The following is a 284,422-nucleotide window of genomic DNA, read 5'->3' on the forward strand; positions in this document are numbered from 1 at the left end:
TTGAAGAAGTTGTGTGGTTTAGGTCATGTTGGAACTAGCAAAAATCTCTGAAATCTGCTCTACTAGCATTGCTGTTATCAGTAATCACAGGGAATTGTTTTACTGAGTTTCACACCAAACTTGATACCATCACAATTACATTTTGGATGTACGTGAGTTGCCTGTGTTTCAGCTAATAGTGTTATGTACTCCCTGGGAGATGATGATGCAACAAAACAGGTGGCTGGAGATAATTAGAATTTGAATGTGACTCTCGCTTTCCCATCTTTATGAAAATGAATGGGAAGAGAGGTTAATCACCACGAATAAACTGCATGTCAGCAAGCTCTGAGCAAGGTGCTGCCCTTAGAACACACTGTTGCTCTAGTAGACTGTTTTTGGATGTGTTTCCAGCTGTTATTAGGGGAGCAGTCTCCAGTTTGGGTGGGAGTGTCTCAGCCTGAATCATTTGTCCTATCTTTTGTATTGGTTTTATTTCTTCAATTAATGGTTTGAGTTGTTAAATGAATTGGAGAGTGAAGCAACACCCTTTTATCTTCTTGTCATCTTTGTCTTAGCCCAGTGCGTGCTGCCTGTAGGCATGTAGCAAAGTGAGCTTGTGCATGTTTTTAAATGGCCCTGTGGAGTGGAAAGCAGCCTGTCAGCATGCAAATGAGGCTGAATTGTATGTTCTTGACACCCTTGCAAAAATCTTGTATTTGGAATCTTTTAGCTTCAGAATTGACCAGAGGGTGTTGTGCCCCACACTGGAAGCAGCACTTCTTTATGTCTGTAGCATCAGTATCTTTGTTATGTGCCTGACCAGTCCAGATTTCATAGTGTTGCTCTAGTACCAGGTTTCATTAGTTTTCTGGTCATGTTCTACTAATAGCCAGATGGTATAGGGATATGTTTTTCCTTTACTTAATTTATCCAGATTTGATTATCCATGTTTTACAGGGTTTTTAATTTTGAAAAATAATTAGTAGAAGACTGATTAAGTAGAGATATATATCTGGGTGTTTGTTGTATTTAAATACATGAATAGCAGATATGACATGTCCAGGATTGCTAGGTATTTGAATTTGGAGAGGGAGTTATTACTCTCCTCTGTACCCTCTTTGGCATCTTTAGGAGTTCCTGTGTTATAACGTGTCATAAAACTTATATTTGGAGGAGATAACTGAAAAGTTACCAAATACTGGTGGTTTTGGATATTCAAAAGTCCTTTATGGATTTTGAAAGGTAAAAATGAAAGTTAAGGAGTTATGCATATCTCAATGTTTTACTTTTTTGTGCTTTTTCCTATTGTTTTGGTTTCTAGGAATTGGTAGCCATCCAAATGGCTCCTAGATGGCTCTGCACCCTATTAAAACAGTAGTATTTGCTTTTAAATTTTCAATGTACCCGTTTCTTAACTATTAGGTCCTTCCTTGGACCAGTTCATTTTAAATTATTGGGTCTTCTCGGGCATAGGATTAGCAAGGCTAAAATGGTGAGTAATATATTTGAGGCTTGCAAAAGATTCAGGGGTGGAAGGACAGAATTCTGATTGAATTGTGCTTTATACTTGGGCTTGCAGGAATTGTGGGAGGCACCTCAGTGAAGAAATGGACCAGTGTGTATAATCATGGAATCTCCTTGCTGACAATCACCACCTGCTCTCCTTGATAAGTGAGAGAGAGTAGTCAGGGGAGAAGGAAAAGAGGTCAACATGAAGCTAAAGCAGCGAGTCGTGCTGTTAGCAATTCTCCTTGTCATCTTTATCTTCACCAAAGTTTTCCTGATTGACAACTTAGATACATCAGCTGCCAACCGGGAGGACCAGAGGGCCTTTCACCGAATGATGGCTGGCTTGCGGGTAGAGCTGGTGTCCAAGCTGGACCACACCTTGCAGTCTCCCTGGGAGATTGCATCCCAGTGGGTGGTTCCCCGGGAAGTGTACCCTGAAGAGACACCAGAGCTGGGGGCAATCATGCATGCCATGGCCACCAAGAAAATCATTAAAGCTGATGTAGGTTATAAAGGGACACAACTGAAAGCCTTACTGATACTTGAAGGAGGACAGAAAGTTGTCTTCAAACCTAAGCGGTAAGTCTTCATCTTGAAGTTATCTGTGCTGTTTAGTTGTAACTTGGGATTTATATGAGTGCTCATCTCCCTCTCTTGGTATTCTCTTCAGTAAAATGGGAAGGAGAGACTAGAAGATCTCTGAAGTCTCTTCTAGCTCTTAATGTTCCATGATTCTTTGAGTAAGGGAAATTTACAGGAATATGTTTTGGTTCAATATTAGACTGCACATTTTACAGTTAGAGCCATCCTTGATTCTGAAATTTGTCAAGTATCTACTATGTGCCAGATGTTAGAGATACAAAATGAATTGGTTAGGAAATAAGTAACTTGTCACCATAAGTGTACAGTTAAAGACTGGGCAACCACATGTCAGGGATGCTGTGGAGTAGGAGTTCCCCAGAGTTGGAGTAGGTTTTGGATGGGTGACTTAAGTCCTTTTTTAGCACTAAAGCTGTGATTCTTTCACTTGAGCTTTGGTTTTGTTTTAATTAATAGGCTTTATTTTATTTTTTAAGCAATTTTAGGTTTACAGAAAGATCAAGGGGAGAGTACAGAAAGTTCCTATATATCCCCTCCCCTCTCTTCCCCAGTCTCTCCAATTATTAACATCTTCCATCAAATTAGTACATTTGTTACAGTTGATGAGCCAATATTAATTTATTAACTAAAGTCCATAATTTACATTAAGTTCACTCTTTGTGCTGTACATTCTGTGAGAGTTTCAATAAACTACAGTATCATACAGAATAGCTTCCCTGTCCTCAGTGTCCCCTGTGTTCTATCTATTCATCCTTCCATTCCTCCCCCTGAACCACTGGCAACCCCTAATCTTTTTACTGTCTCCATGGTTTTGCCTTTTCCAGAATGCCATATAGTTGGAATCATACCTTTTGTAAGCTTTTCAGATTGGCTTCTCTCTGTGTCTTAAGGTTCCTCCATGTCTTTTTGTGGCTTGATAGCTTTTTTTTTCTTTTTCTTTTTTCCTAAATAATATTCCATTGTATAGCTGTACCGCAGTTTGTTTATCCATTCACCTACTCAAGTTTTGGCAGTTATGAATAAAGCTGCTGTAAACATTCATGTGCAGGATTTGTGTAGATGTAAGTTCTTAGTTCATTTGGGTAAATACCAAGGAGCACAATTGCTGGATCATATGGTAAGAGTATGTTTCATTTTGTAGGAAACTGCCAGTCTGTCTTCCAAAGCAGCTGTACCGTTTTACATTCCCATCAGCAGCGAATGAGAGTTCTTGTTATTCCACATCCTCAACAGCATTTGGTGTTGTCAGTGTTTTGGATTTTGGTCATTCTAATATGTGTGTAGTGATATCTCGTTGTTGTTTCTTTTACCTGTTTTAAGCAGAGAACTGGGCCATTTTAGTTGCCTCAGTCCAAATTTGAACTAGAGAGGGCTGGATCATATGTTGTTAGACAGTGATCCCTTTGGACTTTTTTAAGGATCTACAGAGATAATTCGTGTGGCCATTCTATAGTATAATTAGTTTTTTTAAAGTTTTCTGTTTGTATATGAATTTGAAATAGGTTAACATGATGGTGATTTATATTCTTTTGACAGGTATTAGTTACTAGTGGATTTTCTCAAAATTTGTAATGTCGAAAATTTTCTGTGTACTAAACATTTTTTTCATTCCTCAGTAGAGCTTTTGAGAAAATTGTAACACATGACTTTGGGGCTCTTGCTGGAGTGGGAGAAGAAATATGGGGTGAAGGGGTGCAAAAACCAACTGTGACCAGAGTAGTTGGCTTAGCTCCCTTCATGGCTCAAATATCAGTAGATAATAGGCAAGCAGAGAGCTAATATTATTGGAATTCCAGAAATGGAAGGGATCTGCATTTGCCTGGAACTGGGCAGTATGGTGTGTGGAAGATGTGGAAATTAGGAAAGTTTTAAAATGCAGTAGACTTTTGGAGAATAGAAAGTCTGATTGGCAGGTAATGAGGAAAAAGCATAGTTATGTGGGACTTGGATCTAATATTTGTTGCATGCACACCATTTGCCAGGCATTACACTAAGTACTTTTGTATCTGTTAATGCTTTTAACCTTTGTCACAACTGTGGGCAGTTACAGTTCTTATTTCCAGAGTAAGAAACTGAGACTTAGAATAACTTGAGAAAGAATAACTTGACAAGATCACCCTGCAGTAACTAATGGAGATGTCAGAGTGTGAGCAGCTTGTGTTCTGCCACACATGTGTGATTCTCTTAAATTTGTTTGCCTTCCTGTAAGAGAGATGACATGGATCACTCATCATCAAAAATTTGCTACTTTCCTTTTGAAATATGATCTTTGACCTCTTGATTTGTAGCCTGAGAGATCGCAGCATAAGCAGAATGATGGAAAGAAGACAGACTAAAAACAAAAATTAAATTCATGTAAAAAGAGATGAGTTGCAGGCATTTTGTGTTTAAATAAAAGGATACCCTCTCCACACCCACTATTTGTACACTAAGAATTGAAGGTGAGATGGGACAGCAGGAAGTGTTAGAAGGCAGATATTACTGATGGTGTGCAACATTAGTATTAGTCCAGGTGCTTTGCAGATAGGACTGGGGTATTCAGACAAAGCATAACTGGAGGGAGGAAGAGGCCAGACTGGTGACTAGTGGACGTGGCAGCAGATAAATGCATAAGCTAACCTTAGTCACTGTTGCTTTATCTCATGTCTCTTACTACCACTGCAGCCTTCCCATTACTTTCCTCTTCCAGACCATCCTGAAATCCACTTTCATTCTTCTCCCAAATACCCATATAATCACTGTGCTCCGCAACTTTAAAACGTCCAGGGATTCCCATTGCTCACCAGACAAAACCCAGCCTGCACAGCCTAGTGGCCAGCCCCTCACAGCCTGGTCCTCCTCTCTACACCCAGCTCTTTATTCTTGTCAGTGCGGCCCCTTCCTCCCCCCTCACCTTCTGAAGAGCCCTTGTCTATGCCCAGCTCCAGAGATGCTCCTGCCCCACCTCCCGCAAGGTGTCGGGCACCTGCAGTAGGTGATAGCGCTCTAGTCACTGCACACCCTGACCTGGGCTGATTACACCTGGCATTCTCCCGGGGTGGGGAAAGTGGTTGCACATTTAAGTGCTTGTAGAAATTGACTCCAGCCCCCAAACACCCAGCAAATTGCTATTCTGACCCTGCAGGCCTCTGAGACTATTTAGTCCTAGTGTAGGTGCAAATTAATGTTCTTGGTCACATTCTGATGTCCTTCACCAGAAGGATAGGAGTGATTTATTGGCAGTTACTCTATGAATTTTGCTGCTCTGTCAGTGACTTAAGATGGATTGCTTTGTTGAGAGGAGGATCTAAGACCTTTCTGCTAAGTCGAGACGTGCACCTTTCTCTAACAGCCACTTGTGGTTCAGCATTTCTGGAGCCTGGTTGTCCATGTCCTCCTGCCAGAGATGGAAGATTTGTATAGTACATGAAATATATAGGAATACAGTGATGCCTTTATTTGCACATTTTTCCTTACTACATTATTATAAAAGTGATTTTTTTTCAGTATATTGGGTTGGCCAAAACGTTAATGGGGCTTTAAGTAAAAAAAGACATTTTTCACTTTCACGAAGATCTTTATTGAACAACGTGTTCACTAACTGAACGAACCTTTTGGCCAACCCAATAGCTGTATCCTTTCTGGAAGTAAATTGATTTTCACAGGCAAAAACTGCAGTTATGGTGGGAAAGGAACAAGATGGCAAGGGCCTGGGGGTGGGTAGAAGTCAGTGACTGATCTTAGGAAGTGCTGAAAGGGACCTTGGAGATCAACTAGTCCAACTACTCATTTTACAGCTGGGGAAAATGAGATCCAGGGTTCTGACTTTCCATATTTCTCATAACCAAAGCATGAACTAAGGATTCAGACCTTCGGACTCCAATGCAGTTCTTTCATTTTGATTTTTCTTCCTTTCCCTTTTCCTTCCCTCCCTGTTTCTCCAGCCTACTCGCAAAGTTCCTGGATTCTTCTAGGGTTTTACATTTCACTACAAGCAGCCTTTCCATGTACTGGAAAGTTCTCTAATGTTTCACTGAAAGGAGTGGACAGCACAGCACCACAAATCTTCCTGTGGCTCCTCTGGAGTCCTGAGAAATAAGGTATTCAAGGACTGTCGCCCAGCTTTATGGACAGCCTGCAGCTGTAGTGGAGAGAGAAGTGCTTGAATAGTGTCAGCTTTTGCTGCAGTCCTGTTTAAAAACTGAGATTTTTAATTTGGAGGTAACAGGTGTAATCCTTGGCAGCCTAAATGATGCTTTGACACTAGAAACAAAAAAATATGTTTGAGTATATTGACCATGCTAGGAAGAAACTGGTGTCCAACCAGGTGGTTTTGCGTGTCTGTCTTCTAACATAAATGTTTCATCACTTTGATTTGAAAATGTGTTTGGTGGACATGGTTTTACTTTGTACTCTGTGGTCATTTATGTTGAAGGTCACTGCCTTGTACAGTACCGTTTCCAAATTCCCCATGGCCTTTTCAGCATTGGAGATCCAAGTGTCCTTAGTGGAGTGCCTCCTCTTCACATCATTCTCAACTTATTTCTGTCTTGTAAAGCCTGATACGTCTCCTTTTGGTTGAGGAAATGCAAGCGAACAGTAGAGGTCATAGGTGAATTGTGTCTAGTTCTTCCCATTAACAGGGAAGGCAAATGTACCTTTGCCTCCTTGTTAACAAAAACAGAGGCATATCCGGACCATTTTTTTCCCCATGAAATTTAAACTTCTCTAATTAGCCTTGCTATAGCCATTCTGGTAAGCCTTGCCATATTTTCCTTTTACTTCAGCTTAGTCTAATAAACATTTCAGTAGACATTTATTAAGCATGAACTATAGGCTTAACACTGTGCTGAAGATACAAAGATGGTCCTCACCTTCCAGAAAAGTACCTTATAGTTTTACTTAAGCTACATTGAAAGTCTTTTAGAGGGGTAAAAATAACATCTGTGTTTTATTCATATAATGATTGCAGAGGTAGATGTATAATTCTAGTTTTCTTCTCCACTTCATCTTCACCACGTCAACCAGTGATCTATGCTAATCCGTGACTGTTCTCAGGATTGACAGAGAAGTTTTCTAGAGCAAAATCAGGCTTGCAAATTTCTATTCTGCCTCTTGTGCTGTCGCCTCTGGTACTGATGTAATTCATGTCTATATCTGTGCTTCCTATTCACTCTGCAGGTATAACCGAGACTATGTGGTAGAAGGGGAACCTTATGCTGGTTATGATAGACACAATGCAGAGGTAGCAGCCTTTCATTTGGACAGGTATGTGTAATCACAGTGGGTTACATTCGTTTTGTTTCCTTTTAGGAATATCCTGGAGAGGACTTGTGGATGCCTTTCAAAGGAATGTAATAAAAAAAAAACGAAATCTAATAACTTTAACTTGTTACCTACTTTAGATAACTGATTAATTCCATTAAATTTGTGTGAGTTCCTTATTATTTGGGTGGTACTAGGAATACCAAAGTAAATGTCTTAACTCCAGGCTTTTTTAGGTCATTTCATTCTGTTATGCCCTCTCTCATTAGCATGAGTGAAGATGTTCTTGGTAAATAAAATGGCAGGAAGAAAACCAGAGTTTGAATTCAAGTCCCTAAATTGAACTGGTCATTAATTGGGCCTGGCAGTCCTGATTTTTGTTTTGTTTTGAGTAATACTCACTTATCCTCATATGCTAAAAACATGTAGCATGACATATATGTGAATTTTATTGTCCTTCATATAAAATATGCACAGCTTCAATAACCAGGATAATTCTAAGAGGAAAATAGATGTGAATTCCAAATATATAAGTTAACTAGGAAAATTAATACTTTGGTAGCAAGTTACTAGTCAGGATCCTTGTAACTGAATTGTCTAGTATCCCAGTTGCTACTCTGATCAGCTCTTTAATTAGGGCATATTGGTAGACTTTAAAATAAATTATTCACAATATTTTAAAAATGAATCTATAAGGAAACCAGAAGTAAATAAAGGTGAATTTTTGTCTTTTTTCTGGATTAGGAAGGATTTTCTAAGCATAAAAGCAATAATTTAAAAATCACAAAGAAAAAACTCAATAGATTCAACTAAATTTAAAAAAAAAATTAACTCATATGTCAAGAAACATCAAACAAAATTTAAAAGCAAACAAACTTAGGAGGAAAATACTTGAATCTAATATAATCTAAGCATTAATAGCCTTAATATATAAATGTTTAGAAAATCTTATACATGCTCTAAAACGCTAGTAGAAAATGGTCTAAGAACACAGTTGGTTGAATAGAAATTATTGATTGCTAATAAATATGACAGAGGGAGTTCATCTTCACCAGTAATAAAATAAAATCCAGGGAATTCCCTTGTGGTCCAGTGGTTAGGACTCTGCACTTTCACTGCTGTGGGCCAGGGTTCAATCCCTGGTCAGGGAACTAAGATCCCACAAGCCATGCAGCGAGGCCAAAAAAAAAAAAAAAAATCCAGTTGAAACAATGGGATACTATTTTCTCCTACTGAAAATAGCGAAGATTAGAAAAAAGATAATACTTTATTGGCAGGAATACATTGACATTCGTATACTGCTTGTGTCATTGTTAATTGGTTCTAAAAACTCCGGCATTATGTATCAAAAACCTTAATGTTCATACCCTTTGAATGAGTAACTACCTTTTTATACAAACATCCCAGATATTTCTAGGAAGTACTCTAGAGAATCAGAAATTCAAAGATACATACACCAAGATCTTAGCTAGTAGCATTTTCAGTAGTGAAAATATGGAAGCAATCTAAACATCTAATGAAAGGGAAGAATTAAATACATGTTTGTTCACAATACCGTGAATTTTCACTGCCTCTTCTAAGGCCTAGTGGGAAAGAGTTGGGTAAATCCTACTCGTCACTTAATTGCACGTTAGAATCAGTCTTTCCAAGACCTTGTTTGTTTCCTTATTTTTTCATCCCTAAACCCCTTCCTGTTTCTCTGTTGATGGACACCAGTTCATGAAGATCCTTTTCCCATATCCATACCAATATTTTATATTATCCAACATACTAATTTTAGTTAATATATGTAAAGTGGTATCTCATTGTTATTTTATATTCCCCCAATTATGGGTAGAGATTAGTACCTCCTTTTCACAGCACAACACCTGTTAACTTAGAGTGAAGTGGTCTTTGTATGGAAATTACTTTTGATGTTAATTAAATATAATCATGTTTCTAATTATTTATTTATTTTTGTGGCCTCGCCACACAGCATGCGGGATCCTAGTTCCGTGACCAGGGATCTGACCTGTGCCCCTTGCAGTGGAAGCACCGAGTATTAACCACTGACTGCCAGGGAAGTCCCTGTAACGTTTCAATTTATCACCTGTGCTTTGGGGGTCTTGTATTTTAAAGCCCTTCCCTCCCTCAAAGTCTGAAAGATATTCTGTGGCCAGTCCCCCTACCCCTTTTATTAACTGCCCCATCCAAGCTCAGGTGCCACTGGACACGGCTTCCCAGCACTAAGTGGCTGCTGTTCTTTGAAGGCCTGACAACAGTCAATGGGGAGAAAAAATACTTCCTCACTTTCTTTCCCACCTTATACTTTTCTGCTCTGGGTTGCTATTTCTCCATTACATTAGGATTTAACCGGCTCCTCTGGCCTCAGGAAGTTCTCTCATTTTTTATGTTATTTTGACATCTATTGATCTCCTTGCTTTTGTGGCTTTTCTGAAAATGAGTTTAGGACAGAGTCAGTCAGCAGCCCTGAACAATAGATTATTTATTGCACAGTCATTTTTTTTTTAACATCTTTGTTGGAGTATAATTGCTTTACAATGGTGTGTTACTTTCTGCTTTATAACAAAGTGAATCAGTTATACATATACATATGCCCCATGTGCACATTTTTAAAGGCTTTTCTAATAACATGAGAAAAGGCTCATGATACAATGATGAGTGAAAAGCAGGAGACAGAAGTGCATATAGCATAATCTCAATTGTGTATATATACACAAGAGTGAGTATGTGTTTATATATACATGTGAAGGAAAAAATGGTCTTATGCCGAAATGGCAGTAGTTACTTCTCGGTTGTGGAATTATGGATGATTTTAATTTTCTCCCATAAATTTTCTGTGTGTTCCAAATCCTGCCCCTCCAGCTTTTCTTCAGCGAGTATGTATTTTTTAGCCAGAAAATTTCCTTTCTTTAAAAAAATGATGGTGCTCAACGATAAGGTTGCACTTTTAGACCATTAGAAGTATCTTCAAATGTATCTATATTTAAGTTGTCCTGTGAGTTTATCCTTTTAAATTAATCTGTGTAGTTTTCTGTCAATGTTTTATGTAAAGGTTTGAAGCCCTGTATGGGTTTAGGCCCAATTATTTTTAATGCTTCGTTAAATTTTAAAATTTTGTTATGAAAAATTTCTAACAGACGTAGAAAGAATAGTATAGTGAACCCATATACCCACTCCCTAGGTTTAACAATTGCTCACATTTTGCTAGATTTGTCTTACATAAATTATTTACATCTTGATATTAAATTCACAAATATATGTACCTCTAAAAAATACTTACCAGCAGTCAGCAATACCTTTACACACCTAACACGATTAACCATGATATTTAAGACTACTGTTTAGGGAATTCCCCGGCAGTCCTGTGGTTAGTGTTTAGGACTCTGCGCTCTCCCTGCCAGGGGCCCAGTTCGATCCCTGGTTGGGGAACTAATATCCCGCAAGCTGCACAATGCAGCCACAAAAAAAAAAAAAAAAAAGATTACTGTTTAAAATATATCCCCAAAGATTTTTCTCTTCTGTTCAACCTTCCAAACCAGGATTCTGGGTTTCCGCCGAGCCCCCTTGGTGGTTGGCAGATTTGTTAATCTGCGGACAGAGATCAAGCCTGTTGCCACGGAGCAGCTCTTGAGCACCTTCCTAACTGTAGGTAAGGAGGTTATAGAGGACGTTTAGGTAAGGGAATAGTTAATAAATTAAATGGGGCATCATTGAGCAAGCTGGCTCATGACTTTTAGGAACTGAAGAACTCAAGGGACTACAAAAGCAAATCAGGCAACTTGTTCTCAGAGTACTGGGGGAAATAGATCTAAAGGTGGATGGCAGGAAATTGAAAGTTTTCCCTAATGCACGCTTTGTGTGTCTCTGATAGGAAGTGAGATCATTTACGACAGTGTAATTAGGGGATAACTTAATTTCCTTCTGCTTGATCTTAAACTAAATCTCAAACTCAAAATTTGGTCTGAATCAGTTACTGTCTGTGTATCATTGCCTTGGTGGTCTTTTTCATACTCCTGTACTTTCTTGGGAACTGTTTCCTATCTCCTGAGAATTGAGCAAACCTTAAGGCAACTCTATAAGAGGGTCAGAAATTCCCTTGTAGGGTTGCCCTTGGGCCTGGAAGATCACCACTGCCTCCTCCTACTCTGCAAAGGTTAGCTTATGTAACTCTTTGTGTGTGGAATTGACTGCCATCCCTCTGGCCTCTGTTCTCCGTTGTCACACTCTGAGGTAAGGGGTCTGGGCTAGAATTCTCACTCCTGTTCTCCTTGCAGACATAGTAAGAATGGGAGGAATTCAGAGGTGCTGTGGTCTCTTGTCTGAGCCTCCTCAGGGTGCCATTTTCAATGACACAGTACTCTGCGTTGATATGACTGTTGAAATAGACATTGCAAGATGAACTTCAACTTGCTTTGCTAGAGTGAATGGATTTACATTTATAATGAGGTGAAACTGAATATTTAAAGCACTTTTGACAGATTCATCATTCAGAATTTAAACTTATCAGGCTAGGGCTCTGCTGTTCTTGCAAATAACCAAAAGCATACACTGTCACTGATTTGTTTCATATATTTTCTAATCACTTCTGCTTGTCCAATTTTATGCTTAGGCAAACATGCATTCCTGATGGATGGGAAGAATAGGCCTGCTGTCTAGAGACTCAGAGAAGGTTAACTCTCCTATATTGTGCAAGGTGCAGGGGAAGGGAGAGGCCAGAAAAAGGTTTGTAAGGAGGTTATTAACACTTGGGCTGAGTATTGAAGAATCCATAGACGCTACCCAGGCTGCAAAGAGGGAAGGGCATTGGGCACAATAACAGGAAGTATAATGGAAATGAGGGCACAAAGACCTGAAAGTACAAAGCACTGGTACATTTAGAGAAAAGCTTCTAGATACACTCCACAGCATAGGGCAGTGTCTTAGTTTGGCTGCTATAACAAGATATCATGGACTGTGTGGCTTAAACAATAGGGATTTATTTTTCACAGTTCTGGTTACTAGAAATCCAAGATCAGGGTGCCACCATGGTTGGGTTCTGGTGAAAGCCCTCTTTGTGATTCACAGGCAGCAGTCTTCTTCCTGTATCCATCCTCACATTGCAGAGAAAGAATGAAAGAGGAATCATCTCTATCATGTCTCTTATAAAGGCACTAATCCCATCATGAGGACTCCTCCCTAAAATCCCACCTCCAAATACCACCGCACTGGGGCTTCACCGTGTGAATTCTAGGGGGGTCATGAACATTCAGTCCATAGCAGGCAGGTAGAGGGATTGGCTGGAGATGGGTTTTAAATGATGGACTGACCTTAGCACAATTTTTAAAATGTATTACTAGATAACTTGGTATAATGATAGCTAAATTTTGTATAGCCCTTGCAACTTGACAAAGCACTTTCACACAGTTACCTTATTTAATCCTCTTGACAAGAGTGCAATAAGTAGGGAAGATTTATCCACATTTCAGACCTGAGAAAGAGGTTTAAAAGAGTTAAATGACGTTCCCAAATTCACAAAGCTGCTAATTGTTAGCCAGGATTCAAACCCAGATTTTGAGACTAAAATATTTGATCTGCGTATATTCTTGTATATTCATTCATTTATTTATTGAACAAAATTTTGTTTCACTCTGTGTGGCAGGCTCTGAACTAGGTGTTGAATATACAAAAATGAATGACACCTTCCTGCCTTCAAGGAGCTTTATCTAATGGGGGAGCCACACATATACAGAGGGCCTGTGGGAATGTGGAGGGGAAGAGGAGGGGGTCTAGAAGTTAGGGCTGGGGTGATAGTTTCAACCAAGTCTTAAAGGGAGAATAGCAATCCTGCAGGAAGATACAGTGGGAAAGAACACCCTAGGTTTGGAAAAGGACTCTTAACCTTTTTTTGTGCAAGTGACTCCTTTGGCAGTCTAGAGAAGTTTCTGGATCCTTTCTCAAAATAATGTTTTTAAATACATAAATTAAAATACGTAGACTTATAAACAAAACTAATAATATTGAAGTATATATTTTTTAACCTAAAATTACAAAAAGCTAATTTGTGATAGAGTAACATGTGCTTCGTTATTTACACATTAACAAGATTTAGAGTGATCTAGTAACTACCATAATTTCGGACCATAAATATAAATGATACTTTGAAGTATCTGCAACAATGCTAATATGATATGAAAAATTTATTGATTTCTTCTGTTGAGAAAGTCACAGGTAACGCTAATACTATGGTTTGCTGCCTACCATCGTAACTGAAGGAAATGCTAAGTTTCAGGTAGAAGTTAGTGAAAATAAAAATGTAATTTTGTTTCCGTCCAGTTCACAGGCTCCCTGAGTTAACCCTGTTCTAGGTGGAGGACAGAGCAGAGACAACAGCGACAAGAAATGAGAGAAGAGCATGGCAAGCTCAGGAGACTGTGTAGTTGAGCTGAAGTAAAGATTTTCTCCTTAGGCACTGGGAGGCCATGGAAAAGACTTTGAATGTGGAAAGATCAGATTTGAGTTTTAGAAAACTAATTGTAGCAGCATTGTGGAGGATGAATTGGGAAGGGCAAGCTGAGATGAGAGCCCTTGGGGGCTGTTGTAGTAAATGCACATGCAGTGAGTCCAAACTAAAACCTGGACATCTAGGGGATACTCAAGAACTGGAATGGAAGGAATTTGGTGAACATTTGGGCTGAGTGAGACAATTGAGAGAGAGGAAGAAGTTAAAAATGACTCCTAAATTTCTGGATTGGATGACTAAGTGTATAATGAAGCTGTTAGCTATCTTAGGAATATATAGAAAGGAGCAGAATTAGGGAGATGGAGCAGAGGAAGATAATGAATTTAATTTTGGATATTTTGTTTCCTTGTGTAAAATAATAAGAAATAGATATATTGGTTTCTGTCCCCAGTTCCTGACACACAGCTCCTAAAACCCTTGTAAATTCCTAAGTGGTAGGAACACTAGGAGCATATCTTATTCTATTGAGGTGATTCTGGGTTGGTTCCTGGATGCCTCCTGGATGGAGGCTGTCCACCAGAAAGACCAAGCCGTAATTAGAAGCTTGGAATTTTCAGCCCCGCACCCTTGCCCTTTCTCCAGGGAGTGGAGAGGAGCTGGAAATAACTGATCATGGCTGGAGTTACTAATTGATCTTGCCTACATAAGGAAGCCTCTATAAAAATTCCAACAGTACGGGGTTCGGGGAACTTTACAGGTTGGTGAACCAAAAGTTTCCGTGTGCCACCATGCCAGGCCCCAAACTCCACAAAGACAGAAGCTTCTTTGAACAGGACCTCGACCTATGTATCTCTTCATCGGCTCTTGATTGATATCCTTTGTAATAAACCAGTAATCTAGGGAGTAAACTGGTTTCCTAAGACCTGTGAGCCGCCCTAGCAAATTTTTTTTTGAGGTATAATTGTACATTATGTTAGTTTCAGATGTACAGCATAATGATTCAGTATTTGCACATATTGTGAAATGATCACCACAATAAGTCTAGTTAACAAACATCACCACATATAGGTACAGAATTTTTTTTTTCTTGTGAAGAGAACTTTTGAGATCTGTTCACTTAGCAGCTTTCAAATATGCAGTACAGTATTATTTACCATAGTCACCATCCTGATGACTTATTTTATAACTGGTCGTCTGTACCTTTTGATTCCCTTCACCCATGTCTCCCACCCCCCGACCCCCCAGCCTCTGGCAGCCACCCATCTGTTCTCAGTATCTGTGAGCTTGGGTTTGTTTTGTTTCATTTTGTTTTAGATTCTGTAAGTGAGATCATACAGTATTTATCTTTCTCTGACTTATTTCACTTAGTGTAATGCCCTCAAGGGCCATCAGTGTTATTGCAAATGACAAGGTTTTATTCTTTTTTATGGCCGAGTAATATTCCATTGTATATATACCACATTTTTTTTCTTTATCCATTCATACGTTGATGAGTACTTAGGTTGTTTCCATACCTTGGATATTGTAAATAGTACTGCAGTGAATGTGGGGGTGCAGATATCTTTTTGAATTAGTGTTTTTGTTCTCTCTTCAGTTAAATACCTAGAAGTAAAATTGCTGGATCATATGGCAGTTCTATTTTTAATTTTTTGAGGAACCTCCATACTGTTTTCCACAGCGCCTGCACCAATTTACGTTCCCACCAGTGATGCACAAGGGTTCCCTTTTCTCCACAGCCGTACCAACACTGGTTATTTCTTGTCTTTGATGATAGCCATTCTAACAGGTATGAGGTGATGTCTTATTGTGGTTTGATTTGCATTTCCCTTGTGATTAGTGATGTTGAGCACCTTTTCATGTATCTGTTGGCCACTTGTATGTCTTCTTTGGAAAAATGTCTATTCAGATCTTCTGCTTATTTTTTAATTGGATTATTTTTTTGCTATTGAGTTGTATGAGTTCTTTATATATTTTGGATACGAACCACTTATCAGATATATGATTTGCAAATATTTTCTCCCATTCAGTAGGTTGTCTTCTTGTTTTGTTGATGGTTTCCTTTGCTTTGCAGAAGCTTTTTGGTTTGATGTAGTCCCACTTGTTTATTTTTGCTTTTGTTGCCTTTGCTTTTGGTGTCAAATCCAAAATATAATTGCCAAGACCAATGTCAAGGAACTCACCGCATATGTTTTTTTCTAGGAGTTTTATGGTGTCAGGTCTTAAGTTCAAGTCTTTAATCCATTTTGAGTTAATTTTTGCATATGTTATAAAATAGTTGTCCAGTTTCGTTCCTTTGCATGTGACTGCCCAGTTTTCCCAACACCATTTATTGAAGAGACTGTCCTCTCCCTGTTGTATATTCTTTACCCTAGCAAATTAATCGAACCCAAACAGGGGCTCATAGGGACCTCTAATTTATAGCCAGCTGGTCAGAAGCACAGGTGACAACCTGGACTTGCAATTGCCATCTGAAGTGGAGGGCAGTCCTACGGGACTGAGCCCTTAACCTGTGGAGTCTGATGCTATCTCCGGGTAGATAGTGTCAGAATTAAGTTAAATTGTAGGACACCCAGCTGGTGTCCAAGAATTGCTTGGTGGTGGGGGAAAACCCACACACAGTGAAATTGGGTGCAGAATCTCACCTTGACAGGAACATCCAGGAGTAAATGTTGACTAGTTACTTAGGAGCTAAAATCTGTAGCTTAGGCGAGAAGTGTGGGCTGGAGCTGTAGATTTTATTATCATAGGTGGTAGTTCATCCAAGGAGAGCATGGAGATCGAGGTCATCAGAAAACCAGTTTTAAAAGTTTGGTGCATTCAGGAAATAGTGAAAGATTCGGAGCCTCAGGTTCATGGCTCTAAAACTGGAATATTGAGGTCTGGAAAGGTAGATTGGAACCAGATTATTCCTAATAAATAGCTGGCATTGATTGGTCTCTGACAATGTGTCAGGCACCGTGCTGAGCATTACTGGGGATTGTCTCTTTCACTCTTCACAACCCAAGGAGGGAAGAACTGTTACATTATCTCCGTTTTACAGAGGGAGCTTAGATAGGTGAAATTACATGCCCAATGTCTTGCAGTCTAATGACTATTTAGAGTTTATATTTTGATCCCACAAACCTGACCTTAGATTGCACTTTTAGCCAGTACACCTGACTCCATTTGGTTATAAAGGGTCTTATTTACCAAACTCAGAAGTTTGGATTTTGTCACATAGGCAACAGGTTTCCTACACCAAGCAATGTTTTGTTTTGTTTTTCTGTTTTTTGAATCAGTAATACATTCCCACAGCTCACAATTTTTAAAAAATATCAAAAGGACATCATGCTCCATTGTATGGATCTACCATAATTCATTTAACCAGGCCCTTGTTGGACATAAAAGTTCCAGTATTTTGTTTTTACAACCACTGTTGCCCAAAATTACCCTGTACATATTTTATTTCATACATGATCAAATATATCCAGAAGTGGAAGTGCTGGGTCAAAGGGCACATACATTTTTACATAGGTGTTTAATCAGTTTACATTCTCAGCAGTGGTGTATGAGAATGCCTCTTCCCCGCTAGCCTCAACAACAGTGTATTATCAAACTTTGGGTTTTGTTTGTTTCACATGTAGCATCTTTTTATTTGTTTAAGAGCCATTTGTATTTTGTCTTTGCATATCCTTTGCTCATTTTTTAAAATAAATTTACGTATTTATTTATTTATTTTTGGCTGCGTTGGGTCTTTGTTGCTGCAAGCGGGCTTTCCCTAGCTGCAGCGAGCGAGGACCACTCTTTGTTGCGGTGCGCAGGCTTCTCATTGCGGCGGCTTCTCTTGTTATGGAGCATGGGCTCTAGAGCGCCGGCTCAGTAGTTGTGGCGCATGGGCTTAGTTGCTGCACGGGATATGGGATCTTCCCGGACCAGGGCTCGAACCCATGTCCCCTGCATTGGCAGGCGGATTCTTAACCACTGCACCACCCCTTTGCTCATTTTTAGCTTTGTCATTGGTCCTATCAATTTACAGGAGCTCATACATAAGAAGGATAATAGCCCTTTGTGATATGAGATATAAATATTTTCCCCAATTTTTAAATTTCTTTTGACTTTGCTTATAGTTTTTTGTTTTGTTATTTTGGGGGGGGGGTGTTTGCCTTACAGAAACTTTTTGTTTTTAATGTAATCAGTTCATCTTTTCTGATAGATTTTCTGATTTTGAATCATAGTTAGCCTTGCTCACTCCAACATTATGGAGGAATTCTGCTTTTTTTTTTTCTTTTAGTACCTTTATAGTTTTATTTTTTGCATTTAAGTTTTTGATATTGTTGGAATTTATCCTGGTATATGTAATGAAGTATGGCTCCACTGTTGTTGTTGTTTTTTCCCAGATGGCTATCAGTTGTCCCAATAGCATTTGTTAAAGAGTCTCTTGTTTTTCCCTGTAGTAAATTTTCTTTATTTAGTTTCTTTATTTAGCTTTAGTTTCTGGACTTTCTGTTCTGCTCCATTGGACATTAACTCTGTTTATGAGCTGGTCTATAATGTTGTTGTTGTTGTTTAATATTTATTTTATTTATTTATTTTGGCTGCTCTGGGTCTTCATTGCGGCACTCAGGATCTTTCTGGCGGCATGCAGACTCTCAGTTGCGGCATGCGGACTCTTAGCTGCGGCATGCGTGTGGGATCTATTTCCCTGACCAGGGATTGAACCCGCGGCCCCTGCATTGGGAGTGTGGAGTCTTACCTACTGGACCACCAGGGAAGTCCCCTATAATGTTTTAATTACTGAGGCATTATACTATGTTTTGATATCTGGTAGGTCTAGTCCCCTCTCTTTGCAGTTATTTTAACAATTTTCTAGCAGTTCTTAGTTATTTTTTCTTATGACCTTTAAAATTGTCATACCTAGTTACCCTCTAAAAGATCCTTTGGTATTTCTGATGGATCAAGTTAAACTTACAAGTTTATATTTTTATAATTAAAAAATAAATGTGGTATATCTTTCAATTAGTGTTCAAATCTTCTTTACCTAGAAAAGTTTGTAAAGTAATGGAGAGTGATAGAATCAGCTTTGTGGGTGGGTATATAGTGGATTAGTTTCTATTTAGTGTGTACTATGCCAGAGGTTGGAAATACTAAAAAGTTTGAGTGCTGTTTGTCTCTTCAAGGACACATATACATGAGAACATAAACAATAATTAAAGGAGCATGTGAGGTTTTCTGGGTGTAGGGAATTAGCTCATTTGATGGCTATTATTTTGTAGAGGTAGAGAGCAAAGAAAGCATTACTTTACTTAACTTTTTATTTTGAAATAATTTTATATTTACATAAAAGTTGCAGAAATGATCCAGAATCCCCCAGATTCCTCAATTGTTAATACTTCTGAATCATTTGAGAACAGGTTGCAGACATGAATATCCATTACAGCATTATATGCTCCCTTAAGACTTCAGTGAGTATATCCCAACTACCAGCACACTCTCCTACACAACAACATTCAACCATCAAAATGAAGAGATGAACTTTGATCCAATATTGCTATCTAATTCATAGATCCTATTCAGATTTTGCCATTTGTCCATGTAATGGCCTATGTACATCCAGGATTCAATCTAGAATATTGCATTCAGTTGCATGATTAAGATGGTGAGTGTCTGCAAGGTTTCTCCAGTATTTTATACTTACTAATAAATAATTACTGAGTACTTTGTAGGGAGAAACTCAAAACTATATAAATATTCTATCCTCATGAAACTTTTGCCCACCAGTTTTAGAGTTCATTGATAATTCTTACCCGAATCAGTTACTAATGTGATAGTTGCCAAATGGTGATTTGCTAATTCTGTCATTTCTTCTAGACTTACTGGTTGCCATTCTTTTGATGAGTAGAGCTCCCGTCGCCCTGCCCCACTTTTGTTTACTTATTTATTTATATCACTATGAACACGTAGACTCTTAATTTACTCAGTTACAATTTGTTACTATTATTATTTATTTTGATGCTCAAACTGTCCCAGATTTGGCCAGTGGGAACCCCTACAAACTGTCTCTTGTGTTATTTGGAATGTCCCCGTCATTCTGAGTGCCTCCTTACAGCTGGCATAGCAGTATGACCCAGGCTCATCTTGTACTTTCCCTGCCCCTGCCCTAGGGGTCATCTGTTTCTCCAGGGAGCTCTGGTTCCTTTTAATATAGTATTAAAATGATATTTAGAAACTGATATGTGAGTGTGTTCATTACTACCTGAGTGTTATTGTTTCCAGGTTTTCTAAAGGGGCAAAATATGTATATATATATATATATATATATATATACATGCGTATGTATATATATGCATACATATACACACACAAACATTTGTACTTTCTTTTATATCTCTGTGTTTTAAAACCATCAATTCAAATCAATATCTCCAGTTCTAATTCAACACTGCAGGATTTACTCTGGCCTTCTCTCTTTTTATATGTTAAACTCCCTTCTCCATCTATGAGAAACCTGGTTCCCACTATCCTCAGTCTGTTTACTCATTTGCTGTAGACCCTACTCCCCACTCCGCATGTAACCAAAGTCCTGGTCCATGGCTTGGCCTCGTACATGCCCTCTCTCCCTCCCCTGGGCATTCTGGCCAAAATGTCAGTCCTGCTGAAGGAGAAGAGGACATAACTTAAAGTGAATTCAGAAAGATCCTTGTGACAGTAGTTGACTTCTGGGAGAGATTGGGTAGAAGGGACAGAGAGGGAAAGGGAGACTTAACTTTTTTGTATATATATCCTTTTGTACCTTTTGAATTTTTTTTACACCATGTGCTTTTATTTCCTATACAGAAAATAAATAAAGATTTAAAAATAAGCTCAGGATCTTTGTTTTCACATAGAGCTGCTCTCTTCATTGTTTGGGGAGAATTTGGAGTTATCCTTTTTCTGTAAGTGTATATGGTTCCATTCTCTCCTTTAGGAAATAATACTTGTTTCTATGGGAAGTGTTATTATTGCCGAGAAACAGAGCCAGCCTGTGCTGATGGAGACACGATGGAGGGGTCTGTCACGCTTTGGCTTCCAGATGTGTGGCCTCTACAGAAACACCGACACCCATGGGGCAGGACTTACCGAGAGGGCAAATTAGCCAGGTAAATGCTCCTTTGAGACACTACTTCATTCTCTCCTGTGCCTGGACAGGTGCCAACCCTGTGTAGGAGCCAGGGTTCTGTCCAAGACTAAAAAGGACTGTGGGGTGTTCAGGGGAAAACCTGCTAGTCAGGGACTCTCTCTTCTCTGTGTTTTAAACAATGTTACATGTGGTGCTGGCACTCAGTGAACGACCCTGGTGCTGCTGCTTCCCTCCAGGTGGGAGTATGATGAGAGCTACTGTGACGCTGTGAAGAAAACGTCCCCTTATGACTCCGGCCCTCGCCTCTTGGACATCATTGATACAGCTGTCTTTGATTACCTGATTGGCAATGCTGACCGCCATCACTACGAGAGTTTTCAAGACGATGAAGGCGCTAGTATGCTCATTCTTCTCGATAATGCCAAAAGGTAGGACCAGCAGGACTCTCCTTGTCAGTTAGGGGTCCCGTGTATACAAGAAGAATGCTTTCTGGGGTATCCTCAAAACCTCCAGAACAGGCTCAACAGAAGGCATCCTTCTTGTTTCCACTCGGAGTCTTTGCCATTGGCACCCATCCTTCCAACTTGTTCAGAGTTTGTACTCCTTTCACCTTCAGGGTTCTGAGGACTTTAAAAAAGTGGAAAACTCACTTTTTCCAAAGAGTCAAAGAGTATGATTCTCTTCACAAACAACTGGAAACCAAGGTCTTCTATTTATTGCTACTTACATCATCCTTTCTTGACTAGGTTGTTTAGAATCTTGAGAAATACATCGTTAATGGAACATGAAATTTAGCTGTTGTTAAATTATTCTATCCAAAGATTCATACAGTTTAAAAAATTAGTTTATTTGATAGGATGTTTTTGCTATTTTTATGGCAGTCTAGGCCCAGATTTTTTCTGTTATGAGTAGGAGAGCAGTTAGTTGCTTAGTAATTATATATAAAGACAAGTTACTTTTATCTTGAATAAAACAATTTTATTAATTTTGAATAAATGGAATGTCCTTATTTAGGCCTGAGCTATTTGAAGAGCACATTGTATTTTCAGTTTGCACTCTGCATTCTTCATGGTACCCAGTTAAGTGCCACACTTCTAGTTACACATAATAAATGTTTGCTAAATAGAATACTTCCTTGGAGCTGGAATTTTTCAGGCTCTGAGTCACTATTGGGTTTTTTGGGGGGGTTTTTTTTTTGTATTTTTGAATTTTATTTTATTTATTTTTTTATACAGCAGGTTCTTACTAATTATCTATTTTATACATATCGGTGTATATATGTCAATCCCAATCTCCCAATTTATCCCACCACCACCGCCCCCCGCCGCTTTCCCCACTTGGTGTCCATACGTTTGTTCTCTACATCTGTGTCTCTATTTCTGCCCTGCAAACCTGTTCATCTGTACCGTTCTTCTAGGTTCCACACATATGCGTTAATATACGATATTTGTTTTTTTCTTCCTGATTTACTTCACTCTGTATGACAGTCTCTAGATCCATCCACATTACTTTTTATGGCTGAGTAATATTCCATTGTATATATGTACCACATCTTCTTTCGAATGGATAAAGAAGATGAGTCACTATTGTTAACGTTGGTTGCTGAGAATAAGCTGAGACATGGACACTCAGCGACACTTAGGCAGCATTTGCTAAGGAGGCCACCACCTCATACTGAGCACCAGGTGCCTCATACTCCATGAAAGGGGGTGACAGCTACACAGAGTGAGAGGCCAGCAAACATTGCCTCTCCCATTCCCAGCAAAGCAGGTAGTGACCAGTGCTACGTATTTCATTTTCATTTATACTATATTTTCAGTTCCTGAATATCTTTATCCTTACTTGTAAAACTGATCATGAGCTGTGGAAATACACATTGAAATAATTGCCTTTGCCTTTTATTATTTGTGGGCCTGCCCTGTGCTGAGGGCTACCAGACCCTCCAGCTATTAAGGTGAGCTTCCAGGAAAAGAGTGGAAGGTTGACAGTTTTTCCAGAATCAGTTCTCCTTTTCTAACTCGGAATTACTAAGAGCATTTTTACATCTGCTTTGAATCACTGTTTTCCCAGCCTCTGTGAGCAGTTTTTACAGTTTGAATCTGACCATATACTTTCTTGTAGGGAATACGATAATCTAAGTCTTTTTCTGATTGGTAATATTAAAGTAGAACAAGTATAACTTCTTTTTACAGGTAATGGCCTTCTGCTTGTTTGCGAGAACCTAATATCAATAGCCTTTATTGCTCTACGTACCATAAAAACCTTCTCGGGTTTGGGGGTGTTCAGGTTCTCCCTTGGTCTGTGGACTCCATACCGTGTTAGGAGGGTTATGCTTCAACACCTTGCAATATCCTGGCAGGAGAAAGGATCCTTGTAAAGGAGTATATTTGTTGTTTGATGCTGCAGTACAAGCTGTTAGGAATCCTGTGTCTAATTGGTCATGCCCTGTTTATTTTTAATTTAAGTGATTTGAGCTGTGGGAGCATAAAATTATCCAGGATCACATTCAGGTTTCATATGGAATTTGTTGTTGCTTTGATGCTAAGAAGGGGATGGGTGCTTCCGCCTAATTCACTAACTTTTCATTTAATTTTCAGCTTTGGGAACCCCTCGCTGGATGAGAGAAGCATTCTTGCCCCTCTCTATCAGTGTTGCATGTAAGTTATGCAGTCAAGTACATTTGCCTGCATTGCCTTCCTTTCCAGGCTCAGGTAACAGTACATCAGTTTGCTTGGCTTTAAAACTTCCTAATACCTGAGCAGCGCTTTTCATGCTTTTCTAACCCCGAACCTCCTGGAGATCCTGAGCTGTAGGGGATCAGGGAAAGGTTTCCACAGCAGTGTAGCCCAAAGCTCAGAATGCATTTTGAGTTTTGTATGAGTAGAAATTTTCAGTTTATCCAATAATGTATATCCATGTTTGTTTTTTTTTTTTTTTTTTATAAATTTATTTATTCATTTATTTATTTTTGGCTGTGTTGGGTCTTCGTTTCTGTGCGAGGGCTTTCTCTAGTTGTGGCAAGCGGGGGCCACTCTTCATCGCGGTGCGCGGGCCTCTCACTGTCGCGGCCTCTCTTGCTGCGGAGCACAGGCTCCAGACGCGCAGAGCTCAGTATTTGTAGCTCACGGGCCCAGCTGCTCCGTGGCACGTGGGATCTTCCCAGACCAGGGTTTGAACCCGTGTCCCCTGCCTTGGCAGGCAGACTCCCAACCACTGCGCCACCAGGGAAGCCCTCCATGTTTGTTTTAATATCAGAATATAGTCCTCACTCCCCCCCCCCACCCAAAACCTAGTGCAACCCATGCCCCTAGTTGCTGTACTATGTTTACCTTGTGGTTTCAAGTCCTCTCACTCAACACCACAACCCACCTGTGGTTTGCTTATCTCAGTTTGAAATTGTGTAAACCAAAAGTAGCTTTCTCCTTAGGTATTTAGTAATTGATTTTTTTAAAGTCTGTATTAGATAACAAAGAAATTAAAAAGTAAATCAAGAAAATGAGATAAAGACTGGGCTCTCAGGAGCTCCTTTTCAGATCTTCGTTGCCAGTATGATTTAAAAGCATGAACACTAAGAATCAGCTGGGACCCACCTTGCTTGGCTACACAGAAGTGCAGGTCCCGGAGAGCCGCTTCCTACTGCTCGGCTCCCAGAGACACACTGATCATGTGAGACTGCCTCTTCTGGCGACTGGTCTGTTTTACTTTTCTTTTCTTTCTTTTTTTCGTAACAACAATATTCTGCAGAAAGTGTTTACCTAGGCAACCCTTAATTATCTTCATTAATATTGGGAAGCAGTGATACATCCAATCAAAACCTGCATCTGTGAAGGAAGATGTTTTTGTTTTAATAGTGCTATCAGTCTGGTCCAGTCAGGAGATAGAAAAGACATGGTGGGTTAAACAGGAAAGTTTAGTATAAGAATTATTAAACTCTTTCATACAAGAGTGACTATAAAAGAAAACTAGAGCTGAGGGAGAGTACCCAAGGAAGAACAAACTTGGAAGGGGATCCCCCTCCCCAAGCCTGGGGTTTTGACCTCAGTGGAAAAGGTATAGTTCAGCCCACTGAATAGCAGAGAAGTGTGCTAGTTTGCAGGTGCTGGGAGTGCAGGAAGCAGCCCTCCAGAATGCAGGCAGGGTACAGGCAATCAGCAGGTGGTAGCATGACATACCGAGAGAGCAACGACTCAGTAGAAACCCTCCAGGCTACAGGCAAGGCTTATTTGTGGGCCTGCACAGGGAATTGGGGCACCAGCATGGGTGCGTGGCTTTGGGGGCTCTGGTTTCCATGTCAAGAGGGCCTTAGGAAAGTTATCACCAAGCCAGGCCAAGGCCGCAACATCATGGTGGGCCTACCTGTTCTGGAAATGTGGCCAAGGCAGAGTTTCATTTGCTGACCTTCCCCGCACACTACTGACCCACTCACTGTACAGCAGCCAGAAGCGTCTGGAGAACCTCTTCCTTCTGCAGTCTCCTTCCAGTGTCCTCTACTGAGAAAGCCTAAGAGGAGAGATGCTTAAAGGACCTCTGTCCATTATAGCAGGGTATATATGAAGAGTGAAGTTGGAGCTGAGAGGCAATCGAGTGATACCTTCGTCACACAGGGGGAACTCTAATGCTCTAGGCACTTGTAGTATTTTTCAGAAGAGTAAAACCACGCTGACTCTGTGCTTGTCCATCCCTGCCATGCTTTATCCGAAGATCCTTGCTTTCTTACTTTTTAAATGGTTGCAGAACAAGTTGCCTGCCTCATGCAGAGTCAGACTTTAATGCATACCTAGTAATTCCCACATTACCCACAGGGAGGTAAATACTTTTTTTCTAAGATAATAAGAGATCCTCTTTAGTTGGTAAAATAATTGAGAAAAATAGGTACCCTTAAACTTTTTCTATTTATAATATTGCTAGAATTTTTAATTAAGAAACATAAAAAGAAGGAAATTAAATTATTAAGATGTAAGGATAACTCCTGTTAACACTCTAGTGTGATTTCATTGTAATCGTGTGTGTATGTTTGTATGTATGCTTATACACACATTTTCTTTCCCCACAGGTTTGGAGTAAAAGAGTGTTTTCCCTCCAACTATTTTCCCTGACTCAATATTATATTATGGGCATTTCCCCATGCCACTGAATTTTCATAACTGCTTTTAATGGCTACATGGTATTCCCTTGAATGGATAAGCCATAATTTATTTAACTATTTCTCAGTTGTTGGACATTCAGATTGTTTCACATTTTTCCTGCTACAAATAGCACTGCAGTGAACATGCGTAAATATTGTATATATTTCTCATTAATTACTGAGAAAGAAATATCAAAATGTGGTAATGTTACTTACTCATAATGTAGAGCTATTTCTAAAACAGAAATTATTTTTCTAGTTGAGATATTTTACATAATTATTTCTTTACTTTCATCTGCTATGCGGGCTTTAATCTCCATTTGATAGTGAGAGGTTTTATGTAACCTGTCCTAAAACTTTTTTTCTCCCAGCATTCGGGTTTCTACCTGGAACAGACTGAACTCCCTGAAGAATGGTGTGCTGAAGTCTGCCTTAAAATCTGCCATGGCCCATGACCCCATCTCCCCAGTGCTCTCTGATCCTCACCTAGATGCTGTGGACCAGCGGCTCCTGAGTGTCCTGGCCACCGTGAAGCAGTGCACTGACCAGTTTGGGATGGACGCAGTGCTGGTGGAAGACAGGATGCCTCTCTCCCACTTGTAATTCTCCACAAAATAAGTGAAACTTCTTTTTACAAAGATAGAGAAACAGCACAATCAATTCCGAATGGTATGAGGTGGATTGGAAATGGCCAGCAGCACATTCTGGTGATAGGGGACAGGGTGGCCTTGGTGTTTGCTGTAGTAGAAGTTGAAGCAAAGGCTACAAGTTTCAGACCACGGAGCTGTACCTGCTGAACCACCTTCTGACTTCCTCGGCGTATGCCCATTCTAGCAGTGGGTGTCACAGTTGGTCAGTATTAATTCTCATGCCAAAGGACAAATTAGAGGTGTGACATTTGAATAGATTAATGTTGGGGTTGGTTCTGGAGTATGTGTTTTGAGTCCATCCTTATAATCCTTTCTCCACACTTGTGGATTTTCCGAAAACACTTTGTAATCTCTTGAGTCCTTTCTTACCAGGACTAGTCAAATTGGAAATTTTACTGCTTCCTAAGGAGTGGCAGCAAGTAACCCAGCGTTCTGTTGAGCCAAAGTAGCATGCTCTGTTGGAGGGACTATGTTTTGAAGATAGAATTAGAGGAAAGACAAAAGCAAGAAAGATGTTTGGGCTTTTAACTGAGTAGGTGGTGCTTTTGATGATTCTTAAAGGAGGGAAGAAGAGAGAGAGACCTACTTGGTAGAACCAGAATCAAGGCGGTGATTGAATTAGTGAAAAACAGGTTCCCCTGTATTTAAGTTCTTAACGTATATAAAAGCAAGCATGACTTGTACCTAAGTAAGATTTGCATTCTCATAATTGTGTCCAAATTAATCCAAAAAAGTGTCCCTGGAGAACCTACCATTACAACCCAAGCACAATTCTGTCATGGAGACTTTTTTTCCTTTTGCCCAGAGCAGGCAAATCCTTTGCAAATTATCAAAGCAAACTGAAATAACAGCTTGAATAAGAGTTAGGTTGCCTGTCTTCTCTGCCATCCTGATTTCTAAAATGAATTTCCACTTCTGTCTTCAAGGCATTTGGTCATTAAAGCGGCTGTTCCCAAGAGATTGGCGATCCTACTTGTGCCTTTCTTGTGAGGAAAGCCAGCTCGCTCCTACGGATAATATAGTTTAGATCCTGCTGGTGGCTGGACCTATCTTGTGATTTGGGCCATGTGGAAGGCTGGAAACAAAGATTTTAAGCCTTCTGAGCCTTAAAATTAAGGTGGTTACCAGGAAGAGCCTTAAGATTTTGATTTATGTCAAACCCTGATTTCATCATTTAATCTTGTTTGGAGTTCTGAACCCACGATGTAGTATTGTCCTTCCGTCTCCTATTAGCACTTTCAAATTTCAAGTTGCTAAAACAGGCTTAGTTCTGTGTTCTGCCAAAGCAATTTGACATATAAGCACTTGCATTAAAATACAGGGCAGAGGAAACTAGGCCTGGTGTGCCCACTCACGTGCCCTCAGAGGTGGGTGCTTCTCTCCTGCATTTTGTCTGGGGACTGTTGCGGTTTTGACTTCTGTGAAGCAGACACTGATATTTAAACAGTGTGGTTAAACAAATTTACTGCCAGCTATTGGAGACCAGTTTTACGTAGCCACCCTTTCAAAAACAGTTTAGAATTTATGCCCCAATTTTCTCAAATTGAAAGATAACTGAGTACCCCAAAACTACTTTAAAGTAACATGACCGGGCTTCCCTGGTGACGCAGTGGTTGAGAGTCCGCCTGCTGATGCAGGGGATACGGGTTCGTGCCCCGGTCCGGGAAGATCCCACGTGCCGCGGAGCGGCTGGGCCCATGAGCCATGGCCACTGAGCCTGTGCGTCCAGAGCTGTGCTCCACAATGGGAGAGGCCACAACAGTGAGAGGCCCGCGTACCGCAAAAAAAAAAAAAAAAAAAAGACAACACTTAAAGTAACGTGAAATTAGGACGCTTTTGTACTTTAGTATGTACATTTGGCAATGTACACAGAATGGGCTGAGTTATTTTTAAAAAGGTATTAAATTTAAGAAGACAGGTAGTAGCACAAAACACTGAGCTAGTGTTAACAAAAGGAAGCATTAACTCCAATTTTAAACTCATTTACTATGTGCATCCAGGGAAGTTCACATTTGAGCCTGAGAATACCTTGGATGGTGCTTACCTCAGAGCATCAGGGAGCCAGCTGGAGGGACAGTGGGAAGGAAGTCAATGCTGCTTTCCTTGGTAAATGTTAGCTGAACTAAATTTCTTGCAAACATGTGATACCTTCAGTATGCCCCAGTGAAGTGAATAAGAGCTGTTCCCAAACTGGGAACTTTATTCATGATGTTGAAGGCAGAAGATTCTGCTAAGGAAAAAAGTAGGAGGAAAAGCTACTTTGAAAAATGCCTCATTCTTTTTCCCAAATATTGCAGAAAATGTATAATCTCATTCTCTTTCCCTATTTTAAAATTCATGATCTTAAAAGGTGTTCAAATGTATAGTGGTTAAAGTTAGAATTATGCTAATAGAGTGGTGTGAACTGATGCTTAGAATATAAATTTATGTTCTAAGTCAGGATCGGATTAAGCTGCAAAAGTACGTTTAGAATCTTGGAAAAAACCAACCATAAGCTTATAGCCCTAAAATTCATAAACACTAAATTCTGTTTCAAAAAAGAGGTAGATATCTTTTTTTTTAAGTTTTGTAACACTGTCCTCTTGATGGTTTATCTTTTAGAATCGAGGACTATTATAATCAAACGGGGGTCATTGGAAGGGTTTTTGATCAGTCCTAACCTGGGCTTGCCTAGCTAACATCTAAAGGTAGATGTGGGTACATTTTAATATTATAAAACTAAGAAAATCAGAACTGAGTACCATTTCCTACCTCCCTTCTTCCACTTCTTAAATATTAGGTTGCCCAAAAAGTTCATTCTGGCTTTCCACACCATCTTACAAAAAGCCTGAATGAACTTTTTGGCCAACCCAATATATTTATTCCATAGTTTGGGCGAATATGGGTATAGAGGTTTCATTCAAGAATTGTCATTTAATATGAAGCTGTATTTTGGGTTTTGGGGGTAAATAATTTTCTGTGCAAAACATTAATAGGATCTGATTTACTCAGAGTATTGCTCAATAATTTATTAATAAGGCATTTCTCCCTATTTGCACTCAGGATTAATATGTCAAATGAAATCTAATAAGGAAATGGGAGAATTCAGGTACATCCTATTATTTTGGGAAAGATGAATCCTATACATGGCAGAAATTCCATGTCACCTGAAGGCAACATGTTCTTCCAAAGAAATCCATCTTTTCCTTTCTTTAAAAAAAAAAAAAGGCTTTTGGCCTTCCCCTCCCATCCACCATGTTCCTTCACTCTCCCTTCTCCACGGCTTCCGTATTCTTGTTTGACCATTACCTGACCACACCTCAAATGATGGTAAACAGCATCTATCAGTGAGCTGTCTTATGTGAGTCGTCTTGTGAGCTTGGGCTTCAGGAAACATGAGTCAAGGTATATGTATATATATAGTCATATATGTATTCTAACAAGAAAAAATGTATTTATTTTGACACAGGGAAACACTGTTGCTGAAGAACCTGAAGCTAGGAAAAGGTTCTCTTAGTCTCTGAGAGTGAATCTAAGTGACATAAAGATATCCATTCAGCAAACACCTCCTGTGCTAGCCAGGGCCGACGCCCGAGGGACATAGACCAGCCTCCTGAGACTGTTGTACAGGGGAAGGCCAGCTTTCCCCTTTCGACGCCTCAAGTCTGGGTTGAAAAGGTGAGGGCTGGATACTCTACTGCCACAGGGTTTTAAGGAACTAAGGTGTTACTCACAAATACAAAATGTCTGTGGGGGAACTGGGAATAACTTACTGGGAAGTTAATTTATTTGCTTCAAAGAGAGGTGTAGGAACCACTACCCTCTGTTTTGATCTGCCAAGGATTTCCTCTCAGAGCTGTTGCACAAATAGAGGTTGTGCTTGGTAAGATACCAAACAAGACAGATATGCACCTAAATTTCTAATGTGTTCTGTGGGTTTCAATTCTGAAAGAAAGAAAATGAATAAAGATTTTAATAAGTACTGATGTACCATCTTTTCCTCATTCTTTCCCTACCTCCCCACCCCGGTTCAGGATACTTCCATTGTTTTTCAGTTGCGACTTCCTGTTTTGTTAGGGGACAGAAGATTACATCTTCATCCACATAAACTTCCACAGGGTTTGTTTCACAGAATCTACGGATGAGACCTTTACACTTCTCACTAGTCTTCAGAAGGCCCATATCAGGTTGTGACTGAACCGAGAATTTCAGTAGGATAATTCTTAGGTGCTTTTTGTTTATTTAATAGTTAACTTCTTTCTTTCAGCTTCTTTAGAGATAAAGAATTATGAATCCCAAAGAACTTGTCAGCACAGTATCATAGAGGCCTGAAAGAAGAGACCGGCTGCCCTGATTATAATCCTTAGGACACCCAGACTTTTAAATTTTGAAATGGAAATGCAGCATCATAAACCTCAACCAGACAACTGAGCAGAGTTCTCAAGATTTTTACTTGATTTGTAGCATTTTTGTTTGTGCCAGTTTTTGTCACTTGCACTTGAATACCAAAGGGAGGCTAAAGCCTAGTTAACAGGTTCCTCGCTGACTCACCTCATACGATCATTTTCCAGGTGAGATTTCATTTTCTTCTCAAGCATACCAGAAAGACCAGTATTAAGGCCTGAAAAGGCAGCTGGGAGTAAGGAGGGAGAGGTTCTGTTATGGGCTCATTTTACCCACTGTATTTGCCTATAAAAACTGATTTTTAGCAGCCCTCATTTTGTAAAATAGACAAGAATGGTCATAACCACTGGTTTAGCATGGGTGAATTCTGTAAGATAAGCCACTTTATAAATCCGAGGGAATTAGAGAATGAAGTCACAGTGTGTAAAGTACCGGTCTTCAGTAGACACTTGGGCCTTGTGCTGGAGGCCATCAAGATGATAATGACTGTCCCTTCCTTCAAGGAGCCCATAGTCCTAGCAGAAGAGACTACTTGTGAAGTACCAAATGCCTCAGGAATCGTGTGGATTAGAGTGGAAATAAGGAGCAGGAAAGAATCACAGGAGGTTGAGAGTGAGAGGTAGGCAGACCTACCTTGGGGAAGAAGGGGAGATCAATCCAGGCTTGACATGTGCTGTGTGTAGAACCCGACTCCAGAAATGCAAAGCCGGGTGTTTGGAAGACACAGAGCCTCCTGGGCCTGTACTCTGTTTTCAGTACCTGGGTCACCAGAAATAACCCTTCAGGGGTTTCCTTTAGTTTTCATCAGGTGTGCCCTGCCTCTTGAGAGGAAGTCTCAGTCCACTGTGATGCTTCAGTTGCTCTTCATAGATGTTAAAGGAGCCATTGGCTTATAGATTAGCTGTGAAACATTCATTTTATCTTTTCAGAGTTTGCTTATTACATGCCAAATTTATTTGGCGATAAAGACTTGATTTTTACCCAAAGGTTGTTTTCAAGGTGGATGGTGTTCTGACGGCCTTCAGCGGGGTAGGGAAGTTGTCTAATTGCAAAGCTAGGTCCCATTCAGATGACCTCAATAAAGGTGCTGTGTGCCCATTTTCTCTTTGAAAGACTGTGCTAAAATGCATATTTTGGTTGAGTAGGTTTGGGGCCTGAGTTTGCATTTCTAACAAGCTCCAGGGCAATGCCAGTGCCACTGGTCCTTGGGCCATTCATGAGTAGCACTAAGGAATCAAAGCTACCCGTAGTTTTCACAAAAGCCTCTAGATGTCCCCATCATCTATGAGATCTTGCTCCTAGAGTTACAACCAGTAGCTTCCAAGCACTGAGAATGAAATATTAGCAATTTACTTGAAATAGAGGCTTAGCTAAAAACTGGTGTTTGGATTCATTGTTTCTATGTGGGACTGATCTGGTAAAAAAAAAAAAAAAAAGTTTACTCTTTCCGGAAAAAGATGTCTTGAAATCAAATTGTCCAAGAACTTCCAAACTACCTGCTTTATTTACCATGAAATGTGAAATCCAAATAAAAATCCAGTCTCAAAAATTATCAGACCTACATGAAAGTTACCAGTAGAGAATTATTTCCATAGTCTTAAAACATGGATTTTTTAAAAAAAGAAGCCAGGGTAAATACTAGTAATTTTATCACCATAAATTCACCTGTGAAGTTCACAAGTGTAAATAAAGTCTTCCAAAGCCTCCTGTATAGACCAGTCTCCTCCAAGGCGGGGGCATTTACAATAATAAAGGTTAATGTAGAACTGAATAAGCTCATTAGCCCTCACAGCATGCCTACGAAGTGACCATTTTATTATCCCCTCTTAGAGGTGGGGAAACTGAGGCATAGAACAGTTAAGTAACACCCAAAGTGACATATCAGAAAAGGGGCCATTCAGTTAATCACTATACTAGATTGCCATTCATGCTCAAACAACATTTATTGAATGAGTTAATGTTTTCAATTTCCAAATAAGCATAATGGTGTGTTCCTTGTTAACTGTCCTTCCAAGGGTTTCACGAGCTTGACTGCAGATAACTCAGCGCTGGTGTACTAGCAACTGCTCTGTGGAAGGTTTGAGTTCAGTTCTGACGTCACTCTGAATGACTAAAACATACAATATGCATACATAATGTAGCTTTTCAATTTCACTTTCTTGGTATCCTCACACAGGTGCTTATCTGATATATGCAGCTGTTTTGTCTTTTTTTTTCTTTCCTTTTTTGTAAATTATCAATATGTATATTCTTATTGCCATTTTGTTAATTGTTTTGGATTTGTTTTTGTAAGTCTTTTTCTTTCTCTATTGCTGTTTGAATTAAAGGCAGGAGCACATTTGGTGAGCTCTTGAGGAAGGAACAGACCTGGCGTTGAGTGTTACCTAAGAGACTGGAATGAACATATGAATCAATTTGGCTGTGACAGATCTGGTGCTAGGATTCACCTTATTGTATGGAGAGGCCAGCCTCAAAGCCACTGAGCCTATGAAATTAGTCAAGTCCCATGATTTCGAGACAGCAGTTTCTTTCTAGGACAAGACGGCTCTTAGGCCAGTGGCTTCAGTAACTCAGGTGATTTTGAAAAATGCATTAAGCTCTTCCAAAATGTAGCGACCTTGTTACCTGCTCAGGTTATGAGAACAGAGTCCCAGGAAAGAGGCTCCAAGGTCTTTTGCCAGTGGTGTCTGAGAAGCTGCTCACAGCCACAAGCATTTGAAAGTTGCAAACTTAAAGCCAAGAAAGTGCGCCCAGTACTCGGCCTAACTTGTTTTTAATGGGCTATGATAACATTGATATGAGACCTCGTGATTTTCCCATGGCTCTGGGAGCTTCCAAAGCCCAAATATCTCCAGACTGGAGCCCACCAGCTTCCTCTTGCTTTTTTTGGTGGACTCCAGCTGTGGAAACCTGCTGATTATTTGCTACTGTTTCATTTCCCTTTGTAGAGGAGCCACGCCCGGGCTGACTCAAGCTCCCGGGTGAGATGGTTGCCCGACTTCGTCTAACAGGTTGGCAAGAAGTTGATCTGCAGACACGGGACAGGGCACAAGTGGGTGCCCGTGTTAAGTAGGCCTCAGATGGGCCACCAGAGCTGCCCGGAAGTATCTGGGTGATTACTGACAGTGGCCATCTTAAGGCCTGACTTCAACTTCTTTGCAACCACAATCACCCAGAAGAGACTGCTTGCTGCCTGGCAGCGAGTCCCCGGTGGGTGGGCGGCGCCTGCAAGCGGCCTCGGGATGCCTTCCGGGGTACCATGCGGGTTTCGGTTCCCGGCCGGCGTCTGGCTCGCCCTGGGTCACGTGGGAGGCGAGCTCTGCCCGCCTGCGGTTCCCGTGGCAACGCCAATCCCCGGCCAATCCGGGCCTCGGAAGTGCCGGCGCCGCCCCGCCCACCAGTGGCTGGAAAGGGCCGTGGAGGACGGGCGGCGGAGGGACCGGCTGCCGACCCGGCCATGCCTCGCGACCCGCGGAGTCCGCTCTGGCTCCTGCTCCTGCTGCTGCTGCTGCTGCCGCCCCCGGGCACGTGGGGAGACGGCGGCCGCGCGAGGCCGACGGAGGGAGCCGAGGAGGCGGGCTCGGCCGGGTCCTGGTCGGCCTTCCAGGGCCTGCGGGAGCAGCTGAGGGCGGCCGGCGCCCTCTGCAGACGCTACTGGGCTCTCTTCAGCTGCCGCGTGTGGCCCGAGGGATGCAGGCAGGATGAGGAGCCGCCGGCGCGGCCCCCGGGTAAGACCCGCCGGCTCGGGAGGGCGGGAGAGCGCGGGCTGGGTGCGCGAGGCACGATGGAATCCGGGCACGGAGGTCAGCCTCGCGCCTGCCCTGGGCCATTGTGATCGGGGTCACGAGGCGGGCGCCTTAGCCGCCGGCTTTGCTATTCCGCCCAGCCTTTGGGCCAGGCTGAGGGCAGGGAGCCTCTGCGGGACCAGGAAGGCCCGTCACTGCCGTCGTTCCCAGCCCTGGCGCAGCGCCCTAGTGCATACGAGTGGACCTGGCTGCGCTCCCCCACGTCACCCGTTCTTGACTCCTCCAGACGGATCACACTTCCTTGCTGTCTCCGAACCTGCCCTGGCATCATTCCAAGGAGCTGCCCTTGCCCACCTTCTTGATGGCTTTAAGGAAAGTCCCCGGTTGGATACATCCCCAAGTACCTTCTTCCCCTTTGCTGCTTATGGCGGCGGAGGCTGGGCTATGAGTCCACCGGACCTGAGTTCTGATTTATTCTCTGTCACTGACAAATCGTGAGGCAAGGTTGTCACATCACGGTCGTGGACCCAGTGATCTCTGAAGCTCCTTGCAGTCGATGTCGTTACTTCTAGGTCCTGTAATAGTACTGTAACGGTAATGCTGCAGTGGTGCTAGAAACATCTTCCATTTAAATCGAGAGTTCTAAATTCCAGTGAATGGTTTTTGTTTCGTTTTTGCTAATGCTGGGCATATTCAAATTGATATTTGATAAAAGAATCGAGACACTTGGGGTTGGCCGTGATCAGATGATTCTGCAATCCAAAGCAAGTAGGAAGAATGATAATCACCAGTTACTATGTGTCTCCCTCCTAGGCTCCAGACTCCTTGCAGGCAGGGCTTGGGTTTCTTACACGTCTGGCACAAATGCTTAAGGCTTATTTGTTGAGTAAACTGAGCTTTTGCTGCAGCCGGAGCTGCATCTATATATAGCAAGGCCATCTGCTTCCTCATAGCCGGAGGTGCCCATTTGTGCCCATTCCCTAGTGCGGCACAAGGAAGGCCCAGGGCAGAGCAGCAGGGAAGTGGCTCTGGAGAGAGGACGGGAGAAGGGAGGCAGTGCTCAGCTCTCCCTGGACCCCGGGCTCCGTCCCTGTCTCACAGCTCCTCCTTTTCCAGGCTGGAGCCTTCCCCTGTTGGGCCAGCAGTACCTGGATATCCTGACCACCTGGTACTGCAGCTTCCAGGACTGTTGTGACAGTGGGGACTGCAGGATCATCAATAACTTCACAGGTTGGACCTTACATGGCCCTAAGGCCCAGGAATCTGTGGGGAGGGGAGGCAATTCAGGAAAATGCTAGGATTAAGGGACCCAACCTCTGCCTGCCCACAGCTGGCAGCACACCCTCCCTGTCTCCACCACGGCTCCTGATCGAAACCCTGCGACCTCATGGCTGAGAGGAAGGACAGCCTTGGAGGAGGGCTTTGCACACACTAGCTGCCTCCATTAGGTGTTTGCTGAATTGAATTAGAATGAATAAAATGAGGGTGTCTCCATAAAATATTTAGGGGGTCCTAAAACTTCTGGGTGGGAGCAACTTCCTCATCCGGGTGGGATTCTGCCGACCTTTCTGGGGTGTCTTCAGGACCTTCAGAAAGGGTGAAGTCAACGTTGATTTCTCAAACTCTTCAGAAAATAGCCCTGAATCTCTTCCGCTGCAAGGTCTGCCCAGTGGCTTCTTGTCCTGAGGCCACCAAACAGGATGGCTCCCACCTCATAGACGCTCAGTCTATGCGTGCTCAGTCTCTCAGCTGTCGCTGAGCCTGGTGGGGATGCACCTGTGGGCACCTCTCAGCATGGCTCTTTCCTGGCCCTAGGCCTAGAGGCGGATCTGCGCGTGCGCCTGCACGGCCAGCACCTGGCCCGGGAGCTGGTCCTGACAGCAGCCAGGGGCTACTTGGAGCTGCCCCAGCCAGACAAGGCCCTGGCTCTGTCGTTCCACGGCTGGTCTGGCACAGGCAAGAACTTCGTGGCACGGATGCTGGCAGAGAACCTGTACCGGGACGGGCTGAGGAGCGACTGTGTCAAGGTGTTCGTCGCCACGTTGCACTTTCCTCACCACAAGTATGTGGACCTGTACCAGGTGAGGCCGGCCGTGCCGGGGAGCTGGGCCAGTGGGGCCGAGCCCGGCTAAGGCTCCGGCAGCTGAGGCGCAGGCCCCTGTGCTGGGAGGGGGGCTGAAGCCAGCCCTGGGTGTGGCGGTTGGAGGACGGGGGGCGCAGTTGCAAGGGAACCTGTAACCCACAGAGGCATCCACTCCACACAGATGAGGCCCTGAACACGTGGAGGAAAGAGTGATGTCCCAAACGCTATTTGTCCCGAGCTGTCGCCCTCCCAGCCATACAGGAGAGGCCAGGCACTGAGCTTAACCAGAGACTTCGTGTGTTGATTTTTCTGTCACAGGAGTAATGGAAGTGCCTCAGGAAGTGTGGAACAGAGAAAGCAAAAACTTTATCATGATCTCCCCACACGGACACCGCCACAGTTAGCATTCTGGTGTACTTCCTTCAGGCCATTCCCCTGTGCTCTTTTATGTCACTGTAATTATATTGGACAGAAAGTTGCATATCCCACTGTCTTTTTAAACAGGCTTATCGAAAGTGATTTTTCCACGTCTTCCCCAAACTACTCATTATATGTCAACAAGTGGAGAGCAGAAAGTGTCTCTGCTGCTCTGCTGTTTTGGGTTTCATTCAGACATGTTAGCCAGACGATGACCAAACCCCACTGCAGCATGACAGAGGTGGTTGTGTCTACGTTTGGCTTTTAGTTCCAATATTTGTAGTGTGTTAACCTGGGAAGATCATGTAAGCCTTTGAGGACAGATTGCCTGGCAATCTTTCAGTGCAGCCCGGGAGGGCAGGGGTAGGCTAATGTGTTCTAAGGGCAGGCAGCTGGTCAGCCGGGCCTTCCCAGAAAGAACTGGCTGGCTTTGCAGTAAAACAGCTGTGAATCTCAGCTTCCTCGCTGTGAAAATCACTCTCATCCCTGCCCATCCTCTCACACACACTATGGGGAGGTGGGGCTGAAGTCAGAATCCAGGAAGGCTAGAGGTGGATGGTGAGTGTGGGCTCTGCTAAAACACCCCACCCTGGGGCAGGAGCTGGCCCTGTTCTCCTGAACCCTGTAGAGCAGCATCTTTTCACTAGAGGGCTTACTATCCTGCCTGGGGCGGGGAACCCCAGTTTTGAGTTGGCTGGGTCCCAAACAGGTCCTCCCCTGGGTTCTTCCCTGAGAGCCCAGCCTGGTGCCAGCGGGTGCTCTGCTTGTGGGAGTTCAAGACGGCACCTGTGGGCATTCAAGCCTATCTCTGCCTATCACCCCCCTGTGAGAGCCTGAATCCTATCCCTGGGGAGGGTGAGTTAGGGTTAGTTCTGGGACGGAACCTCATCCTGAAGGGGAGGGAGCATGGCTGGGGCCATTTCCCAAAGGCCCTCTCCCTTTCCCCAGGCTGGCTCCACCTAGTTGGCTTTCAAACCTCAGGGCTCAGGAGAATCACCTGGGAAGCTCATTAGAGGCAGATGCCCTAGCTCCACCCCCAGAGGTTTGGATTGGTGGTTCTGCGGTGGAAACCAGCTCCAGGTGATCCATTGCAGGCGCCCTGGGGAAACCAGTGCCTCACCAGGGCCCTCCCGGGTAGAAGGTGCCTCCCACTGCACCTCAGCAGCTCCCTGTGTTCTGTGCAGGAGCAGCTGGCAGGCCAGATCAGGAAGACGCAGGAGCACTGCCACCAGACCCTGTTCATTTTAGATGAGGCTGAGAAGCTGCACCCAGGACTGCTAGAGGCCCTCAGGCCACACCTGGAACACCAGGCCCCCGAGAACCCGAAGGCCAAGTCCCCGAGAACCATCTTTCTTTTTCTCAGGTAAGGTCTGGGGAACGACAGTCAGGAGGACTGTGTGAGGGGAGGAAGAACCCTGTCCAGGCGCTGTGTGTGCCAGGCCTGGGAGCTGTTACTTGGCCTGTAAGCCTGTGGTGGAGGGCTTCCACGCTCTCCTAGGCTGCCCACCCTTTTCCACAAGGGAGACCAACACAAACTCTGGGAGAGAAAACAGTAACCCAGCTGACTGGGTGGCAGCAGGGGCGGAGAGCCTTAGGTCTCCCTGCTCCTGCCTTGATTCTGCCAAGCACTTCTGAAGGACTCTGACATCCCCTCCCCCAGCACAGGCCAGCTAACTAGCTCCCAGGACCAGCCTGGGGAGGACAAGCTGTCCCTCATCTGACCTCCTCCATGGTTCTCTTAGGATGGGGAGGCTCCCCTCAGACTCCCCAGTTAGTACATAGCCTCCTGAGAGAGGGACACTGGGAGTCCCCTCTTAGAAGGACATTAAGTGTTCTTTTTTAATTGAGGTATAATTGACATATTAGTTTCAGGTGGACAACGTGATTAGCTATTTGTTTATATTGTGAGGTGATCACAATAAGTCTAGTTAACATCTGTCACCATACTAGTTACAAAACGTTTTTGTTCTTGTGATGAGAACTTTTAATATGTACTCTCTTAACAACTTCCAAATAGGCACTACAGTGTTATTTACTAAAGCCACCCTGCTGTACATTACATCCCCATGGCTTATTTATTGCTTGAAGTTTGTACAGTATTTGTCTTATTCATCTTTCTCTGTCTGACCTATTTCACTCAGCATAATGCCTTCAAGGTCCATCCATGTTGTTGCAAATAGCAAGATTTCCTTCTTTTTATGCTGAATAATATTCCATTATATATATGTGTGTGTGTGTGTGTGTGTGTGTATGTATGTATGTATATATACACACACACACATTTTTTTCTATATCCATTCATCTGTTGATGGACACAGGTTATTTCTTATCTTGGCTATTGTGAATAATGTTGCATTGAACATAGGACTGCAGATATCTTTTCAAGTTAGTGTTTTCATTATCTTTGGATAAATGCCCAGAAGTGGAATTGCTGGATCATATGGTAGTTGTATTTTTAATTTTTTGAGGAACCTCCATACTGTTTTCCATAGTGGTTGCACCAATTTATATTCCCACCAACAATACACAAGGGTTCCCTTTTCTCCACAGCCTTACCAACACTGGTTATTTCTTGTCTATTTAATGATAGCCATTCTAAAAGGTATGAGGTGGTATCTCATACCTGTTATGATTTCCATAATATCCCCCATGATTAGTGATGTTGAGCACCTTTTGTCTACCTGTTGGCTACTTGTATGTCTTCTTTGGAAAAATGTCAATTCAGATCTGCCCATTTTTTAATTGGACTATTTTTTTGCTATTGAGTTGTATGAGTTCTTTGTATGTTTTGGATACTAACCCGTTATCAGATATATGATTTGCAAATATTTTCTCCCATTTAGTAGGTTGCTGTTTTATTATTTATTTATTTGGCCACACTGGGTCTTAGTTGTGCCACACAGGATCTTCGCTGCTGCGTGCGGGATCTTTAGGTGTGGCATGCGGGCCCTTTTAGTTGCGGCATGCAGGCTGTTAGTTGCAGCATGTGGGATCAAGTTCCCTGACCAGGGATCGAACCTGGGCCCCCTACATTGAGAGCGCGGAGTCTTAACCACTGGACCTCAGCGAAGTCCCTGCCTTTTTGTTTTGTTGATGGTTTCCTTTGCTGTGCAGGAGCTTTTTGGTTTGATGTAGTCCCACTTGTTTATTTTTGATTTTGTTGCCTTAGCTTTTGGTGTCAAATCCAAAAAATATTTGCTAAGACCAATGTGAAGTAACTTACCACCTATGTTTTCCTCTAGGAATTTCATAGTTTCAGGTCTTAAGTTCAAGTCTTTAATCCATTTTTAAAAACTTTTTATTTTCTATTGGAGTACAGTTGATTATTTTGTTAGTTTCAGGTGTACAGCAAAGTGATTCATTATACATATACATGTATCTGTTCTTTTTCAAATTCTTTTCCCTTTAGGTTATTACACAATATTGAGCATAATACCTTGTGCTATATGATAGGTCCTTGTTGGTTATCTATTTTAAATACAGTAGTGTGTATATATCAATCCCAAACTCCCAGTTTATCCCTCCCCCCCACCTTTCTCCTTTGGTAACCATAAGTTTATTCTCTAAGTCTATGAATCTGTTTCTGTTTTGTAATAAGTTCATTTGCATCATTTTTTTAGATTCCTCATATACGTGATATCATATGATATTTGTCTTTCTCTGTCTGACTTCACTTAGTATGATAATCTCCAGGTCCATCCATTATTTCATTCTTTATATATATTTCATTTATATATATTTCATTCTTTATATATATGTACCACATCTTCTTTATCCATTCCTCTGTTGATGGACATTTAGGTGCATGGGTTTATCTCTGGGCTTTCTATCCTGTTACATTGATCTATATTTGTTTTTGTGCCAGTACTGTACTGTTTTGATGACTAGCTTTGTAGTATAGTCTGAAGGCAGGGAGCCTGATTCCTCCAGTTCTGTTATTCTTTCTTAAGATTGCTTTGGCTGTTTGGGGTCTTCTGTGTCTCCATACAAATTATAACATTTTTTGTTCTATTTCTGTGAAAAAATGCCATTGGTACAATAATGCAATAGGGGTTGCATTGAATCTGTAGATTGCCGTGCGTAGTATAGTCATTTTGACAATATTGATCCTTCTAATATAAGAACATGGTATATCTTTACATCTGATTGTGTAATCTTTGATTTCTTTATCAGTGTCTTACAGTTTTTGGAGTACAGGTCTTTTGGCTCCTTAAGTAGGTTTATTCCTAGGTATTTTATTCTTTTTGATGCAGTGGTAAATGGGATTGTTTCTTTAATTTCCCTTTCTGATCTTTTGTTGTTAGTGTATAGAAATGCAACAGATTTCTGTGTATTAATTTTGTATCCTGTCATTTTACCAAATTCATTGATGAGCTCTAGTAGTTTTCTGGTAGCATCTTTAGGATTTTCTGTGTATCGTATCATGTAATCTGCAAACAGTGATGGTTTTACTTCTTTTCCAATTTGAATTCCTTTTCTTTTTATATCTTTTTCTTCTCTGATTGCCATGGTTAGAACTTCCAAAACCTATGTTGAATAAAAGTGGCAAAAATGAGGGGGCTTCCCTGGTGGTGCAGTGGTTAAGAATCCACCTGACAATGCAGGTCGAGCCCTGGTCTGGGAAGATCCCACATGCTGCGGAGCAACTAAGCCCGTGCGCCACAACTACTGAGCCTGCACTCTAGAGCCCGTGAGCCACAACGACTGAGCCCATGTGCCATAGCTGCTGAAGCACCTAGAGCCCTTGCTCCACAACAAGACAAGCCACTGCAATGAGAAGACCACACACTGCAACGAAGAGTAGACCCCGTATTATCTGTTTTTTATGTATTAGTGTATATATGTCAATCCCAATCTCCCAATTCTTACCACCCCGCCACTGCTTTCCCCCTTTGGTGTCTGTATGTCTGTTCTCTACTTCTATGTCTCTGTTTCTGCCTTGCAAACAGGTTCATCTGTACCATTTCTCTAGATTCCATATCTATGTGTTAATATACAATATTTGTTTTTCTCTTTCTGACTTACTTCACTCTGTGTGACAGTCTCTAGGTCCATCCACATCTCTATAAATGACCCAGTTCCATTCCTTTTTATGGCTGAGTAATATTCCATTGTATATATGTACCACATCTTCTTTATCCATTAATCTGCCCATGGGCATTTAGCTTGATTCCATGACCTGGCTATTGTAAGTAGTGCTGCAGTGAACATCAGGGTGCATGTGTCTTTTTGAATTATGGTTTTCTCTGGGTATATGCCCAGTAGTGGGATTGCTGGGTCATATGGTAATTCTATTTTTAGTTTTTTAAGGAACCTCCATACTGTTCTCCACCGTGGCTGTATCAATTTACATTCCCACCAACAGTACAAGAGGGTTCCCTTTTCTCCACACCTGCTCCAGCATTTGTAGTTTCTAGATTTCTGATGATGCCTGTTCTAACTAGTGTGAGGTGATACCTCATTGTAGGTTTGATTTGCATTTCTCTAATAATTAGTGCTGTTGAGCAGCTTTTCATGTGCCTCTTGGCCATCTGTCTGTCTTCTTTGAAAAAATGTCTATTTAGGTCTTCTGCCCATTTTTAGATTTTTTGTTTTTTTAATATTGAGCTGCATGAGCTGTTCATATATTTTGGAGATTAATCATTTGTCCATTGATTTCATTTGCAAATATTTTCTCCCATTCTGAGTGTTGCCTTTTCGTCTTGTTTATAGTTTCCTTTGCTGTGCAAAAGCTTTTAAGTTTCATTAGGTCCCATTTGTTTATTTTTGTTCTTATTTCCATTACTCTAGGAGATGGATCAAAAAAGATCTTGCTGTGAGTTACATCAGAGAGTGTTATTCCTATGTTTTCCTCTGAGAGTTTTATGGAGTCCAATCTTACATTTAGGTCTTTAATCCATTTTGAGTTTATTTTTGTGTATGGTGTTAGGGAGTGTTCTAATTTCATTCTTTTACATATAGCTGTCCAGTTTTCCCAGCACCATTTGTTGAAGAGACTGTGTTTTCTCCATTGTATATCCTTGCCTCCTTTGTCATAGATTAGTTGACCATAAGTGCGTGGGTTTATCTCTGGGCTTTCTATCCTGTTCCACTGATCTGTATTTCTGTCTTTGTGCCAATACTATGTTGTCTTGATTACTGTAGCTTCGTCATATAGTCTGAAGTCAAAGTCTGATTCCTCCAGCTCCATTTCTTCCCCTCAAGATTGCTTTGGCTATTCGGGGTCTTTTGTGTCTCCATGCAAATTTAAAGACGTTTTGTTCTAGTTCCGTAAGAAATGTCATTGGTAATTTGATAGGGATCGCGCTGAATCTGTAGATTGTTTTGGGCAGGATAGTCATTTTCACAATATTGAGTCTTCCAATCCAAGAACATGATATATTTTTCCATCTGTTTGTGTCATCTTTGCTTTCTTTCATCAGTGTCTTACAGTTTTCTGAGTACAGGTCTTTTACCTCCCTAGGTTGGTTTATTCCTAGGTATTTTTTTTTGTTGTTGCAGTGTTGAATGGGATTGTTTCCTTAATTTCTCTTTCTGATCTTTCGTTGTTAGTGTATAGGTGTGCAAGCTATTTCTGTGCATTAATTTTGTATCCTGCAACTTTACCAAATTCATTGATTAGCTCCAGTAGTTTTCTGGTGGCATCTTTAGGATTCTCTATGTATAGTACCATGTCATCTGCAAACAGTGACAGTTTTGCTTCTTTTCAATTTGGATTCCTTTTATTTCTTTTTCTTCTCTGATTGCTGTAGCTAGGACTTCCAAAACTATGTTGAATAATAGTGGCAAGAGTTGACATCCTTGATCTTAGAGGAAATGCTTTCAGTTTTTCACCTAAGAATGATGTTTGCCGTGGGTTTGTTGTATATGGCCTTTATTATGTTGAGGTAGGTTCCCTCTATGCCCCCTTTCTGGAGAGTTTTTATCATAAATGGATGTTGAATTTTGTCAAAAGCTTTTTCTGCTCTATTGAGATGATCATATGGCTTTTATTCTTCAGTCGGTTAATATGGTGTATCACATTGATTGATTTGTGTATACTGAAGAATCCTTGCATCCCTGGGATAAATCCCACTTATCATGGTGTATGATCCTTTTAATGTGTTGTTGGATTCTGTTTGCTAGTATTTTGTTGAGGATTTTTGCATCTATATTCATCAATGATACTGGTCTGTAATTTTCTTTTTTGTAGTATCTTTGTCTGGTTTTGGTATCAGGATGATGGTGGCCTCGTAGAATGAGTTTGGGAGTGTCCCTTCCTCTGCAATTTTTTGGAAGAGTTTGAGAAGGATGGATGTTAGGTCTTTTCTAAATGTTTGATAGAATTCACCTGTGAAGCCATCTGGTCCTGGACTTTTGTTTGTTGGAAAATTTTTTTTTTTAGTTTATTAATTAATTAATTTATTTTTGCTGTGTTGCGTCTTCGTTTCTGTGCGAGGGCTTTCTCTAGTTGTGGCAAGCGGGGGCCATTCTTCATCATGGTGCGCAGGCCTCTCACTATCGCAGCCTCTCTTATTGTGGAGCACAGGCTCCAGACGCGCAGGCTCAGTAGTTGTGGCTCACGGGCCTAGTTGCTCCGCGGCATGTGGGATCTTCCCAGACCAGGGCTCGAACCCGTGTCCCCTGCATTAGCAGGCAGATACTCAACCACTGCGCCACCAGGGAAGCCCCTGGTGGAAGATTTTTAATCACAGTTTCAATTTCATTACATGTGATTGGCCTGTTCATATTTTCTGTTTCTTCCTGGTTCAGTCTTGGAAGGTTATACCTTTCAGGAATTTGTCCATTTCTTCCAGGTTATCTATTTTATTGGCATAGAGTTGCTTGTAGTAGTCTCTTAGGATGCTTTGTATTTCTGCGGTGTCTGTTGTAACTTCTCCTTTTTCATTTCTAATTTTATTGATTTGAGTCCTCTCCCTGTTTTTCTTGGAGTCTGGCTAATGGTATATCAATTTTGTTTATCTTCTCAAAGAACCAGCTTTTAGTTTTATTGATCTTTGCTATTTCATTTATTGTTTCTATTTCATTTATTTCTGCTCTGATATTTATGATTTCTTTCCTTCTACTAACTTTGGGTTTTGTTTGTTCTTCTTTATCTGGTTCCTTCAGGTGTAAGGTTAGATTGTTTATTTGAGATTTTTCTTGTTTCTTGAGGTAGGCTTGTATTGCTATAAACTTCCCTCTTAGAACTGCTTTTGCTGCGTCCATAGGTTGTGGATCATTGTGTTTTCATTGTCATTTGTCTCTAGGAATTTTTTGATTTCCTCTTTGATTTGTTCAGTGATCTCTTGGTTATTTAGTAATGTATTGTTTAGCCTCCATGTGTTTCTGTTTTTTACGTTTTCTTCCCTGTAATTTATTTCTAATCTCATAGCGTTGTGATCAGAAAAGACATTTGGTATGATTTCAATTTTCTTAAATTTACTGAGGCTTGATTTGTGCCCCAAGACGTGATCTATCCTGGAGAATGTTCCATGTGCACTTGAGAAGAAAGTGTAATCTGCTGTTTTCTGATGGAATGTCCTATGAACATCAATTAAATCTATCTGGTCTGTTGTTCATTTAAAGCTTGTGTTTCCTTATTAGTTTTCTGTCTGGATGATCTGTCCATTGGTGTAAGTGAGGCAATAAAGTCCCCCATTATTATTGTGTTACTCTCGATTTCCTCTGTTATAGTTCTTAGCCATTGCCTTATTTTTTGAGGTCCTCCTCTGTTGGGTTCATATATATTTATAATTGTTCTATCTTCTTGGATTGATCCCTTGATCATTATGTAGTGTCCTTCCTTGTCTCTTGTAACATTCTTTATTTTAAAGTCATTTTATCTGATATGAGTATTGCTACTCCAGCTTTCTTTTGATTTCCATTTGCATGGAATATCTTTTTCCATCCCCTCACTTTCAGTCTGTATGTGTCCCGAGGTCTGAAGTGGGTCTCTTGTAGACAGCATATATGGGTCTTGTTTTTGTATCCATTTGGCAAGCCTGTGTCTTTTGGTTGGAGTATGTAATCCATTCACATTTAAGGTAATTATCGATATGTATGTTCCTATTACCATTTTCTTAATTGCTTTGGTTTGTTTTTGTAGGTCTTTTTCTTCTCTTGTGTTTCCCACTTTGAGAAGTTCCTCTAGCATTTGTTGTAGAGCTGGTTTGGAGGTGCTGAATTCTCTTAGCTTTCGCTTGTCTGTAAAACTTCTGATTTCTCCATCGAACCTGATTGAGATCCTTGCTGGGGAGAGTAATCTTGGTTGTAGGTTCTTCCCTTTCATCACTTTAAATATATCATGCCACTCCCTTCTGGCTTGTTTTCTGATGAGAAGTCAGCTGTTAACCTTATGGGAGCTCCTCTGTACATTATTTGTCATTTTTCCCTTGTTCCTTTTAATAATTTTTCTTTGTCTTTAATTTTTGTCAGTTTGATTACTATGTGTCTCGGCATGTTTCTCCTTGGGTTTATCCTGCCTGGGACTCTCTGTGTTCCTGGACTTGGTTTACTGTTTCCTTTCCCATGTTAGGTAAGTTTTCGACTATAATCTCTTCAAATATTTTTTCCGGTTCTTTCTCTTTTCTCCTCTGGGACCCCTATAATGCGAACGTTGTTGCGTTTAATGTTGTCCCAGAGGTCTCTTAGGTTGTCATTTCTTTTCATTCTTTTTCTTTATTCTGTTCCACAGCAGTGAGTTCCACTATTCTGTCTTCCAGGTCCCTTATCCATTCTTCTGCCTCAGGTATTCTGCTATTGATTCCTTCTAGTGTATTTTTCATTTCAGTTATTGTATTGTTCTTCTCTGTTTATTTGTTCTTTAATTCTTCTAGGTCTTTGTTAAACATTTCTTGCATCTTCTTGATCTTTGTCTCCATTCTTTTTCCGAGATCCTGGACCATTTTCACTATCATTATTCTGAATTCTTTTTCTGGAAGGTTGCCTATGTCCACTTGGTTTAGTTGTTTTTCTGGGGTTTTATCTTGTTCCTTCATCTGGTACATAGTCCTCTGCCTTTTCATTTTGTCTGTCTTTCTGTGAATGTGGTTTTCATTCTACAGGCTGCAGGATTGTAGTTCTTCTTGCTTCTGCTGTCAGCTCTCTGGTAGATGAGGCTATCTGAGAGGCTTGTACAAGCTTCCTAATGGTAGGGACTGGTGATGGGTAGAGCTGGATGTTGCTCTGGTGGGCAGAGCTCAGTAAAATTTTAATCCGCTTGTGTGCTGATGGGTGGGGCTGAGTTCCCTCCCTGTTGGTTGTTTGGGCCGAGGCAACGCAGCACTGGAGCCTACGGCCTCTTTGGTGGGGCTAATGGTCGGACTCTTTGGTGGACTCCAAGGAGTACTTCCCAGAACTTCTGCTGCCAGTGTCCTTGTCCCTGCAGCGAGCCACAGCTGGCCCCTGCCTCTGCAGGAGACCCTCCAACATGCAAGTAGGTCTGGTTCAGTTTCCTATGGAGTCACTGCTCCTTCCCTTGGGTCCTGTGCACACTGCTTTGTGTGTGCCCTCCAAGAATGGAATCTCTTGTTTCCCCCAGTCCTTTCAAAGTCCTGCAATCAAACTTCGCTAGCCTTGAAAGTCTGATTCTCTGGGAATTCCTCCTCCTGTTGCCGGACCCCCGGGTCGACGGGCTCAGAACCTTCACTCCAGTGGGTGGACTTCTGTGGTATAATCGATCTCCCATTTGTGAGTCACCCACCCAGCGGTTAAGGGAGTTGATTTTGCCGTGATTGCGCCCCTGCTACCGTCTCATTGCGCCTTCTCCTTTGTCTTTGCATATGGGATATCTTTTTTGGTGAGTTCCAGTGTCTTCCTGTCGATGATTGTTCAGCATTTAATTGTGATTCTGGTGTTCTTCCAAGAGGGAGTGAGCGCACGTCCTACTCTGCCATCTTCAAGATGATCATATGGTTTTTATAATTCAATTTGTTGAAGAATTTTTTGATTTGCAGATATTGAAAAATCCTTGCATCCCTGGGGTAAATCCCACATAATCATGGTGTACAATCCTCTTAATGTATTGTTGGGTTCGGTTTGCTAGTATTTTGTTGAGGATTTTTGTGTCTATGTTTAACAGTGATATTGGCCTGTAACTTTCTTTTTTTGTGGTATCTTTGTCTGGTTTTCCTATCAGAGTGGTGGGGCCTCAGAATGAATTCAGGAGTGTTCGTTCCTCTGCAATTGTTTTGGAAGAGTTTCAGAAAGATAGGTGTTAACTCTTCTCTAAATGTTTGATAGAATTCGTCTGTGAAGCCATCTGGTTCTGGACTTTTGCTTGTTGGGAGTTTTTTAATCACAGTTTCAATTTCAGTACTTGTGATTGGTGTGTTCATATTTTCTGTTTCTTCCTGGGTCAGTCTTGGGAGATTGTACCTTTCTAAGAATTTGCCTATTTCTTCTAGGTTTTCCATTTTATTGGCATATAGTTATTCATAGTAGTCTCTTATGATCCTTTGTATTTCTCTGTTGTCTGTTGCAACTTCTCTTTTTCATTTCTAATTTCATTGATTTGAGCCCTCTCCCTTTTTTTCTTGATGAGTCTAGCTAAAGGTTTATCAATTTTGTTTATCTTTTCTACGAACCAGCTTTTAGTTTCATTGATCTTTTCTATTGTTTTCTTTGTCTTTCATTTACTCCTGCTCTGATCTTTATGATTTATTTCATTCCACTAACTTTGGGTTTTGTTCTTCTTTCTCTAGTGCTTTAGGTATAATGTTAGGTTGTTTGAGATTTTTCTTGTTTCCTGAGGTAAGATTGTACTACTATAAACTTCCCTCTTAGAACTGCTTTTTCTGCGTCCCCTAGGTTTTGGATCATTGTGCTTTCATTTTCATTTTTCTCTAGGTTTTTTTTTATTTCCCCTTTGATTTCTTCAGTGATCCACTGGTCATTTAGTAGCACTGTTTAGCTTCCACGTGTTTGTTTTTACCGTTTTCTTCCTGTAGAGTTCTAATCTCAGTGTTGTGGTTGGAAAAGATGCTTGATATTATTTCAGTTTTCTTAAATTTACCGAGGGTTGCTTTGTGGCCCAGCATGTGATCAATCCTGGAGAATGTTCCATGTGCACTTGAGAAAAATGTGTATTCTGCTGTTTTTGGATGGATTGCTGTATAAATATCAAGTAAGTCCACCTGGTCTAATGTATCATTTAAGGCCTATGTTTCTTTATTGATTTTCTGTCTGGATGATCTGTCCATTGATGAAAATGGGCTGTTAAAGTCCCCCACTCTTCTGTGTTACTGTCAGTTTCTCCTCTCATGGCTCTTAGTAGTTGCCTTATATATTGAGGTGCTCCTTTTGTGTATCTAGGTGCTCAAATATATAGTTGCATATATATTTATAGTTGTTTTATCTTCTTGGATTGATCCCTTGATTATTATGTAGTTTCTTTCTTTGTCTCTTATAACAGTCTTTATTTTAAAATCTATTTTGTCTGATATGAGTATTGCTCCTCCAGCTTTCTTTTGATTTACGTTTACATGAAATACCTTATTCCACCCCCTCACTTTCAGTCTGCATGTGTCTCTAGGTCTGAAGTGGGTCTCTTACACACAGCATATATACAGGTCTTGTTTTTGTATCCATTCAGCCAGTCTGTGTACTTTGGTTGGAGCATTTAATCCATTTACATTTAAGGTAATCTTTTTTAATAAATTTATTTATTTTTTATTTATTTTTGGCTATGTTGGGTCTTTGTTGCTGTGCTCAGGCTTTCTCTAGCTGCGGCGAGTGGGGGCTACTCTTCATCGTGGTATGCGGGCTTCTCATTGCGGTGGCTTCTCTTGTTGTGGAGCACAGGCTCTAGGCACACAGGCTTAAGTAGTTGTAGTACGTAGACTCTGTAGTTGTGGCTCGCAGGCTCTAGAGCACGGGCTCAGTAGTTGTGGCACACAAGCTTAGCTGCTCCATGGCATGTGGGATCTTCCCGGACCAGGGTTCGAACTCGTGTCCCCTGCATTGGCAGGCAGATTCTTAACCACTTCGCCACCAGGGAAGTCCTATGGTAATTATTGATATGTATGTTTTTATTGCCATTTTGTTAATTGTTCTGGATTCGTTTTGTAGGTCTTTTTTTTCCTTTCCTCTTGTTCTCTTGTGATTTGATGACTAACATTAGTGTTGTTTTTGGATTCCTTTTTCTTTTGTGTATCTATTGTAGATGTTCAGTTTGCGGTTACCATGAGGTTTTGATATAACAGTCTATATATAAACAAGATTGTTTTAAGTTGCTGGTCTTTTAATTTCAAATGCGTTTCCAGTATCCTGCATTTGTACTCACCTTTTCTCATGATTGCTGGTTTCGATATCATATTTGTGTGTGGGTGATTTCCTACCTTTACTGTATGTTCACCTTTTCCAGTCAGCTTTTCCATTCATAATTTTCTTGTTTCTAGTTGTGGCCTTTTCTTTTCTGCCTAGAGAAGCTGCAAAGCTGGTCTGGTGGTGCTGAATTCTCTTAGCTTTTGCTCGTTTGTAAAACTTTTGATTTCTCTATTGAATCTGAATGAGAGCCTTGCTGGGTAGAGTATTCTTGGTTGTAGGTTCTTCCCTTTCTTCACTTTATATACATCATGCCACTCCCTTCTGGCCTGCAGAGTTTCTGCTGAGAAATCAGCTGATAACCTTATGGGAATTCCCTCGTGTGTCATTTGTTGTTTTTCTCTTGTTGCTTTTAGTATTTTTTCTTTGTCTTTAATTTTTGTCAGTTTAATTACTGTGTGTCTTGGCATGTTCCTCCTGGTATTTACCCTGCCTGGAACTCTCTTTGCTTCCTGGACTTGGGTGACTGTTTCTTTCCCATGTTAGGGAATTTTTCAGCTATTATCTCTTCAGATATTTTCTCAGGTCCTCTCTCTTTCTACTTCTGGGACTCCTATAATGCGAATGTTGTTGCATTTAATGTTGTCCCAGAGGTATCCTAGACTGTCCTCTTTTCTTTTCATTCTTTTTTCCTTATTCTGTTCCATGGCAGTGATTCCCACCATTCTGTCTTCCAGCTCACTTATCCATTCTTCTGCCTTAGTTATTCTGCTATTGATTCCTTGTAGTGTATTTTTTATTTCAGTTATTGTATACATGTCTTTTTTTTTTTTTTACTTTTATGAGGATTGCCTTCCTCACCTTGTAACAGATTTTTTCTTTATTTAATTTACTAATTTATTTATTTTTGGCTGTGTTGGGTCTTCGTTTCTCTGCGAGGGCTTTCTCTAGTTGCGGCAAGTGGGGCCACTCTTTGTGGTGCGCGGGCCTCTCACTATCACGGTCTCTCTGGTTGCGGAGCACAAGCTCCAGACGTGCAGGCTCAGTAGTTGTGGCTCACAGGCCTAGTTGCTCTGCGGTATGTGGGATCTTCCCAGACCAGGGCTCGAACCCGTGTCCCCTGCATTGGCAGGCAGATTCTTACCCACTGCGCCACCAGGGAAGCCCTGTCTGCTTATTCTTTAGTTCTTCTAGGTCTTTGTTACAAACATTTCTTGTTATCTTCTAGATCTGTGCTTCCATTCTTTTTCCGAGATCTTGGATCATCCTTACTGTCATTACTCTGAATTCTTTTTCAGGTAGATTGCCTATCCACTTCATTCAGTTGTTCTTCTGGGGTTTTATCTTGTTTCTTCATCTGGGACACATTCCTCTGCCTTTTCATTTTGTATAACTTTTTGTGATTGCAGTTGAGCTGGGTCTTGTCCCTCTGGTGGGCAGGGCCATGTCAAGGGGTGTGTTTAGCAGGTAGCTGTACGCTCAGGAAGACTTTAAGCACCCTGTCTGTTGATGGGTGTGGCTGTGTTTCTGCCGTTTGGCTTGAGGTCCCAGCACTGGAGCCTGAAGGCTGTTGTGGGACCAGGTCTTGGTGAGAAAATAGCAGCCTCCAGCAGGGCTCACGCCAATGAGCACTCCCCAGAACTACCGCCACCATTGTCTTTGTCTCCACAATGAGCCACAGCTGCCCCCTGCCTCCACAGGAGAGCCTCCAATACCAGCAAGTAGGTTTTGTCTAGGCTCTTAGGGGAGGTCACTGCTTTCTTCCCTGGGTCCTGATGCACATGAGACGTTGTGTGCACCCTCCAAGAGTGGAGTTTCTGTTTCCCCTAGTCCTGTGAAATTCCTGTGCTCACACCCCACTGGCCTTCAAAGCCAGATTCTCTTGGGGCTCCTCCTCCTGTTGCCAGACCCCCAGGTTGGGGAGCCTGACGTGAGGCTCAGAACTTTCACTCCTGTGGGAGAACTTCTGTGATATAATTATTTTCTAGTTTGTGGGTTGCCTACCCAGCAGGTATGGGATTTGATTTTATCGCAGTTATGCCCCTCCTACTGTCTCATTGTGGCTTCTTCTTTGTCTTTGGTTGTAGGATATCTTGTTTGGTCAGTTCCAGCATTTTTTTGTGGTTAAGTTCATTTTGCATGTAGCTTCCCGGTACCATTTATTGAAGAGACTGTCCTTTCCCCATTGCATACTTATAGCTCTGTCGTAAATTAATTAACCATATATGTATGGATTTATTTCCAGACTCTATTCTGTTACATTTATCTGTGTGTCTGTTTGTATGCCAGTACCATACTGCTTTGATTGCTAAAGCTTTGTAATATAGTTGGAAATGTACACACTAGGAGTTCCCTCTTACTGTGTGCCACAGGCTCTAGAAATGGCTTGCAAAATGTTAATTTTGAAATCAAGCTGTCCAATCCTATCTTTTTATGGCAGCTCCAACAGAAAGTCCTGCCTAAGGTCTGTTAGCAGTCAAGTTTGGGTCCCTGTTGGCCCGACTTGAATGCTTCACAAGCAGCTTCTTGCACTCAGTGGAAGCCAAACCACTCCTCCCCACTGTCACCCGCCTCCTGCAGGCCAGTACATGCTTGCTAGGGGATTTCCCCCAGCTTTAGGGTATACCCTGTGAGGAGAAGTAAGGGGTCTGGTTTTTCATCCAGGCTTGGAATGTGTGAAGGAGTGAGCTGTGGAGGGCAGATCTTGGTTCGTTGTGGACCCGCAAGACAAGGTGGAACCAGTTTATTAAACTGTTGCTGGGTTGGGATTTTGGTGTGTCAGTGGCAAGTCCTTCCTGGTCTGTAAATAAGGCTGACGGAACGCTACAATGCATTGCAAAGGAGGGCCTTTGGGAGCCCCCAACGGTGATTTTCAGAGAAAAGCAGAGAAAGATTTTCTGATATGACTTGCGTGATCAGAATCAGGAGGCAAGGACAGTAAACTCTGTGATACTACTTATCACCTTCTGAGGTAGCCCAGAAGTGCGGATCTCTTCCTGTTGCAGTGAACTAGGTAGGGGCTCCAAAATGCAGAGGAGGCAAAATAAGGAATCACCTTGGTTCACCAAGGCTTCTCCACCGAAGCCCTGGCAGGGGACCCCTGGAACCATTCCTGCAGGCAGAGTCCTTTTCTCAGAACAGAAGGAAGCCTAGTGCCCAGCTACCTCAGGACACCCTTCCTATTGCAGGGATCCTTTGACTTCACGCGTGGCTTCTTCCCCCCTCCACTGACTGGCTCCTTCCTCCTTCCTCCTACCAGGCCAAGCCTTCTTCTGCCTTGTGGCTGTGGCCGACGTTTCCCCAGCTTGGCTCAAGGTGCCAGGGTACTGACTTCCCTACCAGTTCTCAGCTTGGAAAACCTCACCCTTGCTGTTGCCAGGATTTCCTAATGCGACCCAGGTGACCCTGCTATCTCTAGGCAAACTTTGCGTTTGTAGTGTTTTGGTCATTGACCTGCTGGCAGTGCCCCTGTCCCACCACCTGCCCTTTCCCCCTAGTGACCCAGCGGCTGTGCACTGTCTGAGGCCACGGGGTCTTGATGAGCAGACACTGGCAGAGTGGAGGCAGGGCCAGGAAGAGAGCCACTGTGGACAAGCTACCCTTTGGGCCTACTGTGGCAGGGGATGCAGAGGCTGCACTGGCCCTGAAGGAGCCTTTGAGCCCCTAGGGAGGAAGATGCACACTGGTGACTGAGAGGCAAGGACATGGCTTCCAGTTCCAGTGGCCCCGGTGTGGGCCTGGCCTGTGAGAGCCAGTGGTCCCCAACAGGCCTGGGTGGACTGTCTGGAGCCCATGGGCCAGCTAGGCTGTCAGTGCGGTGCAGCAGCTTGCACCCCTGCCTCGGGCAGCCAGAAAGCAGCACCTCTAAACCCCAAAGTTTTCAGCTAGTCTAGTGATAGGTGGGGGAAGATGGTGTCTCTGGACTTGATTTCTACAATAACCTTACCTGTGTGGTGAGGACTCTTGTATTTAAAAGAAAAGCACAGCTGATTCAAATTGATGGTGTAAACAAGTCACTAGTGTAAGGCCAGTGGTTTAATTCTGAAAAAAATCCTAAACCTGCTATTTGAAGTGAAGTCCTAGCGGCTCTGCTGGCCCCCCTGCAAAGTGGTGGTGTCGGACGGCGGAAAGGAGGAGGTGGCAGCTGAAGCAGGGGGTGTAGTGGGGCTATGGCTAGAGTTGCCCCAGCACTCAGCCAGTCCTTCACCTGGGCCTGAGGAATTTGGGGCTCCTGGCCAAGTACTAACTGCTTGGTTAGTAGTTAGTAACATTGACTAACTAACTACTAACATTGACTACTTTTGCCCATTTCTACCAAGTACAGAAGGCTCTGGGAATGGAGTCACGGGGCAGGACAGGCACAGTGGAACTCTGGGGATCAGAGCTACTGGCCTCTTCCGTTGAAGCTGTAAAGTGAAGAGGGTAATTAATGCCTGTTCTCTTTGGGCTGCTGTCAGAAAAAGAATGGATAGAAAGGGCTTTGGAAAATGCAGAGAACTATACAAATGTCAGTTACTCATGGAATCAAAGGCCTTGTACCCCAGCACATAGCAGGTGCTCACAGAAGTGTCTATTTTTTGACCACTGAATCCAAGGTGACCTAAGGAGGGCTTCTTAAATTGTCTGCTTCAAGTCTCTCATCTTACAAATTAGGAAACTAAGGTTCAGAGAGATTATGATTGAGTCAAGTTTGTATCTGTTCTTCAGGGAAGACTTAGCAGTTAAGGCTGGGTTTTGTGATCACAGTTCTGGAGAGGTCTTTGAGCCTCCTTCCTCTGTGGTGAGATTTCATGTCGTCCTGTCCCGGAGCCAGGGGAGAGAGTTTGTTTCTAGAGGTGCCTTCTGTCCCTTGATCCCTTCAGACCTCCCAGTCAGCAGGCAACCTGGGAGGCTATGCAAGGGAATTGAAGTGTTCTGGGAAGGCAACATCTGTTTAAAGGTGTAATTGTTGGTGCCTGAGGAGCTGAAGACTAGGGGTGGGGTTGGAATAGAAAAGGGGCCCAGGTTATGTATTGGTGGGTGAGATAAAGCCTGTAACGTGGAGGAAGAAATTCAGAAGGGAGGTGGAGATAGTGTAGATAAACATGCAGAGATGTCCATTTATTCAGTAAACATTTAATAAATATTGAGCGCCTGACAGGTGCTAGGCACTGGGTTACCACAAACAGGCTAAGCTTATGCTCTCAACAAACTTAGTGTCAGGTGGCTTTCTGGGCAGAAATGGGGAAGGCACTGGAGTCTGTGCCCCTGGGGCTGAGCAAGTGAATCCTCTTCCTCGCCCTTTCACCCTGGATGCCTGTCCTGCAGCCCATGGAAAGGTAAACACTCCTTTGCCTCCTGTGAGGAATGCAGGATTGGGCAATCCCTTGGCAGTGGGCAGGTCTTGCCTCAGCTGATGCAACTGTGGTCTTGCGTGTACACAGATGACCTGCCTGGCAGGCCTTCCTGCAGGAGGAGGAGTCGGGCCACAGCTTCAGGAAGTAGAAGAGTGTCGTCATAAGCAGCTTCCCCAGCTATAGATGCCAGGGGAAGTCTGGCTGAGCAGCTGAACTTGAGCAGGGAACCCCCAGCCTCTCTAGCTGGGGGCTTATGGCCTCAGGTAAAATCTAGCTCAGTGGTCAGCTTATCCATTTGGAAGCCAAATATAAAAATAATGAAATCTAAGACATGACACCATAAAACTCCTTGAAGAGAACATAGGCAAAACATTTTCTGACATAAGTTGTGGCAATATTTTCTTGGATCAGTCTCCCAAGGTGAAAGAAAGAAAAGCAAAAATAAACAAATAGGACCTAATCAAACTTAAAAGCTTTTGCACAGCAAAGGAACCCATCAACAAAACGAAAAGACAACCTGCTACGGAATGGGAGAAAATATTTGTAATGCAACCAACAAGGGCTTAATTTCCAAAAGATACAGACAGCTCATACAACTCAATATCAAAAAAAAAAAAAAAATCAAAAAACGGTCAGAAGACCTAAATAGACATTTCTCCAAAGACATACAGATGGCCAACAGGCACATCCAAAGATGCTCAACATTGCTAATTATTAGAGAAATGTAAATCATAACCACAATGAGGGGACTTCCCTTGCCCCTCACAATTCCAAGCAATGAGGTCGCTCAGTGGTTAAGAACCCACCTGCCAATGCAGGGGACACGGGTTCGATCCCTGGTCCGGGAAGATCCCACATGCCGCGGATCCCACATGCGCCACAACTACTGAGCCTGCGCTCTAGAGCCTGCGAGCCACAACTGCTGATCAGCCCACAGGCCTAGAGCCCATGCTGCACAACAAGAGAAGCCACTGCAATGAGAAGCCCGTGCACCACAATGAAGAGTAGCCCCCCGCTTGCCGCAACTAGAGAAAGCCTGCGTGCAGCGACGAAGACCCAACGCAGCCAAAAAAAAAAAAAAAAAAAAAAAAAAACCACAATGAGGTATCACCTCACACTGGTCAGAATGGCTATCATCTAAAAGTCTACAAATAATAAATGCTAGAGAGGGTGTAGAGAAAAGGTAACCTTCCTGCACTGTTGGTGGGAATGTAAATTGGTGCAGCCACTATGGAAAACTGTGGAGGTTCCTCAGAAAACTAAAAATAGAGCTACCATGTGATCCAGCAATCCCACTCCTAAGCATATATCCAGAAATGATAAAAATTCTAATTTGAGAAGATACATGCAGTGTTCTTTAGCAGCACTAGTGTGCTCTTCTTTAACAGCCCAGTTTTCATAGCAGCACTCCACAATAGCCAAGACATGGAAACAACCCAAATGCCTATCAACAGACGATTCGTTTAAGAAGATGTGGTACACACACACACACAATATGGAATGTTAACCGGCCATAATAACAAAATATTGCCTTTGCTGGATGGACCTAGGGAATGTCATACTAAGTGAAGTAAGTCAGAAAAAAATAAATATTATGTGATATCACTTATATATGGAACCTAAAAAAAATAATACAAATGAATCTATATACAAAACATAAATAGATCCACAAACGTAGAAAACAAAGTTCTGGTTACCAAAGGGGAAAGGGGGGGTGATAAATTAGGGGTACGGGATTTACAGATACTATATAAAATAGATAAGCAACAAGGATTTACTGTATAACAGAGGGAACGATATTCCCAACAATATTATAATCACCTATAATGGAAAATTTTCCCAACAATATTGTAATCACCTATAATGGAAAATAATCTGAAAAAATATATATAAAACTAATCACTTTGTCGTTCATCTGAAACTAACCCAATATTGTAAATCAACTCTACTTCAATTTAAAAAAATCAACAACAGAATTTGTTAACCAGGCTTGTCTCTTTCAGTAACCTTGGGGGCAATATCATCAATGAGGTAGTCCTGAACCTGCTTAAGGCTGGGTGGTCCCGGGAAGAAATTGGGATGGAGCACTTGGAGCCCCAACTCCAGGCTGGGATTGTGGAAGCCACAGGTAAGTGACTCCCAGCCTTGCAGAAAATAAGCCTCTGTTGAGAGGGGAGGAGGAGGGTGATGTGTATGTACTAGAAGGTGTACTCATGAGATAGGGTATTCAGGATCACAGAGGATGCGCCATATAATCATCTCGTTGTCAACTTCAGATAGGCACTAGAAAAGTGCCAAGAAAGCTGAAGTCCTTTTCTGAAAGTCCTTTGTAAGGGAGTAAGCTGGCCGTGGCCATACAGGCAGTGGTCTATGGAGTATGCAGACCCTGAGGAAGAAAGTCTCACTGTGAGAGCCTCAGTGGCTCAGCCTCCAGTTGGATAGGTAGGGTCACTCCACCTTCTGCTTTCTGCCATCCAATGAAACCATAACCTGGCAGGCATAGCCCCTCTCCCTCTCTCACACATCCAGTTAATCATGGCCCTGTTTCCCTAAAGGAAGACACAGTTGCATAGTTCTTGACATAAAGTTCAGACAGCCCTCCTGGAGTTGGCATATAAGAACAAACCTTGCCCAGGCCTAAGGGTGGGGGACGCCTCATAATTCCAGTTGGGTTCAGCCCCAGGTCAGACTCCATGTAACTTTGCTCTTGATTTTAGACAGTGGCTTTGGACACAGCTGTCTTGTGAAGGAAAACCTGATTGACTTCTTCATCCCCTTCCTGCCACTGGAGTATCGTCACGTGAGGCTGTGTGCACGTGATGCTTTCCTGAGCCAAGAGCTCCTGTATACGGAAGAGGCACTAGATGAAATCGCCAAGATGATGGTGTACGTCCCCAAGGAGGAACAACTCTTCTCTTCTCAGGGATGCAAATCTGTTTCCCAGAGAATTAACTATTTCATGCCTTGAGAGCTAGATGAAAACTTCCCAAAGCTGCCTTCCTTCCACTAATAGGATCCAGGGGCCTGTCAGCACACTGTCCAGAACGTTAACGGGTTGGAGGGGCAGGCTAGCATCCAGCAGCCACAAGCACTAAAAGGGAGGCCTTAAATCAGAGACAGAGCCAATTCTTAAAATCACTTGGTGCCTTACAGAGCCACATTCCAAAATGGTCGGCCAGCTGGTTGGAGAAAGTCATGTGGGAGATAAATCCCAAGGATTTATTAGCATATCAGCTCCTGCCTGCAGATGCCTGGGCTTGGGGGTTGGGCCTGAGGCTGCAGTATTCTCAGTGACAGAGAAGGCAAAAATGAACTTCTGCTTACCAGTGGCAGGAACTGGGTGGGTTAGCTTTCAAGTTGTTATTCCCAGAGGGAAGCTGATCAGCTTCTATCTGTGAGATCAGGAAAGAGCCTCAGGCTGAAGGAAAAAGTGCACAGAGGAAGATTTTTTTTTTTTTTTAATCAGGTCAGTGTAGGCTAAGCCTTGTTCTGCTCTGCAGATTTAAATCAATTAAAATTATTATTTTTTTAAGTTAGGGACCTTGACATGATTTTATCGTATGTAAAGATTAATAAAATTTTGTATTTTTCTAAAACCCTCGGCTTACTTACCTTCTTACTGAGCCCTAGTAATCGTGCTCACTCAGCAAAATTCCACATGCCAGGTAACACTGGTGGGGACTGGTGGAGACGGGGGACATATACTGGCACTCACAGAGCTGACAGGGTGACTGCCTCGTCTGCCAGTTTACTTCAGTTTGCTTTGGAACCACATCAGCTGAGCCAGGCTATTTCAACCTCTTACTGAAGAAGCATCCACAGCATACTGCCCTTATATTTATGAAAACAGCACTCCTGTGCTCCCAGCTTTAAAAAGAAAAACAGTCATCGTTGAGGATTGAATGACCATGTGTAAATGTGTACTTTGTGCCTCTATACACAGGAGGTGCTCATTATGTGTTTTCCCCTTCCCTTGATTCTTCCCTTCTACCACACTTATGGAATTACACACGGCTCTTTCATATGTGTCATCACCTCACGTGGCCCTCTTATTTACAGTCCTCCCAACCCTCTCACCTTTAGCCCTGGTAAAATGGAACACTTCTGCTTCTCTCCTGTTTAACACTTTATTACATTCATTCATTTACTTGAATTCATTTACCTCTAGGTTAGGCAGTACCCGGCCTGAGCAACATTAGATACCCAATCAATACTCACATGAATTAAAGGAACTTAGTTTTACACCACCCATGGGACAGACGTAAACCTGGCCTAACTGCACAATAAAATAGGGGCCGGTTTTAGGTGCTGGCTCCTTGTCTCACTCTAGAGCATTTCAGGAACAGCATGCAGCCACCCAATCCTGTAACATAACAAACTCTGTAAATACACACTTTAAAAGGTATGTTCTATAGCTTTAGGTCTCAGAGCCACAGAGCAGCTGACATGCTTTTAGCACTGGCCAGCCATGTTTGATGTCATAAACATTGGGTCTGAATCTCATACCTCAGGAACCAAAACAAGCAGCAGGCTGCAGTGGTTCCGAACACTCCTCTGGAGCCAGACTCCTCTGCTCAGCGGCTCCGCCACTTGCTGTTGAGACCACGGGGAAAGCTACTGGCTTCAGTTTAACTTTGGTTTCCACTTCTGTAAAAGTGAACATAACTGTACCCACCTCACAGGGCTGTGAGAATTAAATGAATTAATATTAAGTACTCAGCACACAGAACTTTAGGTGTTTTAAGAATAATAAAACCTAGTAAAACTGCTGTCAGTTTTGGCACCATACTCAAAGCCCAGGCTGGGCCTTTCCCTCCATTCTAATTCTTGGAACCCTGCAAGTTTTGTTTTAGGTAACTAACATTTGCAAACATACCATGTGTCATACTACGTGCTAAGCGCTCTATAGCCTAGTCAATACCTCATGTAATACTTAACACTTAGGGACCAATTTAATCACCATTTAATGACTGAGAAAATTGGGGCTCTGAGAGGTTAAATAACTTGGGTTAAGTCACAGAGCTAGTCAATGAGGGAGTGGGATTCAACCCTGGCAGTCCAACTCTAATTCCTATGCATTAATGACAATGTTTCTAAAATGATTTTCTTGGCAAATGCTATAGCCTCAGGTGTGGAAAGTGTGTGGAACAATGGGAGGTTGGAAAGTGGGTGGAAACAATGAGAGGTTCTCCTTGAATGACTCTGAAACAAGCCTTCCTAAACTAAACCAGAAATGCATGGGAGAAAAGGACTGAAAGTGGCATGTTAAGGAGGTGTATAAACTGATGCTTACAGCGTCAGGGAGGACAATTTTTCCTTTTCCCCTTCTAGCATCTTTGGCTGGCCTAATAATTAAATTGACATAAGATTAACAGGAGAAAAACAAAGTTTAGTAAAATGTACACATGAGAGAGACCTAGGAAAACTAACTCCAAAATGGCAGAAACTATCACCTTAACTACTATTTTCAGCTGAAGACAAAAGCAGATATTGGGGCTGGGAGGTCAGTTACGGTTACCAGGAAAAGCACAGTAAACAACTGTGAGGTTGTTATTTAAATTTACATCCTCACCTTCTCCACTGATAAGTTTCTAGTTTCATCCTCTTCTTGGTAGAGCAAGGGAGACACCCTTACAAATGGAGATTTCCCTCAACTGTAAATCTCTCTTACAAAAGGGTAACTTAGTTACTCAGGTTTCACCTGTGTCTGCAGTTCCTTAAAGATAACCAGCTTAAAATAACCCTTATGCCAAAGAGGCATATTTTGGGGTGGCAAATTCTGCTCCCCTACAACAGCCATTCTGATTGGACCGTATGTGTGCATCGCTTGAGTATATCCTACTCATCCTGAATTAAAATGTTACTTCTAAAAGCAATGAGTCATTCATTTTTTTTAAAATTGAAGACCAAGTCAAACAAGACTAGAATGTTCCCTGTGAGGTTCTACACTTACTCCATTAATGCTGCTTTGGCTCAAAACATTTTTACAACTTATTTGAAACTGTCCTCAGAATGAACTTTGAGAGAATTAAGCCTCATTTTACAGTCACCTCATGTTGGATGGACAGACCCACACACACATCACCCACCTTATGTATCAGCTGGGCTCCAGATGATGCCTTTGGCCATTTCCAAAACTGTAATCCATCAAAGGGTGAGTAGCCACCCCCATAGAGGACCATTCTAAAGAATATGCCAGAGGGATGCTTGCTAAAATCAGCTTCTTTACCTTACAGATATCTATTTTATGTAGAGAGAGAAAGAAATTATGCTTAGATTACCCATCAGTTAAAATTATAGGAGAAACACTCCAATCACAAGCCCACATTGCCAATAAAATATTGCAACCTTTATTTAAAATAAAACACAAGTTGGCAAGCCTTGTGAGACAACAGGCAGACAGCATTCCCCTTTCAAGGGCCTCATTATTTACATCAAGTTTAACACTGTTAGCAGTTCACAGTCAGACAACAGGGTGAAAGTATTAAATTAGAAAAACAAAACACCTGAAAATATATTACAATAACAATTAAGAACAAATACCTGACAACACTGGTAGTGTGACCCATGATTGATGTGTTTTCAATTAAATCCCATATTGTCTCACTGTGTCCCCTTAGCAATGCACACAGGGGTAGGCCCTCCAGACTTCCCCCTCTGTGCATCCACCACACATACACCTGCAGAGCGTGACCTTTGGTATAAATATTAAACAAGTTTTAAAGAATCTGAATCATACGTTTTAAGGACAAACTTCCATCAACCACCTTGAAATGTTCAAACTTATTTTTGCCAAGCAAGCACAAAACTGGGGTTTCTCCACTGATAGTCATGACAGAATCAGACTGCAAAGAAGGAAAAGCGTGGGGTCTACCCAGGAGACAGGGGGTTCTGAGCATGCATTAACAGCTCAGTCGGCCTGTTCACGGCAAACACACTAACCAGGGCACAGCTTTCATTCACCACAGGGAAAGATCTGATTAACTCCTCTCTCCCCTCCTTTCTTAGTGAGCACAACAACAGTGTATGTACGTAATGTGGACTCAATCGCATGTACCCTCTACACAGATCTGAGATATGAGGGTTTTCAAACATACGCCCTAAAGAACTGTTAAGATGAGTACCTCATTGTTCCTTCTAGCTGCTGAATACTCATTTCTCTGAAGGACAATCAGCCTAGTCAGGGTGATTTCTCAAGACCTCAGCAAATTTCCCTCATGAGGAAGTCCCAAGAAGAGTGGCCACAGTGAAAACTGGTTTGTCAAAATGGAGGAAGGCTGGTTATCTGGCCCTCATCTACCGGAAACATCTGCCTCTTGGCATCCTTGCCACTTACAACATATGGTACGGTACTTCGGAATTGTACAGAATTTGGATTCTCCACCAATGACCCTAAAGCACTGCAGGATCCTGCAGTACCTTCCGAATCAAGAATAAATTTATGTGGCATATCTGTGTTATTGTTGTTAGAACTGCTGAAGACTAATTGCCTTTATATGTGAAAATTTTACTAACCAAAAGTCCCATTCTGTAACTAAAGTTCATTACATGATTTAAAACTCCTGAGGCTCAGAAGCAAATCTAAGCAAGCTCCAACCATACAAACCCTTGGTATTTCCTTTCTTAAAGCCTGCTGGCATTTGACAGTCCACCTCCACCGTGTTTTAAAGAGTTAAGTAGAATGATCCAAGACCTCGAGCCCTGTGCGTATAGCTCAGCAGCTTGGAATGACATGCAGGATCCGGAAACTTGCTGCTTCGAGTACAATGATGAACGAAGAATCTCAAAGAATGGATATAGTCGGTGTGCACGTGCGTGGGGCCTGGCCTTTCAACTTACAAGGAGACGTCCCTTCCCTTAGATGGTCTGCAGGTTTGAAGATCTGCTCACACGCCATCTGTGACCTCAGGCTGAGGTAACAGGGCCTTGCTACTGTGTTCAGGTCACAGAGCAATGGAGAGGGTAAAGGATATAATTTTTCTAGGAGAGGTAAACAATTTCAAACTCATAATTGTACATAGTGCACTTGGAGGGTGGGAAGGGTCCAGTTAGAGCGTCCTCCCCCCAGCTCACCAAGGGGAAGGAGAAAAGTGCAGCAATTTACCAAATCAGCACCCCGTGTGGAGAGGACATCTCACTGACGGGGGCTTTGAGCCACTGCTACCAAAAAGTTCACTTCCACCAGTTTTAGTCTGATATCTGTGCAACATCAACCTAGCTGACAATCTTTTCTTCTGCAAAACACATGAAACCCATCTTTGAAGGCACAATCCTCTAGGAATGATCTCTACCACTCCAAGTCAGCCCAGAATCAAGATGACCTGCCCAGGCCTTCTCACCCGGAGAGAAACATTGGATCTTCTTACCCTGATTATCACAGGGTGGAATCTTCCCTAATTTCCTGTCCTTTGGATCTAGGATATTGAGTCAGAAGTGAAGGAAATATCATCTTGCACACTTGTTATCTCAAGATACAACAGAACATATACACCTCAGGTGGGTGGCATGAAAACCAGCAGCCCCAGAGCAGGAACTCATCTTTCGGGACATTGCAGTGAACTTCACAAGAGACAGGCTGGAGCTAAGACAGTCACTTGGGTAGATGCTCTGGGGCAGGGCGCAGCTCATTCCGCAGCCCTGCAATCTACCCCCCACCCCCGCCAAGTCACACAGGAGGGCGGAGGATGGCAGTTGAAGTTCTGGCTGTAACAGAGCTGCAACAAAGCAGGTAACAGTAATTGTTACTCCAGGCACTGTTAGCTTGCCAAAAAAAGCTAGCCTTGTATTATATTTTTAAAAGTCTGATAGCTGGAAAACTGGAACTCTATCCTGACTGTTAAGAGTGGGACAAGTTTCAGAACCAGCCCAAGGCCTCTCCTCTCTGACCAGTGAGGCCTACGGCAATTTCCCTGTGTTGTCACGTGGAAGGTACAGGCAACCTTAGGGCTGCCTTTCCCTATTTCTCCCCTGCTCCCACATATCCCAGACTGAAGCAGGAATTTACAAAAGAACTGAGCTACTGGCTTGACAGAAGCTAAGACAGAGATATAGATAGCTGAAGTCCATCAATACATACGAAGAAACTCATATCCAGAGAAACTTACCTAAAGATGACTGGTCATAACAGATGCTTGGAGCACAGAGATGGCCCCCAAATCCAGGTAGAACAAGTTAATGTAAGCAAGATGAAACCCCAAAATCATCAAGAATAAAAATGTAGACAACCCTGTCAGCTCATCATGGACTCCTGCGGGAGCATAGCTTGATAGTAACGATGACATTGGTAGCAAAAATGGAAGGGAGTGGGAGAGGTCAGAATGCAGTAGAGCTACAAACTCAGATGTGGCCACCGAAGCAATTTACTCTTTTTTTAAATAATTTAATAGGTGAGTTATGTTCAGCTACTCCTCTTAGGGGGGAAAAAATAAAACTAAACAGGGATGATGAATATCAAGCTCATCTACATCTGGTAGGAAATCCCAGAAAAGTAATTCCCAAAGTGCACTGGTTCTACAGCCATCCCATCTCTGCCCCCACCCCACCCCACCCCCCAAAATAACAACAAAACTATGCAGGACATAGGTTAAAAAAGACACTGTCAACATGAACAGGTAACGAGTCTGCTCCCACATTTAGGGTACTAAATGGCTGAGCATGTGCTGGACAAACGTTCAAGGATGAGAGGGCCACACTCTTCTTGAATCAAGGTCCCTAGAAGAGCTTCTTTGTTCTGGAGTGAGTACATGTTACTATTTTTTAAAGATGAAACCAGAAAGTTGGTCCCTAGTTTTCTGAAGTTATTCAGCACTGAGCTACAATTTTAACAAAACACTTACTAAACCTGCACATATTCATTTAGCAGTTTCATATTTATAAATGTGATAAATTACAGAGCTGATTGTTCATATATCTGCATTTTCAGGTCCCCCACAGGCAAAAGCTTGTAAGTCAATCAACATCTAATTAACTGTTTTAACTTCTCAATAGACATTAATAATACAACTTTATAGTTATATTACACTTGATACTTTTCTCAAAGTGCTTTCATATACATTACCTCATAGTTATCAAAATGATATGGAACAATAAAGTTTGCTATTTTTTTAAGAAAAAGGAATGTAGGACTAGGTTTTTTAAAACTTAAGTTGTTATTTCTTTATTACAAAGTGCAGATTGCTGTGTCGCTGAGGTCTGTCCAAAAGAATGACCCCATATAATTTTTTAAATTACCGAGTTCTACTGAATGCCTGCTTTGCTAGTGTTGCCATTACTCAACATTCAAGTCCCTTAAGGTCAGGGAATGCCAGGAACGTGTCTTTAGAAAGTGCGCAGCACTGTGCAGACTGATTGTCTGAGCCTTTTTTTTTTTTTTGCAGTGTCTCACAAGGCAACAGGAATGGTGGAAAGACCCCACAATGAGAAAGTGAATAAGACCCAACTCTAGCCTTGGCTCTGCCACTAATTAACTGCTCTGAGAATATGGGCAAGTAACTTAACCATCCTCTCTTCCAATTTCTTAAGCTGTAAAAAAAAAACAAAAGAGTTGGGGTATTGCTAGTGTTCACACAGTGCTGGGTGTCTGAAACACCTGGAGAGATTCTTGGAAAACACACTGGCTGAGACCCAACCCCACGGGGAATTCTTGATCTGGGGTAAGGCCGACGCATCAGGTTTTTTGTTGTTTTTCTTTTTTTAAACCCCAGGAAATTTTGTTGCACATCCTTGGCTAAGACTCACTGGAATAAGCGTTAATAATAATAGTAGTAGTAGTTAACATTTATGGAGTACTCATTACATGCCAGGCACTCAAGCTAACTATCCTACACACATTATCTCATTTAATCCTTACAACAACCCTGAGGTAGTTACTATTATTATCCCTGTTTTCCAATGAGGAAACTAAGGCCCAGGAAAGTTAAGTGACTTGCCTTCTAGACTAGCTTTAGAGTCTAAACTCTTAACCACTATCTAAACTGTATCCTTGAAGCTCAAAATCTCCATGATTTTGTTAAATAAATATGGGTGGTGCCTTAGGAAAGTCAGCATTTTATTAACTGGGCACTATTTTACTAGCTAACTTGCAACTGAATTTTAAGAAAATTCTAACTTAAACCCCATAATTCAGCTGAGAAAGGGTCTCCACTATAAGAACCTCAATGTCATCTGGAGAAACACTGAATAAATTTCTCAGGGCCAATTTTTTTTAAGGCTATATCTCTGAAAATCATGATGGAGATCTGTAGGAAAATATACACATTTTTACACAAAGCCTTTTAAGAAAATACTTCACATAAAGCACAATCAAGATGCATTCTAAACACTGCATTTTAAGGTAGTAAATCTAAACTGAAATCATATTATCTGTGCATGAAAAGACTGAAGGTGTGGTAACCCGAAAGGTATACAATACGTATAAGCACTTTAGAAAGTTTTCAACACCTTGTAGAAGGGCTTTTGCTATCTGCTTTGTTTTCAAACTAGATAGAATTAAACTACATTTTTAGTTTCTAAAAGCAGTTTTCTCTGCTTTGAATTCAAACTTTTAAATTTACCTATGGTTATTTAAAAAATCTGGTCCTTTTCAAGTAGATAATGGAAAAAACCTAAGTTACACTTTTATAGTAAGTTGACAGTGCCTCTTTAACCTGAACCCTGAGCCCTCAACTCCTGAAGTTACACAGTTAAAGCATCACGTGGCTGGGTGTGCTACAACAGTCAATGCTACTCTTGACAGTGATGAGAAAAAAATCCATTCTATTCATGAACTTACTGAGCACCTACTGCGGACGAGGCAGAGCCAGGTGCGGCACCTGAGAAAGACCCAGCCCCCACCCTCAAAGACTGTTTGTTCTTCGATGAGAAAACCAGGGAGCTTAAATACACTCAGTAGTGTTCCTCCAAGGCTTATTTTCAGAGCACTCAAGGAAAGATCCCTTGCTTTAAAAAAAAAAAAAAAAAAAAAATCCCCTGAAAAACAATTAGAATCCCTCAAGTTGCATCCACAATGACAGGGATAAACTTAAAAAGCAGCATAACAATATTCCAAAGTTTTAGCTTTCCCTGCCCCACCCTTAAAAGGCTAATTGCTAAAACGATTTCAAGTTTATGGAAATATATGATGAAGGAGAGTGGCAAAGAAGAAGGTAGTAGGACTGTTGGTTTTTAAATCCAAGTTAAAGGGAACTCTTCCAACCATTACAAGGAGATTAGCCAGATCACTAGTTGCCTGTGCTCCACCTGTAGGTAACAGACAGACAGGGATCACCCAACTCCTGAAAGGAATGCCCGGTATTGTCTCCTCCCTTCTTATCCTTCTCTTGGCCTGGGACTCCTCTGGAACACCCGCGGTAAGAATCAGTTCCTTTCTTTCTAATGAAAACTAAATTTCCTCCTTGGTCAAAGATGCCAAACTCTATCCAAAATGCTTTTCCCCCCTTAGTATTCCAGCCCAATTAGTATAATCTCAGCAGTTTTAAATTTCAGTATCTGCTGCTGAGCAAAGAAGAGAATGAAAAAGTTGTATTCATATATAACAACACTGCACTGAAGAGCTTTCCAGAGAGGCTCTCAAAGGGATAACTATACACTTATTTGCAAAACACCCTTGATAACATGTATCATTACCTCCATTTAATAGATTAAGAGACGGGGCTATGGCCTGACAGTGGATCGATGACAGAGCCAGGAAGAAAACTCACTGTTCATCAATGTTGATTTAATAGATTAAGAGACGGGGCTATGGCCTGACAGTGGATCGATGACAGAGCCAGGAAGAAAACTCACTGTTCATCAATGTTGAATTCCTATCTTCCTAAGTTAATATTCCTTTGGGAGGAAAAAATAATGTATTTTTTTTATATTGCGTTCTCCTTGGAGGCAGGAATGGAGAGGGCATAAAGTTTTAAGAAGAGAATGAAGTGGTCACTGGAATTAGACCTGATGTCGAAAGTATTAATAATATCTAACCAATTAGACTTGGTTCTAAATTAAGAAGCGATCCTAATTAACTTCCATAACAATAACTGAATAGGGAAGGAAAAGGAATCATTAGGTTTCTGGGATCTAATTGGTGTCCCCCGAAGATAACTTGCTCCTTCAACTATGCATTCTTAAAATAGAGGTGAAATGATAAAATAAATATCAAAGAATATTCCCAATATGATCTTCACAAACAAGCACAACAATTGGCAGGGGGAGTATGTGAGAGGAGAAAAACATGTGAGAATAATTTAGGGTGATTCATTTGAAACTGTAGAGTGAGAGAATGCTTCTCCCTATTCTCCACCTAGATTGGGTCTAAGGTGATAAGGGAGGGAGGGGAAACAGCCATTAGGACCAAGCCAGCTTCTCCACTCAGTCACAGACCTCTAGGCTGACCACCGGATTTCAAAAAGACACCCTTTCCCTGGCATTTTAGTTGATAAAGAAACATACAGCTGCTCAAGTCCTTTGCCGGTATGTCAGTATGCAGGGGCACTGTAACAGAAAAGGATTCCCCTGTGAGACCTGTACATGACCTTTGTTTTCAATAATGTTCAGTGGTGGTTAATGCCCTGAATGCTGCCAGGAATAAAGGAAGACAGCCTGCCCAGCAAGGGGGAGAAGAAAATTACCAAAGAGACTCCTATGCCTATGGTTCACAAGATAGGCACCAACAAGCAGAAAGCCAATCCTGATCCATTTGGAAACAACATATTAGCCTGGGAGAAGTGGCTTCTGCTAAGTAATGTAAGATTTTAGGAGGTTTCAATCTCCCTAAATATACTTCCTAGCATTCTTTACCTCCTGTACCAATTAATACACCAATGGAAAACAGGACAGAAGCATACTGACAGAACCACATTTCCCAGTGTTGCATCTAGCCATCTGATCTGCAGTTCTTACTGCAGCAGTGACCTGTGGAAGCGAGGCTAACAGTAGCTTCCAACAGCCTTGAACAAAACTTCTCTTGGCACATTCCCAGCTTTCTTCTGTCCCACCCAATAAGTTAGATGAGTTGGAGCATAATCACCATTAGTACCTACTGGGGCCCCAAGTCAATTCCCTTCTGTGTGGTGCAGAATGAGTGCCACAGCCAACGCACTGTCTGGGCACAGTCCCTGCGGCCCTGCTGGAGCAGCCCTAACCAGCTCACATCACTCCAGGTAAGAACGGGCTGGATTTGGTTCTTCACGGCACGACATATGCATGTTCCCTGATGTCCCAGTGCAGCTTCCAATCCGGTCCACAACTGCCCTGCCCCCATCTATTTTCCCTCTCCTATGATTTTTGCTTTTTGTTATTTTTGAGATGAACCTGTAAACGTGAGAACTCAGAGATCTGAGGTACTTCACAGAAACACACTCAAGTATCAGTCTTCCACTTTTTGAAACGAGAACACAGGAAAACAAGTCCCTTTTCCTCTCCCCTCAGAAATGTGTGCATCTTCCCACCCGGCTAACGGTGGCTACCTCTGCACCACATCACTGATTTCCTGTACACATGACAGTAAGTTGTTAAGGACAGGGTTTGCCCCGGGCACACCAGCAGCTGCAGAAGACACCTGCAGCTCCTGCAGGCTGAGTTCCAGTTTGCTCACAGCCTCGCGGAAGGCAAATTTGTTGCGAGTTTGGGGGATGCAGTCCACATAGCCTGAGCAGTAGTCGAGCAGCTGGTGTCCAGTGTCCACCAGCTGGCTGTTGGGCACAGGTTCCGTGATTGCACTGGACAGTAGGTCAGCACATTCCAGCAGGGCCTCCTTACTGATCTTGTCAGCTGAGATTTTCTCAGCCACCTGTCTGGTTTTTCTCAGAGCCACTTTAGTACCTGCTGTGCCATTGGCCATTTTCGCTGGCGAGATGGAAGATGTGGGCAGAGGCACTTGAGGTGGAGGCATTACAGGCCTCCCAGCTTTCCCACTGATGGGCACTGCCCCTGGAGCCGCCTTCTTCCCTCCCTCCTGTGTTTCTGACATGGGCTCTTCCGTGGAGTCTGAGCACACGGCCGGATGCTGCAGTAGTCTCACCCCTGGCGGCGGGGGTGGGGCACACTTTGGTTTTACCCGGCGGGGTCGGTCCTTGTCTCCAGAGGAAGTGACCTGATGCTCAGACAAGAGCTTGAACTTATTCCCCTGAGAGTCTGTGCCAATACGCTGCACGTCAGCTGGAGTGTGCTTCAGAGTGGGTGAGATAAGGACTGGCACTTTGTGGTTGTGAGTGGTCGGGAGGACCGCCGCAGCCTTGGCTGGGGCAGCCCAGCCTGTCTGCTCGCCATCCTCTGGGACTCCAGCCATGCCAAGCCGTGCCCCACCATTCCTCTCTCTGCTCTTGGGGGCAGCTGCCACTCCAGCCACTCCCAGCCCTGGAGAGTCCTTCTCTGTAATGGCTGGATCCCCAGAGGGGGTTCTGAGAGGAAGAGCGGTGGCTCCTCTGGGCAAAAGTTTGGCTTTTGGTCTCTCCCTGGTCGGAGCGGCACCTTCCTCTGATTTTTTGGGAAGCATGTCATTGGCCCTATCCACATTCTCTTCTGGCTGAGAAGAGGTGGACACTGTCCTTTCCAGCTGGAGTTTGGACCTCTGGCAGTTCCTGGGAAGGGTCATTGCCATCCTATCCTGCTCTGGAAGCCCTGAGGACATGGAAGATGTAGAGTTTGACCTTGGAAAAGGCTTGGAAGTGTCATCACTGGCTGTGGGTTTACCTGCTCGTAAGCCCAGTGTCTTTTTGATTAAGCGTGGTGTGAAGAAGCCTGTGATGCCAGACCACCCACCCCCAGCAGCGCTACTGCCCCCACCCCCGCCACTGTCGTCATTACAGAGGTTCCTCTGTGCAAAGCTACCCCCATAGCACTTGGGTGGCACCAGATTCGCCTCTTGCTGGGCAGCAGTAAAAGAGAACCCATCAGCATGCTGTAGAGAAGCAACAGATGAGAAGTTACCCGTGAGTTCATATTTCTTGTGGGGCTGATTCTCCATTTCTCGGAAGGAGCTGCTGCGTTTGGGGGGTGTGGGAGCATTTCTCTTTTTCATGAAGGAACTGAAGAAGCCTCCCTTCCTATCTCTGGTGAAGCATGTCTCTTTGGCATCTTCCAAGAGGCTGCTGGGGGACTTGTCTCTTTGCTTTCGAGGCAGTGCTGGGGACCCACTGGGGGCCTGTGCACTTCTAATGAAGCCTGATAAAAAACGGCCAATCAGTAATGTGAAAAATAAGAAGTGACTCATTTGAGTTACTAAGGCTGAACTGTAAGAGTGCTGTTGGCATCTATTAAATGTCAAGTGTTAGCAGGACTCAGAGGAAACTAATAAATACATTATCATTTCACGCTATTGTTCCAAACGCAATATGGGATATAAACGGAAAGAAATAATCCGCTGGTTTTTACCTCGGCATTCAACTTTTCTCTAGAAACTACAGCACAACCTGGCTTCATCTATCAGACTCAATGAAGAAATTTTTGCCGGAACTGTAAAGACAGTAACTATTTGGGAATCAGGAGTTTAGGAAATGGAGTGGGAGGCAGAGTTGTATGCTGGACGGACAGATCAGGACTACTAACACTGGCAATGCAGAGCTGAGGACTAGAGTGGTAAATAAAACAGAAGCCAGCCACACTTCCCTCAGGGAAGATGGGCAGGAAAGTGGAAATAAAAGCATCATACCCCAAGGCTCTTTAAAAAAGGCAATTTTGGGCTTCCCTGGTGGCGCAGTGGTTGAGAGTCTTCCGCCTGCTGATGCAGGGGACACGGGTTCGTGCCCCGGTCCGGGAAGATCCCACATGCCGCAGAGCGGCTGGGCCTGTGAGCCATGGCCACTGAACCTGCGCGTCCAGAGCCTGTGCTCCGCAACGGGAAAGGCCACAGCAGGGAGAGGCCCGCGTACTGCAAACAAAACAAAACAAAACAAAACAAAACAAAAAAAAAGGCAGTTTGACTCTACCTGCCTAGGGACTCATTCATACCTGGTGCTGAACTGGAAGCAGAATTTTCTGTGGCATCTTGTGGCCCTTCAATATTCTCCTTGTTCTCCCCCTGTTTCTTCAGCGTCCGGGTCTTAGAAGGAAGTATAGGTAATCGGGGCAGATATGGAACAACAGATGAGGAGGAGGCAGCTCTCCCAAGCTCCTCGGCTACCTCTGTGAGGAAGGCAAGGGGAATGATAAAAAGAACAATTTCATGACCAAAAAATGGGAGTTTCTCTTTTCAGAAAGGCATACAACTGAGAAGAACTGAAGAATGGAGTATAAAATATGTAAGTGGAATCACACACTATGTACTTTTTGTGTCTGGCTTCTTTTGCTCGGCATTCTATCTGTAGATTCATCCCTGTAGATTCATCATTCATACTGCATGTGGCAGGGGTTTTTCTTGTTGCTGTGTAGTGTTCAAATGCATGAATACACCAAATTTCATCCATTCTCTTCTTCATGAATATTTGTTTCTAGTTTTTGGCTATTATGAATATAGTGCTAGGGACATCCTATTGTACTATGTGTCTTTGGCTTCAGTGTTATGCACGTCTGCTGGGTATAGGAGCAGGTAGGTCACAGGGAGCACACAAATTCAGCTTTGCTGGGTCTTGCCAAACCTCCCCAAACTGGCTGGACCAATCTACATCCCCACTAACTTGTATGAAGGTTCTGGTTACCGTGCATGCTTACCAAAGTTTGATGTTAGTTTTTTTTGTTTGATTTTAATTTTAGCCATTCTGGGATAGATGTGTAGTGGCCATCTCACTGTTTTATTTTGTACTTCTCTGATGATGGGTGATTTTGTGTGCTCATTGGTCATCTGGATATCCTTGTTTACTAAGCGCTTGTTCAGAGGTTGAACAAAGCAAATGGATGTTTGCACATATTTTTATTTTCAGGTTGCGCCTTGCATAAAAAGGAAGGTAGATACAATCCATTCCATTTCTGCCAGTGAAGCAAATGAGGCTCCTGAAAATGTGTTCATCCCATTAGTAAGCCTCAGCTGATTAAAAGCAGTCATGGGTTTTGCAGCTTTTACTAATAAGGCAGACATACTTTGCTATTCATTCCTGAACAAAAATGAAGTATGGATCAATTAAATTGTGAATTTTTGTAATTAATTTACAACTTTTTTTGGTAATTATTTTTCAAAACTAACCCCCCACAAGCGTGGGTACATGGCACATAACCCAAGCCATGCCAATGAGATTCCTTTCTTACAGAGCAGCTGCGAGACAGACATGAGGATGCTGACAACTGTGTTCTATGCCACCTGGAGGATGAGATTAACGTAGAAACAAACGTAAAGAAATATTGGGTGGGTGAAGGTGTGGGAAGGAAAGAGAAGAGGGAAGGAGACCTGAAGCTATTTGAGTCCATAGCTTCAAGTGACCCTGAAGTTAGCGCCATCCCTGCTTTTCCATGGTTTGGTTATGAGGCAATAAATCCTCCTCTTGTTGCTTAAGAAAAGTTTGAGCTAAGTTTCTTTCACTTACAACTAATATACATCCTTTTAAGGTAAGAACTGTGTCTTATCTCTATGTCCTCAGACCTAGTATAGTGCTTACCACAGGTTAAATACTTAATAAAATGTGGGTTAAATAATGTTAAATTTTTTGCTTAGCAATTTTTAATTGAAGTTAGCTTTGAAAATTGATACGGTTGCTTTTCTAAAAGAATATAACATTTTCAAGAGAAGCAGAAATATTTAGCTAAGGATTCAACAGAAGTTAAACGTTTACACAGAAGCACCCAATTCTATGACCAATATTTACGACTTCTACCACTTTGACTGCATAGGATATAAAGCAACAGAAGAAAGAAGACTGCTGTGATAGGCAGCTGCTCAATCTGGCCCAAAGGGCAAGCTGTGCCCTCCCCAAGCTGCGGAAGTTCCATACATTAAAGGACGAAGATGAAAATACTTTTCATTAAACTTTGGTGTTGTACTTCCTCCTTTCTTCTTACCTAGACATGATAAATCACTAAGGGAAGCAGACAAAATCAACTTAGCTGATTTCCTCTTCTAACATTTTTAACTTGAACTTAAACAGTAAGTTCTCTGTTCAATTATGAAGGAAAAGAAAAATTTGAAAAGTATGTATACAATTCTGGAACTACACCAAAATGTCTAACAGGCAAGTATAACTAAGAATTGTTTGTTTTTAGCTCTCTAGGAAGTCTCCCTCTCTTTATAACAAGTTATTGTTTCACTTTTGCAGATAATTTTAAAGAGACATTATACACAGAAGTAGAAAACTTCCTGTAAGTGTCCATATACTTGTTTGTTTTTTAGATAAGAAAAAGATTCTCACTATTCATAGCTTAACATTCTCATTCTAAACTTTCTGTGTCAATATATTTAAGAATATCATTTTAACTACTCAATTACATGGATATAATAATTGGCACACTAAATATTTAGATTGTTCTTAATTTTTCAGTATTATAAACTAGACTCTGATGTAACATCCTTACAGCTAAATCTTTGTTCATACTCTTAATTATTTCCTTAAGATCTATTTCCAGAAATGGAATTTCTGGATATTGCTTTTATGACTTGGTTCTGTCTTTATAGGTGTGGTTTAGAGAGTTGAAATATTTTTCATTCTCATTTTTTCCTCTTCTTTCCTGCATTGTGTTAATGCTTAACCACTGAACTTGAACTTATACTCTTCCTGAAAAGACTAAATTAATTTCTGATTAATATGAGCTAGAGACACAAATATACATCTTAAAATAGAAAAAAAAAGCAAAACAATAATAATAAAGGCCAAGAATTCAGTATCTTGAAATGGAGTCCCAAATTATAAGAATCTATGATTTTTGAAATGTTTTTATCATCCCCAGCACTCAGAACTAGCCACCACTGACAGTAAATCACCAGATTCTCACCTTCAGAAATGCTGGAGTCATGGAACATGGTTTCAAAAGCTTGATGTGTTTCAGCAAAAGAGGGCCTGTCGGCAGGGCTCCACTTCCAGCCTATGTAACAAAAGAAGAACAGTATTAAAAGCTTCTTGCAGGAATTAAATATTCAGGGGCACCCTGATGGTGAGTTCCATGCATTAGGACACATGCTTGTTAAAGCAGAGTTACAGCAAGTTCACAATGATAGTGAGGCAGCTGTTTCTTAGTTCCAGACTCAGAGGTGTGATGAACCCACTTCCTAGGGCCAATCCTTCTATGTAGCCTCAGCTCCTATTCCCTCTACTATAGGGATGCAGAAGGGTGGGGAGATGGTTTAGAAAATGACACGTTTTCTTCCACTGGAAAAATGAAAAGTAGTAAAACCTGTCTTTAAACTCACTCTTATAAATAATCAGTTGTACACATTCAGAAACATAACAGTATATCAAAGGCGGAGCTTGGAATTCACAGTTGACAACGACAGGGCGGTAGGCAACAACAATGCTCAATGGGAAAATAACAAGACATATTCATACACACTGCAGTTTAATTCACTACTCACCTTCCTACTTTCTCATCTTTAAGAAGTCAGATGCTTTTATTCATCACAGAAGTCAATTTCATGCATTCTCCATAGTCTTTAACAATCATTTTATGTAGCTGAAAGCAGCCCTCCCCTATCTAATCTCCAAACCCAATTTCTTATTATCCTATTATATATGCAAATGTTTGTAGAAAATTGGGTGAATATTTGGGCCACAGAGAATGACTCTTTGGATTCCAGTAAGACTCACTGGTAGAGCATACGATATCCCAACAGGCTGATCATTGACTAACTCTATGTCATGAGGCTGGACACAACCTTACAACACTGAGAGGAAAAATGTTTTGAATTTTGTTAATCATCCTGAATTGTTCACTTAAACCTTCAAAATTAAAATATGCAAAAATACTCACATGCTCTCATAAGTTCATACACTTTAGGGGGACATCCTTCAGGCTGTTCCATTCGATATCCTTTTTCCAGTAGATCATAGACCTGAGACAGGTCAATACCTGGATATGGTGACATTCCATATGTAGCAATTTCCCACAAGAGCACCCCAAAAGCTGCAAAAGGGATGAAAAAAAGAGCTTTATATTTCTTCTGATTTATTATTTGTTTTATACCATTAGGTAACTTCTCTTTCAAATTGTGGGTAACATTCACACTATTACAACATTAGTATACTCTCATAATTCTTACAACATGACTTGTTCTTCGAAGATATCTTCCACAGGAACACTTCACTGAAGGAACACTTCACTTTAAAGACAGTTTTCTTTAAATTTCCCAATTTTTATTTGGATTTCCTTTACTTCAATGAGGTAAAATAAACCATGACCATACAAGAAGTCTGGGGCATAAGCAAACTATTCTTAGAGCAATTTATGATCTATTTAATGAATTCACAATTTTTAAGTCAGCTAATACTAGAGGAATAATATAAAAATGGACTCATTTAAAATCAGATAAAATTCGCATGTGAAAAAAGAATTTGCTTGATTTTCTCACAGGTTATTCCTGAGTTTGAGATTTCTGGTAAAATATGACCTAGAATCCTCAACTATTTCTACTGGCCCACAATCGAAACTTCTAGACTTGTTCTTTCCCCCAAGTCTCTACTAAATCGTATTTCTTTTCAGGGCAGTAGAAACAAGATCAGTTACAAGGACAAATTCTAGATGAAACTTCATCATGCCTTCCTTGAAAAGAGGTTGCTACTCTGTGTCACAGTGCTCTAGAAACAAGCAATAAAGCCTAATGTGGAAAACAGGGAGCTTCACAGAGAGGATCATTAGAACTTCAGTGCAATATAATACCTAGACTGTGAGTGCTCTGAAGGCAGGGACTTTTTTTACCTTTTTCTTTACAACTTCTTTCTACAGTAAGCGCCTCGCAGATAGTACATATTTAATAAATGCTTGCTGAATGACTGAAGAAGGATGGGTGTAAAGGCAAAGGATACTGATCATATAAAAGAGAACCTCTAAAGAATTAAGCATTTACTTATAAAGAAAATGACAAAACACAGAAAAACATCCCTTCCAACCTTACCCCAGACGTCAGATTTAATTGAGAAGGTATTGTAGGCAAGACTCTCTGGTGCTGTCCATTTAATAGGAAATTTGGCTCCAGCATGAGCAGTATAGGTGTCTCCAGTCATCAATCTACTCAAGCCAAAGTCAGCCACTTTTACCACATGGTTTTCTCCCACCAGGCAGTTACGAGCTGCAAGATCTCTGTGGGAAAGAGAAGCCAAATGTGATTCCAATCAGATGGTTCTGGAAAATGGTCATGAATGCTCTGTTATCGGTTCTTTGTGCTACAAGCAGAGTTGATAAGTAACTGTTGACAGATACAGTGTTTTATGAAAATCGCTGACATGGTAGAAAGCCACTAATTATACATCACTTGTAGAGTACTCATCAAGAGGCGGTTATGTGATGCCACAATAAAGCAGGCTTCAGAAAACGGGTTCCTATTTGTAAGTACAGTGGGATAGGTTTCAGAAGTGAGTAACAGATGCTCTTCTACAAGGTTTCAAGTTCTTTACTAAGACAGAAAGCTATTTTTAAACTTAAGCCGCTAGATGGAGCAAAAAGATCTTGGATATAGTCTTGGGCAAAATAAACAGCTTTCTGTTCTGAGAACAGCAAAGGCCCCGCATTAATACCTTAATCAGAATACACAGTAGGTTTATAGGAAATGACATTACAATGGTCCCTGTGAAAGAGAAAATTACTTTCCTGAGTTATCTGAAAATTTCTGGGAAGGTTCTCATATTCTTTCCTTTATTTGCATGTCAGGCAAGGCAGCTTCATGGTTAATCATAGGCGATAATCAGGTTTTACACACCTATGGATGAAATTCTTCTTCTCTAAATACTCCATTGCAGAAGAGATCTGAGTGGCCATGTAAAGGAGTACAACTGCAGTCACTTCTTCTCGGTTGCATTCTCGGAGATAATCAAGCAAGTTCCCATAAGGCATGTATTCAGTCACAATGTAAAATGGTGGCTCCAAAGTACATACACCTGATAGTTCAAATAGAGCTTGCTTTATTAGTATATATTCAAACACTCCAAACCACTTTGGCAAGAAAAATGGACAATTTTTAAAGTCTAGTTCAGCAGTAATCTTTTCCTTTCTTGCCATGTCATTCTCTAAAAATAATGCAGCAAAGTTAAGAAGCTGGCTGATTGGAAGTCTCTACTTCCATTGATATCACACTCTGGAAATTCACATGCATTTTGAGTATATGCCTGTTTGAGCAAAAGCAGTTACTTGTATTAATTCCATAAGGGGTCAGGACTACTGATACTTCTAGAGTTCTGTACATGCCCACAATTCCCATCCTCAACTGCATGCTAACAATGTTTATCTAAAAGTAATAGCAATTGTGCACATGTTGAAGGCTGTGTGAGCCCAGACTGTAATAATGCTTTTTAAAAAGATTGTAACTGTTTCCATAGTTAAGGATTTCACTAATACATGGAGGACTCCTTGTAAAAAACCAGAAGAAACTACTTCCTTTGGGATCGTTTGGTGCGATGAACACCTGAAGAAACTGGCCCTATTTTTAAAAGTCAATGGTTTCAGTCAAAGGTTTCTCTGTGATCTGAATAGGTGAGAAGCCAATCTATCACAGCACAGCACTTTCTGCTTGTAAAGGTAAACTGATGGGTGGTCACAATTTTTCATCTTAGTCCTTTGCTTAATGCCTCTTTATGACTATGATAAAAGAAGGACTTTAATCATAGACCTTTGCTTAATGCCTGTTTATTTTGCAAAAAACTTTGGGACAGTTTTTGGTTTAGTATCATTTTGAATGATTCTGAACTTTAGTCTGGGGCAATTACCATGAGCTGGGCAGTTTTATACATTGCAATCAATCCAGGTCACTGTTTGTTGGGTAATTTTTAAACACAGAGACTGCTGATTAAAACAACGACCATGGGCTTCCCTGGTGGCGCAGTGGTTGAGAGTCCGCCTGCCGATGCAGGGGACACGGGTTCGTGCCCCGGTCTGGGAGGATCCCACATGCCGCGGAGCGGCTGGGCCCGTGAGCCATGGCCGCTGAGCCTGCGCGTCCGGAGCCTGTCCTCCGCAACGGGAGAGGCCACAACAGTGAGAGGCCCGCGTAACGCATAAAAAAAAAAAAAAAAAAAAAAAAAACAACGACCATTTATTGAAATAGATTTGTACTAGGAGCTTCCACCATGGTGATTCAAAAGGAGGATTTGGAGATAACAGGGTACGGGGGGACAAGTATCTTTGAAGAAACCTATGGTTCAGGCAAGCGTCCTCACCTAGTAGTTGTACCAGATTAGGATGCTTGATTTCCTTCATCACTGCAGCTTCTTTTAGGAATTCCTCCACCTCCATAGTATCTTCCTGGAAAGGGGGGAAGATAAGAAAGAAAAAGAGGAAAGGGACAAGCCCCATCTTAATCATTTGAGTCAACTCACAATCCTAAAACTTCAGCTTTAAAAGGTGGTATCTTTTGAATATTTTAGCACTTACTTCAAGAAATTTTATCACAAAATAATATGCTCTATACAAGTCCAATTAAGAAAATGTCTCCTTGAATTTATGCAGTATTTGAAACTGGAGTAAAATTTAGTAGGGTGAGTAAAATTCAGCAATCATGTCCTATCACAAGTGAAACACAAAAGACTTGGATAGATAACTCAGTTCTCTGCTAGTTTACTTCCCTAGATACCTCAAGCCTCTGAAAGAGGAGACAACAGTTGGCTGTTTACACATTTATCTTCCTGACAAATTCCTTAAGGAGCAAAGCATATCTGCAAGGCTGTACATACTGTTTCACACTCAGAACAAGCACTTAAGTGCTTGCAAAAGAACTGACTACTACTCATAGGTGAAGAGCAGTCCTTTCGAGTGACATGCCAGAGCTACTGAGGCATATGAGAAATCTTCAGAGAATGGAATGAGTGACAAAACTTATAATTCGATACCAGGATGCTTAACGGAGAAAGAGGGTGGCATCAGGAAAAAGATTTCTGTGAATATGAAGAACAAGAAAAAGTGATCTAATCTCATGGAGATGGGAGGAGCAAGCAGCAGGGAGATAAAGGACAGAACAAGAAAAGACAGTGCCCATGATTCTCCAACAATGCATGAAGAATTCTGTCCAGCAGGGGTTGTTCTGAGGAAGGAAAGCAGCTGCTTTGCTTTTACAAGTAATAATGTGCTTCTAACCTCCCACCAAGATCTACATGAACAGCCTCCAGAGACAAACCTTCCCCACATGTGGATTTCACTGCATTTCAGTGAATAATCTGCCCCTGCATTGTCAGCAACGGCACCAGGGTTAATCATCACAATTTGCTGATGTGCTTGGCACCAGTGGGTGGAAAGCATTCCAAAGCTAAAGAAGGGCAAGCTGATATTTCCAAGTGATTCAGCACAAAAGAAAAAGATGCCTGAAAACTGTAATTCTCAGCAACCCACCTTCAATGTTTTCACAGCAACCGTAAGGCTATATTTCTTCCAGACGCCAACGTAAACCTCTCCATACTGACCACCCCCAAGTTTGTGCTTCATGGTAATATCTGTTCGTTCCATTTCCCATTTGTCATGGATAGGGGACACACCGTAGACTGTAGGCTTATTACACTTGGGTGCTGGGTAGTGTAGTGTTGTTACCAGTCCATCAGCCACTGTGGAGTGATGGTGAACAAGCTCGGCCAAGGTGCTAAAGCGGCTCTCAGCAGTTACATAAACCTGGTGAGGAGAGTGGAGAAAAGCTAAACCAACCTAAAAGAGGTCATTATTTCACTGGTCTTAAGATATGAAAATAAGCAGCACTATTCACAATAGCCAAGACATGGAAACAACCTAAATGTCCATTGACAGATGAATGCATAAAGAAAATGTGGTACCTATATACAATGGAATACTATTTGGCCATAAAAAAGAACGAAATAATGCCATTTCTAACAACATGGATGCGACTAGAGATTATCATACTAAGTGAAGTAGGTCAGAAAGAGAAAGACAAATACCGTATGATATCACTTATATGTGGAATCTAAAATATGACATAAATGAACTTATTTCTGAAATAGAAACAGAATCACGGACATAGAGAACAGACTGGTGGTTGCCAAGTGGAGGGGACTGGGGGAGGGATGGAGTGGGAGGTTGAGGTTAGCAGATGTAAGATTTATATATAGAATGGATAAACAACAAGGTCCTATTGTATAGCACAGGGAACTATATTCAATATCTTATGATAAAACATAATGGAAAAGAATATAAAAAAAGAATGTCGATATATATATAACTGAATCACTTTGCTGTACAGCAGAAATTAACACAACATTATATACCAATTATACTTCAGTTTAAAAAATACTGATTAATAAAATATGAAAATAAGGAATTATCTTATTGAGGTAAATGGAAGAATTAAACCATGATGGCAGGGAGAAACAGAACTTCAGTTTAATCTCATTTAAACCACTCTTCCTATGGTTCCTAAAGTAGTTCTAGTCTTGAGGGGGAAAAGCTTCCAAAATCTCTCTCTGGATCATCAAGATCACTGGTCTTCAAATATTTTTATGCAAAAAGACTACGGAACCCAAATATATAAGATAAAGGAAGAGAAATGCCGATTAAAGTAGGTAAGAGGGGACTGGCTTCCTGTAAAAATTTATGAAATACCACCTCAGAATCTTGCACAGAACATAATTTGAAAAACACTGATTTCAGTTTTTTTGGTAGGGAGAGGGTATTCAAATATCTTATAATTTTTATTTCATTAAGATGTGCTTTGGAGTGTCTAGGCCGTTTTACAAAAAGCCACAATTTTATTTCAGAGAGTTGTTAACAAAATAGTAGTTAATTTGTGATAAGCAGTAAGAAGTATAAAGTAAGATAGCACTCTTTGGGCCTTACCTCCCAAGGGAGCTTGCTTATTTTTAAAAAAAGAAATTTCTAGTGTATACAGAAGAGTATACAATTAATAAATGGAGAATTGATGATTTCTATAAAGTGAACTCACCCATGTAAACATCTCCCACATGGAGCATTATAATATTACCAGCACCCAGACGCCTCCCTCGTGCCCTCCCAGCTATTTACCCCTGCAAATGTAACCACTCTGCTGACTTCTAACACCTTAGGTTAGCTCTGCCTGCTTGTGAACTATACCTATACAAATGGAATCACACAATAAGTATTGTTTTGTGCCTGCTTTCTTTCACTCAACTTCTTTTTTGTGATATAATTCATATATAACACCATAAAATTCATGATTTCAAGTGTACAATACAGCATTTTTCAATATATTCACTGGTTGTCCAACCACTACCACTATCTAATTCCCGAACATTTTCATCACCCTACAAAAGAACCCCATACCCATTAGCAGTCATTCCCACTCCCCTCATCCCCATCCCTTGGCAATCACTAACCCCTTCTGCTCAGCTTCATGTGTATGAGATTCATCTATGACAGGGGTCAGCAAACTTTTCTAGAGGTCCAGATTGTAAATATTTTAGGCTTGTGGCCATAGCGTCTCTGTCATTACTCAAATCTGCCGTAATATTGAGAAAGCAGCCATAGACAATACATAAATAAATGGGTGTATCTGTATTCCAATAAAATTTTATTTACAAAAGTAGGCAGCTGGTGGGTCACAGTTTTTCCTGAGAGTGTGTGTAGCAGTACTATGTTAATTTTGTTGTTGTACGAGATTCCATTTTATGAATATACCACAATGTATTGATTCATTCTACTGTGGTTAGACAGTTGGGTGTTTCTAGTTTCTGACTACTATAAATAATGCTGCTGTGAACATTCTTGTACATGTCTTCTGTACACATATGCACTCATTTCTATTGGGTATACAACCAGAAGTAGATCTGTTGAGTCTCTCTTATATCATCACTTATCTGATTCTATTTGGTTTCATCAAGAAAAAATATGTCTGTAAGGTGATGCAAAAGAGAAAGAAAATTAATAATTTACTATCTCCTACTTTTTACCAGCCATTATGTTTTATGGAAATTATCTTACTGAATCCTCACAAGAATCCAATAATATGGGATGGGAAACTGAGGCTTAAGTAAGGTCACAACGTTAATAAATGATGGAGTTACCCAGCAAACCAGATCTGCTTGCTTTAAAGCCTGTGTGCTTTTCCCGTACTATGCATATCACAAAGAGAGAAAGAGTGGAAGAAACAATTCAATCTAAATTTACTGTTCAACAGAAGAACTGACATAAGTCTATACTTTACCATTTATAAAGTAAAACAGTTCCATTCTAATATGGCCATTTCTATATGGTTGGTCTTTCTAACATATAAACTGCTAAATGACTGACTGAAATATTTATATTAACATACATTAATGATCAACATCAGTCTCAGAAGCCTAAATTCTTACTCGGTAAACTTTCTGGTAGAGATCATTATAATTTTCATAGATACAAGGCTTAATTTATAAATTCTACATAATGTACTGGATGCATATATGCATACTTATATACTGATGATGAGAACAGTTAACTTATACAGCTGTTTTCTTCATTCTTCACCTTCAAATCTAGCTCATCATTAAACTATTAACATAATACTGTTTTTAATTTCCATTACCATATTCTTTTGAAAAGAGTAAGCTCTCTCCCACATGCCAAATAGCTCAAACTCACGTCAGTGATTAGTTTATTTCATATCAGACATAAAAACTATATTCTTTAGTCGTTCTGAATATTGTTTCTAAACAGCAGCCAGTCCACACCTAGAGGTGGCTGCCAGCCAGTCTTACCTTGCCATCTGTGGTGGTATTGATCCTGTAGTGATACACACGCCCCTCATACCTGAGCGAGATTGACAGCTGCCCAGGGCTGCTCTCACTTTCTCGCACCAGGAAGCTGCCATTGATTAGACTGCTGAGTAGATACTCTGCTGCACTGCGAGACACAGGTCCATGGTACCAGGAGTGTTTCTCCAGGCTGTTTACTGGGGTGATGTAGTTGCTTGGCACCCAGCCTTGGCCATTCTTAGAGCGAACTTCACTCCACTCACCATTCTGGTTGTAACCAAGGACTCGTAGCTTTTCACCTGGCCAGGAGGTCATCACAGAATGAAAGAAAAGATGTTAAGACTACCTCAAATGGAAGCAGTCTGTCAAACTTAAAACTCACTGAAAAATGAATCAAGAACTTTTAAACCAACAAAATTTTTAAAAATAATGAAAACTTGGCTGTCACCGTAGCCTGATTGATATCTTTAGCTCGTAGCTTAAACAAAAGCAGCATAGTTAAGAGATGGTTTTCTGACATTACCTACAGAGTTTTAAAGGTTTTTAACCAGAAACTCCATGTATGCAACTAAGGTAGCATACAAAGATAAAAAGGTTATTCAAATGTCTGGAAAATGACACAGTCTCACTCTTCAAAAAAATGAAATTAATTTTTTCCTCAAAACAGTCTGTCAGGGAATGTATCTTATATATGGTTCAGTGTTAACCACAATCAAGGATTAGGGATAAGACATGTAAAATACAAAGTTACTTCTAAATTTCAGTTGGCACAAAGGCTACAAAAACCATCAATGTAAAAAAAACAAAGAACAAAAAGGAACCGACCACAGAACTTTCAGCAACATTTTCAGAAAGAAAAGTACTTGGAGGTGGAGGTGGGCAGTGAGGACTCCCAAAGCACAATCTTTTCCAGGACTCAAGTTTTAAAACAGAATTTCCCAATTTCCCTCCCATTCCCAATGATGAATTAATCACCCCTATCTGCTCCTCTCAAATTAGTGTGCAGCAACGGGAAGCTGAGTCTGAAGTTGGAACCCAAGACACGAGTTACTCGGAGTTATCTTTGCTATCAACTTCAATGTCCTTGATCTAATAAAGCTGTGAACATCAACTTTAGACTCCCCAAACATACACCCTGCCCCTGTACTTGCAGCACAGGCAAAACAGGGAAGGTGAAAGAGGTATCATTAGTGGTAAATGATAACTTAAAGAATCCTTATAAGGCCTTAGGCTCCCATATCTGAGAGATGCAAGCTTTCCTATAGAGTTCCAGAGCAATCAAAAGCATATGGCTCAGTAATTATCAGGCAACGGCTGTTGAGGAAAAACTCAAAATTACTATTCTGTCAGCCATCTAACTTTTTTCAGCAGTCTACAGAAATGTTTGTCATAGGATAACTTTCTATTAGCCCCTACCACCTCACCCAAGACCCTGGGATGTGAGACATTTCAATGAGAAAAAACATGAGTATATGCATGTACACATGCACACACATACAAAAAATATATATACATATAGGTATATAGTAGTGTATGTGCATGTGGTGGTGGAAATGCATGTGTACTAATAAATACTCCCCAACCATATCTGCAGAGGGAAAAAAAATCTTACTGCTGCCAGAAAAGCTAAATAAGACTTGTCAGTCTGTAGTTTTTCTCCACTACTCTAAGAGAATGAGAATTAAAGACTAAGTTCTTTACCAAGTACATTACTGTTGCTTCCTTACAAAGAACTGATAATCACATGTCATCATAATCAGGATACAGTCAAACTCCCTAGGTTTTTGGTTGTTTTTCTCTTTTTAGCAGTTAGGAGGAGAATTTTCCACTCTGGAAGTTTTGAATACCATGGAAATTGACAATGGATATAAACATGGGCCCTATTGCCAGAGGAATCCTGGGAGAACTTTGTTTTTTAATTCAAGCAAAATACCATCTTTGAAGAAGGAACTAAAATAAGTATTGCTATTTTATTTTTAAAATATTTTTCTTGTCTTTTAAAATCATAAGTTAGCTTTAGCATGACATTGTTTTATATTAATGAGAACCTGGATAAAAATCTGGCATTTCGTAGGTTTTAAAAGAAATCACTGTTGGTCATAAGATAACGGGAATCACACTTCTCGGGCTGCACACTAGTAGTTGCCATTACTGGTAACTGATGAATCAACAGGCTTTCTTTATCAATGTTTCCTTGGTGACTGAGCTACCTTGGAAAATAACTGACATGAAAATTATATCTAGGAAAGAATGTTCTGAGTCTTCACTTCACCAACTTCTCCACTGAAGCATCTTAAGGTAAAAGAGTGTGTTGTAGCCCAAAGAGACTACCTACCACGCAGTATAAAATGCTTTTGAAGTCCTTTGTTTTATGCTAAACCTCTGTGTAAAATTTTCCTCCCATCATAAAACACAGCCCCCCACACATGTACAAATACCATCACCAACCTGCTGCCCCCAAAACTACCCAAAATCTTTAAGTAAACTGATGTTAGGAGATAATAATACGCTTTACTTTTCCTGTACTTTTGAAACTTCCTTGCACATGTACCTCTGGGAGATACCTATACCCCAGTTTGAGAAACTCAGTTTTAAGGATTTCTGCTTTTGAAGAATCTGGCTGGATTTTAAAAATTGATGTATATAAAAATTTTATTTTAACGGTAACATTCCTTGAGTGAAGACCTGTCTTCTTAATTTGGTATATGCACTCCCATTTAATACCTCATTCTGAACCCTTACAAATAATAAGAATATGTTCGACAAATAATCACTGAAGTTACATTTTCACTTAGCTAAAAATTATCCTGAATCTTATTTTTTCCCAGTAGGAAGCTTTCATAAATGAAAAGACAAGAAAAGATTAAGCAGATTAGCAATCCAACTCACGTACACAATGAGAATGTCCTATACTATTTCCTTCTCAAAAAAGTTTCACTTTTTCTGTCCTTGTTCAAAAAACCAATAATGGTTGGTTTTACCTGGACATGTTCTCGATGTTCCCTTTGATAAGAATTTACTACTGAAAATAAACTACTACTCTGTTGAGAGTGTTACTACTATAGAAACCCTTCCTACTAGTCCTTTCATTAACCCATATAAACACAAATGAGAGGTAAGTTGTCTAGACCAGTGCTACTCAAAGCAGGTCCACAACAAGATGCTTGTGCCAGAATGTGAATCACTGGATTACTTTCTTCCTGCTGAAAGTCTTGTTCCAAAAAAGGAAAATGTCAGCTGAACTAAATAATAAATAGTGTACTTAGCAATGTAGTTGTTTTACATTTTGAGTGAAAGTTCTTAATCTCAGTGCAGACTGGTAACGAACGGTTCTCAAGTAGGCAGTCAGTCCACGAACAACACTTAGAGTAGCACTGGGGTCTGGCAACATGTCATCTTAGCCACAGTTCAGTGAGAAGAGGTGTACGGTAAACCTTACCTTTGTGGCAGGTGAATGCTGGCGTATTACGTATAGTACAGAATTCTGAGAATGAGTAAAGTCTATGTATATATCGTGTGGTGTTTTTTCTAAAGTACTTCGTCTCATTTTAGCCTTAATAAAAATCCTATAAAGTAGATAAAGTGGCATTATCCCCTACACAGGTTTAAAAAAAAAAGAATGAACCAAAGGTATCTGGGCCCAAACTGCCTAGCTAATTTTAGTCAGAGGCAGAATCTAGAATACACCCCTTTATTTCTTAACCACTAATAAAAACTGAAAAGTGAGAGGATGTTACATAGAAGCTCACCTTTAGTGATACTCAGTGTGTTATCACCACTTGCTACGAAATCATAAAGTGCAACGAAGAGATTAGGGTCACTCTCAGTGGCTCCAAGCAAGTTCTCCTTGGAGCTCCACCTGATGGCTTCATTCAGGGCCTGGGGTTCAACATCACAACCATAGGGGCGGTGCAAGGCTTCTGAAAGACATAAAGAGAAAGGAGTTCACAGGAAGTCCAGGAGATGGAAATTCATTTGAATTCAGTACATACACAATATTTTAGCTGCTGGCATTATACTGATGGCTCCAGGGTGGAACAAAACTGTTCACATAGTTGGGGAGTCATGAAGAAAGAGCAAAATAGCACCATCTCCTAAGCAGGAGAGAAGTCTACTTGTTGAAAATACAACAAGACAGAGAAAAGAACACAAAACGAGCATTTAGCTGTTATCTGCATTAACCAAAATCAGAAATAAATGAATAGGAAAGGCACAGTTTCCTCAAAATAAAAAAAGAAATCTCAAAAAGAAATGGCAGTTCATTTTATAAAACACACAAGATATTTTCTCTAGGTGACAGTGGTTTTAAGAAGGAATAGTTATGTTTTATAAGTCCTCCCAAAGTACCTTTCTCCCCTTACTCTCTCCATATAAAACAAATTGTGGAAAAGATAACAGAGATTTTAAGAAATATGTACAGATTGCATTAATCCAGACCTTCCATTTACATATACAAAATTACAGAAATAGTGCTTTTAGAAAAAAAATCCTAAAATTATCTATTAAATAACAGAAAAATATTTTGGTTTAATACAAAATATTTTTGGCATCCCAAAATACCTTTGTGTTACCATGCACTGTCTATAACACAACAGCTTTCAACTGTTAACTGTTTTAATGAAAAAAATTTTTTACCCTATTTTCTTTTCCTAAGTGGTACATTTTTATAAAATAACTTAGGGCTCTAGAAAATACTACCAGCAGTGGACATGGTTTATTGAGTTTCTAGCATGTGTACTTGTTGAAGCCTTGTAACACCTGGTTTCTTCCTCAAGGCATTGTGGTTCTTAGATTTAGTTATACTACACAAACAGGTGATCCCTATACCATCTAAGTTAAAGATCACCTGCTTCTCACAGTTCAGGATAATTATACAAAAAATACACTCATCTTTCAGTAGCAATGTTCTTAATCACTAAAAACTGGTTTTTGTGGCAATCTGCCACCATCCAACTGCCTCTGTCATAAAAACAACACTTTTCTAGTATGTCTCTCTCTCCCTCTCCTTCCACTCATTTTTAATTTAAACTTGGTTTTATCATACATGAAGAAGAAAAAACCTTGAATCTGTGATTTTATTTCTTTTCCAATCCATTCCCTCCTCTCCTTCTGTACTGCCAATGTCTTAGTTCAGATTCCCATCATCTCTCACCTGGACTACTGCCTCCAGTCTTGTCTCCCTCAAATCCATCCTCCACACAGCTGGCAAAGTGATCTATTTAAAACAAAAATTTGACCATGTCACTCTTAAGATTCTTTAATAGTTCACCATCAAGCTAAAATCTCTTTAACATGGCCTACAAGGTCTCTTATTATCAGACCTCTACCTATTCCTCCAGCTTCACCTCTCCCCCATTCCACATCTCAAATTTTACATCTGAACATACACCACGATGCTTCCTACCTTTTTGCCTTTGTTCACATAGTCCTATCTACCTAGAATGCGAACTCATTCCACCCTTTTTTTTTTGACTGGCTGACTGTTTTTTTTGGTTTTTTTTTTGCGGTACGTGGGCCTCTCACTGCTGTGGCCTCTCCTGTTGCAGAGCACAGGCTCCAGACGCGCAGGCTCAGCGGCCATGGCTCACGGGCCCAGCCGCTCCGCGGCATGTGGGATCTTCCTGGACTGGGGCACGAACCCGTGTCCCCTGCATCGGCAGGCGGACTCTCAACCACTGCGCCACCAGGGAAGTCCTATTCATTTCATGCTCCTCCTCCCTGTGCTCACAAAAGCATTACACTTGCTGCAGTAACACCTCCTATCTTTATCCTCAATTTATGTTCGTTTCCCCAACTTCACAATGTGCTCCCTGGCATAAGAACTGTATCTCTTTTCTAGCAAGAGTCACATAATATGTGTTCAGTAACTGTTGACTGAATGAATAACCAAAATACACAAAAATATAAGTGACAGGAAACAGTGAGATGCCTTTTAAACTTAAAATAGCATTAACCAATGTTTTTAAAATGGCTTCATAACCATCTGTATCATATAGGCAGAAATTCCTCTTATAGGTTGGATGTTCTTCTAACAGTTTATTTCACTTCTTCACATTCTTTCCTCCTCTTAAAGAGTATATTTTTAAAATTTCACAGCTAATTAAATTGTTTTACATTAAGAATGTTACAACAAACCTGAAGATATGTCCATATGTCCTGAAAAGTTAATTTGAAATAGATTACCTTGCTTCTTGTTTAAATGCAGAATTATAGTGAATAGGAACAGCTGTATTATATATACTAAGATAACAAATTAGGATTACCAAACAAACAAAATACTGTATCATATAAAACATGCTTCAAACTGGTCTCAGGTACTATGTTTTTCTCCATTCTAATGCAATATTATCTACTCTAATGGAATTTCCATTGGGCTACTTTATTAAAATGAAAAAATTGCCAAAAAGAAGTACAGAGAATATTCTAATATTTTTTAGGTTCTATATTGAATATCACATGTTCCATCCATAATGGATAAATGTTTCTTGCCAGTGATAGTAGTAACACATTACAATGTTTTATGATTATTATTTGGCTTAATGATTGTCAAACAGTTCAAGTATATTTCCTTCTTTTTAGATAAAAGAAAGTGCCCCTTGTTTGACATTATAAGAGGAACAAAAATCAAGGGCAACAAGAACTTCTGTACTACCAAGTCAGAAACAGTACTCAAGTAGACAATGAAGCCAACTCTTAAATCCTATCAGGCCCAAAATAAGAAATACTGTATATTTATACCTTACTTTGTGAAAACCAGTATATTTAAAATCTAAGATTTACAAAACTAATGATTTTAGTGAACATCTACTATACAGTAGGCACCATGCTGGGCCTCAGAATATAAAGATTAAAAATCACAAATAACATTATTTGGACTTACTATAAAAAACTAGCATCCATTCTTTCCCCCAAATGTGCTGCTCTCACAGAATTTTCCACCTCAGTTAATGGCAAGTCCATCTTTTCAGTTCCTCAGGCCAAAAACCTTGGAAGTTTGAGTACAAACTGTAAGATAAATAAGCTCTGGGGATCTAGTGTATAACACAGTAATTATAGCTAATAATACTGTATTATAAATTTTAAAATTGCTAAGAGACTAGACTGAAATTGTTCTTACCACAAAAAAAAGAAATGGTAATTATGTGACATGATGCAGGTATTAGCTAATGCTATGATGGTAATCATCTTGCATTACCAAAGTGTACCAAATCAACACTTATGTATTATTATACCTTAAACTTACACAATGTTACATGTCAATTATATCAATAAAGGTGGGGAAAGAAAAACAAAAAACCTTGGAATCATTCATGACTCCATTTTTGCTCTCCAACACGAAATCCTATTGGCACTGCCTCCAAGAATATATCTGGAATTTATCCATTTCTCACCCCCTCCACTACTACTGCCCTGTCACCAGCATCATCTCTCAGCTAGATTATTTCACTAGACTTTTAACTGATCTCCATTCTTCTTATCCTAGCTCTCTGACTATTCCCAACACACCAACCAGCTTTTAAAGCATAAGTCAGATTGCTTTACTCCTCTGCTCGAAACTCTTTGATGGCTCCTTATCTTGGAATAAAAGCTAAAGTCCTTACAAGGGGCCTGCAAGGCCCTTTGCAACTTACCTTGCCCAATTCATCTTCCTACTATTCCTCTCCCATTTTACCTCATTCTGACTATTGGCATCCCTGCAGTTGCTTGAACAAGACAGGCACACTCCTACCTCAGGGCCTTTGTACTGGCTTTTCCATCCACCTAAAACATTCTTCCCCAAGACATCCACATGACACTTCACTCAAATGTTACCCTCTTGGTATGGCATTCTCTGACCATCCTATTTTAAAATGCATCTACTCCTGACAACACTTCCACATCCCCCACGCCTCCTTTCCTAATGTATTTCTCTCCATCACTTTTTTTTAATATAAGTTTATTATTATTTTTTTGGCTGTGTTGGGTCTTCGTTGCCGTGCGCGGGTTTTCTCTAGTTGCGGCGAGTGGGCTCAGTAGTTGTGGCACATGGGCTTAGTTGCTCCGCAGCATGTGGGGTCTTCCCGGACCAGAGCTCGAACCCATGTTCCCTGCATTGGCAGGCGGATTCTTAACCACTGTGCCACCAGGGAAGTCCCTCCATCACTCTTATTACCACAAAATATGTAATTTATCATCACATTCACATCAACTATTACCTCACCCCACTAGAATATTAGTTTCAGGAGGACAGATATTCTTGCCTGCTTTGTTCACTAATAAATTCCAAGCACCCCAAACAGTGAATGCATATAAGAAGCTCTTGAAAACAATTTGTTAAATAAATGAACCATGCATACTGCTATACTCACAGAGGATGCTATGAGAGGACAGAATAAGAAAACAAAACTCCGCAGTCAGAAAAGGTTTCAGAGAAGAGAAAGCATTTAAATTGGATGAGCAGGAATTCTGCTCTGATGATAGTAGAATGACAGACTGTCAAAGTGCAAGAATATGTCTATGACATGTGATTCATCTGTACTGGAGAGGAACTCCATCAAGCTGAAAGGAGGATTTTTAAAGGCAAGTCAGCTTCTTAAAACCATGTTATTTGACAAAAGGAGAAAGGAGAAAAGAGAATGAGACCTGTGGCACAATTTTATGAAAACTTAAAACATATATACAGGCTAAAAAATACCGTACATTTCTGTAATATATAAAAAATAATAAATACAGGAAAACAGTCATTTCTGAGACTAAAAAGTACTAAAAGAACCACAACTTGGAAAACAATCCTTTTTATTCCCCAATCCCCTTCTTCCCATCTCTGGTTTTACAGTCTTTTTGGTCAAGTCAAAAGATCTTATTTTCGGGCTTCCCTGGTGGCACAGTGGTTGAGAGTCCGCCTGCCGATGCAGGGGACTGGGTTCGTGCCCGGTCTGGGAAGATCCCACATGCCACGGAGCGGCTGGGCCCATGAGCCATGGCCGCTGGGCCTGCGCATCCGGAGCCTGTGCTCTGCAACAGGAGAGGCCACAACAGTGAGAGGCCCGCGTACCGCAAAAAAAAAAAAAAAAAAAAAAAAAGATCTTATTTCCTTCGTTTCTTCTTTCTTCCCACTCTTTTGTTCTCACAGTACTAAGGCTCTATTTCCTGTACAATCCGCCTGCACAGGATATCCACTTAAACACCATCCTACCCACTAGCACCAAACAAAAGGGGAAATTTTCCAAAGACAAGAAACATCCTAACATTTTCCTGAGGCCAAGAATGAACATGTTTTAAATCATAAAGAGTTAAAGAACTAAATGGGGGAGAGCAAGCTAAGGAATGAAGACAAAAAGAGGGGGGAGGACCTATAGGAAGTAAATGCCACCATGTTATCCAGTAGGTCTAGTCTATGCTACTTTCCTCATCGGCTTAAGACAGTCAAATCTGGATGATTCAGATGTACTGCACCCGCCCGAATACAAGTGTGTAGGCTGGGAATGTTTTATTTTTGAACAATGTCAAGTGACTACTATACATGAGGTAACTTAGATAGTGAGTTACCTTTCATTACTCACTATTGTTGAGGTATATCATGGACTTAAGATGACACAACAGAAGACTCTAATTTTTACTTATGGAATATAGGACCCAGGTAGCAGAAATACATTGTGACTATTAAGAAAAGGTAATTTTATTACTTTTTTCTACTAATACACTTGTAGGAAACAATAAAAATAAGGTAAAACATAGAAGTAGCAGCTTGTACAAAGTAAATTATCAGGATTAAACAAGTTAAAATCCAGAATAAAACTCAAATTCAGAGATAATTCCTAAATTTAATGTTTAATGTTTAATTACTGTTTAAATAATGTCTAATGTTTAATTAAAATTAATGTTTAATTTTATTAAAAACACTTTTTACCAATTAGTCATTCAATAACTTTTAGCAGAAATTTCTAGGTAGAAATTTGTCAGGTAGTAATTGGAGAAATTAATATTCAAAAATTTCAGTTTAGGCATTTCCAAGCATTTTTACGAACACTTATCTTGCTAGAATTCTACTTTATCTGACTACATATTCTCTAAGAAGCTAATACTTTTTTTTTTTTTTTCTTTTTGGTTGCACCGCACAGCTTGCAGGATTTCAGTTCCCCAACCAGGGGTCAAACCCAGGCCCACGGCAGTGAAAGCGCAGAGTCCTAACCCCTGGACCACGTGGGAAGTCCCTAAGAAACTAATACTTTTTAACACCTCTTTTAAAAACTGTGTAAGTTGGTTAGATAAATCAATTGCTCTCAATATCAAGCCATATGTATCTTAATACTACAAAATATCATATGTCATTCATTTCTTCTTTCATTCAATAGGTACTTACTAAGGCCCTACTATGAAATACCAGGAAAAAAAAAAAACACATGAAGCTTCATTGGCCAAGAATAAAGATGATAATAGTAGATAATATTAATTTTTTGAAATCTCCATTCATGCTTGTTTACTGTGATTATGTACCCTCCCCAAACTATCACCCTTATATCATACCTGTCAAGTTGGGTAGAGCAGTTTCTGAGGCCTCACTGCACAGGCAGCAAAGCGATGTGTCCTGATCTCTGCCATAACTATTAGGAAGAAGCAGAGCTGTCCCAAAGACCATTCCTCTGTCCAGAAGCACAAAAGTTTAACTGATCTATGTACAGAGGAAGTCTTGGAATTCCACTCTCTGACAAGCAATACCATATGCATGTGACACTCATTCATGTTCTCAGTAGCCAGAAGGAACCAATGGAAGGGTAAGCGTTTACAAGTCCAAAGTGGGTGAAGAGTTACATAAAGGAAAATGTCTAGTAATTAGCAAAACACTGAGTCAGAATGGAGATACTTCAAAACCTCTGGAACATTTTGAAAAAATAAGTAAAAACCGACACACGAGTAACAAATAATAAAACACATAGGGATTAGTACATATAGATGGGATTTCATTCCTAAGTGATAATGAAGTGAGACTGTAGAGAAAAGTTTCCTTGAAGAAAACGCATTTACAATAAGTGTTTACACTTTTAAGAAAGGAAACCCCTAACAAGACTCATCTTTTGCATCACTTAAATTAGCTCACGAAACCACAAACCCAAAGTCAAAGAAATAGTTACAGTCTGATTCATAAGCACAGAAGCCAGGAAATGATGGCCTTCAGTAAAATTTTGGCTCTATTATCGCTTAATAAAGGTTAAAAACATGGCATAATAGTGCTGAAAACTTTTGAATATTAAAACTTTTAAAAGTGAAAACCTAATCTTTGTTAATACATAGGAACAAAGTTAAATAAAACTTAAGAACCTTATAGGAAATTAGTAAAATCTACAAATATTGGATGACTTTAGTGGTATAATCTACAAAAATAATACAAGAATGTGTTACTGTACACCTAAGAATACTCACTGATTCAAGAAATATTTGCTAAGTACCTACTATGTACCAGCCACTGTGCTTGGTTCCAGGTCAATAAAGGTAATGGTAAAATTATAGATAGCAGAACTGAAATAGCCTTCAATAAAGATGTTACAAAATTATAATGTAAACTTAAAGAATGAATGACTTTGATGTAGGTAATTATTAACAGTGTTAAAAAAAAACCTTATGCACTCAAAGAAATTAACTTTTATGAAGCCAATACTGTTAACATCATGGGGAAAGCAAGAGTTAAATGACTAATGGGTTACCTCAAATTAATGACTCAGAATTTCAAATACGGGGTTGAATTTCTCCTTCCCTAAATTACACAAAATAAAAGGCAAAGGAGCTCCATAATTCATATTTTATACATATCTATATTCTATACCATATGATTTACTATTTAATCAGTAAATCTGCTATTTAAATTACCAATAATAGTTACATTTTTAAGGCTCCTATATTGTTACCAGGAGTACAGAGAGAATGAACAAATAAACAAAATGTGGTACATACAACAGAATATTATTCAACCATAAAAACGAATAAAATTTTAATATATGCTACAACATAGATGGGCCTTGAAAACATTATTCTAAGTGTAATAAGTCAGGCACAGAAGGACAAATATTGTATGATTCCACTTATGTGAAATACCTAGAAGTTGTTCTAGTTCTGGAAATGGGTGACTGTACTTAAGGCTACTAAACTGTATACCTTAAAATAGTTTAAAAGGTAAGTTTTATGTATATTTTATAATTAAAAATTTTTAATTAAAAAATAAGTACTGACATCTCCAAAGACCTCTGTTATGTGGGTTACATCTATCATTATTTATCATATTTGAAATTAAAACTGAGAAACTATAATATTAATTTTAAAATAATAAACTCATGTTAACATATTTTATTAAAAATAACTACCCTTGAAAAGATAATTAAGAGTAACATTGTCATTTTCTGCAAATCTCTTAATATCTAGCTTAAAACAAGATAGTAGAATCTTCATTCTGCATTTGATCTGCTGTGATGTTATTTTTGTTTAAGTATATGAAAATCTTATTGCACACAGATATGGAGGTATAAAAGGAAGGTATATTTTAACATTCTTTCAGATTATTATGGATATTCTTCTTTGATACCACACCAAAACTCAACAAAGGTTAACTGTAAATTGAAATCTGAAACCACACAGACAAAATTTTCATAATCTGTCAAATTAAAATTTGTTGGAGGGCTTCCCTGGTGGCGCAGTGGTTGAGAGTCTGCCTGCCATTGAAGGGGACATGGGTTCATGCCCCGGTCCAGGAGGATCCCACGTGCCGGGGAACGGCTGGGCCAGTAAGCCATGGCCACTGAGCCTGCACATCCGGAGCCTGTGCTCCGCAGCGGGAGAGGCCACAACAGTGAGAGGCCCGTGTACCGCAAAAAAAAAAAAAAAAATTGTTGGTTTATCTTGTACTTGGAATGGGTCTATTCTGTACTTCGCATTTTTTAACATCATGCATTGATCATCTGGAAATCATGCTTCACTGAATGTTGACATACTTCATTATATAACATTGAAACATCCTATTCATTACTATCACCATCAACCTCATCACAAAAGTTTTAAGAAGTTGTCATGATCAGAATTTTTATTGAATCATGTAATTTTATTGAATTCTAATTTTTGCTTAAAAGCTCAAATTCTACCATTTCCAACAATTAATACCTGTCTTCTTTGAAAGAGCAAACTCACTACATTCACTTTTGAGAAAATGTCTACCAAATCCCAAATCTGAATAGTTTCTTGTTCAATCTTTCAAGTGAAAATAGTGTTCCATGAAAAAAACAGCCAGTTCAGCTCAAAACACACAAAAATTGCACATGGCTCTCTCTAAAAACAGCCACAATATTTTGGCAAGCAGCAGAAGTACTTTATGCATACTTTCCATTTTGTCACATAGAATACTAAAAAGACATGTACCTGAGAATCAAGATTTTTATAAAATTAATCATTTTTACTGCTTAATCAAGGAAATTCTTAAGTAAAACTGTTTTGTTAGACTTTTTATTTTATACTGGAGTATAGTCGATTAACAATGTTGTGACAGTTGCAGGTGCACAGCAGAACAACTCAGCCATACATATACATGTGTCCATTTTCCCCCAGACTCCCCTCCAATCCAGGCTGCTACGTAACACTGAGCAGAGCTCCCTGTGCTATACAGTAAGTAGGGCCTTGTTGGTTATCCATTTTAAATATAGCAGCGTGTCCTCAACATAATAAAGGCCATATTTGACAAACCCACAGCCAACATCATCCTCAATGGTGAAAAACTGAAAGCATTTCCACTAAGATCAGGAACAAGACAAGGTTGCCCACTCTCACCACTCTTATTCAACATAGTTTTGGAAGTTTTAGCCACAGCAATCAGAGAAGAAAAGGAAATAAAAGGAATCCAAATCAGAAAAGAAGAAGTAAAGCTGTCACTGTTTGCAGATGACATGATACTATATACATAGAGAATCCTAAAGATGCTACCAGAAAACTACTAGAGCTAATCAATGAATTTGGTAAAGTAGCAGGATACAAAATTAATGCACAGAAATCTCTGGCATTCCTATACACTAATGATGAAAAATCTGAAAGTGAAATCAAGAAAACACTCCCATTTACCACTACAACAAAAAGAATAAAATATCTACAAATAAACCTACCTAAGGAGACAAAAGACCTGTATGCAGAAAATTATAAGACACTGATGAAAGAAATTAAAGATGATAAAAATAGATGGAGAGGGCTTCCCTGGTGGCGCAGTGGTTGAGAGTCTGCCTGCCGATTCAGGGGACACAGGTTCGTGCCCCGGTCTGGGAAGATCCCACATGCCGCGGAGCGGCTGGGCCCGTGAGCCATGGCCGCTGAGCCTGTGCGTCCGGAGCCTGTGCTCCACAAGGGGAGAGGCCACAGCAGTGAGAGGCGTACCGCAAAAAAAAAAAAAAAAAAAAAAATAGATGGAGAGATATACCATGTTCTTGGATTGGAAGAATCAACATTGTGAAAATGACTCTACTACCCAAAGCAATCTACAGATTCAATGCAATCCCTATCAAACTACCACTGGCATTTTTCACAGAACTAGAACAAAAAATTTCACAATTTGTATGGAAGCACAAAAGACCCCGAATAGCCAAAGCAATCTTGAGAACGAAAAACGGAGCTGGAGGAATCAGGCTCCCTGACTTCAGACTATACTACAAAGCTACAGTAATCAAGACAGTATGGTACTGGCACAAAAACAGAAAGATAGATCAATGGAACAGGATAGAAAGCCCAGAGATAAACCCATGCACATATGATCACCTTATCTTTGATAAAGGAGGCAGGAATGTACAGTGGAGAAAGGACAGCCTCTTCAATAAGTGGTGCTGGGAAAACTGGACAGGTACATGTAAAAGTATGAGATTAGATCACTCCCTAACACCATACACAAAAATAAGTTCAAAATGGATTAAAGACCTAAATGTAAGGCCAGAAACTGTCAAACTCTTAGAGGAAAACATAGGCAGAACACTCTATGACATAAATCACAGCAAGATACTTTTTGACCCACCTCCTAGAGAAATGGAAATAAAAACAAAAATAAACAAATGGGACCTAATGAAACTTCAAAGCTTTTGTACAGCAAAGGAAACCATAAACAAGACCAAAAGACAACCCTCAGAATGGAAGAAAATATTTGCAAATGAAGCAACTGACAAAGGATTAATTTCCAAAATTTACAAGCAGCTCATGCAGCTCAATAACAAAAAAACAAACAACCCAATCCAAAAATGGGCAGAAGACCTAAATAGACAATTCTCTAAAGAAGATATACAGACTGCCAACAAACACATGAAAGAATGCTCAACATCATTAATCATTAGAGAAATGCAAATCAAAACTACAATGAGATATCATCTCACACCAGTCAGAATGGCCATCATCAAAAAATCTAGAAACAATAAATGCTGGGGAGGGTGTGGAGAAAAGGGAACACTCTTACACTGCTGGTGGGAATGTGAATTGGTACAGCCACTATGGAGAACAGTTATGGAGGTTCCTTAAAAACTACAAATAGAACTACCATATGACCCAGCAATCCCACTACTGGGCATATACCCTGAGAAAACCAAAATTAAAAAAGAGTCATGTACCAAAATGTTCATTGCAGCTCTATTTACAAGAGCCCAGAGATGGAAACAACCTAAGTGTCCATCATCGGATGAATGGATAAAGAAGATGTGGCACATATATACAATGGAATATTACTCAGCCATAAAAGGAAACGAAATTGAGCTCTTTGTAATGAGGTGGATAGACCTAGAGTCTGTCATACAGAGTGAAGTAAGTCAGGAAGAGAAAGACAAATACTGTATGCTAACACATATATATGGAATTTAAGGGGAAAAAATGTCATGAAGAACCTAGGGGTAAAACAGGAATAAAGACATAGACCTACTGGAGAACGGACTTGAGGATATGGGGAGGGGGAAGGGTGAGCTGTGACAAAGCGAGAGAGAGGCATGGACATATACACACTAACAAACGTAAGGTATATAGCTAGTAGGAAGCAGCCGCATAGCACAGGGAGATCAGCTCGGTGCTTTGTGACCGCCTGGAGGGGTGGGATAGGGAGGGTGGGAGGGAGGGAGACGCAAGAGGGGAGAGATATGGGAACATATGTATATGTATAACTGATTCACTTTGTTATAAAGCAGAAACTAACACACCATTGTAAAGCAATTATACCCCAATAAAGATGTTAAAAAAAATAAAAAATAAAATAAAATGGTAGACCTAAATCCACATATTTATAATTACATTAAAGGACAATGGCCTAAACACAGACATATGGCAGATATATGATCCAACTATAGGCTATCTAATAGAAACTCATTTCAAATATAATCACAGGGGCTTCCCTGGTGGTGCAGTGGTTGAGGGTCTGCCTGCTGATGCAGGGGACACGGGTTCGTGCCCCGGTCCAGAAGGATCCCACGTGCCACGGAGTGGCTGGGCCCGTGAGCCGTGGCCGCTGAGCCTGCACATCCGGAGCCTGTGCTCTGCAACAGGAGAGGGCCACAGCAGTGAAAGGCCCGTGTACCGCAAAACGAAACAAAACAAAACAAAACAAAAACCAAATATAATCACATAAGTAGGTTAAAAATAAAAGGATGAAAACGTATGTCCACACAAAAACCTGTACATGAACATTCACAGCATTATTCATAATACCCAAAAGTGGAAACAACAAAATGTCCATCAATTAATGAATGGATAAAGTTACTCAGCAATAAAGAGGAATGAAGTACTGATACATGCTATAACATAGATGAACCTTGAAAACATTAAGCCAAGTGAGAGAAGCCAGTCAAAATGAACATATATTCTGTGATTCCATTCAGATGAAATGTCTAGAATTGGTAAATCCATTGAGACAGAAAGTAGATTAGTGGTAACCTAGGACTAGGGGTGTGGGGAGGAATATGGAATGACTGCTAATGGCTACAAGGTTTCTTTGGGGGCCTTATAAAAATGTTCTAAGATTAGATTGTACTGATGGTTGATGAACTCTGTGGATATACTAAAAACCACTGAATTATACACTTTAAATGGGTGAATTTTATGATATGTGGATCTATATCTCCATAGAACATTAAAAACATTATGCTATATGAAAGAAGCCAGATTAAAAGTCTACATATTGCATGACTCCATTCATATGAAATCTCCAAAAAGAGCATATGTAGAGAAAAGGAGATTAGTGGTTACCTGGGACTGGGTTAGGAATGCTGACTGACTACAAACTAGTACAAGGGATGTTATGGGTGATGGAAATGTTTTAACAACTATATTGTAGTGACGGCTGCATAACTACGTATATTTTTTAAAAATCACTGAATTGTACATCTTTTAAAATATAAGTTTTATAGAATGTAAATCATAAGTCAATAAAGTTTTTGAGCCAATTGTGAACTCTTCACTCCTTGAAGAGGCTGCATTCCAGTTTGCCCCTGAGCAGTTAGGGAGGGATTCTGCTCCATGGAAAAGGACCTCTCTCCTAAAGAGACACAGCCTGTTGCCTCCATCACAGCTTCCCTTTGGGCTCATTTCAAGCTTGGCCGAACTGGGGAACGAACTGGGGAACAGAGTGGAGACTGTCCTGCATTCCCCTTTCCTCTGCCTCAATATGTCTTTATAACATCAGTTGGTGTCTTACAAAGGGAAAGGGAAGCCCATACACACCCAGAACTCTTGTTGGTCAGAGATTCCCTAAGTGTCTGTCCTTGCCTGAGTTTCGTGTGCCTGTGTTGTGAACCTTGGAACTTTGGAGTTGGGGAGGGGGGCCCAAGTATTGCCCTAAGAATGCTTACTGTTCTTTTATTGTTGGGATCTGTTCTTGGGTAGGGTGGCAGTTGGGGAAGCTTGACTTTGTCTTCGTCAATAAACTCTCATTTACACAAAGGAAAAAGAAAAAGAAAAAAGTCAATAAAGTTGTTCTTTTTTTTAAAATAAATTTATTTTTGGCTGCATTGGGTCTTTGTTGCTGCCCATTGGCTTTCTCTAGTTGCAGAGAGCGGGGGCTACTCTTCATTGCGGAGTGCGGGCTTCTCACTGCGGTGACCTCTCTTGTTGCGGAGCTCTGGCTACTGAGCAGGCTTCAGTAGTTGTGGCTCACGGGCTCTAGAGCACAGGCTCAGTAGTTGTAGCACACGGGCTTAGTTGCTCCACAGCATGTGGGATCTTCTCAGACCAGGTATCAAACCCATGTCCCCTGCATTGACAGGCGGATTCTTAACCACTGCACCACCAGGGAAGTCCCAATAAAGTTTTTAATAAGGCATAAAAGGTGAAAAAAAACAAGCAAAACCAGACTTTTGTTCTCTGAAAGATACTGTTAGGAGCATGAAAAGATAAGCTATAAATGGGAGAAAATATTTGCAAATTATATGCCTTACTCATTAATTTTCCTAAAATATGTATTTAATATCTGTTGACATATCATTTTTTCCTAATTATAGAAGCAATACTTGCCCATTTTCTAGAATCCAAAACACACAGGAAGGAAGACAATTAAAAGCAATCAGGATCCCATCACTCAGAAATAACTACTGATAATATTTTTCATACATTTATAACCAGTCTCTTTCTTATCTTGTTCTTAAATATGTTCTCTAACACATACTCTTACATCAATTTTTAGCCTTGAGATTAAAATTAATATATAATCTACCAATTCCTATAACTTAAGATTTGGAACTTGGCAATAGAAAGAATTTAGTTCATAGATTTGTTTGGGACATGTGCAAATTTTATTTATTTCATTTAGATTTTTGTTCTACATATTCAGATTCCTAAGATCCAAAATTTATAAAAGCAATATGCTTTTTAGAAAGAAATTCAAAGCAACTTTATCAATAGGTAAGTAGTTTTTATATCTTTATAAAGCATAAACAATTTTAACTTTCAAGGATGAACAAAATTTAAAATGAAACATATGTTATAATCTATTCCTAAAGTATTTTACCCATTTTGTGGCCAAAATATCAACTGCCCAAAAGTAAAAATAGTCCTCACATGTTCCCAAAATCAAATAGCAAAGTTTTCAAAGTCTGAATATTTCAGAAATTTATTGTAATGAGCTTATAATTTTGATTATTTTCAAATGCCATACTTAATTATGTATTGGTCTCCATGAAAAGAGAAGTTGATGTCTCCTTGCCATTCGCATATCTTTACTCTCCTCACAAAACTGAATTAGAATCTTGACTTTCAACTCCACTCTCAAGGAAATGGAGAACTTGCTATAATTTATTATATTCAGAGATGTTGACTGGGCCACATTTTCTCTGTCTACTGTGTTTTTCTCCTGCTTCTTTTTAGAAGGTATGGTCTTTTCATGCAACAAAAGAGGTAAGATCTATAACTTGGTCCTAGCTAACTATATTTCTTCAATAGGCTTGAAGCAAAAACTCCTTCTAATAACAAAGTGTATCCTGCCTTGCTTATTAGTTCCATGTGCAGATGTCATTCTTGAAAGAGAATACTGTTTAAAGGAGCGATGTAAGGGGAACTTAGGGATTGTGCTGTCTCTAAGAGAACTATTTAATATCATCCTCTAATAGCACCCCCTTCTCATTATTTCTCACACTATCATTTGCCCTCTTTTTGAAGGTATAGTTGTCATGAGATAGTATTAAAATATTTGCATTTGGGAAAGAGTCACCCAGCCATTTGCAGATAAGATTATTTAAACAGATAGCTGTTTGCCTTCAACAACGTGATCACTAATTTTCCTCTATACTAATCACTGTACCTTGCACATAGTAGGCACTCAGTATTTTTTAATTAGTGTTCACAAAACTCTGCCAGCATGAGTTTTCCATGCAAATTAAAAATGACTCAAAGCGATTTTAGCTCTCTCTACACTTTGATTATAATAATAGCTACCACTTATGGAGCACATATAAACCAGACACTTTACACACTTTAATTGATATATTACAAATTATAATATTATTAACTATAGCCCTGAAGGACAGGCTTTATTATCACCAATGTACAAATGCTCAGAAATGCTAAGTATTTTATTCAAGCTCCAGAGCTAGTTGGTGAAGCCAGGATTCAAAACCATAGGTCATGTATAACTCCAAAGCCCATGCTCCTTTCACTATTCAAGGCTGCCTCAATAGAGAGCGGTACAAAAACAACTACTGGGAAATGTTTTCTTCTTACCTTCTAGAGAAGAATTTTAAGACAGCCAGACTCCCCAAGTGGAATGAACTTGATTCATCTGTCCTATATAGGATGACATTTAAGAGTCAAACCTAAGAGACTAATCAGAATAATATACATGTGCTCACCAACCAATGGATTCCATCAAAGGAAACTGGAAACTGCTGGAATTTACTCCCAGCAGCAGAGTAATTACAAATTTTTCCAGAGTTAAGGCACAATGACTCAGAAGAGTTTTAAAAATTTGTGTAGGTCATGCCTGAACTCAGAATGCATCCAAAAATATAACCTTTCTTTAACTGACAACTTTCATCTCTTCTTTGAAGAATCTTATTTAGACCAAAACAAAACACTGTGTCTTTACTTTTGATTTGTCCTCAAATATGAAAGAATGAGCCGAACAAAAGGCTTCCCTTAATGTACGGCTCATCTCACAAACATCTCAAACAAAAAAATACTGTATATGTGGGCATTCATTAGGAAATATTTCTTATAGTTCTGAAGGTCCTCTAACCTTACCCTCTAGGACACCTGTCACTGCCCTGGAGATAATTTAGTAACATAATCCTTTCATGTGATGCTAAAAATCAAAAAAGCTGGTCTTTCCTGTTTCCGACTGGTGGAGCTAGTTTTCCAATGTCTATGAAGAGGCATGTGTATGTGCATATACTACACTCTCTATACTTGGGTCCTGGCTGCAAGCTATTTCCTGCTGGCTGAATTCATATATTTCCAATGGACTTAACTAAAAGAAACAAAGACCTGATTCATTACCCTTATTTCAGCAGCAATGGCTGTCCAAAGCAATAGAACCTTCCCTACAGCACGAGTGTTAGAGGTAAGAAGGAAAGAAAACATACTTCAAATTACAAAATTCTTTTGGTCTAGGGCTCAAAATAATATATATATATATTTGTTCAAATAATCTATAAAAACATGCTCAGTATTCAATCCGTATAATTTCATTGCTAAACTCTGTACTTCTCTCCAGCTTAAAACAAGACTACCAGTGAAATTACTGAAAAATTTTACAGATACGTCTTAGTTAATAAAGCTCTCAGAGTTATTTTACTAAAAGATCTGTCTGAGAATACACAGTACTATAAGTACTACATAAATACTATGTATTATGTAACTGTGTACTATGACTCAAAGTTCACTATTATCACTGGCTTAATTTATGATGTGGGGTAAAATCATACAGGGCAGCAAAAAACCTCTGCTTTAACACCACCACCACTGCCAATGTCTTTCCAGGTCACTAGTTCAAATATCCAGGTGAGAGTTGTAGGTGAAAAGGGAAGAAAGGGGAGGAAAAGGGAGGAGGGAGGAAAGGAGGAAAAAAGAATACTTTAGAGGTATCCAAAAGATAAAAATACAGAATCCTTAAGAGCAGGAGCTAGTAGAATTTCTTCACCAGGATATCTGGGCCCAGATCAAGAGAGCAGTGGCTTTGTGCATTTAAAGTGTTACAAATTTCAATTTCCCCTTTCAGTTTTGCTACATTTCCACTGATTCTATCTTGATGATGGAAGGGCAGAATACTGTGCTCACTAGTAACATTTACAGGACAGACTGAGGAAGAATGTAAATCAGATATCAAAACTCTTCCTAAATGCTAAGCCAGACTGTGAGGAAAAGAAATAAGGGACAGGGAAGAATAAGTTAAGAGGTTGAAAAAAGCAATGTTATATTAACCCCACAGGAGCAAAACTTAAATTCTGGACTTTTGAGCACCATATCGTTTAGGAGCAATTTAGAAGACAGAGAATGGGAGAAAATTAACATCTAACAGTTGCTGAGTACTTGTATCAAGCCAAGCACTTACATCTATTACCACTAATCCTCATCTTAACAATGATAAAAATATAATATTATCCCTTTTTTCAGATAGACCACATAATGCAAACTATATGTATTTTTTATTTTAATTTATGACTATAACCAGAGACAATTTTGGAGTAAGATTTGAAATTCTGCTTCTAACATTTATAAGCCTTGAAATTGTGGGCAATTAATAACTCTGAAAACAAATAAAGCCACCCTATTTACAGCATGGCACAACAGAACCATGATAGTATTACAAAGTCACATGCATTTTATTAAATATTCTCCTATGCCAAGGATCACGTGCCCTGAACTGCCTAAACCAGAATGTTTTATGGACCTCCACAATCACCTGATTGTTTGGCTTTCTGTACTCATGCAGTAAAACTGACCTCTGACCTTCCACCTAAGGTGGAAATGGCTGAGTAAAACAAGGTCTTTTCCATGATGAAGGAGGAAAAAAGAAAAGATAAAAGCCAGAAAAAGATACCACAAGAATACTACAGATCAATACATCTTATAAATACAGATGCAGAAATCCCCAATAAATTACTAGCCAACCAAATGCAGGAGCATATTAAAACGACTATACACCATACCAAGCGGGAATTATCCCAGGAATGTAAGGTTGATTTGACATACAAAAATCAAACAATGCAGGACTTCCCTAGTGGCACAGTGTTTAAGAATCCACCTGCCAATGCAGGGGACACAAGTTCGAGCCCTGTGGTCCAGGAAGATCCCACATGCCAACTAAGCCCATGTGCCACAACTACTGAGCCTGCACTCTAGAGCCCACGAGCCTCAACTACTGAAGCACACGTGCCTAGAGTCCACGCTCCACAACAAGAGAAGCCACCGCAATGAGAAGCCCGCACACCGCAATGAAGAGTAGCCCCCACTCGTGCAATTAGAGACGGCCCGCACACAGCAACAAAGACCCTACACAGCCAAAAATAAATATTTAAAAATTCAATCAATGCAATACACCAAGTTAATAGACTAAATGGAAAAAAACATATGATCATCTCAAAATAACTCCTTATTATGTGGGGAAATTTTTCTAAAGCATTCCTATTTAGATATATAATTTCTAGCTTTTAAAAAGAGATGTTTTAGAGACTTCCCTGGTGGTCCAGTGGTTAAAAATCCGCCTTTCAATGCAGGGGACACAGGTTTGATCCCTGGTCGGGGAACTAAGATCCCACGTGCCATGGGGCAACTAAGCCCACGCACCACAACTAGAGAAGCCCATGCACCACAACCAGAGAAGCCTGTGCACTGCAACAAAGAGCCCATGCGCTGCAAGCAACACACCGAAGACCCAGAGCAGCCAAAAAAAAAAAAAGACAACTGCTATTAAAAAAATAAAAAGAGGCGTTTTGAAGGCGTGCTTTGCAGAATTCTTTCTAGTTGTGTTTAACAAGAGTATATAATATCATGACTGATTTAATGAGTACCTTACACATGTGAAGTGTTAGGCACATGAAATTTGATTTAATTAAAACTGCCTTTCAAGACAGCTGTTATGAGTATAAATATGCATTAGAGCATAGTAGTTAAGAGCATAGACTCTGAAGCCAGATTCCCTGTGTCTGAATCCTAGTTCTACACTTAGTAACTGTGTGACCTTCATCAAGTTAACATTTCTGTGCCTCAGTTTCCACAACCAAAAATGGACAGTATGATAGTACCTACTGTTATAGAAGAGGCATAAGAATTAAATGTTATTGTATGTAAAGATGTTAAAACAGTGTCTGATACAAAATAAGAGCTGTATAAAAAGTTAATTTGGTTGGTGAAGATGAAAAGGCTAATTAGAAGGAATGTACACCAAGCCCTATCTTCAGACCTTAGCAATGAAGTTTCTGCCTTTTCTATCAGACTGTACTGGATGATCAGATGAAAGCTGGTTTCATCCAACTTTAATGTGGGTAAGATGCATACTCTAAGAACAGATAATCTCTTTAATCTGGAATCCTTAGAACATGATGTCCAAGATCAATTAATTTTCCAGTTCACAGAGGGGATCTATGCTAACTCTTTTCTTCTCACAACTAAGGTAACACACGGTGTAATAGTCACAGAGCACATGAAGATTATCACATCTTGCTGGTGAAGGAGTGGTAAGTAGTCCTAGACAAGACAGTGCCTCAAATGTACTGACAGACTGTTTCATAAATTATCAGCAACAGCTGTTTATGATGGGATTTCTGGTTCAGGTGATTTCTTGATTTTCTGCCTATGAATTTAAGAGATTAATCTATTTAAGAAAAAGGCTAGACTTCCTGCTAACATCTGGAAAAAGGCAAGGATGCCCACTCTCACCACTTCTATTCAATGTAGTATTGGTAGTCCTAGCCACAGCAATCAGACAAGAAATAAAAAGTATCCAGATTGGAAGGAAAGAGGTAGAACTGTCACTATATGCAGATGACATGATACTATCTATAGAAAACCCTAAAGACTCCACACAAAAACTACTAGAACTAAAAAAAATAAAAAATAAATAAATTTTAAAAAACTACTAGAACTGATAAACGAATTCAGCAAGGTAGCAGGGTACAAGATTAACATATGGAAATCAGTTGCATTTCCTTACACTGACAGTGCAATATCAGAAAGAAAAAGTAAAAACACAATCCCTTTTAAAATCACATCAAAAAAATTAAATACCCAAGAATAAACCCGACCAAGGTGGTGAAAGACTTATATGTTGAGAAATATAAAACACGGATAAAGGAAAATGAAGATGATTCAAAGAAATGGAAAGATATCCCATGCTCTTAGATTGGAAGAATTAATATTGTTAAAATGGCCATACTATCCAAAGCAATCTATAGATTTAATGCGATCCCTATCAAGTTGCCCATGATATTTTTCACAGAACTAGGACAAATAATACTAAAATTTACATGGAACCACAAAAGACCCAGAATTGCCAAAGCAATCCTGAGGAAAAAGAACAAACCTGAAGGCATAACCCTCCCAGACTTCAGACAATACTACAAAGCTACAGTAATCAAAACAACATGATACTGGCACAAAAACAGACACATGGATCAACGGAACAGAACAGAGAGCCCAGAAATAAACCCACACACCTATGGTCAATTAATCTTTGACAAAGGAGGCAAGAATATACAATGGAGAAAAGATGTTCTCTTCAGCAAGTGGTGTTAGGAAAACTGAACAGGCACATGTAAATCAGTGAAGCTAGAACTCTTGCTCACACCATACACAAAAATAAACTCAAAATGGCTTGAAGACTTAAATATAACACATGACACCATAAAACTCCTAGAACATAGGTAAACATTATCTGACATAAATCATAGTAATGTTTCATAGGTCAGTCTCCCAAGGCAAAAGAAGTAAAAGCAAAAATAAACCAATGGGACCTAATCAAACTTACAAGCTTTTGCACAGCAAAAGGAAACCATAAACAAAACAAAAAGACAACGTATGCACTGGGAGAAAATATTTGCAAACAATGCAACTGACAAGGGATTAATTTCCAAAATATACAAACAGCTCATATAGCTCAATATCAATAAACAAAGCCGGTACTTCCCTGGTGGTCCAGTGGTTAAGAATCTACCTTCCAATGCAGGGGACATGGGTTCGATCCCTGGTCAGGGAACTAAGATACCAAATGCCGCCAGGCAACTAAGCCTGCACACCACAACTACTGAGCTTGAGTGCTCTAGAGTCAGCGTGCCCCAACAAGAAAGCCTGTGTGCCACAACTACTGAGCCTGTGCACTCTGGGGCCCATGCGTCACAACTAAGGAGAAGCCCACGCGCCTCAACAAAGAGCCCACCTGGCACAACGAGGGATCCCACATGCCACAACTAAGACCCAATGCAGCCAAATAAGTTAAAAGAATAAATATTAAAAAAAAAATCAAAAGATGGGCAAAAGATCTAAATAGATATTTCTCCAAAGAAGACATACTGATGGCCAACAGGCACATAAAAAGATGCTCAACATTGCTAATTACTAGAGAAATGCAAATGAAAACTACAATGAGGTATCAACTCACACCAGTCAGAATGGCCATCATTAAAAGTCTACAAATAATAAATGCTGGAGAGGGTGTGGAGAAAAGGGAACCCCCCTACAACGGTGGTGGGAATGTAAAGTGGTGTAGCCACTATGGAGAACAGTATGGAGGTTCCTTAAAAAACTAAAAATTGAGCTAACATATGACCTAGCAATGCCACTCCTGGGCATATATCTGACGAAAACTCTAATTCCAAAAGCTGCAGGCACCCCAATGTTCACAGCAGCAATATTTACAACCGCCAAGACATGGAAGCAACCTAACTGCCCATCAACAGATGAATGGATAAAGAAGATGTGGTGTATATATATATATATATACATATATACACAATGGAATATTAGCCATAAAAAACAATGAAATAATGCCATTTGCAGCAATATGGATGGACCTAGAGATTATCATACTAAGTGAAATCAGACAGAGAAAGACAAATACCGTATGATATCACATGTGGAATCTAAAAAAATGATACACATGAACTTATTTACAAAATAGAAAAAGATTTAGAAAACTAAGTTATAGTTACCAACAGGGAAAGCAGGGGAAGATACATTAGGAGCATGGGATTAACAGATACACAATACTATACTATAAAATAGATAAACAACAAAGTTCTACTGTATAGCATACGAAACTATATTCAGTATCTTGTAATAACCTATAATGGAAAAGAATCTGAAAAGAATATATATGAATATATATATATATACATACACACGTGTCTGTACATATATACACAAAAAACAGAATCACTTTGACGTACACCAGAAATTAACACAACATTGTAAATCAACTATACTTCAATAAAAAAGAAAGAGGCTAGAGAATATGGTGGGATCTCTGCCTATCCCTTCAAAATTTGCCATTTTGAGTTGTTTTGCTGAATATCATTACCTTGCAGCCTTCCTGGAATTCTGATTAAAAGCCATGGGTAGCTACACTTTCTTATACTTCGCTAACATAGAATTATATTAATCTCTCAAATAACCTGAACTGGGTTGATGTAATGTGTTTAAATATAAGCTTCTCTGAAGCTGCTTGTATTGATACAGAATCATTTTTTTATACAACTACTCTATTTTCTGCACCATTCCTACCTATCAAAACACTGTTTAACAGAGCTGGAGGAATCAGGCTCCCTGACTTCAGACTATACTACAAAGCTACAGTAATCAAGACAGTATGGTACTGGCACAAAAACAGAAATATAGATCAACAGTACAGGATGGAAAGCCCAGAGAGAAACCCACGCACCTATGGTCACCTTATTTTTGATAAAGGAGGCAAGAATATACACTGGAGAAAAGACAGCCTCTTCAGTGGTGCTGGGAAAACTGGACAGCTACAGATAAAAGAATGAAATTAGAACACTCCCTAACACCATACATAAAAATAAACTCCAGGGCTTCCCTGGTGGCGCAGTGGTTGAGAGTCTGCCTGCCGATGCAGGGGACGTGGGTTCGTGCCCCGGTCCGGGAAGATCCCACCTGCCCCGGAGCGGCTAGGCCCGTGAGCCACGGCCGCTGAGCCTGTGCATCCGGAGCCTGTGCTCCGCAACGGGAGAGGCCACAACAGTGAGAGGCCCGCGTACTACAAAAAAAAAAAAAATTTAATTAAAAAATAAATAAATAAACTCCAAATGGATTAAAGACCTAAATGTAAGACTGGACACTATAAAACTCTTAGAGAAAAACATAGGCAGAACACTCTATGACATAAATCACAGCAAGATCCTTTTTGACCCACCTCCTGGAGAAAAAACAAAAATAAACAAATGGGACCTAATGAAACTTCAAAGCTTTTGCACAGCAAAGGAAACCATAAACAAGATGAAAAGACAACCCTCAGAATGGGAGAAAATATTCGCAAATGAAGCAACTGACAAAGGACCAACCTCCAAAATTTACAAGCAGCTCATGCAGCTCAGTATCCAAAAAACAAACAACCCAATCCAAAAATGGGCAGAAGACCTAAACAGACATTTCTCCTAAGAAGATATGCAGATTGCCAACAAACACATGAAAGAATGCTCAACATCATTAATCATTAGAGAAATGCAAATCACAACTATAATGAGGTATCACCTCACACCAGTCAGAATGGCCATCATCAAAAAATCTATAAACAATAAATGCTGGAGAGGGTGTGGAGAAAAGGGAACCCTCTTGCACTGTTGGTGGGAATGTAAATTAATACAGCCACTATGTAGAACAGTATGGAGGTTCCTTAAAAAACTAAAAATAGAACTACCATCCCACTACTGGGCATATACCCTGAGAAAACCATAATTCAAAAAGAGTCATGGGGCTTCCCTGGTGGCGCAGTGGTTAAGAATCCGCCTGCCAATGCAGGGGACACGGGTTCGAGCCCTGGTCCGGGAAGATCCCACACGCCGCGGGGCAACTGGGCCCGTGAGCCACAACTACTGAGCCTGCGCGTCTGGAGCCTGCGCTCCACAACGAGAGGCCGCGACAGTGAGAGGCCTGCGCACCGCGATGAAGAGTGGGCCCTGCTCGCTGCAACTAGCGAAAGCCCTCGCATAGAAACGAAGACCCAACACAGCCAAAAATAAATAAATAAATAAATGTTAAAAAAAAAAAAAAAAAGAGTCATGTACCACAATGTTCACTGCAGCTCTATTTACAATAGCCAGGACATGGAAGCAACCTAAGTGTCCACTGACAGATGAATGGATAAAGAAGATATGGCACATAATGGAATATTACTCTGTCATACAGAGTGAAGTAAGTCAGAAAGAGAAAAACAAATACCGTATGCTAACACATATATATGGAATCTAAAGAAAAAAAATGGTTCTAAAGAACCTAGGAGCAGGACAGGAATAAAGACGCAGATGTAGAGAATGAATTTGAGGACACAGGGAGGGGGAAGGGTAAGCTGGGACGAAATGAGAGAGTGGCATGGACTTATATATACTACCACAATAGACAGCTAGTGGGAAGCAGCCGCATAGCACAGGGAGATCAACTCGGTGCTTTGTGACCACCTAGAGGGGTGGGATAGGGAGGGTGGGAGGGAGACTCAAGAGGGAGGAGATGTGGGGATATATGTATATGTATAGCTGATTCACTTGTTATGAAGCAGAAACTAACACACCATTGTAAAGCAATTATACTCTAATAAAGAAGTTTAAAAAATTTTTTTTAAAAACAGTTTAAGGGATATCCCTGGTGGTCCAGTGGGTAAGACTCCACACTCCCAATGCAGGGGGCCAGGGTTCGATCCCTGGTCAGGGAACTAGATCCTGCATGCATGCTGCAATTAAAAGCCCACAGGCCACAACTAAGAAGTCCACATATGGCAACTAAAGATCCCACGTGCCGCAACTAAGACCCGGCACAGCCAAAATAAATAAATAAATGTATTTTTTAAAATAAAATAAAGAGGTCGTATAGTTTAAAAATGAAATATTGCTTTGTTTACTGTCTTTCTAGACACAAAAAAATAAAATAAAATTCAACTTAAAAAGCACTATTTAAATTGAATACCAACCTTTTGGAACATGTATAAATATATATATAATTATCATATTAGTATGTATCTAATTAGTGCACATCTAACTATCTAATTCTCATAATAATCCTGTCAGGTAAATAACTTATCCAAGATCATACAGATTTGCTCCAATTTCCTTCATCTTCTTTACATGTTATACTTTATAATAAAAATTCACCTTTGAAAGATAATACTGAAACATAAGTGTTCCATAAAATACTTAAATTATTAATAAAATAGCATGTACCTTTTATGACAATTTTTTTAATGGAATCATTTAATTGAGAGTTTCTCAGCCATGACACTTCTGACATTTGGGCCAGATAATTCTTTGTTTTGGGGAGGTGTCCTGTGCATTGTAGGATATTTAGCAGCATCCCTAGCTTCTACCCACTAAATGCCAATAGCACCCCATCCCCAGCTGTGAAAAACAAAAATGCCTCAAAAGGTTGTCAAATGTCCCTTGGATGGCAAATTGCCCCACTGTTAATCTTTACAACAATCCTACAATATATAGGGCTTTGACAAAAATCCTGAGTGGTACTCAAGCCCATTTTCAGACTTTGAATCTAGTGCTCCTCCCTCTACAGCACTTCTGCTCTACCTTATATGCTCCCAACCCGTAATCCAAGGAAAATATGTGATAGTGTGACCTTGTTTACAAACATGTACAAATGAAACGGTCATAAAACATTTTTACTACATGTGACGCATTCTTATGTTCCCTTTTCTTTTCCTCTCTACCATCTCAACTGCTAGGGTGGCTCCCCACTGGACTGATTTCACAACCCATAATTGGAAACTACTGTCTAAGGCAATAAAATGAGTCAATCTGTTGTATGAGTTTTCTAATGTGTTTTATAAAGTTTTTCAACATCAGTAGATAGTACAAAAAGATATTCTGGTTAATCCTAGTCAGACCTAGATGATCTGAATCTTCTCTTCTCAGTTGTTGCTCCTCTGCTAACAAAACCCCAAACTGAGTGATTCCCCAAGTGGGTTCTTCAGCTTTAGTGCACACGAGAATTACCTGAAGCACCTGTTGGAAAACACAGGTTTTCCTCTGAGAAAACACTCTTGAGTTTCTGATTCAGTTGGCCTAGGGTGGGACCTGAGAATCTGCATTTCTACTATCACCCAGAGGTGAAATTGATGGTACTGGTGTAGGAATCAAATGTTCAAACTACTGCCTAGAACTGCCTTAGAAATGGAATAAATGAGTCATAAAAAGAGATTTCTTTTTAAAAGCATATGATTTTTTAAATGCTTGTTTCAAGACTTAAAACTAAATGAAATCATGTATCTATATATTTAACAAATAATGAGTGTTTATCATGTGCCACACTATTTGGGGTAACATACTAATAAGTCAGTATTTCCCAAAGTATGTTCCATGAAAGTAGATTGAGTAGATGTCACACAACAATACTGAATAAAACAAGTCTTACAACAAAGAAATATCTAACTTAATTAGAGTCATTAATATACTCATGTTTATAGTAGCCATCCAAAAGGCAGCTACAGCACGTAGCATATCTCAGATTTCTTTTCTCAGTCTGCAATTTTTTTTTTTTTTTTTTTGCAGTACGCAGGCCTCTCACTGTCGTGGCCTCTCCCGTTGTGGAGCACAGGCTCTGGACGCGCAGGCTCAGCAGCCATGGCCCACAGGCCCAGCCGCTCCATGGCACATGGGATCCTCCCAGATGGGGGCACGAACCCGTGTCCCCTGCATCAGCAGGCAGACTCTCAACCACTGTGACAACAGGGAAGCCCTCAGTCTGCTATTTTTAAGCATCTCAAAAAACTAGTATTCTGTTGTACAGCAGAAAGTAACACAACATTGTAAAGCAATTATACTCCAATAAAGATATTAAAAAACAAACAAACAAACAACTAGTATTCCAGGGAAGGCACTCTGAAATATGAACTGAGGGATGAGAAAGGTTTGAACACACCTTTATGTCAAGCATTTCATACACATGAATTAAAATTATCTAATTTTTATAATAATCTTATCAGGTAAATAATGTAGCCAAAATCACAGGATGACTTACAGAGTAACCCATTTCTTTTTAAATTTATTTATTTGGCTGCATCCGGTCTTAGTTTCAGCATGCAGGATCTTCGTTGCAGCACACGGGATCTTTTGTTGTGGCGAGCGGGCTCTTCGTTGCAGCACACAGGCAATTCTCTAGTTGTGGCACATGGGCTCCAGAGTGTGCGGGCTCAGTAGTTGTGGCACGCGGGCTCTCTAGTTATGGCGCATGGGCTTAGTTGCCCCGCTGCATGTGGGATCTTAGTTCCCTGACCAGGGCTCGAACCCACGTCCCCTGCATTGGAAGGCGGATTCTTAACCACTGGACCACAAGGGAAGTCCCTAGAGTAACCCACTTCTAAAACCTGGCTGCTAGTCTTTCTCTGAAGTCCTGTGACACTGTCTTTTAATAAGAAAAGTGATAAGAACAAGAAACATTACTTAGGATATACAAAGGCCAAACAAAAATGGGTTAAGACACTAAGAAAACAACCCATTAAAAAAAACAGGCAAATGATTTGAACAGACACTTCACCAAAGAGGTTATATAAATGGTGAATAAGCACATGAAAAGATGTTGAACGTCAGCAGCCACGAAGAAAATGCAAATTAAAACCACAATGATACCACTACATGCCTATTAGAATGGCTAATATGAAAAACACTGACAATACCAAGTGCTGAGGATGCTGACCAAGTGGAACTCTCAAACACTGCTAGGGAGAATGCAAAGTGATACAACCACTCTCAAAAACAGCCTGGCTGTTTCTTATAAAGTAAAACAAACACTTACCATATGACTCAGCAATTCCACTCACAGGTATTTACCCTAGTGAAATGAAAACTTGTATTCACAAAAACCCATACAGAAACATTTATGGCAGCTCTAGTCATAACTGCCCCAAACAGGAAATAACCTAAATGTCCTTCAACAGATTTACAAATAAATTGTGGTACATCCATACAATGGAATACTACTCAGCAATTAAAAAGGAATGACCTACTGATATACACAACAACTTGAATCTCAAAGGCATTTTGCTAAATTTACAATAGAAGCCAGTCTCACACGCACATCGTATGCTTCTATTTATATGCCATTCTTAAAGAGACACAACTACAGTTGACCCTTGAACAACATGGGTTTGAACTGTGCAAGTTCACTTATACATAAGTTTTCCCTAAATACATACTACAGTGCTACAACAAACTGTGGTTGGTTGAATCCATGAATGTGGAACCGTAGACACCAGGGCCAACTGTGAAGTTATATCCAGATTTTCTACTGCTCACAGGGCTGACACCCCTAACCCCCACATTATTCAAGGGTCAATTGTGTAGTGACAGAGAACAGACCAGTGGTTGCCAGGGGTTAGGGGTAGAAGAAAGATGTGACTACAAAGGGATTGCACATGAAAGTTTTTTGGAATGATGTAACTGCTCTGATTATAGGATTACACAGATCTGCAGGGGTTAAAGTCCAAAGAACTGTAAAACAAACAGAAAAATCAATTTTACTGTATGATAATTTTAAAAATAAAGAGAAAAAAGGCAAAAAATGGGGCTGAAGCACATTTTCACACCAGTTACATGAAAATAGTAAAAAGTCATGCCGTAAATATATCACAGAACACTAAATTTTAGTAATACCTACAGATGAGAATTTACAGCTTCACTTGACAATCTAAAATTTCCACACTTATTTTAGATATAAATACCCTTCTGTTCAGAATTGTGACAAAAGTTTAGAGGAAAGTAATAGCCTTCCTAAACACATAAAATGTGTGGAATTCAGCATTCCAAGATCTTTGCATCTTAGCAGAAACACATCATTGCCTATGTTGTTTAGGCAAAAGATAATGAAATATCTAAGGGATGAAAGGAATGTGCCAAATCCTCTTTCCCTCATGGAATTCTCAAAGTCAATGTAACTAGCACCTGGTACGATGACCTCAATGCAAGCTCAGAGCTGACATTCCTAGGGATGGACTCACAAATAAACCTAGATCATTCCTAAAGATCTACAATACAATCCTCTGTAATCTAAGCAGTCAGCTGTTTCACTGAGACTAGGGAAGCATGCAACAACTGCTTACATATACTCACATACACATTCACACACACATTTCTGCATGGAATGTATATGATGTGTCTGTGCCCACATAAAGAAACAATATAACTCAATCCATAGGAAATTCTAAAATGCCTAACTCTCAGTATTAATTCATCAATTTATTACTTATTCAAATATTTATCAAACATCCACTTTGTACCAAACACTATAACAAGCACTTGGGATATATCTGTAAACTGGAAAGATGAAATCTGGCCCTCATCCATCACCTCCAATTTAAAGACATACAAGTCATTTTTATATCAACCATCTGAAGTAAAGTGAGATCAATGACAGCAAACTGCATAGCACATGATGGAAACGGAAAAAAACTTAGTATGGCCCCAGGATTTCTGTTTGTTCTTTGTGCGGAGGCACGTATGTGCATGAAATGAAGTGCTAAGAAAATTAAAGTAGGAGAGGTAAGCAAGGACCAAATCTTGGAGAACCTTGAATGCCACACCAAGAATTTCAGATTTATCTTGTTGGCAATTAGAAGCCATTAATAGCAGTAACAATTTCAAGAGTTTTTCTTTCAGACAAATATGTATTTTCAATATTCTGGATTATGGAGGTAGGGACAAATAGTTAAACCAAGGAAATAGAAAATACACACAATACACACTACGTCACTGAGCTAACAGTTAAATAGTATTTCTCTTTGCCTCAACAGAACAACATATTCACTTATTATTTTCCCAAGGAATTCAAGTGAAGAACATCCTGCATAATATTAATAATTGACATTTGTATTAAACTTTACTATTTACAAATAGTAAATAAATAGTAAAATCATTTTTAACAGATATTGCTAACATTCACACCATTTTATAAAATTAAAGATTGAGGACATATGTTAATTGAAAAACTACCCTTGTTCTAACATTCAAATTACATATAAATGAGAGAATGTGACCAATGTACTCTCTGGCTAAGAAAAGATCAAATTAGTTTTCTGTGGCTCAACAATACCTCTTTCTGGCCCTAATTCCACAACCTTAGTTTAGGCCACCTTCATTCTTCACCTGGGTTTTTGCAGTGGTCTCCTCACTGGTCTCTCAGCCTCTGGTCTCATCTAACATCAATCTAATATGCATAAACAGCCAAAGATGATTTTTTTCTTCTAGCTCACAGGAAAATCTGATTACATCACTACTCTGTTTAAAACCTTCCAATGATTTCCCCACTGCATTCAAGTTAAAGTCTAATCTCCCTCACATGGCATAAAACGTTCTTTTGCAGGGACCTTGGCCTTACTCTCCTACCCATTCTCCTTTTGGTAAACACCTGGCCTCTCATCTTATGCTTTGCACATACTCAATAATTCCCCAAACCCTCTTTTTTTCCGGCAAATATTGTTCCCTCACCCCCAAATACTTTGTGCCCCACTGCCCCTACCCAGATTTTTCCTGGCTAACTCCTACTGCTTCAGATCTCAATTTAGGTATCTCATTCTAGTAAATAATATCCATGGACATGAGAGAAAGCAACTCATTAAAAGATGCACAAAATAGGTTGGACTCTTGTTCCCAGTTTTTCAGTTCCTCCCTATTATAGAATTATACATCCAAATCTTTGGCCAAAAGACGCTGCAGTTACCTACCACGAGAATAGAGAAAGTATGTTTCCTGGCCTCAATGATGTTGGGCATGGTCATATGACTTTCTCTGCCCAATTTTGGTTTGGTTTTGTTTTTTAATATTTATTTATTTTGGTTGCGCCGGGTCTTAGTTGTGGCACACAGGATCTTTGTTGTGGCATACGGGATCTTGTGGCAGGCAGACTTCTTATTTGCGCCATGTGAACTCTTAGTTGTGGCATGCATGCAGGATCTAGTTCCCCGACCAGGGATCGAACCCAGGCACCCTTCATTGGGAATGCAGAGTACTACCCACTGGACCACCAGGGAAGTCCCCCAATTTTGAATTATAGCCTTAAGAGCTTTCATGTGTGTTTGTTTCTCACCTTCTTGTGTTTCCACTTTCTCCACAGGAGGATTATGAGACATGCAGAGCAGACCTATGAGCTTGGAGTCAAATCCAGCTGAACCCAGTCAAACTCAGCTGAGATCAACCAAAACCCAGCTGACCCAGAGACTCATGAGAGGGAAAAAACATTGTTTTAAACCACTGCAAATTTCAGATTATTTACTACATAGCATTTTTGCAGCAATAGCTGATATAATGCATTTCCAATAAAATCTTTCTTTTAATTATCAAAATACATTCATATTGTTTTGATTATGTACTAACAGGTTTAAATCCTAAATCAATCATAAAAATTTTAAACACAGAGAAACTAAAAAATATCCAATTTCAATTTATCTACCTATCTTAGGTGCAGAGAACTATGATATGGTATTTGGGGAGTCACTATAATGCAGCATTAGGATAAAATTCTATGAGGGAAGTAGGGCAGAAACAAATCCGAAGAAAACAAGAATAATTTACAACTTTCAGCTGTTAAATGGCAATGGTAAGTGATAAATCACTGCGGTATTTAGATTCCTGGATACTTTTTCTTTTAAAATGATATAAGAGCTTTATTTTAAAATATCATTATTTATAACACATCAACAATTACATAATTTGCAATTATTTAAACTTATGATGAAAAGTTTTTAGATGTCACCAAAAACGTGTGCAAGAGAGTACACATCTATTTTCTTTCTTTTGGTGTACAGTCCTGTGAATTTAATACATGTATAGATTCATGTAATCACCACCTGTTTGTACAAGATACAAAATAGATACGTACATCTCCCTCATGCTACACCTTTACAGTTACATCCTCTTCTAACCTAGATCTTCCAGAAGTCCTTTTAGGAAATATGTGAACAAAAAAGTATGAAAAACACTGCTGTATGACACTAACTAGCATGAGTTACTTGTCCAGTTACTGAGGCTTCAAATTTTCAGCCAAATTCTAGTTCATTTAGTAATATTAATAATGCCAAAAATATCCAATAAGTAATGGTAAAATTTACTCTGGGGGCCAAATAATATATTCAAGTCAGTCAAAACTGAGTTGGTTAATATACTTACTGACTCAGAGTTCATTACAGTCGAAACTTAAGTTTCTCCACAATACTCACAGAGGATGATATAGATGAACTTAATCTGGAAACTAGTCTTATCTTTAAAACAGGTTTGCTTGGTTATACTGATTAAGTATTAAAAGACCTCTGAGTTAGAATTTCCTCCCATTTTCTGCTTGCCTTAATTTTTCAGAAAGTTGAGATTTAGATAAATATCACTTCTAAAGAGCAATTCCAGATGAAAATCATCAAAGTATAATACAAACAAGAATAAACCCTTTTGCACACAAAAGGAATCTAACCAGTCTCTCAAAACACCAAGCATACCAGGAGAAGCATTGAAAGTCAAAACCAAGGGACTTCAAACAATTATGTAAACTATAAGCAGGGAAAGTCAAATACAGGAAATAACCTAAAGTAGCTCTTGCTGAATTAAGAACACTGTTTTCATTCTATCCAACTCTATAGAAAAACCTGCTAACAGGGTAGGTTATTTTAGTCATTAAGACCAAACATGAAATAATAACCTCTCTCTAAAAAAAAATACACAATACAAATCCCCAACACAGTTGTATCTGAGAATAAAAGAAATAAATGGAAAGTGTAAGCTTCAGTAATCTGTGTTAGCATTAATTAATACACACAGAAATCCTCATTCACTCAAAAATTTTTGAACTACTACTCTGTTCAAGGGACTATAATTGTGATATAACATGACTGGTGATGGGCCATTTGTGCAGAAGCTCCTTGATAATTCTACTAACCTCTTCATAACACACCACGTTGTGAACCCACTTACAGCAGGGTTTTACTGTTAGCAAGATACTAAGGGAGATACAAAGATGAAAGATATAGAGACTGCTCTCAGAGCTTAACATCTAAGTTAGAGATTTGGTTAGAATAGGTTCATTTTATACTGCTATGAAATAAAAGTACAACATGTACTTAATAATGTTACACCTAAATACAAGGAAATGGACATAAAATTCTGTAAGGAACTCTGTCAGACTTCACAGAATGAGTTTTCATGTACCCAGAAAAAGAACAATAAAATCATCAAACCTAACTACTGGTCACAAATGTTCCTTACTGATGCTATGAGACACTCCCACAGTGGGGGAAATCCCAACAGAGACCACATATAACTACCTTTCTCCTCACTAAAACTGATCACAAAGCAAGAGCTTAAAATAATTCATGGCAAAGTAAAAAGCAAATTAAATCATCCTAAAAATAAGAGGTTATCAGCATTTTCAAATAGCAAACACTAGAATTAAAAGTTCGTATATGCTGCACTTCAAGAAAAAGTAACTCCTTAATCAGGTCTTGTTCTAAGGAAGATCATAAAGTAGGCCTTGATGGACAGGTACCCTCCTTTCCTGACCTCTCTTATGAATTTGTCTCCTTACTTCCCAAGGACTTTCACCCCTCACGATACTCCTACTACCCTCTATATGCACACATACATGAATGCACACTGTCCCAGGTCAATCTCTTTCTATCTGAAGGACTGAAGTAATTTTATCTTTGATTGGAGAGTGGTATTAGGGGGAGGAGAATGGACTCCATTTATTTTCACTACACAAGAGCTAAGGTGTTACTCCTCCAGGCAAGGTTTCCAGAAAAACTGTGCTCTAGAGCCTTAGAATTTAAGGATAATATAATAAGTAACTTCTACTAAGATTTCTGTTGTTGTCGTTGTTGTCGTTGTTGTTTTTGACCATGTGGCATTTTAGTTCCCAGACCAGGGTTCGAACCTGTGCCCCCTACATTGGAAGCACAGCTTCTTAACCACTGGACCGCCACGGAAGTCCCTACTAAGATGTTAATGCACATATAATGGCACTGAATCCCACCACCTCCCTAACTATAATGATATCTACATCTTAATAGGTTACACAGTGAAAAATGAAAGAAATTCCCCCCAAAAAAGAATTTTAGCCATTAACTAGCAGAGAGATACTGCTGGTGTTCCTAAAATCATGCCATAAAGCCTATTCCTCTATCCCTATTAAAAAATACACATGGACTAGCTCTGTTTTAACCCTGGCCAAAAAGCAAGCAAATCTCTTCTGAAAATACTAAATTAAAATGGTCAGACAAATGTCTACCCAGAATATTATGGGGAACTCTGCACTTTAAAATACGTATATAACAAACCTTATTTGGACATTTAGAAACTTGTATTAAACATCATAAATTAGGGACTTCAAGATGTATCCCTGGTGTGCAGTGGCTAACATTCCACACTCCCAATGCAGGGGGCCTGGGTTCGATCCCTGGTTAGGGAACTAGATCCCACATGCATGCCACAAAGAGTTCAGGTGCCACAACTAAGGAGCCCACGAGCTGCAACTAAAGGAGCCCACAAACTGCAGCTAAAGGATCCTGCGAGCCACAACTAAAGGAGCCCGCAAGCCCCAACAAAGGAGCCGGCCTGCTGCAACTAAGACCCAGCACAACCAAATAAATAAATAAATAAACTTTTTTAAAAATCATAAATTATAAAGAAAAGTTTTAGTTAAAAAAAAAAAAACTTCCATACATTCTTCCAAAACCGTCAAGATATATTTTGAAGCGTTTTCTAGGAAATAGCTGATATAATTAGAGTAACAAGGTAACAAATTTTAAAGCTACAAAGGCCTTCACTGTCTTTTTAGAAATAATAACTTTTTCCTTTACATTAAACAATATTAAGAGTGAAGGGAGGGACTTCCCTAGTGGCTCAGTGGTTAAGAATCCACCTGCCAATGCAGGGGACGTGGGTTCTCTCGAGCCCCGATCTGGGAAGATCCCACGTGCCGCAGAGCAACTAAGCCCGTGCGCCACAACTTCTGAGCCTGCGCTCTAGAGCCCGCGAGCCACAAATACTGAAGTCCACGTGCCTAGAGCCCGTGCTCCACAACAAGAGAAGCCACCGCGATGAGAAACCCGCACACCGCAACGAAGAGTAGCTCCCGCTCACCACAACTAGAGAAAGCCCACGCACAGCAGCGAAGACCCAACGCAGCCAAATTAAAAAAAAAGAGTGAAGGGAGAGAACCTAAAGATGAAGATTTAAGATACATATCAATTCCATTAGATATGATATCAAATGTTATATCAGCTATTTAAAATGTCATTGTGATAAATAGGTCTTATCTGGATACTAATTCAGAAGAGAATGACTTTTGAACCTAAGTGGATATATGACTACACAGAAGCAAAACAAATGTTTTTTAAAAGAATAAATTACAATAACACTCAAAAAAACCCTGAAGCATGACACTTCATGCTTGCAAGGGGGAAAAAGAAAAGCTTCAAATATATTGGTAAACCACCATTTTTATTATGGTTTCCCCTTATTAACTATTTGTGTGTGTGCATGTGTGTATTCATATCAAATTTCAGGTAAAGAAGAAAAAAATCCACTTTTTTGTATTCTGACCTATGTATGTATATGCCTTAAAAGCAGCTGTGGAGCATCTCTTCACTCATAACGTGTTCTCTTCCTTTGTCTCTGACTTTCCCTCCCCTCCCCTGCATGCCCTGGAAACATATTACTCCCCTACTCCTACCTCCTCACCTTGGATCAAGGAATAAGAAGCTTACCCCATCCCTACTACTTGCAGACACCCAAAGCCGTTCCAGTACTATAGTTCATTCTTCTTTGATATTCTTCGCTGAAATACCCTCTACCAGTACATACAACTGAGAATTAGTTTGAAATATTCTGAAATATATATGATTACACTTTATTCAGTCCACAGTATAGTCTTAAAACCTTCTACAACTTTTTTTTAATATCTCAACTTTTCTATTGATTCTAAGCAAAAAAAGAGAAGGTAGAGAAAGATAAAAGAGAGATTATCCCCTGACCTCCTCTTAGTGCCTTTACCTTTTGCTACTCCCTGTGAAATTTCTCAGAGCACTTTTTATTTCAAAAACAGGAGAAAATATATAAGATAGGGGGTTCTTGGGGTTTTTGTTTGTTTTTGGGTTTGGGCACAAATAGGCAAGGTGGAAAATGTACATGGGCAGAGAAGGAATAGGAAATTAGGGATGCCAAAACCAGAAAGAAAATAAAGAGGGGCAGAATATTAAGACCAGGCTGATATTGGATGTTGAGCTAGCTCCTTTACCCTATTCCCTTTACCACTTGAATTGGCCTTCTGTTCCCTGGCCAGCCTCAAAAAAGAAAAGCCACCACCAGTCACTTGGAGCTGGTAAAGACTAGACTTCCACAGCCAAGAATACTTCACAATAGTAAAAGTTTACCAAATATTTGGTGGTGTATTTAGAATATTAGAACAGACAAGTCTGAAGCTACCTAAAGGAAATAAATTAGCTATCTGAGGAGTAGGATGGGAGGGGAAAGCTACTCTCCTTAAATAGATGTCCTTAAGGAATAATCATCTAGGGCTCCCCTGGTGACGCAGTGGTTGAGAATCTGCCTGCCAGTGCAGGGGACACAGGTTTTAGCTCCGGTCCGGGAAGATCCCACATGCCGCAGAGCGACTAAGCCTGTGCGCCACAACTACTGAGCCTGCGCTCTACAGCCCGTGAGCAACAACTACTGAGCCCGCGTGCCACAACTACTGAAGCCCGTGCACCCAGAGCCCGTGCTCAACAAGAGAAGCCACTGCAATGAGAAGCCCTCGCACCGCAATGAAGAGTAGCCCCCACCTGCCGCAACTAGAGAAAAGCCCGCACACAGCAACAAAGATCCAATGCAGCCAAAAATAAATAAATTTATTTTTAAAAAAGGAATAAACATCTAGCTCTTAATTTTAATCTCTCAGCAGACAAATATCCTAGGAAGTTTTACTACTGTCTGGCATGCTGTCTTGTAAGTCTAATAAATGAGAATGTGAGCTCATGCCCTGGCCAGTAAGACATTAAGGCTGATGAAAGGGAATATGAAGCAAATTAAGAAAGGAGATTACTGGTTAGAAAAATTCTTACCACTCTCTCCACAATCAAAAGAGGTTGTAAGAAATTGATAGAAATCAATTATCACTCCTTTTTAACTATACGCGTAAAAGAGTTCTGAAAGTTCTAAAAGCCTCTCACTTTGGGAGATGAAGGCAAATATCTGGGATAGTCAAGTGCTATTCAAGAAAACAAAAGCCTTATTAGGCCGTTATTAACAGCAGCTAGTTTTGGGGGTTTTTTGGTATATCAGAAATGTTTTTATTGTTACTAATATTCCATTATATGAATATACCACAGATTGCTTATACATTAACCTGACTGGCAATTTTGCTGTTTTCAGTTTCTCGCTATTAAGAATAAAACTGGGGGCTTCCCTGGTGGCACAGTAGTTGAGAGTCCGCCTGCCGATGCAGGGGACACGAGTTCGTGCCCCGGTCCGGGAGGATCCCACATGCCGCGGAGCGGCTGGGCCCATGAGCCACGGCCACTGAGCCTGCGCGTCCGGAGCCTGTGCTCCGCAACGGGAGAGGCCACAACAGTGTGAGAGGCCCGCATACCAGAAAAAAAAAAAAAAAAGAATAAAACTGCTATGAACATCCTTTTTTTTTTGCTTTTTTATTCTTGCTTTCATTTCTTTTCAGTAAATACTTAGAAATGAAATGGTGGTCATGGGATAGGTGTATTCTTAACAGTAAAAGCATAAGTGCTAAACAGTTTCTCAAAGTAGTTATACCATTTGCCCTACAATCAGCAACATTTATGAGTTCCATTTTTCCACGTTCAGTTGATATACTGTTGGTGCTGTCAGCCTTTTTTTTTTTTTTAACATCTTTATTGGTGTATAATTGCTTTACAATGGTGTGTTAGTTTCTGCTTTATAACAAAGTGAAACAGCTATACATATACATATATCCCCATATCTCCTCTCTCTTGCGTCTCCCTCCCACCCTCCCTATCCCACCCCTCTAGGTGGTCACAAAGCACCGAGCTGATCTCCCTGTGCTATGCGGTAACAGCAACTAGTTTTTAATGTTGTTACATTTTCCTATGGTAAAAAAAAATACAAGTAGTTGATCATTTTTTCAAAGTAAAACTCTAGATTTTGATGAGCCAAACTTAGGAGGGAGTTTATCAATAGAAAAAAATCAACTTTAACTTAACACCTTAGCCTAGGGGAAAGGGAGGGACTAGTGAGGCACAGGCGTCTGTTACTGGCAAGAAGAACAAGGATTAAAAACACTGTAAGAGATTAAAAAACAAACAAACAAAAACACTGTAAAACAAAATAAAACAAAAACTGGTTGCAAGCTGGGCTGCTACACTAAGCATCTTGATTATTCCAAAGATGCCCTGAGATCCAACCCAACCCTTCTGGCTTCTGCCAAAGAAGCATAGAAACAGCCAAGTCAAGTTCCAAGAATAGTCATGACATACCATCCCCTTCCAACTACAGTCATCCTCAGGAAGACTGTCCGTCTTTGGGAGTATCTTGCCCTGGGTCTAAAGGCACTATCAGAAGGTCAATGAGCTGCTATCACTGCTTCCTTCTTTAGCCACTGAAACCCAAATAAGAAAATAAGGAACCTTGGATTTAATAGCAATTAATTCATTTAATTTTATTTATTTATTTACTTTTATGGCCACACTGCACAGCTTGCAGGATCTGAGTTCCCCGACCAGGGACTGAACCCATGTCCACTGCAATGAAAGCGCGGAGTCCTAACCACCGAACCGCCAGGGAATTCCCAATTCGTTTAATTGAATGGCAATTACTTCATGTAATTCTTTGAGGACAGCAAGAATAGACTAAAACTGTTACCTCTTTCACAAATCTTGTTTTCTGGGCTACCTGGAAAACAATAGGTGCTAAAATCAACTTTTTAAATACTTAAGAATAAAAGATGGCCCTTTTCCTGCAAAGCTGAGGTCAACTGTATATTAACAAGTTACATAACCAGTTTAAAAGTGAGTTTTTGGTCCGGGAATAAGAGCTACTCATACTGTTCTCCCTGTTCAGTCATCAGTAGCCAAGGAAAAAATTCTTACTAAAACTTCTTTACCTTTACACATTATGGCCTACTGGAGTGTCATGGCCTTCTAACAGAATGCCCATAACACAAGATCCAAGACTTCTGGTCTCTCTACTCATTATACGTGTAATACATTTTGGTATGTAATTGAAGTGCTATGTGTAAATATACTTGTGTGTGTTTTAAGTTTGCAGTTATCCTTGATGGCTTTCTCCCCTTTATTTCAAGTTTTGATTAAGTATCTAGAGATAATAATCTATATGCAAATGTTGCTACACTCTTATAACCTACTTTCTTATAAGTGATAAGTATTTTACTATGTGATTCAATATACAATATATACGACATATAATATGTAAATACAATATATATATCACTAACGTAGAATGGTGTGTAGCAAAACCTTTTTTGACATAAACTGTGCAAAAAGTAAAGTTCTGCCCAAGTTATGATTTTCATAGCCACAGAATACAATTTAATAAAAGTTTATGATGTTTCAATGTAGATGTGCTTGAAAAGTCTTCAATAAACTAACTTTGAACTATGAACATATCTAACAAATAAGAATTAGAAAGTATTTGGAGACTTGAATATACTTGTACCACCAGGCATATAGAGGTTCTGTCTCCCACTGTACAAACTGCTCTTTTTTTTAAAAAGGGGAGGAGAGGACAAAAGAACTGGGAATGTAAACATCATGGAAATTCATCGTAATGTCAGCCATGGAATTTAAGAGACAGGAGAAACTTTATAGATTATCTAATTCAAGCCCCATTTTTAAGGATGAAGTAACTGAAATAGAAAGAGAAATTAACAGACTCATCCAAGGTAATATATAACTAGTTAAAGGCCTTATACGTAGAATTATCTCCTAAGAATGAATCCCAGTACATTGCAGGTAAGGATGTAAAATGGTCAGCTTCCATGGAAAACATTTTAGTTGTTCCTCAAAAAGCTTAACATTGAATTATCACATGTCCCAGCAATTCCCCTCCCAGGTATATACTCAAACGAACTGAAAATAAGGATTCAAACAGATACTTAACACGCCAATGTTCATTGCAGCATTATTCCCAATAGTCAAAAGGTAGAAAAAAACCCAAGCGCCTAAAAAGAAATGAATGGAGGGACTTCCCTGGTGGTCCAGTGGGTAAGACTCCTCGTTCCCAATGCAGGGGACCCAGGTTCAATCCCTGGTCGGGGAACTAGATCCCGGATGCATGCCTCTACTAAGAATCCGCATGCTGCAACTAAGAATCCACATGCCGCAACTAAGACCCAGCAGAGCCAAAATAAATAAATAAATATTTTAAAAAGAAAGAAAAAATGAATGGATAAACAAAAGTAGTATATACGTACAGTAGATTATTCAGCCATAAAAAGGAATGAAGTTCTGATACATGCTACAACACAGTGAACTTTGAAAACATTATGCTAATTGAAATAAACTAGAATCAAAAAGACAAATATTGTATGATTCAACTTACATGAAATATCTAGACTAGGCAAATTCATGGAGACAGAATGTAGATTAGAGGTTACTAGGGGCTGTGAGGAGGGAAGAATGGAGTTATTGCTTATTGGTGATATTTTCTGCTTGGATTGTTAGAAAAGGTTTGGGAATAGTAGTGATAGCTGCAATACATTGTGAATGTAATAAATGCCACTGAGCTGTACACTCAAAGTGGTTATAACGGCAAACTTTGCTATATATATTTTATAGCACTACAAAAAAATTTTAAGAGTAAATCCCATAAAAGCTGAGCTGGAGTCAGGTAGTTCTGGCACGGAAAAGCTGGTCTACCCCAGGAAAAAAACACAACAGAGATGTCTTCAATCCCACACTTTTAAAAAAATTATTTTAAATAAATCTAGGGACTTCCTTGGTGGCGCAGTGGTTAAAAATCTGCCTGCCAATGTAGGGGACATGGGTTTGAGCCCTGGTCCAGGAACATCCCACATGCCATGGAGCAACTAAGCCTGTGCACCACAACTACTGAGCCTGAGCTCTAGAGCCCGCGAGCCACAACTACTGAGCCCGCGAACCACAACTACTGAAGCCCATGTGCCTAGAGCCCATGCTGCACAACAAGAGAAGCCACCGCAACGAGAAGCCTGTGCATCACAACAAAGAGTAGCCCCCGCTCGCCATAACTAGAGAAAACCTGCGTGCAGCAACGAAGACCCAATGCAGCCAAAAATAAATAAATAAATTTAAGTAAATCTAAATAAATTCAGGTTTTCACACAGTTGCTGTTTATATAATAAGTATTTATGGTACCTAGATTCATGCCAAAAAATCCAAGACATTTTTAGTATGCTTATACTCTCCTTGAATATTGTTTCACCTAATAATTTCACAACTAAATTTAGTAACAGAGAGAGTAAAAACTTACAGTAAAATGATTAAGATTCTGGACTCTAAAAAGGAAGAACATCTATCATAAAGCCTTCTTGTAAGAACATGTATCACCCACTGACTAAGTCATTAATTCTAAGGAATACCCAGATGACACAACTTTTGACATCAAGAATAGGAAGGAAAGCAAGATTGACAAAAAGAGAGTGGAAATTAGGAAACACAAATGCATTAACAATAGTTACATCTTAAGTAGGAACAATTTAATGAATCACCAATTTAAAATGTGCAAACTCAGATGTACTGATCTAGAAGGGTAAGACTTACATAATCTTGTTCAATTATTTAAAGAGCTCAGATAATTCCTCCACATGAAGATGAAGTCTGCAATTCTAATCTTCCTACCTAACATCCCAATCCCATAATAAGCAATCATATTATACTGATTTTGATTTATGAAACATACTCACTGGAATACTGATTATTTCACAAGTCAAGTGTCGAAGCAATTTTCACTTTGGGAAGGCGAAGAAGTGAAATTTAAAAGCCAGGAATATTCAATATATAATGCTACATAATGTAAATATTAGGAAACAAGAGGAACAGCTATCTTAAAAGCTTTCTGTAATAGAAAGTATCTTTGAAGAATAGGCCAAGAGCTAGGGAGTACCGAGGTAAATAAGACATGATCCCTGGCCCTCAAGAACCTCACATACTAGTGAGAGAAATAAAAAAGTAATTATCATGGTTACATACAGAGATGTGGCCTGAATGTTTTGGTATCATAGAGCAAGAGTGCCAACTAGTATAGCCAAAAGCAGAGAAGGCCTCTTAAAAGAGGATTCTTGGCCTGAGTCTTAAAGGAAAGCCAAGAGTTAGCTGTGGAATAAAAGTCAGCATGTTAGCATGTAAAAAAGTACAACTGTGATACATACATATATATACATATATGTATTTTTTTTCATTCTTTCAAGAATTATTTCTAGACTACCTACTACTTGACAGGCACAGACCATGTTTAGAGAACAACATGTATTTTAGTATGGCTGAAGCCTAGAGAGCATGCCTGAGACTAGGCAGGCACCAGATTATGAAAGCCTTGGATGCTCTGCTAAGGAGTTTAGACCTCATCCTGAAGATGGTAAGAAATCAATGAAAGCTATTAAGGAAAAGACAAGATCAGATACACTCTGATCAAGATCAATACACTCTGATTCAGGCTTTCCTATACAATCTCTCTGAGGAGCTGGCATAAAGGCTTCAAAGGGAAAAGAAGGAAGGAGCTGATATGACCCATGTTTCAAAGATACTGTATGAACATCAGCAGCTAAAGTCTACTACTTCTCTTGTTCTGTCACCAGACTCCACACTAATGGGGTACAGTTTCCATACCAGTAGCAGGTAGAAGATAGAAGAGTGGTAATGTAGAGGAATTCCTCTGACCAAAATTCGTAACAGCCATCCACAGGGAACTACTAATTTTAAACAGAATATTATATTAACAAAATAAAACTACAGCATATTAAAACATTACCTGATAAGATGGTAAATTCTATGTTGTATGTATTTTACCACAATTAAAAACAATTTTAAAAAAAGAGAAGAAAAAACAACTGCAATTTAGGCACCCTATTTTTTCTACTCTGGCCAACATTTTACAAAAATGTAAACACATTAGTTCATACTATACTTAATTATAATTCACTCATTCTTCCTTCACAATTAAAGAACTCTTCAAAGTCTGCCTCCTATCACAAAGCAAAATGTTTAAAACCACAAAGAAAAAGTATGATAATTACTATCTTACTGGGGGAGAGAGGAGAATCATATCCCAAATGGACACCATCCAGTAGCCCACTATCCTTTCCTAGAGACTTGCCATGGTGCAAACTGCCACCATAAAGAATGCACATGAATTTGGGCAGACACATTCTAACAGCACAGCTGTCTGTCCAGGCATGCTGCTGAAACAATAGTACATTCCTACTTGTCCTGTCCCCCACCCACCCTAAGCCTCCTTACAAAAGGAAGTTTAAACAAAAAACTGTCTTACTTAAGCATCTAACGTGCGTGTGTGTGTGTGCGCGTGTGTGTGTGTTCAGTAAGATCAGTTAGGTAATAACAGTAGCAATGAACCCCTCTAACACCACCCTCATCGCTATGTTAGTCTTTGAAGATTCCTGAAGAGGAAAACAATTTTTTTCATGTGTATTTCTCAGTCTTGACTTGAGACTGCCATTTAGGTTCAAAGAGAAGATAACAAGTCACCATCTTTCAGAAACTTGATACAGTATAGTAGAGGAGTGAGTACTGAGAGAGTAATGGAGTTTGAGTCCTAGGTAGCCATCTTACTAGCTTTGTGACCTTGGGGAAATTGTCCAACCTCTCTGAGCTATAGTCTGTTCATCTATAAAACATGAACAACGATGCTTACACTACCTACATTATAGGGTTGCTGTGAAGATCAGAGAACTAAATTTAACCTTACCTCAGCCACACACTGCAATGCACCCTTCTCAATAATCTAAATTTCACGCAACCCATTTTGAATATATATTCTATCTTACTAACTCATTCCTTCCAGTACATGAACTCTTATCATAATTTGATCCCATCAGGACCTCAAACCTACCGACTCAACTATTTTTTCATTGTCCATCACCCCTTGAAGTCCCCTCTTCTCTCTTTACCCAGTTTAAGTTCCATGATCCATAAACATAATCACTCACTCCCCTCTCACTTGGATACACTCACTTTGCAAAATCACAAGCTTGATTAAATTAAATTCTCTATTCTCCTACTCCTAAAATCAATATGGATGGAGAAAAAACATACACACAAAATCAAGCTGACTGGTGACACTTTTTTTTTTTTTTTTTGCGGTACGCGGACCTCTCACTGTTGTGGCCTCTCCTGTTGCGGAGCACAGGCTCCGGACGCGCAGGCTCAGCGGCCATGGCTCACGGGCCCAGCCGCTCCGCGGCATGTGGGATCCTCCCGGACCAGGGCACGAACCCGTGTCTCCCGCATCGGCAGGCGGACTCTCAACCACTGCTCCACCAGGGAAGCCCGACACCAAACTAAATTTAATAAAGCTCTTTGTATCCAGTACACTGCTGCATATCCTATGGCTATTTTAGACTCATAACTAGTTTCTCTGCTTTCACCTCTGGCCCCCAAGAGTTTATTCTCCACAAAGTGGACAGACTGAACCTTTTAAAATATAACCCCCCTACACCAATAGATCCCCATCCTACACACAACTTTTACCTTCTTTCTCCCTGTATGTATTATCTCCTAGCATTCACCTCCTGAGCCAGTCCTCTCTATCCAGTCCAGCCTCCTCTGCCATTCTGGAAGGATAAAAACCTCTGCTTTACAAATATTCTCCAGAATTTTGCCTTTGATGGTCCTCTTCCTGGAATATTTTTTTCTCCTGCAAGTCCTAAGTCTCACTCCTTCAGATCATTCAATTCTCAACTGAAATGTCACCCTACCAGAGGCTTTCTCTGACCACCCAATCCAAAACAGCATTTCCCCTATCACTCTAATTTACCCAGCTTTATATTACTCTCAGAACTCACCACAAGATACAGTAAATTAAAAAAAAAGAGCCTGTCTCTACCCACTACAAAATAATCTCCATGAAGGTAGGTGGTTTCATTTGTTCAATGCCATATTCCCAGTACCAAAAAAGCGCAACTATTAAATGTAGTTGGCCCACCATATCCGTGGGTTCCACACTGGCAGATTCAACCAACCACAGATGGAAAATAATCAGGGGAAGAAAAAAAAAACCCAGACAGCTCCAAAAAGCAAAACTTCAATTAGCAGCACGCCAGCATCTATCTACATAGCATTTATACCGTATTTACAGGATCTAGGTATTTTCACCATGAGACACTTAGCCACAAGCAGTTTTGCCAAACAATGGATTGGCCATAAGACCGTTTTGCATAAAAGATAAAATAACTGATCAACAGTTTAGGTTTCATTACACTAGAAAATGATAACCTATCAGTTTTTCTTTGTTTTGTTTTGTTTTTGCGGTTTTTGCGGCCTCTCACTGCTGCAGCCTCTCCCCTCTCCCATTGCGGAGCACAGGCTCCAGAAGCGCAGGCTCAGCGGCCATAGCCCACGGGCCCAGCCACTCCGCGGCATGTGGGATCTTCCCGGACCAGGGCACGAACCTGTGTCCCCTGCATCGGCAGGCAGACTCTCAACCACTGCGTCACCAGGGAAGCCTATGACCTATCAGTTTTTGCAAATCTTTTGGGGGGCACAGTCGTCCTTCCCACCCAACAAAACCAAAAGTTTACCAAGCTATAGCAAACACAAAAGAGGCAGTTAATAATTCACAAGCGTTCAAGAGCATTAATTATTGATTCTTTAGCTAATTCAGATACAACAGCTTGTTCTCTAATGCCATCTTTACCAATTTTATCACTCGACCTAAGAAGCTGGAGGCAAAAGAAGACTCAAGCTCCTCCTATCCCCCCAAAAAGAAATGGTTACATGATTTTTTTTTTTTTTTGCTGCATTGGGTCTTCGTTGCTGCATGCGGGCTTTCTCTAGCTGCAGCGAGCAGGGGCTACTCTTTGTTGTGGTGAGCAGGCTTCTCATTGCAGTGGCCTCTCTTGTTGTGGAGCAAGGGCTCTAGGCACTCAGGCTTCAGTAGTTGTGGCACGTGAGCTCAGCAGTTGTGGCGCATGGGCTTAGTTGCTCTGTGGCATGTGGGATTTTCCCGGACCAGGGATCGAACCCGTGTCCCCCACATTGGCAGGCGGATTCTTAACCACTGCACCACCAGGGAAGTCCATGTGATTCTTGATGAGTATAAGTTTCTTGAAAATGGTGAACATTTTTTGCTATTCAATAGTGAAGAACATGATGTAGACAGAATTTTGATATTTAGCACTGAATCTGGCTTAGATGATATGATGAAATATAAGGACTGGGCACGTGATGGAACACTTAAATGTAGTCGAGATGTGTACTACCAGTTATATACATTACATATATTGATAAGAAATAGCAGCATCCCTTTTCCATTTTACTTCTAGAGAGAGCTGAAGACACTTAACAACAATTTTTTTTATACTGTAAAGAACTGATATCCAGCATTAGATCCTGAATCCTCCATGTTCGACTTTAAGAAAGAAGTATCGCTTTATTCCCAATACAGCCGAATACAACTATAACCATGAATCTCCAAACACTTTAAATATATTCAAGTATTTTTTGTACTTTCATTTTTCATAATAGGATCTTTTAAAATTTTTGTTTTCAATTTTTCATGTTTCATTAGGTCCTTTTTAAAGTCTTTTACTTTTGTTATTTTATCTTTTAAGGCAAAATTGTCTTATGGTCAAGTAGTTGTGCAGTGAAACTGCTTCCGGCATAATTCTTTGCAGCAAAGATTCTTAGGGCGAAAATACTGTACACAGTATTTACAACTATTTACATAGCATCTACATTGTATTAGGCATTATAAGTAATCACAAGATGATTTAAAGTATACAGAGGACATGTGTAGGTTATATGCAAATATTACACCATTTTAAAGGAGACTTGAACATCCTCAGATTTTGGCATCCGCAGAGGGCCCTAGAATCAATATCCTGCAGATACTGAGGAACAACTGTAAATGAAAAGTTTAAACATCTGACTCTAAAATCCATGCTATCAACTTTAATTATTCACACATACCAAAGAAGTCCTTTAAATAATAAATGTTCAAAGTGTATTTAAACTGGAAATATTGCCTCTGGAGAAGAGAACCGGATGGCTAAAGGGAGAGAGATACGGGATAATTAAATGTATACCTCTTAAATCTTGAACTATTTAATGTGTTAACACTATATTAGTGTGTTAACTTTTCATTTATTATATTAATGTGTTAACTTCAATCTTGAATTATATTGTGTTAACTTTCTATTAATTTTAATAACATTTTAAAATTTGATAGTAATATTGATGCTGAAATTACATAAACTTCCCAGTTCAATTCTGCATTTTCAAGATGTGGAACACTACTGGTAAAAATATGACATTTATTCATGTCCTGGGATAGTTTAATAAGGTTTTTCAGGAATTTCTCAGAGCACAAGAACTTTTACGTTCCCTTCTTAAATGTTCCCTTACTGTTGAATCGTATTAACTAGTTCTCTTACTCTTGTAAGAGTCACTAGCAAGTTGTCAGCTACATTCACTAGTTCATTCAGGTAGGGTAAAACAGCCAAGTGTGGTAATACCTTTACTAACTAATTATGAGGTTGTTTGCCAAGGACATTGTTATCAGAAATTTTGTCACCAAAGACAGCAAGCAATTTACAAAGAATATTCTAAGATATGCTCCAGTATAGCCAGAATTTAAAGTCCTAGCCCTGGTAATGGGGTTGGTGAGAAGGTTGGGAAGGGAAAAGTGGAAGCAGCTGTTCAGTCACTTCCTGTTATCCACGCTAACCACAGCTAATCCCCAAGTTAGACAGGAAGTTACTCCCAGTTCTCCTGAAAACACTGCTCCTCTCAACTGACATGAAGGCCATGTGAAGAAGGTCATCTTCAGAAGAGAAAACCCAGCATGAAGATAGTAATGAAATCCTTCACAGATCAACACTAGACCTAACGACCTTCCCAGGACTTTATACTTGTATTATATCACGAAGGATCAGAATTATAAAACCATACTTGAAAGAATAAACACTGATTTCTGCCAGCTATAACATAAGAGACCACTGCACTTAATTTTCAAATTCAGATAATGCTGAATACTTTTCCAACTCTTGTATATTAAAATATTAGGTGTTACGTGATATGACAATCTTCCTGTATGAAATCATTTTAACTATATACACATATTCCCACAACATTTAAGTAATCTCTACTTAATAAAAATTTTTTTAAAACCCAAGAGTTTTCCCAAAACTACCAAGAAACAGTTTATATAGTGTTATATGAAAGATGGAAGAATTAATTACTCCCTCAATTGAAGTCAGAGAAAAAAATGACAATCAGTTGGAACCTGTCATATAAAAATTAAGTTTGGACCTAAGCAAAAACACTATCAATGGTCTTTCATTTGTTTTGTTTACTTTAAAAAAAACACATTGCAAACAAACAAAAAAGTCTTAAAAGCAAGAGAGTCTAACAGTGACACTGTGACATTTTGCTTTTCCTCTTTCCTCTAGTCAAAATACAACAAAACATGAACCAGTCACATTTCATTTATTGATTAATCATTGTACATAGCAGGGAACTTAACCATACTCAGCAGTTACAGAACTAGTTACGAAAAATGGTTCATAGGAATACTCTGGCTCTCGTTCTACCACAGGTATACATAGCTGGTATCTAGGTCATGCTAGTCAATCTAACCAGATGCATAACTAAAAGGCCTGATTATCCCAACACTCTCTAGCTCTTTCCCCATTTTGCTAGGGAGATAGAGATTAAAAAAAAAAAACACACAATATGAGAAAGTCAAACACAGTCCTTCTACCCAACACAGTTATCACCATAATATCCTATAAAATCATCACCCAAGCTCAAATTAAAACAAACTCTCAGTAATTCCTATACCACCTTTATTTTCAATGGACAAATATATATACTTGCTCTTATCCCAGACTGTCTGAAAAATGGAAACATTTTTCAAAGCATGCTATCATGATGGCACATGATTTCACCCATCTGTTGTACTTATAAATAGCAGATATCAGATGAATTGATGAGTTAAATCTGACAAAGTCACTTTAAGAATCTATGTTCAAGGCATACAGGAATGAAATCCATGATATGTAGAAAATTCATTCAATCATATCATAGACAAAATCAAAAAAGGGCTTAGGAAAAATAAACAAAGAATATATTTTTGGCTAACTGAAGTATTTTCTGAAACATTAAGTGTGATAACCTTTTCCTAGTAAGCACAAGAGCCTAAATTGCTTTCTTGAATCTGGGAGATGTTGGTCAAAGGGTACAAAGTTTCAGTGATACAAGGTGAATAAATTCTGGAGGTCTAATGTACAGCATGGTGACTGGAGTTAAAAATAACGTTTTGCACATGCTGGTGGTGGTAGCATCGCTTTGTGGTAGAGGCATAGAGTTGGTGGGGTGGGATGAACCACGCTCCCAGTGGAAGCAGAGGAGCCGAGCGGGAACCATATGCTGCTGCAGGATTTGCAGGCCATTACGCTTTGCAAGGATGAAGCATATGGAGCCTCAAGTAAAACAAGTTTTTCAAAGTCTACCAAAATCTGCCTTCAGTGGTGGCTATTACAGAGGTGGGTTTGAGCCCAAAATGACAAAACGGGAAGCAGCATTTAAGTTCTTACTCATTTATGTATATGAGTACCAGCTTTTTATAATAAAATGCCTCAAAGCTAAAAATAATAATAATGTATTTGTATACTTGAAATTTGCTGAGACAGTAGGTCTTAAGTGTTCTCAACATTAAAAAAAAAGAAAATGATAACTTTGTGAGGTGATGGATATGTTAATTCGCTTGACTGTGGTGTTCATTTCACAATGTATACACATCAAAACATCATGCCTGTTGTATCATCAACATATATCAAAACATAACAAACATACAACTTGATGCCTTAATATGCACAATTACCATTTGTCAATTATACCTTAATAAAGCTGAAAAAAATGCTGTAAATTCTTCCACAGATGAATATTGTCAAATTAATAACCCAAACCAGTCCTAAAAAGTATACTTTTTTTTTAATGTAAGCAAGCAGAAAAGTAATAATTTTATTAAGCAAGAGATAAACTATAGTAGCAACTGTATTTTCTTCCTAAGAATTTTCTTCCTAAGTACTGGAGTCTCCCCTAGTGGACTAGTGAGGAACATTTTGGTTACTAAACTGAACTTTTAAGTATTTGAGCATGACAAATTCACTAAAACTCTTACCTGAAAAGCAGATTTTTTCCATGGTCAAAGCAATGTTAACATTTTTTTTTATTTCATAATTTTGAAGTCAGTAGGGGCCCTGCAAGACAGAACCAAATCTGTTTCTTGAAAAAATACTGTTTCCAATGTTTCAAATATAATCTCTTCCAAGAATTGTTATATAAACTGAGCATGAATTTAGAAATGTAAAATCAATCTTCTTTAACAGTTTCCTAAAAATATAATTTAAAGCAAAGGAAGTTTACTAGGAAAATTACGTGGAAGAAGGAGATTGCCAAGCCCGTGACCAGGCAGGGGTGCCCGAAGCCTCAGGCTTTGTGTCTGGAGGTATTGCAGTGGTTCCATGGGAGTAACCCAGGATATGGCCAAAGTGTTCCTGGGGCATTTCAACATATGACAAATGTAACTCAAAATACCATAAAAAGGAGAGCAGCCAAGACGGATCAGTGAACTAGAAGACAGAGTAGTTGAAATCACCACCGCAAAAAAATGAAAAGAAATGAAGGACAGTTTAAGAGACCTCTGCGATAACATCAAGTGCACTAATATTCACATTATAGGGGTCCCAGAAGGAGGAGAGAGAGAGAAAGGGCCCGAGAAAATACGTGAAGAGATAATAGCTGAAAACATCCCTAACCTGGGAAAGGAAACAGTCACAAGTCCAGGAAGCACAGAGAGTCCCATACAGGATTAACGTGCAGGAACACATCAAGACACACTATAATCAAAATGACAAAAATTTAAAGATAAAGGGAGAATATTAAAAGAAAATTACTCAAATTACCTCACTGATCTAAATGTGAGCAATCAAATTATGAATATTAAGCAGAATACTTTTAAAGAGCTAGTGGTTACAAAAAATGAATTTGAGAAACTACTTACAAAGGCTTGAAAATAATGTTTTTACATACCACGTAATTTCTGATAATATGAAGAAAAATAACTTAAAAACAAATTTTTAAGACACTCTATATACATAAAACTAATAGACTATTTCATATTTATGCCAAGTAATCGAGCAAAATCTAATGAAGAATACAAGTATACAAAGCCTTTTCAATTATACTTAACACATTGAAAATAATGCTACCATGCTTTCTCCATCCACATGGTCTTTATACATTCTGTTCCCTGTATCTGAAACACTCTTCCCCACTCCTATCTACTAATATATTTAATAACTCTCCATCCTTCAGATCTCAACTAAATCAGCACTAACCTCCCTGACTAGGTAAAATTTCACTATTATTGCTTCTCATAGCACTATGTATCTCACCTTTTATTGACTTATTTAAATAATGGTTGCTCATTTTATTAGGTTACTTAGAGAGTTCTATCATTAGTTCTATTATTAGGTTGCTGTGAAAATTAAGCAATACATGTGTAAACCACCTAGAACAATGCCAGCCACATGTAAATACTACTAGTATTGGCCCCATTAAACCTGTAAGAGGTAAACTTTGCTTCTGTCATCTAAGATTATTCTCTAGAGTTTTAGTTTGTTGTTAAAAACTACTTCATTACTAGCATTAACACAGTACTAGAGTTGTTCTCATCTATTCCTTGTCAAACTGATAGTCCTCTCCTCAAGAGGCAGAGCTTAATTCCCTACCCTTGGAGTAGAATTAGGGACTCACTTCTAACAAATAGAGTAAGATGGATGTAAAGTCGTGTGACTTAGGGACTAGGTCATAAAAGGAATTATGACATTCTGTTCGAAGATTACTTGCTCTGGGGAAAGCCAGCTGCCATACTATGAGGACATTCAGACAGCCATGCAGAGGGGCCCATGGGGCAAGGAACTGAAGCCTCCCACCAGCAGCCACATGCATAAGCCATCTTGGAAACAGATCCTCCAGCCCCATACAAGCCTTCAGATGATTGCAGCTCCAGCTGGCAGCTTGACTGAAACTTCACAAGACACCCTGAGCCAGAACCACCAAGCTAAGAAACTTCTGGATATCTGACACTGAGAAATTATGTGAGATCATAAATATTGGTAGTTTTAAGCTGCTAAACTCTGGAATAACTGGTTACTCTGCAATATATATAAAGTACTGTATATGTTTAAAGAAAAAGAAGATGATGTAGTAAATGAAGAAACAAAAGACACTATCAAAAAAAGACCAACAGAGGCTTCCCTGGTGGCGCAGTGGTTGAGAGTCCACCTGCCAATGCAGGGGACACGGGTTCGTGCTCCGGTCCAGAAAGATCCCACATGCCGCGGAGCGGCTGGGCCCGTGAGCCATAGCTGCTGAGTCTGCGCATCCGGAGCCTGTGCTCCGCAATGGGAGAGGCCACAACAGTGAGAGGCCTGCGTACCGCAAAAAAAAAAAAAAAAGACCAACAACTCAACAACAAAAAAATAAACCTGATTTATTTTTGGGCAAAAGACTTGAATAGACATTTCTCCAAAGAAGATATATAAATGGCCAATAAGCACATGCAAAGATGCTCAACATCTTTTGCTCAACTAATTAGATGCTCAACTAATCACTAGGTAAGTGCAAACTGAAACCACAATGATAAACCACCTCATACCCATTAGGATGGTTACCACCAAAAAAAAACAATAATAATAATAAATGTTGATGACTATGTGGTAATACTGGAACCCCTGTGTAGTACTGGGGGGAACATAAAGTGATGCAGCCACTATGGAAAACAGTATGGCACTTCCTCAAATATAGATTTACCATATAATCCAACAATTCCACTTCTGGATATATACCCCCAAGAAATTAAAGCAGGGTCTCGAAGACATATTTGTACACCGACGTTCATAGCAGTATCACTCACAGTAGTCAAAAGGTGGAGGCAACCCAAGTGGTCCATTAACAGATGAACGGATAAACAAAATGTGGAACATGCATACAATGAAATATCATCTGACACATGCTACAACATGGATGAACCTTAAGGACATTATGTTAAATGAAATAAGCTAACCACAAAAGGACAAATATTGTATGATTCCACTTATAGTACTTAGAGTAGCCCAAGTCATAGAGAAAATGTAGAATGGTGGTTGCCAGGGACTGGAGGAAGGGTAAATGAGGAGTTATTGTTTCATAGGTACAGAGTTTCAGTTTTGCAGGATGAAAAGAACTCTGAAGATGGATAGTGGCAATGGTTACACAATGCGAATGTAATTAATGCCACTGAAGTGTACACTTAAACTGTTAAAATGGTAAATTTTATATTATGTGTATTTTACCACAGTTTTTACAAAGACAATTTAAAGAGGATCAAATAGAACTTGCAGAAATGGAAAATATAATCACTGAAATTAGAAGTTTGATGGATTAAATAGCTGATTAGATCAGGTAAAGAGCACTCTGAAGAAATACACAAAATGTAGCACAGTGATACAACAACTGAAAATACAGAACAGAGGTTAAGCAACATGAGAATAGAACAAAAGGTCCAACATATGTCTAAACAATGTTGAAAAAGAAAAGAGTAGAGAGGGAATTCCCTGGCTGTCCGATGGTTGGGACTCGGCACTTTGACTGCCAAGGGCTCAAGGATTCAATCCCTGGTTGGGGCACTAAGATCCTTCAACCTATGGAGCAAGGCCAAAAAAAAAAAAAAAAAAAAAAAAAAAAAGCACAAAGAATTACCAGCAGGATAAATAATAAGAAATCTATACCTAGTAGTTACTGTGTAGTGAAAATGCTAAATACTAAAGACAAAAAGATTTACAAAACCACCAAAAAGAAATGATAAACTGTCTCCAGGAATAATTATAATGAAAAAAAAAAAAAAGAATAATTATAATGACAGCTAACTTCTCAATAGCAATAATGGAACCCAGGGGATAATAAAATAATATACTGAGAAAAGTGAACACTAAAGCAGATATACTTCAAGGCTGTGGGATTTAGCCTAGTAAATGCACCTGCTTGGTTCAGTAGGAACACACTTTTTTCTTTTTAATATTCTACAGGTGATGTTGATACATACTCCTGGTTAAGCAGAGGAGGCAAAGGAGGAAAAGGTAGAAAGAGAGGGAGGGAACATAATAAACAAAACAAAATGTTAACAATTGGGAAAACAAGGCAAAGAGTAAAAGAGTTCTTAATTTTTTATTGCAACTGTTCTATAATGTTAACTTTCAAAATAAAGTTATAGGGCTTCCCTGGTGGCACAGTGGTTAAGAATCCGCCTGTCAATACAGGGGACAAGGGTTTGAGCCCTGGTCCAGGAAGATCCCACATGCCGCAGAGCAACTAAGCCCGTGCACCACAACTACTGAGCCTGCGCTCTAGAGCCCGTGAGCCACAACTACTGAGCCCATGTGCCACAACTACTGAAGCCCGGGCGCCTAGAGCCCGTGCTCCACAACAAGAGAAGCCACCACAATAAGAAGCCTGCGCACCACAACTAAAGAGTAGCCCCTGCTCACCACAACCAGAGAAAGCCCGCACACAGCAACGAAGACCCAACACAGCCAAAAATAAATAAATAAATTTAAAAAATAAAGTTATAAAAAGAACAAAAACACATACATACATCAGAATTATAAAATTCTGTTTTAAGATGCCACTATTTCTAAACACTGATTCTAAAAATTCTAATAGGAAATCATGCCTATAAATTAGTCCAAATTGTCCATTACCTGGGAGTATTCATCATGAGAGAATAGAGGTTGGATGTATTTAATCAGTTACTGAAACCTGGTAACACACAGGTGTCAACTAATTCATGACAACATCACCATAAAGGTACAGAAAAACATTCATCAAGTTTCTATGCCTTCCCTAGCCCCTTCTTGACTTTGTACTTAATGATATTCTTAGCTCTTAAACTATGAAAAGTTCCCCTGGGTGATTTTGGAGATAAATTTAAAATTCCATTTTCTAAAACTTAATGATTCTTCTCTCCTCACTAACCTTCACACCCAACCTCACATCAAACCAATAAGGAGAAGAGAAACACAAGCTTCACGTTCTCTCCTTTTTCCCCTTTCAATTTCTCCAATCCCTCTATATCTTGAAGAGCAGAAAAAGTATACTAACAATTTTTAAGACAATTCTGTGCAAGACAGTGGAAGAAGCTTTACATTATCTTGTTTAATAATCAAGCCAGCCATACAGCAGGTATTATCCTCATTTTATAATGAGGAAATAAGTTCAAACAATTCACATAGTTAATAAACCACAATTCTAACCCAAATCTGTCTAGCTCCAAAACCCCTGTACTTTCTACATCATAGTGCTTTGAGTCACATTTGTTGCCTCAAGTTCTCCTTTTAGAATAACATTTTTATAAAGTACAGAACCTTAGCAGATAGCCTGACACCAAGATCCAGCTTCACAAAAATAGAACCTTGAACAGAAGTTTCTCAGTCACAGATTAAGAGCTTTCTTCCCTCTCCTATAGACCCCAAAACTACTTTTAGTTTCATTTATTCTATCTACTACCCTATTTAGACGTAACTTAAACCAAAAAAATGACATCTACCTATTGAATACTTCCATGTAGAGGCTTTTTCCATGAGCATGGTAGATTCCAGTTATAATTTTATCTGATCCACTGTTGTGTTGGGGGGCTCCCCCAAGATCACTCCCAGGTTCAATGATTCACTACGACGACTGAGCACACAGTTGTACTTAAGTAATGATTTACTGAAGCTAAAAGATACAAAGCAAAATCAGCAAAGGGAAAAGTCTGCAGGAAATCAGGTACAAGCTTCCAAGAGATTTCTCCCAGGGGAGTCACAAAAGACACACTTAACTCCTCCAGCAATGAGTTTTAGCAACATGTGTAAAATGCTGTTTACAGGGTAAGCTCCTTACAGGTTCGGTACCCAAGGTTTTTCTTAGGGGCTGGTCACGTAGGCACCCTCCACTTACCACGTAGCAAAATTCCAGACTCCCAGAAGGAAAGTAGGTGCTGAGCATAAACCACATTGTTTGTACTAACAGTCCAGACACAGTGAGCCACTCTTCACAGTTCTGGGAATGGTAGAAACCCTCCCAAAATCAAAGTTCCTAGACACCAGCCAAGGGCCAACCTTGTAAGCAGGGGGTTCTAAGGATTATCGGTCACAAGCCTGCTTATGTTCAGTCTTTTCTGCACCGCTGAGATGTTCTCTTTGGAAACAACATACTGCTGCTGTTTTGTTTTTGGTGATCCCTGTTTTCTATCCAAAATGTGTCTCCAGGGACTTCACTGGTGGCGCAGTGGTTAAGAATCCGCCTGCCAATGCAGGGGACACGAGTCCAAGCCCTGGTCCAGGAAGATCCCACATGCCGCGGAGCAACTAAGCCCGTGCGCCACAACTACTGAGCCTGCGCTCTACAGCCAGAGAGCCACAACTACTGAGCCCGCATGCCACAACTACTGAAGCCCGTGCACCTAGAGCCCGTGCTCCGCAACAAGAGAAGCCACCACAATGAGAAACCCATACACCGCAACGAAGAGTAGCCCCCGCTTGCCACAATTACAGAAAGCCCGCGCGCAGCAAAGACCCAACACAGCCAAACATTAAAAAAAAAAAAGTGTCTCCATTTCCTGTCATTTTAACTAAAGTTTCCTTTCCTGAGATTTATATGTTTTTTATAACTTATCAGCTGCTTATGCCCAACTTTTAAAACTCTTTTACAAGCCACAAATACACTAGATACACAATGTTATGATTAAATTCTGTATCTAACCTTAAGGAGAATACCTGTGAGAAAAAAATCCTTTTAAGATTTAAAGACAGTAAAAAATTAATCTTAGCACACCGGGATAAAATCATTTGATGCAATTTAATAGATATTGATCATTTATACTGTAACAGACTCAATAACTATAATGCTTCTTTAAGGAAAAGGAAAAATGCGGACCTCACTTCCATTACATTTCTACACATTTCTAATTAATATGTACATTTACAAATTAGCTGTTCACATTGTTGGAGCGCTATCCTTTTATAAATCACCACCTAAAAACTAGACAGTAGGACTTCCCTGATGGCGCAGTGGTTAAGAATCCGCCTACCAATGCAGGCGACATGAGTTCAAACCCTGGTCCAGGAAGATCCCACATGCCGCGGAGCAACTAACTGTGCGCCACAACTACTGAGCCTGCGCTCTACAGCCTGTAAGCCACAACTACTGAGCCCGCCTGCCACAACTACAGAAGTCCACGCACCTAGAGCCCGTGCTCCATAACACAAGAGGCCACTGCAATGAGAAGCCCACATATCACAATGAAGAGTAGGCCCTGCTTGCCACAACTAGAGAAAGCCTGTGCACAGCAACGAAGACCCAATGCAGCCAAAAATAAATTAAAAAATTTATTTTAAAAAAACTAGACAGTTAACCCACACTTCCTTCTTCTTGAAAGAAGTTAAACAACTCATGACATTTTAAAAGGAATAGAACACAACCCTGCTGTCCTCCTCCACATTTTTGAGTTAATGCCTCAGACTAAGTATGCTCTGTTCAAAGGGTCACGTTAAAAAATTAACATCATAGGAATATTTTACTTCAACTTAAAAAAAGGAAAGGTTTTGGGCTTCCCTGGTGGCGCAGTGGTTGAGAGTCTGCCTGCCGATGCAGGGGACACGGGTTCGTGCCCCGGTCCGGGAAGATCCCACATGCCACAGAGCGGCTGGGCCCGTGAGCCATGGCCGCTGAGTCTGCGTGTCCGGAGACTGTGCTCCGCAACGGGAGAGGCCACAACAGTGAGAGGCCAGCGTACCGCAAAAAAAAAAAAAAAAAAAAAAAAAAAAAGGAAAGGTTTTTAAATATACATATACAAGGTCGTACTTTCTTAGTTTTGGGGTTATATCAGCAAATGCTGGACTGAATTAGTGACTGATCTGTACCGTGAAATAATTGAATAATTGAAATAATTGCTGAAATGTCTTCTGCTGTTTTCCCCTACAATCTGTCCCATTAATGTATCCTGTCCTTAAATAAACTTAATAATGAGCTCAGAAGAATGAAGAATACAGAAGCCTTCAATGAAGAACTTATCTAAGGAAACAGGAATAACAAAAGTGTAAGACAAAAGTATGGGTGTTAAATAATGTGAGGAAGAATAAATGCAAAAGAAGTTCTAAGAGGACCAAAAAGAAAAAACCCCTTTCTTCTTTAAGATTTACAAAGTCTCAAAATATATGAAGTGAAAAAAAGACTGTTAACAAAAATTGCATGTATGTTTTATATACTTTTTGATTAACAACACAAACTATGAAAAGAGGGTTTAAAAGATTACACACGAGAACTTTAATGATTGTTGTCCCCAAACAGGAAGATGGGTTTGGGGTTTGTTTTACTTTTTGCTTATGTTCTTTTTTTATAATGAAATATACCACTTTTGTAATAAGAAAAAATTAATTCTTTTCCTTTCCCCTTAAAGAAATGAAAGAAACGAGTAGTAAATATATGGATTTTTTCCCCCTTTTTCTAAAGATGAAGCAAGATCTGTGTAATAAACATTTTATACTTGTACAAATAATACAAAAAACAAACATTTCACACTTGGCCGGCCATTCTTCTGTTAGCTTTGTAAGCTGTCCCCTCAAAACTCAGTGATCAAAAATAAATAAAACAAAATACTCCAGGAAATATCTTCAAGTTAGAAGTCAGTTAACATGCACCATCACCCTCCCTATTAGTACAGACTATCCTCTCATTGAGGTCCTCCTTAGACCTTAGACCATTCTTCACTTCTATTATTTTCCCCAAAATTATCCTCCTCAAAGTAAACTGCTTTTTCTCTTTCTATATTCATTGCAAATAACAAAAAAAAACATTTATATTATTGTTAGAAAGCTAGGGACTTCTCTGGTGGTGCAGTGGTTGAGAATCTGCCTTCCAATGCAGAGGACACGGGTTCGATCCCTAGTCGGGAAACTAAGATCCCACATGCCGCGCCACAACTACTGAGCTCCTGCGCCTCCACGAGAGAGCCCACATGCCGCAAAACTATAGAGCCCACACGCTCTGGAGCCCATGCACCACAACTAAAGAGAGAAAACCCGCAGGCCACAACTAGAGAGAAACCCGCACGCAATGGAAGATCCCGCATGCTGCAACTAAGACCTGATGCAGCCAAACAATATAAGAAAATAAATAAATAAATAAAACATTAAGATAGTCTTTAAAAAAAAGAAAGCTATAACACAGAAGCTCATGCATTAAGAGAGGCAGCTTGGTATAATGGAAAGCACAGTGGGCTGAAGTAAGTCTTACATTACAGTCCAGCTCTGACTGTGCCACTTATTGTACATTAATTTAGTGTAAATAGGAGATAAGAGGATTCTTTTGTGGTAGGTTGTCTTAAGATATTTCTCTTTACACGACACCTGCTAACTGGAAAAAAAATTGTTTTTCAAATAATATAGACATATGTAGAGTTGAAAGTGGAAGTTCCTTTCATATCTCTCCTCCCACAACCACCAAGGAACCTGAGACTAATAGGATGCTCTTCTAATAGTCCAGCTGATAACATCTGTTTCATTCACAGCTCTCTGGGCCTAAAGGAACCTCCTCTGAATCTGAGACTCAGAGATTCTAGAGTTTGAGCTCAACACAGTTACTAGATAGAAATGTGGGTCTTCTCTCTAAGGCAGGGGGTTAGTGTGTTGCATACAACACAAAGAATGACCCAATATTTAGCAACCAGCAGAACAAACTTAAGGTAGTCATTACTGCTCTCAATCAAATATTTCTAGCTGCCCTCCCAGGCTCATAACAAAACGGCACCTTCCCCATCCCCTTGACATGATGTGATGCCAAGCACCTCTTCTGGTTTTTAAAGTTTCCACTAGTACTTGATTCACCATTCTCTCTTTCCCTCTGCAACGCAACCGCCAGCATAGAATGACGGTATAAGACTAACAGCCTGGGTTTCTGGGTGAGAAAAGATAGGCAGAATCCCTCTCCCACCTCTGCCAAGACCCCCTCCCCTCCAACACACACTGATCTACTGAACAGGTAGTGTGAGTGACAAACTTTTGATGTGTTAATGCACTAAGACTGGGGTGGGGAGCTGTTGTTACCAACCTATAACCTAATCTAACTAGACAAACCAACTGATTCTGAAGTTAATATAAAAAAATAAGCAAGCAGGCATAGCCAGGAATATTCTGAAAATAAAGAGAAATGAACTAGTCCTACGGGATGGCAGCAACAACAAAGAGCTTATACCTATAAAGCACTAATTACATGTCAAACACTATTTCTAAGCACTTTATAAATTTACTCATTTACTCCTAATAACAACCTTATTAGATAGGTATTATCATCTCTATTTTACAAATAAGGACACTGAATTATAGGGATGTTAAGTAACTTGCCCAAGATCACACAGCTAAGGAAGTGAAGATTTAAAGCAAGGCAGTTTAGCACAAAAGTCTATATATTCTTAACCACCATTCTTTAGCACAAAAGTCTATATATTCTTATTTATACCACACAATATAAAAATACACTAAAACAGTGTGATACTGGCACATAATTAGGCAAATCAACAGAAAGAACAGAAAATCCAGAAACAGAATCAAATGCACACAGGATTTTACTATACAAAAAGGTGAATAAACATAGTTTATTCAATAAGTGGCTATTTTGAAATCCCTATATCCTTTCTGTCAGCAATTCCAATTCAAGGCATTTATTCTACAGCTATACCTAGCACATGTTTCAAATGATACATAAGATTTTTCACTACAGCACTGTTTGAAACAACCAAATTATATAATTCATCCATACAATGAAATGTCATGCATTAACAAAAAGAAAAGCAAGTTCTTTACTTATTAACATGAAAGAATCTCCAATATAAATTAAGTGAAAAAAAAAAAAAAAGGGAGGTGCAAAACAGTATATATGCTTCCATTGTTCTCAAAAAAAAGCCTGGGGGGATACACATGCATATACACATGCATATATGTATGTTATGTGTATATATATATGTATATATATGTGTGTATATATATACACACACACCTATCTGGAAGTATACATAAGAAACTGGTGATTTGGATTGCCAAAATGTGAGTGGCCAGGGAAAGGGGATGGCAGAAACACTTCTGTACCATATGATTTTTTTTTTTAAGAAATTTTTCTTTTTTAATTAACTTATTTATTTTTGGCTGCACTGGGTCTTCATTGCTGCACGCAGGCTTTCTCTAGTTGTGGCGATTGGGGGCTACTCTTTGTTGTGGTGCACGGGCTTCTCGTTGCAGTGGCTTCTCTTGTTGCAGAGCACGGGCTCTAGGTGTGCAGGCTTCAGTAGTTGTGGCACACAGGCTCAGTAGTTGTGGCTTGCAGGCTCTAGAGTACAGGCTCAGCAGTTGTGGTGCACGGGCTTTGCTGCTCCACAGCATATAGGATCTTCCTGGACCAGGGATCAAACCCATGTCCCCTGCATCGGCAGGTGGATTCTTAACCACTGTGCCACCAGGGAAGTCCCTATACCATTTGATTTTTTAACTATGCAAAGGTACTGAGCATTCAATAAATAAATAAATGATTTAAATTTTACAAGAGAAAAAGACTGAGCCATTTAGCAGCAGGGATAAATGCCAAAAGAATACATTGAGAATTATCATGATAAAGAAGCTGAGCAGCCATTACACTCCATGTACTACAAGCTGAAACTGAGAAAGCCAGCTGGAAGAAAGGAAAACTGAACAGATATAGAGAGCAAAAACTATGCAAAAACCTTGCAGCCCCTAAAAGAGAAAGATGGAGTATGCAGTGTTAATTTCTAATGGCTTACTAGCTCCAGTTTCCATGAGGCCCAGACACACCACGACTCCTACCGATGGAGTGTCATGATCTCCAGTGTACACACATACAACACACACTTCCACTGGAGTTAGCTCCACTGGTTCACCATTCCCCTCCCCACCTTTTTCTTAAGGCCCCTACAACTAACTTTTCTATTCATATGAATGGAAAGGTATTTCAGGATGATACCTTTGTGAGAGAGAAAAGTACCCTTTGTGATAGAGAAAGACTGTGATCTACCTAAGTGAAGTGCTAGAAATATCCAATCAGAATGCTGATAACTGTACCAAAATAAAACTATACATTATACTTAACTATATAACCAGAAGCACTGAAATCTGGGAATTAAACCAAGGGACAGAAGCCTAAATACAACATACTATCTTGTATTAAGGTCTCAAGATTATCTCAGCCTTAATGCTACCGTAATTGTTAAGTACATTAACCAATAAACATGTTAGAAAGGCAACTTTAAAAAAACAATAGCTATCACTTTTTGAGTACTTACCATTCAGCACGCACCCTCTGGGAATTTTACATGTAATATTTATTTAATTCTCACAGCTGTATGAGGCAGGTACTATTAGCATGACTATTTTACAGATGAGGAAACAGAAACATATAAAAAATTCAGAACCCTAAGAGACCTTCGAAATTATGTATTCCCATGCAAGTTATTTATTTTTTACCTATGTCAAGATATTGGTATGCTAAATCATAAATTTAATCCAGGATCTAAACCCACATAGTCTAATACCAGAGTCCATAGCTATTAACAGCATGCTTATAAATGGCACACTGACTGATGTTATAATTGAAAGCACTCAACTAGAAAACCCAAAAGCTTCAAGAACTGCAAGTGTGAAAAATCTGTTTACATCAAGATTAGGTAACAAACACAAAGTCATTCCTGGTAGATCAGTAATCTCTTAAATATAGCTTTTTAAGGAAATATTTTCCTGTTAATAGTAATTATCTAGCTATCTTTTATTAGTATTTCTTTTAAATTCAATTCTAAAAAATATCTAAGGGGATTTCCCTGGTGGTCCAGTGACTAAGACCCCCATACTCCCAATGCAGGGGGTGGGGGTTTGATCCCTGGTCAGGGAACTAAGATCCCACATGCCGCACGGCGTGGCAAAAAGAATAAATAAAATAAAAAATATCGAAGAAGGCACAAAACAAGTACATGAAGGCTAGTCTCAAAATAAAATGGTAATACTTACTAATCCTTAATAAAGTGAATTGTATATGTTATATTGTATTTTTCCTTCTATTTTATTACCATGAAAGCTTTGGGAAGACAGTGGAGCATCAGTGCAGAAAATCGCCCCCTAGGTGCAGCACAAACTTGGGAAAACCACAAAACTTAAGTCAAGCTCTGCTTCCTACTAGTTATGTGGCCTTAAGGTAGGAGACTTACTCTCTCTTAGCTAAACATCTTCATCTGTAAAACCAGGAAATATATATAGCTTCTGGGGTTGTGTTGAGGATTAAGTGATAGGGTAGAATAAAGTGTCCAGGACACAGCAACCAATCCTTTCCCAATGCTATTATACTGCTAAAGCACAATGGTTAAGAGCAAAACGTTTAGAGTTAGACATGTCTTATTGTGAGACCGTTTTCATCATTTATTTGCCAAGGACTAAATGAGATAACACCTGAAGTAGACTAACATATAAATGCTGAATAAGTATTACTACATAAGTAATACTACCAAAAACAAAAAATGGGCGCCAAAGGTAACTAGAAACTAAACCTAGAAAAATAATAAAAGTTAGACTCTAATCTTTCTGTGCTCTACTACTAAGCTATGGGTCCATGATCAACTTGTTTCATCTGCCTAAGCATTAGTTTATTCATCTGTAAATCAAGGGTACCAGAATACTGGGAATTCCCTGGCAGTCCAGTGCTTAGGACTCTGCGCTTTCACTGCCAAGCACCTAGGGTTCAAACCCTGGTCAGGGAACTAAGATCCGGCAAGCTGCGCAGCACAGCCAAAAAAAAGAAAAAAGTGTATCAGAATATATAATTTCTTTTTTGATGTGGACCATTTTTAAAGTCTTTATTGAATTTGTTATAATATTGGTCCTGTTTCATGTTTTGGTTTTTTGGCCACGAGGCATGTGGGATCTCAGCTCCCTGACCAGGGATGCAACCAGCACCCCCTGCATTGGAAGGTGAAGTCTTAACCAGTGGCCCACCAGTGAAGTCCCAGAATACATAATTTCTGAGGTCTACTCCAGTTCTAAATTTTTATACCTCTGTCTGTCTGGCTACCAAAGTCATAAATTTTATCTTAAAACAACCAACACCGTCATATATACATACACTCACCCTAAAGGAAAAAAAATATAAACCTGTAGCAGATCGAAAAATTTAGAGATTCAGGGAAATGGCCAAAAATGGTAAGCACTACAACTCCAGTTGAAGATTTTATTTTTTTATTTATTTATTTTTAAAATTTATTTATTTTTGGCTGCATTGGGTCTTCATTGCTGCGCGTGGGCTTTCTCTAGTTGCGTCAAGCTGGGGTTAATATTCATTGAGGTGCACGGGCTTCTCATTGCAGTGGCTTCTCTTGCTGCAGAGCACGGGCTCTAGATGCACGGGCTTCAGTAATTGTGGAGCATGGGCTCAGTAGTTGTGGCTCTCGGGCTCTAGAGCGCAGGCTTAGTAGTTGTGGCGCATGGGCTTAGTTGCTCCGCGGCATGTGGGATCGTCCCGGACCAGGCATCAAACCCATGTCCCCTGCACTGGCAGGCAGATTCTTAACCACTGTGCCACCAGGGAAGTCCCTCTAGTTGAATATTTTAATAAGAAACATGTTAATGTCAAATACTTTAAATAAGAAAAAATTATTTTAAAAAGGAACACCTAAAAATAATGAAATTTTTTTTCATTTATAGTTGCTAATTTCAAATACACTGTATTTTCAAATTACACTGTAATTTCAAATACAGTGCTAATTTATAGTTGCTACAAAAAAACAGAAAATAATTACAGCATTTTGAGTACCTGCCTAGCTCGCAAAGACTCTCCTGAAACATCAATCTCACACAGTGGTAGGCCCAGAGCAGCTACATACATTAAAGATCAGTGGTCCTCAACCAGGGGTGATTTTATCTCCAAGGGGATTTTGGCAATATCTAGAGACATTTTTTGGTTGTTACACTTAGAATGTGAGCGCTACTGGCATTTAGTTGACAGGGGCCAACAATCCTGCTAAACACCCTACAATGTACAGGATAACCCACACGAAGAACCATTCAACCCAAAATGTCAATATTATGGAGGTGATCTGACCACCAATCACAGCTACTCTCCTGGGAATCTGGAACTGAGACTAAGAAATTAAAGTTTAATATAGACCATCCTTTTGGTCAGAGAAGAGATTACCAAAAAAAAAAAAAAAAAAAAAAAGGCAAGTATGGTATGAATTGAATGTCTAAGAGAGAAGAATAAAGTGAGCAAACAGAAGTCAAAACAAGAGACAGAAAATAAATATTTCTTGAGTTTTTAGCAGCCTTTCACGTCCTGTTTTTGGGCCAGCCTAGCTGCATTCCTGTTCTTGAGCCTCCACTACCTCCATATAAATTTTCTAGGTATTACATAATATGGAGTTGGTCTCTCCTACCTGTAACTAAGAGTCCTACTCACACACATTACCCACAGAAAACTGCTAAGATAGAAGAATCGACTACAGCAGAGTAATAGTTCAACACAAGTAAATCAAAAATAAATCTCATGAAACTTTATAATAGTAAGAAACCAATGGTGAGGTATAGAAAAAAGATCAATGAGAACTAATCTATAAATATAAGGACAACAGAGGAAATAGAAAAGGTAATAATGTGGAAACCAGGGAAAGAGTCAAAATTTCCTGAACTAGAAGGACAACCAAAAACCAAAGACAGTTGGTATACGATATAAAGACTGAGAAATAATCATTTAAGACAGACTCCTCAAACATCTACCTACCAAGCTCTTAAGCTTTAAGAGGAAGAATTTTATACAACTCAATAACACAAAAACAATTCAGTTAAAACATGGGCAGGGGGTTTCCCTGGTGGCGCAGTGGTTGAGAGTCCGCCTGCCGCTGCAGGAGACAAGGGTTCGTGCCCCAGTCCGGGAAGATCCCACATGCCGCGGAGCAGCTGGGCCCGTGAGCCATGGCCGCTGAGCCTGCGCGTCCGGAGCCTGTGCTCCGCAACAGGAGAGGCCACAGCAGTGAGAGGCCCGCGTACCGCAAAAAAAAAAAAAAAAAAAAAAATGGGCAGGGAATTCCCTGGCAGTCCAATGGTTAGAACTTCGTGCTTTCACTGCTGAGGGTGCCAGTTCAATCCCTGGTCAGGGAACTAAGATCCCGCAAGCGGCGCGGTGTGGCCAAAAATTAAAGACAGACAAAAAGAAAAATAAGTTAAAAATGGGCAGAGAATCTGAATAGACATTTTTCCAAAGAAGACATACAAATGACCAACAGGTACATGAAAAGGTGCTCAACATCACTAACCACAAGGGAAATGCAAATCAAAACTACAAAGAGGTATCACTCCATGCTGGTTATAATGACTATCATTTAAAAAAAAAAAAAGATAGGGTTGGCAGGCAAGGGTGTGGAGAAAAGGGAGCCCTTCTGCACTGTAGGTGGGAATGTAAACTGGTGCAGCCACCACAGAAAACAGTATGGACTTTCTTCAAAAAACTAAAAATAGGGCTTCCCTGGTGGCACAGTGGTTGAGAGTCCGCCTGCCGATGCAGGGGACACGGGTTCGTGCCCCAGTCCTGGAAGATCCCACATGCCGCGGAGCGGCTGGGCCCGTGAGCCATGGCCGCTAAGCCTGTGCGTCCGGAGCCTGTGCTCCGCAACAGGAGAGGCCACAGCAGTGAGAGGCCTGCGTACCGCAAAAAAATAATAATAATAATTTAAAAAACTAAAATTAGAACTACCATATGAACAGTGATCCGACTTCTGGGTTTATACTCAAAGGAAATGAAAACAGCATCTTGAAGGAATATCTGCGTTCCCACGTTCACTAAGCATTATTCACAATAGCCAAGATAGGACACAACCTAAGTGTCCATCACTTTGAAAAGTAACACAATAACAGGGAGCTACCCAGGTAAACATATATACTTTAAGCTCATAATATAGTTACCATAATTAAAATATGTTAACAATGTGCAGGAAGAAATAAAGATGAATGGAACAATGGAAAGAGTTTTTAAAAGATCTGTGGACATTTGAGAATACATAAGAAATACAGCTCTTCAAAGCAGTGGAAATTGATGAACTATTCAATTACTAATACAATGGAAAAACATTAAGTTGGTTCCAACCTCAAACATGTATATATAAATTTCAGAAAGGTTCAAGCTGGTAATAAGAAAAATATGAGGAAAACAGGAGATCTTTAACAATCTTGTAAATATTCGTCAATAAGAAAATGGTTAACATCCAAACAAAATGGTTAAAATATATATCAAGAGCACAGAACACTATAAAGCTATTGAAAAGAATGAGAAATGTACACATCCTGGCACAGAAAGGTCTTCCAGACATATTAAACGCAAAGAACAAATCTGAGAGAAAAAAATTCATACTGTAAATGCATTTACTTGCATTTATGAAATGGCAAGAGAAGTATTAATATGTGCCCTCACATAAATATAAATACATAAAAAGTTCTGGGAAGATAACGTATCAAACCATGAACAGTAGTTTCCTCTAACAAGAGAATATGGATCATGGGTCGGAACATCAAAGAGGACTTTCATGTCTAATCTACATGCTTCTGTATTGATTTATTTTTTTTACATTTAGATACCTTTATATATTTTCACACAATTAAAAAATGCAAATTTCAACATTAATAAAAGAAAGCTACTATAACAAAAACCTTCAAGTGTCAACGCTTCTTTCCTATAAGAAAAAGATCGGTGATATGAATTACGTCTGTTAGTACTGCTAGTCTTAGGAAAATTTTTAAGTTTTCCTAAGAAAATTACCAAGCTTTCTTAGTAATTATCTGGAACCACAAAATGCTAACTGGCAATCTTTAGTACTAACTCAGTATTGTTATTTTAACTTGCTGGAATTAGCATATAGAAAGGAACATGTTAACAAAACTGTATATGTACATATTGTATATTATATTAAGCCACAGAAAATTTTCTTTGACCTTGACCACATCAAGTGAAAGGTTTTCTAAACCCTCCCTCTCCTTGGAAAAGCAAACCAGGGAATATAAATTGCCTGGGCCTGCTGAGCTTTGTGTTCTGCTGGATCAAAAGCCAATACTGGCAGAGTTCACTACAGAGGAGCCTGCAGTACCACCACCATAGACTCAGCGCATTTACAGAACAAAGCAAAGACAGAGAAGAAGCTCAATATAGGTCTCATTTTTTTAAGCAACCAAAATAAAATCTGTCACAGTATTATAGTTAATGTGCATTTATCTGTGCATTTATTTGAGTGAGAGTTCAATTGAAAATAATTGACCTGGGACTTCCCTGGTGGCACAGTGGTTAAGAATCCGCCTGCCAGTGCAGGGGACACGGTTTGATCCCTGGTCCGGGAAGATCCCACGTGCCGCGGAGCAACTAAGCCCGTGCACCACAACAACTGAGCCTGTGCCCTACAGCCCGTGAGCCACAACTACCGAAGCTCATGCGCTACAGCCCGTGCTCCACAACAAGAGAAGCCACCGCAATGAGAAGCCCGCGCACAGCAACGAAGAGTAACCCCCGCTCGCTGCAATGAGAGAAAGCCCGTGCACAGCAACGAAGACGCAATGCAGCCAAAAATAAATAAATAGATAAATTTATTTATTTAAAAAAAAGAAAAGAACTGAGAAATCATTCTAATTAGTACAATGATCACAAATTTACATACTGAAATTATGCCCTCAACCCAAAAAGGCAGAGATTAGTAACCAACAGTTATTATAGAAAACATCACACTTCCCCACTCACCGACACACAAGACTAGTTTATTAACTGTTTCATGAGAGTGTTCATCAATATCTACTTAAGCAACATCATTCTTTTGGACAGCAATTTTAAATTATACCTAAAAATTCTGAGATATTAACACAGGCAATTACTGTAAAATAACTGAATAAAGAAACATAGAAAATACTCTAGAGTGTTAAACTAGTTTTTTTTTAATTCTATCATACTACTTAAAAAGGAAAAAGAAATGTCTTTATAAGTTGCATATTAATAAACTAAATAGATCACTTTAAGTGGCTACATAGATTCCAATACAAGGAGAAAAGGAGAGTTGTAATCTATCAAGAGGGAGTGGGGGATATAAAGTCTTTAAATAAGAAATATTAGTAATACTAAGTCTAGAGGTTAAGCCAATAGTTCAACATTACCATGAGATTTCAAACTGCACTGTGAGCGCCTACTGCTCCATTTGTTAGGCCATAATATCTAAGTCTCAATCCATAGCCACAGAGTAAGTATATAGATCTAACCCTGGTCTACCATTCTGAAACCCTCATCATTGGTCTCAAGAGAGATAGGGTAAAAAAAAAAAAAAACACTAAAAATCTTCCTATATACACACACATACATATACATATGTACATATACACAAACTCCAAAAGGAAACTAGGCATCATCACACATAACTACAGAATCACAAATAGGTATCCCAATTTCTTTGGTCTCTTATCTTTTTCAATTTGAGCAAGCAAGGTTTTATGGGGTTTAAGTGAAAAAAACCCTGCAATTAAGTACTCAGAACATGCCTGGCACACAGCACTCAATAAGTGGCAATTATTTCTTCACAGCTTCTTCCAGGGACTAAGGCCCACTCTAAGTCTGTCAGCAGAACTCTGTGTGTCTTAACTCCCTTTTCCTGACACAAGATTCTTTCAAAAGTGCACCTCTCAACAGACCTTCTACATATGAACTTTTAGAGATTTAAGAAAAAAAAGCTGAAGCCAAAGCATCTCTTCCTGCCGCAAAAAAAGTGGCATAAGACAGTGGACACCTGCATGTGGACACTAGACTTGCAACAAATGGACTTCTGAACCAGTTTTAAGTAGAAGAGTTAATACATTATGTTTTCTGACAACTGACAATCTTTGAATTACTTTTGATCCACCACTCTTCTTAATCTCACATTACCAACAGTTCTCAAAGTGTGGCCCCAACCAGCAGCCTTCAGCAACACATGAAAACTTATCAAAAATGCAAATTCTCAAATCCCACCTCAGACCTAAATAATAAACTCTGGGGATGGGACCCAACAATCTGGGTCTCCACACTAAAATTTGAAAATCGTTCTATATGATCTGGTGAAGTATCTACAGTGACACTCCAAATTTATCTATTCCAGAAGAAATCTGTTAAGATTGATGAGGTTAACATTACGTATTTTGAAATCTTATACACATAGTATATGAGAAAAAGCCCAAATTGACTCACAAAATTAAGAATATAAAAGTTCTACTAAAACATGCTTTTAGCTTCCCTGGTGGCACAGTGGTTGAGTCGCCTGCTGATGCAGGGGACACGGGTTTGTGCCCCGGTCCGGGAAGATCCCACATGCCGCAGAGCGGCTGGGCCCGTGAGCCATGGCCGCTGAGCCTGCGCTCCGCAACAGGAAAGGCCTTAACAGTGAGAGGCCCGTCTACCGCGAAAAAAAAAAAAAATGCTTTTAACAAGAAACTTTATAACCAGAGGTAAAAATAATACAAGGAGGCACAAAAAGTTCTTAAAGGATGTCAGACGAAGGAGATTACAATATAAAAAATCATTAAATATTAACTAGCAAACAAATGTGCCAGCTTAGAATGAGGTCTCAACCTAAACTTTACATGTGCCTTGGCCTGTGTTTCTAGTTCAACTTCTGTGAAGGAAGAAAAACAACAGTATAAAAGGGTAAGAAAGACCCATAAGACAAATAATCCTAAGAAGATAACATTTACCCTCAAGGAAGGCAGGTCTAAGGTGATTTCAGATCCCCAAAATTTCCCTACCTTTTTGCTGCTTTCTGAAAGTCCTTTAATAATCAAGAGTCACTTGAGAGAAAAATAGAGACTTAAACAAAACAGAGACTTAAAATATAAATGCTGGACTTCCCAGGTGGCACAGTGGTTAAGAATCTGCCTGCAAATGCAGGGGATATGGGTTCGAGCCCTGGTCCAGGAAGGGCTCCCACATGCCGCGGAGCAACTAAGCCCGTGTGCCACAACTACTGAGCCTGTGCTCGAGAGCCCACGAGTCACAACTACTGAACCCGTGTGCCACAACTACCGAAGCCCACGCGCCTAGAGCCTGTGCTCCACAAGAGAAGCCACCGCAGTGAAAAGCCTGCACACCGCAATGAAGAGTAGCCCCTGCTCACCGCAACTAGAGAAAGCCCATGCACAGAAAGGAAGACCCAATGCAGCCAAAAATTAATTAATTTTATATATATATATATATATAAATGCTAAGACAATTCTACACTTTAGCATGCTATCGTGATGACAACAGCAGTGTTTGAGTTAGTTTACAAAACATTTTCACATTAGACTGATGTAATCTTGACAACCATCTTGAGGTAAGTAACAATGACAACAACAAAACTACATTTACTGAGCACTTAGAGCCTTACAAAATTTTATCATTTAATTCAACAACCTGCTGAGGTTGGAGTTGTAAACCACTTACTAATGTCAGACACAAGGCAGGATCTGAACCCAATTCTATCTAATTTTAAAACCCATTTTCTTGGGACTTCCCTGGTGGCACAGTGGTTAAGACTCCACACTCCCAGTGCAGGGGCCCTGGGTTTGATCCTTGGTCAGGGAACTAGATCCCACACGCATGCCACAACTGAGAGTTCACATGCCACAACTAAGGAGCCTGCCTGCCGCAACTAAGACCCAATGCAACCAAATAAAAATATTTTTTAATGCATTTTAAAAAATAAAATAAAATAAAACCCATGTTCTCTAAATCTCTACACTATGGCAAGATTTGGAGACAAAGGCTTGAGTTTTCAGGCCCATAACTTAACAGCTGTATGCCCTTGGGAAGTCACTTAATTCTCTTAACTCTTCATCTATAAGATGGGAAGATTAGCATCTGTCCCCACCTATTTCAGAGTACAGCTGACCCTTGAACAACTCGGAGGTTGGGGCACCGACGATCCACGAAGTCGAAAATCCTCTTATAACTTTACAGGTGGTCCTCCATATCCAGGTTTGGCATCCCTGGATTCAACCAACTGCGATAAAACTATAGTACATATTTATTGAAAAAAATCTGCCTGTAAGTGGACCCTGAAAGTTCAAACCCATGTTGTTCAAGGGCCAACTGTAATTGTAAAGATCAAATAAGATAAAGGACATAAAAGGTGTTCATAAACTCAAAAAAAAAAACTATACAAATGTCATCATTACTGATTTTGACAGAGAGAGTAAAGAGAAAAAAAAATGATATAGTATAGTAATTGCAAGGGGAAAAGATGCTCGTTTTTCTTTTTAAAGCAAGACCCTTAAGGAGAAACTTCAGACTTCAAAATTTACCTGGGACCTTACTGTCAATTGGGCTGTGATAAAAGAATCTGTACCACAAATTATTTTGTCACTTTTCTAAAAATACAGACACACCCAGATACCTGTAACTTACACAGATTTGGAGGTTAACAAAAACCTAACAGCTGATTTCTTTTTAAAAGTCTGGTTCTCATAAGAATCAGTAGCCACTATACTAGGTCACCATAATTAAAATTCCCTTGCAACGGCCTTCCTGTTCTTTTCTACAGTATCATTTTCAACCTGTGGTGCCGACATCTTTCATTCTGCAAAGACTAAAACATGAACTACAAATCCTAAATAAAGAAATCAGACCACTTAAACTGATGAGTTTAAGGGAAAAGTTTTATTACTCAAAACTTCACAATTTAAGGTTAATTTTTAATAGCATTTACAGCAAATGAGTGAGAGAAAGAAGTTGAAGTGAAATCACTCAACTGTTGTAATGTATGTCAGATATTAAAAAGACAAGGAGGTATTCAACCCTAGATTACTAGTCACAAAACATCAGCTCACCAAAAAGGTTCAATAGCAGATTTCAGAAAAATCACACAGCACTCACCTCTTTCATACCAAAAAACAGCCCAATTATTTTTATTCCTTCTAAATCACATTCACAAAAGGCATTTTTGGCAAAGCAAATTATTATAACAACTTACATATTAATAAAAAAATATTCCCATTTTCAATGAGAAAACACCATTTCTTTTATCTACAGAAGAAAAATCACGGACTCTGATAAACCCACTTCTGTAACGCACATACATTTTTACTGACTACATACAATATTTAATCTATATTTAAACCTACATGTAAACTCAACAGTCAAACCTAACTTTCGTATATGAAATTATGTGCTAATACCTCAATACTGAAACTCAAGACAGTGACTTGTACACTAGTTGCCAGGTTTTTTGTGTAAATGTCAAACAACAGGTCCACTGAGAAGCTTTTGAATCTAATTGAATTTATTCATTCAAACCAGAATTTATCATGTGTTTCTAAGCAGTGGTTCTCATCTAGGGGCAATCTAGCAATGTCTGAAAACATTTATGGTTGTTACAACTGGTGGGGGGTGGTGGTGAGGTAGTTTGCCAGAAAGGGGTGCTACTGGCATCTAGTGAGCAGAGGCCAAGGATGCTGCTAAACATCTTACAAAGTATAGGACAGACCCCCACAACAAAGAGACCCACAACAGACCCACCCCAAAATGGCAATAACTGCCAAGGTTGAGAAACTCTGAGCTATAGAAGTTTATAAACACCCATCTGTCTAAAAACAGTACTCACTTAACCTTTGTTTCCTATATTATTTGCCAATTCTATTCTTTACATACTAGTCTTTGGCAACAAACTTACCCTATTCCCATCCTTTCAATCAGCTTCTAACTTCCAAACTTGTCAATACAGCCAATTTCAAAACTTATTATCTTTGACTCATCCCTATTTTTAATTGTAGTAGTTGTTGTAGTAGTAATGGCCGGGGCCAACACATATTTAGCCCTTACTACATGCCAGGCACTATCCTAAGTGCCTTGTACATATTAACTCATTAATCTAGGTACTATTATTACCAGGAATTCTTATTATCCCCATTTTACAAATGAAGAATCCAAGGCACAAAAAGGTTAAATAACTTGTCCAGGGTCACAAAGATAATAAGCAGTCAAGCCAGGTTTCAAATCCAGGCAGAATGCCTAAGTATTCCAAAGTCGTCCTTTCTTCTTTCATCCTCTAAACCAAATCATAAAATCCTTAAGTTCCACAAGGACAGGGACCTTGTTATACTCACAGCAACATCCCCAGGGCCCAGTACATAATAGGTGCTCAAAAAACTTTTCTTTGTTGAATGCATGAAATATCCCTCAAACTCACCCCACCTGTTGCCACTGCCTCCGCTCAAGGCCAAGGCTTTCAGCACCTCACACTTGGCTTTTTCTACATAGCCTATAAACTAACCAATCAGGTAAATGGATATAAACTCCTCTGCCACATTTTCAATAACCCAAAGTTTTCTTCCCACTGCTTCTCAATTATCAGTAGAATCATAACATCTTAAGAGTCAGATGGTACCTTAGAGATCATCCAATCCAACATTTAACAGATAAAGAAACCCAAAAATGTTAAGTGACTAAATCACCCAGCCAGGTGGAGCCAAGACCAGAACTTGATTCTTTCAATTTTTGCTCTAGGATTCACTCCTAGAGGAGTTGCTTAACTCATGACAGATGTGTCTCCTCACTATTCCATCAACAAATTACGTTCATTTCAATTGTTCACACTTGTTTCTCCTGCACAGCCTGCCCTCTTTTTCTTGCTCCACAGATGCAAATCCTATTCATCCTTCAAAATCTCGTCCTATTCCATTCTTCATGACCTCCTCCTTCTCAGAAAATCTTACATCCTGAATAGATGCTAGAGGAAGAGGATCACCATTACTGGGCCAAGTTTAATACGTAACTAACACGTCCCACAAAGCAAAGCTACTTGGATCATTTCTTCCCTGAAACCTATTTACCCATTCTTTGCTCCTATGTTTCTGGAACTGATTTCAATACAGACTAACTTATATGGCACCTTCATAAAATGTTTATATACCTGGAAGAGAAGCTCACTCACATCTTTTAGAGTAGACACGTAACTCCTGAATGGCCCAAATCACCTATACCTCTTCCATTAGGAAACTCAGGTTGTTCACAAAGTCCAAACCCAGAACTCTGATACAACTCACCTAGCAGTCACAGCTTCTAAGGTTCACCTCTTTCTCTGCATACTATCATTTGTCTTAACTTCCTCCAAAACTCCATTTCTGAGGAACAGTTCACACTTCTTTTCCTTCCTCGTCTTCCCTACACTACACAGTACAGAATACCTTCTTTTATCTTTTATTATTTTCCATATGCCTCTTCAGTGAAAGTCCAGTTTGCTACCTCTCATCCAACCTCAACTAGCCAGTCCTTTACACAGAAGTCACATCTATCTCTTCAGCCTCTCTCAGGTCTTAGAGTATCTCAACTCCATGAAGGTTACTTTTAGTTTTATCCCCCCTTCTCCATTCTCCCTTCCTCTACACAAGTGGCCTCAAAAGTGGTGTGGATGCAGCTCAGAGGAAATGCAAAAGGATCCACTGGGCTGCTGGAAAAAATTTATTAGAACTCTTGTTATATTTATTTTTTCATCTCATCCTTTCTTAAATTCTGTTTCTGTGTACATTTCTAAGTTACCCATTAGTACAGTAATAAAGATACATAAATTCTTGGAGTACGTGATCACGAGTCTGGAGACAACTGTTTTAAAAATACCTTGATAATGAGGACAAAGTAATAGGTTCCAGACCATATAGAGGATGTAAATATGTATATGTGTGTGTGTGTGTGTGTGTGTGTGTATATATATATATATGCACACCTGGTAGGAAGAAAAACTCTTGTTTGTATCCAAAGTCCTAATGATGCCCACCAACCTCTAACCCCTGCCAGCCATCTCAGAAATGTGTCCTACTCAAAAGAGCAGAACAGAGGATGGTTTGGCAAAGCCCTTCATTTCCAGTTTGAAAAAAAAAAAGAAATTCAAAGTGCTAAGATACTACCCTTATCTTTCCCGTAGAAGGGTATTTCAGGACACTGTTCACTATCCTGACACTACTCATTGCCTGATTTATACGTATATACTTCAAAGGCCACTACCTACTGAGATTCAGTTCCTATTTCCCAATCCCTCGAGGCACAACTCATGCTCCCTTCGCTAACGACCGATTTCTACTAACACCTGGACTGAACTCACACCTCCCTTCACCCTTCTCTCCCCTGAGGACACTATCCACCGTCTTCCCCGAGCCCCACAGTCGCGTCCCAGTGCAGAAGACAGTCCATCCAAGGTCCCTAAGACCACTTCTCTTTCCTCCTTCGCCCCCGGGAGCTGCCAGCCAGGCTGGAGACAGGAGGGGGGAGGGGTATGACTCGCCTACCGTGACTGGCCCAGATGGCAGCAGATTCCGCCCCCACTCTTGGGCACCCCTCCACCCCTCGACCCCCTAGAGCTGCCTGTCTGCCTCCCACCCCGCCCCAACCCCACCTCCGGCCTTCCCCACGCCCTCACGCCGGCTCCCGGACACACTCACCGTGCTGGGTGAAGATATTGAAGCCGGCCTCTGCGGTGCGCCCCGCCAGGTCCCGCCTGCGGCTGGAGGGCCTGGCTGCGCTGCTGCCCCGGATCCCGCGGGGTTGCGACTGCTGAAGCCCCGGAGCCTCCCCGACGCGGCCCACCTGCTGCCCCATCCCTGCACTTGCGTACTCCCGCGCCCCCGCCGACCCGTGGTCACATTCCTCCTCGGCTCCGGCCTCGGGCTCCAGGCGCTTGCTCCGGCCTCTCCTTCCCACTCGAGGCCCCGGCCCTGAGCGGTCCGGCCACCGGCGTCTCCCCACCCGACTCCTCACAGCAGCCGCCGCGCTGCCTCTCGACGCTTCACAGATTCTCCTTTTCCCTCCCCATTCCGCGGCTCCGCGCCCTTAACGCTGCCGCCGCCGCCGCCGCCGCCGCCATCTTTAAACCACCGAGCACTGGGAGAGCGTGGGACAGAGCGTCTCCCGCCCCCCACCCGACCAGTCACCTCCGCTACTCGGAGGGAGGGCTTCCCGGCGGCCCCGCCCCGCCCCGCCCCGCCCCGGTCCCGGCTAGTCCGCGCGCCCCCTTCTCCTCGGAGGGTGGGTTCGCCCCCGTCCCCCGCAGCCCCCGTAGCAACCTCACTGGCACGCCTACCGCTGCTTCAGGTCTTTCGGCCCTTCGGTTCGTTCGCGGCACCTCGGCCTCCCACATCCGAATCCGCCTTAGCCACCTCCTCCCACGTTCGTTTCTACATGCTACCGCCTTTTTTAGGGTTGGTCGGTCTAAAGCCTTCCCTGTCCCACCTCCACCTGTCAAATCAATCAGTCGCGCTGAGCGCCCCAGGTGCACAGCTCGCTCTTTAGCAGGCACAGTTGGGACAGAAAAGCACAAGGCGTTTGGTGCTTGCCATCCAGGTGAGGCTCCCTAAAATGCCCCGGAGAATTCCTTTAAATACCCTCGTCACCAAGCCGACCTACAGTCAAAAGTAAATGATATAAAATTTACATGAAGATAATAAAAAGGTACATTATTTCATTGTAATTTTTTCAAACTATTTCATAATGTTAAGTTGCACTCGCCTCAGTTGTCTGCACTCTACAGTCTCATTAGAGAAGCAGTTATGACCCAGTTCCTCATATCGTATTACCATGAATTCCTCTTGAACTCCTTTACCGTGTAACCACGTGTGTTTCTGTTACCCTTACATTGCTTGACAGTAAAGTTAATCTTCCTACCGGCATGCTTTATATATAGTGCACGTGGTCAGGTCTCCTTTGATGACAAAGGAGAAAAATAAAACTACCTTTGACCCTGTTTCTGAATGAGAACTTATCTTTAACTTATGTTGTCTGAAGACAGTGACAGGCAGAAATGTTTTTAATGCGCGCACACATACATATATATGTATAAATATTCACTTATCATCTCCCCCCTACTGAGCATTCTTGCATGTTAATATTGATCCAGTTTTTTACATTCTCAAAGAACTTGATAATTATTCTTTAGCTATTCATTTAGCTTCCCTATTTCCTTTATAAAAAGCATCAACTATTGGAGGTACCACACTGAAAATTTGCTTTAAAGCAGAGGATGTGGGAGCCATTGCAAAGAAGCAACGAAACAACCATTGGGAAGATAAATTTCAGGGAAGAAGGTGGATACAGCTCTCCTTTACATGTCTTTCATAGAACCGGGCTGACCTTAGATGAACCATTAATACTCACTACTATAAAAGTCCTGTGAAATTATTCCGTTGCTATCCAGGGTATGACCAGAAATAACTGAAATTGCCCACCAGATGGGAACAGAAACACTATGCTTTAGCACTGGATACAATATGAATTTTCCATTTGGTCAAAGTTTTCCTGTGTTTAAAATACTTTGTCTTTTCCTTTTAATTCCTGAAGTGTTGCAACTACTGAAAAAAAAATCATTGACAAGGGATAAAGGTGGTCATAGAGCCATGATTTGGTTTGTTTGATTTTTATTATCTGAGAGAATTTAATTTGGGGGATAATGGTCTGGCTTCTCTAATTCTTTCATAGTACGTAATGGGTAAGTGTAGTATAGTGCGGTGGTTAAGGGAGGCACTTAAGTGCTTGAGGTCAAAACTGGGCTCAATATTCGTTTGCTCTTAGACAAATATTTAACCTCTTTATGCATCAGTTCTTCATCTGTGAAGTGATGGTGATAGCAACAGTACCTACCTCACAGGGCTGTTGTGAGAATTAAATTGGTTAATATACATAAAGCACTTAAAACAGTATTTGGCATATAAAAAGCATCATACAAGCACTTACTATTAGTACAAAAAATGTAATGTTTTCAGAAATCCATCAACTTTTCCAGGCCTAATTTTTTTCAGGTGGTATATGCTTAGATAATAGAACAAATTCTACAGTATTTATTCATGTGAGCCCCTATCCACCACCTGCCACCTTTATTTAACTAAAAACAAAAACACCAATCAACCAATAAAAACAGGTGGAATCATATATCGCTTTATTAGTCATTCCTACCTGGTCATCACCAGTTACCTGCACATGTGAACTATTGCATGTGAAATATTACCTTTGTTTAGCATATGAATATTCCTCTACCAGAGAGTCTTAAGATCCTGCCTAGACTGAAGCAAATATCTTGTAAGTGGAGATGTTTTTCAAAGTGAAATGGGAATTTTCAGAATTGGCGGGGGGGGCGGGGGGGGGTTGTTGAAAGACCAGGGAGAAACCTACTTACTTAGGTGCAGGACACTATTTCATCTCAATGTAACCAAGCCCAAGTGACTCACCTGAGAATTACAATTAAACATTTAAAACGATTAAAACATTTAAAACAATCCCAAGTAGTATTAGCTCAAGCTGAAATGAGGGCAGCTGTGAACTCCAGGCAGGTGCAGAAACCAGATGAAAAAAGGAGCAGGGATGGTGCACAATAGCACAGGGACAGCCTCACCTGAGCAGTGGCCGGGGGACGGCCCGAAAAATCAAACCCATCATCAACACCAACAAGGCACAATGAAGACATAGATGCTCATCATCTTTACCTTCCCTATAATCGGAGTAATACCACTATTTCCAGAAGCAGGGAACTGGTAAGCAATGCTTCACTGATCCCTGTCTTTACCCATCTGGATTTCCAGGCTATTGCCACATCCTTACATTTTCTCCCATATTAGTCAATATTTCTTTCTCTCTGTCTATATGGATACAGTGTTCATTTAGACTCAGATCATCTCTCTGCTGGATTCTCCTGCTGCTACCCTTTTCTTTCTAGGTTCCTCACCAAGCAATTCACTAAAAGAAAAATACTTCTTCCTCTCATTGCTTTGACTGTGCTTCCCCTCCCCTTCATCATGTACAATGTCTAAATTTTTCACCTGACGTTTCAAAATTATTTTCCAGGATACACTGGATTATAATTGCCTAATGTTCATCAGCTCCTGTTCCTCAAATACCCACCCCTTCTATAGTAGGCATATATGTTTTATCCAATAGGCCTATTTCTAGGATGTCTTCCTTTTAACTCTGACTTTTGCAATACTCAGATTCTCCCCAATATGGTGCCCAAATGACTCCCTTTACAGTATTCAGGGTTCTACTCAGATCCTGCCTCCCTCTTAGGAAAATCTCAGACTTATCCATAGAGACATAATAGTTTCCCTGTACTCTACTTGGCCCCTACCTAAAATAACCACAGCTGGTTAACAATTATTTGCCTATAAAAGTCAATTACCTCCCTCTACATCCCCGAAATGTGTTTAATTTTGACATACGGCTCAATGTCATGGGGTTAGAAAGAACCTTAGAGGTCATCTAGGATAATCTTCTGGAATTCCCTGTACAATAACTCCAGTGAGGGAGCCCATTTATTCTGAAGAGTTCTAATTGTCAGAAAGTTCTTCTTAAAGGTAAACTGACACATGCTACCCTGAAACTTCCATCTGTTTCACCCCTGGTCCTAGTTCCACCCAGTAGCTACATAGAATAAATTTCACTTTTCTTCTACACAACAGCCCTTCAAATATTTGGGAGCTGTCATGTTTCTCGAAATCTTTTCTTTTACCTATATAATGCATATGTTTGTATAGTTATGTTAATCTCTGTCTATATTATCTACATGGGCTCAAAATATTTGTGTAGATAAATTGGAAGAAAAATGTAATTTCATATGTAGCATTCTTCTTCTTTTTTAAGCTTTATTTATTTTTATTTATTTATTTTTTTAACTCAACGTTTTATTCTATGGTACAAGAACAGAATTTTTTGCAGTACGCGGGCCTCTCACTGCTGTGGCCTCTCCCGTTGCGGAGCACAGGGTCCGGACGCGCAGGCTCAGTGGCCATGGCTCACAGGCCCAGCCGCTCCGCGGCATGTGGAATCCATCCGGACCGGGGCACGAACCCACATCCCCTGCATCAGCAGGCAGACTCTCAACCACTACGCCACCAGGGAAGCCCCAGAAATTTTTTACTGAGGGAGGAATGCATTGAATTCTATACCTGTTAATCTTTATTTTGTTCTTATTATCTTTTCTATTTTATATATTTATATAAAACAGAGAAACTTTTAAACTAGTCATCAGTTATTGAGACTGCTTTGTGGTTTCACAATTTTCACAAAACTTATACCATTTTATGGGCCAGCACATATCCAGTAATGTCCCTGGGCTTTGTATGCTTGTCTTCTCCTTGTTAGGTTTATTCCCAGCAATAGGATTACCTGTATCCAGAATGCCAATTGAAACACCAAAGATGGACATCATGACAATCAGTAACACCGCAGTCTTACAAAATGGAACAAGATAAAGACCAATTGTGGTAGCGAACATTGACAACCCCAAAAGAAGAAAATGATTCATATTGTCAAAAAGAACTCCACCAATCACAGAGCCACCCAAATAGCCAGAGTCACGGCCCACAAATATCAGAGAAAGACCGCTGATATTGCAATTCACATTTGTTGCCAAATCTTGAAATGTGGGTCCCAGTATAGTGACACTCATTCCCTTTTCACTGTGGTGATTGTTTCCTTTGCTGTGCGGAAGCTTTTTAGTTTGATGTAGTTGCGCTTGTTTATTTTTGTTCTTGTTGCCTGTGCTTTTGGTGTCATATCCATGAAATCGTTGCCAAGATCAATGTCATGAAGCTTACCACATTTTGCTATCATTTGTGCTATTCTGCTAGTGTTGGAGGGTCTCCCGCAGAAGCGGGGGTGGCCGTGGCTCACCGCAGGGACAAGGACACTGGCTGCAGAAGCCCTGGGAGGCACTCCCTGGCGTGAGCCCTCCCAGAGTCTGCCATCAACCCCACCAAAGGGCCTGTAGGCTCCAGTGCTGGGTCACCCCAGGCCAACCAACACTTTTTTTAGTTTTATTGAGATTTAACTGACATATAACATTGTTTAAGGTGTACAGTGCCTTGATTTGATACACTTATATACTGAAAAATTATTACTGCCATAGAGTTAGCGAATACCTCTAGCAGGCGCATAATTACCATTTCTTTTTATGGTAAGAACATTTAAGATCTACTCTCTTAGCAGCTTTCAAGTATGTAATACAGTATTATTAACTATAATCACTATGCTGTACATTGGAGCCCCAGAATTTATTCATCACATAACTGGAAGTTTGTATCATTTGACCAATACCAATCCTCCTCCCCCTCCTCTCCCTCAGCCCCTACTAACCATCTTTCTAGTCTACATTTTTATGAGTTCGGCTTTTTAAGATTCCACATATAAACGAAATCATACAAGTAGTCTTCTTTCTCTGTCTGATTTATTTCACTTAACACAAATGTTGTTACAAATGGCAAGATTCCCTTCTTTCTCATGAATAAAATTCTGTTGTATATACAGGCAAACCTCATTTTATTGCACTTTGCTTTATTGAGCTTCACAGATTTTGCATTTTTTAACAGATTGAAGGTTTGTGGCAACCCTACATCACACAAGTCAGTTGGCACCATTCTTCCAACAGTGTTTGCTCACTTTGTGTCTCTGTAGCACATTTTGGTAATTCTGGCAACATTTCAATCTTTTTCACTATTATTTTCATTATTATTATATTTGTTATGGTGATCTCCAGTTAGTGATCTTTTTTTAAATAAATTTATTTATTTTATCTATTTTATTATTTTTGGCTGCTTTGGGTCTTCGCTGCTGCATGCAGTCTTTCTCTAGTTGTGGCGAGCAGGGGCTACTCTTCATTGCAGTGCACGGGCTTCTCTGTTGTGGCTTCTCTTGTTGCAGAGCACAGGCTCTAGATGCACAGTCTTCATGAGTTGTGGCACGTGGGCTCAGTAGTTGTGGCGCTCGGGCCTAGTTGCTCCGCGGCATGTGGGATCTTTCCTGACCAGGGCTTGAACCTGTGTCCCCTGCAGGTGGATTCTTAACCACTGAGCCACTGTGGTTAGTGATCTTTGATGTTACTTCTCTGACTCGCTGAAAGCTTAGATGATGATTAGCATTTTTAGTAATAAAGTATTTTTTAATTGAAGTCTGTATATTGTGGCGTTTTTTTTAGACACAATGCTATTGCACAGTTAATAGACTCCAGTAGAGTATAAACATAACTTTTCACATAGACTGGGAAACCAAAATATTTGTTTGGCTCACTTTATTGTAATATTTGCTTTATTGCAATGGTATGGAAATGAAGCCATAGTATGTCCGAGTATTGCCTGTACATACCATATCCTTTTTATCCATTCTTTTTAAGCTGTTTGCACATGCAGTACTTTGGGTTTTATGTATGGTTTGTCTTTGAACTGTTGTTGTATTAAATCTTTAAAGGCCTATAGAGTGCCAAATACAGTTCCATTTACAGATCGATATATAAAGTTTTTTTGGATGACAGTGAGGAGGAGGATTCTTATCTGGCTGGCATAGAATAAGTCATTCTCTTTGAAGATAAGGAGATGGATTAAATGACTTCTTGTTCCTTTTAGCCCCAAGGGTCTATGATTCAATACTTCTTGGATTAAAAAACTTTATAAATTATTAAGAGACTATTTCAAACAATTGGCAAAGTGCTATATAAATGTTACTAGTAGCAATAATATCTATTCATTTTAAATTAATAAATTAGTACCGGGGCTTCCCTGGTGGCACAGTGGTTGAGAGTCCGCCTGCCGATGCAGGGGACGCAGGTTCGTGCCCCGGTCCAGGAAGGTCCCACATGCCGTGGAGCGGCTGGGCCCGTGAGCCGTGGCCGCTGGGCCTGCGTGTCCAGAGCCTGTGCTCCGCAACGGGAGAGGCCACAAAAGTGAGAGGCCCGCATACCGCAAAAAAAAAAAAATTTTTTTTAATAAAAAAAAATAAATTAGTACCACTCCTTTTCTATGGTAATAATGAAATAGCTGACTAAACAATCCATTTAACATGTAGCCTACCACTAACTAGTGTAGTGGAACTGAGCCTGGCTTAGAATTTATGTGAAATGGGTTTCTCTTTCAGTTATCTATTGCTGAATAAGAAACAATCCCAAAACCTAGTGGCTTAAAACAATAGCGATTTATCACTTCTTGCAATTGTGTGGATTGTCTGAATAGTTCTGCTGATTTCACCTAGGCTCACTCATATAACAGCATTCAGCTGGAGGCTCAGCTGAGATGGAAGGTTGGCAATTCACATATCTGGCATTTGGTGCTGCTGTCTCGGTTTTCCTCCACTGGCCTCTTGTGGGCTGAATTATACCCACCTCCCTATTCATATGTTAAAGCCCTAACCTCCAGTACCTCACAAAGTGACTGTATTTGAGGATAGGGTCTTTAAAGAGGTAAATAAGTTAAAATGAGGCCCTAAGGGAGGGTCCTAATCCAGTATGACTGATGTCCTTATAAGAAGAGGAAGTTTGGACACAGACACACAGAGGGACGACCGTGTGAAGACAGAGGGAGAAGACAGCCATCTACAAACCAAGGAGAGGTCTCAGAAGAAACCAACCCTGCTGACACCTTGATCTCAGACTTACAGTCTCCAGAACATTGAGAAAATAAATTTCTGTTAACTCACCCAATCTGTGGTACTTTGTTATGGCAGCCCTAGCAAGCTAATGTAAACAGTCTAACCTATTGGAGAACAAGAGGTATATTAGTTTGCTAAGGCTGCTGTAACAAAGTACTACAGGGTGACTTAAACAACAGAAATTTATTTTCTCATAGTTCTGGAGACTGTAAGTCTGAGATCAAGGTGTCAGCAGGGTTGGTTTGTTCTGAGGACTGTGAGGGAGAATCTGTTCTCTGCTTCCCTCCTGGCTTCGGGTGGTTTCCTGGTAATCTTTGGTGTTCCTTGGTGCATAGCATCACCCCATCCCTGGTTTCATCTTCACATGGCATTCTCCATGTATGTGTGTGTGTGTGTGTGTGTGTGTGTGTGTGTGTGTGTACTGTAAAGACCCTATTTCTTAATGTCATATGGTGAGGTACTAACAGTTAAGATTTCATTGTAAAGCAACTATACTCTGATAAATATGTTAAAAAAAAAAAGTTAAGATTTCAACATATGAATTTTGGGGAACAAATTCAAGCCATAACACTGACCTTACTTAAAGCACGGTGGCTCAGTATTCTAAGAGAGCAAGAGCGGAAGCTATATCATCTCTTGAGTCTTAGTCTCCAAGACTCTCACAACATCACTCCCACCACCTTCTATTAATGAAGGCAAGTCACAGGCCTGCCCAGTTTTAAAAGATGGGGAAATAGGCTCCACCTCTTAATAAGAGGACCAGCAAAATATTATGGTCATGTTTTCAGTCTTCCATAAGGTCTTATCATTTTTGACAATTAACTAGCTATATGGCCTTGGGCTAATCATGAAAGCATAGATTCTTAGAATCAGAAGGGACCCAGGCCAATCTTATTCTCACTACTGAATAAATTTCCTCTGCCTCCTTCCCACTCCCAAGGTCTCCTTCTCTTTCCATTCTAAGGGCTGCTCCTAGGTGAACTCACCAAGCCTCTGTGTCTGTACTTACTCTGTTTCCTCTGTCTTGAAAGCAAATACCCCCTTCTTTTATTTCCATCTTTTAATTGAAGCATAATGTTCATATAGAAAAGCATGTGCGTGTGTACTCCTTGATGAATTTCACAAACTAAATGCACCCATGTCATCGGCATCTCGGTCCAAAAGCAGAACATTACCAGTACCTCAGAAGCCTTCTCCATGCTCCCTTTCAGTCTCTACGGATTTCCTCCCAACTCCACAAAGGTAACACTATACTGACTTTAATAGCATACATTGATTTTTGCATATTTTTGTACTTTATATAATGGAATCAGACAGTATGTAATCATTGTGTCTGACTTCTTTCACCCAATATTATGTGTTTGAGATTCATTCATATTTTCATTTATAGTTGCAGATCATTTATTTTTCATTGCAGTATAGTGTTTCATTGTAGGAGATTATAGTATACTTATCCATTCTATTGCTGATGAGCATAGTTTTCATATGAATATCCTAGTACATGTCTTCTGGTGACCATAGATATGCATTTTGTTAGGTATTTTTCTGGAACAAAGGATATGTGATGTTCAGCTTTAGTAGATACTATCTAATGGTTTTCCAAAGTGGCTTCACCAATTTTACTCTCACAAATAATGTAGGAGAGTTTTGGTTGCTCTAAATCCTCACTAACACTAGATATTTTCCATCCTTTAACTTTTTAATCCATTTCACACTTCTTTTACTGTCTAACTCCTATTTGTCTTTTTAAGACTCAGCTTAGGAGTCATCTCCTCCAAGAAGGCTTAATTGACATGCTGGATTAGATGTCCCTTCTCTGAGCCCACATTAACCCTTATCTATGCCCCAGGCTTTAGAAGTTACCTGTTTAGAGTTGTTGAGGTTAGTATGAAGGACAAACTGGCCCATGTGTAAATTGAAACCAGTCTTTGTAGCAGTATCTATCAATACATATACTCAGTTCGTAAACACAATATACATACTATGTGTACAATTCATATATTGTTTTACCTAGCAATTCCTAAAAAGTACATTTACACAAAGATACATGTTCAAGTATGGTCACAGTATTGGTTTTGTTTGTTTTGTTTTGTTTTTTGTTTTGTTTTGGCTGCGCCACATGGCTTGTAGGATCTTAGTTCCCCAACCAGGGATCTAACCCGTGGCCCCCTGCAGTGGAAGCCTGGCGTCCTAGCCACGGGACTGCCAGGGAATTCCCACAGTATTGTTTTGTTTGTTTGTTTGTTTTTTAAGACTTATTTATTATTTATTTATTTTATTTATTTTTGGCTGCATCAGGTCTTAGTTGCGGCATGCAGGATCTTTGCTGAGGCATGTGCGATGTTTTGTTGCAGCACGCGGGCTTCTCCCTAGTTGCAGCGTGCAGGTTTTCTCTTCTCTAGTTGTGGTGCACAGGCTCCAGGGCGGGTGGGCTCTGTACTTTGCAGCACATGGGCTCTCTAGTCGAGGCATACCAGCTCAGTAGTTGTGGTGCATGGGCTTAATTGTCCCGCAGCATGTGGGATCCTGGTTCCCTGACCAGGGATCTAACCCACGTCCCCTGCATTGTAAGGTGGATTCCTTACCACTGGACCACCAGGGGAGTTCCACACAGTACTGTTTCTTTTTTTTTATTCCTAATTCTACTTTTTTTTTAAATTTAATTTTATTTTTTTATACAGCAGGTTCTTATTAGTTATCTATTTATACATATTAGTGTATATGTCAATACCAATCTCCCAATTCATCCCACAGTATTGTTTCTAATAGTGAAAAATTGAACCCAAAGTAACTGTTCATCAACATAGGAATAGTTAATGTAATACTAAGCACTGGTTGAAAAAAAAAGAATGAAATAGGTATATAGGGCTTAAAAAGATCTCCAAAGTTTACTGAAAAATAAAACAGCAAGTCACAGAAGAACATGAAAACTTCTCTGGATGGGGTAATGGGGAAGAGTTACCAGAAAAGGGGGGAAGGGGACTACCAGAAAAGGCGGGAAGGGGAATACCAGAAGTGCTACCATTTTGTTTGGGCAAACTTCAGCATTTGCTACAATGTTTTTTTTGTTTTGTTTTGTTTTTTTAGCGGTATGTGGGCCTCTCACTGTTGTGGCCTCTCCCGTTGCGGAGCACAGGCTCTGGACGCGCAGGCCCAGCGGCCATGGCTCATGGGCCCAGCCGCTCCGCAGCATGTGGGATCTTCCCGGACCAGGGCATGAACCCGCGTCCCCTGCATCGGCAGGCGGACTCTCAACCACTGCGCCACCAGGGAAGCCCTGCTACAATGTTTATGCCTTCCTTCTGAAAACTCCTCTCTGAATTTCCTTACCTATAATATGAGGTTAATAATAATGTATACCTTCAAGGGTTGTATGAGGAGTTAATGTATGTGAAGCTCTCAGAACAACACAAAATTGCCTCACTCTCAAACCCCCAGCCATAGTGATTGGTCTGGGGATGGTCAGCTGACCCAAGCTTGGCCAATTACAATCCTCCCCTGGACATTTTGGAATTGGAATTGAGAGAGGCCAGCCCCTCTTTGAGGACTTGGACTGTGAGATGTAAAGTGCAAGATATTTTGGCAGCCATGTTTCCCCTCATTTGGAGCAGAGAAGAAGAGAGAATTGATATGCAGGGAGAAAAAACAAGCATTTATATTTATAATCCATTTTTTTTAAGCTAGTTTGAGCTGTTTTTCTGTTATAATCCTAATCAATACAACCAATACAGTCAATACAAATGCCATAAAATACCATGTTTATTTAATGCATATTACTCATCCATAAATGGTAAATTGGAGAATGATGTCTGTAGAGCACGTAAGTTGTGCTACTCCATTAGGATTTTTCCCAGCATGTTAATGTTTTGAAGTGATCAGTAATAAACTTTCTCACAATTGAAGAGAAACCTTTAGCAATAAATGAAGACCTGAAGAAAAAAAAAAGCTGAAAATCTCATAGAAGTGCCGTCCTTTATTGTACACACAAGTGTCTTCCTTTAGTGAATAAGTGACTAGTTTAGTGGCTTCAAGAACTACTATATTTTCCACTGAGCTATCTAGAAAAGCCGCAAGTGCAGATGGAAGAAGCTGCAAAGACATTTTCGCATGTTTCCTTTAAGAGGGTTTGCCAGACCTTCCTCAGCTTCCTTGTTTCCTCTCCAGCTCCACAACTACATCCCTTGTGAGTCTGCTTTCGGCAAAAGAAGCAAGCTGAACTTACTTCTCAATGTTCCCTCTGCCTAAAATGCAGTCCTTTTTTCAGGTTGCCTGGTTAACTCCCACTTATCTCTTAGCCTAAGTCTTCCCGTAGGACGACTTCCCAAACCCTAGTCTAGGTTAGATTACCTCACCTTCACGCTACTACGCACTTTCAAAGCAATTCATTACCTGCTGCCAACACTTATCCCACATTATTGTAATTACTTGTTTAATAGCTGTCTTCCTCATTAGATTTTAAGTCCGTGAGGGCAGGAAGTGGGTTGATCTCATTTACCAGCGTATTCCCAACAACTTAGTACAGTGCCTGGTATACACAAAGTGGGCATTAAGTACTTATTAATAGAACATTAGAAATCTCTACTTTCTATCATTTCTACAAACAATTTTTCAAATATATTTCTTTTGAAAATGTAAATGGAAAACTACCAGAGTAATAAATTCTCATGTCAGGAGACTTAGAAAATGTATAAAATTATAAAGAAGAATGCAAATGTTGTCTATAATACCACCATTCAGATATAAATATTTTTGGTGTTTTCCCTTTCAGTTTTTTCTTTTGTTTGTGTGTATATATATATATATATATATATACACACACACACACACACACACACACACATTTTTGTTAATTTTATCTTTAAAATAAATAATACACAACTTCCTCTGTCCTAAGAATTAAAGTAATACAGAACATAGATTAAGAAATGAAAGTTGTCCTTTAAGCCTCCCCTCAGTTGTTAAAAGTTGGTTCACTTTTTTTCTCCAGCTTTATTGAGTTATAATTGACATATAGCACCATATAAGGTTAAGGTATACAAGGTGAAATGATTATCACAATAAGGTTAGTTAACACATCCATCACCTCATATTGTTACTTTGTGTATAGAGGCGGGGTCTGCTTTTTTCAAGCAAAATTGGGATCATACTGTATGTACCAGTGGTTTTTGAATTTTATTTTACCCTGCTCCATACTAAAAAAAGTATATTTTACAATACAATTCAGTTATACACACACATACATGCATGTATGTTCACACACATACACACACATACAGTGATATATGACTGAACTTTAAAAAGTTTCAGGAAACAGTGCTTACTCTTGTGATATACTCATATTCTCTATTCTAAGCTAGTCTATATCCATTTGTTTCTTCGTTTGTATAAACACTATACCTACAGAGGGGCAGCTTGGAATGGGTTGTTAGAGGCCCAGCAAGGTAAAGGAGAATTTGTGTGGGGAGGACAGCCAGCCAGTGGGGAAAGAGAGTGTCAGAGTCCAAGTGGGGTGAGCAGGGCATCTCCATGGAGAAGCAGTCTTGCATGGACTGTCAGAACCTGAATATTGTGGGAAGTGCAACCATGTGGAAGTGGTGGCTCAGCATGGGGTGTCATAGCCTAGATGCCATGAGGAGAGTATCCACATCAGGGAGGAAGCAGTAGTTATGGGAAATTCGTTACCTAGAAGGAGCATAATCAAATAAGTAAATTTATTCATAATTTCAGCCAGGTTTCTTACTATCAGAGAAAGGAGTTACAGAAATAGAAAGAAAAAAACTAAAAGGAACCCTATGGTGTATTCAGAACTGACTACTTAATTTGTAGAGCTCTGTGCAAAATGGAAATGTGGGGTCCATTGTTCAAAATTAAGAATTTCAAGATGGTGAGAGCAGAGCATTAAACCAAGTGCAGCTGTCTTTCTAAGTGGGGGGCCCTGTGCAACCACACAGGTCTCACGCCCACGATGCCAGCCCTGGGTGTATTCATGTACATAGATGGAAATGTACATCTGTTTTTATTACTAATTATGAAATATGATATGTAATTTAAAATATGTAATATTCCCTACTCTATCCATGAAAAGATTTGAGATCAGAAACACCCCAATAGCAATAACACATCTAGTGCCTAGATCTTGGCTTCTAAATACAATTCTCTACTAAAAGAAACCAGAACTTCTTAGAGAAATGGTCTGAAACAGGTCTGGGGCAGGAAAATAGCTGACTCTAGAGCTATGCCAGAAGGCAATGCTCAGAGAAGGTGGGGCATGTCAAAAGAACGCAAAGGCTAGCTTGAACGGGCTCTCATTTACAAATCTGGAAAATACAAGCATCAAAATAAATAATTAGGAAAAAAGTAAATATAGTCAGGATAATGGAATCCAGGTTTCTCACTATTTGAGAAGGAGGTTAGAGATATGGAAAGGGAGAAAACTATTAAATAAAATAGGAAGCCATGAGTCCATACTTATATAAATGAATATATAAATAATTTGAAAGTTTGATAAGTCACGAGTTATGTACATGTTTCAAGAACCTCCCTAAAAAATACTTATTCATAAGTAATTATTAATCAAGAGACACTACGATGGAGAAGACTGGCAGATACCATCTTAATTAAGTGATCAAAATAAATAACGTCACCATGACTAATCAAAATCATGGTCCCGCTGATAGGTTGCAAGGAGAGAACATGGATATTCCTACCAAAAATGAGTCTGGATCTAATCAGCAGGAAACACTGAAACCCCAAAATGAGAGATATTCTACATTCTGTAATCTGCAAAAGTGCATAATGAAAGTCAAGGGAAGACTGGGGAACTATTTCAGAATGAGAGAGACTAAAGAGGCACCACAATCTAAAGACAACATCATTCTGGATTGGTCTGTTTATTCTAAGAAACATTTCGCAAAACTTGAATAGAGTCTGAAGTACAAGGTACCTGTGTATGCATGTTAATTTTCTGATTTTGATAGTTGTATTGTGATTATACAAGAGAATGCTTATAGGAAATGCACACTAATGTACTAAGGAATAATGGCACATCTCATCAGTAACATACTCTCAAATAGTTCTGTAGACAAGGAATGTCACCTGCCTCTTCAGTAAACAAAGCATATTGTGGCCATAAAGCCATCAGCCACTGCTGCAGCCACCCCCAACGATGCACCCTGAGGGGAATTTGGGATGGAGAAAAACAGGATACTGGCCCTAGATAGTTAAGATGCATATCAAGGGAATAAATTTAACAAGCCCAGACTCTTGCATCTTCCCATACATAGAAAAACACTAAAATCATTAACTTGAGACGTTTGTTTTTCGTGTGTGATTAGCAGTAATCTTTTGATGTTCGACTACATTTTTTTTTCAGCAAAAATTTCTATGTATCCTGGCTCCTCCCTTACCTTTGGAACAGTCGTCAGAGCTGTCTGAGAGGCATCTTCCCGGGCTATAGTCCTCAGTAATGTCCTTGCATAAACATAATTCTCAACTTTTAGGTTGTGCATTTTTTTTCAGTTGACAGTTTAAATACCTTACCAAAAAAAAAAAAAAATCAACATATATGGGTCTATGAATTTACCCTCATTGACTAATCTAATAAACTTATCGAGAAAAGAAACAATGGTATTTTATTTTTTTCATATTTTAATTTTATTGCAGTATAGTTGGTTTACAATGTTGTATTAGTTTCAGGTGTACAGCAAAGTGATTCAGTTATACATACACATATATTCATTCTTTTTTAGATTCTCCTCTCATATAGGTTATCACAGAATATTGAGTAGAGTTCCCTGTGCTACACAGTATGTCCTGAAACAAGGGTACTTTAAAATGAACAACAGTGCATTAGAATTGTTTTTAACGAACCATGGCTGTTTTCAGTGGTTACTGCTTTTTTTGATATATGCTGACAAGTTACCTATTAATTAGCTTTTGGTTAAGAATTGATTTTACAGTCTCAAAGGAACATATTTCTGAAAATTGATTATTGACGTTCTCTTTGCTTATGTCTTTCTGACATTTTAGGGATTGCTGCCAGTACTAGGGTGATCAATGGTCCTAGTTTGCCAGGGTTGTAGCACTGAAAAGTCCCACTTAATGGGAAACCCCTCCACAGGACACAAAATTTCCACACTGGTGCAACAGGTTGGGGAAAACCTGCAAAAGCCTTGTGGCAGCCCACAAAAATACAGTCTGAAAGCAACACTGTTTTTAGAGTCAAATGGCTCCCAACACAAACTACCCCACCTGTGTAGTCACTGGTTGCCGTTTTTACTCCTGAAGCTGATGTTGGAGACCTTAATTACCAGTTCACAATAATGAATCATCCATTGTTGCCTTGCTAGGAGTGATACAATTTAAGTGGGCAATTTAAATGCCTTGTAACAATCCATTTTTGGCTTTGCCTGTGGATTAACTATTATGCTTTGTATCAAGATAGTACTAGTTTAACTTTTAACGCTGTGAATACTGTGAATTTTCTAAGAATTCAGGTAATGAAAAATAACAATTACAACACCTACACTGGCATGATCTAAACATGAAAAAGAAAGTTAGACAACTGTGTTATTTTAATGAGAGGTAGATGGAAGGAGCCATGCAGCACAATTAAGAAAGTAAATAACCAAAACAGAGCATACTACACAATCTGCAGAAAAGAATTTGGAATTGAACATTGTGAAGGGGAAGTGAAAGCTCTGACTTTGAGAATCTCACAAATCCAGAGAAAGGCAAGTACTTCTAAATCATAAGTTTTCTCCTCTCCCCCAAAGACATCAATACTTAGTCTAAAATAGACTGAACTGAATTAGTTAGGCCATACCAAACAAGTTAACATGGATTAACACGCATTATTGTATCTTTTCCTAAAACTTTGATACAAAATAAACACTTATTTTAAAATGTTTTATATGAAATTAATAACACATATGTGTATAGTTTACACACACACACATATATTTGGCGAAGGGGGCCGTCTGGTAGGGCAGTATTCCAGTTTGGCTCTCTAAAAAGTTGGCCACTCTAGCACTGGCCATTCAGTCACTAAATATTTATTAAGTTCTTACTATGTGCCAGACACTGTGTCAGGGTCTAAGGTTACAGCTGTAAAAAGGCAAAAAAAAAAAAAATCCCTTCTCAAGAAAACTATAGTCTAATGGGGTATTCAGCTGAGATAACAGACACTATAATATAATGAAGTGCTAAGAGAGAGGAAATGACCTCAGAGCACAGAGGCAGGGCAAGGAAGGCTTCCACTAGAATGGGAATCTGGAAGATGAACATGAGTCAGCCAGGGGAAGCTGGGGGTTGGAGAAAGGGCAGAAGGAAGCATCCTCCGGGCCCTAAATAAGGTCAGTGAGAGCAGGGCACAAGTGGGGAGCTATGAAGTTTTCATTAAGGGTTTTTTCAAGCATCAGCAAATATTTGTGTTTGCTGTGTTTCCTATGAGAGATACAAAGAGCAGTGGATAATCACGTGAGTGATTACAATACAGTGGGAATATAAGACTTAAAAAGTTAAATATCAACACAGGAACAAAACAACACAAGAGATGTCACAAGTTAAGATACAAATTCAGTTAACATTTTAAGTGATTTAGCTCAATGCTTTTATATTACAATTTGAAACTTTTGGAAAAAAACTGAATGTGCAGAAAAGCTGGAAGAACAGTATAATGAAGCATCATATTCCTCCCCACCTAGATTCACCAACTGTTGACATCTTGCTACACCTGCTTCATGTCTCTCCATATGTGGACACTTCCCTTTTGCCAAAACATCTGAAACTAGGTTTCAGACAACTGTACGTTACCCTTGAATATGTCAGCCTGCATCTCCTAGAACAGAAACATTCTCCTACAGGAGCACAATGCCCTAACTATACCTAAGAATATCATCATGAACTCAATAACGTCACCCAACATTCAGTCAATACTCAGATTTCCCCAAATGTCCCCCAAACATTCCTTCATTACTGTTCCCTCCACCTATCATGTTTGAAAGCTCTTCTGTACCTTGTAATGTACTTCTACTGTGCCTGGAAAACAAATGTAACCTCTTTTGGTCTATTTCCTCTCCTTAAAGATTAGCTACACATTAATTCTACTTGGACTTACTGGATCTGTGATGAATGATTTATGATTGGATCTGTGAAGAACAGAATTTGGAAAGCATTTCAGGATAGGCAACCACGTTACAAAAGTAACCTCTAGGTGTCCTCTTTGGATAGAAGAAATCTGTAGCTATTTGCTACCGAGGACTTTTCCAGAGCAGTCATTATTTGAAGACATACACTTTTCTTTGGTCAACATAGATCAAAGAGTCTAATCATGCCTCAGAATTCTAAACAGAACATAAACGAACTCAATTTACATGATTCTACAAACATTTGGCACACGTGAACTAGGTTGCAAACTGGGAGATGTGAGAATAATAAATAAAGTCACAGGGCAAAAATAAACCAGCGTAAGTATTCAGACTTGTTTCCCCCACTTCCATCCCTTTCTTTTTTTCATCCCTTTTTTAAAGGATTTTTTTATTGCTCAATATTGTGCCTTTGTTATAACTGCTCGGTTAAATGGGCAGATGAGGACATTGAGGCAGAGATGAAATTACTTGCCCAAAGGTCACATATCTAGTAAGTAGCAGAGCTACAATTCAAACTTAGGTAGTTTGGCTCCAAAGTCCATGGACTTCTTCCTGTAATGATGCTATTAAGCCATTATAAAATAATGAGTTCATCTTCATTTGTCATCATTCTTTTTCTTCATAGATAGTTACTGCTACAAGGTCATAATGTAGGATTAAAACAGTGTGAGAGGTCACTTAATCTTCATGTGCTGGATCAATCCAAACCATTTGAATGCATTTTAGAATTTCCCTCCCTAAGTTGCTAAAACTTCATGTAATTGTACATAAGCCTGAACATTAAAGGTCTTATTTAAAATGGAATTGGACCCCAAATCCGAAGATGGTCCTGGAACCAACCCCAGGTTTTTAATGAGTTTGAAGCAGGCAGGATTTAAGGGCCAGTCAGCACTCCATATCACTGGAGGATTTGTACTTCAAAAAATATCTCCCCGAGGCTTCCCTGGTGGCGCAGTAGTTGAGAGTCTGCCTGCTGATGCAGGGAACACGGGTTCGTGCCCTGGTCCGGGAAGATCCCACATGCCGTGGAGCGGCTGGGCCCGTGAGCCACGGCCGCTGAGCCTGCGCATCCAGAGCCTGTGCTCCGCAACAGTGAGAGGCCCGCATACTGCAAAAAAAAAAAAAATCTCCCCCACTTAACTTAGATATGTACCCCACACCCACCATTGAAAACCAGTGCTCTGAATGAGTCCTAAAGAAATTAAGGAAAGAAGAAATGCTTATCTTTTTTTTTTTAATAGAGGATGTGCATTTCTTTATTTTTATTTTTGGCTGGGTTGGGTCTTCATTGCTGTGTGCAGGCTTTCTCTAGTTGCGGCGAGTGGAGGCTACTCTTCAATGCAGTGCACGGTCTTCTCACTGCAGAGGCTTCTCTTGTTGCAGAGCACGGGCTCTAGGAGTGCAGGCTTCAGTAGTTGTGGCATGCAGGCTCAGTAGTTGTGGCTTGTGGGCTCTAGAGCACGGGCGTAGTTACTCTGAAGCACGTGGGGTCTTCCTGGGCGAGGGATTGAACCCGTGTCCCTTGCATTGGCAGGCGGATTCTTAACCACTGCACCACCAGGGAAGTCCCAAGAAATCCTTATCTTGTGTATTATTCACAGCAAAGTTAACATTCTACCTTGCATTATAAAGTTGGGATACTCTATAAAATAAATAAGCTACGGGATGTATTGTACAGCAAAGGAAATATAGCCAATAGTTTTAAATAACTATAAATTTTTAATAACATTAAAAATTTTAACTATGTTGTACACCTGAAACTTACATAATATTGTAAATCAACTATACCTCAATAAAAAATAAAATAAAATGCAAAAAGAAATTTTTTAATAAAAAATAAAGTTGGGATACACATCAATGTACCTACCCTTCCTCCCTCCCTTTAGTGAGATAAGCACTCGAAAGTTACCTTGGTCACCTTTATCCATTGACCATGAAAGAGATCCCCCACCCCTACCCCGGCAATCACACATCCACAAAAGCAGGTGTGCAGAGAACTATAAGACAGTCAGGGTATCTGGCTTCAAAGATGAGTAGGTCAATTATCTTGGAAAGATAGTGTAATTAGGACTTTTGTGTTTGGGAGTTGAAAATAAAAAGTTTCCTGACTTGTTGAGTTATGGATCACCCTTGTGAGAAAAAAGGCTCTGGGCCACAAATGGTGAACATTTCAACCCACATTGACTAAGGTGACCAAACATCCTGTTACCAAGCCCAAGCTCATACTGCTTGCTGTGTGACAGGCCCACAGATCAAGAGACGAGTAGTTGGAGCAAGGATTAGCGACTTTATTTGGAAAGCTGGCAGACCGAGAAGATGGTGGACTCGTGTTCCAAAGAACCATCTTGCCTGAGTCAGAATTCAGGGTTCTTTTATACTAAAAGGGAAGGGAGTAGAGTCAAACATTTTCTGGTTCTGGTCAGCCTCCAGAGGGGATGTGTTCATTTCTTCCTGCTTGCAGTCATTCACAGGTGGGCCTGGTCAGAATGATTCCTGTGAGCTAAACAAAGGTATTTTAGCTTAATATTTATTACCTGGAAGGCAGGGTTCCCAGAGATGGGCCATTTTGTATAATTTAAGCTTATAGGCAGCATCCCTTTAGTGATTAACTTGTAATAGAATATGAAGGTTCTTCCCTATTACAGTCCCAGATGGTCTGAGACAGGGGATCGTTTCCTAGGACAAGAAATTTTCATTGTTAAAACCAGGAAAGTCCCAGGCAAACCAGGAAAAGTCGATCATCCTAACTGACACAGTGCTCTTGTGGTGCCTGGTCTATGAGGTAATGGGTCTGAGAAAAACGAGCACCAATGAAACCCCTTTGAAAATCAACCTTAGATGAGCTTATCACTGAATGAAAAGGACCATCCTCCCTCAAGGTTCTATCATGGCCTGTGCTGAGATCAGGGTCAGAAGGGTACCAGTATCTTCTGTCAGTAGAGTTAGACCAGTGGTCAGTAGCATCACTGTGAAACAATAGGAACAGTAGACTGGTCCACTTTAGGGACTGCCCACTTGGATATTGTATGTTAACACCAGCTGTTTCCTTAGTCAGTCGTTCTCAAACTTCAGTGTGCATCAGGATCAACTGGAGGCTGGCTGGGCCCCATCTCCGGAGTTCTGATCTGGGTAAGACACTGAAAATTTGGATTTCTAACAAGTTGCCAGGTGATACTGACGCTGCTGGTCTGCGGCCATATTTTGAGAGCCGCTTAATCTAAATATTAGGTGAGTCGGCAAAATCTCAGTAGTTTAGCATAATCTTCATTCACCCAACAGTCCAAAGTGTGTGTTTCTGTTTAGGTGGTTCTCTTAGGCAGCTCTCCTCTGAATGGTGACTCAAGTACCCAAGTTCCTCCGTGTGGTTCTGCCACCTTCAATATTGTGTTCCCAAGGTTGCTCTGGGGATCATTACCTTCCAGTGATCAGAAGTGGGGGATAGGGGACAAGCATGAAGGATCACTCCTGGGAAGCTTTTTGTTTGTTTGTTTTTTGTTTGTTTTTGGCCATGCTGCATGGCTGGCGGGATCTTAGCTCCCCGACCAGGGATTGAACCTGGGCCCTGGCAGTGAAAGCACCGAGCTCTAGCCACTGGACCGCCAGGGAATTCCCCAATCCTGGGACGTTTTTATGGACCCGGCCTAGAAGTTACTATATTTTTCAGACAAATGGGCACACCTAACAGCAAGAAAGACTAGGAACTGTTGTCAAACTATGTGCCCAGGAAGAAGAGAACGTGGGTTTGGTCTCTGCCACAGTCTTCTCTCCTGGCCATCAAATATCCATTTCATCCCTTTTTACCATATACAGAACACAATCCTCTTTCTGCACCAAGGGAAACAACTCAAAGTCTCTTCCAGTCATTACATCAAGCTCAAAATCCAGGATCTCTGGGTGACACAGTATTTTCCACTAGGTCTGGGTATAGCTCCTCATGGTCTGATGACTTTAGAATTAGGAAAACAAGTTTTTTGTAAATTGTCCTCTCCCATCCCCTATATTCAATGGCAGAGCTAGGACATACTATCCACAGTAAAACAAACAAACAAACAAACCCCCATTCAGGAACAAGAAGAACAGGAGTTAACACACAGTTGCCAGTCCTTTGCAATTGTGAAAACCAGCTGCGCAGGCACTGTGAAGACCTCTGTCTTGGGGTGGAAGAATTTCCTTGATTAGACCGTGGTCCTGCTCTTTGGGAAGAATTTCTGTTCCCAATTTTCTCTGCAGTCCCTGGCTCCATCTTCTAAGAGGTTCTTCCTTTTCCATTATCCTTCATGGCCACATCTGAAGCCAATGTCAGAGAGCGCATCACCTTTGGGGGCTTTCACAGTGTGCTCCCTGCCCACGCAGATGTGGAGGCTTGAGAGCTGTTTTAAAATTTCCTGGACAGGCAAAAGCTTTATAGACTAGGCTTGTGGGTTCTTTATCAATACAATTCCAAGTTCCAGAACTTGGCTCTTCTGATCTATTTGCTTTGAGACTCAGGTGCCAGTAACTACTCCCAAAGTTATTTACTAGACCTAGGGTTGCCAGATAAAATATTGGGTATCCTGTATTTTTATTTGCTAAATCTAGATCCACTTCTCAGTGTCATCTTAATTCTTTGCTTCTTTACCTCATGATTTGCTCTTTCACCTAAAAAGTGGTTACCTTAAGGGCTGGCAGAGAACAAAACATCCGTAATTGCCTAATTGCCACACAGCTGTCATTTTGTTTACTTAGTAGTCTTGCTGAGCCTTTTTCTCTCAAGGCTTTTTCTTTTATCTTATTCCTTAATATTTGGAATCTAGAAGCCATAGGATTTCCCAGCCCTATAAAGCTCATGATCTCTGGGTTTTCCTCATCCTCTTTGATCTCTGCCTGAATTGAGTCCAGCTCAATTCTAGCCTACACTCATCTCTTTCAAGAATAACTTGCTGAGAGCAGAAAGTTAAAACTCAAATACACTAGCATTCAAACTCTTTCCAACCACTTCCCTAGAGCAGGGATTCTTGACCTAAGGATTTGTAACTTGGATGGTGTATTAAGTCAAGTTGTCTGGAAGCAGACACCGAAATGAGGATGCATGTGCAAGCGATTTATTAAGGATTAACCAGGAATGAGGGAAAAACAGAATAATGATAGGATGCAATTTTAGGCAAAGTTCCAACCTCAGCTTGATCCAACAGGGGAACTCTGGAGCACATGTTATACCTCAAAGCAAAGAAGCTGGGTTGTCATACATCCTCACCAGTCACTTACTGGCCATGGCTGCCCTCTGGACTTAAACACCCATGAATTTCCAAATTTCTACATCTGTAGACAAGGGGCTCCCATAGCCCAAGGACAGTGCTCTGAAATGTCTCAGGTGAAAGCTGGTAAAGCAAAGGTAATAGAAACTGTGGGATTAGCAGATGGAACCCCTACAAAGGATCTGAGGAGATCAGGCAGAGAACCAACAGTGTTCTCCAACCAACATGGGAAACAAATTACATCTTTATTTTCACTAACCGCAACTGAAAGTTAACATTTCCTTTATTTAGTTATGAATGTAGGCAACAAATCACAGTAGTATTAGCAGCTCCTGTGAATTATGTCCCAGGTTTATTCATATAATATTATAGTTGTTGTATACATGTTGTAACATACCTCAAGATACTGTTTACACTCATATAATCATTACTACTTTGAAATTATGATAGTCCCAAGATTTGCAGTTGGCAGGCTGGAGACCCAGGAGAGCTGATGGTATAGTTCTAGTCTGAGTCTGGAGGCCTGAGACCCAGGAGAGCCAATGATGTAAGTTTTAGTCCAAGTCTGAGCCTCAAGACAGAATACCAGTGTCCCAGCTTGAAGACAGTCAGGCAGAGAGTGAATGAATTCTCCCTTACTCAGCATTTTTATTCTATTCAGGCCTGCAATGGATTGGATGAGGCCCACCTACATTGGGGAGGGCAATCTGCTTTGCTTGTCTACTAATTCAAATACTAATCTCACCCAGAAACACACTCACAGATACACCAGGAATGTTTGACCAAATACTTGGGCACCTAGTGCCCAGTCAAGTTAACACATAAAATTAACTATCACACATTCCTATATCTTGTTATTTAATGGATTAATAAAGATGCATATATGTTACTGTATCACATCTTTGCTTTTTTTTTTTTTTTTTTTTTTCGGTACGCAGGCCTCTCACTATTGTGGCCTCTCCCGTTGCGGAGCACAGGCTCCAGACGCGCAGGCCCAGCGGCCATGGCTCATGGGCCCAGCCGCTCCGCAGCATGTGGGATCCTCCCGAACCGGGGCACAAACCCGTGTTCCCTGCATCGGCAGGCGGACTCTCAACCACTGCGCCACCAGGGAAGCCCCAACATCTTTGCTTTTTAAAAGTATTTTCCTAAGCATTTGTCAGTACAGTTGGTTTTCTGGTACATATTTTATTTCATACATTTAAAAATATTACTTTGAAATGGGGTCTGTCAGCTTCACCAAACTGCCATAGGGGTACCTGGTACCAAAACGAAAAAAGGAAAGGAAGGAAGGAAGGGAAAAAAGAAAGAGAAGAGATGAAAAGATTAACCTCTCTGCCCTAGAATTACAAATGCGTTTAAGCACACAGTCATCCTTCTAAGTTATTTCAAGTGACGTCTTATCAAATCTTTTTTTAGCACATAATATGCATCTCCATTTTTCTAAGTTTGAATATCTGTTTCCTTACTTCCCACTGCTGATCCAATAAGCTAATGTCACAGATTTTAAGGTTTTGTATATGTTAGCTGCAGAGCTCTATGAATGAGATTTTGCCCTTTTAAAAGAGACCACAGAGAAATCCATTCTCCTTTCTGCTATGTGAAGACACAGCAAAAAGATGGGCATCTATGAACATGGAAGCAGGGCCTCACCAGGCACAAAATCTGCCAGCACCTTGATCTTGGGACTTCCCAGCCTCCAGAGCTGTGAGAAATAAATTTCTGTTGTTTATAAGCCACTCGGTGTATGGTATTCTGTTACAGCAGCTGAACAGACTAAGATAACAGCACTCCATCCATTTCAAGATACAAATGTCCTGTATTGGTTAAGGTAAAACTATCTGCTATAATAAATTAATGCTCAATCTCAGTGGTTTAATAAAAATAACATTTAATGCAGTGTTCATGGGTCATGGCACATGACTGTCCTGGGTGATTCTCCTGGGCATCTCCCAGTGATGATGTAGGTACCCAGAATCCCTCCATCTTGTGGCCCCATCATCTTTACCAGATGGATTCCCCATCCAGCTAGAAAGAAAAAGAGAAAGGAGGATTGTGCTTGAGAGGTTTTAATGGCTAGAACTCAGTGACATGATCCCACCTAACTGCAAGAGAAGCTGGGAAATATAGTAGAGCTGTATGTCCAGAGAGAAGAAATGGTTGGTGTAGGATTGCCAGATAAAATATAGGACACCTAGTTAAATTTAAATTTCAGATAAACAACAAACAATTTTTTTAGTATAAGTTATGTTCCATATAATATTTGGGCATCTTGTATGTTTACATGCTAAATCTAACAATCCTAGCTTTGGTGATCAGCTGACAGTCTTTGTCACAGGCAGGATGTCAGACTGAACTTTTGAACTGCTTAAGGCCTTGAGTTAATTGAAAATTCAGGGGGAGGAAAGGAACCTGAAGAGACAGCAATTCTAGACTTCCTGATAAGTGGATTTGGGACTAGTGCAATTTATTTGGGAAGATGAAAAGGTGGGACAGTATTTGTATCATGTGTTCATGGAGACAATGTTATATTACCAGGGGCCTTATCCAGGATATCTATGAATTCCCTTCTAGCACATACTTATAGTATGGACTAATTGAAACTCCCAAAGTGGGAAGTATTGAATATTTTTTAGACAATGGCTATGATGCTACAGACAGGCTAGGGCACATGGATGGATGAGATACTTAAAGTCCCTGCTAATGTGGTAGATAGAGACTAGAGTCTGTGGTGAGTCTGAGCTTGAAAGGATTCTAAACTATGCTTCAAAACCAGGCAGATATAGAGTGGTTGGCAGAATATGCAGGAGAGAGGACATGATGATATCTCTTCTTTGTGATCCGCATCCCTGCAGAGTTTTGTGTAATGTAGACATATATAAGGTAGTTTATTAAGTTTCTAACTCAGACTCCAAAACTTTCTAAAAGATTACAGCACTCTTCCTGAAGCAAGGACTGTGGCGTCTTGGTGTTCAAGAAAACGCAAATTACCCCAAGCCTGGATAAGCCATCAGAGACATGCCTAACGCGTTATGTTGCAATAGTCTGTGGGAAAGGGCATTCAGCCTGTGACAGAAGTAATGATTTCCAGAATCTGAGGGTATTATCTGGAATGACCTTTCCACCCCCGGGAAAGAAAGAAATAAAATTTTAGGACAAATTGCTGAAGTCCTACAAAAGCAGCAGATATTAGAAGGGGACTAGATATCAATATAGTGTTCCAATGATGGTGCCCTAAAAGTTATTGATGACCCCGTGTAGAAAATATCTTTATAAATGTGGTGAAGTGTTTGTAGGTTCTTTTTTTTTTGAATTTTATTTTATTTTATTTTATACAGCAGGTTCTTATTAGTTATCTATTTTATATGTATTAGTGTATATATGTCAATCCCAATCTCCCAAGTCATCCCACCACCATCACCCACCCCACCCCACCCCCAAGTGTTTGTAGGTTCTTAAAAGTATCTGGGGGACTTCCCTGGTGGCGCAGTGGTTAAAAATCCGCCTGCCAATGCAAGGGCACGCGGGTTCGAATCCTGGTCCGGGAAGATCTCACATGCCACGGAGCAACTAAGCCCGTGCGCCACAACTACTGAAGGCTGTGAGCCACAACTACTGAGCCCACGTGCTGCAACTACAGAAGCCCATGCACCTAGAGCCCGTGCTCCACAACAAGAGAAGCCACTGCAACGAAAAGCCCTCAAGCAGCAACGAAGACCCAGCTCTGCCAAAAATAAAACCAAAAAAAAAAGTATCTGGGTGAAACAGTTTCTTCCATTTTTAAAAATTATGATTATATATGTTAAAACTCACTCTTTACTAACACTGTACACTAGTACATTTCTGTGAGTTTTGAGTCATTTAACTACCACCAAAATCAAGATATGGAACAGTTCTTCTATCTCCTAAAAAACTGCCCTCTTTGTAATCAACCCCTCCCCCAACCCCTGCCAGTCCCTGGCATCCACTGATGTGTTTTCTGTCCCTATGACCTCTGCCTTTTCTAGAATATCATATAAATGGAATCATATAGTACGTAACTTTGTGAGTGTCTTGTTTCACTTAGGATAATGCTTTTGAGATCCATCCATGTTGTTGCATGTATTAGGATTTAGGACCTTAAGACTTAAACAAAAATTTTTTTGAGAATATAGAGAATCGTCAGATCTCTCTGGTCAAAAGTTTTAAGACTAGACTCAGAGAAAGGGGAAGCTCCAAATTCAAAACTATTAAGACATCATACACATTTAGGGGCTTTGCTCCAGAAACTTATCTCCAATGGATGCCATAGAGAAATCAAATTATCAGAGACATTGCTTTTACGGTACGCGGGCCTCTCACCGCTGTGGCCCCTCCCGCCGCGGAGCACAGGCTCCGGACGTGCAGGCCCAGAGGCCATGGCTCACAGGCCCAGCCGCTCCGCGGCATGTGGGATCCTCCCGGACCGGGGCACGAACCCGCGTCCCCTGCATCGGCAGGCAGACTCTCAACCACTGCACCACCAGGGAAGCCCGAGACATTGCTTTTAATGAAGGGGAGAGATATAGGCTAAAGCTGTGAAACTGCCTCCAAGATTTCTAGAATTAAGGAGGTTAATTCTGAAAGAGGAAAAGAAGACTTAATCCTTTTCAAAGAGCCATCAAGACCCACTCTAAGGTCCCTACAGTCAATTGGGAATGTTAGCAGCTCTGAGCTTTGTTTGGGAGTAATCATCGAAGACTCTTAAGGCCAGGAGGAACCGCCCAGCTATGTCTTTGCTTTTATTTGCTCGGGAAAAGATGGGTATTTATAGAAGGCTGCACAAAGGAGAACCATAAAAGCTAAGGAATATTTTGGAGTTTTCAAGAAACAAAGGTGAACCCAGAGAAAAGAGGATCCCAAGGCTGACAGAAGCTCTTTCTCCTTTCATAGGTAGCAAAGGATCCAAGATGGAGAGAAGAGGCTGGAATGCCCACAAAACAACAGAAAATAGGCAGTATGGGGGCTGGCCACGTCCAAGCAAGACCATCGCCTACTTGGCTGCCTAAAAGGTAGTCACTGTCCGTTCTTTGAATCCCATGGCAGGAACCAAGGAAAGTACAGGAAGGAGGGCCCATAAATACAAATAAAGACCTATTTCTTCTCTTCTGTGGGGCCCAGGGACTTAGAAGATGGTCATAACTCTGAGGATGAAGGCTTGGCTGGAACTTCAGGCTAGAAAAACAATGTATCTTGCCGTTTGGAGCTAAATTTAGCAGTAATTTGCCCTGCTTCCAAAGAGGAAAAGAGAAAAATTAGCCAGAGCCTTGGGTCCATAAAGTAGCAAATACTTAAGCACATCCTGATTCTGGGTCCAGAACCAGATTATGGCCCATAAGGCAGCAGTGCATGTGGATAGAGGATATTGTTATGAACAAGTATCCTGCCAGTGCCTTGGCAGAAGCCAGAACAGAGGACCAGCCAGCACTCTGTAGAGGCCAGTTGCCATTTGCTATCAGCATTCCATTTCATGATAGCAGCAAGAAATTCTGTGCACTGGTTACCCTGGATTCTCCAAGTGTCCTAGACTACAAGGATCCAGTATTCACACTCTGAGGAAAAACTAGGGCATGAGTAAACCCCAAGCCTGGGGACTAGGGAAGTGGAGTCTCTGATTACATATATTTTTATAAAACCATGTCATATAGAGCTTTGTACCCCTCACAATGCTTTTTAAAATTCCCCATTTAATTAAATCTTTATTGAGTACCCATTACGTACAAAGCACTGTTGAGGAAGGTCAAGTTCACATTTTACTCCCCTTTACCTAGTAACTTGAAACACCATTTATATCAGTAATACACTTATGAAGAAGAAGAACTAATCACAATGATCTGTCCAACAAACCATTCCACAATTTCTTTAAGAATTATTCCAGGGAATTCCCTGGCTGTCCAGTGGTTAGGACTTGGCCCTTTCACTGCTATGGCCTGGGTTCGATCCCTGGTCAGGATCAAGCAAGCCACAGGACCAGCCCCCCCAAAAAAAGAATTATTCAAAAAAGATTTAATGAGATCCTATGTACTAAGTGGCAGGCATTGGACTAGGCTCAGGCTCAGAGGTAGAAAAGTGAACAGGTAGTCTTTTACCTCAAGTAATATGGTCTAATGGATATATAAATCATATAATCATTTTATTTATATTTACATATGTGAAATTTAGAGCCTTGATTGTAAGCATTGTAAACACTGGATTGGCTTTATAAAAGGGAAGAATGGGTATAGTAAGAATAATGAAATGTGTACGTTTAAAACCACACAGCATAGTGTCTGACACATAGTAGGTGCTCAGTAAATATTTATTCATTTGCCAAATGATTATATTTAAAGGTATTCTGGTAAAAAAGGTATTAGAGGGATGTGTGCTAGTTATTTATTTATTTTTTTAGAAAAGGAAAGCACAGATTTCTACATGCTATGTTCTGTCTCTCACACTGAAGGGATTTACTTTATACTATCTCATTCTTGACCTGTAAAAAGGTTCTACACATCAGAAAGGGGAATTCTCATTTAGCTCTGCAATTATAGGGAAAATTTTTATAGAGGCAGTCCAGTCATACTGTTATAAAGGATTGGGCTGCTAGTTAAGGGTCTATGTGGTAAGATTGTTTTGAGAACTGTCTGTTCCAAAATACTCTGACCACAGATTTGCAAGCATCCTTGGAATCATTCCAGAAGAATCTTGACTTTGGGTAAGACTCTATTTCAAAAAGTTCGCAGAGTGTAATTCTATTAGAGAACACATTGATAAGTCCATACCTGTTAAAACATTAGCAGTGATTAGTTCATTGGATCGATTTATAGGACAATTAAATATCTCTGACAGGTGAGTTTTGCTGTATATAAATTAAATCTCATTAAAACAGACAAAATTTCAACATAGAGAAATGACATCCGGACTTTTAGAGACATTCAGAAAATTATTAAGTACATTTTCTTGAGCTAGGAAAAGAAAGAGCAATCTTAAGACAATAAATACCAATATTACTCTGGGTTTATCTAATGACTTTCCTCTGAGAAATGAATGTACATATTTCTTATTTTTATTATTCTGATTCGTCAGCCTCTAAAGTAATCTATTTAAAAACATGTTGTTTAAACATAAGTCCTGAAGACATTATAAATTAACATCCAGAAGTATTCCAAATAAAATTCCACTGAAGGGCTTCCCTGGTGGCGCAGTGGTTGAGAGTCTGCCTGCTAATGCAGGGGACACGGGTTCGTGCCCCGGTCTGGGAAGATCCCACATGCTGTGGAGCGGCTGGGCCCGTGAGCCACAACTACTGAGCCTGCGCGTCTGGAGCTTGTGCTCCGCAACAAGAGAGGCCACGACAGTGAGAGGCCCGCGCACCACGATGAAGAGTGGCCCCCGCTCGCCGCAACTAGAGAAAGCCCACGCACAGAAAAGAAGACCCAGCACAGCCAAAAATAAATAAATAAATAAATGAAATAAAAAAAAAAAAAATTCCACTGAATGGGGCACTAAAAAGAAAATCCTGCTGGCATAACATAAATTCAGTTCTCTTGTATTTGAAGAACTCCTCTAAAAAGGTTTTCAGAGACATTGAATCCAAAATTTTGCATTCACCTTTTAGGCTAACTATAGTGAACTCTGTGCTTTATTACCTAATGAATTAACCTGCAGGCACCAGAACCATAATGCCAGAATAGTCTGTTCTCTACCAAGTGAGATTTCAGGGGTTCTGAAAACCTTCTCCACTAAAACAATGCTTTCTTGTCCTCTACCAGTGTCAGTAACAGATAAGATTGGAGACCTCACATTTTTGTCACTCTTACGTAGAGTAGCACAGAGGTATAAGATCCAAATTGTTTTAGAAAATGCAATAAGTTGAGTTAAAACTCACATTAGAGGGCTTCCCTGGTGGTGCAGTGGTTGAGAGTCCGCCTGCCAATGCAGAGGACACGGGTTCGTGCCCCGGTCCTGGAAGATCCCACATGCTGCAGAGCGGCTGGGCCCATGAGCCATGGCCGTTGAGCCTGCACGTCCAGAGCCTGTGCTCCACAACGGGAGAGGCCACAACAGTGAGAGGCCCATGTACCGCAAAAAAAATAAAAAACATAACAAAAAAACTCACATTAGAGTATGAAAGTCTGATATCAAAATACATTTTTGACAAGGGGGAAGGTGGAGCCTGGGAAAGTAACATATTAGTCCTGGTGAGAAATTTCACTGCTTTACAATCTCCATTGTGAAGTAGTACATACTAACCTTTATTTGTTTAATATTTACTTTCCAACTGCTTCAAGGTGTGTCCTAACCAAGTAGGCTAAGCTGACAGGTAGGGTAACATCAGAGGTCAGGACCCACATGTATATCTCATTTGACTCTAACTTCTACTTTGCATCTGCCTTTAGCTATCCAAATTCAGACATGGAAATATGTGTATAGTAGGTGGAGGAATTTCAGAAGAAAACCAGGCTTACTTTCAGGATAAGAGAGGAGATTTTACTGTTTTATCAAAAGGAGGGCTCTTGACACGGGGAGTGGGAAGGGTAAGCTGGGACGAAGTGAGAGGGTAGCATTGACATATATACACTACCAAATGTAAAATAGGTAGTTAGTGGGAAGCAGCTGCATAGCACAGGGAGATCAACTCAGTGCTTTGTGACCACCTAGGGGGGTGGGGTAGGGAGGGTGGGAGGGAGGTGCAAGAGGGAAGGGATATGGGGATATATGTATACATACAGCTGATTCACTTTGTTATAAAGCAGAAACTAACACAACATTGTAAAGCAATTATACTCCAATAAAGATGTTAAAAAAAAAAAAGGAGGGCTCTTGGTGACACCTGGAATATGTTCAGAAAATAAATGGGTTTATCTTGGTGTTGATCTCATTTATAATAAATTGCATAGGTCTCCTAGAAATTTTTTTTAAATGGAGCTCGTGACACAAGGATTTATAAGAAAGAAAGAATGAAAGAAAGAAAGAAAAGAAAAGTTTCAAAAAATTGGAAGTTTGTCAAAAGTCATTGAACCATTAAGTACAAGATCGTTAAGCACAAAAATGCTTCTATATAGGACCTCCCTGATGGTCTAGTGGTTAAGACTCTGCGCTCCCAATGCAGGGGGCAGGGGTTCGATCCCTGCTTGGGGAACTAAGATTCCCACATGCTGTGTGGCCTAAAAAAAAAAAAAAAACTTATGTACATAAAAAAAAAAAAAAACTTACATTAAAATGTGAAACCTTTTGGGAAATGTTAACCTGGGTTTTTAAACTTGTACATAGTATTATAGAAAGCCCTTGGTTAAAAGTCAACAGTCATGGTAGTCAAGTCCACACTATTATATTAACTACCTGAACGAAGTTGAGAAATCCATTTAAACCTGCTTGTTTTCAGTTTCTGCATCCATAGGATAAAAAGGCTCGGTGATCTCTGACTCATTTAAGCACTATTATTCTGTATTGTCAGTCACTGGTCATAATTTTAGCTCTAAATCCTATCTTGAAATCTTACATATTTATTAGAAGACATTTCCTACAGTTTCAACTAGCATGTGCATTTACCAAACTAACTTCTTGAATTTCACAACTGCATAAGCAAATTGAGAAAAAACAGTGAATCTTTACTGATATATACAGGCGTCATATTATCCTTCTATAAAAAATAAGGACTAGACTTGCTATTTTTATTAGGATCAGGTTTCCTCAGACTGGCCCAAGGCAAGGCTATGAAACTATGAGGTTCATTATAAATAGGCTCTCGCCTCTTCACTTCCTCCTATTTGCTAATATGGCCTTTGGCAGAACCCCAAATGCCCCTGCTTTCACAGAACTCTGCAGATGCCCAATACCCACCTTTCTTCCTAAACTCTTCATGTTCCACCTTTATGCTCACCCTTTAATACAATGCCTCATTACTAAACTCTTTATTACTTACCCACAATAATCAATGTCCATTCTTAAAGTTCCTAACTCAGTGGGTATAATGAGGAAAACTATCTGATTAAACAAGTTAATGTTAAGTAGTGAATATATCTGCACCTTGTTTCAGAAAGTATAATTGGTGGACTTCCATACTCAGCAGCAAAGTAAAAGAATTTTAGGGAGTGGAGGGAAATTTGGGCAAGTAAAAGTGCCAGAAAGGGCCTTTCTGCTTTACAGCCTTGTTACCCCAAGTATGGTACTAGGACCAGTAGCAATGGAATCACTTGGGGGCTTATTAGAAATTCAGAATCCTAGGCCCTCCCAGCCCTACTAGTCAAAATCTGCAATTTTTACAAGATAGGAGGAGGAGGTGGTAGTTTCTTTACACATTAAAATTTGATAAGCTTTCGTTTACAGTATTTCACATAGGTGGACACTTCCCCTCTCTGGTTTAAGATCAGCTAACTCTTGCTTATGAGAATCTGTATTCAAATGAAGACCCATTTTTGCTTCTAAGCAGCCTTCTTTCTAATTTTTGACCCACCCATACAGACTCCATTGTAATTTAATACATTTGGAGAGGAGGAGGCATTACAAAAAGCTCTCATTTAACACAGTATTGAAGGGAAGTAGAGCAACTGGAAATTAGAAAACTATGTAGGATACACAGGTACAATAGTGAAGGTAGAAGCCAATGTTTGATAAAAGATTTCAACCCACATGACAATCAAAAGAAAGTACTCACGAAAGTGGAATCACTGCACAATTGTTAGGACTGCTATGGGTAAGAGTGGTGAAGGGGGTTAGTTTGTATATATGTCAAAAGTATTAATGAAGGTAGCCAATCCAATCCAACTAATTCTACAGGGTTCTTTTCAATTTCCATCTCCTGTCCTCCACAAGGCCTTCTCTGACTCCGCCTACAACACTGCCTTTATTAAGGTAACCAGCTAGCCTATTTGCCCAGGACTATCTTGCATTTCTCTCTGAAGGTTCTGTGTCCCAGGAAGCCCTTCAGTCCCCAGCCAAACCAGGATCATTGGTCACCCTCCCCACAGTCCACGTTGGAAGTACTACTCCCTACTTTGAACCTGTTTAGCTGTCTGAACTCTCACCATTAATTTAGCACTTCTTTTGCTTTATGTGGTAATTATTTGCATACAAGAAATGTTTCCCAGATAACTGTTTCCTTATAAACTACTTAAGGACAGAACTTGTCTTTAATGATTTCTTTTACTCCATACAGCGTGAAACCAGTGTCAGGCACACATGAACCAGTTAGCTGTGTTGATGGAAATAATCAATAAACAATCTATAGTAGGAATAGAAAAGAGTTTTATTTGAGCCAAATTGAAGACTATAGCCCCAGAGACAGCTTCTCAGATAACTGTGAGGAACTGCTTTGGAGAAGCACTGTTTTCAGCATGGTTTTATATATTGTTGGAACAAAGAACATCAAACAAGTCAGGGATACATTCCTGCAACATTTCAAAAAAAAGAGATCACCCTGTTCACAATGAGTTGGTATCACCTTGGTGTCTGGGAAGGGAGTCTCACCATTGAAGGAATACCAGCATTGGCATTCAAGGAGGGGAGCCATTTAATCTTATTTTATTTTATTTTATTTTATGGCCACGCCACGTGTCTTGTGGGATCTTAATTTTCCGGTCAGGGATTGAACCCAGGCCCTCAGCAGTGAGAGCGTGGAGTACTAACCACTGGATCACCAGGGAATTCCCTAATCTTTATTTTTAACATGAACATTCTTTACTTCTGGTCAGTGTATACTTTTCTTTAATAATTTAAGCAGATATATTAACACAACATTGTAAATCAACTACATTTCAATAAAAAAAATAAAATAAAGCAGATGTATAATATATGTTTGGTAAGCTAAAACCAGGCTGTTTTAGTTAGTACAAAATTCAAGTTAACTCACATTTAAGCCAGAATGACTTCCCCATACCTCAGTATGTGAAAATTTCTTTCATCACTTCCCCCTTTAGATTGTAAATCTTTCAACAGAAAGCATTGATGATCAAAATATTTGTCCCTTGATGCCAGAGTGATTGCTGCTTGCCCTGGGTCCATCATGTCCCTCAGGGCTAGGCCTCTTTTTTGTTGCTGTTTATATGTGTATAGAGATTTGCCTAGTTATCCACATTGAGGGTAAACTAATCAGATATAGTGAAAAAGCACACAGGTATGCGAATGGGAAAATATTTTAGAGACTGTACACTTTAGCAATTGCATTGAATGGTCACACAAACATTGTACACATACTTTTAGCAGTAGGCTTAAAGCAAGCAGTGATACATGTCATGATAGCTAGGAAAAGAATACTAATACATACTGTGACAATGATAATCGTCTGTAAAGCAAAACAGAAAAAAACTGTCTATTCCTGAGGGGAGTCTACTGAACAGATCATTTAAAGGGTTAGTTTTTCTTACATCTTGTAACCATTTTGCTTTTGGGGAAATTTTTTCTGGGTGTGTCAACTTCTCCAGAGGTATTGATATGTGTAACAAGTAGTATGAGTAATAGCACAAATACCTCCTTGTTTAGCCCATAGAAAATCTAAGGCAGGGACTTCCCTGGTGGCGCAGTGGTTAAGAATCTACCTGCCAATGCAGGGGACACGGGTTCAGCCATGGTCCAGGAAGATCTCACAGGCTGTGGAGCAACTACGTCTATGTGCCACAACTACTGAGCCCGCGCACCACAACTGCTGAAGCCCGCACACTTAGAGCCTGTGCTCCACAACAATGAGAAGTCCACGCACGGCTACGAAGAGTAGCCCCCACTCGTCACAGCTAGAAAAAACCCACATGCAACAACGAAGACCCAACACAGCCAAAAATAAATTAATTAATTTAGAAAAAAAAGAAAGAAAATCTAAGGCTACCCTGTTATCTAATATTACTTGGGCTAAGGAATTTAGGGGCATCTATTGTGCTAAAATGCTTTTTACAGTCTTTTGGTTATTTGACCAATAGTGGCTGATAGATTTCTGATCATCTCTTTGTTGGCATATACTCTTGCATTAGGAACCAGGATTCCCAAAAGATTTTGCCACCAGGTATCTTGGTTTCTTGCTAACATGAATCTTTTGACTCTGTAATGAAGAAAGGAAGGGAGTTCATCTGTTTCCTTATGTACAGAAAATGGGGTAACATAATGTCCTTATAAATATAAACCTTCTATTTACCAGTTATTAAGACGTTTATATGCCCATCCTTGGGAAAATGGATCAGTTCCAGTACCACATATGAAGACAAAACCTGGGGAGCACAAGTGATCCCTCCCAGAGTGCTCTCATTGATAGCCTTATTAACTGGAAGTTTTGTCAACACAATCTTAAACTATGGGTCATTTCTCTTGTAGGCTTTCCAAAAGTCATCTGCATGGTATTTAACATATGGGAGTTGCTGGCATAATTTATCTGCACTTTTCTCTTTAAGACATTTTTCAATAGAGTAAGAGACAGAGTGAAGGGATCCTGGGGTAAGTTGTGCTCAGTCTCTGAGGACTGAGGATAGTATCTGAGGATACTAGATGGACACACTAATGTGTCCACCTAGTATGTTGAAGAATTTGAATGTGAAAGGTTAGGCCAGAGGGGGGGTTGGTCTAGAGGGATGGCAATATTAAGTACATCTGAAAGTCAGTGATATGTATTAAGAGGGGCCTGTGTTGGTCTTATGTTGACTGAGGAATTTGATGATAGATCCAACAATTGGTTACATTGCCCCAGAAGTATACTTTGTGATAAATTTACTAAGAATTTTTTTTGCCATCCTGAATATGGGGTCAAAAGTATAGCTAGAAGTAAAACAATAACTTTAGATTTTGATAGGGGGACACATTTGGTAAGCTTTCAACTGAACTAGTAGAATGGGTCTCACAGTCCTGGTCTGGGTTCTTGAGTAAACTGTTTACTACTGTTGTCACCTTTTTCTTATCCTGGTGTGCGTGTTGTTGGAGGTCAGCAGTTCTTTCCATAGACCAGTCCAGTGCAGAGACCCTTCTTAAGTAGAAAATATAAATTAAAGAGTCAATGCCCTTCGGTTTTATTGTGCATATGCTACTATACCTGATAAGGGCACTTTCATCTAGGTTGGAGAGAGAGTCCTTTAATTGATGTCTTTCTCCAGTATGTATAATCCCCTGGTTGTGGGTCATGGGGCAACTGATCTTCATCCAAAGATAGATTACTGTGATCAGCTTCAGAAACAAGCTTAGAATATCCTTTTAATAATTCAATTAAATTTTATTATAATGTAACATAGTAACAAGAAGCCAACTAGGGAGTAGAAGGCAGGAAATACCAAACCTCAAAGACAGTAACACTAAAACTTAATATCCATAAAGGTATATTGTTGAAACATAATTTTTTATCTTTAAACTTATCCTATTTCTATCAAATATAGTTAAATTAAAACCAGTTTGTTTGCTAAATAAGTCTGGTTTCAGTAAATTTGGCCTGATTATTTACATAAGTATAATTGATCGTATAGGCTCTTTTAAATTTTGCTTTGCTGGAACTTTTCATAAGGAATCTCAAACTGAACTTTTAAAAGACCTCTCAAGTCCAGGAGAGCCATGCCAAGGACTTGTCATGAGATCCCATCTGCAATAGCTACAGATTTAGGTGGATATCTCTCTTCTTGAGGTCCAAAATATCTCGAGGTTACTGCACCTGCTAGGAAGTGGCCTTCCTTCCTTCCTGGAAAGCTCCTGCTGGGAACCTAAGAGTTTCCAAATTCTGGAGGGATCAGGTAGAGATAAAAGGCAAATGCTTCAATTCTCTTAACAAGAGTATAATTTACTAAATTGCTGTAAGTCATAATTAGCTTAAGGCGAAAATTTCCCTTGCATCTGGACAACAAAGATTAAAAGCTAGTAATATTTCAGACAAAAAGTTGTAAAATTATAATCATATTTATTCATTCAAAGCCATGTAATTAATTTTTGTTCTACTTGAGTCCAGTTTTCTCCATTAATTCTGTCCACATTGCCTGATGATTTAGGGTGATAGTAGTGACAGTGATAATTTCAAGAAGTTTGTGAGGTTTTTGTTGATTTGCCCAGTAAGTGGGTGCCTTGATCACTGGAGACTGTAGAACTATATCCCAAGTGCAAAACACATTTTCTAAGTTTCTTTTTCATTGTGAGGGCATCAGCTTGCAGCAAGGGGAGGCTTTAACCTTCAAACAAAAAGATGGGGTTGGCCAGGGAGCCAAGAAGTACCAAGCTGTTTTGGGTTTCCCATAGCCCTGACTGTTTAATTCACAGCTATTGTTTACCCATCTTAATTTCTCTGATCTAGGAGCAGACTATTGCCATGTTACCAGGACATCAGGATGGCAAAAGTCTGACAATGAGGGGTAAATTTTTGCAAAAACAGAATGGACTTTATCTACACGTGCCATAATCTTTACAGATTCTGTTGGTGTTGTCTTTGTTTTTTTTTTGTTTTTTTAAAATATTTATTTATTTATTTGGCTGCACCAGGTCTTAGCTGTGGCATGCAGTATCTTCACTGCTGCCTGTGGGATCTTCGTTGCGGCACGTGGGATCTAGTTCCCTGACCCAGGACCCCTGCATTGGGAGCGTGGAATCTTAACCACTGAACCACCAGGGAAGTCCCTGTCGTTGTTGTTTTTGTATGAAAGTCAACTAGGGTATTTCCCTAATACTCAGGTTCAGTCCCTTTCATGTGAGCCTAAATTTTGATGACAAATAACATTTTATGTTAGGACATATAAGATTTATATGAATTTCATATAATTTCTCAAATACTTATATATAAACACAACATAAAGAAGGCTTAATGTTACCTTTTATTTGACAATGCTTCCCATGTAATTTAATATACAAAATAAGCCTAATTAGTTTAATATCTCTCTTTGAGGTGCTTCAGGACAAAATCACTTTCTTTTCCCTTAACAAAATGCATTTCCATTCTTCTTATCTCCTTTTACTGAAAACACACATCTTATTTTCCTTGTATACTGAAATGCTTCCCTTATTACTTCTAGTAGCTTTAATTACACCTATGTTATAATTTTTAACCCTTAAAAAACCTTAATCTCTTGAGAAGCAGGCTATTGTAAACTGTCATATCAGCACTTCCTGATGGGTAAATCTGTGAACACATTTTATAACCTCTAGAAACGTACATTTTCTTATAACATTCTTCCCTCAGTGTGGTATAAGACATGGGTCTAATAAATCCAAACATCTTTAGTTTTTCTTCAGTAAGAAAAGTAGGTAAACTTAGACTTGCTTAGCAATTAATGTTTCAGTATTTTATCTTAACGAGAAATGATCTGGATATTCAATGAATTCTCATCATTCAATTTAACTTAGCAAAACTCTAAAGTTTCAAGTTACCAAAAATTGGAGAAACTATTTTTAGGTAGACAGGCCATAAAATATAATCATTATTTTTTTTAAATTGAAGTATAGTTGATATACAACATTATATGTTATGGGTGTACGGTATAGTGATTCACAATTTTTAAAGTTTATACTCCTAGACCCTCTGCCTAGGATCTTTCCCTAGGTCCTCTTCACCTAGGAAATGTAACAGTACCCCTTTAAGACTCCAAGTCTTAAGATAACAGCTCAAATAAAAGTCATAGACTGTCACTTAATACAAGGAGATCTAGATATCAGGAAAAACTCACCAACGCACCTGAAGGGTCTGTGAAGCCAGGAGGGCTCAAGGGGCTGTGCTTGGTACAAAGGCGCTGGTCCAGTATAGACTCCAGGTAACCTCAGATGGGTTTTTCTGATATCCTGCCAACTATGCCAAGCAATGTTGATGGAAATAATCAATAAACAATCTGTAATAAGAATAGAAAAGAGTTTTATTTGAGCCAAACTGAGTACTATAGCCAAGGAGACAGCCTCTCAGATAACTGAGGAATTCTTCCAGAGAAGCATGGTTTTCAGCAGTATTATATCTTATAAGAACAAAGAACGTCAAACAAGGGATACATTCTTTCAAAGCTTCAAAAAACCAGATCACCATGTACACAGTGAGTCAGTGTGGCCTTGGTGCCTAGGAAGGCAGTCTTTACCATTGAAAGAATACCAGTATTGGTGTCCCAGGAAGGGAGGCATTTAATCTTTATTCTTAACATGTGCATTCTTTACTTATGGTCAATGCACCCTTTTCTTTAATAATTAAAGCAGATGTACAACATATGTTTGATAGGCCACAAACAGGCTGTTTTAGTTAGCATAAAATTCAAGTTAATTTGTGTATAAGCTAGAATTATTTCCCCATACCTTAGTATGTAAAAATTTCTTCCATCAATAGTTTGAATGAAAGAACCTATTTGAAAAATATATATATATTGTGAGTTGGAAGTACGTCTATCATGGAATTTCAACCTATTGAATCAAAAAGTGATAATTTGGAAATCCAAATATTCCTATCTTTGCATTTAAGACTGTTTTAATGTGACTGCAACTTAACTTTTCAATCTAATCTTTCCCTCCTCCACTGTGTTCCTGAACCCATGGTTGATATGAGAATGTCCAGAGGGTAAAAAGTCACAGAATGAACAAGGTACATTTTCCCAGAGACTAGTGTTTACTTAAAGACTTTTTCTTAGAGATGGGGGTGGATGGGGAATGTGAACGTCTGCACAAATATGCTTTGTCAGATTTTTCATTTCGGGCATTATGGAGGATTAGGTGTCTAGAGAAACTCTCCTGGTATAGGACACCTAAAAACGTATATATATACATATATATATATATATATATATATATATATATATATGATCAAATGTTGGTGTTTGCTCTGGAGGCATCTGTCTACATGGATGGCCTAAAGCTTGAGTTCTAACAGGTGCAGTGAGCAGGAGAGAAAACTAAAGGCTTGTCCCCTTATGGTGGAAGATAGGATGGAAATCCCTACCTGGATCTGAGAGCCCCAAGGAGATATAGTACTTTACTTCAGCTTATAAACAAGGAAGAAAATACCACACAGAAGATTTATCAGTGACTCTTGTCTGTCTCAACTTAAGTTTTGTTGGAGGAAAAAACATGACTTTGGCAAAATTTCTGAACTATGCAAAAACAAACAAAAGATTCCAACTAAAAATGTAGTTTAAAGTGGGCTTGGATTGCTACTTCTCCAGCTGGCAGAAGTACCTTGCAGAGCAAATTCAAATACTCTCTGGGAAAATGCACTTTAAACCTAGGCCTCAGAGACACCCCAAGGAATATGAGCATGCGTATGGTAACTCTCTGTTTAACTTTTTGAGAAACTGCCGAACTGTTTTCCAAGGGAGCTACACCATTTTATCTCCCTACCAACAATATAGGAGGGTTCTAATTTCTCTGCATCCTGGCCAACACTTGTTACTATTTGTCTTTTTTATTATAGCTGCCCTAGTGGGTATGAAATAGTATCTCACTGTGGTTTTTTGTTTCTTTTTAATTTATTTATTTTATTTTATTTATTTTTGGCTGCGTTGAGTCTTCGTTGCTGCACACGGGCTTTCTCTAGTTGTGGCGAGCAGGGGCTACTCTTCATTGCAATGCGTGGGCTTCTCATTGAGGTCGCTTCTCTTGTTGCAGAGCACAGGCTCTAGGTGTGCTGGCTTCAGTAGTTGTGGCACACAGGCTCAGTAGTTGTGACTCACGGGCTCTAGAGCGCTTGCTCAGTAGTTGCTGCGCACAGGCTTAGTTGCTCTGTGGCATGTGGAATCTTCCTGGGACTTGAACCCATGTCCCCTGAATTGTCAGGCAGCTTCTTTATCACTGCGCCACCAGGGAAGTCCCTCTCATTGTGGTTTTGATTAGCATTTCCATAATGACTGATGACATTGAGCATCTTTTCATGTGCTATTGGCTATTGGGTCTTTGGAGAAATGTCTATTCAATTTCTTAGCCCACTTTAAAATTGGGGTTTTTATCTTTTTATTGTTGAATTAAGAGTTCTTTATATATTTTCAATACAAGTACTTTCGATAAAGTATAATTTGTCTAATTTTTCTACTGTTGCTTGTACTTTGGGTGTCATACCTTAGAAATCATTGCCTAATGTAAAGTCACAGAGATTTAGGCCTATGTTGTATTTCTAAGAGTTTTATAGTTTTAGCTCTATTTTGAGTTTTTTTTCTTTTTTGTACATGATCTGAGATAGATGTTTAACTTCATTCTTTTCCATCTGGCTGTCCAGTTGACTCAGCATCATTTGTTGAAAAAGACTATTCTTTCCCCATTTAAGTGACTTGCCACCCTTCTCAAAACCAATTTACCATAAATGTAGGGTTTGTTTTTTTTTCTGGACTCTCACTTCTATTCCATTGATCTATATGTCTAAACTTATACCATAATATGGTTTTCTGGGTTTTTTTTATTGAGGAACAGTTGATTTACAATATTATTAACCTCAGGTGTACAACAGAGTGATTCACAATTTTATAATTATACTCTACCTATAGTTATTACAAAATATTGGCTATATTCCTTGTGCTGTATAATATATCCTTGTAGCTTATTTATTTTATACATAGTAGTCTGTACCTCTTAATTCACTTCCCGTATCTTATCTCTACACCCTTAGTTTGTTCTCTATATCTGTGTCTGCTTATTTTTGTTATATTCATTCATTTATTTCTTAGATTAAGATACAGTATTTATCTTTCTCTCTCTGACTTATTTTACTAAGCATAATACCCTCCAAGTCCAGTCATATCATTGCAAATGTCAAATTTTCATTCTTTTTTATGGCTGAAGAGTATTCCATTGAACATATATATCACATCTCCTTTCTCCATTTTCTGTTGATGGACACTTAGGTTGCTCCCATACCTTGGCTATTGCAAATAATGCTGCTATGACATTGGGGTACATGTATCTTTTCAAGTTAATGTTTTCATTTTCTTTGGATATATACCCAAGAGTGGAATTACTGGATCATAAAGTAGTTCTATTTTTAGTTTTTTGAGGAACCTCCATATTATTTTCCCTAGTGGATGCACCAACTTACATTCCTACCAGCAGTGTACAATTGTTCCCTTTTCTCCCCGTCCTCACCAACATTTGTCATTTGTGGTCTTTTTTTTTTTTTTTTTTCTGTGATAACTGCCAGTTTTATTCCCCTGGCTAAGAGATCCAGAGGTAATTTGAGGTTTACATTTTTTTTAATAGTTCTTTCTTCAAGAATTTAGGTGCCCCCATTGCCCTTATAAGCTGGTTGCAAATTATTTGATTGACTCTTAATTATAAAAAAGAACTTTAATTCTTTTTGTATGTGTGATGTGTTCATTAAAAAATACATATGAGCAAAAAGAAAAAAAACTCACACCACACAGAAATAAGCACAGTTAAAATTTTGATATATGTATGTATGTATACACACACACAACTTGAGATTTACTCCTACATATGTGAGCTGATACTAAATATGCTACTGTGTAACCTGTTATGTTTTACTTTACAATATGGAATGAACATATTTTCATGCATATGTGTGAAACTTCCCAATTGAAAAACAGACCTGGAGAATGTGTCAAAATACAAAATCCAGATGCTGGTAATAAGGACACTACCTAAAGCAAAACCCCACCAGATGATTAAAAATAAAACAAAAGTCAAAGATACATCAGAAAATGCTAACAGAAAGAAAGCAGGCGCCAGATTTTAATATCAGACAAAAAAAAAAAAAAGAATTCAAGGCCTAAAGCACACAGGATGAGGACGGCTGCGTGAATGTCTTTGTTTCCAATGCATCATCACAAACGTGTTTCTTACTCTTCTTATCTCTTCCCTAAGCCTTTCCAACTCATCTACTCCTCTTATCATTTCTTCTGGGTCCAAATGCCTAACCGGAGTGTCCTCTTTATATCCCTGACCAGGCTGAGTCAGCCCTCCTCTAAGGTTTCCTCCTGCTTCCTGGCTTACACCTTCTTCAGAAGGTTGAGGATTTCTTTCTGCCTCCTGTGGTACAGCTTCCATAGGGCGGTCTTCCTCAGCCTTTGGCACGTTCGGTGCTTTTCTTTCATTTTCTTCACAAGACTTTTGCATGTTGAGTATTTTTCTCTTATTTTATTTTTAAATAAATTAACCCTGCAGGGATCCAGGGGATTTTCCTCCCTCTTCCCTCACTCTATTTGGGTCGCTTCCAAAAGACCAAGAGTCCTGAAAGGATCCGGGGCACTTTTCTCCTCCAGCAATAGGGAGCTGCCTGTGGTCTTTTTGATGATAGCCATTCTGACAGGTGTGAAATGATATCTCATTGTGGTTTTGATTTGCATTTTTCTGATGATTAGTGATGTTGGGCATCTTTTCATGTGCCTGTTCGCCATCTGTATGTCTTCTTTGAAAAATGTCTATTTAAGTCTTCTGGCCATTTTTTAATCAAGTTGTTCATTTTTTGTTATTGTGTTATATGAGCTGTGTCTGTATGTCTATGTGTGTGTATATATGTATACATATATGTATGATATTAACCCCTTATTGGTCATATCATTTGCAAATATTTTCTCCCATTCAGTAGATCCTTTTTTAATATTGTCAATGGTTTCCTTTGCTGTGCAAAAGCTTTTAAGCTTAATTAGGTTCTGTTTGTTTATTTTTGCTTTTGTTTCCTTTGTCTTAGGAGGCAAATCCAAAAAAATATGGCTACAATTTACATCAAAGAATATTCTGCCTATATTCTCTTCTAGGAGTTTTATGGCTTTAGGTCTTACATTTAGGTCTTTAATCCATTTTGAGTTTATTTTTGTATATGGTATGAGAAAATGTTCTAATTTCATTCGTTTACATGTAACTGTCCAGTTTTCCCAGAACCACTTATTGGAGAGATTAGACATCTTTTCCCCATTGTATATTCTTGCCTCTTTTGTCATAGATTAATTGACCATAGTGTGTGAATTTATTTCTGGCCCTCTATTCTTTTCCACTGATTTATGTGTCTGTTTTTGTGCCAGTGCCATAATGGTTGGTTTTTTTGTTTGTTTGTTTGGTTTTGGTTTTTTTTTTTGCTGCGTTGCTTCTTCGTTGCCGTGTGTGGGCTTTCTCTAGTTGCAGCGAGTGGGGTCTACTCTTCATTGAGGTGCATGGGCCTCACGTTGTGGTGGCTTCTCTTGTTGTGGAGTAAGGGCTCTAGGTGCATGGTCTTCAGTAGTTGCAGCACGTGGGATCAGTAGTTGAGGCACGCAGGCCCTAGAGCGCAGGCTCTGTAGTTGTGGCACACAGGCTTAGTTGCTCTGCAGCATGAGAGATCTTCCTGGACCAGGTATCGAACCTGTGTCCCCTGAATTGGCAGGTGGATTCTTAACCTCTGCGCCACCAGTGAAGTCCTGCATTCTGTTTTTCTTTGAATTTTACTTTATTTATTTACTTTTTATACAGCAGGTTCTTATTAGTTATCTATTTTATACATATTAGTGTATATATGTCAATCCCAATCTCCCAATTCATCCTGCCACCCCCACCCCGCCATACTGTTTTGATTATTGTAGTTTTGTAGTATAATTTCAAGTCAGGGAATGTGATTTCTCCAGCTCCGTTCTTCTATCTCAAGATTGTTTTTGCTATTTGGGATCTTTTGTGTTTCCATACGAACTTTAAAATTATTTGTTTAGTTCTGTTAAAAATGTCTTTGGCACAGTGATTAAGAATCTGCCTACCGGGCTTCCCTGGTGGTGCAGTGGTTGAGAGTCCACCTGCTGATGCAGGGGATGTGGGTTCGTGCCCTGGTCTGGGAAGATCCCACATGCCGCGGAGCGGCTGGGCCCGTGAGCCATGGCCACTGAGCCTGCGCGTCCGGAGCAACTTGAGAGGTCACAGAGTGAGAGGCCTGCATACCGCAAAAAAAAAAAAAAAAAAAAAAAAAAAAAACGGTAAGAATCTGCCTACCAATGCAGGGGACATGTGTTCTATCCCTGGTCCCAGAAGATCCCACATGCCATGGAGCAACTAAGCCTGTGTGCCACAACTACTGAGCCTGCACTCTTGAGCCCATGCCCCACAACTACTGAGCCCACATGCCACAACTGCTGAAGCCCACAAGCTTAGAGCCTGTGCTCTGCAACAAGAGAAGCCGCCACATTGAGAAGCCCACGCACCGCAACAAAGAGTAGCCCTTGCTCAACGCAACTAGAGAAAGCCCATGCACAGCAAAGAAGACCCAATGCAGCCATAAATAAATAAATAAATAAATAATTTAAAATGCCTTTGGTATTTTGATAGAGATTGCATTGAATCTGTATATTGCCTTGGGTAGTACGATCATTTTAACAATATTAAATCTTCCAGTCTGTGAACCCAGTGTATCTTTCTTTCTGCTTGTGTCGTCTTCTATTTCTTTCATCAGTGTCTTATAGTTTTTTGAATACAGGTCTTTTGCCTCCTTGGGTAGGTTTATTCCTAGGTATTTTATTCTTTTTGATGCTATGGTAAATGGGATTGTTTTCTCAATTTCCATTAGTTAGTTCTTTGTGTATAGAAAAGCAACAGATTTCTGTATATTAATTTTGTGTCCTACTTCACCAAATTCATTAAAGAGCTCTAGTAGTATTTTGGTGGGGTCATTAGGATGTTCTACGTGTAGTATCATATCATTTCAAAAAATAACATTTTTATTCCTCTTTTTCAATTTTGATTCCTTTTCTTTTCTTTTTTTTTTTTTTTTGGTATGACTACTGTGGTTAGGACTTCCAATATTGTATTGAATAAAAGTGGCGAGAGTGGGCAACCTGGTCTTGTGGAACAAGGATGATCTTGGGGGAAATGCTTTTAGCTTTTTACCATTGAGTATATTAACTGTGGGCTTATCATACATAGTCTTTATTATGTTGAGGTATGTTCCCTCTATAACCACTTTGATGAGAGTTTTTATCATAAACTGATGTTGAATTTTGTCAAAAGCTTTTTCTGCATCTATTGAGATGATCATATGGTTTTTATTCTTCAAGTTTTTAATATGGTGTATCACACTGATTGATTTGTGGATACTGAACCATCCTTGCACCCCTAGGATAAATCCCCCTTGATCCTGGTGTATGATCCCTTTAATGTATTGCTGGATTCAGTTTGCTAATATTTTGTTGAGGATTTTTGCATCTATGTTCATCAGTAATATTGGCCTGTAATTTTTTTTTTTTTTTTTTTTGCGGTACGCGGGCCTCTCACTGTTGTGGCCTCTCCCGTTGTGGAGCACAGGCTCCGGACGCACAGGCTCAGCGGCCATGGCTCACGGGCCTAGCCGCTCCGCGGCATGTGGGATCTTCCCAGACTGGGGCACAAACCCGTGTCCCCTGCATCGGCAGGCAGACTCTCAACCACTGTGCCACCAGGGAAGCCCGGGCCTGTAATTTTTGTGTGTAAGTGTGATATCTTTGTCTGGTTTTGCTATCAAGGTGGCCTTGTAGAATGAGTTTGGAAGGGTTCCTTCCTCTGCAATTTTTCTGGAATAGTTTGAGAAGGACAAATGTTAACTCTTCTCTAAATGTTTAATAGAATTCACCTGTGAAGCCATCTGGTCCTGGACTTCTGTTTGTTGGGAGTTTTAAAATCACAGTTTCAATGTCAGTACTTGTGATTGATCTGTTCATATTTTCTATTTCTTCCTGGTTAAGTCTTGGGAGATTGTACATTTCTACGGATTTGTCCATTTCTTCTAGACTGAACATTTTATTGGCATATAATTGTTCATAGTTTCTTATGATCCTTTGTAACCTTATGCCATAATATCTTTTAAAACCTAATCTAATGATATTTTATCACTCTGCCATGTTCTGTGGATTACACAGATCTACTCTGGTACAATACAAGAGGAATTATGTAAGACTCTGAGTACCAGGAGGTGAGAATCCTTTGGGGCCATCTTGGAGGCAAGGTACAACATAACAGTAACCATGTAATTATTATCTGGATGTATAAAAATATATGCTTTTTGTAATTTAGTAATACAATCAGACTTCTAAATCTAATAAAGGCTAGTTTCAAAATACTTACCCTAATCATCATGTTTAATGGCAAAACATTAAAAGCATTCTCTTTCAAACCAGGAAAAATACAGAAATGCCCACTTTCCCCACTCTACTCACCATTGTATTACAGGCCTTAGCCAGTGTAATAAGGCAAGACAAGGAAAGAACTTGAAAGGAAGACATGACTCTGTAATTCTTTGGTGATGATATGATTCCTACATGAAAAACTGAGAAAGAATCTATGAACAGTTAATGAGAGCAGTTAGTAAAACTTCTAGATATAAGATTATACCAGCAGCAAAAAAGAACATTTATTTTAAAATGATAGCCTTACTGTAGCAACAAAAACTGTTAAATAATCTGGAAAAAATGTACAAGATCTTAGTGGAGAAATTTATAAAAGCTTATTAAAAGACATTAAGGAAGACTAAATAAATAGCGAGATATAGCCTATTCTTGAATAAGAAAAATCAGGCAAGAGAGTCATGCCCTACTAGATTGAAAAAAATCTTAACATTCAGTTGTAATTATTGAAACAATGTGGTATTGACAAAAAGATTAATAAGTCTATGGAACTGACAAGAAGGCACAGAAACAGACCATGCTTTGGGAACTTGACATACAATAGAGTTTTCAGTTGAGAAAAGATGCTCAATTGGACCCATTTAAAGTTTTTTCCTCGTATCAAACAAAAATAAATTCCAAGTGGATGATTAAAGACTCAAATATGAAAAACAAAACTTGTAAAACTTCTAAAATAAATTACAGAAAACCTTCTTTGTGATCCCATGGTGAAAGAATTTAAGACAGAAAAGGGTGAAACCATAAAAGAAAATATTGCTACTTTCTGTCCATCAAAATACACTATAAAAAGAGTGGAAAATGCAACAAACAACCTAGAAGAGACTTGTAATGTATATAACTGACAAAGTGTTAGTACTCATAATGTTTTTAAATTCTACAGAGAAAATCTAATGGAAATACAAGCAAAAGCCTTGATGTTATGAAAGAAAAAACACAAATGGCCACTAAATATATGAAAATGCTCAAAGTCCCTAGTAATCAGAGAAATTCAATCTAAAACTATAATATTTCATATCATGTGTACCGTACAGGCAAAACATAAAGGGTGATGAAGATGTAGAACAACAGGTACTCGCATTCACTACCAGCGAAAGTTGGTACAACCATTTTGGAAGACAATTTGCTATTTTTATGGTGTTCTATTGCTGCATACAAACCACCCCAAACTTAGTGACTTAAAATAACATTCCACAGTTTCTGTGGGTCACAAATTGGAAGGGGCTTGGCTGGGCAGCTCTGGAATCATTCATTCAGTTCCAGTGGGTCATCTGGGAGTTGGGGCCACTAGGAACTGGCTGGAATCATTCTTCATATTGTCTCAGCATCCCTCCTTGGGACCTCTCCACTTGGGCAGCTAGATTGAGCTCATAGCATGGTGGCCTCCAGCCTCTGGTTGGTCAGAGTCCTTATAAGGAAGCTAAAATCTTTTAGGAGCAAGTATTTGAGCTAACAAAATAGAAGGTGTATGGCCCTTTATAAACTAGCTTTGAAAGTCACACAGAGTAACTTCCACCATTCTCTATTGATTTAAAGTTACAAAAGCTCACCCACTATCCAAGAAAGGGGACATAGACTCCATGTCTTGATGGGAGATATGTCAAAGTCACATTGTAAAAAGAGCATTTGGATGGAAGATATTTTTGTTGCTATCTTTAGAAAATATTATGTGCCATAGGCACTATTTACTAAAATTTACTTCACTCCTGGATATTTACCTTACAGAAATTCCTTCCCATATGCATCTGGAGACACAACACTTTGTAATTACAAAAAACTGAAAACAACATGTCCAGCAACACTGGAATGGATAAATATACAGCAATATTCTTCATAAGTGAAAGTGAATGAACTCTAACCACACATATTGATATGAAAGAATCACAAAAACAATGTGGAACTGAAAAGGCAAATTGTAGAATATATATATCATTTATATCAAGGTCACAAATAAGTAAAGCTATTTATGCTACTTTATTTTTAGGAATATCTATATTTGTGGTAAACTCGTAAATTATAGAGAAAAGCAAAGGAATGAGTAACATAAAATTCAGGATAGTGGTTTCCTGGGGGGAAAACAAGCAGAAGGAGAACAGTCTGGGAGGGGTATACTGGGAGCTTTAAGGTTCTGGGCTGTTTTATTTCTTAAGCTGAGGGGTAGTTACTTACTGTTCAGTTTAATAATAAACTGTTTATTAGGTTTTGAATTTGAATTAGGTTTGAAAACAGAACAGTTTAATAATAATATTTAAAATAAATGTATATATTCGTGACAATTCTCACAAAATTCAAAAAATATGTATTTATATAAAGGGCTTTGCCACATGTATAACGAACCTCCTTTCCCAAGAAAGTATATTAGCCAAGTTTAGAAATAGGAAACTTGTTTTCTCCTCTGATAATAGACATCTGAAACATTATATTTACATAGCACCATTGATATGATAGACTGGTATGCAAAGTTTGCATTGATTTTAAAGCTAAAACATGAGATTTCAAAGACATTGAGTGGGGATATGGGGACAAACGCTTAAATTTCTCGATGAATGGGACATTTGAGTTTATTCTTTCTCTGTAAGGAGATATTCTGGCAGAAAAGTTTTGAGAAGCTCTGAGTCTCCTGGCCAACTTGATTACTCATTATTTCCTGAACACATCCTGTATCTTCTGACTTCGTGCTTTGGCTCCTGCCAAACCTTTCAAGTCACAAAATTTACTTGGTAAAATAGAGGAGGTAAAAAGCCAACTTGTTCTTGTCCAGAACCAGGATGATTTGATCTACATTCTGTGTTCCTACAGAAGGGAAACAATCCTCTAACATTTGTGCAAGTCTGCCTTATGACCTAAAATTTGAAGACCTGGATCCATTGTTTCATACTGACGCTGCAACTGTACAAACTCAGCCAATCAGGGCGATTGTTTCCAGCTGATAGCAGTTTGGTGACATTAATTGTTGCTTGACATTATTTTTGTTATTTAAAATTCATTCATCCCTGACAACCTATTAGGGAATCTTAGTCAAATTTCTAACAGATGGCTATTTACTATATTGCTAAAACCACCACAATTATTTCTTGAACTTTTACTGGTAATTTCTGCAGAGTTAGATTCCAGTGGAAATTAAAGGTGGACTGTTAGAACATTGCATAGAGGATCTTATATAGTTCCAGAGTGGCTTTTCATCCCTGAGTATGAAGTTTAATGTGCTCCTACATCTTCTTCTAAAACAATATACCGAAAGACATGTCTCATTACCACACATTGCCCAGCCCAACTCCGAGTCAGTGAATCTCTCACCTCCATAGATTGTTCATTGTGCCAAAGGATGTACATTAGTGAAGGAAACTGGGTAAACTTGTTCTCTATTGCGTATGCTTTTGATGTCTTGAAGGCAAAAGTCTTGACTCTTCACACCTGTCACTCCTGTCTATTTTTGGATTTCTTAAATCTATGATTTCTCAAAAAATCTCTTGAGGTGTACCTCCCACTTCCTACGTATGTGATTCAGTTAAATTCAAAATCTATTAATTGTTTCCTATACTTACTGTGTTACACACTACACAGGGGAATCAAGAATGGGTAAGACCATCTCTGTTCTTCAGGAACAACAGAGAATTTTGTGTGTGTATACAGGAAGTTGAAGTAGGTGGTTAAAAAGTATATAGATAACTGTAAATAAGGCAGGTCACACATGCTATTTGTAGGCCCACCAATAACATTTGTGGGATGGAGAACCAAAGAATAAATTGAGGCCCACGTGCCTTATGTTTAAGTCTTTAAAAGTTATAAATCAAGTTCACGCAGGACTATCAAAGAAAATATATCTTCTTATATCAACAAACAAACCTTTATAAAAATCAAATGGGAAAATATATCTAAAGCTATAACTTTTGTATGACTGAAAGAGAAGTAAAATGTCAAATATTACAATTTAAATATTATTGCATGTATCTAGATTTTGGGCTGATGATCCAATGATATCTGGATGGGGAATAAAATTAAAACATATGTAATTCATATATTATCATGTATTTATTTCATAACTTTTATCTTGCCATCATCAACAAAATCATTAATTATGTTATTATCATTAAGATGTTCATTTTTTGTGCACTATCTACAGTAATGATTCAAAGTATTAGTATACAAAATGTAGTAGAATTTAAAGTGTACAAAAATTGAATGTGTTATTTTCATTAGGAAAGTATATGTAAAATGTAAAATAAAAATTATTTTAATATATGTTTTAAAAGTTATTTCATGTATAAAATATTATAAAATATAAATTATATATATATAATTTATATATAATATAAAATGGAAAAATAAAATATAATTAATGAATATCAATATTTTAAGTCATATTATTTAAATAAAACTGGCATTTAAAAATGTTTTTCTTTTTGTCTGATGTATTACATGTAGTGAAGTACACAGACTTAAGTATATAGTTAGAAGAACTTTTACATTTGTGAACACCCATGTAATCACCACCCAGATCAAGACACTGAATATTTCTAACACAGCAGCAGGCTCCCTCATGCCTTCTCTTAACTGATAACTTGGCAAAAGGTAACCACCAATCTGACCTCTATATTAGTTTTTTCTGTATTTAAAAATTACTTTATTTAGATATAATTCACATACCATAAAATTCACCCATTTAAAGTGTACAATTCAATAGTTTTTAGTGTAGTCACAGAGTTGCACAACCATCACTACAATCAATCTTAGAACACTTCCATCACCCCCAAAGGAAACTGTATCTCTTAGCAGTCACTCCCAATTTCCACTCAATTCTCCCGGCTCTGGGTAATTACCAATGTTCTTTCTGTTTCTACAGATTTACCTATCCTGGACGTTCCATATGGATGGAATCATATAATATGTGGTCTTCTATGACAGTCTTATTTCCCCTTAGCATAATATTTTCAAGTTTTATCCACGTTGAAACATATGTCAGTACTTCATTTCTGTTTATGGATGAATCATATTCAATTATATGGATATACTATGTTTTATTTATTCATTCATTAGTTGATAAGCATTTAGTTTGTTTCCACTTTTTGGTTATTATGAATAATGCTGCTATGAATACTTTGCACAAGTTTTTGTGTGGACAAATGTTTCTCTTGGATATATACCTAGGAGTGGAATTACTGGGTCATATGGCAATTATATGCTGAACTGCTAGGCTGTTTAGCAAAGTGGTTGCACCACTTAAATATTTTTACTGTAAAGTCTATTTTATCTGATATTAATATAGCCACTCCAGCTTTCTTATGATTGCTTTTTGAATGATTCATGTTTTTCCATTCTTTTAATTTCAACCTCTGTGTATCTTTGAATCTAAACTGCTCCTGTAGGTAGCATATAGATGGATTTTGTTTATTAATGTATTCTGTTCAATTCATTCATACAATGTTATTATTATCGATATAGTTGAATTTATGTCTGCCATTATAATTTTTATTTTCTGTGTCTCATGTCTTTTTTGTTCATCTCTTCCTACTTTACTCTTTTTTCTTTTTTTTTCTTCTTTTTTTCTTCTCTTTTTTTTTATTTATTTTTTTTCCCTTTTTTTCTTTAATTGAATATTCCTTAGCGTAACATTTAAATTTCTTTAATGATTTTTTCCCTATATTTTTTGGAGTTATTTTCTTAGTGGTTTCTCTAGGTCTTACCATATCGTCTTAACTGACCAGAATCTTCTTTAGATTTATACCAACTTAGTTCCAGTAAGATAAAAAAAATCATCTGGTGATTCAGGAAATCTTGAGGGTGTTTTCTTACGTGTGTATATTACCTGAACTATTATTACATCTATGGCAGTGCCTAAAATGTAATACTTTGCTATTTAGAGCTAGAGGCAGTCTATCGAGTCAAGCTGCAGTCTACTTAACAGGGATAGGTGGCACTCCTCCCTGTATATAAAGAAACCTGTTTGTAGAAAAACAAGTGATGACAGCATGCAAGATGACTGAATCACTAAGACAAGGAATGAAGTTGTGTCTGACCTCTCATTAGTTTGGGATCTGCCCACAATCTTATATTTCAGTTGGCTTCATTAACTCATTCAATATATTTTTCAGGTGGCTCTTACATATTTTGCTGGATGCTTCCAGAATACATAAAAAAGAGAGGAGTCCAACTCTCTAAGAGTTTTCAGGGACATACCAATCAAGGTTGTCCTGATTTACACTCTTGCCTTGTACTAACTTAGTCATAAAACCTTAACTCCGATGAGTCTATGTTTTCACTACGCCTGAGTGCCAATGGAGAAATTACACATATTTGAAACGGGATAAAGATTTGTTGCTTGTTTGGTATCATTAAGAGAGATGTGACTCTTTGAAGAACTGAGATGTTGGACTTCACTGGCTGAACAGTGGTTAAGAATTCACCTGCCAACGCTGGGGGCACTGGTTCGATCTCTGGTCCGGGAAGATCCCACGTGCCACGGAGCAACTAATCCCATGTGCTACAACTACTGAGCCTGCGCTCTAGAGCCTGTAAGCCACAACTACTGAAGCCCGCGTGCCTAGAGCCCGTGCTCCGCAACAAGAGAAGCCACTGCAATGAGAAGCTTGCGCACCACAATGAAGAGTAGTCCCCACTCGCCACAACTAGAGAAAGCCAGCAGGCAGCAACAAAGACCCAGTGCAGCCAAAAATAAAATTAATTAATTAATTTAATTAAAAAAAAAAAAAGAATTGAGATGTTTGTATTTTAAAACCCGATTTGGTTCCTGTTCAGTTTCCTGTTCTGGCTCCCTGTAGACCCCAGTGTCTTCTTGTGATATGGCTCAGTCCCCAGGTTGAGGCCACTGTTCTCTTCCTTCCCCACATCAAAGTTTAGCTGCATCCCTGGGTGGTAGGACTTTAGATGGCTTTTATCTTTGTGCTTTTCTGTACCTGATTTTATTTTCTGCAGTAAGTATGCATTATTGACACAACCAGCAAAAAAAGTTAGAACTATTTTTATTGTAAAATTAAACAAATCTTGATTGCTTCTTGTTCAGTTTCTTTAGGTCTCAGTTGGAGATGGACTAGTGCAGCTTAAATATTAACCCGAGTAAAGCTTATTCTTCGTCCTTCTCCAGGAAGCATTTTCTTACTTCAGTCAGCATTAACTCCAGCCACCCAGCCTGCTATGCTGAAGATCCTGGATACATCCTGAACAACCACATCCAAACACTCTCTAATTCTGTTAATTGTCTGTTTAAATCTCTGTCAAATATGCCCACCCTACTTGCTACTGCCCTAGTTTAGGCACTTATCATCTCTCATCCATAGTACTGTAATGCCCTTCTAACTGGTCTCTCCACCTTCAGTTTCATTTCCTCTAGTACAGTCTCCTAAATCATGACTCTTCCCTACTTAACATCCTTTACTGGCTCCCCACTGTCTATGGGAGTCTAAGTCAGAATGTCTCAGCATGGTCTACATATTTCTTTTTTTTTTAAAGTTTTATTTTATATTGGAGTATAGTTGATTAACAATGTTGTGTTGGTTTCAGGTGTACAACAAGGTGATTCAGTTATCCCTATACATGTATCTATTCTTTTTCAAATTATTTTCCCATTTCTTAAGCCCTGACACCAACTTTATCTCTTGCCACTTCTTGGTAAGTAACCTACACTTCAACAATACTCAACTACTTTCCAGTCTGTTGCATAGTTCTGTCTCTAGTTCTGGCTCCCTCTTTTCTTGTTAGCCTTTGACTTTGTTTTTCTTTTGCTTAGAATGTCCCTCCTCCCTTGCCTGCCAATTAAATTTCTCTTTCTTCCTACTGGTTCAGAAAGCTAGAGTCAGGTAGACTTCCTCCATTCAACCTTCCCTCTCCTAGAGTAGCAGGCTGTGATAATCATTCTATCTGCTCCTACTGAATCCAGAAGATAACAACATCAAAAATAATGATAAACCTCAGTGTAGAAAAGTGTAAAATAACTGTTGATATTTATTGACTACTTCTATATGCCAGCGTCTGTACTTGGAGCTCTGTAGGCATTGACTCATTTCATCCTTACAGTGACCCTGTAAGGTAGGCACTTAAAAAAATTTTTTTTTAATTTTAATTTTTTTATGTCTTTACTGGAGTATAATTGCTTTACAATGGTGTGTTAGTTTCTGCTGTATAACAAAGTGAATCAGCTATATGTATACATATATCCCCATAGCCCCTCCCTCTTGCATCTCCCCCCCACCCTCCCTATCCCACCCCTCTAGGTAGTCACAAAGCACTGAGCTGATCTCCCTGTGCTATGTGGCTGCTTCCCACTAGCTATCTATTTTACATTTGGTAGTGTATATATGCCCATGCCATTCCCTCACTTTGTCCCAGCTTCCTTTCCCCACCTCCCCAACCCCTGCCACCAAGGTAGGCACTTTTATTATCCCTTCTTATTATAATACTTGTCCTACTTGTCTTGAAATGGCTAACTTATTGTCAATCTCCCCAATAGACAGTTGTTTTTATTCATCTTTAGATTCCTAGCAACTAATACAAGTTCCGTACGTGTGGTTTTTGGAATGTGATAAAGCCAACATTCATATTTAACCAAGCCTTGATCCCAAGGAGTGAATGATGTGAGATTTTCAGGTCAGTGGTGGGAGAGGCTTGGAGTTTGGGCAGAGGCATTCAGGGTCCCTCCAGTAATATTAAATGATCTTTCCCCTTGAACTAAATGGCATCCTCCTACTTGCTTAAGAAAACCACCTGGGAGTCACCTTGTTTACCACCTTTCTTCACACCTGCACCTCAGGAAAATATCCTGAGATCCTTCAACTTCTGTTTCTATAGCAACCGCCCTAATCCAGGTCACCATCATATATTGCATGGACTTGTCCAATAGCTCTCTATCATCCTCTGGCTTCTCCCTGTTCCATTTCTAACCCCCTGCAAGTCATTCTCTACAAAATAGGTTGACTTATAAAACAAGACAAGACATAACTTAACAAACAAAAAATCCAAACAACAGGATTAGCCTTCTGCTTAACTTGCCAACCTCAGTCTCATACCCTCCACACAAGGTGTTTCAGCCCTCCTGGCCTTCTGTTCCTCAAACAAGCCAACGTTGTTCAGCATTAGCACTTCCGCACCCATGTCCTCGGTCTAGAATGCTCTTCTTCCCCATAATTGGCATAGCTGGCTCCTCCTCATTTAAGGCTTAGTTCAGATCATCTCCTCAAAAAGTCCTTTCTTGACCACTCTTTTGTTTTCTTCTTAACACATCACTACCTGCTATTATTTTATTTACTTTTTAAAAAAAGTTATCTTTTCCACTAGAAATATAAGCATCTAAGTGTTGGGCTTCTGTTATATTCACTCCTGTATCCCTAGCACCAAGAACAAAACACAATATTTTTTGAATGAATAAACGAAACAAGGGGAAAAAATGAGCCTTTTTAGTATGTGTATATAGTGGTGAGCAGTCTTAAAGAAAGGAGTCCCTGTGTTCCTACTACTCTTAAACTGGTAGGAGGGGAGAGGTGATGTATCAGATCCTATTGTCATCCAGGTGGCAGAATTAGCAATCACAACTGTAGAAGAGGTAAACTGGGTGTGCCTGCCAATGACTGCCAGTCCTGAATTGACTGAAGGCTGAAGCCAGGTTCTGCTTCGAGGTGAACAATGCTGGGTGCTCTGGGCGGCCAGGGGAACTTATACAAATCTCTTTGTTAAAAGGTCCACCGAGAGTAGTCAGTTTAGGTAACCTCGATCCATTTGTTCAGGGCAGCCTGACCGGGTCATGGGTGGCCATCTCAACCTGATACTGTAGGGTTGGATTGACTGGACAGGCTAGGTTAGCTCGTACTGGTTTGCAAGCTGAGAGTGTGGCCCTTCAGTCCCTGTTGCCCACATCGTTCCCTTTTCACCTACCTTTGCCTACGTATTGGCCTTCATAAAAATCTAAGCGATCTAAACAGATACAATCTAATTGTATCTAATGTCCTAATCTCTCTGCATCATTATTTTCTCTTTAATTGTGAAGTCCCCTTTTAAATTACTTCATTGCCCCGGTATTTCACTTACCTTACTGTCTCTTTATCTAGTTCGCTGAAGGACACAGTTGAGAACAATTTTCAAAGCATTAAAGCATCCCATGACAAACGCTTCTGGCTAGCGCTTCTAGTTGTCCTAGGGGGTCAGTTCAAACTGCAATAATCCACAGTTCTATAGGCGCATTCTGCGAGTCTCTGGAAGAGGCACTAGACTCGTCAGTTCTGCGCTACCATGCAGGGCTCCTTTTCGGACAGGCAGCAAGTTGCCTCGGTCCCATTTCTGCAGAACATTGAATCGCTGGGGTAGAAATGGAAAGCAAGCTACTGTCGCGGGAATCAAGGTCTACTCGCGCAAAGCTTCCCGCTTAGTGGGCCAAGGCCAGCGTGGGTCTCTAGCCTGGGAACCCCGCGCACTCGGGGAGGGGCGGGGCGGCCGTGGGCGGTGGGCGGAGCCTGACGGCGGGCGGGAGCACCAATGAAAGCCTCAGCCGGCGCTGGCCGTGCGCATGACGCTGCGTAGCGGGCTGCGAGGCTGGGGGCGGAGGGGCTGGGGAGTCGGGCGCGTTACATTCGTTTGCTGTTGTGTTGGGCTGGTGGCGTTGGCGGCCTGGGGCAGCCGGGAAGCGAGCGGCTAGGAGCCGACCTTCTTGCCAGCCGCGCTGTGACGGCTTCTCGGCTTTGCCCTCCTTGCTGAGGTCCCCGCTGCCAGGCTCCGGCCCCAGGTAATGCCCATGCTCCCCAGTCCCCTCCTCACTTCCTGCCAGGGTCCACCCGCCTCTGCCGGAGAAGAAGGGGAGAGAAGTGGCGGCTGCAACTCTGGCCCGGGGGCCTGGCCTTGTCCTGGGCTGAGGGGAGGGGGAGGCTCCGCGAGTCCTGGGCAGTTTGGGGGATGGGGCGGGCGGGAAAGTTACCTTCGGGCGCCGGTATGGCTGGCAGCCTTTTAAACCTTGGAGGTTTGTTTGGTGTCCCCCCCAAATCCTGTGACATCTCTCAAGCCAGTAGTAAAGAAAGTTATGAATTAGAATACATTTTATTCCTTAAAAAGCGAAACCAAAAACGCACTCAGAGTGTCAGCTTCTGACTGATTTTAGGGGAAAAAAGTGTGAAGGGATAGGTGGTACTTCAAGACATCGAAATCTGGATACCAAAACCTTTAATCAACTCATTTTATTTTGAAATATTAGGATGTGATTAAGTTTCTGTCATTCTTAAATGTTAATAGCCATGCAGTTTAAATGATATGTATGTTTAGAAGTTATTTGTAAGCGAGAAACACCTATAAGCTCTCAGGTGGGTGCTGTTTAAACATTTTTTTCCAGAGTCCCTTGAATTCGAGTAGAATTCAACTCGAAGCATTCTTTTTTTTTTCCCCTTGCTTTAAGTTGGGCGGTATTGATGTTAGGGAAGTTGTGTGTTGTTTAGGCATGAGGATGGATTTTGGAAGGAGCTCTGATGCATTCAAGACTATTCCTTTAAAAATGCACGTGTCTCATTGCATCATGTGCTGCGAACTCTCAAGATTTCACATTCTTAGGATAAAGATCAAAACACTGTTGCCACTCTTATCTCCAGTTCAGTTTGAGCTCTCTGGGCTCCAGCCACACCGGTTTTATTTTTGTTCTTCTAAGAAAGCCTCTTTCTCTTTACTATCTCCTGGTCTTTAGGGGTTTCCTTCACCTCTAATTGGCTCATTTCCTCTAATATCAGCCCTAATATCACTTTTTCAGGAAACCCATCCTGTGGGGAGTTAAACCCTCCTAGCGCTCTATTTTTCTTAGCTGCAGTTAATCATCAATTGTAATGAGCTGCGTTAGTTACTTAGATGCTTTGTTTCTTCTACTAGCATGTAAATTTCATGAAGGCTGGGCTAGTCCATCTTATTTAGGTCTTAGTTCACAGTCTGGCCCAGCACCTGGCACAATGAGAGAATGAATGAGTTGGAGGACAGAGGAGGGAACTTCTTTTTTTTTTTTAATGATTGCTTTTATTTATTTTATTTTTGGCTGCACTGGGTCTTCGTTGCTGTGCGTGGGCTTTCCTTAGTTGCGTCGAGCGGGGGCTACTCTTCGTTGCGGTGTGCGGGCTTCTCATTGCGGTGGCTTCTCTTGTTGCGGAGCATGGGGTTTACGCACGCGGGCTTCAGTAGTTGTGGCACGCAGGCTCAGTAGTTGTGGCGCACGGGCTTAGTTGCTCCTCGGCATGTGGGATCTTCCCGAACCAGGGATCGAACCTGTGTCTCCCGCATTGGCAGGCGGATTCTTAACCACTGCACCACCAGGGAAGTCCCAAGGAGGGAACTTTTGAATGAAAAATATTAACTAGAGATTACCTGTTTCCTTTGGGAAGGAAAAGGAAAAAGTTTTTAACAAAGGCCAGTTAACAAAATTTATTTTTGGAATTTATCACATAGGATAAATGATTATAGTGACCATACAGGTGTAAATGAGAATTTGTGTTCTTTAGTTTTGCTAATTGATAAGCCAGTTCTTTGATATGTAAATATAGGGTTGTACTAGGGCAAACCTTTATTTGGAAAGAAGAAAGGGAACCTTTATGTTTTGAATTGTATCTGTAAAGTGTTTCTCTTTACCCCTACTGAACCTGGGAGTGATGTAACAAAGTCTTCTCCTAGAGTAGGTGTTCCTGTTCAATGTTTCTTTTTTTTTAAAAAATAGATTTAAATGTGCTTTTGAAAGCTTTATTAATAAAGGAACACTGCAGGCAGGCTAAAGTGAACACTTCTTTCCAACGTGATTCATTTTAGTGGTTCAATCCAATTCTTTTTGTTTCGCTTTCTTAAGGCAAGTTAGATACTACCACACTGAACGTTCCAAAACCAGTGAACTGGTTGGATTCTTAAGAAATAATTGTTCAGTGTGTTGTATTTTTAAAATAGCTAGTCAACTTTATGCCACTTTGGGTGTAAATGTTTCTGCTGCCACTTACTGTCATATGACTGAGTTTAGTAGTGTTTCCGAATCTTTTGCACCTTTTAAAATGGAAATTTTAAGTGAGGTATGTGATGCACTGACCCTGGCACCCAGCACTTTAAATGTTACTGACATGATAAACATGAGTGCCTATTTCCTTTATTGCTGCACCTCTTGTGAGACTAGTCTTATGATCATGATTTTCACTTCCTCAACTCATTTTACAACCCAGTTCAATGTTTCTTTCTCTCTCTTCCTGAAACTTCCTTCTTCCTGAAACTAATTATGCATGTAAATTGTAGCTACTAATGTCCCCAGATTGTGAAATATTCAGTGCCCCATGCTCTTTTTTTTTTCTTCCTGTTTTTTTTTGGTCCTACCTGAATTTTCCATGGTATTGACCGTAGGTTACCTCTTGTATCTTCTAACTTGATTTGGAACATTGCTTGCTCCTGGTTCTCCTCTAATCTTTCCTAGGCCTTGTTTTTTTTCTTTACAGTTCTTTAATTGCCTTGTAATATTGGAAAATGTTAACCACTTCTAAAATGAGATAATAGTGGGAATTCCCTGGCGGTTCAGTGGTTAGGACTCTTTCACTGCTGTGGCCTGGGTTCAATCCCTGGTCAGGGAACTAAGATCCCTCAAGCCATGTGGCGTGGCCAAAAGAAAAAAGGGTTAATAGTATCTGCCACATAGATTGTTGTGAGGATTAAATGAGCCAAAGTAAGTACTAGGCAAATGTTAGCTTTGTTATTTCCTAAGTAATCTCTTTTCTTGACTTATGGCCTCTCCCTGAGACTTCCTTCCTGTGCTTGGCCTTAGCTGCTGCCTATACACCAATGAATCCCACATCTCTCTCTTTAGTCCAGATTTGTATATTCATTTGCCTGTTGGCGATAATCACTTGGCTGACTCACCGGTATATCATATTGAACTTATCTACTCATTTCTCTTCTCCTGTAGTTACTTAGCTTAATGGCACACCCGTAGGCTTAGTTGGGAAACTCGCTTGGGATCTGTATTTCCAACTGCCTTCTGGGTGTAGGCACCTGGATATCTCATAGATGCCTCAGCTTAATGTTTGTAAATTTATCCGATCTCTCTTATCTCTTTTTCATGAAATCATTTGTCCATTTAAGAAATACATGTCATTTGAGCCTTACTTTAGGCCCTTATCATTTGTGAGAGCTCATTGTTCTCCCTGTTATCCAGAAGGGCAAAATTTCCCCCTTTACCCCTCTTGAGTTCTCTTTTTTCCCCCCCAGTATTTGCTTTTTTATTCTGATAAAATATACATATCATAAAATTCACCTTTTTAAAAACAATTTTATTTTGTACTGGAGTATAGTTGATTTAACCCCTCTTGAATTCTTGACACAAGGTAGATTAACAGGAGAAAAAAGAATCTTTGATTCGTGTGCATGGAGGTCTCAGAAACAAGACCTAAGAAGTGGCCAAAGTAGGCAGCTTTTATATGTTTTAGACCAACAATAAGTTAGAGGGGAATTGACAAGACAAAGAAGCTTAGGTTTGGGTGCTTAATTAGTAAGGAACTTAAGCAAAGTTTGGGCTTGGTTAGTAAATTAGCAAAGAAGTGGCAGGTGTTTCCTTATACAGGTCTCTGGGCCCTGAACTCCCCATCTCTGGTGATAAGGATGTCTTTCTACCTTCCATTACAGGGAGGGCACCTTTTACGTGGGAGATTTATTTCCTGTTTTCAGGGAGACAGAGAGGAGGGTCATAGTCTCCCCCTTGCAACCGCTGTTTCTTCAAAATAGTATGCCACTGAGGCATATTTTGGGGCAGCCCGCCCTGGGCCCCAGCACTGCCAATAGCACATCCTCCACATTGCTGCCTGAGTTCTTACTAAAAGACAAATATCAAGTCAGACAGATATAAGTCACCCTCTGTTTAAAAGCCTCTATCAACTCCTTGTTTTGTGTGTTAAGTTCCAAACTCCTTAGAATTGCCCCTAAGGACCCTTGACCTTTTGTCCTTGCCCTTCCATTTACCCTGTGCTCCAGCCTTTTCCTTCTCTTCCTTTAAGATTTAACCTAGATTTTACCTACTTCTCGAAACCTTTCGTAATTGCCCCTAAGCTCTATTGGGCATCAGGCCTGTATTCCCTTCATGTACATATATCTAAATTACTGTTCTGTAATACTCCTATAATTATGTTTTTATATCTTTCTCTCAGTAGTTTTTCATTCCTTGAGGGCTCAGACTGTTTAATCATCTTTGTATCCCAGGGCCTGGCATGTAGTAGACGTCAATAAAATGTTTGAAATAATGGATCTGTCACCAAGGTCTGTACATGTTCATGTTTTCAGAGTGCTCTTCATCTGGTTCTGTTTTGATGCCTGGCAAACTTCTATGTCTTATCTGAACTCTGGCTCTAATGTCACCTCCATGAGGACTTATGCAACTTCTCTAAGTGGTTGGTTATGCCTTTTCTTGACACCGTGTGTGCGTAAGTGTGTGAGAACAGTTAATGGGGTAGACCTCTGTATTATTTACAATACATCTAACATCATTGTAGAAAGAGGTGCTTAAAATACATGGATTTTCAGATAATTGACACGTACCTTTTAAGTGTCAAAAGTTAAAAAAATTGTTTTTCAAGGCAAATTAAAATTTTTGTCTTTGCCTTCTATGTTTAAAGTACCATAGCCTTTTATAAGATGTGCCAGGGTCATTAAAGCATGAACTTCAGGGGAGTTCCATGGTAGTCTAGTGGTTAGGATTCCAGGCTTTCACTGCTTGGCCCAGGTTCAATCCCTGGTAGGGGAACTAATATCCTGCAAGCCGCGTGGCACGGCCCAAAAAACCAAAAACCGAAAAACAAAAAGCAGCATGAATTCAGCAGGTTTGCTTTTTTTTTTTTTTTTTTCTTTTTGGCTGCGTCGGGTCTTAGTTGCAGCATGGGGGCTCTTTCATTGCCGTGCTCCGGCTTATCTCTAGTTGTGGCCCACGGGCTCCAGAGCGCATGGGCTCTGTAGTTGTGGTGGCGTGGGTTTAGTTGCTGCGTAGCATGTGGGATCTTAGTTCCCCAACCATGGATCGAACCCATGTCCCTTGCATTGGGGGGCAGATTCTTAACCACTGGACCACCAAGGAAGTCCCTGCAGGTCTGCTTTGATACAATAATGTGTTGGGGGACTCATAAGAAACATAAGCCCTTTAACCCTACGTGAAAAGACCTATGGTTGCTTTCTCTTTTTTAAAGTTGATTCCTACTTTTAAAGTTTTCTTTCTTTACAGTTGTCTATAATTATGCTTCTGGTTGTCACTACTTTTTTCTGTGTGAATTGGGGACAGGATTACCTACCTCACAGGGTTATTGTTAAGTTTAAAGGAGGTAATGTATACAAAGATCTTATCAGAAATTGTAGCCAGTGGTAAGTACACATTAAAAGGAACTTACCAGCAATTCTAATAATGTTTGTTCTAATTATTTGAATTGTTTCAGGAGAAAAATCTCTCAAGTTTGAGAGATTTAACAGGGAAGGTAAGATGTTAACTTACCTTCAGGGCAATTCTAATAATGTTTGTTCTAATTATTTGAATTGTTTCAGGAGAAAAATCTCTCAAGTTTGAGAGATTTAACAGGGAAGTAAAAGTCATGGCATTTGTTAGCAAACTGTTTCTCAAAGTCTGTTAGACAGCCTGAGTTTATAATTGGGTCCAGAATGGCAGATGCTGATGAAAAGTCTTAAGCTCTAGAATGGATCATTTTTATGTACGTCCATACAACTTAAACCCCAAACTGGGGTCTATGTTTATCTTTTAGTGTTAACAGGTAAAGTTAGAAATGAACATGAGTTCCAATTCTCATACTATCCTCTTGATGATTGTTGCATGAACATGTGAAGGGAAGTTGTTTTATTTCCTTACTGTGTATGAAAATGCTTGATAACTATTCATTCATTCATGTATTAAGTACAGACTGTTCCAGGCAAAGTTCTAGATAGTTGGATAAAATGGTGAACAAGTCAAAATTATGCTTTTCATGGGGATTAGTCTTGTGGGGTAGACAATTACAACTATAATGTATTGGGAAATAAGTGCACTGAAGAAAAATAAAGCAGGGTAAGGGATAAGACTAACAGGGTGTGAGAGTGTTTATTTTAGTTGGGGTAGATAGGGGAATCCCTGGGGAGGGGACATTTGAGATCTTGAATGAAGTGAGGGGGAAATCCTTGAGGGAGGGTGTCTGGGGGAGATAATCCAGATAGAGGAAATAGCGGACACCTTTAAGTGGGAGTGAACTTGGCTTGACCAAGAAACAGCAGAAGGCCAAAGTAATGAGAATGAGCAATGAGAATTGTAGTCGGAAGTGGAGGGTCGGGAGGTGGATGGCAGATCATGGAGGAGTTACTAGACAATGGTGAGGGCTTGGAACAGAATTCAGTGCCTGAAGGATTTTGAGCCAGGGGAATGACCTGCTCAGATTTACCTTTTAAAAGGGTACTCTGGGGCTTCTCTGGTGGCGCAGTGGTTGAGAGTCCGCCTGCCGATGCAGGGGACGCGGGTTCGTGACCCGGTCCGGGGGATGCCACATGCCGCGGAGTGGCTGGGCCCGTGAGCCATGGCCGCTGAGCCTGCGCGTCCGGAGCCTGTGCTCCGCATCGGGAGAGACCACAACAGTGAGAGGCCCGCGTACCGCAAAAAAAAAAAAAAAAAAAAAGGGTACTCTGGGCCCTGTGTGACCAGAAGGGAGAAGATGAGGCGAGACCAGTTAGGCTACTACAGTGAGAGGTGGCGGTGGCTTAGACTGTGGTGAAGGTGATGGATGTGGTGAAAAGTTTAGAATGTGATATATATTTTGAAGACAGAGTAAAATGGACTTGCTGTTGGATTGATTAAGGGAAAGTAAAGAATCAAGGATAACTTTGGGTTTTTTGTTTTTAATCTGGGCAAAGACTGACTGCTAGTTCCATTAACGGAATTAGGAAAGACAGAAGAATGGAATTGGAGGGAACATCAGTAGTTCAGTTTTGGTCATGTTAAAGTTTGAGATGCCTGTAAGACATCTACTTACATAAAGGTGTCCGGTGGGCCTTTGGATAGGAGTGTGGAGCTCAGGGAAGTCTGGACCTGCTGAGGAAAGGAGGGTATCACAGTAAGTGCACTGGTGGTGATCAGAGCGTTAGACACTAGAAATGAAAATTATGGACATGGTGCAGTTGTTGGTAACAGTAAGTTCTTGGGGAAGATGTGACTGGGACATAAGAACAGCTTTTTGGAGAAAGGAAGAAGTCAAGGAGCTTGGAGGCCAGGAGCTTGGATCTAGTACATAAATGTTGAAGTGAAAGAAGTGTGGAAGAATTGGTGGAAGGGAGAAAGGGGGAGTGAGTGAGGTGTTCACATCCTCAGTAAAGGAGGGGAGTGATCAGGAAGACAGAACATACAACAAAGAGAAGTATCAGGTGTAATAATCTGGCTGAGGTATTTAAGGAAGGGAACGAGGAACGGCGACCTGGAAGTAAGAGGAAACGAGGAGGATAACTTCCCCTCCTGTGTTAATAGGAGGGCAAGAAAAAACTATGGTACACCTCACATATAAGGGCAGTGATCCATGTCAGCACCTAGAAACCACTTAGAATTAATTACAGTTTGAATTTTTGACTTTGCAACAGCTAAAGTAGTCTGGCTAGCTAGTGTCTAGATTGGTAAGGGGGTGGATTCATAGTCCTGAATGAGTGGTCAGAACGTTCAGCTCTCCTTCATCTCACCTGGATGATTGCAGGAGTCTGCTAGGAGGATGATTGCCAGGGTGTCCCTTTCTTACGCTCTTGCCCTCCTTGTGGTCTGCTCTCCACACAGAGGCCAAAGTGATCCATTTGTGTAGAGAAGGAACAGTTGAACTGAGCATTACTGTAATTTCCCTCCATTTTCTGCCACAACAGCCATGTACTGTTACTGACATGCATGGCAGGAGGAGCTCAATTCAGACATCATCTCATAATCTTATGATTTACATGATATGAGGATTTGGTTAAAATTGAGGTGAGGCATAAGTAATAGTTATCCTTCCTAACATCTGTATGTGTGACAATAACAAAATTTGTTAAGCTTTCTTGGAAGCCACGTGGTGTTTGAGCTGCATTTGAGAAAGTGTATAATTATGGAACTTTATTTACCCTCATCTAGCACATATTAAGAGCAAACACAAGTAGAATTTGAGGGATGATATGACTTTGTGTCATTTAGCGTACAGGGCATAGAAATGTAGGGATCAGGTTCACTTAATTTTTTAAGCTAGGTTGTTAATAGAATATTGGCACTCTAGTGTGTATTATCTTTGTGTGTGTGTGTGTGCAGTAGTATTTTAAACTTTCTAGATGAAGAAACATTGAGAGGTTGGAGGATTTACCTGAGGATGCAATATGATGGAGCAGAGATGTTAACTTACCTCTTGGTGTTGTGATACCAAATCTTGTGCTTTCCCCACTGTGTTATGGTTCTCTCTTCCTGCTAACGGAGGAAATTGAGGCCAAATACCATAGACTATGACATAAAGCTTTTTATGAAGAGTTAGTGTTTTCTTCTTTGGCTCACTTCTAAAATGTTGATGGATCTATGGCAGTGTAATTGTGCAAGCTCAGGACCTGTGCTTTAGCTTTTTTTTTTTTTTTTTTTGAGGTACGCGGGCCTCTCACTGTCGTGGCCTCTCCCGTTGCGGAGCACAGGCTCCGGACGCGCAGGCTCAGCGGCCATGGCTCACGGGCCCAGCCGCTCCGCGGCACGTGGGATCTTCCCGAACCCGTGTCGCCTGCATCGGCAGGCGGACTCTCAACCACTGCGCCACCAGGGAAGCCCTTTTTTCACCTTCTAATCAGCAAGAGAGAACTGATTTCTCACTGAGTTGATACAGTCTCAGCCAAAAGCAAAGTAACATTATTTTAGTTAGCCTGTATTGCTTGCTTTATGTGATAAATGTATAATTGTTTATTTCAGTTACTGAAATATTCAAAGTAGGTTTTGCATACCCTTAGTCTAGGGGGCCCCCGCACCCCCAATTAAGAGCGATTGTTGTAGGTCTTGTTGTTGAGTAGAAGGTATAAAGCTGTTAACAGTGAAGATGATGCTCATCGGCATTCTGCCAGCACACATTTTCCTCTGAGTTTAGAGAACTTATTACTCAGAATAATTGGTTGTGGTATTAACTGGTACATCACTTTCTGTACTAATATATACCTATCATATTCCAGATACGCCCCACTAGATTTTAGAAATTCAAAGAGAAGATACCATTTAGTCCCTGTTGTTAAGAAGCTTATGCTGAGTGTAAGAGGCAGATAGTATTGCTCACTGAGTATCTTAGTGTGACAGGATGTACTGGGTGCAGTTGGACCACAGAGGATGGTGAGGTGAGAGATGGTGGTCAAAGAAACCTTAGCAGAGGAGGTGAGTCAAGGCCATCTGGTGATTACAGTGTAGGCTGTGGAATCCAGTAGTTCTGGTTTTGAATCCCTGTTCTGCAGTTGGAGAATTATAGGATTTGGAGCAAATTAAATCACCTCCCTAACCTATATTTTTCTCACTTGTAAAATGAGCTAATGCCTACCTCTGAAATTGTAAAGGTTGAATAAGAAAATTTAAAGGATTTAGCAGCACAGTGCCTGGTAGGGACAAAACAGCTGCTCATTAAGTCAAAACTGTTGTTATTACTGCTGCTGCTGGGACTGTTACTTTGAATGGTGAGTAAGATTCGCTAGAAAGGGCAGAGGAGAAACAGCTTTCTAGAGACAGGAAAGAGTGTATGGGAAGACATGGTGACCAAAGACAATATTGGGGGAATAACGTAGTAGTGCCTACTTTAAAGATTCTGTAGAGATTAAAATAATCATACACGTAAAGCACATAAGCGCTCAGAAGTAGAGTCCCTATTTTTAATTCCACACTCTTAACTCCTGTATAATTCCTTTTCGAAACATCTTTGTTCTTTTTGCATCTTTTATTTTTCTGTTTTTGTCCCTGATGTCTACTTCTTGTTGTCTTACTTGAGGGCATCCCTCAGAGTTTAGTTGTCAGTTCTCACTTCTCTAATCTTTTCTGTTGGAGAATTAGATGTTCTTCTGGCTTCCTCTGTCACTGTTACACAAATGATTTTAAAATTTACCGGTTGCCCTGACCTCTTTCCTAGGTTCCTCTTTTTAATTGGATCTTATTGGTCTCCTAAAATTTCTACTTGATATATTCATTTACTGTTCCATAATTCTGTTTCATTTGATTTCGGAAAACAATAGAAGGAAACTGATCTAGATTTGTCAGATTTTTACTTTGCCAAGCAGTGATATTTAAGAAGACAATCAAGCTCACCGTGTACTCCATTGTATACAGAAAAGGACATTTAAACATAACCATTTAAAAAGACCATAATCTTAGAATTTTAAAAGTAATGTAGTGAGTACTTCATTATGTTTTGCTTTCAGACTGCTGAAAACTTCTACAGAGTAAAACACTGCTTTGGAGTAAACCTTGTATTGTCCCGATATTGATCTGCCTAAAATTTGATTTTGATCATATTTTTCAGGACTTTAAAATGTCTCACTACTACCTAACTGAAAAAACTCCTAATTTTTAGGCCTTTACAGTTTGACCCCAGTTCTTTTTTTCAAGTCTTTTTCCCTCACCACTTTTCTGTTACCAACTTAAAAAAAAAAAAAAAAAATCCAAATAGTGGGTGGTGTTTGTAGTTTGGATCTGACCCAGGTTCAAATCTGACCCTGCCATTAGCTTTGTGGACTTGGGCAAGTTACTGTAATGAGAAGAAGCAAACAGCCCTTGGTGTCCTGGAGCTGCCCTGGTACAGTCAGCTAGGCCGTGGTGTTGCTGTGACCTAGCCTGGAACTTGAGAGCTAGTCCTTCTGGGTGTTCTGTTGAACACAGACGGTTTCACTGAACATCAGCATCACACAAAGCCATTCTTTGAATATGATGGGTCAAGACCAGCAAAAGACCATGTTATAATCATGTCTTAACACAGGTAAAGACATGCATGTTGCCCAAGTCACAAAATATCCAACATTCCCCTCTCCAGGCTACTGGGAATGATTGTTGATGCTTTACCAATTACAGCTCTAGCCTCCCTCTGGTCTGCCTCCCTACAGAGATTTGTTGGTATACCCAATCATCACATTGTCCTCGCTTTCGGCCAGCACTCAAGCCAGAGTGAACCCCTGCCTCTTTGGGCTCTCCCCCAAAATCACGTAGTCAAATCCAAATCCTAAATAAATCCTTTCCAATATTCTCTTACCAAGATGCCCCACAGTTTCCCATGATGTGCTTGTTCAAACTCAGCTTGTTCATCCATTGGTATGCTCCTGGTGTGTGGGTGGAAGGCATTGGCAGTAACTACCTGGAACCTTATTTTTCCTCATATAGGAACCAGGAGTAATAACAAGTTTTCTGCAGAGTTTTAAAGATTAGATGAGAAAACTTAAAGCACCTAGCAGAGTCCTGGTAGTTAGTAATTACTCGACGAAAGCTTGTTTCTTGTCCTCTGGTGAAGTAGTCTGATCAGTCATGGTCCCCTGAACAGGGCTTACAAGGACCTTGTTTTCATCCTTTCTCACCCATGAAGTGCTCCATTCTCGTCCTTCAAGACTCAGGTCACATACCTTCTGTTCTGTGAAACCTTTGCACCTCTTAATGATCTCTTCTGTCTCTGCACTTCAGGTATGTATTGTTTTTACTATTAACTTGACTATTGATTGTGCTCTACCTTGTGGCATCTTTGTACTTAACTTTTATTTAATTCTTAATTTTTCATGTATTTACGCCTTGTTTGTTCAACTACATTTTCTTTAAGAATGGGGGCTGTGTTTTGAAACCAGCCAATTACTTTATAAAGCCCAATTTCTTCGTATTTGTTATAGTACCTGGTACTCGGAAAATGCTTAAATGTGATTAAAGTAAAACAAAAGGAAGAGAATATATCATTTGTTGCCTCCCCTAAAAATATGGTGATATTGTGAAATTTGCCTAAGCCGGATACTTAAAGCTTTTTATATCTTCTTTCCTAGACAACACGATGTTGGGCGAAGAGAAGATGTCTGTAAGAAAACGGCTGTCGAAGTCCAGTAAACATGCTGAGGAAAAGGAAGAAGGCCAGAGAGACTGTACAGAGGAGTGCCAAGAGACACCTAGTAACGGTGAGGCTTTTACTGTTTCTGAGGTGAATTAATGAAATAGGCAACAAATTCAGTGTTCTAGAGCAAGGATTGCCATCTCTTTAGCTCTCTTATAAATGGATATGTTGGTAGGCACTGTAAAGTGCAGGGGAGAAAAATAAATTGATTAAAAGAATAGAAAGGAACAAATTGGTTTAATTGCCAGTCACAGCTGCTTTAGATACTGCTGGTGACACTGGTGTGTAAGTTGCTGCACCTCTCATAGAGGTGAGCTTTATTGATGTAAGTGGAGTTTGCAATGTATGCTTTAATTTAGTTTTCTATATCTGGTAACGAAGAAACTAGAAAGTAAGCCCTTTTAAATTAACTCATTGAACATTTTTGGGGTATCTACTGTGTTTTAGACATCATTCATTCATTTATTCATTCCTTCAACTACCTAACCTCTCGATAATTATTGGTGTCCTGCTAGGTGTTGGGGCTACAGCAGTGATTGATACAGATGTGTTTGCCCTCATGGAGCTCCAAGTTAAGTGAATGAGAACCCCTCTCCTGCCGTTAGCATAATTAGATTGTTATAAATAAGTGCTACTAATTACTCTTTTAATAGGTGTAATGAGCATAATGAGAGTAATTAGCAGGGTACCTAACTTAGTTAGTTCAATACTAGGTTATAAATCTTGGGGGAATTTTGTTAGTTCTCATGTCCAAGTTTGCTTAACATGAATACAAAGAAGACTATGACACAATACTTGTTAAGGTCAAGATTTGTGCTTAAGATTGATAGACCTGGGCTTCCCTGGTGGCGCAGTGGTTGAGAGTCCGCCTGCCGATGCAGGGAACACGGGTTCGTGCCCCGGTCCGGGAAGATCCCATGTGCCGCAGAGCGGCTGGGCCCGTGAGCCATGGCCGCTGAGCCTGTGCGTCCAGAGCCTGTGCTCCGCAACAGGAGAGGCCACAACAGTGAGAGGCCCGCGAACCGCAAAAAAAAAAAAAAAAAAAAAGATTGATAGACCTGTAAACACAACTTCAACTGATGTCATCTATTGAATCAGGCTATTTATTTTTGTGGTGACATTTGTATAGGTTTGATTTCAATGAAGATTTGAAATTTGAGGCTTGTTTGGTTAACAAATAGGTGTGGAACTTTCTGAGACAGGTTGTCTTTGGCATCCTGAGACTTCTTTCATAAAGAAAAGCTTTTGCTTTTCCTACTTAAATTTAATTGTAAATTAAATACAGCAGCTGGATCCAGGAATATAAATGTTGCTGCTTAAGTTTGCATAATGTAGTTTATTGATTGTTGGACTCTTAATTAGCTATTTATGAAATATTTATATTGTCATATGGACTAGTTTTAGTGTGATATAAAATGTGAAATTTGTGCAAAAGGATAAGCCAACATTGGGTAGAAAATTTCCCCTTCCTTGATTTAGGGACTGGGTGCTAATTCACATTTTTTTATTGAAACTTTCTGTTACCAGTATGATTTTCTCACTATGTCCCATTTTTTAAAGAAAAGCTTTTAGACTATTCTAAGTTCTACATGTTTTCAGTACTCCTTATAGCCTCAGTTCATTAAGTTTTAATCATTCCAGGTTTTAATGCAGATAATAAAAATTGAATTGTTTAGCCTAAAACAAGAAGTCTGACCTCCTCCTTGGTTTAATGTAACTAACGCTGATCTGAAAATTGCATGTGTTTCTCCACTTACTTTAACATTGGTTCACTTTGGGGGAGTAAGCAGATGGGTAAAATGTGACCTTTGAGTAGTGAAGGGCTTAAAGGACACCACGCCATGCCAGTCATCATGGCCTACCAGCCAGGCCCAGGGGCATCTGCACCACCTGGGGCCTGTTAGAAATGCCCCACCTCACACTTAATTGAACAAAAATTTCATTTTAATAAGTTCTCAGGGGATTCATATGCAGGTTAAAGTTTGAGACACAGCTCTTAGAGTGGCAGTTCTCATTTGGTGTGTGTATTAGTCAGAGTTCTCCAGAGAAGCAGAACCAATAGGATATATATAGATATATAAAAAGATTTATTATGAAGGCTTGGCTCAGATGGAGGCCGAGAAGTCCCACAGTTTTACTGTTTCTGTGCTGGATGCCCACGTACTTCTGAGTACCTTGGCTTTCACCTCTTGGCTACTGTGAATACTGCTGCTGCTGTGAACACAGGTATTCAACTATCTCTTCAAGACTCTGCTTTCCATTCTTCAGGATCTATACCCAGAAGTAGGATTGCTGGATTCTGTGGTTGTTCTATTTTTAATTTTTTGAGGAACTGACATCATGTTTTTGATTGCGGCTGCACCATTTTACAGTTTCACCAGTGGCACACAAGGGTTCCAATTTAACCACATCCTCACCAGTGCTTGTTATTTTCTGTTTTTGTTGTTGGTGGTTGGTTTGTCTTTTTAATAGTAGCCATCCTAACGGGTGTAGGGTGATACCTCATTGTGGTTTTGATTTGCGTTTCCCTAATGATTAGTGGTGTTGAGCACTTTTTCACATACCTGTTGGCCATTTGTATATCTTCCTTGGAGAAACATCTATTCATAACCTTTGGCCATTTTGTTTTGTTGGGTTATATGCTTTTTTGTTGTTGAGTTGTAGGAGTTTCATAATATAATATTCTGAATATTAACCCTTCATCAGATATGATTTGCAGATATTTTCTGCCGTTCCATAGGTTGCTTTTTCACTTTGTTGACTGTTCTTTGCACAGAAGTTTTTACGTTTGATATGATTCCATTTGTCTATTTTTGTGTTTATTGCCTGTGCTTCTGGTATCATATCCAGGAATCTTTGCTAAGCCCAGTGTCACGAAGGTTTTGTCGTATGTTTTCTTCTAGTTTTAGAGTTTTGGGTCTTACATTTAGGTCAATAATCCGTTTCGAGTTATTTTTTATACTGTATAAGTTAAGGGTTCAACTTCTTTCTTGGGCATGTGGATATCCACATCAGTTTCGGGAGTATTGCCATATGTGGTAGGCCGGAAAATGCCCCCTCTCCCAAAAGGTCCTAAAACCCGGAACCTGTGAATGCTGCTTTATATGGCAGGAAAAGGGGGCAGAGGGGTCTTTGATATAATTTAGTTGGGAATCTTGAGATTATCTTGAATAGCCACCTGGGCCCTGAATGCAGTCCTGTATATTATAAGTGGGAGGCAGAGGGAGATTTGATGACACACAGAGGAGAAGGTGATTTGAAGATGGAGCAGAGAGAGATTTGTAGATGCTGGCTTTGAAGATTGGAGTGCAATGACCAAAAGCCAAGGAATGCTGCTAGCTACCAGAAGCTGCAGAGCCAGGACTGGATTCTAGAGCCTCCAAAGGGAGTGGGGCCCTGCTGTGACACCTTGATTTCAGCTTGGCCTCCAGAACTGAGAGAATTTCGGTTGTTTTAATCCACCTAGTTCATGGTAATTTGTTACAGCAGGTGCAAGAAACTAATACACTATCTTAACAATATTAAGTCTTTCAACCCATGAACATGGGATGTCTTTCTATTTACAGACATACCTAGGAGATATTGTGGGTTCGGTTCGAGACCACCACAATAAAATGGGTATCACGATAAAGTGAGTCCACATGAATTTTTTGGTTTCCCAGTGCACATAAAAGTTATGTTTATGCTATACTGTAAACTATTAAGTGTGCATTATGTCTAAAAAAAGACAGTGTACATACCTTAATTAAAAAATACTTTTTTGTTAAAAGAATGCTCACCATCATCTGAGTCTTCCTCAAGTTGTAACCTTTTTGCAATAGTAACATCAGAGATCACTGATCACAGATCACCATAACAAATATAATAATGAAAAGTTTGAAATACTGTGAGAATTACCAAAATATGACAGAGACATGAAGTGAGCAGATGCTGTTTGAAAAATGGTGTCGATAGCCTTGCTCAGTGCACGGTTGCTACAAACCTTCAATTTGTAAAAACAAAAAACAAAAAATCCTGCAATATCTTCAAAGTGCAATAAAACGAGGTATGCCTGTATTTAGGTCTTTGATTTCTTTCCACAATGTTTTATAGTTCTAAGTTGGTAAGTTTTACACTTTTTTTGTTAAATTTATTTCTAAATATTTTGTTCCTTTTGCTGCTGTCGTAAGTGGAATTTTCTTAATTTCATTTTCCAATCATTTGTTGCTAATGTGTAGAAATGCAGCTGGTTTTTGTATATTGTTATTGTATCCTGCAACCTTGCTGAGCTCATTTATTAGCTCTAAGAGTTTTTTGTGTGTGTGTGTTTTGTAGTATTTTCTATATACAAAATCATGCCATCTGCACATAAGAATTCGTCTTATTTCTTCATTTTCAATCAACATGCCTTTTATTTCATTGTCTTGCCTAATTGCCCTTGCTAGAATTTCCAGTAAAATGTTGAACAGAATTGGCAAGAGTGGACATTAGGCATTCTTGTGTTGTTTCTGATCTTAGGGAGAAAATTTTCAGTTTTTCTGTTAATTATGTTAGCTGTGGATTTTTGTAGGTGCCCTTTATCAGGTTGGGGACATTCTCTACCTTTCTCTTAATTTACAGGTAATGCCTATGCTTGACTACCATTTATTTTGCTGCATTGTTCATTTGATAGCTAATTAATGAGTAAATATGATAATGACCGCTAACAGTTTATCATGTGCCAGGCACTGTTTTAAGTGTTTAACAAATATTAACTTGGTTAATATACTTCTAATTCTATTCAATTTCAGTGTTCTTTGAGATATGTACATAAGTATTTGAACAGAGAGAACAACCTGCCTTTTGTAAAGATTGAGAGTCCCTTGGCAAAAATATATGAAAAAAAGTTAATATCATTGTTATTCTGTAATTTAGCCCCTTCATCCAATTTATGCATCTAATCATAAAACTGGCCAGTCCACATAGAGCTTTGATCAACTGAGTAGGTTGAGAACACATTTTTTTCCCCCTTAGAATAAAAGCAAAACATATTTGTTTTAGAAAGTGCAGATAAGCAAACGTTCAAGTGTTTATGATTTTTCCTTGGCTACATTCCAAGAAATTGTTTTTGGGTCATAAGATTTATTGGGTGGGTATTGCCAGATTGCCCTCTGGAAATATTGCACTCCCAGTAGCCATATGAGAGTGCCTGTTTCTTCAGCCTTCTTCAGTCATGGATGATGTGACCTTTTGAATAAACTCTATGGCATTTTGAGAGACGACAGATGTCCACTTTGCTTGAAAAAGGTTTTGTACAATGAGACATAGTTAAAAGCAGCAGTAAAGTTATTGAATATTAATTAGTACCTTTTGTACTTTTTAAGGTCAAAAGAATGAGTTTGGATATCTTGATTCATTTTAGGAAGATTAGTTAAAAGAAATGGGAGTTACTAGCTGATAATTTGATAACTTAAAAAAATGTTTTTTAATTAATTTATTTTATTTTATTTATTTTATTTTTGGCTGTGTTGGGTCCTTGTTGCTGCACGCTGGCTTTCTCTAGTTGTGGCGAGCGGGAGCTACTCTTCCTTGCAGTGCACATGCTTCTCATTGCAGGGGCTTCTCTTGTTGCGGTGCATGGGATCTAGGTGCATGGGCTTCAGTAGTTGTGGCTCGTGGGCTTGAGTAGTTGTGGCACATGGGCTCTAGAGCTCAGGCTCAGTAGTTGTGGCGCACGGGCTTAGTTGCTCTGCGGCATGTGAGATCTTCCTGGACCAGGGATCGAACCCATGTCGCCTGCATTGGCAGGTGGATTCTTAACCACTGTGCCACCAGGGAAGCCCTGGGTTTTTTAAGATTCAAATATTTGATCCATCTGAAATTTATTTTGAATAATAAGTGAGCTAGGGATCTAATTTGACAGGTTTTCAAAATGGCCAGCCAGTTGTTTCAACATTATCTATTAAATCTCGTTTTCTGTATGATATTTATATACTGACCCTCATTTCTAGTTCAGGTTCCTTTCTCTGTAGCAGTGTAGACATGTGATTAATAGACAATTTTGAAAGGTTTTTGAGGTCGATGAAGCAATAGAGGATTTAGATGTATTATACCTTTTTTAAAAAAATTTATTTTTGGCTGTGTCAGGTCTTCGTTGCTGTGCACAGGCTTCACATTGCAGTGGCTTCTCTTGTTGCGGAGCATGAGCTCTAGGCGCGCGGGCTTCAGTAGTTGTGGCGCACGGGCTTAGTTGCTCAGTGGCACGTGGGATCTTCCTGGACCAGGATCGAACCTGTGTCCCCTGCATTGGCAGGCGGATTCTTTTTTTTTTTTTTTTTTTTGCAGTACACGGGCCTCTCTCTGTTGCGGCCTCTCCCGTTGCGGAGCACAGGCTCCGGACGCGCAGGCTCAGCGGCCATGGCTCACGGGCCCAGCGGCTCCGCGGCATGTGGGATCTTCCCGGACCAGGGCACGAACCCATGTGCCCTGCATCGGCAGGCAGACTCTCAACCACTGCACCACCAGGGAAGCCTGGCAGGCGGATTCTTAACCACTGCACCCCTAGGGAAGTCCCTGTAGATGGATTATACTTTTTTTTTTTTGTATCTCCCCTTTTGCTTCTAAGATTGATAAATGATTGGTTCTTTCAAGGACTACTCCTAAACCCAACCATCCTTAGACATAAAGATGGCTTTCACATGACTCTTTTGGATTACTTATATCTCTATGGAGAGCAAGGTGAAGCTGGGATGAAGATCTTCTAAGGCATGGTCAATGAGAGTTTTTTAGAAAATTATCAGGATTTCAAAATGAGTTTGAACTTCTCTAGGCAGTAAAAACCTGCTAGTCAGTGCCTACACATTAGCTAATTCTGTACTTACCACAAGGAGACAAAGAAAATGCTAGTTAAAAGAAGTGAAACTAAAAGAAGTGGAACTTGAAAAATGGTGATTCATCACTGCCTAGTAGGCCTTAGTCATCGTTAGGAATTTAGTCACTATAAGGCCTTGATTTTTAAAATTTAATAAATTAATTAATTTAAAAATCTTTTATTGAAGTACAGTTGATTTACAATGTGTTTCTGGTGTACAGCAAAGTGGTTCAGTTATATATATGTATATTCTTTTTCATATTCTTTTCTATTATGATTTATTACAGGATATTGAATATAGTTCCCTTTGGTATACAGTAGGACCTTGTTTATCTTTTTTTTTTCTCATTTTAAAAAAATTCTTGGCTGCACTGCACAGCTTGCAGAATCTTAGTTCCCCAACCACTGATTGAACCTGGGCCTACACCAGTGAAAGCCCCCGAGTCCTAACCACTGGACCTCCAGGAAATTCCCTATCTATTTTATATATAATTGTTTGTATCTGCTAATCCCAAACTCCTGATTTATCCCTCCCTAACCCCCTTTTCCCTTTGGTAACCAGAAGTTTGTTCTCTATGTCTGTGAGTCTGTTTCTGTTTTGTAAATAAGTTCATTTGTATCACATTTTAGATTCTACATACAAGCGATATATGATATCATCCCGCATGGCTTGCGGGATCTCAGTTCCCTGACCAGGGATTGAACTGGGGGCCTGTCATTGAAAGCCTGGAATCCTAACCACTAGGCCACCAAGGGAACTCCTTGCAGCAAGTTTAATGAGGATGAGAATTTAGAAATTTGGAGGCCATAGTGACTCCAGAAAAGGAAGAGTTGCAGAAACATGTTGGGGATGAATTGCTAGTGAGACAGTGAAGATAGGAAGTACGAACCACTTTTCCAGGACATTTTATATTAAAAGGAAAAGACAGCATGAGTTGGGTCTTGAAAGATAAGAGGTTCATTGGAAAGGGCTGTTGTTTGTTTCCAAAGGACATTGTTTCCAAAATTTCAGTTATTTATAATTTTGCCACTATCTCTGTACCATATTTATTATTATGTAATTTAAAGAAATTTTCACTAAAAAGAAGAATCTTCATCCTAAGCAGTAAATTCTATGAAGTGATAGTTTGTTTCCGTTACATATTTGTTTCTAAAACGTTAAGTAAATATGTAATACTTCACAGATAAATTTTGAGTACCACTTATGACATCCATATCATAATTTCAGAAAATTTTTAAAGACTACTTTGGTGCTGAATGTAATGTGGACAAAATAAATAGCTCAGTGTGTTGAATTATTTGAACAGTTTCTCAAAGGACATATAAAGGATCAAGGCAATATAGTTTAAAGGGGTAGTCTTGAAAAAGAGATGGGCTACCCCTTCCTCTGACAAAGGAACAATGGAGAAGAGGATTAAAGATAGTGAAAATTAAGATAGAAGACATTTCAGGAGTTGGTCCCCAAAATGATCAACTGAAGTTTGCTTTGTAAGGCTGGGACTTGAAGGTGGAAAATGTTTGGAACTACGCTTGGGAGGAATGTTATAGAAATTCATCAAGAGGCAGAGACAAAGATTTCATTTTTATTGCAGGCCTGGTTAACGCTAGACAGCAACAGTTTATAGTGGGCCCATTTTCAGTATTATATTTCTGCAGTGCATGGCAGTTTGAAATCAGAGAAAGCAGATAGCAAGCAATATCTGGGATTGGGATGTGGCTAGGTGGGTCCAAGAAATTAGTGGCGTTGATGAGGGAAGGATAGAAATAATGACAGAGGGTTAGTGACTCTAGGCTGGGTAAGAAAACTGGGAAAGCAAAAGAATAATTTCCATCAGAAGGAACACCGTTTCCCTGTACCTCTCTTTAGAGCAATGAAATCTTTCCTAGAAATTGCCCAACAGACTTCTCATGTCTCACTGGCCAGAACTAGATTACAAGTTATGCTGTCTTCCTTTTACCTCTTTACTCTTTTCTACCCTACTTAGAGTCCAGAGCATCAGCCTCCCCGGGCACAATCAAATGGCTTCCATGCCCTCTCCTCTGGTTTCTGGTAGGGTTCGGTCATGGTTGGGGTGGGTGGCATTGATAGGAGGTCCAAGGGCAGAGAGTAAGGTGTGTGTTTATAACATAGGTTCCCTCTGGGCTGAGTAACCATCTCTTCTATCTAATAGTTCTCTCCAGGGAGTTCTCTTTGGGTTTCCTAAACCATTTCTCTCCTTTGCCCTTTCAGGATAGTAACATCTTTCCTGTTGCTTGTTACTAGCCCTAGAATGCTACGCCATCCTTTGTTGCTTTTCTTAAATTTGCCCACACATTTATAAGATAGTTCCTTTACACTCTTCTCAGTTAAACCTGAGTGGGCCATACCTGACTGGTGCTCGTGCCCATTCTTAAATCAGTCTCTGGCAAGGGGAATGAAACACACGCCCTTGTGGCGGAAGCAACCAGCGTTGTTCACCACAGTCAGGTGAGATTATAAAAAATAACTGTGCATACCTGTCAGTTTTGTCAGCCAGACTCACAGTAAATTCAGCCATCTAGAACAGGAGTTGTCATACACAGCCACTTTCATTCATTTCTGGCTGTATAGTGCTTTTGGACCATATGGCCCCCAAAGCCTGAAATACTTACTCTCTGGCCCATTACAGAAAAAAATTGCTGACCCCTGATTTAGAACTACACTGTTCAGTCTGGTCCGGTTGAGCCCTTGAACTGTGACTAGTCTGAATTGAGATAACACCAAAGTTGTAAGATACATAACACATTTCAAAGACTCGCTTTGCACCTGTTTTTAGTTTTTCATGTGGTTCCCAGGAAATTTTAAATTACATAATGTGGTTCACATTATGTTTCTGTTGGGCAGCACTGATCTAGAAAGTAACTGGTAACCTAGAAGGTAAGGAGTTAAAAGCTGCCCTTAGGCAAAAGCCTATATTAAGTACAGTATTATAAAGCAAAGAGAGCTTGGCACTTAGAGGCATTTGACTCAGGGTCAAGTCCCAGAAAACCCAAGTCCTTACAAGTCTTCATGCTGTTTCTATTGCCTGAAATAATCTTTCTAATACCTTGTGCACTGTGATTTTTCTTTATCAGTTGAGTCAGCTCAAATATTGACTTGCTCTGCAAAAGCTCTCTCCACCCTGATGATCCCACAGCCCTTCTGTGTATTGTAATTATCTATGTTTGCATACTTCTATTGAGATCCTAAAGGAGGGGTTTGGAATACATGCCTAGTACCCCGTATGTATTGGGTTCTCAGAGGGTTTTTATTAAGTGAGTGAGTATATAATTGAATGAATAAGTGCGTTACTAATTTAATAAGCTTGGTTATTTATCTTTTCCTTCTGGGTAACATTGGCAGTAAATTTGGCGTAGTAGCATAAGTATAGGATTGTTACAGGAATCAGATTTGGTGAAGAGCCGTGAAGAAGCAACCCTAGTAGAAAGGCACAACTTTCTGGAGCTGTTTAGTGTGGGCTCCGTTGCTCTCATTTCAGTCCTACTAAAGGTGTCACTATAATAGCACAGTGCAATAAATGATCTTTTATTCGACATAAAGATTATGTACAGTCTCTCTCTTTTTTTTAAGGTGGTAAAGCATGTAATAATTTTAGGAAGGTCTTTATCAAAACTGGTTCAAATTAGATTTTTGATACTTCAAGGAGTAAATTTTTAAATACTCAATTCAATGTTGTAGACTTTACAAGTGTGAGGTAGTGTTCATGAAGATAAATGTCTGCAAGCCTGACTTCTTAGAGATAAGAGGGTTAGGAAAAAACAAAATCTAGAGGAGCTTTCTTTAAGGATTTATCTTTGGGTCTACTAATAGGTATTATCAGTTAATGATCAGTTATCAGTTAGTGATATTAATAGATCTAGGCAGGTATTTCAGAAATTGCATGACCCTCAGTCCTGGCTTATCCCTATTTCATGGTCAATGTTTTAGAAATTTAGAAACCTTGAGTTGATTTATGTGGTTGGGTGTCTGTACATAGTTCTTTATTTTTTAATTTTTATTTTATTTTTATATATTTTAAACATTTATTTATTTATGGCTGTGTTGGGTCTTTGTTGCTGTGCACGGGCTTTCTCTAGTTGCGGCCAGTGCGGGCTACTCTTTGTTGCGGTGCACGGGCTTCTCATTGCAGTGGCTTCTCTTGTTGTGGAGCATGGGCTCTAGGTGCATGGGCTTCAGTATTTGTGGCACGCGGGCTCAGTAGTTGTGGTGCAGGGGCTTAGTTGCTCTGCAGCTTGTGGGATCTTCCCAGACCAGGGATGGAACCCATGTCCCCTGCATTGGCAGGTGGATTCTTAACCATTGTGCCACCAGGGAATTCCCTGTATATAGTTCTTTAAATCACTGGATGTTAGCTTTTAGAGTATTATTCTTTTGATTTTTATGACATTTAAGTTTGGGTGGGTAGCAAGAAAGTAATTTTGAATATTGTGTGAGGTTAGTTTTAAGGTGAAAGAAAATGAATTGAATTGGATTTTTAATATATTTTTCTTTGACTTTATATAACTTTACTGTCACTTGGAGCGGGGCCTTTAGAGATTCTCGTCTAAGTGAGAAAAAACTCTTTCCCTGCTTTCCAGACCCTGACTCCTCAAAGCCAGTTTGAATGGTGGTTAGGTTATTTATGGATAGACATTCCTTTTGGGAATGATGCACAGGGAGTGAGAATTAATCTTTGGCATCTTCTTCCCCATCCCCCTATGGTAATTAGTTGAAGGGAAGAAGTTTCTGTATTCATTTATTTATGAAGTAAATAGCTTATTTATGAATCCATGGTCTGATCATAGATGGTAGAGAACTAAATAAAAGTATTTTTACAGCTGATGGAAAAATCAAATGGATATTTGTTTTACCTTCATATTTCTTACCTAATAAGTTACCAATTTGGGAATATTTTCAAAAGTTATCCTCTCCTGTCCATTCTCAGCGCTAATGTTTTGGCTTATGGCGACATCATTTCTTGTCAGGATTTATTGCATTTCTCTTATGTGGTCCTTTCTTCCTCTCCTGCCAGAGAGTGGGGTTTTCCAATATCAGATCAGTTACTCTTCTGCTTAAAATTCTTAGTTTCCTCAAAGCCCTTGTTGTGATACGCACAGGCTCTCCGTGATATGACCTCTAGCCTCCTTCCCAGTCATAAACTTCACTATTATCAACAGTTGAAGATATTATTTCACTGTTTGCCGGCTTCTGTTGTTGGTGTTGATGAGTCAGACACTCAGCATAATGGCAATTCTCTTGAAGGTGATATTTTCTTCCTGGGTGCTTTTAAGAGTCCTTTTGTTTTGTGTTTTGTTTTTAAATAAACCTCTATGTTACACAGTTTCACTATGATGTATCTTTACCCTGCTTGGGATTCTTTGATCTTCCTTTGAGGATTGGCTTTTTTTTAACACTTCCAGAAAGTTCTCGGCCATTATTACTTCAAATTTTTCCTCTCCTTATAGAGCTTTCATTAGGTGCATTTTGGACCTTCACATTCTCCATGCCTTTTTTCCAAGTGGAATATTGTGAAACGATATAAAGAATCAAAATGTCCAATAGAGGATTAAATAAATTCTATTTCAGGCATAAAAATAGAATAGTAGACCAATAAAAATGATGTGGAAGAATATATAATGATATGCAAAGATACTAACAATATGTTAAATGAAAACAGGTTACCAAACAGTATTCATAATGACTCTGTTTTTATAGTATGTATATTTATAATATTATATTTAATATTATTATTTAATTTTTGCCAAAGTAAAAGGACAAATAATATTTACCAAAATGTTAAAATTAGTTGCTTGAATATCATAGGATAATGAGTGATCTTATTAGATCATTTTTTGGAGGCTTGGATTTTTAATTTTCTATAAATGGGAGGGGGGTTTTCATTTCTCTTGTGTATTTACCTAGGGGTGGAATTTCTGGGTTAAATGGTACCTCTGTGTTTACCTTTTGAGGAACTTCCAGACTTTTTCAAAAGCATTGTGTCATTTTACATTCTCACCAGCAATGTAGGAGGGTTTTAATTTCTCCATGTTCTGGTCAAAGCTTTTTTCTCCTCACTTAAAAAACTGTTTTGGGACTTCCCTGGTGGCGCAGTGGTTAAGAATCCTCCTGCCAATGCAGGGGACGTGGGTTCGATCCCTGGTCCAGGAAGATCCCACAACTTCTCAGTTGCTTCCAGGTCTCTGGAGCAACTGAGCCCGTGGGCCACAACTACTGAGACTGTGCTCTAGACCCTATGAGCCACAACTACTGAGCCCATGGTGCTGCAACTACTGAAGCCTGCGCACTCTAGGGCCTGCGTGCCACAACTACTGAAGCCCGTGCGCCTACAGCCTGTGCTCCGCAGCAAGAGGAGCCACCGCAATGAGAAGCCCGTGCACCACAACGAAGGGTACCTCCTACTCACCACAACTGGAGAAAGCCCACACACAGCAACGAAGACCCAACACAAACAAAAAAATTTTTTAAATAGTAAATAATAAACTCTATTTTATTTGTACCAAGCTTATAAACATCATTGTTACAAGTGTTTATTAACACTCTCTAATTGTATTACAGAAAAGCTATCACATCCAATCCCTGAAATAATGCTCTTCTCAAAATTTCCTGCTTGTACAACTCTTTTTCTAGCTTTATTGAGATAATTGACACATAACATTGTATTAGCTTAAGGTGTACAATGGCCAACACTTATGTGTTTTGATTATAACCATCCTAGTGGGTATGAAATGATATTTCTTTGTGGTTTTGATTTGCATTTCCCTGATGGCCAGTGATATTGAGCATCTTTTCAGATGGTATTGACCATTTGTATATCTTTTTTGGAGACATGTCTTTTCAGATGCTTAAGTTGGACTATTCATCTTTACCATTGAGTTGTAGGAGTTCTTTACATATTCTGGATGCAGGTTCCGGATCAGATTTGCAAGTGTTTTTCTCCGTTTTGCGTCTTTTTACTTCTTTGGAGCAGAAACTTTTTTTTTTTTTTAATTTTTGACCAAGTCCGATTTATTTAGTTTTTCTATTGTTGCTTGTACATTTTACTACTCATAGTTGCAGGATCCATTCACAGAAACTAATTTCCTCTACTGTCAGAATTTCCTATACTGTCAGCATCCTATGATTAATATAGTTGTAAGTACTGTGTGTACATATAGTAGTTTTGGTTTTTTTCAACTTAGCATTTTTATGTATAAATTTCCTTCTATTTATATTGCCCATGCTTCATTTTTAAGAGTTGTGTCATGTTTTTTGGTTGTACCATAGTTTACATAGTCGTCATTTTTCGCTTGTTTTTCAACTTCACGATTTAAATAATGTTGATAGGTAACTATCTCCATCAACTTAAAAGTTATATTTTTTTCTTTCCTTAGGTCGGATTGATTTAAAACAGCTGATAGCAAAGAAGATACAGTTGACAGCAGAGGCAGAGGTAAGTAACTCCCTCTTCCAGAAACAAAAATGTAGAGTTTTAGGGTAAAGAGTTTTATTCAGTACAATTTTTAATGCTAAACTGTGTAAAGAGTTATTTACGTTTCTTAGCAGTCGACATGAAACAGGAAAATAAGGTCTGCCATCTCATCATCCTATGTAAGAACCGGATTGTTTTTTGTTTTTTTTTTTCTGTACTATCATCCATCACTCTCATTTTCTGGCTTTTAACAGTAAAACTCAATTTTAGCAAACGTGATACAGTTGAATGCTTGTGTAAGTGCTTGTGTAGGTGCTTTATGAAAGTATCTATCATGTTTCATAGTAAATCATAGGCCTTCAATAAACATTGAATCTGAATTTAGAAGTAGATTCCCTGTTATAGATGTAGAAGAAATAGAAATATCAACTCACAAACAACATCAAGACATTTCAGGGAATTCCTGGCGGTCCGGCAGTTAGGACTTGACGCTTTCACTGTGGTGGCCCGAGTCCAGTCCCTGGTTGGGAGACTAAGATCCTGGAAGCTGTGCCGCACAGCCAAAAAATAACTAAATAACAGACGTTTCAAGCAGGGCAAACAGTTCTACAAGTTAGAATTCAGCAGTGACCTCAGGAAATTCTGGAGGACAAAGAACACTTAAAAAAAAACAGCAAAAAAAACTGGGACTTCCCTGGTGGCACAGTGGTTAGGAGTCCTCCTGCCAATGCAGGGGACACGGGTTCGCGACCTCATCTGGAAGATCCCACGTGCCATGGAGCAACTAAGCCCATGCGCCTCAGCTACTGAGCCGGCGCTCTACAGCCCGCGAGCCACAACTACTGAGCCTGCACGCCTAGGGCCTGTGCTCTGCAGTGGGAGAGGCCACCACAGTGAGAGGCCCACACACTGCAGTGAGGAGTGACCCCCACTTGCCGCAACTGGAGAGAGCCCGCACGCAGTGACGAGACCCAATGCAGCCAAAAATAAATTTAAAAAACAATCTTATATAAAAACAATCTAATACTCTGTGTGCCAAATGTAAGTTGACTTCAAATCCAAGGCAGCCTCTCGTTTTCCCAATAAGATCACTTCCAAAATTTCTAAGGTTTTTAAGAGTCCTTTGAAATACATGTCTGTTATTCTTTTTAAAAATTTATTTCAGTGAATGGTTTCCTCCAAGCATGTGAATAACTTGTACTAACATAGGCTTAGTGGAAATGCTTGGGTTTTGGAGTCAGACAGACCCACCTCTATAACCTACCTTGTGAACTTAGGCAATTTGCTTATCAGTTTATTCATTCCCTGACACTGTTTTGAACACCTTCTACATGTCAGGCTCTGTTATTAGCCCTGGGATACATAACTAATCAAAATAAAGGGCCCTTTCTTCAGGAAGCTCACATTCTAACACAGGAGATTAGTCAATAAATAATAAACCTGAAAAGCAAATGACCTATATGGTACAAAAATACATAAGTGCTCAGCAAAAGAAAAAAAATTATTGGCCAACTTGAATATATAAACATCCAATGATGTGGATGAAATAGCCCTGTTTTTATTAATTTAGTTATGTATGCATGCATGCATATATGCATTTATATAGAATACTGTAAATATCGATATTTTTATCCTGTTTCATAAAACAGTATATGCAAGATTGTTTGCATTCACTTTGATATTAGTGTCTTTGTAATTGTGAGAGCTAGTTTTTCAGTTATTTCCAGTCCTGGGGTATTTTCACTGTCATCTCGTTTGTTGGAGATCCAGCACTTTTTGAGTCCAGGGATGGTGCTCTCACTAGACATTTTACTACAAGTACCTATTTGCTTAACATTGTGATATCTCCCTGCCCCCCCCCCCCCCCCCCGCCAATTCCGGAGGTATATATGTGTTTTCTACAATATAAGCACTTTACATTGCTTTATAAAGTGGTATTCAAAAGGTATATTGACTATACTTGAAACTGAGAGTCTAGACTTCTAGTTAATAGTGTGTTACATTTTATTTTTCCTGATTCCATTAGGTTACCTGTGTAAGCCTTTAAAACTACAGTGATCAAGGCCATTTCTGGTGAATGTCTTTTCCAGTTAAAAATTTGTTGTCCCATTATAAGAGATTGAAGACTTGATGATTTGGTAACTTGCACTTCTCTGAGGGCTAATTTATAATTTTGGCTAACAAAAGAAAACTCTTTAGTTTGTAGGCATATGTGCTATTTTTAAGGGCCCATTCTTGCAAATTTAGTCATTACAATGAAGAAATTTTGTTTTTATGGCTTACCAGAGTATTCCTGACCTTTATTCCTCTAGACGGGCTGGACACCTTCCATTCCTTTTCAGATTCCCCTTCTGTTCCTCTTCTGCTTCTTGTCCCCTTCCCAGAAAGAACACAAAGCCCTTATTGTGCTCTGCTTGTGAGGGAACGTTTTCACATTCGTGAAAGCACAGTCCATACCTGCTGTCATTGCTATTTATTTTAAAAATCTGAGGTGGGAGGGAATTTAAAAAAAATATAGCATCAGTAACCCAAAGAGGAAAGGGAATGTAGAGTGAGAAGAAAAAGGAGAGGGGAGAGAGGGAATGGAGGGAATGTTTCAAGGATTTAAGTTGAAACTTTGTTTTTAAAGAGAATATTCTACTTCTCTACTTTATATATGAATCAGTGAATAATATTATTCTTCAGTTTGGTCAGTTGGAAAGATTTGAAGGAGAGAGAAAGAAATGGATGAAGTAAGGGAATAGAAGCGGAGGGAAAGGTAGAAGTTGGTTTAGCTAGTATTATTTATTACTCTGTGTTGTGCAAGACTTGTTCCCGGTCATTGAAGGAGGGCATGGCTTGAACAGAGGTATGGAGGAAAGAAACTTAAACTGTGTCTTGGAAATTACACTTGATTAGCATCTGTGCCCCTGGTGGAGCATGACAGAAAGAAAAATAAAATTTGGGCTAGATTGTAAGCCTTTTTTTTCCTATCTTCATGCCCTTGTTCATGAAGCTCTTCCTACTTGAAATTTCCTTTAACTTCCTACCTTCACCAATCAAAATACTGTATATCCTTCAAATTCTCACTCAAATGCTGCTGCTTCTAAAGTTTTCTAGGACTTCCCTGGTGGCGCAGTGGTTGAGAATCTGCCTGCCAATGCAGGGGACACGGGTTCGAGCCCTGGTCTGGGAAGATCCCACATGCTGCGGAGCGGCTGGGCCCGTGGGCCACAACTACTGAGCCTGCGCGTCTGGAGCCTGTGCTCCGCAACAAGAGAGGCCATGATAGTGAGAGGCCCGCGCACCGCGATGAAGAGTGGCCCCTGCTTGCCGCAACTAGAGAAAGCCCTCGCACAGAAGCAAAGACCCAACACAGCTATAAATAAATAAATTAATTAATTTTTTAAAAATTTAAAGTTTTCTAAATACCCCAGCTTGAAATGATGTCCTCCCTTTTATACTTCTAAGGTCTTAGCATATACTCTATTTGTTATACACTGCTTGTTCTGAGTGAATCACCAAAATTCCTTTGGGGAACTTATGGACAATTTGACTTAGGAGTGTTTTAATTGGCAGTTTGGTATCTGAAGAGATTGAACATCTTGCCATTATTAATTGCAGCGTTTTTGCGGGAGATACATTAGGAATGCTATACTGATATCAAAGTTGAAGATACTCTATAGAGTTTGGAAACACTGAGACCAGATTGGAAGCTACTGTAATATTTTAGTATTCTAGACTGAGTAAATAGGGACAGGGAGGAGAAGGGAACTGCATTTAGAAGTCCTGTTATGGGCTAGGCCTTATATTAGGTAGGTGCTTTATGTATGTAATCTTATTTACTTAAATTATCCCATTCATAACAGTGATGTCTAACTGGTTATGTTTTTTTGTTGTTTTGCTTTATTAGTAACATTTACTAATATGCAATGACCATTGAGGTGGCAGGTATGTGAATATTGTTCAGAGCCATGAAATTTACTTGTTCTTTTCCCTTGTGGGTTTTTAGAAATAATTTTAGAGACAAGTGAAAATGAACAATCTTTCTAGTCATTTGTAATTTGGTGTCATGTTCCAACCCAGCTGGCCACTCTTACCCTAATGTTTAAAGTAAGAACACTGGACTAGTTATCTCCGGGGTCCCCTTCAGCTCTAACAATCTGTGTCATCATTGTGTAGCTAACTTAAACTTTTGCTCCTAATTCTCTACTTCCTGTTGTAAAGGGAATAAATAGCCTATAGCTCTTACTGGGCAACTCTTTCGGCTCCATGGCACTAGAGTTGTTAGATAAAATCCAGTATGCCTAGTTAAATTTGAATTTCAGGCAAACCACAGATAGTTTGTTGGTCATCATGCAATATTCGGGACATACCTAGACTAAAAAAGTTAGTTGTTTATCAAATTCAAATTTAACCAACTGTCCTAAATATATATATTGGGGGGTGTCTCCTATATTTTTATTTGCTAAATATGGCAACTTGCAAAGAATTCAGTGAAAATTTATATGTACAGATAGAGGAGCTCCTATTAAGGAAAGGTGTGAAGAAGGTTGTCAAGTACTGAGCAAGCTCTTTAGTCCTAAGGGAAGAGAAATGAGAGAGGTGATGACATTAGTGGGTTGAACTGATTGAATTTTTTAAGGTCACTTCTAGGTCTAAATGCTGTCATAAAAAAAACTTTGAAGTACTTAATTAAAAAAATATGGTGCTAGTGGGGTCATAGAGCACTGTGTAACTCTGAATCGTGACCTTTTGAAATCCTTAGAATTGTGTTGTAACAAGCCTTTAAAGATCTTGGAACAGTCCAAGGGAGATTCAAATGATTAGGTTCCAACCAGCTACATCAGAGCTACATTATCTACATTAGTAGAGAAATTAGCTTTGTTTAACATTGTTTTATATTTTTTCTGTTGGTTGCAGATAACAGAAACCTACTTTGCCTTATTTAAGCATAAAAGGAAGTGTATTTGAAAGATTAATGTATCTCATAGAATCCTAGGAGAAGTCAAACACACTCAGGCTTTGGAAAGGATATTTATTTTAATGGCAAGAGTTCAGCTATTTCTGAATTTTTCAGTTAGTAAGGTTTCCAGTCATGCTTTCTAAGCTCAGAGTTTCAGGTCTATGAGAGAGAGAATTGAATTTTGTTCAGAAGGGCAGGGCCATATAGTACAGCCCCAAACTGGACATGGGGTGCCTGTCCTCACCTTTGAGGACAGTTTCCAGAGGAAAGTGAGTATGTTGAGAAGAGAAAAGAGGATATCTTTACTATTGATGTTTGTAGAACTTTTATTAAGGTACACAATTTTATAGAGGAAATGTTAGGTCTAGTGTGAAAATTGAAGGGATGAAAATTTACTTTCTATTCTTCTTAAAAATAAATATTTATATTTCGCTTGCTTCTTATATAGCATTTCTAGTGTTGTTTTTCATATTAGTATCTAGTGCAGCTGCCTGACCATTAAATGAGCAGTCTGTAATGAGTACGACTCAAATGGCATGTCTGCAAACGAGGCCTCCTCTTCATGGCTTATCACTTGTTCAAGTAAAGTAAGAAGTTTCTGGATAGTGCCAACTTATTTGATTTGTTGACAGACTGCTGGAAAGACAAGTCGAAGGGTTTTCTGCCCAGAAATTCTTTGATCATTTGTATAAGTTGAGATTAGCTTGTGCTGTAATAGCAACACATGATGAACACAAGTAATTGTGGCTTAAACAAGATGGAAGTGCATTTTCCTCTTGTATAAATGATCCAGAGGTGAGAGGTCCACAGCTGGTATGGACCTGGTCCATACCAGGACCAGGTGACTCTGGTCCTCAGCGACTCCTCCTTCTACCTCCCTGCCTCACCATTTGTAGGCTGTGATTTGTCTTCTCATTGTCCAAGTGGCTTCAGCCATTTCATCTGAGTTTCAAAGAGCAGAATTGATGTAGGGGAAGAAAGGGGGCAAGGAACAGGTACCAGCTGTCTTTTTTTTTTTTGCGGTATGCGGGCCTCTCACTGTTATGGCCTCTCCCGTTGTGGAGCACAGGCTCCGGACGCGCAGGCTCAGCGGCCATGGCTCACGGGCCCAGCTGCTCCGCGGCATGTGGGATCTTCCCGGACTGGGGCACGAACCCATGTCCCCTGCATCGGCAGGCGGACTCTCAACCACTGCGCCACCAGGGAAGCCCCCCAGCTGTCTTTTAAGGAAGTTTTTCTGGAGGTTTTGTCAAACCGATTCTGCTTGTACCTCATTGGCAAGAACTTAGTCACCTGGCCACACCTAGGTGCAAAGGGAGACTGGGACATTTATTGATTCTGGGCATTTAGGTGCCCAGGTAAAAATTAGGGGTTCTAGTACTAAGGAAGGGGGTGAGAAACGATAGGTTGACAACTAACAGTCACTATAATAACTATCCATTGTAGTTTACTACCCCTGATCTTCTGGTCAAATCTTACCTTCTTTTGGCTGTGTAAGTGTGACTGCATTCTTCTATTTCCCTTTCTGCCTTTTCTCATTTTACTTAAATACATAAATAAATGTATTAGTCTCTAGTCTGCTTTGATGAACCTTGGGAAAGTCAGTTCATTGTTCTTTATGATTTCATCACTTATTTACAAAATGAAGAAATGTACCTGCCGCATTGCCCCTTAGGAACGTTCAGTAATTTAGTTGCATGAACAACACTTACTTGGTTCCTTTGTCTGTCAGGCACTACATTAGGTGCTGAGATTTTGAAGACGTCGTTTCTGTTCTCGTGCTAGCCGAGAATACTATGTATAAAATGGATAAGCAAGAGGAACAGCAATTGAGTTAGATACCTTTAAAAGGTTCATTGAAAGCTATAAGGTGATGTCACTGTAAGTTGGTATTCTTGGTAAGAAAATACATGATTTTAGAGCTCTGTTGAAGATCTTACAGGTGATGGTTACCCTCTGTTTTGTAATGTCTCTGGAAACAAGAAAACACTGTGCTGTGTAGTGTAATTCACTTGGCAGCTTTTTTTTTCCATAGTGCCAAACAAAGATCAGTGGCATCTTAGATAAGGTACTTTCTTTTAGGAAAAAAGTGCAAGGTTTAAAAGATTTTATTTTAATGTTATGATACCATATCACAGCAGGAGGATTGTTTCAAGAACAGGAGGAATATATTTTCTTAATTAATGTAGTTTTTTTTTTCTGATTATAGAAGTAATATAGGCTCATTGCAGAAAATTTATGAGACAAAGTATAAAAAGGAAACACTCACCACCCATATGTCCACCACTTGGAGATAATATTTTGGTTTATTTTCTCCCGTAATTTGTTTTCCTTCTTATATCGTATGCACAGATCCAAGTAGACACATGCAGGCATGTGTGTCAGATACATTAGCAAAATCAGCATCCATTTATATATTCAGTTATATATTTTTCTTAACATCATTTTGTGGCTTTTTTTGGGTTAAAATATTCTTTGAAAATGTGATTTTTTAAAAATTATTTCATGATAGTCATTTGTACAGATGTATCATATGGTAACTACTGGGAATGTAATATTTTTACTCCTTTCTGGTTTTCTAGCATTTAATAATGGCTAATGAAGTGAAGGAGGTAGGCCGTGATGATGAGAAACTGTAATATATACCATTTGGATAGTTAAGATGCAGGAGCTACCTAAGTAGATTAAGGTAAATAAATGTGTTTCAGCTCAGTTTAGACTGATAACAATATGATATCAAGAATATTGTAGTCTAACTTAAGTTGGGAAATAGCCCAGGATGAATTTTATTTTAAATAAAAAGGGATTAAAATTCAGAGCTCTAATTTGATTAGTTCCTGGTTTGTCTTGAACCTTTGGCTTCCTGTATTAAGGATTATGTAACAGTTATACTCAAGACTTTTTCTGACTGTGTAGGAGGAATTTATTACAGTGCACTGTTTAGGACTTTAAACCTCTTCTACATTGATGCCTGCAAATGAAACGTTTGTAATAGAACTAAGCCAAACAACACCTTTTTACTAGATTACCTACCATTTTCAGGCTACATGTATGTACATCATTGACTTTTTAGGTTTTACTTTTTTGGCTTATGGTGCTAATCATATAGAAACTATTTTATATAAAGTACAGTGGAAAGCAATATAATATAATGCGAACTCTGAGGTCAGATAGACTGGAGTTCTGATCCTAGTTCTATAGCCTACAAGTGGTGACCTTGGGTAAGTCACATCACTTGACTTGTTCACGCTTAGATCTCTCATATGTAAAATAGGAATTCTATTGCCTACTTCAAAGACTGTTTTAAGACTAGAAATAATATTTAAAAGGCCCTAAGAGAGTATCTAGCATAAAGCAGTCATTCAATTATTAACAGCCATTATCAACAATAAGAACAGTAGTGATTTTTAGTCCCTTTCCCTTTATATTTTCCACAGAGAAATCAGGGCTATGTAGTTTTGTTTTGTTTGAGATATCTACTTTCTGCTCTATAATAGATACTGAATAAAGCAAGCAGTGGTATGAGTAGGGGTTTCGGGGGCAGGAGTTGATATCAAAAGCTGTTTGGAAATATATTTAACACCTATAGTCTTGGCAGTTGTTTTGCTGAGAGGTGACTGTAGAGTGGTTAACAAATAGACATGGTTTTAAAGTCAGGTGGGGGAGATAGACATTAAGACACCAAAAAATAGAAATATAAAGCATTTTAGATTGTGTTAAGTACAATGATGGAAAAGAATAAGATGCAGTATACATTAGAGTGAATTGTTAGGGGAGCCCTCTCTTGGGGATTCAATTTAAACACTGTATTACCTGCTCTGTTGTGTTACTTGCTTTGCCTGAAAAGGTCAGGTTTCTGGTTCCATGCCACTGTGAGGTTAAAAGATTCTCTGTGCAAAGCCAGGCGGTAAATCAGAGAAACAAGTAATTCATGAACTACTGATATGACCTTGTGGAGTCAGAGTATAATATATGTATATATTTAATTTATTTAATTTATTTTTGGCTGCGTTGGGTCTTCGTTGCTGCACGTGGGCTTTCTCAAGTTGCGGCAAGTGGGGGCTACCCTTCGTTGCAGTGCTTGGGCTTCTCATTGCGGTGGCTTCTCTTGTTGTGGAGCACAGGCTCTAGGCACGCGGGCTTCAGTAGTTGTGGCTCGAGGGCTCAGTAGTTGTGGCTTACGGGCTTAGTTGCTCCGCGGCATGTGGGATCTTCCCAGACCAGACCAGGGCTCAAACCCGTGTCGCCCTGCATTGGCAGGCGGATTCTTTTTTTTTTTTTTTTTTTTTTTTTTTTTTTGCGGTACGTGGGCCTCTCACTGTTGTGGCCTCTCCCGTTGCGGAGCACAGGCTCCGGACGCACAGGCTCAGCGGCCATGGCTCACGGGCCCAGCTGCTCCGCGGCATGTGGGATCTTCCCAGACTGGGGCACAAACCCGTGTCCCCTGCATCGGCAGGCGGACTCTCAACCACTGCGCCACCAGGGAAGCCCCGGCAGGCGGATTCTTAAGCACTGTGCCACAAGGGAAGCCCAGAGTATAATATTTTGTTTTTTAATTTTTTTTTACTTACTAGATCACCAGTTTATTATAAAAGGATATAATAGCTCAGGAACAGCCAGGTGGAAGAGATGCACAGGGCAGGTATGGGGAAAGGGTGCGGAGCTTCCATGCTCTCTGAGTGAGCCATTCTCCCTGCGTCACCATGGGTTCACCAACCCGGAAGTTCCAGAGTATAATATTTTATACTCTCTACTCAGAGTATACATGTTTATTTTGTGTTTCTTTCTCTCAGCCTACTTTATAATTTTTTCATGCCTCTGTAAGGGTTACTTTATCCATAAACGACCCTGCTCTTTTCACATTTTAAGACTCAGTCCAAAGCAACCTCTGTTTGGAAGGCTTTTTAGAAGTGTTCTCTTTCTGAAGTGCAAATCTGAATATGTTTATAAACCTTGTGCTTAAAACATTATTGGTTTTCAGTTGCCCTTAGGATAAAATGAAAAATTCTTAAAATGGGGGAATTCCCTGGCGGTCCAGTGGTTAGGACTCCTCCTTGCTTTCACTGCCGAGGGCCCAGGTTCAATCCCCGGTTGGGGGAACTTCCCTGGTGGTCAGATGGGTAAGACTCCATGCTCCCAATGCAGGGGTCTCGGGTTCAATCCCTGGTCGGGGAACTAGATCCCACATGCATGCCATAGCTAAGGAGTCTGCATGCTGCAACTGAAGATCCCGTGTGCCGCAACTAAGGCACGGTGTGGCCTAAATCAATCAATCAATTAATCAATCAATCCCCGATTGGGGAACTAAGATCCCACAAGCTGAGTGACATGGCAAAAAAACCAACAGAAAAACCTTAAAAGACCTGCATGAACTGTAGACCCTGTTTGCTTCTCCAGCCTCGTCTCTGATCACTTGTAGTGCCTTCACTGCGTTCCACCCGTAGAACCTTTGCTTCTTGGTGGTTGTTCCCCATTCTTAGAATCTTAGAGGTTGTCTCCTTTAGCTGCTTGTTTTAAAAATGAGGTTCTTTGATAGATTATCTAAGCACCTTGCTTTTCTAGTTTCTAGTTAACTGCCTGCTTCCTTCCTTCTGTTGTCCTTCTGTCTATCTGTTGTGCTGGGACAATCACATAGTCCATGGGCTGGATGAAGTTAATGTTAATAGGGATGAGATTGAGAAGATAAGTAAATTAGAAAGCCTATAAGCTTGTCTCCTTTTCAGGTTACTGATAGAAATTTTTAGACAGATTTGTTGTCCCGTTTTGAAATTCTAATTAACACGAGTTTCATGCAATAGAAGAACTCATTAGAAGGCAGAAGTGGAGCACTTCTTGTACTGTGTTTCCCTCTTACAAAGGGAATGACAGTAATAAGCAGTCACTCTTTATTTCTATCAGTACTTGGATACATGAAACGAGGAGGCTAAGGAAACTTAATAGTGTCCACAATAGAGTTCTTCCTTGCGTCCCAGTGGCAGCAGCTTCAATCAACTTTAATTCCTAATAGAGAAAGAAGACAAAGGCATCGTTGATGAAAAAAATTAGAAGTCCTTCTAAGAAAGAAGTGGAAAATTTTATTCGCACCAAATTGAGGATTATAACCTGAGAAAACAGCCTCTCAGAAAGCTCCAAGAACTGTCTGCCTGTGAGAGGTCATAGACAGTTATATTAAGCTTTTGAGATAGAGGGCTATACTTTAAATGACAGATTATTGACAGTTTACGCAATCCAGATCTAGAGGTATAAAGCAGGTAGTAGGTCATGGTTTTTGGGGCCCCTGACAAGATTAAGAAGGAAGGTTATCTCCTAAGGAGTTGTGACCCTTGATGAGATTAGAAGGAAGGTTATCTCCTAAGGAGGTCTGGTTAATGCACATGCACCACACACACTAAAGGGGAGGGAGGAGGTCCAAACAGGCAAAGAAAAGTATTATGTTTAAATCTTTCTCGGCTTGCCATAAAATGTGAATTTTATATCATCAGCATTAAGAAATGCCTTCATGCTGTTGTCATCAAACCCAAGTTTGTGTGCCTGGTGCAGTGTGAAACCAAACAACCAAAACATCAGAGTTTGGAGCAGAGAAAAGTTTACTGCAAGGACCAAGCAAGTGTTACGCGAAAAACTGGGTTCACTGCTTGGTGGGTGTCAAGCCAAAAGACACAACCAAGGCAGAAAGCGGGAGGATTTATTCCTTTGAGAACACTGGGGATCTTTCCCAAAGCCGTGTCTCCCCAACAGCAAAATTGGGGAAGTTTTAAGCTAAGGGTACATGCATGTTCATGAAGGGGCTTGAGCTGAGAAGCATAGAATTGGGCCAAAGGTCCACAGAGTCTAAGCTTTAGTTGAAGTCATGAGGGTCAACGTCATTATTCCATCCTCCACCCGAGTGAGGGCCTTAGTTTCTGCTGAACTCAAAGATATTATGTATATCCCTTGAGGAGGAACTAAGACTATTGTTTCTTGACTCCTTTTCCTTTGTTCTGCATTCCCTTACTTCCCTTAAGATCATGAATTATGAGATCTGTTCAAGGGCAAGCATTGTGACCAGGCTTAGATCACAATATTACTCAGGCCAAAAATGGCTTCTCATATGTCAAGAAAGCCATGCCTAGTTTTCTTTCTCCGGGGACCCCCTACCCTATCTGCTTACACAAGGAGAATGGGTGGCTCATGCTCAGAAGACATGAACTCCGGGTGGTTTTCAGGGAAGAGTTCTTAAAGGCAGCATTTGGGGTGGCGGCTGTAGGGTGTATGACTTTCTTCTGATTGGTTGGTGGTGAGGTAACAGGGTGCTGTTCCAGGAATCTCAAATCACCCTTCTGGTTGAGACCAGTCTGGGGTCTGAGCCTGCAGTTACCATCTTCCACCTGGAATTGTTCCTTTAGAACAATTCGAAGATACGTATCAGATTGTTATGTATATCCCTTGAGGAGGATCTAGGATTCTGTTTTATTGTTGAACTGTCTTTCTTGACTGCTTTTCCTTTGTTTCTGCGTTCCCTAATTAGTAACTCTAGGAATCTGCCCTTTAGAACTCTGGGAAGGTCTAGGAGGCTCAAGCTTTTTTCCTACAAACAAGAAACAGGAAACACGAAGGCTTTTATACCTGGAAGGGCCCCGCAGGTTCCCGCTCAGTTTCACTGTCCACTGAAAGAACAACTCAAAAGGGAAAAGTTGTGAGTTAAGTTTTATTCAGGAACCTTATTCAGGGACCTCATAGCCCAAGAAATAGCCTCTTAGTGGCTCTGAGGAGACTGTTCAAAAGAGGCAGGAGAGGAGCCAGGATATATATGAGATTTTTGCCTGGGAAAAACATGTAGTCAGGCATAGAAGGATTACTGCTAACCACAAAGAATAGACATCTCACATTAATGATTTGAGTGCTCTTCTGTGTATAGGAGGAAGCAGGAATCTGGGGCCATTTGAAAATTTTCCTTAGTGTGCAGTTTGCTGTCTAGGGGCCAGTATATCCAAAGCACAGAATGCTTCCTTGTTTTCTCCATCCTGAATTCCCCTCAAGGGTGGGTGACTGCAGTAGCAGTGGCTTGATCCTTGTAGAACTGGAATGGTGGGCAACATTGTTTGCTTACAGTAGGAGTTTTGGAATATGGGGAGAAAAAGAAGGGGAAAAGAGAATGCTTCAATTGACGAGGAGGGTGAGGATAAGGAGGTTGCTGTAGGCTTTGGAAATTGCAAGTGTTGGGGCATGTATGGCAGTGGCTCATCTGTGGGCGAGTAGTGAGTAAGGCACAAGAACTTGTGCCGTGAGAAGTTGAGTATTTTTAATTTGAGTTGGGTAGATAAATATCAACTTTTACTGATTTTTTTATAACAAATCATTATGGCTTGTTTTTTTTCCCCGTGCTTCTGGTCTACTTGACCCGATACTTAATTGGGAAGGGTGCTAGTTCCAGAGTATGAGGAATCCTAGTTAAAAGATTCCAGGCTTCTTTTTCAGTGTTGAATAAAATTTCAGCGGACTAATGTGAAAAGGGGGTAAAGTGTTAAGACCTTACATGGTTTAGCCCCTCTCCTGCCACCCTCCCCCTTCTTTTCTGTCCTCAACTCTTATCACTCTTTTGCTTCAACTATAATGTCCTATTTCCTTGCTATTACTCAAACAGGTCAAGGGTGTTCCTGCCTCAGGGCTTTTCACCCTTACGCTTCTTCTGTTACTTTTCCCACAGGTATGGACTAACTTGCCCTCTTACTTTCTTCAGATCTTATCAAATGTCATCTTATTTTTGAGGCTTTCTCTGACCTCTCTATGAAAAATAGCACCCTCTTTCCCCCAGACCCTTCTCTTTATTTCTTTCCCTAACACCATCTGGCATACTGTATGTCCTGTTTACCCCGACTGGAATTTTAAGTTCCATGAGGACAGGCACTAGGTTTTGTTCATTGTTGTATCTCCAGTGCCTGCAGCAGTGCCCTGAACTACACCTAGCACTTAGTGGAATGAACAAATTCTTTCCCTTCTTCTCTTTTAGTATATTTCTACGTGAGACGGCATTTTTGTACCTGAAAAAAACCTTCATTTATTAAGCAGTCCAGTGCTAGAGCTTAATGAGAAAATAACCACCACCACCACCACCACCTCCCGCTCCTTTTTTTTCGAGTGCCACTTTTTTGGGTGTTTGTTTTGTTTTTGGTTAGGGAAGCATTGTAACAGGGAAGAGCCAATTTTGACTCCACATTGGATCTGTTTCTTTTACTTTAACCTTTGCTTTTCGTTGCTTTTGTTATTATACATAATGGCCTGACTCAGGGAACCCTGCCCCTCTGCCTAAATGTTAAACTAAAGTTCCCCTGTTCAGCTCATAGGGAGACAATCTGACCCTGCCCACCTGTGAATGGCTACAGAAAAGAAGAAATTAACACAACCCCTCATATTTTGCAAGACGAATGTCCTTTTTACTTTACTTCCTCACCTCCTCCCCATCTCTTCTATAAAAGAAACTGGCATCCAGACCCCGATAAGATGATTTTTTGGAGACCCCAGTCCTCCATCTTCCTGGTCTGCCAGCTTTCCGAATAAAGTCGTATTCTTTGCCTCAACACCTCATCTCCCGATTTATTGGCCTGTTGTGCGGCGAGCAGAGCGAGCTTGGACTCGGTAACAGCATCATGCCTATTGAAAAATTTCAGAATGAAGGTGGGTAGGGTCAGAATGTCTCTCTGTGAGCTGAACGAAGGCCTTTTAGTTTAACAGACAGAGGGACAGGGTTCCCTGTGGCAGGCTATTATGTATGCTTACAGCTATAGACAGTGATTATAATAACAAAAGCAACGAAACACAAAGGTTAAAGTAAAAGAAACAGATCCAACTTGGAGTCAGAATTGGCTGTTCCTTGTTAAAGTTTGGGGGTAGAAGTTTTTATAAGCAAAATTTGGGGTGAGGGCTGTAGGGTGTATGGCTTCCTTCTGGTTGGTTGGTGGTGAGGTAACAGGGCAGTGCTCCAGGAATCTTGCACTCAGCCTAAGGTTGCCATCCTCCATCTGGGTGGGGGCCTTTGTTCTACAGAAGAGCTCAAAGATAAAGTATCTTCCTTGAGGAGGAGCCAGGACCCTGTCCCAAGGCTTGCACTATTGTTTCTTGACTGCTCTGCCCTTGTTTCTGCATCCTCTCCCTTCCCTGATAAGCAGCTGTTTGAACCTTCCCTGTGAAACTCAGGGAAGGTCAAGGAGGCTGAATGAAGGCCTATTTCCTACAAACAAGAAATGGGGAACAGAGAAAGGCTTTTGTGCCCAGTTCTCACTGCCCGGGACCCCAAAAACATTTGGGAACTCTGGAAGGAGTAGTTTGAAAAACCTTTATATAGTTCCATTAGATACATTAATATTTTCAGGCTTTACTTTTTTTTTTGCGGTACGCGGGCCTCTTACTGTTGTGGCCTCTCCAGTTGCAGAGCACAGGCTCCGGACGCGTAGGCTCAGTGGCCATGGCTCACAGGCCCAGCCACTCCGCGGCGTGTGGGATCCCCCCGGACCGGGGCACGAACCCGTGTCACGAACTGCGCCACCAGGAAAGCCCCTGCCAATTTTAAAATACCCCAATTTACAATTTGAGCATCCACAGTAGGTGGCCCATTATAATTTGAAGAAAAAAATTTTTTTTGCCTCATACTTTTCAAAAACTAAGTTTTAAAGTGTTAAAATGTATAATAATTCTGTGTTATGAAAGTGTGTGTTGTAGTTAGATAAATATGTAGCTGTGGAGGTAGGAGTATACATTATTGTATAAATGTTGGTATCACAGAGAAATGGCATGACTTAAGAGTATTCAATATAAACACTGGACACTTGGCACTGGAGGGGTTGCTTGAGAAGAAAGGGGACTTAAGATTATATAATGGTGACATAATATTGATTTTTGTTTTCCATATAAAAATTTGAAGAGAAAAAAATACTGTCATTTTTAGCATTTCTGTTATTTTGTTTTTGTATACCATTCGTAGGAGTTCATTTAGTAGGTGATTACTTTGATTTATGCCTAAAAGGGTATACATGCTTTTTTAAATTTTTTATTTTATTTATTTTAATTTTTGTGGCTGCGTTGGGTCTTCGTTGCTGCGCGTGGGCTTTCTCTAGTTGTGGCAAGTGGGGGCTACTCTTCGTTGCGGTGCGTGGGCTTCTCATCACAGTGGCTTCTCTTGTTGCAGAGCATGGGCTCCAGGTGCATGGGCTTCAGTAGTTGTGGCTCGTGGGCTCTAGAGTGCAGGCTCAGCAGCTGTGGCACACGGGCTTAGTTGCCCCGTGGCATGTGGGATCTTCCCGGACCAGGGTTCGAACCCGTGTCCCCTGTATTGGCAGGTGGATTCTTAACCACTGTGCCACCAGGGAAGTCCAAAGGGTATACATTCTTAAAAAGACAAATCATCATGTTGCTTTTTCAGTAGCGGTTTCTGAAACTACAGGTCAGCTATAGAAATCACTTTTCTGTTTTTATTCCTGTGAATTCACTTATCATGGATTTCTTTTGATCCAGCTCTATTTAGGAGAACCCTTTAAAAAATGTCAACAACTCATAAGCTAGTTAGCTCCTAATGCTTTCCTTTATTTGTCTTAAAATTCTAGGAATTGAAGCCCTTTTTTATGAAGGAAGTTGGCAGTCACTTTGATGATTTTGTGACCAATCTCATTGAAAAATCCGCATCATTAGACAATGGTGGTTGTACCCTCACATCCTTTTCTGTTCTTGAAGGAGAGAACAGCCACAGAGCTAAGTAAGTACGAGTAAGTTTCTTTTAATGCACAAGTCAACTCTAGCACAGCTCAGTGGTCTCAATGTGGATTGCACTAAAAAAGCCTGGATTCACACCGCACTACCTTTTATTAGCCATGTATTGCTATTTTAAACAGTTGAAGGGTGGGTTTCTTCATCTTAATACGTAGATTATAACAAACATGCATACCTCATTTAAGACCATGCTGACTTATAAAATAACATAGCTAACACTTGTTGAATGCTTTACATTTAAACCAAACAATGACCCTGTGAGGCACATAATATAACTGCATATTACAGGTAAGGAAACTGAAGCATGAAGCAGTTAAATGTTGTCCAAGATTACACAGTGGGGATTTGAACCCAGTGTCCGTGCTCTTCACTATGTCTCATACTGCCTCTCTATTGTACCCTATACAGTACTTGTAATAAAGTACAGTGCAATTAGTATACGTTATTTTAATTGGTCAGTCATCCAGAGCAGTAGAGGGAAGGCTATCAAAGGCCAGTGTGTGCTAATTTGCCATTTTGTGCTTTCCTTGGTTTTATGCCTCTTTGGTCTCTGTCAGTCTCCTGTTCTGGAGAACTGTTTTGACCAGAATAGCTAACCATAGCAGAAGTGCTAATGGTACTGCAAGAAGCCCTAAAGAAGGTGATAATGTTAGATGTTAAAATGTGAGGTTTTAGTAACTGGAGGTAACCTATTAGATCAGGAGGCTGTTGGGGATTGTTGGAAGACCTTAGGGGAGGGTATCATAAACATCAGTGCAGTTTTGGAGGACAGACCAAAATAGTATGTGAACTGAGTAAAGTATGGCTGGAGGCTTGTCCTTAGAGGTGTTTGGGAGAAGGAAGAGTGGTTGTCAGCCTGTGATGCCAGGGATGCATCTCCATAGGGGCTGGGCTGTGGGGTCTTTTTGAGTACTGCTCTAGTTAGGTTTGTCTGACATCTCTTCCTTCCTAATCAGATATGTCTGCACCTACCTCACAGCATTGTTCAGAAGAAGCAAATGACAAAACATGCATAAAACCCTAACACAGCACCTGGGTCATAGTGAGAAGGCAGTTAATATTATAAGCTGTAGCTGGTAATATTGCTTTTCTTATCCATAGGTTTACATTTCTTGTAATACTTGAAGTACTCATATTTTAATTTTTTGCTCTTCCCAGAGATCTGAGAGCACCTCCAGAACATGGAAAGATTTTTGTTATAAGGCGATCTCTCTTAGAGTGAGTATTTTTAGTTGCTTTTGTTAATTATTTGCATTTAAAAAAATCAAACTATTCTGATGGTTAGAATCACTGAGTACTCTATGAATGTTTAATAGGTTTGTTCTGTATTCATGTAATACATTGGTTTTGATACTTCTTCTTGTACATTTGCCATCTCTTGCTCCTCCTTTCTGAACTTTTGGTTCTGTATCTAGTTTCAAGGGAGGAGTTGGAGGTAAGAATGGTTATTGGTCCTCTGATAAATTCCTTGAAGTTGTGCTGCTAGAACAGAAATTTTCTAATTAGGTAAACCACTTCAAGAGAGTTTCGGTGGTGCTGTCTTCTTGATACATAAATTTTTTTCATCTCTTCTTTGGCTAGCCAACTTTGAGACTTGATAGTTTTCTCAGATTTACTTACTTTAGAACCCCGATTGTGTAGATTTTATAGGGGAAAAAATAGGAAGTGTAAATTAATTGTGGCAACTTCATTTGTGAACTGAAAATTAAAGGTGCATTTTGAGTAGGTAATGAATGTGTCTTTTGAAATGTTGTCTGAGTTGATTATTTATCATTGATTTCTTCATTAGAATACTGATATTCATGAGTAATGTTCTGTGATTACTGTTTGAGATGTTTTTGGAGTGTGGATTAAGCATCTTCTGAACTGCTTTGAAGTAAAGTCTTTAATATATGGTGTTTTAAAATTAAATATCGATTAATTTTATTGGAACTACGTTTACAGTGAGCTGTTTGAGGTGGACCACATCAGAACGATATATCACATGTTCATTGCCCTCCTCATTCTCTTCATTCTCAGCACACTTGTAGTAGATTACATTGATGAAGGAAGGTAAGACAGTATACCTGTTTGCTTAGTTGATGCATGGGGTGTTGGGAGTTTTCACTATATTTAAATTTTGAAAAAAGATGGTTTGGTTAAATTGCTTCAGAAAAATCCCAAAGCAGCTGATTTGAGGGTGAGAGTTCTCCCTCCTGAAAAGTACAACTATAAAGCATATTAGAAATTTTATGACTTTTATTTTTTAAATGGTCTATTTTAAAAGACCATCTTAGTAGTTTCTAGGTAGTTTTCCTAAATGAGAGAATATTGTATATATGAGTTACCAGTTTTTCTGCTATGGTATGCATTTTAGGTTGTTTCTAAAAATAGGTAGTTATTGGAATTTAACGTTTGAAAAACATGATGTTTTTAATATAAAAATCAAATTATAACTAAAGATGACAGTGTGATAATCATACATTGAATTATGTGCTTTATTAGTAAATTAAAATTTGAGATAATCATAATAGTATATTAGATTTTCGAATTGTACTATTTCATTCTGCAAAATCATCTTTTGTACATAAATTATTGCTATTTAAATATTTTAAGTATTTACCTTGCCATAGCATATTTTAGAGTTTAAAATGTATTAATGTGAGAATCTAATCTTTGAGAAATTCAGAGTCTTGTTACCTTAGGTTAGTAGTTTAGGTATCTTATGTTCAAAGACCATATTATCCTAGAGCTTTTAGAAAATAGATAAATAAGTTGTGAAGCTGAGGCTTAGGAGCACATGTGTTACATCCATGACTTCTGCGTGTTAGTGTTGTTGTGTCTCCTAAAGTTGAAAGTTTTGGGTCTGAAAGTTTTTAATTTTATAAATCAGTGCTTATTAAAAATTTACTTCTGTGTTCTTTCTCTGTGCTTTTTCCCCCCAGGCTAGTGCTTGAGTTCAATCTCATGTCTTACGCTTTTGGCAAACTTACTGTTGCTATGTGGACGTGGTGCACCATGTTCTTATGTACACTTACAGTTCCCTATTTCCTGTTTCAACGCTGGGCCAGAGGCTATCACAGGAGTTCTCATCCAGTAGTCCATTCTCTCTTGCATTGCTTCCTTTTTGTGGTCTTCCAGATTGGAGTTCTAGGTTTGGGACCACTTTATGTTGTATTAGTGTATACACTACCACCAGCTTCCCGATTCATTGTTATACTCGAACAGGTAAGGTTTTGAGTGTTGCTCAATACAATGCTATGCTTAGTTAATAATAATAATAATAATTGTTATTTTTTGTTGTATTAGTTGGATAAATTTTCATATCTGGTTCTTTGTGCTATTATCTATAAAATTAAAGTGTTAAACTACATCATCTTGTCTTTTTTTTTTGCGGTACGCGGGCCTCTCACCGTTGTGGCCTCTCCCGTTGCGGAGCACAGGCTCAGCGGCCATGGCTCATGGGCCTAGCTCCTCCGCGGCATGTGGGATCCTCCTGGACCGGGGCACGAACCCGTGTCCCCTGCATCGGCAGGTGGACTCTCAACCACTGCGCCACTAGGGAAGCTCCATCATCTTGTCTTTTAAAATTCATTCTACCTTCAGTGTTCTCTGATTCTTGATAATTGAAATAAATTACACTGAACTGTTCTGGATGAATTCAAATTTTGTTCTTGAACACTTTTTGTAGAAGCCATCTAAAGTATAAAATATTTTTGTAATTAAAAACTCTACTTTTGAAGTGTCAGATTCATTGTTTTGTCATATAGCCATCTAAAAGATTTATTTTGTTTGTACACCCTTCAGAATTTTCTGACTTTTATTGGCTATCTGTAATGCTCGGTTTGGCTGTCTGTAATGCTCTGTTTGACTGATGGAAAGGACCGTTTCAGGAGACTTTCTTTGAACAGGCTTTTAATTTCTTAATTTGTAATATACCTGTAACAGATGGTGCTGTTAGTTGCAAAATAATTTGAGTAATAACATGTCTCTCTTTAGAGTTTGTTTTTCATTTGTTTTAGTCCATAAAAGTGAGTTTGAGTTGGTATATACAAAATTAAGTTCTTTGTGTGTTTATAATCTAGTGCTGTTCTGTGGTTGCTTATAAGAGACAAGACAGTGAAAGAAAATTCATCTTTTTCCCCCACTCCTTTGTAGATTCGTTTGATAATGAAGGCGCACTCATTTGTCAGAGAGAATGTGCCTCGGGTACTCAGTTCAGCCAAGGAGAAATCAAGTATGTAATTCCATAAGTCAAAGGATTTATTCACAGGGTATTTCAACCTTTGGTGTTTACTGGGATGGCATATTACATTCTGTAGACATTTATGTTTGATTTTAAATACAAGGATCCAAAAAAAAAAAAGAAACCTGTTGGGAGGGGAGGAAAAACATGTATATATGATCTGAAAGACCTTCTCACTGTTTCCTGATTGTTCCTGTTTTACCTTTGGTCCCCCAAATTTAAAACATTGATCATTAGACTCTTGCAACTTCTGCGTTATTTGTATAGAATGTTAATAGAGTCATTACACCCCGTGTGCTTACTTTTCTTGAATTGCTGCTTCAAACTCTAGAAGTTATGTCTAAGTCACAGGAGTAACTTAGTTTAGAGGGATTGGTAATATTCAATTAATTTAGGAATAAGAAGTCATCATTTTGGGAGAGCAGGAAGAAACAACATGAGCTAAGGAGAGGTAGCTTTTTGTCTTCCCTATTCTGTGCTTATTTTCCTCTTTCAGTTTTGCTGAAAGAAATTGAAGAGCCTCCAGTCTAAGCATAGTTTTCCTTTTCCAGGCACTGTTCCAGTACCCACAGTCAACCAGTACTTGTACTTCTTATTTGCTCCTACCCTCATCTACCGTGACAACTATCCCAGGTAATGGCATTATGAAGCAGAAATGGGGTAGCACCAGGAGTGTGCCAGGAAGGAGGTGGGGTACGTAGACCAGTTCATGTAGGGCTACAGAGCAGTTGGAATGGGTTTTAATTTTCTTGCTGGCATGGGAAACCCCAAATCGTGATTCTAGCAATCTGATTTTATTTCAGTCATTCTTGACAGAATTGTACAAGTATTTCCTATGTCAAAAATGATGTTCTGGGGGCTTCCCTGGTGGCGCAGTGGTTGAGAGTCCACCTGCCGATGCAGGGGACACGGGTTCGTGCCCCGGTCTGGAAAGATCCCACATGCCGCGGAGCGGCTAGGCCCGTGAGCCATGGCCGCTGAGCCTGCGCGTCCGGAGCCTGTGCTCCCCAACGGGAGAGGCCACATCAGTGAGAGGCCCGCGTACCGCAAAAAAAATAACAGAAAAAAAAAAAAAGATATTCTGTGTGGGAAGATACTGTGAGGACCTTTTTAAAAGTTCATTTATTTACTTTATTTAGAAAGTAATTTTGTTTCTTCCGTTTTAGGACTCCCACTGTAAGATGGGGTTATGTGGCTATGCAGTTTGCACAGGTAAATTTTTTTTTGTGCCTAAGGTTTGTTGGCTGGTGGGAGATGGGGATTTGAATATAATAATAATTTAATATATTTAAAGTGTTGTTTAATTCATGTCTCCTGGGAGCTCTAGAACTCTTTTCTTAAAAAATTTATTTATTATTTATTTTTGGCTGTGTTGGGTCTTCGTTTCTGTGCGAGGGCTTTCTCTAGTTGCGGCGAGCGGGGGCCGCTTTTTCATCACGATGTGAGGGCGTCTCACTATCGCGGCCTCTCTTGTTGCGGAGCACAGGCTCCAGACGCGCAGACTCAGTAGTTGTGGCTCATGGGCCTAGTTGCTACTAGGGATGTAGTGGGATCGCAGCATGTGGGATCTTCCCAGACCAGCGCTCGAACCCGTGTCCCCTGCATTGGCAGGCAGATCCTCAACCACTGCACCACCAGGGAAGCCCTAGAACTCTTACTGAAGTCTTTAAACTATTCCCAGTTCGGTAAATGGTGTTTGCTTTGCCAATACATCAAAACTAATTTTCTACAATTAAAAAAAAAATTTTTTTTTAAGTAAAATAATTCCATTTGGTTACTTCAGTATGCATCTACATTAAATTCCCCCTCCCGTTCTGTTTTTTATTTTATTTTTGGATGTATATCTGTGTGGATGTGGTATGACACTCCCTCAACCCCTTATCAGAGTCATAAATCCCAGAAGATCCCATTTTAAAATCTTGTGTCAATCAAATACCCCTTTATGAAATAGGTTCTTTTGTTATGAGTTTCATGTAGCAGGAAAAAGAGATTCCAGAGTCTGATCTTTTAAAAATGCCATCTGGTAAAGGGTTGGGAATAGGTATGGTAGAAATTAGGCTTGAGTACTATCTCTGAAGGATTACAGTTCAACAATCTTATATACTAGTGTTAAATGGAATATATGTGTAAAGGTTAGTTTACAGGTCACATATATATGTTCTTTTGAAGGAAAAAAAATCACTTTTTATCGTTCCTGATCAAGCTGTCTTTATTATAATTATCTTTGTTGTGTTCCAGGTTTTTGGTTGCTTTTTTTATGTGTACTACGTCTTTGAAAGGCTCTGCACCCCCTTGTTTCGGAATATCAAACAGGAGCCCTTCAGCGCTCGTGTTCTGGTCTTATGTATATTTAACTCCATCTTGCCAGGTAACGTGGGTACTGGTTAATTTGGCTGTTCATAAAGTTGCAAGGAAAATAGAAAGCCATTGCGTGTGAGCACCTTTGATTTACCTGCTTTTCGCTATCAACTCATCTATGCATCTATACCCATCTTTAACCTCTTTCCATCTATCTGACAGATGAAGCATCCTTCCAGTCCCTGGCCAATCTTTCCATTTGTCTTCTTTCACTCAAGTTTTGCTTTCTCTGACTGTGGATAGTCTGTGTTCATGCTTTATCTTCCCGTTCACTATTCACTGTAATCTTGCTCCTAATCTGACCAGGCCATTGAAATGGCCTTTATTAAAATCTCTAATCTCCTCCAGTAGTTGGCTTAGCCCTTATTCTGTTTGATCTCCATGAAGCACTGGGTGCTGTTGACCACATTTTGAAGTCTGTCTTGCCGCTGTCTTATTCTCCTGTCTTTCTGGCCATACCATACATAGCAGTGAACCAGACATACATACTCTTTATTCTCTGGAAGCTTACAGTTTAGTTATATTTACAGTTTCCCTTACTTACTCTTTCTCTTTCCTCTACCCATTATATGTTGGTATTGTTTTCTGCCATCACGTTCTTTCTTCCTCTCCCTCTCTCCCAGACATCTGCTAGTAATCCTCCCTGATTGCCCCTCAAGATTTACTCCAATAAATTATTTTATCTGTCCCTCTGATGGGATATGTGTTACATATGTGTGTCTTCCTCACTAAGCTGCAAATTCCATAAGCTTAAGCATTGTATCTTGTAGCCAGTCATAGTCTCTCCTACATTGTCTTATACATAGTAGGCTAATATTTTTTGAAAAAACAAGTGAATGTAAAGGATGGGCATGTAAATGGGTATTTTAAAATATAGTGTAATATATAATATACTAAGGTGCTGTTGAACTTTGTCTCATAGTGGAGATGACATTTAACATTGGGTATTGAAAAATAAATAGGCATTTGCCGGGCAGAGGGGTGGTGGAAAGTTGCTTCCAGGTAGTGGGGTGGATTCAAAGGCATGGAGTATTTTGGAATGGCAGAAGTTCAGTTGCGGATGATGTTTGCTACATTGGGAGTAGAGGCAGAGATAAGTTAACCTTGTCACTATTGACATTTTGGGCTGGATAATTCTTTCTTTGGGGGGCTGTCACGTGCATTGTAGGATATTAGCCACATCCTGGCCTCTAACAACTGGATATCGTAGCACAAGGCCCGCTTCTTGAATTGTGATAACCAAAAATGTCTCCAGAATTGCCAGCCATCTCCTGGGGGCAAAATCTCTCCCAGTTTTAAACAGCTGGTTTAGAGGAATACATGGCCAGATTTTAAAGGGCTTTTACCACCAAGTTAAGCCATACATCTAGGCATTTCCATTAAAAACAGGCTGGGTCATTTTTGTCTATAAAACCCACTCGGAAGAAAGTTATTTCTTTATTAGGTTAAAATAATTAACTTTCAAAATACACTGTATCATTTCTGGAATGGGTAAGCTGGAATAATAGCTTTTATTTTACAAAATAATTCCAGCTAAGCAAATGACGACATATAATGAACTGATTGGTATGTGAGCTGTTTGGAAGGAGTCTTAATATTGTTCCTCTTACTTTTAGCTGTGCTGATACTGTTCCTTAGTTTTTTTGCCTTTTTGCACTGCTGGCTCAATGCCTTTGCTGAGATGTTACGCTTTGGTGACAGGATGTTTTATAAGGTAATGTGTACTTGGACTCATCTTCCTTTTCACATTTTATTTGTGTACTCATTGTTAAGTATTTGAGCATTGTTAGCTACTAGCCTTTTAACATAAATGTTGTGAAATCGTTTTCTTCCACAGGTTTTACCAATATTAAGTCTGAAATTCTATTACTGATTGAAGTGGCGTAGTCTTGTCTTTTCTTCTACCTCTAAATCTGCTCCCTTAGTACCGCATTTGGTTCCTGCTGGATCCTGTATTGGTGATTACAGTGGGAAAGCAGGTGTCCAGAGGGCATTCTGAGACTTTGCTGACTTTTTATTCATTTGAAATCAGCTGTCTGGTGCTGTAGGAGTGATCTCAGCAAATTATTCTATTTAAGATTGTTGAACAGTTCATGAAGGAAGTAACTTTTCCCTCCTTTATTTTGAAAGGCATTAATTCTGCTTCAGATAGTATTCTTACACTTCCAAAGTTGGAATTAAGTTGTAGAGTAGGGGCAGAGTGGTTCACAGTGTTCTGTAATCCCACCTGAAGCCCTCTAGAAATTTGTCTGTTCATGTTTTGGCAACACTCCAAGCCTATCCCTCCTTTCTCAAAGAAGCAGCGAGTGCCTGTTGCAAATTTTATGTCTTATTCCATTGGTCTGATCTTAGAGTAAGAAACAGGATATATATAAAGGAGCACCGGGACTTGGAGGTAGCCACCATCTCACTCGTGGTACAACTTAAATTTTGCTGTCTATGATACCAGCAAACTGCTCTTGAGGGTTATCACCCTATCTAAATCTGTGTGACCTTAGAATTCTCTCATTGTGTTTTAGCAAGGTAAGGGGGATTTACTGATTGTTATTTAGATGAACATTAGATTTAATGATTATGTTGTGTATCTTCCATCATAACTTGTGTGATAAAGAGATAGTGAACCTGGGAACTTAATCATCCATAAAACTAGGATTAATGTCACATTGAACACTAATAACCAAAATGCCTTTGAAGATTTTTCTGACATCAGTGTATGGACTAACAATTTATCATAACACACTCTAGGTGTTATATTATGTGTGTATATTCCCTGGGAGTAGGTTTTGCTTTGGTTCTGTGTATATGTGTACCTTTGCTTTTTTCCTTAGGATTGGTGGAACTCCACATCATACTCTAACTATTACAGGACCTGGAATGTGGTGGTCCATGACTGGCTATATTACTATGCTTACAAGGACTTTCTCTGGGTAAGCAGCGAGATTTAGTTAATGTTGTTTAAGAAATGGAGATTCTTTTCCAGAAAGTATTACTATTGTGCAGCTGGAGGAAGTTATACTTAGTTGTCTTCAATTCTCTTGTGAGCCGTTAATGTCTTAAGAAACCTTCTGCTTTGAATAGCACTGCTTAGAGACCAGTATCTACAGTTACTAGGACTAAGACCATGTTTTTGCTCTGGATTTTGATTTTACCTGACTACAAAGTAAGAATGCGTGCAGGCATTTGGAGAAGTTGAAATGATCCACCAGTAATGGATCATTTTGTTGGAGTCTCATTGCCAGCAAATAATCTCCCCTAGCTTTTTCCATTTGTTTTTTTGTTTTTCTTCCTTTGTTAGAAGTGGAGAAACCACCTATGTTTGGATTTACAGCTCTCCGATATAGATTATTAATATATGTCTTTGAGACATTCTTTAGAGCATCGCTTATTTAGACTGAAGAAACGTAGTCTTGAGTCTCATGGTTGATTAACGTTGGTATCTCTGGATTGCAGGTTTGAATTGTTAAATAAGGGCACTATTTGGCTAAATGACAGTGTGTTGTGGTGCAAATAGCACAGTATTCGAATGTTCTTTCATTCATAAATGTAATTTGACTTATGGAGGCAAGTCCCTTGTTTCTAAATCTTAGTTTTGTTACCTGTAAAAATGGTACCTGCCCAATCTACCGTACAATGCTACTCTAGATTTGATGTGTCCGTTTAGCAATGAAAACTATGTTTTGTCAACCATAGTGAGTTACAAATATAAGTTATTAGTGTTTTTGAAAATATGCTCGATCTTTCAACATTAATGGTTTTGAAAATATGTCATTTAGTAAAGTAAGGATTTTTAAGCATAGATGTTTTTGTCATTATTTTAGTACATTGGATTACTCCAAGTAGACTTAGAAAATCAAATATGAATATAATAGGTGCCTTTAGTGTGTGTTAATTATAAGTCTTATGTACTTCATGTTTAATTACTTACTTTCTGAAAATTGCCTCTAATATTTTCCTTTTACCCTAGTTTTTCACAAAGAAGTTCAAGTCAGCTGCCATGTTAGCTGTCTTTGCTGTGTCTGCTGTAGTGCACGAATATGCCTTGGCTGTTTGCTTGAACTTTTTCTATCCAGTGCTTTTCGTGCTCTTCATGTTCTTTGGAAGTAAGTATCTTGGCATCTCCTGAGTACTGAGTATTATGCTAAAAGAAATTTAGAAAATAAAATATAAAATCAAAGTAGAAAACTAGATAGTAATACCATTTCAAGGCAATGTTTGTTTATCAGATGGTAAGAACATTAATTTTGAGTAATTATGTACAACTCTGTTGCAGGATGCTTACACTTTGATGTAGAGAAATGAACTAAATAAGCTCTTGAAGACTGTTGATAACACTGACTTGGTAGCTCATGAAAACTATAAACAACCTCGCCATTCTTAAACTCTGTTCAGTGTCCACTCTCTGAAAAAAACTAACCCTTTTTTGGGTGGGGTGGAGAGGGACAAGTTAGAATAGGAATGCGTCCATGAAATATGTTTTCACCTGTTCTGAATACTGATTGCTTTCCAAATAATCACTGATTAATAAATTTAAACAGTGAAGCTTCATTTGTACTTTATGGGACCAATGGCCAGCATAGAACGTGTATATACACAGTTGATGCTGTTTATGATAACTAAATGATTGTAGCAGATATCTGAGGCCCCTCATCTCCTGGTAGATTTTGTTTTGATGACTATATATATTTTTTGTTGTTTTCCTAACTTCAGTGGCTTTCAACTTCATTGCCAATGATAGTCGGAAAAGGCCAATTTGGAATGTTCTGATGTGGACTTCCCTTTTCGCGGGCAATGGAGTCCTCCTGTGCTTTTATTCTCAAGAGTGGTATGCACGACAACACTGCCCCTTGAAAAATGTGAGTCATCAATCAGGCTGGAGTGGTGAAGTAACCTATTTGTTCCCTGATTGTGAGGGTTGGTGGGCAGTGTTAAGGGGAAGGGAGTAGTGGAGATGGTGATAAATTAATGTTAAGGGGAGGGAAATGTGGAGTAAAAGCAGTAACTTATCTTACTGCACTGTCCTTGAACTTTTTCTTTTCTTTGGTTTTCTTCCCATTGAACTCTCCTAGTTCTTGGTTCTCTCTCTCTTTTTTTTCTCTTTATCTGATTTTTCTTTAGCTCCTTCTAATATTCTTCCTGTGCCCTGAAAATGTAGGTCTTCTCCAAGGTTTTCCCAGTGGCATGTGTATCCACCCCCACCCCCAAATATGCATCTTTTACCTCTTCCTTCCCGAAGTAATAAACTCTATAAAAATGTCCAGCTAGACTCATATGCCTAGGAGCCCATTTCCCTTTTTTTGTTGTATTTTTCTTGTTTGTAATTTTCTAAGAGTCTCATTCTTAGAGCTTTAGTTTTCGGCTGCTTGTAGAAAACTCCCAAATATTTGGGGTGGGGGGCTTCTTGATACATCTGCTTGGGTATTTCTCATGGATACCTATAACTGAAGATGTTTAAAATCAAATTAATCAGTTTCTCTCCCAAAGCTTCCGTCCACCCTGATTTTGCTATGCTGCCCTCGCATCCCCTCCTTATTTCCTGTGAGTCCCCTTTGTGCATTTGAACTAACTGCTCTGGACTCTGGACTCTGTCTCTGGTCACTCTGCTCTTTGCACTCAGATTTCACCTGTCAGATTTTATCAAGATCTGATTTGGATGCAGTGTCGTCCATGAAGCTTATTTATTTATTTATTTGGTTGGTTGGTTGCGCTGGGTCTTAGTTGCGGCTTGCCGGCTCCTTAGTTGTGGCACATGGGCTCCTTGCTTGTGGCATGCGAACTCTTAGTTGCGGCATGCCTGTGGGATCTAGTTCCCTGACCAGGGATCGAACCCAGGCCCCCTGCGTGGAGTCTTAACCACTGCACCACCAGGGAAGTCCCCATGAAGCTTTTTAAAATTCCTGCTCTAGTCTCTTTTCTATTTCTGAACTTTCATAGTATTTCATCTGTTCCTCGTTTAGATGATTCAGTAATTTAAGCTTTGTATTATAGTAATTTGTGTATATTATCATCCTTAACCTACCACCATTTAGATTTAGGGCTACTAAAAATAGGACTGTGCTAAAACAAAATGCAAGATACAGAAAAAAGGTAGTGCCTCTTTAGAATTTGGTCAGGAGTCCATGCAGTTGTGTAGAGTTTACTGGACTTAGCTTCATGTAAAGCTTCTAAATCAAGTAAATCTGTGCTATAGATAAAAATGATGAACATCTTTTGAATTAGTGAGCTGCTTATAGCTTGAAGGTTACTGAAATGCTGGGAGGCATTTTAGAGATGTGCCATGTGTAACATCAACACCCCCTATCTACCCCATATCTCATACGTACAGTGCACACAGATAAACTACTCTTCCATTCTTTTTTTTCCCCTCAAAGCCCACATTTCTGGATTACATCCGGCCACGTTCCTGGACTTGTCGTTATGTGTTTTAGAAGCTTGGACTTTGTTTCCTTCCTTGACTGAAGATTGGGTATTCTACCTGATTTGGGGCCACCATCTGTTTCCAGCTCTTACTGAAGTTATCTGTGTTATTTGGACCACTCCAGGCTTTACAGATGGCTCACTCCATTACTAGGTCACCTGAAGCTGAGCTGTTAGAAGTTTCCTGGAAGCTTGTACACTTTTAAGCAGTTCTTAATTTTTTCCTTTTTGGGAGAAGGGAGACTTGTAGCTGATATAATGACAGATTTTTGCTGGGTCATATCAGCTTAAACCTCAGAAATTCTGTTTTGTTTCTTGATTGCATCTAATTAGAGACTAAACATCATGTTTTCTTGGCCACTGAATTAGCCAAAACATTGATGAAGAAATCATTTAAGTACCCCTGGCTTAGAAATTTTTTCATGTGCATTGTTGGAATGTATGCTCATTAACCATGCAATTGGGAAAGAAAATAATGTGGAATGTTTTGCTATTTCTAGTAAAGAGAAAATATCTATTTTTCCAAAGATAATCTTGTTATATATCCTAATTTGTATTTTTTTTTTAAAGTTCAGTTCTATTTTTATCTTGTTTTTGCTATACAGTGTAGGTCGTGATATCTGTGAAGCAAAATTATCCCTTTCACCTTGAATTCTTGAGTTTGCATCCATAATATTATATATTGAGGGGAACAGAAGTAGGAAGGGAAAAAGAAGTGGCACAGGACAAAGAAAAATGTTTCCTCTTTTAATTTCTAAAGTAATTTTTAAAAAGAACTTGCAGAGTCAATAATGTGTTTAAATTATTTTATTGTGGAACTTATGTGGAAGATAACTTTTGTTGTTTAAACTTTCAGGTAATAACTTCTTTGAAGTTATTTAGAAGTAACCTTTGGTACAGTTATTTTATCTAATAAATACTGACATGAATTATTTTTCAGACTAGTAAGTCTGTTACATAAGTATTAATCACCACCATTAATATTAAAGGGAATATTAAAGATCCAGAAGCTGGCTTCTGCATTTGCTCAATTATTATACTTTTTTTTCAATTATTATGCTTCTAATGGTAGTGTACTTTAGTTGCAATAAATTAATAGGTGATCATTTTCAAGAAAATGTACTTTATTGTATGATGTTCCATGTTATCAGATGCCTATAGCTAATACAGTGTGGTGTGTAGGAATTATTTTGGTTGTTTGAATGACATATGATTATGTTGGTAAAGACTGAGCTTTGGAAGGGTTTTTGAAGACCATGTAGGTTCAACCCAAAGAAGGGAGGCTTATGAATTACCCAAAATTTGAGAAGCAGCCAACTTGAGAAACTGTCTTGGTATTCTAGCAGCCCTACTGCTATCTAGAAAGTTTGAGAAATCTTTTTCAAATTGTTTTCAAAAAGTTAGTTTGAATCTCACAAGAAGGTAAGTAAAGTTTCTTAATAGTCACAGCTTAATTTGTACCGCAAGTTCTCAGCTAAGTTTCCCATACCTTTGGTCCAGTTGAGTTTGGGCAAATCCAACCTCAACAGACAAAAGTGTACCTCAAAGAAGGTTATTTTTAAAAGGGTATTCCAGGACTTCCCTCGTGGCGCAGTGGTTAAGACTCCACCTGTCAATGCAGGAGACACAGGTTCGAGCCCTTGTCCAGGAAGATCCCACATGCTGCGGAGCAACTAAGCCCGTGCACCACAACTACTGAGCCTGCTCTCTAGAGCCCAGAGCCACAACTACTGAGTCCGCGTGCCACAACTACCGAAGCCCGCGTGCCACAACTACGCACGCCTAGAGCCTGTGCTCCACAACAAGAAAAGCCACCACAGTGAGAAGCCCGCACACCACAACCAAGAGTAGCCCCCGCTTGCCGCAACTAGAGAAAGCCCGCACACGGCAACAAAGACCCAATGCAGCCCAAAATAAAATAATAAATAAATAAATAATTTTTTTTAAAAAAAGAAAAGTAATGAGTTTAAAATTTCTTTCCTATAAAGTATTAATGATAGTAATCATTAGTTTGGGTGTGTTATCTAAGAGAACAACTAATATCTCTAACTTTGTCATAAATTTGTTAGACGCTCTTATTCTCAATTCTGGGTAGTGAGGAAAAATGGAGGGGTTTTTTGTTTGTTTTTGGTGGATTAATTACTGCAATTGCCTAGGTAAAGTTGCTTCCTCATGTTAGAGCTTAATTAGAAAATTGAGGCTGCTTTTACCCCTCTCGGTAACCACAACATTTGGAAGCAAAAGGAGTAGTGGAAATGTTTTTTCCGTTTTCAATAGTTACAGGGTGAAAGTGGATGATATTTGCAGGTTAAGAAAGTACAGTGTGGGGCTTCCCTGGTGGCGCGGTGGTTGAGAGTCTGCCTGCCGATGCAGGGGACACGGGTTCGTGCCCCAGTCCGGGAAGATCCCACATGCCGCGGAGCGGCTGGGCCCGTGAGCCATGGCCTCTGAGCCTGCGCGTCTGGAGCCTGTGCTCCGCAACGGGAGAGGTCACAGCAGTGAGAGGCCCGCGTGCCGCAAAAAAAAAATAAAATAAAAAAAAAATAAAAAAAAGAAAGTACAGTGTGTAAAGTAAGTATTCTATTTTTGCATACACAGATTATGTTGTAGAAGTAATTCATTTAGTATAGGCAATTTTTATCATAGTTTAAAAATTATACTTACCTGAAAAATTGAATCCTGAAGTCTTTATAGGAAACCTAACAACATTTATGTTTTAGAAGTTGGTCATGTGGGCTACATAGCATGAATTATTGAAGTCTTTTATGCAAAAATATTTTTGTTTTGTGCAGTCATAAGTAATTTTGAGTAAAGTTCATTGTTTTCTTTGGAGGAAAATAACGGAGATGAACTAACATAGCTGTAGTAAGCAGGTGGCCTGGTGTAGTATAGTAATTTATACATGTTACTTTTGAAACCTTTAAAAAAGAATTGTTGGGCTTCCCTGGTGGCGCAGTGGTTGAGAGTCCGCCTGCCGATGCAGGGGACACGGGTTCGTGCCCCGGTCTGGGAAGATCCCACATGCCGCGGAGCGGCTGGGCCCGTGAGCCATGGCCGCTAAGCCTGTGCGTCCGGAGCCTGTGTTCCACAACGGGAGAGGCCACAACAGTGAGAGGCCAGCGTACAGAAAAAAAAAAAAAAAAAAAAAAAAAAAGAATTGTTAGGCTTAAGCCCAGCATGTAAATCATGCTGCTTCTGGTTGAGATAGGGATGCAGGGCTGGAG

The 284,422-nt window shown here is 39.8% G+C and overlaps 5 protein-coding genes across 11 annotated transcripts; 3 read left to right on the forward strand and 2 right to left on the reverse strand.

Annotated features, from left to right (window-relative positions):
• The first annotated feature begins 1,693 nt into the window (after window positions 1-1,693).
• On the forward strand, window positions 1,694-26,601 carry FAM20B (FAM20B glycosaminoglycan xylosylkinase). Its single transcript, XM_065894639.1, has 7 exons — window positions 1,694-2,070; window positions 7,252-7,338; window positions 10,878-10,987; window positions 20,721-20,892; window positions 21,110-21,301; window positions 23,471-23,530; window positions 26,370-26,601. The coding sequence occupies exons 1-7, from the start codon at window positions 1,694-1,696 to the stop codon at window positions 26,599-26,601; spliced, it is 1,230 nt and encodes a 409-aa protein (XP_065750711.1).
• A 7,689-nt stretch (window positions 26,602-34,290) lies between these two features.
• TOR3A (torsin family 3 member A) lies at window positions 34,291-58,826 on the forward strand. The gene is made up of 6 exons (XM_065870886.1): window positions 34,291-34,759; window positions 35,894-36,007; window positions 36,593-36,858; window positions 38,462-38,640; window positions 57,862-57,986; window positions 58,576-58,826. Exons 1-6 carry the CDS (start codon window positions 34,291-34,293, stop codon window positions 58,824-58,826), a joined length of 1,404 nt encoding a protein of 467 aa, XP_065726958.1.
• An 11,381-nt stretch (window positions 58,827-70,207) lies between these two features.
• Window positions 70,208-166,294, reverse strand: ABL2 (ABL proto-oncogene 2, non-receptor tyrosine kinase). 7 transcript variants are annotated; one of them, XM_065873081.1, is made up of 13 exons: window positions 165,940-166,096; window positions 89,699-89,761; window positions 88,296-88,466; window positions 84,550-84,845; window positions 81,227-81,499; window positions 80,062-80,146; window positions 78,609-78,786; window positions 77,808-77,992; window positions 76,667-76,819; window positions 75,695-75,784; window positions 72,791-72,964; window positions 71,771-72,004; window positions 70,305-71,461 (listed from the first exon to the last, which is right to left on the reverse strand). In XM_065873081.1, exons 1-13 carry the CDS (start codon window positions 166,094-166,096, stop codon window positions 70,305-70,307), a joined length of 3,216 nt encoding a protein of 1,071 aa, XP_065729153.1. The 7 variants fall into 7 exon arrangements, with proteins under 7 accessions (XP_065729150.1, XP_065729153.1, XP_065729154.1 ...); XM_065873082.1 differs by lacking the exon at window positions 165,940-166,096 and adding an exon at window positions 95,053-95,164; XM_065873078.1 differs by having other exon boundaries at window positions 70,208-72,004; window positions 165,940-166,294.
• A 43,591-nt stretch (window positions 166,295-209,885) lies between these two features.
• LOC136138329 (transcription elongation factor A protein-like 8) lies at window positions 209,886-210,239 on the reverse strand. Its single transcript, XM_065896987.1, has one exon. It carries the CDS (start codon window positions 210,237-210,239, stop codon window positions 209,886-209,888), a length of 354 nt encoding a protein of 117 aa, XP_065753059.1.
• A 14,500-nt stretch (window positions 210,240-224,739) lies between these two features.
• On the forward strand, window positions 224,740-281,725 carry SOAT1 (sterol O-acyltransferase 1). The gene is made up of 16 exons (XM_065880205.1): window positions 224,740-224,957; window positions 237,197-237,325; window positions 251,480-251,538; window positions 268,039-268,187; window positions 269,360-269,419; window positions 270,146-270,253; window positions 271,126-271,408; window positions 272,339-272,417; window positions 272,978-273,059; window positions 273,593-273,638; window positions 274,665-274,794; window positions 276,401-276,498; window positions 277,613-277,711; window positions 278,749-278,884; window positions 279,492-279,637; window positions 281,153-281,725. The coding sequence occupies exons 2-16, from the start codon at window positions 237,205-237,207 to the stop codon at window positions 281,207-281,209; spliced, it is 1,653 nt and encodes a 550-aa protein (XP_065736277.1). The 5' UTR covers window positions 224,740-224,957; window positions 237,197-237,204; the 3' UTR covers window positions 281,210-281,725.
• The last annotated feature ends 2,697 nt before the right edge of the window (window positions 281,726-284,422 follow it).

The sequence above is a fragment of the Phocoena phocoena genome, chromosome 1 (genome assembly GCF_963924675.1).
Source record: "Phocoena phocoena chromosome 1, mPhoPho1.1, whole genome shotgun sequence".
In the NCBI taxonomy this organism is placed as follows: domain Eukaryota; kingdom Metazoa; phylum Chordata; class Mammalia; order Artiodactyla; family Phocoenidae; genus Phocoena; species Phocoena phocoena.

Coding starts and splice junctions, on each gene's coding strand:
- FAM20B (XM_065894639.1), top strand. CDS start 1,694: ATGAAGCTAAAGCAGCGAGTCGTGCTGTTAGCAATTCTCCTTGTCATC. Junction 7,339..10,877: donor GCAGCCTTTCATTTGGACAG/GTATGTGTAATC, acceptor CTTCCAAACCAG/GATTCTGGGTTTCCGCCGAG. Junction 21,302..23,470: donor CTTCTCGATAATGCCAAAAG/GTAGGACCAGCA, acceptor TTTAATTTTCAG/CTTTGGGAACCCCTCGCTGG.
- TOR3A (XM_065870886.1), top strand. CDS start 34,291: ATGCGGGTTTCGGTTCCCGGCCGGCGTCTGGCTCGCCCTGGGTCACGT. Junction 38,641..57,861: donor ACCATCTTTCTTTTTCTCAG/GTAAGGTCTGGG, acceptor TGTCTCTTTCAG/TAACCTTGGGGGCAATATCA. Junction 57,987..58,575: donor TGGGATTGTGGAAGCCACAG/GTAAGTGACTCC, acceptor TCTTGATTTTAG/ACAGTGGCTTTGGACACAGC.
- ABL2 (XM_065873078.1), bottom strand. CDS start 166,096: ATGGGGCAGCAGGTGGGCCGCGTCGGGGAGGCTCCGGGGCTTCAGCAG. Junction 89,762..165,939: donor CAATATCTTCACCCAGCACG/GTGAGTGTGTCC, acceptor TGTTTTAAATAG/ATCACTTTGCCAGCTGTGTG. Junction 78,787..80,061: donor TAATCTGGTACAACTACTAG/GTGAGGACGCTT, acceptor TTGAACTATCAG/GTGTATGTACTTTGGAGCCA.
- LOC136138329 (XM_065896987.1), bottom strand. CDS start 210,239: ATGCAAAAGTCTTGTGAAGAAAATGAAAGAAAAGCACCGAACGTGCCA.
- SOAT1 (XM_065880205.1), top strand. CDS start 237,205: ATGTTGGGCGAAGAGAAGATGTCTGTAAGAAAACGGCTGTCGAAGTCC. Junction 270,254..271,125: donor GATTACATTGATGAAGGAAG/GTAAGACAGTAT, acceptor TTTTCCCCCCAG/GCTAGTGCTTGAGTTCAATC. Junction 271,409..272,338: donor TCATTGTTATACTCGAACAG/GTAAGGTTTTGA, acceptor ACTCCTTTGTAG/ATTCGTTTGATAATGAAGGC.